The 288358-nt window shown below is 40.3% G+C and overlaps 8 protein-coding genes and 2 long non-coding RNA genes across 16 annotated transcripts; 3 read left to right on the forward strand and 7 right to left on the reverse strand.

The window, feature by feature from the left end:
- Positions 1 to 7099: 7099 nt before the first annotated feature.
- LOC128888434 (transmembrane protein 126A) lies at positions 7100 to 8586 on the forward strand. Its single transcript, XM_054145288.1, has 5 exons — positions 7100 to 7231; positions 7467 to 7700; positions 7773 to 7944; positions 8025 to 8153; positions 8238 to 8586. Exons 2-5 carry the CDS (start codon positions 7576 to 7578, stop codon positions 8475 to 8477), a joined length of 666 nt encoding a protein of 221 aa, XP_054001263.1. The 5' UTR covers positions 7100 to 7231; positions 7467 to 7575; the 3' UTR covers positions 8478 to 8586.
- Positions 8587 to 9351: 765 nt separating this feature from the next.
- LOC128888432 (AMMECR1-like protein) lies at positions 9352 to 11070 on the reverse strand. The gene is made up of 4 exons (XM_054145286.1): positions 10781 to 11070; positions 10004 to 10114; positions 9729 to 9934; positions 9352 to 9662 (listed from the first exon to the last, which is right to left on the reverse strand). The coding sequence occupies exons 1-4, from the start codon at positions 10990 to 10992 to the stop codon at positions 9496 to 9498; spliced, it is 696 nt and encodes a 231-aa protein (XP_054001261.1). The 5' UTR covers positions 10993 to 11070; the 3' UTR covers positions 9352 to 9495.
- A 330-nt stretch (positions 11071 to 11400) lies between these two features.
- On the reverse strand, positions 11401 to 16495 carry LOC128888433 (nuclear protein AMMECR1-like). The gene is made up of 6 exons (XM_054145287.1): positions 16217 to 16495; positions 16072 to 16134; positions 15361 to 15767; positions 14684 to 14794; positions 14405 to 14610; positions 11401 to 14197 (listed from the first exon to the last, which is right to left on the reverse strand). The coding sequence occupies exons 3-6, from the start codon at positions 15567 to 15569 to the stop codon at positions 14031 to 14033; spliced, it is 693 nt and encodes a 230-aa protein (XP_054001262.1). The 5' UTR covers positions 15570 to 15767; positions 16072 to 16134; positions 16217 to 16495; the 3' UTR covers positions 11401 to 14030.
- Positions 16496 to 16556: 61 nt separating this feature from the next.
- Positions 16557 to 175051, forward strand: LOC128888422 (uncharacterized). 6 transcript variants are annotated; one of them, XM_054145257.1, is made up of 22 exons: positions 41957 to 44574; positions 49535 to 50647; positions 68504 to 68678; positions 70027 to 70300; positions 72949 to 73232; positions 78684 to 78930; positions 79282 to 80719; positions 81519 to 82722; positions 145670 to 145784; positions 155480 to 155607; positions 163008 to 163403; positions 163481 to 163583; positions 164180 to 164368; positions 166206 to 166417; positions 168096 to 168196; positions 169110 to 169426; positions 169939 to 170310; positions 170392 to 170754; positions 170876 to 171089; positions 171182 to 171424; positions 171657 to 171702; positions 171887 to 172021. In XM_054145257.1, the coding sequence occupies exons 3-22, from the start codon at positions 68542 to 68544 to the stop codon at positions 171888 to 171890; spliced, it is 6387 nt and encodes a 2128-aa protein (XP_054001232.1). In that variant the 5' UTR covers positions 41957 to 44574; positions 49535 to 50647; positions 68504 to 68541; the 3' UTR covers positions 171891 to 172021. The 6 variants fall into 6 exon arrangements, with proteins under 6 accessions (XP_054001230.1, XP_054001232.1, XP_054001228.1 ...); XM_054145253.1 differs by lacking the exon at positions 171657 to 171702 and having other exon boundaries at positions 41968 to 44574; positions 171887 to 175051; XM_054145254.1 differs by lacking the exon at positions 171657 to 171702 and having other exon boundaries at positions 41968 to 44574; positions 49832 to 50647; positions 171887 to 175051.
- LOC128888429 (venom acid phosphatase Acph-1-like) lies at positions 22775 to 27052 on the reverse strand. Its single transcript, XM_054145282.1, has 7 exons — positions 26615 to 27052; positions 26309 to 26416; positions 25547 to 25812; positions 24022 to 24178; positions 23823 to 23946; positions 23519 to 23733; positions 22775 to 23131 (listed from the first exon to the last, which is right to left on the reverse strand). Exons 1-7 carry the CDS (start codon positions 26699 to 26701, stop codon positions 22841 to 22843), a joined length of 1248 nt encoding a protein of 415 aa, XP_054001257.1. The 5' UTR covers positions 26702 to 27052; the 3' UTR covers positions 22775 to 22840.
- Positions 161042 to 165011, reverse strand: LOC128888437 (uncharacterized). The gene is made up of 4 exons (XR_008460254.1): positions 164981 to 165011; positions 162818 to 162972; positions 162394 to 162717; positions 161042 to 161883 (listed from the first exon to the last, which is right to left on the reverse strand). It is a non-coding gene; the product is annotated as an uncharacterized LOC128888437 (long non-coding RNA).
- Positions 175052 to 176041: 990 nt separating the features above from the next.
- LOC128888431 (upstream stimulatory factor 2-like) lies at positions 176042 to 177700 on the reverse strand. The gene is made up of 4 exons (XM_054145284.1): positions 177222 to 177700; positions 176576 to 176948; positions 176351 to 176503; positions 176042 to 176287 (listed from the first exon to the last, which is right to left on the reverse strand). The coding sequence occupies exons 1-4, from the start codon at positions 177257 to 177259 to the stop codon at positions 176081 to 176083; spliced, it is 771 nt and encodes a 256-aa protein (XP_054001259.1). The 5' UTR covers positions 177260 to 177700; the 3' UTR covers positions 176042 to 176080.
- Positions 177701 to 177927: 227 nt separating this feature from the next.
- LOC128888426 (chloride channel CLIC-like protein 1) lies at positions 177928 to 180653 on the forward strand. Of its 2 annotated transcripts, none has more exons than XM_054145280.1 (9): positions 177928 to 178350; positions 178442 to 178525; positions 178662 to 178800; positions 178909 to 179136; positions 179222 to 179368; positions 179449 to 179557; positions 179644 to 179802; positions 179895 to 180059; positions 180238 to 180436. In XM_054145280.1, the coding sequence occupies exons 1-9, from the start codon at positions 178253 to 178255 to the stop codon at positions 180285 to 180287; spliced, it is 1179 nt and encodes a 392-aa protein (XP_054001255.1). In that variant the 5' UTR covers positions 177928 to 178252; the 3' UTR covers positions 180288 to 180436. The 2 variants fall into 2 exon arrangements, with proteins under 2 accessions (XP_054001255.1, XP_054001254.1); XM_054145279.1 differs by having other exon boundaries at positions 177940 to 178350; positions 179895 to 180112; positions 180238 to 180653.
- Positions 180654 to 208695: 28042 nt separating this feature from the next.
- On the reverse strand, positions 208696 to 213046 carry LOC128888438 (uncharacterized). Its single transcript, XR_008460255.1, has 3 exons — positions 212974 to 213046; positions 212371 to 212577; positions 208696 to 210127 (listed from the first exon to the last, which is right to left on the reverse strand). It is a non-coding gene; the product is annotated as an uncharacterized LOC128888438 (long non-coding RNA).
- A 2966-nt stretch (positions 213047 to 216012) lies between these two features.
- LOC128888436 (uncharacterized) lies at positions 216013 to 217811 on the reverse strand. Its single transcript, XM_054145293.1, has 2 exons — positions 217297 to 217811; positions 216013 to 216264 (listed from the first exon to the last, which is right to left on the reverse strand). The coding sequence occupies exons 1-2, from the start codon at positions 217540 to 217542 to the stop codon at positions 216166 to 216168; spliced, it is 345 nt and encodes a 114-aa protein (XP_054001268.1). The 5' UTR covers positions 217543 to 217811; the 3' UTR covers positions 216013 to 216165.
- Between the last annotated feature and the right edge of the window lie 70547 nt (positions 217812 to 288358).

Consider the following 288358-nt stretch of genomic DNA (forward strand, 5'->3'; position numbering starts at 1 on the left):
CTAAAGGATGTTGGTGGTATTGTTTCGCAACACGGAATCGAAGTGCCGACTATTTTGACGCTTTATTATGAGACTCTTTGAATAATAAACAGTTTTACAGCAAAACGAAAATACCAGAGGCCAAAGGCGAACAGCGATCGTCGAAAGGAAGGAAAATAACAAGTGAATAAAGAGCACGGTGAATTAAAGCTTAAGGAACAAGGTAAATGGCGCAAACAACAAACTTCGCGGGACCGCTTTCTGAAAACAATTATCAAAGAACCTGTATTCGACGCGTCTGTTTGGTACGGTTGAAAGGAAACGCTCTTCAATCGTTGCGAGTCTGGAAATCAATTGTTTCTGAATCACGAAGTGCACACGCTGTACTTTATCGTCCAGTCCTCTCCGAAATTTCAATGGCATTCAACGTAAAGGAAAGATCAGATCTCAAGACGAGAATACGAAACTTAATAGAAACTTTCATTCAAATTTATTCAGGACATAGTATAATACATATAAAATTGCTAGGCAAGCAGCAACCTTTGATTGCTAGGTTACCACATTGAATTACTGGAAATCAATGGAATCGTACAAAAATTGATTTGTTACAGGCACTCCGCGTCTACCGTACCAATAAAACGAACAAATAAATTGCAGGCGACGGAAGGATGCCGATCTCATCCGTTTGATACCGTTTTCACTCTCTGTTGCGCGTCGCAAGAGAGCATCTGTTCATCCAGCCGCAACGAGACAAAAAACAAAATACAATATAGCATTAAGAACGTCGATAGTGGGAACGGGAGCTACAGAGTAGACGTGTGTAGGTAAATGCCTGGTTTTCTACGAAACGACGGGCGCATCCCCGCGAGAAGAGTAAGTACATAAGCCCTCGGCCCACTTCCCATTCATTGCTCTCATTATCAGCCACGCTGTCTCCTCTCTCGTCCTACGTCGTCTCTGTTCCGCATACATCACGGTCTACGCGCGCGCACACACGGCGACCCTACAAATTTACGTACCGAAACCCCTCTAAGCGTCGCTCGCAAATGAGGTGCGCGCACGGAAACCCGCCGCGGAGAGCTACGAGGGGATAAATTAAAAATATGCATGAACCCGACGAACGCAGAAACAGCGAAAAGTGGGAATCTCGAAAGTGAGAATCGATGCGTGCATGTGTACGCGCGAAAACACGCGATTAGCGTGTTCATTTTCAGTTGCAGAATTACACGTGATTCGGGTATATTCCTGTTTCGATTCAGTGGACCGACAAAATTGAATTTGTTGTTCGTGCTGCTCGCAGGGATGTTGAAAAACATGGATTGAAGATCTGTAGTGCTAGGTTTGGAGTGCAATGTGCTTGGTATGCTTACATTGATTACCAAGGAATCCTCTTGAAAAACAAAATATTATATTTAACTCTGGATTTAGCAATCAGCTATTAAACACACTGCTATACCTTCTAAATTGAAACAACAAAAAGCAAATCATTTTTTCAATATAATTACTTTCCTATTACACCAAGTATCGCCCGAAACCATGGCAAAAACATAAACCAAGAATTCGCACATTTTTAAAAAGAATTCAACAGATATAGCCCAACTGAACTCGCTAATATCAATCCTCCAGACTAAATAAAACGATCTAAGATCTTTGTTTTAGCTCGATCATGAAGTAGCCATAGGTACCAGCGTCGCGATGTCGCGATTTTTGAGCGTTCCGACGTGCGTGAAAAAGTTTTCCACGCCAGGCCCGTAAGACGATATGCGCACGCCAGAGAGGCTGCACCGACGCCGATAGTTTTCAATTTCTGCGGTGCAGGCGCTTCGTAGGCAAAGAAGACGAGGAGAGAGTCAAGGATGGTTTACGGGTCGGTGATTCGCTTACCCCGCCAACCCACGAACCTTTTATGCATGCCGATGCATGTACATTTTATATTCATCCGCGCGGTCTCTATACGTAACGCGTGCACGGTTCTCGTATATTTATGCGGACCGCGATCGAATCCACGGGGCTGCGTGAAAATGCGAAAACAAACGGAAGCAAACTGGTTATATAGGCCAAGGTATAGGCAGATTTTTGGCACTGGGAGCCTCCTAGTCAATTTTGAGAAGATAGAGAAGTTAGGAGGCTGTACCTCTCACCGATTTTAACTTTTGATTACTTTATTTTTTGGAGTAGGATGTAATGTGCATGTGCAATAATATTATCCTTCTTTCGTGGTATATATACAACGATTGAACCAAAACAAATTACTATCTTTAAGAAAATCTAGGCATTAATTTCCAAGATACAATCAAATATTGTAAACGTGAAATTTAATGAAAACAACAGCAGTCCTATGTTTTTCATTGTTTAGCAAGTCTCGATAGACTCTGTTTTGCCTCAACTGCCTCTGACTCGATCAACTAGCATAAAAGTTCGAGACAGGCTAGCTTAATTGATTAAATGGCTAACCAAGGTTCAACTGGGTATCACGGTCCAACAATCTGTTCGGTTCTTTATTCCCAACGAATTGATCGAACTCGCCACTGCGCAAAATTAAACACGCGAGCATGTGCAAGTCGAGCTTGTTATCTTATGAAAGGGACCCACACCTCGGTTGGAGAATCTATTGTCGGTGATGAAATATCGAAACTGTTCTCCACCGTGATCTAAGGGAAAATCGACTGTACTCGACAGCGGATTCGGAAATATTAAATGAAATGGTCGAGCCATCGCGATAGGTCATTGGGAACAATACCGTGCATCCATTTCTGTGCCAAAAATTTTTGGAGCGAGCTACTTTTTTTTCCCACCGCGAACGATAGGCTTCCGATGCGGGATTTCGCCTGCATTTCTATTCTTTCGTAGTTCAGGGACCATGCCAATTGTTATATTTTTTTGTTCTCCAAATATTTGTTCGTTTCCAAAAGAATATAAAGAGAGAATGACTAAACTCGACGATAAAAGTCATAGTCGATTCGTTGAGGGACAATAATGAAACGTGTGGGATATTGTTTGCAAGCTGTGACTCGTCAACGTCGTAAAGGATTTCCGAAAGGAAATTTTAGAATTTTTGAGCAAGAGGGGGCTGTTATCAACGGCAGCTTGTTAAAATAGAAATTAACTCCACTCGAAGCTAAAATAAACGCGTTGCAGATGACCGCAAGGGAGGCCAGAAAGAAGAAGAGAGGAAATTTCGAGAGCAGAAACGTCGTACGGGCGACCGAGCCCATGGCCGTGAGTTCCTCGTCGCATAACCGCGGCAAAAAAGCCCCGCCAGAGCTGAAATTATTGCGTTTTCTTGGCCGCCGTCCAAACACCGACAACTAACAGCCGTGTGATTATTGCAACACGCTCTATACTGGCCTACATCGATATGAACGAAGATCTGTGCATTCGATACCTCGAATCGTCAATCCTCTTCGTTGTCATTTGACGATTCTCTCGTTGCAACCAGATATGGACAGAAGTGTTATCTAGATGACAAGTTCCTAATAACAAATAGGAGATAAACAACTTTCAACTCGTTATTTGTTCAATTAAAAATTAAAATTTGAATCAAATAAGGAATAGAATCTGAATAAGTATTCGGTCGAATGAACGTTGAGAATAAATCTCTATACAGAGCATTTATCCGTCGTTTATTATTCAAATAAAATTCCGCCCATCTCTGCTACGAACGAAGCGTTAATTATACGACAAATGAAAACCGAACGTTAGAAACAAGTAGGACGGCAATTGCGCGAACCTCGAAGTTTATCGGCTTTAATAACGGCCTACTCCGCTACAACGTCTCCACTAAAACGAAGCAAAACGATTCACGGAACCACGACTAGGGTTACCAACCGTGGTCTTTTAACCCTTTCATTCCTAAAATACAATAGTAAGAATACTTCCTTCCTTTTGTTCATACAAAGTGAAAACCAATTGGATTTACGTCCCGAAATATTTTTATTTCATTGAACACCTAACATCTAACTTTATCCATCTTCTGTCTTACCTTCACCCTATTATCATCTTGTGTACACTGCCCTTTTGATCTACAGATGGTAACCAGAAAAATCAAAAAAATACACAACCTTTCATCCAATCAGATAAATAAACTCCCACTCGTTGAATAAAACTTAGAAATGGAGTAAAACGATCAAATATTTCACAATGAACAAACGAAAATTTGTCATTTACTATCATTAATAATTATAATACGATAATATGTCTTTATTATTGTATACAGATGCAAGTTAGGATTAAAGAAATCGAACTCATTTGAATGCGCACATCTGCCCTAACCGCGGAGCAAGTTACAGTGGGTGTAGAATGTATTCATACACCGATCAATTTCCCAAAAAACTTTTCTGTGAAATTGTAGTTTCTTAACTTCTTTTATGTAATCAATGATATTTTACATATTCGCGGAAGTCTCTAAGATAGATATAGTTCAAACAACATTTACTATTTAATAGAATTTGTGAAATTAACAAAAAAAAAATGCGAAAAGTGGGTAAAAGTATAGAAGCAATAAGTATTTATACGATTCTTATGACGAACCATTTACAGTAGAGTTTGTAACGTAAACACAATAGTTTATTACTCCGTACGAATTAGAAAACATCATATTCCCAGTAAAGTACTTTTAAACAGTTGTGCGAATATTTATTGCATCAACATTTCTATCGATTAATTGTTTTTTTCTTGTTAATTTCACAACTTACATAAATAGCTACTTTTTTTTGCAATCTATCTATTCCAGAGATTTCCGAGAATATGTAAAATGTTATTGTTTATAAAAATTAAGTTAATAAATTACAATTTTACACAGTTTTTTTGGAAATTGATCGGTGTACGAATACTTTCTACACCCACTGTATACCGCACGTGGTCGAAACTCCAACAAGTTACATCTGACGTTACATTTAACCAATAATCGCGGCCGATTACGTCGAAAGTAATCTCTCCCGTAGGCACGCGACCTCTCTTGATTAACTGTGCGATTCAAGGTCGAGCGTAGTGCGCAACTCGGGCTCGAACAAGAAAAACCAACAATAACACGACGAGTGTCGCGAATATCTTCGCGTAAGCGCGATGCGCCGTCGATTGGAGCGCTAAACGGGGCGCATTCGGTTCGATCTGTCATACGTTAAAAGCCATCTAGCACGTGGAGTTCAATACGTTGTCAAACGGTAAAGATTAAAGAGGCATGCAACTGACAGCCAGATGACAGCTGACCGAGTGACCCATGCATGTCGCCCCTCCCCACTCGACGATTCTGGATTCTACCCAGAATCGACGAGCTCGGGGTGGGTGGCTTTTGTTTCGAGAGAATACGGAGAGCTTACCACCTTGCTTACGGACTGGCATCCTCTTCGACGATGGTTTTAAATCCCTGGTGCACGGATACGTCGGAACACACAACGTCGCAGCCAGAGGGTGAACAGACGAGGGCGAAACGGCACCACTTCACGGAAGGGAGAAGAAACGCGTAACGAGAGAGAGTAGCGCAAAGAACACACGGCGTGTCACTTTGATACTACGCGATCGCGCACGGTACACTATTGTCACGCGAATCGGCGACCTGTTTCACGGGTGGCGTAGACGGGCACGTACACGACTCGACACGTCACTCGCGAGACCTCCCGGTGGCCCGTCGAAACGTGGTAAAACGAAACGGATATAAACACAGGCCGCCACCACTCGGGCCACGAGAAATATGGCGTCGCGCTTACTCTAGCAGCCGGAAAACTGACTGGTCGCGAGAACGCCACCTCCTATTGGTCGATCGCACCATGCTGTGACGTCAGGTCGCCTTGTGACGCGCTACCCCGTAAAAGCAACCCCTCGCGAGTATCACCGACGGACACTCGTACGCGCGACTTTCGCGAAACGTAAAAGATCATGGTACTTCGCACTCTTATTCAAGCAACATCTTGATAAAGAATGATACCTCCATGTCGTTGCAGAGAATAATATTAATTGAATATTGGTAAATTAAATTATCCGAATATCGACAATCCGAATAGAATTCACAGTTGAATTTTGCTACCCCTCCAACGCGTGGCGCCAGCTCTCAAGCTGTACGATGGTTCCATCTCACCGTGGTGATTGGAAACTGATATTTAAAGGGTAACTTTTAAAAGTATTCAACTTTAAAGAATTTTAGGTCGACTGGTTTTTTAATATTCCATTCTTATTGAAATTAGGTACTGTTGTGGCGCACAGGTAAACGCAATCACTCCCAGGTGCCATAGCATACGACACGGCCAATGCGAAAGCATATAAAGTACGAATAAAAGATACTGTGATAAGAAATGGTAAGAATGCGACTCCCGAAAAACGGTCGTTAGAAAATACCCACGATATTTTAAACACCACATTCACTCAAGGAATTTTAATTCATTGCTTTTAAATCCTATTCAAAATTGTGTTTTAAAAAGTGAAGTTCACGGTGATTATTTTTAAAACGATTTATTGCCCATAATCTCCGAGGACTGATGCTGCCTAAACGAAAAGTTCATTGTCGGTCTCGTGGGGCCAGCGCTGCGCTTAGCGCGTTAAAAGTATTCTAAATTTTTTAATCAAAATGTTTGGAATTGATTCTGGCTTCAAATCTTGGATTTTGGCACCAGTGGCGCCATCGGTGGTAAAATGCCCAAATTTGTAGGAAAAATAGTTCCCATTATTGCTGCTAAATGGCGCCACTGACTAAAATTTCGATTACTGTTCATTAGATTGAACGAAACAAGTTCAATTGTTTCACACGAAACAACTATTCATAAGATTGATAAATTTGACATATTAACTATGCTCTTATCATTTTATTATTTCATACATTTATTATTTTATTTAAATTGAAAGCAGAATACGTTTACGTTACATTCATTGCAAATAGTACCATTATTACTATTATTACTATATAATTACTGGTAATTATAGATTGCAGTCTGAACTATACATAAATGAATAATATACGGAAAAGCAGATAAATATTTGAACAATATATTGTAATGTTATAAAGCAAAGAATGGTATTAATTATGAATTTACGATAAAAATAAAATATATTTGATTAAAATATATCGATGGGGTCATCTAGTAGTAACAGTGGAAACTATTTTCACTACAAACTTGAGCATTTTACCACGGATGACGCCACTCTAAAGGCTCAAAACAGAGAACGTGTGCGTATCATATATAGATGTAAATATATATAGATCGTTGGTCAAGAGAATTATTTAAAGAGTTACTTCGACAATCTTATTTCAATTAAATATTTCGTAAGTTAAAGGAAAACGTATGCATGTTGTTATGTTATAAATAAACTACACAAAATTATAAAATACAGTACTATAGCATCGCATTGTCTTATAATGATCCTTAGCAAATAATATCATAAGAAATAAAGTAGTTTGTATTTTATAATGTGCACTCAATCTTTCGTGTTTTAAAGAAATTCATACTTTTTAGTAGGTTTAATGCCCTTTAAATTATGATTATTAAATATTTCATTAGATCTACATATAAGAAATTGTTACTGCCGGTATTAATAACCTCTGATAGTGCAACACGTCCATGATGCACGTAAATTCTTGAACTTCATTGAACTTGGAAAAACTACAAAATGGTATTAATTCCCATACGCGATAAAAGCAAGTTGAATGATGGTGATCTCGAAGAGATACCAAGAGACGAAGCTCTGATGTATCAAAAATATTTAGTGAAAGAGTGGGAACCTCGATCGGAGGTGTACGTAACCTTTTATTTTTGCATTGACTTTTCGTTTGCATCTATAATACTTTTGTCTTGTTTTGTTATAAGATGGCCACTTAAATATGGAAGTGCAATTCTTGGTGCATTAACTGGTTTCTCCAGCGTAATGATTAATTCTATGTTCAGAAATAAATTAAAATTACACGGTAATGGCCGACTATTTACAGCAATAAGTGCAGCAGTTTGGCCAGGAACAATTGTAGGTTCCCTTCAAGAAACTGTACGTAAAGATTATAATAAATTTTATTAAATTATATCTAAAATAAGTATAAATTATTATGCTTGTTCAAATTATTTCAGATAATCAGGGATCCCATATTATTATATGAATATCATTGCCCATTATGTTTTGAATTAAAATCATCTCTACTTGTAAATGTTGCTGGCCTGTTATTTCCTCTAATTGTGATGCCAACAATAAATCTTGCGGTGACTACTTTATTTTTTTTATTGTAATGGTATTTTACATTGGTTAGTCTAATCCTTTTTCTATTTTCTCTGTTATCCACATAGATTGCAGGAAATTTAGGATTAAGGATACCATATATTACAGAATATAGAGAACTTGGTAAATTTTGGTGGAGTGTTGTCAAACCAGGAGTTAAGCACATTGCATTATTAATTACTTGTAATACAATTACAGCTAGTTGCATAACATACAAACAAATTTTATCAGCAGAAAATTTAGGAAGTATTTTATTACAAATTGAGAAATGTCAGAACGAAAATGAACCATTAAAAATGTCAAAATAATTTACTAGTCAATTATACATATATTACTATGTATATTATGAGTATAATGAAAATAAGTACTTTTGTAGAAAGCAGAATGTGTTTTATTTATGTATCATGATATTTGTACATTATAAATCACTTGAAACTCCATCCTTTAAATAAGAAAAAAATATATAACTAAATATTCTTTATGTTTCCCTAATTTCATTTGGATACTGAGGACATAATGTATTGATAGCAATATACTAGAATAAAAGTCTTATAAATATGGAAATTGTTACAATGTCTTTTCAAGCATACACAATTAGTTTCTGTCTACATACCTAGCAATATACATTTTAAAAGGAAACTTAAATATTTCTTAAAATTACAGAATAATACATAATAAAAATTATAATGAACAATAATAATTGGTGTATGCTATTAAATAAACGTGTGTATTATTATATTTTACTATGACAAGTTTGAGACTGTATAAAATTTTTGAACTGCATTTAATAGATACAACTTTAATATACCTAATATTTTATTTGCAAGTAATAGCCGTGAAAGAACAGTGCCGCTATACCGAAGGTTTTATTATCTTTATTGAAAAATATATAATATTATTATAAGGAAGATAAACGTGAAACGTGAAAAATGCAATAGGCACGAATATTAATAGCATGAGGTTGCATTCAATCGCCTCTAATGTAATTTTTATTGTTGTATTCCAAAGTTGAAATCTCTGTGGAGGAAGACATCGTTCATGATTGTAATGATATAATAGAAAGAATAATCTTATATTTTCCCATAGAAACAATGGATAGTTTTGCATTGATGATATCACCTGAGAACTAACAGGTATAGAAAATGGTTGCATAAATGAAAAGTATTTAGGTTTTACCATAACTATTGCTTGCTGACTCTCTATTACTTTAGTACATTGATTATTAATATAATGAAAACAAAGATTAACTCTAACAGTATTGAAATAACAAATCATGCTAGTAGTTTGGCACCAGAGGGGTCCATAACTTGGACCCCTTGGCAGTTGCTAGCATGTCTGACCCTGCCAATGTGACATATAGTCTTGATAGCTAACAGTCACTTTCTCACTCCGATATCGAGTTAATTTTACACTGCGTCTCATATCTGGAGTTACTAACCCTTTATAACCACCTTTATGCAGCAAAGAGTCTATTGTTTGAATCTGATTCCACCCTAAATATTTGAAATTGTAACTTAACAGAACACTTGCAATTAGCATTAAAAAAGGAATATACAAACCTTGTTCCCTTGCTACATCTGGTAAGTAAGTAGCAGTTCGTTTGTTACCCTTTTCATTGTGAAATTCAATACGTATTCCATGAACTCCTACTTCCCAATCTAAATAATCTGCTCCTTCTTCAAAATGTCGAAGTATAGAAACACTGACATGCAAGCGTGGTAGTTCTTCTCGTGTTATTGGATTAAATCGTGAGTCCTTAAAAGCACTATGAGACACAATACACTTAAAATTTTTAATAAAATATTGTTCACTTCAGCTACATAGTAAATAATACCTAGTGGCTGCATATTCCCGCAATCCTGCATGCAAATGCATTGCATTAAATGTACCAATACAGCCTCGTAATCTCATATCTTTGCCAATAGTCCATGTTACAAATAATGGGCTTCAAAGTCGAATGTACATATTATTATACATTAGTATATAGATAATATAATGATGCTATTATATTCGTTAACATATCAATATTTCTAGCAACTTGATACTAATCTGATGAATTAAAATTTGCTTTGAAATAAAAAGTATACAAATAAATATGACATTCATATAAAACAATATAAATTATAATCAAAATAGCATGTAAAGGGTAAGTGTATACGCGATGCATGTGCATTTGTGTGTTTCTATTTAATATCTGAAACACAGGTAAACACGTATATATCGAAGATATTTAACAGCACAATTGACCTAAAAATTTCAAGGTTGTTAGGATGCATGGTAAGGGAACAGAAGCAAAAGATATTTACAGTAATTTAATTAATTTTAGATTTAATGCAATTTCTTTGTATATACATGTATCATATCGTAAGACTGAGAGTTACTTTCAATTTCAAAAAGGAAAACATAACCCTCAAAACGAAATCGTAAACACGAAATGTATGTAGATGTTTACACAAAGAAACTTTATAATGTAGAAGACACAGGGGGATAGAAAATATTGTATCGTTCACTAAATGTATATTCAAGGATTTCAATAAAGAGAAATTAAACTCCATAAGGAATGAAAGGTAAGGGATAGAGATGAGAAGCAACAGCAGTGAAAAGTACTCACTATGCTTCGTTGCTGAAGTTGGGCGGTTTTGGTGGATCAAGTTGGTGCAGTTGGCAGTAAAGAACATCGAAACAATAAAAGCCCATCTCAGGCTGTACTATTATGGAGTTTCGTATACGAATACCATTCTGTAAACTCACGGTACCGTTACACGGAATGCTGGAAGAATTGTTTAGCTTCTGCTTTTTCGTTCCACAACAACCAGCTGCCATGTTTTCCCAGTCAATCCTTGAAACCACCGCACACACGAGTGGTTTCCGAACTGTACATCTCTTGTTCACCGTTGCTATCGCATACTAAATTGCGCGCGCGTTCCGCTAGATGTCTTGTTCAAGAGGTTCGGAGTTACAGTATTTGAAAACAGTTCTCTCATTACCAGCCATTGTTCTAACAAACTGTACTATCAAATTTACTTTCTAAATTGTCTATTTATTTAATCAAATACCCGCTCTTACGATTAAAATAGACATAGTGTAGTGGTCGGACAAAGGAATATAAAGTTTAAATTTCGGTTCCCCTGTCTATCAGATGGATACAGCCCGATGTCAAATGAATCTCACCTTGGTGAGCATAGAATCATTTTATAATTCATACAGACAGGAATATTAAAACAGTCGACGTGATAATATAAAATCTTTATTCGTCCATCCTAATTTTATATTAAGTTACTAGCACTGTTTCTTACAGTTTATTCGGTCGCAAATTCCCCGATTTTTCTGATTCTAAATAGGTACATATTGTTTATTAACTACTCAATGCAAATGTGATCTCAGGCACAACGCATTTTTATACATGAAAATATTAAAAACGTAATGTATTCTAAAATAACATGTTCAGTTTTTTTTTTTTCATATAATCGTAAACATCGCTATATCAATTACTCGTAGATTTCTATTTAATTTTACCTAAACCCATTTGAATCAGAATTGTGAGATTTGTTTTAATTGCATATGAAAAATCTATTGCAATTGAAAAAAATAAATACATATAATTCATTGTGTGCTTAACAATATTCTAGAACTAATAAATTCTATTGTCACAAATCGAGCACATACAATTATTTTGCAAGTACTGAATGCTTTATCGTTAAGTATTTAACTGGCAGTTAACTGGACATTATATAATGCTGAATACATAATTAGGTTCTAGAAATTAACTACTCAAATAATAGAATATATTTAATGGCATCGAATACAAAACCACTAATTAGAAGAATTTACTAATGTCTCTTTACTTTCACAAAGTATTTTTGCTATAATAAGAACAGCAATAGATAAATTGGCAGTGTATGAAATTTACTAAGTGAACGTGAAAGAATAAGAAAAGCAAAGGCATTAATACATGGAAGAACATATCTTGCATTGTCTCAAAAATTACAAAATATATATATTTCACTGATTTGTTCTAATATGTCGTCATTGTGCCTTGCTTTAAGTAAAAATAAAGTAATAGGATAAGCACGTTACAGAAAGCAATAGTGATTCTATTTATGATTTGTCAATCAAGAGAATAATACGAATCACAATGAGATCGTCACATTTTAACTTACAACTATATTACAACTATTATTAATGCATTTTAATAGTCATAATGCAGTCCATTGCTTATTTACAGTAGAGGTCCCTTTCTATACATTTCTTTTACCATACCGAACATTCTTTTCAAAACTTTATTTAAACTTATAAATTAAAATTTAATTTCGTAATATAATATATTTATATACTGATTCCTTCATTGATGTAAATCCTTTGCTGTAATAACACGCCGGACTATAGTACAACTGTTATTATCAAAATAAATTTCAGTGTATCAATGGTATAAAAAAATGAAATAAAAGATGCGATAAACTCAATTATAAGGTTGAAGATTTACATCTTCATAAATCTCAACAATAAATATAATATGTATAATTACCTGTGCATAATGTAATATAAATATTTTATTTATACCATTACTACAAAGAAATATGGATTAGTTAGATTAAAATTGGTATATTTATTACTATTTGTGGCTCAATCATCACATGTAAAAAAAAATTAAAATTCGAAATAATGTTGTTTGAATGTATTTAACTCGAAAGTATGAAGCATATTATTTTTATTAATTGCCTTGATAGTAATTCATTATTTTTATGAACTTTTTATAACTTGCCATAAAAATATATGATTATATAAAAATGATGCTATAATAACTACGCTATACGCGTATTAACACAACATTACAGGAGGAACACTATGAATAGAAAATTCGTGTTCATTCACCCTTCATTTATAGATTTATGTATATAGATCTAAGGATGATATCCTACGCTCTTCGTAGTATACGAATAATAGAAACATTTTCGAGTGAATTTGTACATTAAATCTTGTGAAGCAGGCAGTGAATTGCAGGTAGCATCACTGTGCTATGTATTTGTTTATGTCACTCGTATACTGCAGACATACATATTAATGAACATGTGATAAGTATGATGGCAGAGCTACGTTTAAATTTTTATACTACTTATTGATTGAAACGCGTCGTTTAAGTTATAAACGCATGAAAGCACGCGATACAAAGTAATTATATTTTAGTATAAGTTTAAAAACCTGAATACTTGACATTGTCTCATTAATAATTAGTGATATTGAAGTTAAAAGTTAATGCATCTTTCGACATATCTTACGATTATTTATACCAATTATTAGATAAATAATAATTTTATTTATATATCGTGTGAAAATTATTAATGGAATAAGACAGTGCCATCATACGTAAACTTTTATTATTCCCAAGGAGTACTTTGTGATATCATAAAGGGAAAACTGTGTATGTAGAAACATACAAAGTATAATAGGCACCACTTCAAACAATTAAACATTGCAAAGAACAACCGTTTCCAGTGTCATTTGCGTTTACGAACACCGCGATCTGCAGATTCTTGGGACGAAAATCGATGAACACGAGGAGGATGCAGATGTGGATGTAGGGGAGGATAGGATGAACCTGTTTGATCCCACCAAAATGATGAATAATCCCATACAGGTACCATAACTGGTGAAACAGAGGGCATTGGAAGGGGATGTATGAATGATGTAGGATGATTACGTTGTGTCATTGCTAATCCATGTTCCTGACTGGCCACGTAAGAATTATATTGAGTGCTATTGTATGATAAATGTGATGTATGAGAGATGTTGGTGTCATAGTGAACTCCGGCAGAATTTTGAGATAATTGGGGTCCTTGACCAGAAGAACCCCAGGCCAGCTGCTAGCATCTTCGACTATGCCAATGTGTCATATAATCCTGATAACTTACAGTAATCTTTTCACTTTGGTACCGTGTTAACTTCACACTACGTCTAATATCTGGAGTGACCAACCCTTTGTAACCACCCTTATGTAGCAGTGAATCTATTGTTTGTATCTGGTCCCACCCTAAACACAGTAAGTTGTGTTTTATTCTTAAATAATTGTGCACACTAAACATGTCTATCTCTACAATTCAATGCATATTGCATGAAGTAATAATATTTTTGATACCCTCCCCTCGAAAAAAAAAAAGAAAATCACAGAATCCTGTCGATTTAATTATTTAATACATCCAGTAAAAGAGTGAATATATAAAGAGTAAAATGTACAAACCTTGCTCTGTTGCAACATCAGGTAAATAAGTTGCAGTCCGTTTGTTACCCTTTTCATTGTGAAATTCAATTCGAATTCCATGAACACCCACTTCCCAATCTAAATAATCGACACCATCCTCAAAGTGTCTCAAAAGTGAGACACTTACATGTAAGCGTGGAAGTTCTTCCCGTGTTATAGGATTAAAACGTGAATCTTTGAACGCACTTAAAAGTGTCTAATGTCTTTAAATATATAGACCAATGATATTACTTGGTATAAAATTTAAACTAATCTTACCTGGTTGCAGCATATTCTCGCAGACCAGCATGCAATTGCATTGCATTAAACGTACCAATACAACCTCTTAGCCTCATATCTTTCCCAATAGTCCATGTTACAAATAATGGGCTAAAAAGTACAAATAAATAATCATATAGCCCATTTTCATTATTTAATTATAAATGGTTATAATTATTTATATAGCTTGATAACTGTAACAATGAAAAATAAAAAAATTACATCTTGGAATATAATTTCGTGTTTAATTTTATTTCTATAACAAATAAGTAGAACATAATTTATCAGCACTGATGTAACATTATTAAGCAAAGGAAACATTTCTAATTTTCACCCAAAAGAAAAGGCTAAATATAAACAAGATGTAAGGTCACATGATACTAAACAATTTAAATATAACGAAAAGAAAAAGGGTGTGACCGATAACATACATTTGTGAGAAAAATCAGCCTTTGTCTCGATGTAAAATATGAGACTCGAAGCATCAAACATCGTAACAAAGAAACCGAAGGAGGGGTGAAGGTACGCGAGTTGAACATTCGGATAGAAGAGAGCAGCTGATGGCGCGAGTATACGAGAGAAAGATGGCAACACAGCAAAGACAGAGACAACGATACGAAAGAAGGAACAAGAGAGGTCAAAAACGAACGACAATGTCAGCAAGTATTATTACTCACAAGGCTTCGTTGCTGAAGCTGGGCGGTTTTGGAGGGTCGAGCTGATGTAATTGGCAATAGAGGACATCAAAGCAAAAGAAGCCCATCTCGGGCTTCACTATCACGCCGTTCCTCAGCTGTGTGCCATTTTGTAATATCGAGCCATTGCATGGAACGCTCGATGAATTGTTAAGCTTTTGCTTTTTCGTTCCACAACAACCTGCAGCCATGTTTCCTTCGTCGACTCTCACGACGGACACGGCTACTGCAGACACGAACGGTCCTCGACCCACTCGTCTCCCATTCTTCCCTGTCGTCGCGGGCTCGATTACGCGCGCGTTCCGTTAGATGTCCTCGTGCTCGCTTAAACAGCTGTTTCATTGTCCGCCATTTTTAAACGCGCGGCAACGTGTAGCCAAGCTCGAAAACTGGCGGCAATATTCGCAACTTCGTCCGTAATTAAAATAAATGATAACAGTAGCGAATTTGAAGAAAGGAAACAAGTTGAACTTTGTTTTGATCCAATTGACATAGAAGCAAGCGCGAAGTAAACTATATAGATGTCTACATTTGTCGCTTCGTATCCAGTCACATATTCATTTTAAAACAAGCATCTAGTTAAATGATTTGAAGAAGAAACAGAACTAATTGAATGAGTTGAAAAGTAAGAAAATATTTAGTTAGAAGAAATTATGAAGAAGAAATTATGCCGAGGGCACCGATTTGTCTTACCTCTTACCTGGCCACCTGCTCACGATGCACCGGAGAAGCCCGAGGCGTGACAGCAGATTCAACCTGTAACGTGCACTTGCTTGTAGCTGTCCGGTATATTACGAAGTGGCTATATTTTTTCTGACAGCTGACATCGTGTACTCACGGTTTATCGCATAACGGTTGTAACCTTTGTGCCAAGTGTCCGTTGGAGTCACTAAGGCTCCATTTTCCCGCTAAAAATACCAGATAAGTGTAAACGAAACAACCAGCCGGGACAGGTGCGACCTAACCGTTGCTTATAAGAATATTTACTATGATAATCGACAGCATCATGTGAACGTTGCATGTTAATACAAATAAGTAATAAATATTCCCAGTGAATATTCAGTAGAAATGAGTAGATACGTGGAAATAACTGTTAAATGGCGACCGTTACAGTATCGAACGATAAAACGTGGAATCGAATCTACATGATCGATCGCGGAACCATTGAATTTCGACTTGGATCCTCTGAAAAAGACAGTTAGTTGCGAAAGGAGTTTTTAAAGTGTCTGCTGGAGAACTTTCCGGTGCGGCGAACAGACGAGCAGGAGGAATCATTCAGCAATGACGACAAAGGAGAAATAGGTAAGGATTGTTATGTCTATGTATATTTATTCCGGCTCGCGCGTCATTGCGTCGCGTCACTTTATTCGAATCTCGTTCGCGATGGTCATTTCCAATCTCGTCTCACGTGCGTACGTGTGCGTTGTGTTTCTATTTGTTGTGTGCAATTTATACGCGAACGTGTTATATAAAATGTGTCATAATACTTTGAACAGCCGAGCCTGAGTCACATTTACGCAACTCTGCGCGGGCGCTCGAGTCCGATTATTTCGAGTAGATAAAACAGAACATCGCACGGATATTCAATGAATGGAAAATTCTAAAGTTAGCGGGTTACCAATTAAAATTGTGTCTTTTTGATTAATTTTATGGGTCAGACTGGTAGTTTCAGTTCAAAATTTTAATTTTTTTCATTTCTCTAGTTTCAAAAGCTTTATCCTGAAATAATTGAAGTTAGATTTGCAACATTGACGATCATGTGACTCCACACCCGAAATTTTACCGCCGTTTTTCATGCGACGCCATCTTGCAACGCAGTATCCACGATATCTCGAAAAGCATTTGACTAATCGATTTGAAATTTGAATGTGTTACAGAGGAAGCCTTTGCTTATGAAATCTTATATTTTGTTTCTTTTTTAATCCCTCTTTACTATAGATAAATGTGGTTAACCTTAGAATTAAATTACAGCCGACATCGTTATATGAATATACATATATACAATGTTACCCAAGACTGAAATAACTTAAAATAACTTAAAATAACTTGTGATGTCTAACCAATCGAGATTTTACAATCTAAAAGTCTAATTTTTTACTCCACAATTTGCGTTTCTTGGAACGATGGTTTTCTTAAACCGAGGGAATATTTTATTCGTGCGTTCCCACTTGCCTTTTGAGAATGCACCTCGACGCACTTCGCGATACTTATCACTATAATAGGCATCGCTGACATCGCCATCACACGTTCCAATTTACGCTTTGTAATTATCTACGCTTCTGTGATGCTGGCGCGCGATCGAATCTCGCCGTAAGTAGCGACGAAGAATTATAATAATAACATACCGATAATCGATTCGATATTTCAGTGACCCGTCAGTCGTGCAGCGTATAATATTTATAACTCATCGTTCTTATAAAACCCTTCGACGAAAATATTATTACGTTCACACGAACGTATTATTAGGCTCTGTGGAATATTGACTTATCGATAGATTTTTCCCATGATGTTATATATAATATGGAGTTCAAGTTTTATGTACGGCAATGCAAACTGAACTATCGAAATAAACAAATAAAATTTAAATTATGAGTCAAAGGTTTCCAAAGAGAACAATTCTGCGTCTAAGGTTTATAAATAAAACATTTATCCACGTGAACGTGGTGCGTTCTCTGCTTTGAAAAACACGCTTTATAAACACGTTTTATACGCTTTTGTGGGAAAGGAATACTTTTAATTTGCAAGGAAGGTAGGTAATTTGAAAAGATGCCTTGGATATGTTAGTCGTTTATACTTACAAAAAATTCTCGTAGTGCAATGAGTTAAGACGTACACGGTTTAGAAATAGATTAAATAGCCATCGCCCTGAAACACACAAAATGCATTAACAGGTTTAACGTAGTTGCAGTTAGTGTTTGGAAATGCACTTGTACGCAACCTACAGACGCGGTTTCACCATTTAGGCTGCCAACAAAAGTTCGAAACGGCACGGTGTTTGAACAGGGATTCGATACAGGATTAACGTTTCATTTGGAAAGAATTTGCATTTTATAATAATATCCTCCACGAAACATTTTAGAAGTAATTAGCTTTTCGCTCCGATGAATCTAGATGCTTCAACGATATTTATTACAATACCTGTAATAAATTTCGTCTGTTTGGTATCGGAACAAATCAATAATTGCAAGAAATCGAAGGTTGCGCGTGATGCAATAGTCGCGCAATTAGTTCTGGCACGTAGGAAAAAATGCATTAAAGAAAGACGCTGGGTGGAGGTGTACGTGTGGGACTGTGGCACAGAGTTGTTCGCAAAACTCGAACAATGCTCCTTCCCGTGTCATTCATTTCATTGATTGCAACAAGGTTGTCCGTATTCCTGTCTCGCTATCCTTTTCAATTTCACCTCATTTTTCTTTCCTTTTTTCTTTGGCGTCGACGCATCTCGAAATAGACTTCTCCAACGAAAACGGCAGTCCTGTTTTAATTACGTAATGATGTCAAAAATACTTTTTCTTACGACTCTATCGTTCCAGTGTACACACTTTTCCTAAGCGAGCGTCGTGCGGTTTTTTCTGTGAATCTGACAAGATGTACCTTGACCTTCTTTGCGCGAGCAAGGACGACTTCGTCGTAAAGCCTAGAGAAAAGCGGTAAACCGCTTGCCCCGAGCTCGAGATATGATAGAAAGCATTACCGTGGAATTCTAAACGGACGTGGACTATTTATTAGCGAAGAAATTTCACGAGTACACTCCGCGACAAAATTATAGACACTTATATGTTAATTGCATTTCGGAGTGGTCATTTTCTTTATTTAGGAGAATATTGTTCGGAATAAAAGAACGTGGTTGCCCTTTCCTTCCATTTTGCGCTATTTTTCGTAGATTTCTAATGGTATTTTAATTTTTGTTTCCAGTTTAATAGTTCTATCTTTACCATTTAAATAAAAGTTAGAATGAACTCTGCGGTTCAATTCTTTTTGGAACTACAAGCTATTGCGTCTTGAAAATGAATTTGAGTCAATACTTTTGGTGAATTCTGTACTAATAACACGATACTACCACGAAATTATAGACACGTTCCGATGAACGACACTATGAAGGTATGCAAGGTCGGAATTCACGCAATGCGGCTCGGGAATTTCTTAGTGGTACTTATCCGTCGATTGCTTATCTTCGTCTGTCTTTTAAATAATCACATGGCTATTGGGAAATCCTCGCCTTGGGCAGCCACTGTATTGCCGATCGATGAATTCCCACACGTTTTTCCATCTTACTCTCAGGATGTATCTGTTTTCATGTCTAATTACATGCGTCGGTGAACACTATGCGATCTTCATTCAATCGCGTGCGATTACATTTTCATAAACTGTATTTCACAAAATATTCCGTGGACAAAATTTTGCAGGGTCTTTTCACGATCTTATACTGCGAGTATTTATTGAGTAGCATCCTCCTAATTCTCGAATTTGGCTTCAATGCATCTAGGTCAGCGATTTCCAAACTTCGCAAGCTCTTCGAAGACGAAGTATACTGTATCGTGAAATATGAAAAACGCTTCTTATAATATTTTATTATTCCCGAGGAAGACTTCTAAATTGCAGGAAAGAATCGTCATTTTGATTGCATCATTTCATGAACAAAAATTTTCGTTTCAAGTAAATCACTATTTTAATTGAATGAATATGATTAAGGCTCGAACATTAATTTCCCTTAAATTACTTTAAGTTCCACTTGATTACAATTTTACCAATAACACAATTACTATCCATTTAAACAAATATAAAAACCATATCACCGGTCACCGTGGCTCGAACGAGTTGTAATAAAAACAATGAAAAGTCGAAATTGCTATTTCGTCGTTCCGTCGATCTTGCTCGGAAACATTTTTATTTCCGAATGCGCGATGAAAAGTAAATATTGAAGTTTCGTTAGACAGGCCGGCAAGTTTTTCAAAATCGCGCGAATTTGAAATAACACGGCATCGCATGCGTTTGCGAGTTATTTCGCGACGGTGAATGTCAAAATGCTTGTTAGCCATGACGATGCTTTCGCGAGAACGCATGCAGCGCGATTATGTTAGACTGCAGCGGGACGTGCACGTGCGTCAGACGTTTTGAACTCGTCTTCCATTATGAGTAATTTCGAAATTTCCTTTAACAAACATCCAGGAAGTTTCGAGCGTTTCCCCGTGGCGTTATTAGACTTTGCGAAATTTGAACGCGTGCAGCGCAAAACGGACAACGTTACGAGTTATTAAAAGTGGAAGGTTGTGCAACGACACGTTCGAGATATCTTTAAGAAGCAGATTAATTGGGTTTTAATGAAAAGCGTCCGCGTTGATTGTTCGATGAAAACTTGACTTCCATGTGATGAAATACGTACCCACTTACGTCGAGTTGCGGTTACGTTCTTTGTACAAACCCGAAGATAATTGCAATCTTGATGCGAGAGATTAACCAAAGGAACATCGCTCGTTAAAAAGTCGTCCGGTATGCTCGAGCAATTCAATTCACTGGCGAGCCTTACATCACACGTGTCGACGGGTTATTTTGTGTAAATTGGTGCACAGGTTACTCGAACCGTGTTGCTATTAGAATTGTACAACGTGTTCTGTACGATCCAGTGATTCTTCTGTGCCCTAAGAATAATGTTTGCATTCGTGCGTGAAGCGTTCATCGTAATTATGATGTATATCGAACGCTTCCACGGTGAGTAAGGTGTAATTATTAGTTTTGTACAGGTTACAAAAATACGTGAATAATCTAGGCAAACATCGTAACAAATTAAAAACAAAAAATATGTATCTACAATGTATGAGTGATTAACGAACATGACTTTGCCTCTATACTTGTTGACTTGGAAATAAGTCGACTAATTACCAGCTGAAAATAGATAAGCAAAGGAAAAAAGATTTAATGATGAATATTGAATAACACAAGGTTTAATTTAATTTTGATTTTATCGATAGAATTTATTTCTCTTTAAGACTTCTTTAAAATATTTTTTACAATGTTTAGAAAAGCAAAAATTTACAAGAGGTATCATGGGCTGATTTTTCTCGCAGACTAATCAGACTTTGAGATGAGAATATAAAACTTAAACGTAAAGACATACACACGTTCGAAAAATATACATTTTTTAATAGTCCAAACGTGAGAGATTCATAGGACGTAGTAAAGTAGCAAGAGTACGTCTGCTATAAACGCAATTGCTCCTCAAATGAAGTGCATAAATTATAAATAGTACATTAAAGTTTTTGAACCGTAAAAGTGCACTTAATTTTAGTACTCATCGACGCTTATTTCGAGATGGTAACCGCGATTCATATTTTTATACTTCCACTACTCTCGTCGAATCGTAGAAAATGATGGGCCCCGATCGAAATACATTCAGCTATTTCGATTCAGCGGAGGTTCCTGAACCTTTAACCTGGACCGAAATAGGAAAATCGAATCATCAACTTGCATATCGAATTTGCTCTGATTTCGGGACAGCCAAACACGGGGCTTTACTCATTTAGAAGGATATTGGTATGGCCAACGATCGTTGGGTTACATTTTTAGTTGGACGTTGTTTTAGATTCAATAGTATTTTATTGAACTTTAACCTATCGATTTAATGGAGTATTTATAATGAAATACGCTAACTAAGATTTCTTGTTTCCTTTAAATGTACAGTTAACAATTCTTAATATCTATTACAACTGAGCACAAGGGCACGTTTCCCCACACTTTGAGAAATTAAAGCGTAAGTTCCATCTAAGGAACCATAAATATAGGCGTAAACATATTTTTCAACTTTTTCTACTCGTGCCATCCTTACTTTATAAGACTCACATACATGTCCATACGATCAATAACTTCCGTAACACGTAATGAATAAAAATCGAAGAACCGCACGACTATAGTTAACACTTCTGACTAGAGAGTCGTTAATTCTAATACTTTCAGGAGTATGTACGTTACTATACTAATGCCGAAGTCCTACGTTACTATCTACTTACTAGATACTAGATTCTAGTACTACGCTTACGTTACTACCTATGGCCACGTTGCATTTCTTGTCCGGATGTTCTTTTTTCATTCATTACGTTACACACGGTTATTCAAACAGTTCTGCAAACTTATACCTAGAACTACCATATTGATCGTAGATTCAACTTGAACTTCTATTGAAAATTATTCGAATATTAAGAATACTTCTACCGCAATTTTTGGTGACGATTATTAAAATAGGAGAGCGATTGTATTGGTGTATTGATTTACCCTTCTTCCTTGCTCCAATTCAAACATGTAGTAGTCTGTACATGTTGACCTCCGTAGTTCTAGTCTGTTTTAAATATTTTCGCGTTTCATGTCTAGATAACGTCGATGCAATCGTTGAATCTAGATGAAACGCGATTTTATCCGAATATACAAACGATAACAATATCATTGCGCTATACGCGGTGACGCGTTAAAGTCAACGATCGATATTGCGCACAGAAAGAACTGCAAGAGAGACAAGTGTCAGCAGGTAATACCAAGTGTTGCCCAGGGCTAGATTCGTCGCCGAGGAGCAAATATACTCTCTTCCTCTAAGGCGTTTCTTCTTCGACTCCTCCAATGTCTGACCAGGTTGGCAATAATATTCATCGTCGTTCGGCCTCACGCTGGCCACGATACTGAGGAACTCTTCAAAAGGACAAAGTTCCGTGCAACCAGGAATCGTTTCGATCTTCAGCTGCTCGGATACTCCGCTCCAATATAAAACCTGACATGAAAGTATAAATGAATACACGCTTCAAAGGGTCGTATCAGAGATGGGATCAAACTTCATCTAAATAAAAATCTCGAGTATGAAATAAAAGATAGGTGAATCGCATCTGTTGTACTTTGAATAAAGATAAGTTGGGGGATCGAACCCTTTGAAAAAGGGCTAAAGATATGGTATCTTTGTTTCTGTCATTCCCGAGTTATGAGGGTAGAAAAAGCAGTTCGTAAACAAGTGAAAAAGAAAGATTACTGAAAGGTGTTAAAGCTAATAGAGAATAATCTTAGAGGTGAGCTGTACTCTCCACTATTGCAAAAGTTCTTTTCGAGTACACAATTGTATATTATTTTGGCAAATAGATGAGTGCTTTTTTGTTTGAATATATACCCGAACGTAATAACTGCCTTTCTTATCGCGGAGAGTTTCCAAGATTATAGTGGACCCGTATGCAGGTACAACAGGCTCATCCAAGTCCAAAGCTCTCGCGACAGCGGCAACGTTCATTTCGTGACCCGCGAAGAGGAACGCTTTTCTATCGTATGGCATTAGTTTTCCCGCTTTGTATGCCTCGATGTCGTCCACCATTTTACGTAACAGCACCCCTGCGAAATAGCGGAATGTTATAGGATATTCATCATGTCGCTCACTAATGATGCGAAGTGTAGTTTGTAAAAAACAAATAGCTTTGTACCTCCGTTCAAACGTTTCAACGTTCTCGTGTACGATCTGAGTTTGAAATCCAAAGCGAGTAATTCTTTCATAGGCGTGGGATAGACGGACTCCGTCCATTTTGGAAGAGTCAAATTCTGGGCGGCCTAAAATTCGTATTATTTCATTGTAGAGTGCCACGTGAAAATTGGCAGTTTTATAGTAAACACAAGTGTCTTCACCTCTTCTTTGAACAAGTTGTATAGATAAGTCACCGCAGCTGTCGTGTTTATTACTTTCCCACTGTGCTGGGTTAAGTAAGTAAATACTTTTTTGTACTTGGACATTAAATCCAGTGCGATCGGCTGTCGAAGGAACCTCTTATATTCTTCCACATACCTGAAAGCGGAGAAGGTAGCTTCGTTTATATTTCTGTCTATAGGGATGGGAGGAATAATGTTCGTACTTCGACGATTCGAAGAATAATGAAGCAAAAATAAAACGAGGATCCATACGTTAACGTTAACAAGGAAAAGTGAATCCGAAAATATCGTGGGGAATCGTGATTTTTTTCCTCGTTAATGATGATTCATTTTTCTCTCTTTACTACCTTTAACGTATTTAATGTCGAGGAGAAACATTCATTCAGTCAACGTTCAAAATGCTTCACGACCGCTATGGGTTTCCCCATTATAAATAATTAATGTTTTATTTCTTCTATCGCGTCTTCCTAAGATATAGTCAGTAACGAAAGTTCCGTTTAGTTTTTTTAGAGTGCTTTTAAAATTCTTTCGTACCGTACGTCAAGGTCGTACTACAAGGAAACTGGTTTCTACAAAATGCTCAATATCCTTGCTGTATCTCGAACTGTGAATCATGGGTTATTTTCAATTCTTATGAAATTATCATTCTCATCAATCTTAATTGATTGTTCGTTATTATATCGTTTCGTTCTTTATTTTTCGTTTCTATCGATGTTCTCAAACTTTTTAAATTATTTCGGAACATTCATTTGCTTTTGTATTTTCGTTGTTCGGTAAACAGATTATGATTGAATATCGAAAAACGAATATTACGCTGTTGCATTCAAATAAACCAGACGACTTCGAATGTAAATCAGAGCACACCAATGCAAACATCTGCGATTCCATACGCTCATGGAAATCAGCTCTTTAAGCAACGTTTCAAGACGATGCTTCTAGAAACCCGACATGAGCAAAATATTATTCGAACGACAGATAAAACATAAAAATACAGTCTAGTGATTTATTTGCGACGTTTATTTGATTGAACAAATTTCTGTGCGTTCAACGTGGAGTCCAATTTGATTCTGCTCCAATTTTTATCTAACGAGTGGCAGACGAAAAGTTATTTAATTTTTTGTCCGTTATTCGACATTTTTATGCCAGAAATATGTCGAGGGCATCGTAGTGCAACAGCGTATTCACAAAAATTGCAGTTCAAACATTTTTTAGTATTTAATTCACAATTCTATTATTTCTTCTCAACGCCATTAAAAAGTAAATGTGCTACTGCAAACCTACTGATAGCGTAACACTAACATCGAATTAGAAAAGTGTTTATAACGGATGTAAAAATTGTTCATACGCCCTTCTAGCACGTGCTCTAGATATACATTCTCAGAATACAAACGAATTTTTCACTGAATGTAACATATTTATTTTGGACGGCAACTATGTTTTATCACGTTTTTCACGAGTGTCTCGCATTGTTGCGAAACACGAACGAGAACACTAAAACATTTACCTGGGACAGTGATGCGGGAACATGAGATTGTCAGCTTCGTGGGGTACGAAGAACGTCGCCGTTGGAATCCACGGTAGATGAGGATTCCAAGTTTGCTTCTCGGAGGGCGGGAATAATCCGGCCAAAACTAGCTGGAGAGACAACTGAGTCCTCGAAACTTCCGTTGATTGAGCATAGATCTTCTCTGGCCAATAATCCGGCCCGAAATACCGATCGTAACGTTCACGGAGCATTGTGCCGATCCTGTATTCACGCAGCTTACCTTGCTGCATGAAACAATTACCATTTATGTTTGTCGATGCGTATCATTAATCACTTCGTAATGGCTTCGCGGTGATGAGTGAAGCACAATTATGATCATGATATCTTTGGTGGCGTCTTATGCGCGCACAATTGACGTTTGGAAGGAGTGTTAATTCTACTTTTAAATTATAGAAAATTCTGAATTCGTCAGGTTGAAGAAGAGAATTCCTCGAAAGATATCGACAGAATGTATGAAACTCAGAGTCACATTCTCACAGAGGCTACTATGTTAAATCGAAGTTTTGAAAATTCAACATTTTTTAATTTAAAGTTAACATAGTTTGTCTCAGAGGACAGAGTTACATTAATTTCATGTCTGGTTATGCTAATCTGTCGAATACAATTGCACTGGGGTAAATAAAAAAAGGAGTTCAAACTAGATTATTAAGCCTCGATTCCTATCGCACTATCTCTTCACTATACCGAAAGAAGCATTTCAAAAACAAAGTTTTTACTCACGTTGGTCAAGTCTCCATCGCCCATTGGGTGGTACGAATAGTCCTTGTAGGGATCGTTGGGATAATTCTGATATTCCTTCTGTGGCACTTTCTCACCATGTCGAAATACCTTTAAAAACACATTGAACCATTATTTTCGCCATTAGGATTCACCAGCGATAATTCTCGAACAATCACTGATTATTTTCCGCTTCGGCAACATTTCGAATTATTTTTCACTTCGTCGTCGCGACCTGGTCGGAGGTAGTTACGTTCGTACGGTTCGAAAATAATTTTCGCCGCGAGAAGAATCAGAAAAACTGTTTACCACATGCAACATTTGCAAATCCAGATCACAGTTGACCACGGTGACGAACGCGAGGGCGAGAATCGCCATCGATCGTTGGGGTAACATTTTGTTTTTGTATTTTTTATTGAAGTCGACACTGATTCGACGATGAAGCGATGCAGGACGAGACGGTTACGTCTGGAATGCACAATTTCTCTCCACGATCTACGAAGAAGTATATATTCTTGGCGGTGCTTATCTAAAACAACTCGTCGAGTGGGGGTGGATAAGGAACACCGGCGAACAGGTTTGCAGTTCTCTCGATTTTTATCGTCGGTTCCCCGTTTTTGCTCGTTACGTTGATCCTTTTCCCGCTACGGAGTCGCGATCGTGGTGTTCCTCGAAGGCCACGTACTCAAAGAATGGGAAATCTGGCGGAGCTTGTCCCCTCGGTCTGGGTGCTGCGGTTCAACTTCATATCCTCGGGAATCCCGTGTTTCGTCGTTAAACAAAGATTACCGTGGATTGCCTTGAAGATACTCTTCATCGGATGCGTGGTCCGCGCAGTCGAATTTCGCCTGATCGTCCGTCGCGAGTTTCTTGATTCGTCGTCCGAAATTAAACGAACGCGGAGAAAGTCGAAAGCGACCTTGTTTTAAATTATACAATCTGTTATGATAAAATGATGCCTGAAAAATGATTTCTTCTCGTCAACGATACCGATACCAATAATATTTCAGGAGCAGTATTACTTCAACCTCTTTATTTCAGGATTATTGTGTGGTCAAACATTCTGCGCTGAAAATTGCTACGTAAAAAATGTGGGGAAGTCATCGACGATTCTCACGATGAGATACTCAATCGGAGACTCAATGCGACTGCTTACAATATACGCAATTAAAGTACATATCGAACAAAGATTGATGGGATGATTGAAAAATTTACATCGATCTGTAGTTCAGCTTGTTAGTATAATAACACGTTTTGTACAAGGCAATAGATATTCATGAAAGGGGGGACATTTATTTAATCAAAGTTCATCTGTAAACAACCATAATCGAAGATTACGAAACATTTTTCTGCTTACTCGGGTATACTCTTCCTGGGAACTTGATGTTCGGTGGGAAATTCTTTCCTAACCGCTCTTTCCTGAGTTTCTACGAATTTTAGTTTAGTTTCCGGAATAGTAATGTCCTACGTAAACGACATTGCGTAGAATTGATAAGGAATGTCAGTAAATGACTTGAATCCTTTCCACTGTCTAACTCAGGTTCTGATTCATCGTTGACGTTTGGATCTCGAGGGTGGTTACGTCACGTGTCTATGAACGTGAAGATAATTAACTGTAATTTAACAAAAATGTAGATAGTAGTCATCGAGTGAATACAGAGAATATTGCGATTATGATCAGGTAACTCTCAAACTTATTAGAAGTCATAGCGACCTTCCTCTTATTCCACTTTAAAGTATTGTTATTGTTCGTCTAGGTTCCTTATTTAATCAAAATTGGAACAAACTGCGACTAAATATCTGTAGCCTACACGCGTTCCAGTTTCGTAAGTTTTCAATTGTAAGCGCGTATACTCGTAGCGTTTATCAAGGATACGTTAGCTCGATCGTTATCAGTAACCTTTATTTGATTGCGACATTAGCATTACATTGTGGTGCAATGACCAATCGCCTTGTAATATTTACTGTGTTTCACATGAATGCGATTAGGAGTACAAATTGATCCCGGAACTTTGTGTCGCGCATTCCGTTTCATTGTGGTTTTTCATTGTACGCAGGCATAGGATCGATCGAGTCATTGAACCACGAAAGCAACTGCTTGGATATTTATTTATCAGCGGCTTGCGATCTGTGTGGAAGAACGATTACTCTTTAAATAGATGAACAAATATTATACGAATCGCACCTGTGTCGATCGTGTACTCGATCGCGTTGCACATGTGCCATTAACTATACTAACCGTCTCGCTGTAATTCGATGCGTCTTGACGCACTTACGGGATTTCTGGTTTAGTAATCTTGACACACTCGCCGGTACGTTTTTTCCCCTCGATGATTTCATGCATCCAATTTCTAGAAAACGGTGCACTAATCTGCAAATTAATATTACAGATTAGGTCTCGTTTGTGAATATTTCTAAACCGTGGTTGGAATGAGTAGGCTAAGGGAATATCAAGAGATATTCCCCCGGAACAATTTCGATTGTCACTACAGTCTTATCGATATTAAATCTATGTACTTTTTGTGCAACGCATAAAACGCGGACTACTGTTTCACGTCGTTAATGCTTCGTACAGCATCGTTAAAAAAATAACGTGAATGCATTTACAGCGGTTATCTAAGCGTAATAAACTGGTTCATTACGGTCAGTTTTATATGTTTCCATCTATGTAATCGACTATAATACTTGGTATAATGGTGTTTGCTCTGTTAATTACGCGGCTATTAGCATATTCTTTCCGACCAATGGGGCTTCGCTGTGTGACGTGCGAATTTCTTCGTTACTATTTTCAGTGAAGATGCCGAACTTTCTAATTCATTTGCTAAACTTTCCTCTTACGACTGATTTGAATGAAAGATCACGAGGCACGCGGCGTGAAAAATTCTTTTGCTGCAGGCTTGTCCGAACGCATTCACGAGATCATATCTTTATTAAACGGGGGTCTAATGAAAGATAAATACTTGAATGGTTGGACAAAAAAGTGTCCTTGAACGTTTGCCATTTGTCGATTGCATATTCAATGCGCGTATATTATTTTTGGGACTATCATCATCTCGGATTTTTTATGAATCTAAATTTAACACGTGCAATATTAATTTCGCTGAATAAAATAGCCTTTTATATATTATTTTTATATATTATTTTTGGGGACTATCATCATCTCAGTTTTTTCATGAATCTAAATTTAACACGTGCAATATTAATTTTATTAAATAGAATGGCCTTCTGTATACTGTTTACCTTCATCACCGGTACAGTACTATTTTGATCAAGCTGCTATGTAATGGTTTTCAAACAAAACAAACATCGAATGAATGCTATAATTGTTCGTTTACTCGCGTGACGGAATTCTCAATTAATTGCCAACTAACCTTCGATGATGGATTGTTTTGCCTAAGCGGTACCGCATTCTGTGTGCGTACTCGCATAGTACTATCGAAACGAAGTGAACGTCGCTATACGATTATTCTAAGCAGAAAAATCGATTACCTGTGATTTAATCCGTGTAGAATACGTTATGCGCCTCTCGTTTCACGTAAAATGTGGAAATTATGGCGTTGTCAAGAATGGGAGCATGAAGTATTTATACGCTATCGATTTTACACTTCAGTTCAGCTATGTTTAATAGCGAGCTCATCTATGATACCATACAAAGTACATTATTTATAAATCTCGCGATAGATGTTCCATAATGTCTGAGCTGTACTTCAATGGCACAAATAAAAGCAACACAAAAGATTTATGTGTGTGTTCGATTGATTTTTAAATTATTCTTCACACACACGCACGCACGCAGGTACAGCAATACTTCCTTTTGAACGACATAATCAAATATCCGCTTTGCAATATTAAGCTCGAGTGGATAGGTTTTTAACGAATTAAGAGCAATTCGTGTTGATTAACCTCAAAGCATTTATTCAACATTCAACGTTTTCAATCACAACAAGGGTTCTCTTGGGAACATTATAAATAAAACCAAGACATGGTGAAATAATTTAAAAACTTTAAGATGAGTATATAAAATAGTTTCTTATAGTAACGAATGCTGTTATTACACAAACGCCGCGTTACATGATTTTTAAAATTAATCAATACGAATCCTTTCCATTCGTCGACGATCATTTCACTACCTCGAGTTTATTTGGAACGAATTAACTGTCCGAGTGAAGTGCCTCTGGCTCGATCGCAAAAAAAGTCATTCCTAAATGGATCTGCGTCGATTCATTCCCGAACATCTCAGTTCCGTTTCCTCTGCACCGAATCCACGAAGCAGGCGACAATGACGGATCGTTCCCGATACCGTGAATAATTTATTTCACGTCGTTGATGTGCAATGAAACGCGTCACGGAGTCGTGGGCGCGAAAAGAAACTAACGCAGCTAAAGCGTCACAGGAGGAACGAGTTGTAGGTGTGTCGCGAATATAGCTGCCCGATACACGCCTCTGTGTCATTGCGGGCATGCATATTAAGGGGGTGAACAAAAAAAAAAGTAAACCGGTCTTGAAAAACCGTAACCTCTAACAACCGTACCGCCTGTGTTCTTAATGAATTTTTAAAAGGACACTCCGAAGCCGAGGACTCCCATTATCCGCTTCTTTTTCGCCCATCCTCATCAAAAGGATTCATAAAATTTTGTATAAAGGGAATAACGTCGACGATGCATTAAAACTTGAACACCTGTATGTCTTCTCGCGTATGCACCTCGGGGCTGACGTCGTAAGATTATCGCGAAATTTATGAAGCCTTCGTTAAAAAAAAAAAAAAAAAAAACAACATGGCCGTGAATAAATGGTATTTACTCTGCGTTTCTTTTTATCGCGAAGGTGGGACACTCGCGATATAATATGCAACGAAGATCGTAGGACGCGGAAAAGGTCAATGATGAACCTTCTTATGTAAATAAACGAAGACCAATTCGGGAGACTTATTAGACGATAAGCACATCTGCGTTTGTTGAACGTAAGATCAACAGGTAATTACATATTCTTCCATTTTGTCTGTCGTAAAAAGAAAATGATTTCTGCGGTAGTACATGTGCATCACTACTCGTTTTACGTCCGCCATTTACATGGATTTACATGGTACGGATTGTATATCAGACTCGTGTCCTTTTTTTGAGAGATATCTCATATTTTTGACAAAAAAGAGTAGCCAACAAAACTGTTCTCATAACTCACGGCTGTAACAATATACGGTTTTTATTTCACCGTTGGAGGACTCTCTTGTTTCATCCTCCTTTCTTTCCATAACATGCACATCTATGTGCAAATCAACTCGTATTTTGTCTGACGTCATTTTTCATACAGTAATATCGCGTATTTTGTATTGCTATGTCGCGGTATCACTATGTTGTGCATTTTATACACTTATGACATATGTTAAAATGAAATACCCCTGGGGATGGGCGCATACAACGTGACTGTGTACGTAAATTATGTTCAGTGATCGTATTGATACATGATAATTAATTTTCCATCTTATTTTATTCTACGAACAGGTAATTAATTGCACTTGTCTCGTGGGTACACATTTCAACCAATCGATAGCTCTCAACGTTTGTTGATCTCGAGATACGAACAGTCGCGTCACCGTATGCAAAAATTGCACAACAGTTAGATCGTTACTGTTCTCACTTCGTTCTCAGCGATTTCTTCCTATCGTTCTGGTGTATCGACACATCTCTGTTACAGTGTATCGACTATTGCATGTTCAAGGCTGCGGCAACCTTGGCTCGGGTTTTCTTGGATAATTAACGCGACGTCACTTGTAGTTATTCGCGTTCAAAGAAACATTTATATATATTAAAAGTCAAATTGCCACGATTAGAAAAAGAATATAATTATCAAAGAATGTGTGACGTTGATCAGCACAGGAAATCAGGCTTGGTGGCGAATCATAAAGTAATTGAAAAGTGAAGAAGACGAAAGAAATATAGAAAAAAAGTAAGCATCGTAATCAGAGTTTCAGGAAGTAGAGTTTGTATCGAAAAATCGTGAGTAGTTCGTTTATTCGTGTTCACCGATTGTACGAAGCGATTTGTTTTTACGACTGTTTAGTAAAACAGTGTTTACCCGTGCAAAGGAACAATTCTCCTCGGGCGTCAAACATGCAGATCCTTAATCTGACGACCTTGCGACTATGGGCTGACATAAAAGTGAACGGAACCAAGGAAAAAAGAATCAGAATGCCGGATCCAAAATGTATTAATGTCTTCTGAAGCATAAAATTCTCGTATATCATGCTTAAGTCATAAAACTTAACTGCATTAGCTGTAACACCATTTCAAACGCGAGTCGCTGGTAATAAATTGAAAAAAAATGCGTGGTGTGATAAGGTGTCGTGTAACAAGTTGACAAGGCATAATATTTTGAATTAACAAGACGAGTGTCGATGTGCAGGTTTACATATTGTCTAGCGCATGTAAAGTCACAGTGCCCGAGTCTTTTCAAATCGGAATTAATGGATTATTACAATTTTTATGCGTCTTCTGTTTAATTATCGAGTTCGTAGTTACATCATGGTCATTTTGTAGCGTCGTGTCATAGCGAACGAATAAATGTTTCGCTGTTCGGTCTAATAAACGTTCGATACATAGTAATCAAGTTTCAGGGCGAATGATACGTTGCTATGTTTCTGTAATTAGTCGACAAGGTGATATTTGACGTTATCACTAAAACCTATCCGGCGCCCGAACTCGTCTCTAAGGTTACACATGAATTTTAATCTGACTACAGATATGCAATCTTCTCGTTGGAAGAACGAGATACAGAGCGAAGTTCCCATTATTAGGTACAGAATTAATAATGGATGCACCAGACTGCAAGGCAATAGCGTCACAAATTAGACGAGCTTCTTAGCCTGAATGTACGGCCACGTGTATGTCGCTTCTGTAATCAGCAATCGCTAATGCATTATAATTTTTAATGAGTGATACAGCATTGAACGAGAAATACATTTGCCTTTATTAAATGACTCGGCCTATTTAAAATACAGAGATATCGAGGCACAAGCTACTTGTTAAGTGTATGTGGAGTACAAGTTACAACATTTATGAAACCGAGACTCTAGCGTTTTTCGAAGGATTTTAATGATTCGAGGCATAAGGTTACTAACCGATTTCACAAACACTTTTGCGCGTTACGCAGTCTGTCGAACGTCAAGGCAGAAAAGCGCGGAAAAAAGGAACTGACGGATACCCTGATAGAACCGCATCGTTCCTAGGTACTGTAGCTGCAGTTGCAGTCGCAGCCTGACTGCGGACCGCTGAGAAGGGAAATCCAATACCGTGGAATTGAATAACGTATCGACAGACGTCGTAGGGTGCGAAGGCGCGTTCGGGAACAACTTCCTTCTGCAGGAACCACGGTAGATCTGCCCGAAATCGATAGAGTTCGTTCGGTTGGTTTGGTACTCAGCCCATCTTAATTTAATACCGCAATTCGCATTCCCTCGAATGAAAACATTTTTCAAGAGCACGATTGAGAACTTTCAGACTCTTGTTTGGGTATTTGCGATATTCATAAAACGTCTCAACAAAGGTATTATAAAGTCTTCTATGCGTTTCGTTCGAGACTATTGAAGTATTTAAAAGGCAAAAATAAATCGTACTAACGCAGTACTTTGAGTAACTTTTGACGAATTGAACTTGAAACAAGAACATTGAACTTGAAAGAAGAAGATGATAGGTAAAATTGGAAAAGAGAAGTGCAGTAGAAGGTGTAGCAATAGTCATAGAAAAAGTTAGATATACAAATTAAAAGATGCTAATTTTGATGTTTTCAGAAGGTAATTGGCAAATTAGTTCCGAGTGTTTGATCAAAAGAATTTGATTAGGATAAGGCAGATCCCGGCTAAGAATATGGGTCACCGGAAGTACGGATAAATTATCCAGCGTACAAACGAGCTTATGTTCCAGGACACGAACGAAGTTGGACCTTGGACTAGTAACCCACATAATGCGCACCGAGGTAGCGTGATCGTCCTTCGAATATCGATAATACTCCTGCACAGGTTCCTCGTCCACTCCTCATCCTTCAAATTTTGCGAAGCTTTGGCTATGTTTTCGTGACCGAATTGTGTTTGTACATTGATTGATTTCGAGCTACGTCATTTTATCCATCGAGATTTACATTTCTACCGCAACCGCAATGCTCACCTGAAAAGGGATGAGAATACTTTAGATTCGACGCAGAAGATGAAATAGTAAACAGCATGAAGATAATTATTGTAGTTATAACATTTGCTATTAATCGATGTATTTGCAAACTCGCACCGAAATGCTGAATTTCCTGTTCTCTCTTCCGACAAAAGGAAATAAGAATTCTAATTTATTTTCTGTGTACCAAGTTTTTCTCACTTATGGAGATGTAAGTATAACGTACGAGATTAGCAAGTTCCGGTCAATCTCAAGGAAGTGTGACACTATACAATTCTACTGATTAATTAGATGATAAGTAGAACTATGACGGAATCGACTCGGAAAACCTCGGAGAACACGTGTCAGTGCCGTGAGACCAGTGTTGGCCTACCACATGGGATCTGAGTCATCTAGGAAATGAGGAATATTTGCATAAATTTTGCTGTTATCATATTTAATACTAAATCTATCGAGGTTTTATTTGTACATATTTCTATTGGAATCGATAATACGTCCATAATCAGTCGTACATGGTATGAACATCCTTATTGTACAGGGAAAAGATATAGGTAAAGGCGACTCACATTCTTCTCAAAATTTTTTAGAGAACCAAGATTAGTAAATACAGTCATTCATTTTCTCCCTTGTCCTGGACAAGTAATTACTCATAATTATGGTGTTTTCATTATTTCTAGTTTGATTGCATCAGAAGTTAATCAAAGTTATTAGTTTCTTACGCGAATGCGTCGTATGAAACAATTGTACGTTGTTTTCGTTTATTTCCCGTGTACTGGATTTTTTTTTCACGCTCCGCTAAATCGAGCCTCGTAGCTATTTCTCAATTGAGTCCAAAGGCCTAGTCGAGCGTGTCACATCCAGCAGGCTGGATTCCATTAACACTGGTGCATTCATTCTCGATTCTAGATGAAATTGAGTTTATTTTGTAAGAAACGGGGTCGTGTGCATGTTATCCATGATAAGATAGCTTCCGGATCAAACGTTCATTTACGTTCGTAACGAGTTCAGATAATATTTAGGGTGATCGATAAACGCAATCATAAGAATCTCGAGGAGTACAGAAATTCTATAATATAATGATCCGCGCATACATAGCACTATGTAATGCATTTCCCGTTTTATGAGCAATTAGACGATTAAATCCCGAGAGCTTTGCCAATGCAGCTGAAGTTCGATAACGACTTCGATTCTTCAATTATACATGCGCACATGCCAATCGTGTTAGCAAAGATATTTGAAAAAGTACTTTTTCTTGAATTTTCACGTAAGATGAGCACAGTGAGAAAGTTACTTTTCGTCAAAAGAGAACATTTACTTTCAATTTGTTCGTACCTCTGCATATTGGTTTATCAGTTTCATTGATCTTTTTTTGGTTTCCATCAAACTTGGCGCTGAGCATATTACTAAGGAACTTTTGATCACGCCAAGTCTCTCGGCAAAGGTTTCTCACTTTTGAAACTGATGCAGAACTTTATCTACGAGAGTGTTCGGAGTATGGATGAAAAATTTGATTAGCTTAAGGTTTTACGTTACCTCCTCTATTTTTTTGGACTTGAATATTTCACTGCTTTCATAGTTGCAACAATAATGTTTTACTTTTCGTAATTATTGAACGTGCGAAACATTTTAATCTAACGCGAAGACAAGTCTTTCCGCTTTAAATTAATCCGCTCAAAAGTTATAAATTATTCTCTGTTATGCCTCTTTACTACAAATAAAGTTCAGTAAGAGCTTGCGAAGCAATTAAAAGCTGACAATAAAATGGCAACACCCGTTCGTAATTGCAACTAGTAAACTTAGGCTCGTAAAAATAGTTGGAGGACTATTCTGGTTCTATTGATGACCAAAACAATCAGTAGACTTTAATATGAATAATAATTGAAACTCTTTTACATTATTTTTGTAACGTAGAGTGTAATCGAATAGTTTTATTAAATCGGTAATCCTCGGCATTGCGAATTTCACTTTCCATATTTCTGAATCAAACTTTTGGGCAAACGCAGTCTCGTTTTAATAAAGTATACCCTTCCTGGTGACTTTGTCACGATCTGTCACAGTTTGTCCCCGTATTTCAAAGTTTCTCCCAAAGTCCGGCTGTCTAAATTGCTGTAATAAATTTTATGTCACGCCGTTTCAACTCTTCGCTCTTTTCGCGGGTAAATATGGCGTCTTTTAAATGAATATTATACGATACATAGATTATATATGTTTCGTTACGGTCTTAACTTTGGACAACTGTTGTAGTCTGATAGAGCAGCTTAATTTTTATAAACAATTTTTGAATTGCTTGCGAGCTTGAAATTCACTGGAAACGCGATACGTTGTTTTTATTCATTTTCCAGCAACCCAGAAGTTGACATGAAAGACGATCGTTCAAAAATTGATGAAACTACGGTTTCTTGAACGACAGGTACTAAATTCAATGTCCGCGAACGTGAGCAAGGAAGTGCCTGATAATGGCAGCGGTGAAAACTGTCGAAAGGAATCGAGGTTGACGGCAAATGACTTTTCTGTGAATTGTTGAAAATTGGTCCTTTGCGTTTTCATTGCTCCTGGGAAACTTCTCGCTGAACTGAAGTAATTAACAGGTGACGAACCAAATCTTGCAGTCAGATAAATTAAGAAGACAATTTTGTCCAGTCTTGCACAAGCAAATAATCAAATATTTATTCGATGCATTCACTCTATGTTCATCTTTTTCGATAACCTTCTTAGAGTAGAATTTGATTAAAAATACATTTGGCTCAATTAACCAGAAACAACTTTCTCTCGTGTCAGAGAAATCGCAAATTAATAAATCTGAGCGATGTCACAATAATTGTCATCGCGTCGAGTGAAAGGAGCTGTTTAGAAATTTAACTAAGTACGTGTAGAACGAGTCGTTAAAGTATTACTGTCATTTTCATTCGCATTTTTCGGAAAGTTCTCTCCGTCACGCGGGCGGACGTTACACAGAAGCTTAAAGGAAAGTTGACAATCTTGCGGCACAAATTGACTGGGAGTCGTATTAAAAATACCGATGCCTGCCGTAATTGCAATACCCGAAATCAAAATTGCTGGCGAAGGCTGCGTTTGACGTTATTGGTTCGCTCTCCTTTAATTATCCCGTGTTTATTGCGCGCTCGCGTCCAGTAAAATACGGAAAACGCTTTAATTGCGAAACAGGATTCGATGAAACGTAGTTCAACCGCATAGGTTCGATCCCATAATCAATTTCTTTATTAAGCTGGTCCAATTGTATCATCACCTTAACAGTTGAGTTACCCTATCTAAGCTGATCAAATAATATTCCGTTATTGTCCTGCAGACTAAGTTCCCAATTATACGAAAACGAAGCATAAAACAGTTACCTTCAATTCACCTTTAACTGACGATTTAAAGTGAATGAGATAACCATTAGAATCTACTTCGTAGAATGAGATAATTACGTGATATATTCTAATAATGAGCCGCGTGAAGACGTCTGGTCCTCACGTGACAAATACCTGAAGAGGGTACCCATTGGGCACAGTCGCTAGTTCTCGGTGAGTTAATCTCCGTAAATTTGGCCATCCACCACTTTAGAGTCTAGACACCCTCGTGAATATGTACCTGTTTGCGCGACGCCATGAATGCGTTGGACGCGTTCATAGGCAAATTAAGCGAAACCTGAAATTTAAATCATGTCCGCATACACTCGAAACTGTGCCCTTTCAATGCTACTTGGAGATTGGCTGGCTCAGCTCACAATAAATTAAGCTCCGTTGCAAAATATCATGGAACTAGGGACATGTGAAATATTATTGAGGTAGATTTGCGAATTAAACAACATTTAAATTCAAACCATACCCCAGCCACATTCTGCACCGCTTGAAAAGTGATTTGATTCGTGATAAATTCAGCATTGTCGCAAAATGGGAAGGAAATAGGAACACGTGAAATATTATTGAGACGTATTTGCATCACAAGGAAACCGGATTAATTCGTATTTAAAAACATCGAGAGCGCACAATGGAAATAACGAGTTCATTAGGGGAACGCTTGGAAATGTTTCTCGGACCTGTCCAAGGTGAAATAAATTATACGGAATGCATGGAAAACGGGGCGATACCTGAATAAAACACGAGTAATTTTTTCCCGTAGATTTCAGTGTTACGAGCTGACGAATGTTTGCTGAGAATTTGAATGTCTTGCCCTTCTTCCCGTGCAAAATTGACGAAAGCGTAAGTGGAAAGGGTGGAAGTTTGAGTGGTTTGAAATGTTGATTTCACAACCCATCGTCAGACAGCCAAGATTTTCTTTCGCGATACCGAGCTGTTGACTTCATCATTTGCTTCTGCCTTCGCAAATAATATCTTCAAAAAGGAAGTAAAAGTCTTTCGTAAACAAAAGTAAATCTTGGATCTTTTCTGTTATGCATATCTGCAGTATAGTTCGTTATTTTATTCAAGGAGTATATGTTGTTTGAAGTTCGCACTTTCAAGATGCAAATACGAGACATTCCGTAGCCTGACAAATCTATGTTACTTCTTCTATTGACTAGAAAAGTAAGGATTATCGATGGATGCTCCGGAAATTGACGCCGTGGTATACGAGAAACTGGATAAATTTTTTATCCGGTGACCTGGCTTTCTGACCTGTGTGCGTCAAAGAGATATTCGAGATTAGGTCCTAGTTGGTTCTTGAAGAATAAAAGGCTGTTGTTCAGTTACAAGAAGAATTTAATTTTAATTTGATTTTATGAAATATGCCCCCTGGATCCTTGCTTTCATAGTGACGTGTACTAATCACTTATGAAAACGAGGAAGAGCACTTTCGCAAATCATTAATATCTAGAAAATGCTGGGAGCCACGAGTTTGGCCGAAGTTGCAATTTAGTGGAGGGGGCAGATTTTATAACCAACTTTTTACTGATTTAATAATAACTGTTTCCTACGCACCGAGTCGCCAGCAATGTTTTCCATTTAAATTCAAATTAAAGTTATGTCCTAGGTAACACGGTGTTACGAGTAGTTTATTAAAATTTAAACCTTCGCGTATTTTATGTTCTACAGTTTATTAATGAACTAGATTTTGCTCACAGCCTCGCTCTTGGGGACGTCGGCTTTAATAAATCCCTTTAAATAAGTGTACTCTACATTAAAGAGTTATATGTAAAACGTATGGACAGTGGTGATTGAAGCGAATGGATGTTAAAATCATATTTTTATTGGCATTTTTGTTGTGCTTACTGTATTATTTGCCGTTTAATATTGTATTACGCGCCGCAATTGATCAAATTCACCATGAGGACCCGTTTTCGTTATAAAAATGTATATATTTATATATACCATTTAATTTAAACGAATTTCTTCAATAGGCATAAAGGATACGAATATTTATGGGACTGACTGTATATAGATGACCTGTCATGTTTACAACACACGAAGGGAGATTTCCGCGTGATTTACAATTTTCTGAATTTATCTGAACGGCTCCACGCGCCTGTCCTCCCATTTCCTGTTGTCCTTCGTAGAATGTCCTTTTATCGCCTCGCTTCGAGAAATCTTTCGCCTTAAGATACTCGCCTAGGCAACGCTCTCCAGTCCACCCTATATGAATCGCCGCGGATATGTGATGAGCTCTGTATGCGTTGTTGAATATATACACACATATAAAAAGCGGATTCCACATTCTTCCGTGCGCAATTGCACGAAAATGGAAATTTCGTGCGTCATTCGGGCAAATATTCTGCGACACGTCCTTTTCGTTGATATCACCGTTGTACTAGCGCCGGTTGTTTAATTTTCGCGAATATGACTTCAATGAGTGCACGTACACACGTATACTGTTGCTCGAAAGTCTTACAATAGTTGTTGTTTTTAAGAACACTCTAGCATTTGGCGTAAATTATGAACTTTGACCTACTTCTGTTGTGTAATACAACTACAGGTACATGTCTGATGTTAGTTAATTGGTAAGGTAGTAAATAGTTTATGTTTTAATTACGTTAGGTTCTCTCGATTCTCTAAGTTAGAAGAATGATGTTATAAATGAAGCTAAATTAGAATATGTAATCGTGTGAATGTATAAAATGCCTCTGAATTTTTCTCAGAATCTTAGAATCTGTCTCAAAGCTCTACTACGTGCGCGGGTATCGTTTACTATAATATTTGGATGCCAGGTTAAACAGCAAAGTTCTCAGAACATCAAGAACATAATCACCCCATTTGCTAGGAACATTTAATTCTGAAAATCCCATCTCATTAAGGTCATGCTTCTGGGAGTATATTTAATTTATTCATGCCAGTTCTTTAGCAAGGTTGTAAGGACGAATTAAATTTGTATTATTTCCTTCGAGTGACCCTTTGAAAACTGAAATTTGTCGTAGTATACAAATTTGTAGATGTAGGATCGATTGTCAGCTAGGAATTGCTGCTGTAAAGTGTATTATTGCGTGGCACGATTGATTTTGGTACACTATCGGTTACCAATAAGTACGCCATTTTTCGTCGTTAGCGTCCTATATAAAGGCATCCGAAGGTTCTTTTCTTCTTTCCTTTTTTTTTCATTTCCAAGATCACCCATTATCGAGAGAACTCGCTGGCGTAAGCGTTACTTTCTTTATTGTCTGGTCACAGATTGAGTAGCACTACTGGCATCAAGTAGAACCATCCGTCTGTGATCAGAACCGGCCACCTCGAGCACAAGCGATTTGTTCCGAATTCTTTTCCTTTGAACGTCTACTCGTGACTTTAATTTTATCATCTGTGAAACGACAATTGCGTGAACTTTTGTCGATAGAATTTAGAAGTAAAATTTCGTTATATCAGTTAAGATGTTTGAAAATTTAGATTTACACGAGCATCCTTGAAGTTTAAAGCTCACGTTTTAAGGTCGTTCAGCCACTTAAGCGACAAGTTGACAATCTCCTGTACCTTCGTACGTGGAAACATTTCATTCTATTCGTACTTCGTCGGCTAACACATTCAATTATTCGATCGCGTCGCTGCCGTGTCCCTCAGGTGAAAGGGCGGCCTGAGTAAATATTTTATCAAAGGGTGCGCTTGAATTGCGAACGTTCGCGGAAATAAAATCAAAGTGGAACTTCCCCTTCCTTTTTTTTTTCCTTCCTGAATCATCAAGAACTGTCCAGCTGTCAAAAAGGTTTCTCTACTTGGGAGATGTCCGGAAAGCATTTCAAGTGTTCCCGGACATTTCAGAACCCTCGTGACGTGAAAGGAAGAGTAAGTATCTTTCCTCGGGAGAAAAAACGGACTTAACGCGATATTTAACGCGCTTTTCGGATTACGCGCAAGTTTTCTACGATCGCCGAGCGTTTAGACCTTGAGAAAAGCTGCAACTTTGCAACAAAACTTTTTGCTTTTTACTCCAAATTTAATTTTTTATTAAAAATAGAAGACTATTACAAGTTTTATAAATTTCTAATGAAGCATACTGGAGGTAGAACGCAAACCAGACCAACATTCACATATACATATGACATGCATACATACGGAATTTTTGAATTTTTGAATTCAACGCACCTCAGAGCAGCGATGAATCTAAAATATCGTCGTGGTCAAATTTTGATCGATGGCGATAGTTTCCCTCTGTTGCATTCATCAATCAGGATAGTAAAAATTGATTCGACGTTGCGCATCGATTTTTTTTTTAACGAACGCAGATATCTCTCAGAGGTTGGTGTAGATTTCTGGCTCGTTCGTTAGCGAGAATGCCGACTGTTAGCCATTCTTAGCTTTGAAGGAATCACCGACGAACGAAGCGGTAGAAAAACGAATAAAGGACCGCATAATACGAAAGTGGAAGAGGTGCCCCCGTCTTACACTCTTCTTTTTCCTGAAATCCTTCCAGAAAACCGTGCATTCTATCGTCGGGACGTTTCTCCCTTTCGAGGAAGAATGTCTTCCTTTGAGCACGATTTTTGTGAAAAATGTTCCTCGGTATTTTCCAGCGAGCTCATTGTTATAAGGTTGACTTCACTTTAAGAAAAGGATTAAGAACGTTTGCAAGTTCGGCGATATAGATGCCGTTGAAAAATAGAAAGCAACGTTGTATATTAACAAGGAATGTTTCTATAGGGGCCGATGACAATGGACTCGCGGCGAAACTTTTCATTTCAAACAAACCGACAGCGAAGATTAAGTATGATATCAGTCAAATACTGGAGTAACTGTAAACACTCGAACGACACAGGTTGCGATCGTAACAAACAATGGAACGCAACTACTTCATAAAATCACCGAGAGATTTCAAACTCCAGCGTAACGGGGGCATGGAAGAAAGATCAACAGAATTGCGATCAATAAGTAGTGCCGGGGAATGCATAAAGCCCGCTTGAAAAGCAATCCTCGTTATATCTTTGCAGAGGCAAATTACGATTAAACTGCAAAAAGAGATGAAAATCCAAACGGAAATGCTAATGATTATAATCGTTGATTATAATTTCTAATTGATGACTTGTATCCTTCGGTCTCGACGACATCACGAATGCTACATAAAAAGGATAGGTATCTATGTGTATATAGGTAGAGTTTAGTGATAAAATTAGTAATTAACACTAAATCTACCACGACCGGTCAAATGACCAATTTCAAATTTTTATATACAGTTCTTACATGCTGTATATAAATTATATATTATACAATTGTTCATGCATTATTCAATTTAGTTCGGCGCAAAACATTTTTGAATTTCATTGAAGAAAGTGTCTCTACGACTAGTCATTTCTCTCATCACGATAGAAATGGTTACAAATGGACGCCGGTAAGTTTAGTGTTAAAAATAATGTTCATTCAAAAAGAAATTCCCTTTCTCGCTGTACCGTCTGAAAAATACAGACAGCTAGTCGGTAAATACAGTCCCAATCTGTGCCTTAAAAAAAAAAAAGAATAAAAGAAACGTGGAAAGAGTTCTAAATTCAAGGGACCATACCCTGTACAGACAACACAGCCACATAAACTCTACGTATACCGAACATCATTTTTACGATCCCGTCACTCCGTGCACACGAAAACCAGAGTTCCTAGAGCTTGCGAAGTCGGACGTTGATACACATCCGGCTGGAACTGGCCCGCGGGGCCATAGTTCGCCGAGCCCCGACTGCGGGCTATGCAACAAGAAACAAAACCAGAAGATAAGAGAAAGGGTTAAAGTAGTAAAGCAACGATGTTAGAACTATCCAGCAGACGTCGACGGTCTGTGTGCTCCGGCCGCGGAGGCTGCGCGGAAAAATCGATAGCCAACGCGAACCGACGGCGTCGTCGTCGTCGTCGACGTCGGCGGTGGCGGCGGCGGCGGCGTTGGTGGTAATGCTAGTGGTGGTGGCGAGTAGCAGCGCGATAGAGTCGGACGGTGCAGTCAACGTTGGGACCGGCAGCCCAAAAGACACACGCGGACCTGACACGTTCTCCACAACCCCCTAACCCCCTCCCACGTCGAGCCACCCCTCTATCTGGCACCTTTGACACCCCGATCTTTCGTACGGCCCTGAGCGAGAGTACGCGACGTGCTCTCGTGCGGGACTTCTTTCCCTTCGAGCACGATCCGACGGTCCGCAGGCAAACGGACACAAAGGAGCCGCGACGTTACGTATCGGCTCGCGGTGTTCGTTCGTGACGGACGTGCAGTGGGTGTGTGATGGAAAATGCAACGCGTGGTGACGCGACGTGATGAGACGTGAAGCGATACGACGCGGTCACGGCAACGCTTTCCTTTCGGTTCTTTCGTCACTACCTGCCTACCTGGCCGCCTCCGCTCCGTACCGATCGCGTGTGTGAGCCCGAGATAAATGCAATGTTGTGACGCGTGACGCCGGTTGGTCGCACGTCGTTTCGTACGCTACGGGGATACTTTGCCACCACGTTCCTTCGGCACCTCTTTCGCGCCTGCGACTGTGGATGATAAATCCTCGAGCGAACGTAGACCTCGCCACGGGACACTCGTTCAACCGCGACCACCATGCGTGTGCAAGGACCGAACGTACCTGACGTGAACACCTGTGAAATAGGCTGCGTTGTTTTGCTCGCACGGGCTCGGGCCACCATTTGCCTTTAACCCCGGCACGACCGCGACTTCCAATCTCGAACGATGCGGTACGATTCGTTGTCGAAACTTTTGTGACTTTTGATGGAGGTAAAGTCGGGTGCATGCGGTCTTTACTGCGTAATATATGGATGATAGAGTCTGATTTGTAAATATTGTACGAAAATGCGGTGGGAATCGCTGTCTGTTAACCGGGAGGTTTGTGGGTCGGCACAAGCGCCGGGTTCGGAGGGTTGATACAGCTCTTATCCTTCTAGGAACACATTCGTATAAGTATTGAATGGTTCCCAGCGGAATCCTATGCCATTCTTCTGTCAGTACGTCTTTCTATGGCTTAAAAGATTTTGGAGGGAATCTGTTTCTCATTCCGTTCTTGAAAACCACCCCACGATGATATTTAAATAGAGTTAATATACCGATTAGGGGAGACTCGAGGTTTATCTTTACGTTTATCATCGTGAATAACAGCGTACATAATATGAACCTGACCATCTAGAATATACAAACACTGGCAATAATACGAGCATTCAAGGAAGACATAGAAGTTTATCTTGGTGCTTCTCGAGCCAAGAATTTTCTGACCGTGTATGCAGATGCATTATCATCTCGAAAAATAGAATAAAATGTTATGAATCTGAACATCTAACACATTCTAGAACTCTGAAAAGGCGTTAGAGCTCATATTGATGTTCGTCGAACCAAGATTTTTCTTTTCGTGTACATGTACGCTTGAAGGAAAAATTGCTTGAAGGAAGGATAGAATAAAAATATTCTGCTGGGCCACTTGACTACAACGTTATGGCTGCTCACGTTATCACAGAACCACCCTCATGTTTAGCACTTGTAAGCAGACAGTTGGAATTGTAGGTGTTTGCATTATTTGGTCTCACTCCTGTATATATTTAAGTGGTTTTTTTTTTCTGGAAGCAAACGTATCCTGAGTTCTGCCGTCTGTCGAGATTCCAGGGTTATCAGTTCACGAGTTCTCGCTGAAATATGACGCTACGCTGCGCGCCTTTTCGAGGACAATGACCCCGTGCACCTCGCTTCCTTCCGAGTCTGTCTGACTCGGTCGATGGAGTAACCGTTTCAATTTTTCGCTGTGTCCCGCGTCTGGCCCGAAGAACGGACACTTGTTAATTGCTTCTTTCTCGACGTTGAACTTTCCAGACGCGAAAGGATTCGTGTCATTCAACCAAGATCGTCTTTTGTCCGAGATCTCGTGCGTCGCTGCTCAATTTCGTAATGAGAGACTGAAACCCGCGAGTTTCTGACTTGCCCAATAATAACATGAGGCATTTTCGGGATCGTGGGCGTTGAAAATAAATTATCACGCGAGATTTGATATTGTATTAATTCTAGAGTAGTAGAATCGTCTTGATGCTTCTCATGATTTTCTCAACGTCAAGTCAAGAAAAGTTGTTTCTTGTTCTGATTCGATCAATCAAACTTAAAACACGTTATTTTTAGATCTCGAGCCTTCGAGTATTAAAAAACTCGATTTTTCATCGAAACGAGCCAGAACCTTTCCTTGATGCATCAGTTGCGTTGTGAAAGCTGTCCGTCCTTCAATCATATCGTGACATGTACAATGAGAGCGTTGCGTGATACCTTTAACAACGGCACGCAATATATAACACTAAAGTCGTCAGTACAGCTACAACTGGTCCGAATGCGGTTTTTGCGGTACTTCAATTTCTGTGGGTGTTCGTACAGCGTTATTTATTGCTCGCAATTTGTCGAAGCATGCTTCTCTACGTCGAAACTAAATCTCTCGTTAAGTATACACAATGATGCGTGTTTGCAGGTATTAGTGTCGAAATAGGATCACGTTGCCTTTGTCCTTTTGTTTGATGCCGGTGTTTGGTTCGTTTAATTCCTAGCGAAATCCGCTGCGAACGAGTAAATAAGAAAACACTGGGAACTAGCGAATTCGTGTTTGTTTTTAACTGAGTTTCGCTTCATTAATCCTAGAAGACTTACGCCGAATTATACATAAATAAGACTAGAATAAAATTAGATGAATTCTATTCCCTGTCAGATATAATTTCACATCTCTTACCCATCTTCTACACCCGCTCCCCTTGTCGTGCTATGAGCATTATTAATCAGTGTTGCGGCTCACCACAATGCGTTCTAGCATGCATAACACTGAAATAGTCTCTTCCATGTTCTCCCCTTCTTCCATCATTCTTTTACTCCGTGTCACTTCTCTGCCTCGAGAGCAATCCTCTACTCTCGTCAAGCCTACTCCACCGTATCCCTGTACACGGCCTAACGTAAGAATGAAAGGTTAAAGACATTACGAGCCGTAAGTTCCATACAATTATTATTTTTCCCCCTCGGTGGATCCGCCAGTTATAAGCTACGCGCAGCATGACATGTTCTTGACATTTCGTTTCGAAATGCACACTCTAAATGTCATTTAATCCATGATTTCGTGTTCACCCCTGGTTTATCTTATTTTGTCTAAACACCAACGTTTAATCGTCGACTTGTCGTTTTAATTTCGTGTTTACCCTCTAATATTAAAAACTTATTCCGATGGTGCTTCAAAGGTCTTGAACAGTCGTCGCATAATTGTACCCGCAAATTATTCCCTTTGAATCGGCTGTGAAAGGTCGACATTTGGTGTTCCGAGATAGACGAGACACCACTTTGATCGCTTAATTGACTGGATGGACTGGTAGCAATTAGCAGACAGGTCTTGAGTTGCTTTTTATCGCCCAAGCGCGAATCGAGAATGTCGAAATTCCGAACGATTCCAGGTCTTTTGCGCGCGTCTGTGTTTAAGCTTCATTGCGCGGTGAATATTGAAGTTCAATAAAACATTTGATCAATTATGCAAGCTTGATACAATATTTATTGACGTTATAAGTAGTTTTTATACGAACGTTAAATAATTAGTTACGTTGACATAGAAATGGCAGTTGATTGATAGTTATTTTATTTGAAATATTGGTAATGAATTTTGATTAAAAATAATTCCAGATAAGTTGTATTCCTGCATTGTCTCTTGTTTCTTTGAATCGATTGTTCGAACTGCACCCTCTTCACCTACACGCTTTTCCTGATATACTCCGCAACATATTTTCTTTCAAATATTTCACAGTTTATTTTCATCGCAAAGAGGGTTGCGGAATTTTTCAGATATGATTTTCTATCCTTGACATATTTTTATTTTTCCCAAAGGATGTCGCTTCCGGTCACGTTGCACGAATAAACTGTATTACTCTCGAATTCGCAGTACATCCTCTCCTTTGTGTTCCATCCTGGCGATTGGCTAGAATGTTTCGAATAGTTTGTGGCTACATCGTGCCTCAGAGGATCCGGTATAGCGATCGCCTCGCAAAACATAATCTCGTTGATACGCTCGTACACGAAGAAAAAAATAGTGAAGTATTCAAACTGAATGAATTTCATTCTGGAAACGAACCAACGCATTTTCGTCATCCACTGTAATTCTCTGATCAACCAGTGAATTTCAGATAAACTATTTCATAATAAATGAGGTTCACACTTTTCTTTTTAGAATTTTTTTAACAATATATTTATTTATTTATTTTATTGCTTACGTCTTTGAGAAAACTATGAATAATTCTTAATTCTTTAATATCCGGTCCATTCAGCGATATATTTCCAAAGAAAATTTAATTTCTCTCTGTATGTAACTGACTACGAAACGCGATAAAATGGTTAAATTTCAGTGTGAGATTGTTGATCGTGGAAAGAACCTGTCATCGCAAGGAACAACGAAATTCTAGAATTGAAAAATTGGGGTTGACTGAACGTAATAGCCAAGGACAGAAAGTTTTTCGTGGGTTTTCCTGGTGGTCGATATCTTGTTATCGGAAAGCACTAGTCATCCTGATAAAACGATATGGCGGATATCGAAATAAATTACGAAGCAGCGCAGACATTGTGAACGGCATGATTTTCGCGAGAATATACGACAGCACGTTCCGTTTTTGTTGCCGTATCGAGATACAAAATTCGTCGTAAAGTCTTCGCGTCGCGAACAAAGCTACAACGTAAAAATGGACGACACTTGGGATTTGTCCGGCTCGTATCTTCTCCTCTTTACATGATTCCTCGGGAATTTTACTTTTTTTTTTACGTATTGCTACGAGATCAGGTACCACTTATTTTCCAACATATGGGAAAACCTAAAATACTTGGACGAATGTTGGTCTCATGTATTATGAAAAATCATTTTATATTAGTTTATAAATTTGCTTTGTGTGGACAGATGTTTGAAGAAGACTTAGAGCTATAGGTTCGAACAAAGAAGAGGGTTGGTTTTCTTTTCTGTCGAGGGTTGGTTTACAATTGTTGTTTCTTTTCTTCGCCTCTTACGCATTTAACGATTTTCCGTTGAAGACACATGTCCATCCACGTACAAATTTTTGGACCGCCCTATATAGGGGTTAGAAAAATGTATACGGAACCGCGAAGGGGATTGAAAGACGTGGACGAAAAACGAGCTCGGCGAGATGGAAGAGCAGTGTCGGAAAATTCACTTCTAACTCATTCGCGAAATTGCGCACTCTCTCTCTTTTGAATAAAATGTTAGACTCCCCCAATTTAGATAATGACTAAACATGGATGGTTCGATACATCCCGCTGTGTTACGCATTTCCATTATCCGTCTATTTAACCCTCGTTGCCTAGAAACGTTTTAATCACACTTCATTTGAATAGTTTTTGCTGGCCTCAAAAAAAAGGGAAAACTTTTTCTCGATTCTGACGTACGACTGTTTACTCTGTTGCCAAAAAGTGGGACAATTTCTATCGATAAAACGATACCACGAATTATACGCCTGTAAAACTCGCAAACGAGTGTATTAAGTTGCCGTAAAAGTTCCGTTCGTTAAGAGTCAGAAGATCGAAATGCTTTTTTTTACAATTACGATGTTAAATACAGAACATTCCTTTCGTTTTCAACATTTTGTTAATCGCCCAGATGCAAGACGCTTCGAGCCTTGTTTATAAGTATCTGCGAATAACACAAACAAGTAGCAAAATCAATACATCCAGATTATTCACACAGGCAGCTCCGATAACTACTGACTCATTCATAAAGGCGACTAACGAGAGCCTATAATACTCGTGCTCAACGAGAGATCAACGGGCGGAACTCGTGCAGCGGCCTAATATTTGATAACCCGACGAGTGGGCTCGTGAGGGAAGATTCTCCAGAGAAACGCGGACAGCGGAAGCTAAAAAAAGAAATCGCAAAACAAGAGCAGAGTTTAAATCCGCGGAGTACAAGCGTTCCTGATCCCGTGGAAACGACCGAGTCCCCCACAGAGCAATAAAGAGCAGCTTTTCATTTTGCACTTTTTAGGACGAGCATTCAAAGCGGAAAAAGATTGTGTCGGACTAATCCGCGATTTCTGTTTGACGCTAAAACGGAGTAACAATGAAAATCCGCGCAAAGATGTGTTTGAATCCAGTCGAGCAAGCTGTTCGTTGAGGCGTGTCATGGATAACGAGGCGTCGAGCCTGGATCTCTGACTATGGCGCGATGCAGTGAAATTTGGTGGCGAACATGAGACATTAGGCTAGTATCGGACGCGATAAACATACGAATTAATTGTTAATCGAGCATTGTAATAATTCCTATACACGATGGACGTTTTGTCGTGGACGAAGAGGCTGCGCAAGAGATGCATGACGTTTCTGAAGATGATGAGAAGAGGTGATCGACCCATCGATTTCTGCGATCAAACGTTCCACGCATTGTTTGCTAACGAACGCGTCGACGACGAACCCGAGGGGACGATTCCAGGCGACGAAACGAACGACGTTTTCGAAGACGACTATCGATCGGGTTACTTTTACGGGAATAAGTACGTTTGCAACTCGTCGAGGATCCAATAAGTAACCGCATTCGAGATGTGCATTATGAAGCGGGGCAAGATTTTCAGCAGAAGAATTCCCTTGTGAACATTTCCAGTCAAGATTATTTTTGAAAAAGAAAAAACTGACGAATGGAAGGTGCGAAACTTCCCTCGATTTTTAGCATTCGGAGAACACTGGTGTCTCTCTTAATGGAACCGCGCGAAATTACGACTCTCCAGGAGCGCTCGAGAGATTTTGAGAATTGGACGATGCTGGAACACGAAATCGGCATGCTCAGTGAGAACGCGAAGCGTTTCAGGTGAGCCAACTATAAATCTTTATCAAATTATCGCAAGTTTCGTTGAATCTTCAGAGTCTACGAACATGATTACTAAATTTTAATTGAAATCGACTAACTCGATTGCGTAAAGAAGTGTGACAATTTTGTTCTATTGTATACGTGGTTCTTGAATATTCTGATGACCATTTATTATAATTATAAAAATATCAATGATTTAAATAAAGCATGAATAATTAAATAAAAAAAAGCTAATTCATATATTTCGATTTCTAATACTATCATCATAAATCTCAATTGACTTAAAGTAGATGATGAAATCATTTTTTTTTAATCAATAAATTAATAAATAAACTCCATCTGTAACTAAAGTTGACGAATGAACCAAAGATGAAACCGGTGTAGGTGCAGTTATAGCTGCAGATAATCAAAACTAAAATGGTATTTGAGTTCCTTTTGTCAATGCTGCTAAAATTATTATAAAAAAAACTAACTATATTTGAATTAAAAATATGTAATATTAAATTTCATGTACCATATATAAAACAGCATGACAATATATAACAAATTTTAACATTTTATATTCCTGTATGAAATCCTCTTAATTATTATAAATAATTGAATTTTGAGTTATAACTAAATAAGAAGTGCCTGAAGAGTTCTCAAAATTAGAATCGAAACATAGGTTTCCTTCCCTTAACAATATTGCCTATTTACTTTTCACTTTTCATGTTCGAAAGGGAAACAGTAATTTTCATTCGCAGTAGAGAACAATCGTCGAGCTTAAAAGTACAATGTCGAGTTACGATAAGGCGCGTAGCTAAGTCTTTTTTCGCAGGAGTAATAATGTTAACTTGCCGAGGCAGAAAACGACGTTATGGTAAAGACTGTTCCATCCGCGGAAAGCTCGAAAACACAATAAATTATGAAGTTGAAGATACTTCTTCGAGAAAAAAAAAAGGAAACTTGCTTCGGGCAATTTTTCCGCGAGTAAAAAAAGAGCGACGAACCGCCTTGACCTCGTTCCACTTTTTTTTCTAACACGTTGCACCGCTTCTTTGCTAGACGTAGGCACCTCGAGAAGACGGATCCTCCCGTTCTTCGTTTCTGTGCTTGTTCTTTGCCAAAAGCCTCGGTGACCTCTCGAGGACGACGACCCAGTTATCTATTAACTAGCGGATTTATTCCAGCTACTACACACACTTTCGTTACGCCGCGACGTTCCAGACGAAGGGTAGTAAAAAATGTTCGCTTCTCTAACCTATGAATGAAACCGTTTCGCTTCTCCTATCTCGGTTATCATTTCGTGCTTCCGTCTATCCCAATGTTCGTCTACTTTCGTCTGACGCTGTTCCGATTAACGGTTTAATATGCAGGATATGAAAAGAACAAATGTTTACCAATTCAAAGAATTAAATCAAACACGCACAATGTGGGTGCGTTATATTTGAACGTTTCAATTATCGAGTTTTAGTCTTCTTTGGTCTTCTTTGAAATAAATGAAAATTGAACAAAATAGAATATAAGGTTAAGTGATCATGTACGGTACAAAAATGGCCAGTTCAAAGCATAATCCTATTCACTGAACCTCTCTCGTACAGGTGGCCAATTATGTTGAAGTTTGGATAATGTTCGCAAAAATGAACGAATAATTAACCAAGGAAGTGCAGAGAATATGCTCAAAGCGTTAATTGAAATCATTTGAAAAACAAACAGTTCTTTGAACAGAGAATTGAAAAGCTAATTATTCATTCCCACGGATATACATATAGAAGATATATTAAAACATTAGCATTGCATTTCGTGCATACCACGAATCTCTTTAGCAACTTCGTATTATTAAAATAAATAGAAAATAGTTTGTAATCACATATATAAAATATCTCTGTTTAAGAGAAATGTAATTTTTCGTTCCAGCGTAGCAAATGACTTCTTTGCTTTCCGTGGATCGCATGTTGTGGAAAAGTAACAATTTCACTTTAAAAGCGCCGACACTCTCATGTTTCCTTGTTTTCCACCCTTTATGTCTTTATTTACCTTTTCGTGGAAACTATTCCGCGTGTTCTTTTTCCATTTCAATTCAACGATTCGCACGCCCTTACAAATTCCTGGCTTGCGTGGTTTCATCTGGCGTTAGCGTTTACTAATTTTTTTATTGCAATTGCATGATTAATTCCTTTAAATATCGACTGATTAAACAAAATTCAAACATTAATCGGCCCAGGATCCTGAATTTTATTTTAAGCATATTGCTGTTTTCAAGGATTTATTGTCACAATTTGTCACGATTCACAGCTTATTCTTGCAACGTATACTAAATAGTAATCTGCTAAATGGTAACGGCTAACGAACTCAATGCCTCTATGGACAGTGGGTGTAATTATAAAGACAGTAATTTTGTCAGCGATAAAGCGTAGAAGCAGTGCGCTAAGTGATTTGTGTACGCGCATATTTACTTTCCATTTTTTATGGCACTGGCTTATTGAGTCCACATTTGCGCTTCACGCAGAACACGTTTATATTTAATACACATGGAATCGTATGACAAATATTGCGTTTCTAAAAAGTAAATACGTCTCTGTTTGTGCATTTACGCGCTGAAACTAAATATTTACGTCGGTGGTACCCATTTTCTGGTTGAAAGAAAAAGCTGTAGTTAAGAGATTTTACACGAAGCGCGAGAACTTTAACTCCTTTGAATGTTTAATGCTCGCATTCAGCGTTAACCCTTTGACTGCCAGACGATATTTTCTGGAAATTTTATTTTTATTTTCGAAACTTAACATCGAATGAATACATTGTACATATAAAGAAGTTTCGTCTTGTCATTCTTTATAAGATGATATTTTTTAGAAATTTCTCCCAATTTTCAAGGACGGACATATGTATACGACCTTCGCAGTCAAAGAGTTAAATAACACCAGTGAATAGTATGTTTGCTCTCATTAAGAACGTCTCTCGGTTGGAAAAGCTGCTTGTAGGCACCGCGTTCATCGATTAGTGCAACTATTATACCGCAATAATTAGGATAGGATCCAGATACTATTAAACGAGCTGCAACGGGCAGCTTCGCATGATGATAGTTAGTACGCATAATCATTATTGTGTACCTTGTCCATCTCGTCGAAATAGAGTCAGGATTATATTCATTTAAACGTGATACCGCAGTATCTGAATATCCGCATTAAGAGCTTGTTTACGAATTAATACTTTACAAGAAGGCTACGAATATTTCCTCAATTCTATTATCATTCTTTTCTTAAATCTTCCGCGATTTTTGCAAACTTAAATACGAAAATAAAAATAATGATTGTCGAGAGTGAAGCACTGTTCGTACAAACGGGCAGGAAAACTCATTTTTAGTTTTTAATTGAGTTTGTTCTGTTGAAATGATTGCGTTTAACTCTGTTATCGAAAATTAATAACTATTCCATTGTTAGACCCTGTACGTACCTAAACTCCCTTGTATCATTAAAATACAATGTACCCATGGTGCGTCGAAATTTTTCCTGTGTCCCCACGGTTTTAATTAAAAAGCCATTAAAATGTACCTGTTTGAAGTGGTTGTGGTTGGAGCATAGGTAAACATGTAATGATAGTTCGTTGAAAATCTAACGATCTACAATTACGTAGATTATTAAATCTACGATCGTATAAACCTCAATCCAGAACCTGTATCAATCGGTAGGTCAATAAAAGAATGAAGCTTGTACAGTGTCGATTACAAACGCTGTTATTATTTTATGTGTTATTATTCTATTCGAATATTATTATGTATCGGTATCAGTAAATGGTCTAACTACGCTGCTCCGAAATTATTAGCGTATGGTATTACGTAATATTGGTCGTATCGTTTGCTCGAAATAGTCTGCTGGGAACGCGACTTATACCTAGCTGAATTTATGTAAGAGCCTGGTGCGGACGGACGCTGCACAAGTCGTGGATATTTAAGAGTAGGTTAAATCGGTTGGTTGGAGAAAAAGTTTTGATGGGTTGATAGGTTGACAGTTCCAGGCGAAATTCAATTTTATTTCCTCGAAATGGATACGACATCAATTTCGACGCGATCGAGGGTGACTCGGATACGAAATAATCTTGAGTATGATTGGTTATAGGGTAACTTCAAACCAGAGGAAAGGAATATAAATATGCGTGAAATGTGGAATCTTGGGAGCGATGAAATTTCTGTAACAGGATAAACGGCCACGTCTCGTTCCATGGACAGGACTATAATCGTTAGGGTACCAGTATGCAGAAACTCGTATGCTGTGTTTGTGACAGGTGCGCACGAACCCTTTTAATCCTACCTTTAATGTTACTCCGGAACGCACAGTGCAATTCAAACGTAACGTAACCCACGGAATACACCGCGATACGTGATACTGGTAGATAGGTAATGATTTCACTTAGTTCAAATTGATAGAAAATATCGAATCAAATTCTTTTGCGCGGATATTTTATTTGACATTTACTGATGGCGCCAATGTACGAATAACTGAGTCTATAAGCTTCGTAACAATATATACTTGTGTATCCAGTATAATAAAATCCTTTCGCTATTCAGATTACACAATAATCTCTGTAGAAATTTTCTGAAAGCACTCCTAATAATAGCGTATTATAGTTTCCATGAAACGCGGCACACATAAATAATTAATGCGAGAATTCGTCGGTGCAACGACCATAAAGATATTTTTGCGTCGTCAGTCAGGTCAATAATGTTTCGCTCGACGGCTGGCGCAGGGTGGCAAGAATCATATGCAGAAACGTATCTGCGTCACGTGTGTACACGTACACATCCACGGCCAATCTCATTAAAGGAACCAATTGTTCCCAACTCATATTCAAAGTTGCATTCAAGCGTGGAGACTACAGCGCGCACCATAGCTTTCCGTTTTACCCGTCAATTCCTTCCATTTTCCACGAAAATGAATGGGACGACGTCACCGACGCTGGGTAAACAAAATTATCGTCGTCGGACGACGCTTTCCCGAGGAATGGGAGTCTTGTTTTTAAGCTCCCATTCAATTCCATGTGTTTCTCTCCCCTCCTTCGTCTTTCTTTGAAATTCTAAAGGGGCGCCATTATCATCGAGCACTCGTATGGAATAATAAATATTATTACTAATTGGATACATCATTGGCGCTACCAATTAGTAACCTGTTAGTGACGCGTTACTAATCAATTCCGAGTATTCTGTTATGTAATAACTATTATTTAATAATCTGGAGAACTTATAATTACTGAAAATTGACTCTTTGATCGCATTTATTAAAACATATTATTAAACTGCTGTATTCAGACTTACAAAAGTAGAACGTAACAATTACCAAACGGGAATTTCGATATGACATTTCAATATTATCTTCAATTTATGTATTTCCACAAAAAGTAATTTTTGAATTGTTTCAATATTTGTCTGTTGTATACCTGCAGTAATTGATTTATTAAATATTGATATACTATGAACCAGAAACGCAAAAGGGTCATCGCCAATGTTTAAAATACAGAAATATTACAGAATGAAATCGTTCAGAAACTGTATCCAAACCATCGCAGGCATTTACCCTTTATCGTTTCAAATGCCATGCGATTATACCTATAAACGTTTGAGAGAACGAAGCACACGTTTAACAGGTATTCCTCACGACTACAAATGTAACCAATTTCAATTGCACCGAGTAATCTTCATCGCCACAAGTCTCAAGTTATTACAAACAGTACAAACTTGCGAAGAGAGTTTGCAACATAGAATCGTCTGACGAAGACGCGTTGTTTCGCGAAGACGCGTTGTAGAACGTGCAGTTATGAAATTTACGTTCTCCGTTTCAGACATCATTCGCATTATTTATTCCTCTCGCAATGGACGAGTCTAGCACCAAAGTTCCAGTGATAACATGTTTCTGCAATATTTTTGCTATTTTTCAATTGATTATACTTTTTAATGTCAAAGTATTTCTAGGATTGTGATTTCACCTGATCTTATCCACTTTAACATACATATGTTCGTCACGTGACATAGATAATTTTGTAATTTTATATGCATTTCACGTCCCTATTAAATCTTGTGGTAATGAGGTCACGCAGTGCTAATAATTAATACTACATATATTCAATGTTGGTGTTCCAGTTCCACGAAATTTTCAATGAAATTCGAAATATGATCCGTCGAATCGAGCATTATTTGGACTAGGAATATTGTTCACAAGGCTTTTATTGTTATTTCGATCTAAAATGCATAAGATCGCATTAATTTTATGAATATATTTTATACAAAAATTAAGTATACAAGATTGCGCATCTCCACAGTGCACATGCTGTATGTATCGCGATATTTTCCTTTCAACGTCAAGTGGTTTATCTCTTTTGAAGATCTTCCATTGAAACATATTTCTTGTCTTGTTTTCTTAAATGTACAGATGTATGAGAAAATTGTTATTCAATGAATGTTACGTGTTTTTGAACAAGATATCACAGAACGTTATGTAACATCTGTATTCAAGAAATGAGGAAACCGTGTCTGCTGTGGGGGTGGGCAGAATTATTATATAAAATTTGAAAAAACCTATAAAAATACTTACATAGATCAGAGCAGACAATTGTTTACTTATTATTCGTTATATTAAATCTATATTTTGATATGAATTTTGCTTATCTCTGATCTGCGCACATGCCCAACATACAAGCTTCTGTCGTTCTGTGCATTTTACAGGTCTTGGTATTCATGCATACATGTACTTGCACGTTGCGGATATATTAAGACTGGAACAATTTTCATCCACGATTACTTGCAATAATTTCGGTACTCATTATCCTCGCCGAGAGCTGCATGCTGAATATTGCAGCGATGCTTAATATTAAACAACCGTATACAATGCCATGCAGAATTCACTTGCACCAATATACGTTCAGAGAATATTAACGAGAACTTATTCATTAATATTCGACGACACTCGAAAGACAGATCGTGTTCGACTTAAAGAACGATGCCATGATGAATGGCCATACTTGACATTATTATGGTTGCTCGAAAGTACTTTTGCTACTTTCTGGGAAGAATTAATAAAACTTCACCATTATGTATAAGAGGTTACACTTTTAACGCGTCGTATTCCACGCACCCACTTTTTTTGCTACTCGATTTCAATTCTTCATTATAAAAATTATTCCATTGTTATTTTCACTGAAATAACGCAACAATTAATGTTTCATTTAGCCCGAGAACAAAAGCAATGTAAAACTTTATTAAATCACTTCAAATAATTTCAAAATCTTTATTCCGACAAGAGCCCTCTTCTGTGCCGAAAACGTTCAACATTTTCGTAAATGCCTGAAAGGCTATTAACGGGATTGACTTTTATTTGATAGCGGCTATTGTACTTCCCTGCTGCCGAGTACCAAAAGTGGCCATTTTTTGACATTGTTCTTTCTATCCTGTCGCGTGCGTTCAGCGGACTATCTTCGTTAGAACAAGTTACCAGTTCCATATCGAATGTCTAAGGGTGAATGGCAATCACTCATGAAACGGCGCAGTGTTCTTGATAATTTCGTCTGCGTCTTTAATTTCTTTTATAAAAGGTTAAAGGACCTGCCAATTCCCAGTTTAACGAAGCTAAACTTACAACGGGATCACGACAGTGAACGGAAGGGAAGAGGAACGTACGACGCGACGAAGAAAATTGATTTACTATATCCCGACAGTGCCGGTAGGGTCCCATATCGGATATTGCACGACGCGATTTCCACTGATAAAAAGAGCCCTGTTGCTTGGTCGCCAGCCATGGTGTATGGGAACATTAGATGTCGATAATGTGTACGAATCGACGAGGCTCGATTTAATTTTTTCCCGCGGCGACGCCATTTGTTACCGACGAAGTTTCATTTGCGTCCCCTTTTGTGCTTGGTGATTTGGAAATTTAATATCAGGAAGTTTCCTCCTCCATTATTTTGTTCGCATGCTCTCGCATGAAATATTGCTACGTCGTTGGAACTTCCCCTTTGGTCGTTTTCATTTCGATTCTTCGTTTTGTCGATTCGCCCTCGCGATAACAATAACAAACGGATCTCGACTGGTATTTCTTGGTTTCGAATTTTTAGTGGAATTTCTAGATGCTTGTACTCGAATTAAAATACAATCCATTTTAATCTTATTTCATTTAACGTAATGTGAGATGGAATTATTGCGAGCTCCAACTATTCCACGTACTTTTTCGGTCCCTTTTGTTACAGAACCGCTTTTGTTCTACGTGATTCCTACAAGGGAAATTATGGAAGCTAACGTACTATCTTAGAAGCGCAATGACACGAATCCAAACGGATTGTTCAACTGCAACAGAGATCCTCGAACGTTGAAAGTTCCGAAGCAAATTTACAGTATTCGGTTGGCGTACATTCGGCTGACGATATGATGGTTGCAGGTCCTCCACTAGTTCTGTCAACAATTCGATGACATAACGAAGTTCTGTCGGTTCTCGCTCGAAATCAAATGGAACTGGAGTTACAGTATGTAAAAAGGTACCCTTTATTCGAAATATTCTCTCTGCCATCGATATTTTATATGAATTCGCTCGCTATCCGTGGTACCTTTCGGGTGTGCTAAAAATATTTATCGAAAATATAAATATATTTCCACAATATAAATTTGTATTCGATATAGATTTTTTAAGCAATTTTCTGTGATTACATATCTCTGGTTTTCGCGAAAGGTGTTCACTCCTGTTAATTTTGTATTCCACGATAACCTACTGCTCTTTCTCTCCGACTGTCTTGTGTTCATTATTTTTGTCAGATTTAAGTAATTCACGGCGAATAATAACTAAATAGATAGAAACAGAGGGACAGTTTGCAGCTACCTCTTAACCGTATATCTTCCTGTAAGTCCGCATAAGTCTCCCATAAAGTCTGAGCGTGAGATATCAGTTTCCCGCAGGTGTCGACGAAAACTCGAGGAACTAAATCGACGTACGCGAAGTTCACCGTAGATATCATTGGTTAGAACAACCATGTACGTGCGAGCAGTGCATTCGGGACTGGTCGTTTCTATATCGACGGCTCGCACTCGCTCGCAAATGGTCAAATGGTTTGGTATCGACCGATACGTCTGAATACTAGCGCAGTGTACCTGTCCCGCGAAACACAGTAATCCAAATTTGATGAGTTATACAAGTCTTTGATCCTTTAACGCTCGATTTTTTCACGTTTTACGGCTCAAAAACGGACCAATTTGTCCGTTTGCATCGTACGCCGTGACGTAGGTGTTTTTTTAAACAGGAATTTTTATTTTGAAGCTGCGCTAGAATATTTATATATAATTCGAGTATCTGGAATATATATGGGCTTTTAAATGTTCGTATATATCATTTTGTAGGAGCTAAACTATTGATTGGAAAATTTATTGGAGTGTAATGTATCGAATTAAAATTTCACATGAATTCCAACATCGATCTTGGGTGCTGCAAACATGTCAAAAGAGTTTCGTGAATTTATACCATGTTTAGGTCCACAGAGTGACTGAATTTCAACAATTTATAAGTGCTGAAAGAAATCGAAGCTTTACCGTGACAATTTATACCGCTGATTAAAGCGAGATTTTTAATTTATGTGACATGATGTCCGAAAGGTAATTTAATAACGTAGCATTTTATTTCTACGAATCGGTGCTGTTTATATATCGTTCGAATTTCATGGAAAAATAGAGAATGCGACTTTATGTGAAAAATGTTTTGATCGATTATTATTTATGAGTAACTTGAATAAAAAATCAGCGACGAAATCTTTTATACAGTCACTCTCATAAGTATTCGTACCCTCTATATCTATTATGAAAATTTGTCTCAATTAAATTATAGTGTTTGGGGCTTATTTCATACTTTATAATTTAATGTTATCCTAAAGAGGATTGCGATACATGATTCTTAGTTAATTGCTCCGAAGAGCAAGCAATTCTTCCCTTTATTTCAACATGAATAAAGTACGATTTCGTTTTCGCTATGAGGACTCGGTATTACAGTGACCCGTGTCTTGCTATTAATATTTTTCTCGCGGCTCCTGATAAATGATAAAGGAAAGCCTGGTATCTGTGACCGTTCCTGAGTTGATCTCCTATCCACCCTCTTGGCTCGAATGGCTCAAGCACCTTTTCCAGGATAATTGAAAATCTACTCCTGCGGTTTTCCTGTCGTTGTCGGAGTGCTTTCGCCCCATCCTTTTCCGTTTCATGGCGTCCCTTCTGCACTTGAAAACGCGAATTATGCATGCGCCCCTTCTTCAATAGCGGCACTCGACGCATGGTAGGACGATCCACACTATCTACACGCCATGATATAGTGCATCGTACGATTCCACATCGAACGATTCGCTGTGATATATTATAGCGCGCGACTGGGTAAAATTAACCTACGTTTGGCTACAGGGTGTACTATCTCGTGTGTATATTGTTAAACACGACAGGCACACAGTGTTCTACGCGGAGGTCTAAATTGGCACTCGAGTGTTTGGTGCTTGAAAAAAATTGTGGCGTTGCAAATTAGATGCGCCGGAGGTACGGAGTCTTCAGCATCCGCGGAGTTACTTTTTTTGTCTGACGTCGTTATAAATCCGAAACGGAAGCCTGTGTACACGACACTCGGAATACCAGACGCTGAGAAAGATATCATCAGGTTGTTGTACTTGCAGACAGCAATCGAAGTACCCGATATGCGATTCGTCTCAACGACTTGATTGGAAAACGCTGGTCGATACTGTTCATTCGACTGAGAACTGCCCGATATTATGCCCGATACAAAGTTTTATGGTTTGCTGTGCATTCCATGGGGAAATCATCCGGGAAATTGCATAACGGAATTCCACCCAACTTAGAGCCGCTATCAGCAGGATCTCGTATAGAGGATTTGTTGGGTTACGTGATTAATTAATCTCTTGCACGGTTGAAGAAGGATCACGAAGATTGATCGCTTACAATATCGATATCCAGTCGCACGTGCGACTGTCCAGCACAGCTGTTCCCCTCGAAAGATCTCTGTAAGAAACTGTAAACCGTAATAATTTAGCCAAGATTTTACCTAAATACTGGGTTAGTTAAGATGATGGCAAGACAATCATACAGGAACTAACTTATGATTTCTTAATACCGAGAACATAGCTACAATTCTCAACTCTGAGTTATACTAAAGTTAGAAGAATAATCGAAATTTAAACACGAGGACATAACTCTACAATAAATATTGCTTATGAAAATCGAAATTAAAGGGAAACTTGGTGATTTAGAAAAAAGATCTTGAAGCGAGATTTACCTATAAACATAGCGACGTAATTGAGTTTACGTCTGTCGAATACAGGCTTCAAAGTCACACGAAGTAGGCCAAAATATTCCATTTCCGTCGTTGAGCGAAGATGAAAGACATCCAAACGTGAAATTGCACAAAGACGAATCCGCGAAAATTTCCATACAGCGCCGAAAACGCGACACAATAGCGTGACCCTCGAAAATCCCGCGTAATTCGATGATGGCCGGGGCTTTAAGAGCTTTCGAGCGGACCGTTTCTGTCTTTACGAGCATTTTCCTCTCTCCGAAGTCCAGATAACCGCGCCGTGTTGACTTAACGCCGTCCCCATTGTATTTATCTGGCTACGAACACGAAAGCTACCGGATAATGCCGACATTGTGTGTTCACGTGGAATATTGCACACATTTCTATGCGCCAGAGCCACGTTCCCCGCTCGGGTGTAGTTCAAACGAGCGAGGACGGGAACGCGTCGGTACGCGGAAAGTCTTGAAAAGCACTACTTTGCAGTTGCTGCGACAAGGTTCTTCGCAGAACTTCCACTGGGAAATATTTTACGCGAGCGAATTGCTTGTTGAAATAATAATTGTCATCGCGGCCGTAAAACCGGGCCAATTATACATATGTCATCTCCTACGCGACTGGATGGTCGAATTTTAAACAAATAATATACATTCCGTGCGAGTTTGAAACGCATAAACGTATAAATAAATACGAACACGTTTATTTAAATGTCTGTAACAGAAAACATAATGATAAACAACGAAATATCGAAGCTTTTTATACCAGGTAGGAACTAACAACGTACTAATGTGTTTTATGTTAATGATATTCAATTGAGTTAACAGATACGTGTGTAAACAGATGTTTTAACGAAGCTGCTGTTCTTATCTATCAAAGTTTCTCATCGTAAAAGAATTGACGAGGACCAAAATTACCCTTATCACCTCATGGTCGTAATAAAGTAGAGAGTTTCTACTATCAAGAATGTAAAGAACTTAATTACAACTTGAAAGATACCGAGAAGGAGTGCTTCTTCCTGATCTTTTTCAATTTTTATGCAATCTAAACTTGTGATTACTTATTCCGACTCTAGCGTTCCTGTACATTCCTTATCGTTTGGTAATCCATGTTTCTCCACGCCACGCTTATTTACGTATTCGATTATCATCGTTTGACGACGTGAACGTCGTCTCCGTGAATTCAACGCTGCGAATATTCGTTTCAAAATTTTGCACACAGCGAATCTGATCTTCGCAAACATCACGCGCACCGCCGCAGAATATTCAGGAAAATGCAGATGCTTCGCGAAATATATTTACAGATTTCGTGCCGTTTGAAGCATGCGTGTAATACTGGATGCACGGTCATTCGTCGTATGAAATACACGTATAAATCCCGACAAGCGTTACCGATGGAAACGGATCCGAGTTTTGTCTAGATGGAATTGTTAATTCCAGTGTTAAACTATTTAATGATACAACTACACCGGCCAACCGCGTGTAGGGAAAGTTTCCTCGCTGTATAAGCGTTCGCTGGATGTTGGTGGTATTATTGACAGAGGTACATACGCGTGTCATGGAATTATGTACATTCACGCGCATACCCAGCTCTATTGCGAAGGGATCGTACCGAACGCCAAAGCTCCCTCTTTATTCGAGCCTTTTATACCTTTTATACCTCGTCAACCACCACCGTCGTAGAAAAGATGGTGGCCATGCATGTGAAATGATATCACGAGTCACTCTCGAATTACCACACCATGGAGGTGCAGTTTAGTATGCGTGTACTAAAAAATTATGTACTGCTAAAAATAATCACTGTTTGCACGAGTTGCATAGATATCAGTTTGTACGTTACGCTGGACTGCGGATTTTATGCATTTATGGAGTATAATATTGTGGAAAAGGGATACGTATATTTAAATATATATTTCATGGATTTATGTGATGTTATTAATATTTTATTTTATTCGTATATATCGCAATGCATAAAATCCGCAGTTTAGTCTTCATGGTTAAAAAACAATTCAGGGTGTACTTGTTCCCCCTTGTGCGTCAGTGTTTTCTAAAGACACAGTTGTTCCTTTTACAATGAAAAGTAGTACTTCGAGTCGTCGGGGCTTAGCGAGAATTACAGCGCCTGTAGAAGGCACTTTGTTTTACAAGTGAGTCGAGAGGAACAATGTTTCCAGGCGCAGAAATCCATCACGTTTCAAGTAAATAATCAACTTTATCGACGTATTTATTCCGTAGAAGCTTGAAAATTGTACGGAATAAACAAGAAAGATGAAAGAGGGATGTTAAAAGGAGGGATGAAAAAAATTCATTTAACAATGGACGCTTTCGAACCTGTAAACTCTGAAACCTTGTTTGAATGTAGAGCATATTGAAATATTCAAAGAAGAATTTTGTATCCTCATCGGTTATAAATTAAAATTTATTTTCGTATCTGCAGACAGATATCTTCAATAATTTTCTGTCACTAATTGCACCGCAGGCAAATAATTTCTGGCTGCAGTTAGTATTCCCAAAGAGCTGTTGAATCTGTTTTGTTCTTTCTGCACCACGATTACAACGGTATTCTCGTAAAGCGCATCAAACTGTGCATAAATTCGTAGAACAACACTCGTTAAGCAGAATCATCTGTAAATAAAATTAGTTCCGTTTCCGTCTAGCACAATTTTCATGCCGCCTACCATTCACCCGTTTCACTGCATTTCGCGTTTGCATAATTCGCAGAAAAAGTTACGTAAGAATCTCGACTGAAATCAGCTTCTTGATTAATCGATTCGCATAAAATCATAGAAAGATGAGAATCAAAGTACATCGTTTGACATCAAAACAATTTTCGATCCATTGCAAATAACGTTCTTGCTTCGCATGGGCGCAACAGTCGCGCGAAGGTCAACAAAGAATGCACGTGTTTTTTTTTTTTCAGGAGTTCTTGACGCTGATAGCGTTAGCTTGTGGTTGCAAAAAAAAGCATCGAACGAGCAAGGATCGATATGGGAGCGGGAGGATTGTCGGCGAGGGCGATCCCTGACCGCTTTGCTTTTTTCCGAACTTTTTTTTTTCTTGGACGAGTAACCATAAATCCCGATCACACGGCTCCAAGTACCGGCTTCGTCCGCGTAGTTTTCGTTTCGAAAGTCTGCAATACACGCCACTCGTAAATCCCAATCAGAATTTGCAATTTATGGAGTGGCTAAGCCGCGCACGAACACTGAGGAACGCGCCTGAAATCCACTCGTTTGCACCGCGAGACCAGCCGCACGAATTCGCTTTCCGATTTAATACTTGTTCACCAAGTGCTACCGTATGGCACACGATAACGTGCATTAAACGAATCCTCGCGATGCGACTTTGCGAAACGATTGATCGCTTCATTGTCATTTCGTGATTACAGAAAACGATGCATTGTTGCTATTTCTTAGTAGAAGATTGACAATCCTTCTTCGAAAGATTATTCTCAGGTCTAAGCTACGTTGCATTTTACCCCTGCTACTTTGGCATTTTACCGAAAAACCACCCCTCAATCAAAAGATAAACGACGTCTTATAGTTTACACTATTCCCTTGAAAATTGAAAATGTGAATAATAATAGCAGAAGCTCGCGAAACGCGATTACATTTTACCTCATAAAATTTACTGTCAGCAAGTAATGCCTTTTGATTGTTGCGTTTTTAAGCTACTTGATCGAGAATTTATGCAGAATATTCAGTACCGTCGTCAAAGAAGCTCCCCCGTAACACTGACAATGTATATTATAATGCAAATATGATAAGACACCCGTAAAGGGGTTGGATTTGATTACCCGTCCCTCGTCGCTCTTGTTTGTTCCGCCCTATTCCTGGTATGTCAATATTGGAAACGGAACGAACTAGCTAGCGGTTCACGAGAGAAATTCGAAAGGGGATACCTCAGGGTTGATCTTCTAAAAAGTGAAGCTATTGAAAAGTCGTAAGCTACTTTAATTTTAGATTAGATATCGAGTCATTTATCTTACAAGTCGTCGCGTGTTTGTCCCCAAGGCGATAAAGTATACTTCGTTCGACATTTTCTCTTCCGTTTAACTCGCTTTTTATCTGTAACATGCAAAAATTTTATAAACGGTGTAATGGAGCTGAAAAATTGAACGTTGCGCGCGATAGTATAAGCTGGAAAAGCTGGAAAACGCATGAAAAGCTAAACCTGTTACATTGCATGGTACAAATGCTTAAAAGCTCGACATCGGCTGAAACGAAAATTGTATTCTGCTCGAACTGACGGCTCGGGCAGATTATTTACGAGATTACTCAAAATATATATGAAATTATACGCTTAATAATGTACATCGTGTACGGGAGATGGATTAAACTCTCGGTGAACAAACAATCAAATTTCCTAATATTCGAAATACTTCCTTAATATTTCCACGTGTGCAACGTTGAATTTCGCGGAAATTCCTTTGTACATAGTTCCAGATTTTATATTAAATTTTTGTCAGTACATTATTTCTACCGTAAACTGTTTGCCCGTACGGTTAAACTCGGGAAACTTTTATCGATATCTGACATCGTAACGAGGTACATTATTACCAACCACCTGAAACTAAATACTCACATTAGTGATAGTTTTCGCCATTAAGGGGACGATATAAATATCTATTAGTTAGCAGGAGCAGTATATTAAATCGATATGTGCACTCTGTAAAATTGATTATATATTTGCATACTTTTTAAAGGTGAACACCACCTTCGAGTTTTAAAAATATTCCAGTAACGTGGAATGAAAATATTTTTATTTTCAACGCGAGTCAACATTTTCTTATGAAAACTAACAAAAATATCGTTCAAACCATGCACTTTTAATATATGCATGAAACATTTATATTGAATTAATTGTTTTGGTGGAAAAAATTCCCATGTATCGAAACCTTTCTCTGACCTGATCCGTGGTGGTCCCCTTTAAGTGACGTTTTCGAACAGTGCTACAAGTAAAAAATAAAAACGTCCATCCTTCTTTGTGTCCGTTAGAAATTGCCTCGATTGAAAGGACAAAAAGAAAAGGTTTATAGAGTCGGCACAATGCCGAAACAATGCCGCAGGTTATTAACGCGAAACAAGAAAAAAAAAAGTATACACGTTTTTGTTCTTCTTTGCCAAGACTCTTTTCACCATTCTCACTTCAAAGGGAAATAAAAGCATGGCGCAGTGTCAGTAGTATATTATTTTCCTGATCCGACACGATCCCCGGGGAACAATTCACAGTCCAATAATTACGATCCAATATAGCTTTAGGAATGAAACACTATAAAGGCATAACGTTCACGGGAATGTCATATTGAAAATCATTTTCCCGCTATCAATGGACTTCTATTTTCCAAACGTGTTCCCATTCAGAACGCACGAACTCTGATCAAACTAATTGCGTTTTGAAGTGTAACTTCTTATACGACGTCAGACCGATTTAACGTTTGCGTTAAATTTCCACGCTCTTTAACCAACTTTCAGTTACTAAAAGGTATTCTGAAAATGATATATTAGAGTTGTGACGTTTTCCAAATATCTGAGAGGAATTAATAAAATTTCACCGTTGAGTCTAAGAAGTTACACTTGTAACGCCGCAGCATTCCACGCACTCACTTTTTTTCATTATCGCTGAACTTCATGAATAATTAATATCTTTTTTAACAAAGAAGCAAAAGCAATTTCTGCACCACCGAATTAATTATACGTTCACGAAAGTTTCCAAGTTTCTCGTTGTTCCCCACGACTTTACTCTAATATAAAACAAAAATAATGAGCTTGAAGAATTCTTCCCGGTCGAACGGTAGCTAACTCGTCCGAAGCTACAGTAAGAAATCAAACAATTAAAAATTAACGTACCACTAAAAGTATTGAAGATTCTATGGGCGTTATCTCCGTTTCACGGTGACCTCGTTACGGTATTATGAGATATAAAAATCAAGGATATTTGACAGGAGTGTATGGCCAGCCTCATAAATAGTGTATTAAAGTGAATTAACGTGCCGCAGTGGTATTTTAATTTCTTCCTCTCTTCTGTCAGATATTCCACTGAATTTTACGTTTTCGGTTATTATCCTCGTGACAGGAGGAAAGAGTAGAGCCACGGATCAAATTTCATCTCACGTATTGTGTCATTTTATAGTTTGACCTCTATTTTATTTCACATCTCAGGATTCTGGTGACTTGTATTTATAAATCATCGATGTCCTACAATTCATTTAAAAATAGCACAATGTTCTTTTTTTTTGTAAAGTTGTTTATTAAAACCGTTTTGTATTACATAAATTATCCCCAATAAACAAGGGCATAAAGATTAGTAATTTAGATATGTAACCTAATGGTCCAATATTGATCATCAATACAATTTTCTTCCCGATCTGAGCATATTTCGTTAGAATTTTGTAAAGAAATACGCGAAGATTTCATACGTTCCGAATTAACGCCAGGAATGTTTCGCGATCCTCTTGCGTTCTTTTTAGAGCCACGAGATGAACCTCTAGCATTCTATGAACGCTTTCGTTGGCGCGGACAGTTTGTAATTTTTCGCTGAAATATTATCACCGTCTCTGTTTATTCTGATTGCAGGATGCAGGGACGACAGGATTCCACTTGCACCGGTTAAAATGAATCGCAGGGAGGACCCGCTGTTGCGGCAGCATCGCAGCCAGTTGCTGCAATTAGCCGAGGCGACAAACATCAAGCCTGGCCGTGGCAGCGGGAGAAGGCGAGGCCAGAGGCAGTCTCACGGCTTCGGACCCAGGTCAGCGTGGAAAAATGTTTTAATTATAATATAACGTACGTGACACGGGTATTGGCATCGCATCCGCGCGAATGGATAAATTTTTTAATTGGAAAAACTAAAGGAGAGATTGGAAACTCAATTGGCAATACTCGCTTTGTAACCTGTATCGATCGTATGTGAGATGTTGAGATAAAGATTTCAGTATCAAGTATTAAATATACACAGATCGCGTAGGTGAGTCCAGTTATGAACTTCCGTCATTTTTGATACTTTCATCCTTTCGGTTTATCAATTGCTTGTCTATTATTATTCAGTACTCTATCTTTCATAAATATCGACGTGGAACAATTGGGTCCACGCCTCTAACTTATCGAACGCATTTATTTAAAAGAAAATAGACGCATCGCAATGAAAATCATCTTCACGCGTCGTATTTTCTCCTTGTCGCTTTCACGTATTCTTGAGTATTACACTCCCGGCTACAATAAATCCCCAGGGCGGTCTGCCGCCAACATTTTGATTACCAGTCGACCGTTTCCTGTCTTTTTTCATCGCCTTTGACGAGTCCCGCCGAAAGGAAGAGAAAATCTCGGGGAAAAATACCAGGAGACAGCGAACTATCAGTGGCTTTCAGTGGGTTTGCATAATTAACCCTTTTAAGCTGGCATTACACGCGTCGACGTACGCGACATTGCATTCACGATGCATTTTAGCGATCCGACTTTTGCCCCTTCTTTGTTTAATCCTCCCCTTTGTTCCTGGCAACGTTGTTTTTATGCTTTCACGTCGCACCCGCCTTTCTCGACGTCCCTTCGCAAAATTCCTTTTCATGCGAGAAGATTTCTGACACCCCAGGGCCAGACGCGTGTCTCCAGGGTGATTATCTCGGCGCTGGATAAAGTTTAACGTTGTATTTCATATTTGAAGGCAACGAACCATCGTTTCACAAACGCATATGAGGTAAAAAAATACCATAGCTTCGAATAGAAATCTTCAAGAAATCATACACATTTACGCTCCCATAAGTTTATCCTGTGTAATTCCTAATACAGTTCGCCTGAACTTACGATGTCCCCTCGGAAGAGACATCCGAGTGTAAAAGGTTAATGGCACCGCTGCAGCCACTTATCGTTGGGCCCAATATTCAGCATCATCTGATTCCTGAATATATAAGTAGTCGAGAAATACCTTCATTTTCGAAAAATGAAATAAAATCCAGACGGTAGAGGGTCGCTAAAAAATATGCGACTGCGACGACAACTGGGCCAGTGTCGGAATTAGGCGTATTTAACTTTACCTTTGCGCCGCATCCGTCGCAATGCCGAGAAATGGCTAAAAAAGAGATTGCCATTTTCGACTGTTTCAGTAACGGAGGACCGAGCGCCGGAGGCCGCGTGACCCTGCAGGATATCGTGAGAAGCGATCCTGGATACACGCCAAACATCGAGCATTTAGTTTTTCCGGAGCGCAAGAGCAGCAATCCAAATTTGGCCAAAACGGTCGACGAATCCCCGCCGAATAAATCCAAATCGAACACGACGAGCTCGGGGAGATCCAGGCTCGCCGAGGTCTTTTCCAGACATTACTCCAGAGGGTCCTCGCAGGACTCGTCGGTCACATCCAGGAAGAACCATTTAAACGTAAGTACTCGACTTGGAACGAATCAGTCACCTTATACAGCTCGACCCAGTTTCAACGATCATCCCCTGTATCTAAATCTACATCCGGGCTTAATTACACAGAACTAGGATGTATGGAGAAATGTTAAATTCATAGTTGACCGTTCGGAGCATCCACTGGCAAAGTGTATAAACAACTCCGATCGGTGCAACTGAGCGATCGCGTTGACCTACATATTCCCGCTGATTTCTATCCTCTTTCACGTCGCGAGGTCATTTCAATTTTTCCACGTTAGGTAAACAAACGTCTCGAGCGAAAGAAATCTGTTTTGCAAGTAATAAAACATGGATGCCGCGGCCCGGATTTCTCATATTTCTTATCAACGGCGCCAATTCCGAGCCGGGAGAAGAAAACGAGAGCAATTAATCGCTGAATATGATCGGCGCTTCAAAGTAACGCGACGCGGTCGAGGCGCGGCCGATTCGATTCTCGACAGATCGCTGGTCGGAGACGGGTTCTTCACGACGAAAATAAAAATACTTTCATCGAAGGAGTTGCGTAGCCAGTCTCTCGCGCCTCGTCCGTATTTGGAAGTAGAAACAGCGGCAGCCTTCTCCTTGCGCGTAGTTGCGAGTTTAGTCCGTCTCGTGTCACGGTGCTCACCGACACGCTGCTCAGGAAACTTTCAAGAATGCTTTTATGCAATCGACGCTCGTGGATTGGCTCTTCTGGATGGAGTATTGGTTTTTTCTCTTCTTGATCCTCCGTTAGAGGAATTTTACATCGTTTCTCAATTATTCCTCAGTCAATTACATACATAATTAATAGTCAAACTTAGAAATAAATGGCTGATTTTGTAGGGTTATTAAATATCCGTATACTACTGCTACTCAAATTAACACTAAACCTACTGACGTTCATTTGTGACTATTTCTGCCGTGATAGGACAATGACTTAGAGAAACTTTTTTTAATTAAATACAAAAATATTGATGAATTTCTTCTTGTAGGCTTCTTACCTATTCTTATGATTCTGACTTTTCTTATGATTCGATTCGATTTATGATTAGCATTTACGATTAGCACCATATAGTACCTAGGAAACGTAGCGAATCTCTTTTGTACGATCTTAATCTATCGTTTCTGATTACTGGCGTTACCGGTTCTAGATACAATCATACGAACAGTAACTACGTATGGACGCAACCTCGCGTTACCTTCAACCAGCCACCATCGCGGAATTAATTTGTAACGTCTCGTTCCTTAATAACTTACTTGCAAGAAAGTTTCGGTAATTGATGTTTTCACCAACACAGTGTCGTTCTGGATAAATGATTTCCCTTTTAAAGCGACGGTAATTGCAAAACGAGCCATGTTCGGTCGATCGAGCCCAGAAGAATGTTTTCGAGGAGACCATCGGGCGCAATTAATTAAGGTAAAAAAGGGTAATAAACGCCGGCATCTCGATTTTCTTCGAATCTTAAGAAATCTTGCGGCGATTCGCTGGAAGCGACTCTTGAATCTCGAAGAATGCGAATCCTCGATTCACCAGGAACGATTCCCATTGGCCATCGGGCAGGGAAGGGAAAATAAGAGCTGGAAAAAAAAAATATATATATAGAGAGAGAGAGAGGGAGAGATCGAATGAGATGGGGATGGAAAAACGAGACCTATGAGCAACCTCGAAGCGACAGTCCATGCCGAATCGATTAGTCGCCCGTCAAAGGAATAATTGAAAATGCTCGAGAAGAAACGCCAAATGCATCGCCATCCTTCTAACCGCACCCAGGCTACCGCGTTAAGGGAGTATCGATTACGAAATCCCATTGTGGATGTAATCGCCGTGTCCGAGAAGTCGGAGAGAAAACATTATTAAAATATCATCCACACCGAGGCAAACAATAGCATGCAAACGAACTGCGTAAACGAGTTTGCTTCCTGCTTAACAGCCCGCAGATTCTTATCAAAGAATGGAGTCAGGACGAAGCTTATAAAAGAGTAATTTGCGCACCGTGCGGAAACAGATTCTGAAAAACTCAATTTTACCCTCGTGAGGAGGGGTGGTTGGAATCTCTTATTTAAATTCTGCTTCCTGAAGATGCTGGAATTTTAGTTAAAATTCCGCTTTTAAATCGTAGCGTCTGCACAAGTAAATTGCAAATCGCAGGATAGTATATCAAATTCTTTGTTTTCGAGGTATAGCCGCTTTGAAGTTTATGCTGGAAGTTTATCAAAGGAAAACGCGAGCGATGGAAATAATAGGCGATCGCAACTAAAAGTGATTTGTAGGTGTTGAAAATGGCCACCATGCAAACGTCTATCGCTGCAGAATAGGAGAAGAGAAAGTTTAGGATATGGCCTGCCAAAACTGCAGTGTATACTGCTAGAAATTCTTTCTACCTTCTTTTTTTATAACATTCGTCAGTTGAGCAGCTCCTCGTAGAGAAAAGATCTTATTTGTGATGCTTTAGTGATAAAATGATGAACACGTGTGGAGATACATGTAGATCTGTCAACTCATTCGGATATTTACAGCTGTTCAACGTTGACGTGTCATAGGATTTTTTTACAATGGAAAAAATGGAATATACCTATTACTCTTTGATCCTCCTAATATTATTTCGTTATAGCCCATCTCCAATACTGGAAATTTGAATTTCTGTTCGTAGAGCACGTCACTGGACAGCGGAGGTGCGGCGTCCCATCAGACGGCTGGTTCCGGAGGAACAACGAGAAGCGCAGGGCGGCGTTGGCTGTCGCAGAGCTCGCAATCCTCGAGCAGACAACATTCGGCCGAGGACGGGGTACGTGGGGGCAACGTGGGCGTCATAGGGCCCGTTTCGTCCTCGTCCTCGAGCCAGGCCCCTGCTCCCGTCCTGCCGCCTCGTAGAGTCAGTCCAGCCGCGGATTCAACCGACATCTCGAATACGGCCGGCGGCTCCCGCGGCGACAGGTAACGCGCGTATTCCTGCCGCCTTTTTCTTCTGTTTTCCGCGGTAACGTGTCCCCCGCGTCTTTTTTTACAACGCAGAAAAACGCTCGAGAGGGAGAGCTTCCAACGATTCTTCCCCTCTTCCCTTTTCTCTCCTCCAGTTTTCTCTTCACGAATTCGTAACTCGGTTTTAACGAGTCCCTCTTAACTCACGATTTGCATCTCGCATGAAGATTTTTAACCACGCACTTTCCTGTCCATGTGTTACATCTGTGTGTGTGTGGGTGGTTGAGCACGTGCGTTTGTGTTCTGTGGTTGGCGACTCTCTGAAGAGCCGCCTCGGCCTGAGGACTTTTGTTCGAACGAGGAGTCGTCGCGAATCGAAACCTCTACCGAAGACACATTGCTTTGCAGCTGAGGTTCCGGTGGTTCGCGATTGTCTTGGATTAGGATTATTGTCAGCGATATGGCAACGTTTAGGTCTTGATGACGAGGTGGATAGAAATGGTCGGGTATTAAAAAACTGGGAAATTATTCTTACGGCGGTCGATCTCTCTTGAATTTTTTACGTGGGCTTCGCGGAGTTCGTTGTCCGCTCGTCGATCGCTCTGTTCGACTTGCCAAGAGGGCCAAAAAAGGACAGGCAGGAATAGACGAACGGGCCGTTCGTTAAGAATGTAGTGTAAGTCTGTTCCTGTACAAATATTGAGTTTATTTATGAAGACGTTTCAGTGCCGACAAGGGGAATATTTTCTTATTACTATGACGAATAAAATTCGGTTGGTCGAATCAAGATTTTTCTGAATCCTGAACACTGCAAGAATTTCAGTACTATTTTTAAAGGGAAAAGTAAATTAATTTTTATAAGAACTTTAAATTATACTGTACAAATCCGATTTCCTCAATTGCTACTGGCTGTGTTCGCTATTACGTTTTCGAACAATAATTATTCTTGAGAAGATCTGGAAACATTCTATTTTTACATGAAATTCATCTAGCACATTCTTTTAGCCAATGGAGAGGGAGTTCAAGGCCCTGTAGCCCCACCTTATGTCCTCCACTCTTTAGCAATGCTCGTAACTCTAAACAAATTTCATTTTTCGTGTATCAGTTTCGTGGATCGGCTCGATAAATGGACTTAACTTTTATTACGAACGGCTCGAATGGCTACCGCGAAATCGGCACGGTGGAACACGTAACGAGAAATATTCGTTCCATGGGAATATCGATGCTGCAAAAAGCGTGGTTGGTCGTAGGATTAATACCGCGGTCGGGTATGGTTGATATCGGTCGGGTAAAAAGAAAATTAATTCGATCGTTGCTGAGTTTAGGTCTGTTCTCTCTCTTTCTGTCTCCGGTGTTTACTTTTTGCAGTCCTCGACGACGGTTACATGCGATGCAACTTTCATGAAGTTCAATGAAAGGACGCGACGGCTTCCTGCATCGGTCTCTGCTGCCCTCGGTGCTTCCCCGCGGAGCGTAACTTGTTTACACACGCGAATGCAAAATTCAACGAGGAAACGATGGAGGGAGCCGAATAGTTCCTAGAGCTCTTTCCGAACTCCCTATACGGTTAATTAGTTCCCTCGAATAAGTTTTACCGAGCTCGACGGGGTTACGAAAAAGCGACCGGTTCGCTTTCTTCGAATCTATTAGGTTGAGTGGTAGGTTCGTTCGTATTTGGATGCCTACGTTTCTGGATTCGATATACAGACGATTACGACATCTGATTAATACGATGACACAGAAGGGTTAAGATAAAAATATTTCAAATATATGAAGTGGTTTCAATTTAACTGAATCGTTAAGCATAAGTATATTTTTTTCGAAGCAGGTTTGAAAGTTCAATCTAACGAAATACATCTAATTTTTTGATAACGCAATGTAAAAGACTCGCACTTTCCTAGACATGCATTAATCATTTCTGCATATTCCAACGAAAATTACACCGTCAGTTTTCATTTATTCCGTGTTATATCCAATTCGGTTAATGCAAAATGATACGTCTGAGTTCTTCGTCAACAGAGATGGACCCTTTTACGCTAATGTATCCACAAACGATCTAACTGACAGAGAAGCATTACATGATTACGCGTTGTTCGTGTAAGCATAACACAAGTTGACATTTTGAAAGAGACATTCGAACCAAGTTATTACTCTACCTTGTTCCCCATTTTACACTAAATATAGTTACTTACAACGGAGGATAATCTATCGATTCGACAATAAGTAACTTCTAATAGTCTAGACTATTAATACGAAATCCATTAAAAACACTGATGTGAATATTGTATGAATTCATCACCGCGAACTTTAATCCAGTCTTAAAATGACAGTGCACCGATCTTCGTTAACGAAGTGATACTTGATGTGACACGTGGTATCTAATTTATCGCGCAAGAGTGATCTTAATCCAGGTGTGAAAACTGAGGGAAGCCAGCTACCCTGCAGACGATGTCTGTTAAAAGGTAAATATAATTAATCCGGGACACCTATATCAGGAGTTTCCGATACGATCGTCCAGAAATATGGTTACATTCGGTGTGTGATATCCACAGTGAAATAAATTACAGGATAATGTATTCAGGGATATGGACATTCGTCTGGCTACAAATAAACCTTGAAATGGATCAGAAAGAATATCGTTCGTTCTCCTTTCTGCGCTGAAAATAAAACGGGCACTATCAGTCGATACCGAATCTGCGTATCACAGTGAGAGATACAGAAACTGCACCAATTTTTAATTGTCATTTTCACTTAAGCTGTATGTGTCTCGTCAAAAAGTAACACGTACATTTTACTGATTTTGGTCTTGGTTTTTTCACATATTCGTTTTGAATACAATTATTTCATAATTCAAATATGAGCACAGTATATCAACGAAGCATAAATTAAGTAACTTAACTGCTCGTTAGTTTTGGCAACCGTGGATTGACATTATGAACAAAGTACAAAGTTTGACAATTTTGCAAGTTTTGGAACGTTTCCAGTCAGTCGATATTATTACTGGTCTAAGAATTTTTGCGCCGTGAGTGTGTGGCACACAATCTCGAAATGAATCGAGTCATTTGGGAGATTGAAATGTCATTTTCTTCCAGTGTTTTAACCACTCTGGGCGCGATTCGAATCTTGCCAACAATTCCATTTCCCTGGCTGCTCCTTCTTTTATGAATCATTACGGCGGAAGGTTATTCTTGCGCCGTTGTCTTCTTTCCTCGCGTCGCCGACTGCATTCACCGAGATTCATTAATGATAAACGGTAGAGGGACGCCTGTGAATTACAGAAGTGTCGAGCTGTCACGGCCGACGTACCGAAATTCACTCGCTAGACGCATAGCAGATTTCATTTCGAAAACTTCTTTCGCGACCTACTTCCAACCGCGAAACGTTCGGGAATTTACAATCGGTTCGCGGCTTTGCGAAACATTTTAAATGTTTCGTGCCGCGGAATTCGTGTTCCGCGAGAACTCGCCATTAACGACAAGAATCATCCCAAACTTGTTCCGTTACGTGTGTGCAGAGCGTGCTCTTTTACTCGACCCACGAATACATTATAAAATGAAATTAGTAGTCATTTCGATTGTTTGCATCTTCAATGAACGTTGACGTTTGCATAATTTTTATCTGTCACTGAAGATGACCAGTGTATTATTTATTTACTTTTATTTGAGCCGTTCACTGCACAGTCATATAAAAATTGTGACATTACTCACGATTATTTTTTGGGTATTCTTTCTTATTAATTTTATATACCGTTAGATGAAAGCTACATCTGTATTTATGCATTTTAAATTATTTATTTGAATTTATATTATAAAAGAAATTTTAAAAATCGATGTACATAATTTCATCGTATTTCTCAACATTTCGTTTTATGAAGTTAATTGATTTGTGCAATAAACGACTCATTTATTTGTCGTCTTCCTTGCACAATTTGTAATATCGTATGTATGAGGTAAAAGTTTACGACGACCAGCGAAAAACTTTATACTTCCACTCCGAAAAATATTGCACCAGCAATCCGCGGAAGTTACACTCTTGTGTCTCTGGAATATATATGATCTAAAGAAACTATATCTCGATAAATCATGCAATAGTTTCTTCAACCCATTTCTTATAACTTCACCTAGCTAGAAACTGAAGTGCGCCCCAGTTCGTAAAATCACCCCGCATAAAACTAACTCACCATCACTATGCAATATCTCCCTTGGAACCTCTCGACTTTCATACGAAATAATAATAGTTGTAGAATATAGTAGTTCAATTTTCTTGGAATACATTTATTATTAACCCTTTCACATCTGGCGTTCAAAATCGAGGACACAAAATTTAAAAATTACTGACACTATCGTTTAGGGCAAATGTCCTTACTTTTTTATACTAATTTTAATCCAAATTGTCCCTAAAAATTAAATTCCATTAGACAAGAAAAAAAAATTAATTCAAGTTGAAACGGTTAACGAACTAAAAATTTCTTTTCGAAAATAAAGGTGTCCGTTTAATCAGTTCGTTTCGGTTCTTCATTAATATACATGATTAGACGGAAGGGAGGAAGAAGAAGAGCCGCTCGTGCTATTAATCACGATTAAATTGTAAGCGTATCCGTGTTCCGTGAAGTATAGCCAAGGCGTTTATTTTAACCGGAATCTAAAACCTCGACGAATTCGTTTTACCTTGATTCGTGCTTTACCGGCTTTTCACCGCGTATACCAACTCGCGTGGTATCGCGCGGTGGTTTAGAATCGTGGATGAAGTCCCGTTTCTGCAGGAATTTCGAAGCAAGATGGATGCAATGTCCTCGTTTCCCTACGTTCTTTCCCCCCCTGTGACATCTTTATTTGCTTTCCCTCTATCTCGCGATATCTATATCGCTAGCCACGTACTCTCAATGAATATTTATACTGGGAAATTGTACGAGACGAAGGGAGAAAAGCACCGCATTCAGAATGCAACGGTGCAACAACCTCTTCAAATCGAGTTCAGCCAATACAAATCGTAGACCGTCTGTATGTATTGTAGCCGCACCGATCTGTGAGGGTAGTTTTCTCGAGGGTAAACTCCAAGTATTCACGGATAAATGCGTCTTGTTTCCCTTCTGCGGCTTCTCTGCTTCGAGAAGGTCTCAGAAGAAGTGAAAGTGCATTGTCAGACCGGGTCGATGAAGAATTGGACTTCAAATCGATTGTAGCATTCGAGTTTGGAGCTTGAACAAATATTTTACGCGAAATAGAACACATTTTCACGTTATGAAAAATAGGTATTCTCTAGATCTATCTTGGATAATTCTTTTGTTAAAAAAACTTACGAATTGACCAAACTGAAATTTCATGTTTTCCTTTCAATTCAATTGTCCATCGTCTATCGCAAGTTACCAGAGAGCCCCGCAGTTCCATCTTCCACTCGATACACTTTCTCGTGGAAGACTTTCGATGTACAATTCACTGTAACACGAAAACAAATGTATTTTCGCAGAGGTCCGAACGTGTCGATTCTGCACTTACGCAGCACTTCCGATCCTTGGGAAGTGGGTTCTCAAGGATCCACGTACAGCGTGGGCAGTAATAAAAGCCAAACCGGTAGCAGAGGAAAATCAAGCGGTAGCACACGCGGCTCGTACACACGTTGCACTTCAATACCATCCTTAAAACGTCACGACGCTACGGCATCGATATCGTCGAGCTCGAGTTTAAAACAACATCGACAGGAGAGCCACGGACAGGCAAGTAAAACAACAAAAAAGAATTCGTTTTATTATTCTCTATTTCGCTTGAGACTCGTCTTTGACTCGATCCTATCGTAAACTTTCGCTTTAAATGTTCCAAGATTCTCCGTTAAATTTTATAAACTCATTTTACTTAAACGTGAAAACGCACCGCGAGCACCGACGCATCAAGGACTTCCCCCGGAAAAAAAACTCGTTTACATTCGCGCGCCCGTTGCGAGTAAAATTTGTTGAAGAGAAGAAGAGTCTGAAAATCTCCCCCCCCCTGGTAGCTCTTGTTAAAAAGTTTGAAGCCACCTAAAGTGTTTCGAGGACTCCATACTTCTACCGATGAACTTCCACGGACAGGTGACGAGTTCGCGTCGTCGGGAATCCTCGAATTCGTTCCTGTCGGGTAACAGCGGCACTTCCGGCGAACTTTTCATCAGCGGCGACTGCAGCAGGGAATTGTCGCCGGTGAGATGGTGCGACAGAGAGGTGGACGGGGTCTATTTGGGTCGATCGGGTTGGGTCCAGGTACAACAAAGGTCTCTGGACGAGAATCGAAGGATAAGTTACGAGAGCAGCTTGGTCACCGCAGCCACGGGCACTCTACCCCTACCGCGTCGGGCAACGGTGAAATTGGCTGACTACCATTGCAACAGCGAGCCAGGGAAATGCCCTCAAGAATTTTCGAGATTGGACAGTCAAAGGCCGGACTATCTGGCCCTCCACGGTCAGGATTTCGAGTACGTGGCGAGCAGCGCTTGCACATCGCCGCACAGTATCCCGGAATCTTACTCCCCGCCGTCGATCACCCCGATCATATCACCTCCACCAGCCTTTCAAGACGTGGTCGGTAAAAGGTCTTCCTCGAAGCACTCTTCCGGCCGTGGCAACTACGGGAAGCCGTTTTTGCCGCGATCGAACGCCATAGTGGACAGCGACATCATCAGCCCGCCTCCGTCGCCGCCACGTCAAATCAATTGGAGTTCCTTGCCGTCTTCCTCTCGGAAATCGTCGAACGCGCCATCCAGGCCCAGAAGGCAGAACACCAGTCAACAGCAGCAGCAACAGCAGCAGCAGCAACAACAACAGCAGTATCGAATGGCGCAAGCTAAATCGCTGGAGGATCAATCCTCCACGAGGAGATCGCAGTTTATTCAGCGTTATATGGAGTCTTCGAGTTCGTCCTCCTCGTCGATGGGCTTCAGGAGTCTGGACAGCTGCGTCACGAGGGCCACCATGCCCAGATTGGCCGAGAACACGGACTCCTCGGTGGAGGGATACGACGACGGCGACGAGGACGACAATCCCAGCTCCTCCTTGAATCTCAGTTTGGTCTCGTCCTCGATCATAGCGTTGAACTCGTCCACGGAGTCGATCCGCGCGAACGGCGAGAGAATTTCGCCGAACAGGCAGAGCCGTCACCACAGAAGCCAACAGGGATTGAGGAGATCGCCAGGCTCGTCGGAATCCGGAAAGCAGTTGTCGTTTAATTCACCTTCCTCCTCGTCCTCGTCGTCGAGCAGCGCCGAGAGGCAGGGCAGATCACCGACGCCAAATCCTTTTAGACGCGGCAACCCTTCGAGGCAACATCAGAGCGCCAGGACGGCGCAGGTGTCCCCGGAATCTCATCAATCTAAAGTAAGGAGATCCAGAAGTCTTCAATTACCCGAGAAGAGGTCTCCCGGCACCGCGGCTCCGAGCAGAGACCACTCGAGGGAGTCTAACGAGCCCCATAGAGTCGTTGTTAAAATTTCCAATGACCGAGGAAACGATAGGAAACGCCACACGCTTCAAAACAGTACGTATCACCCGTTCGTATGTTTGTTGCTTGTGTTATCGTTAAATCTTTTTTGATCGGCGATATATTGCGAGCATTCGCTTCGATACCTAATTGGATGTGAATTATTTGCTCAGTTATTAACACATCTGTTAATTCTATTCAAGCAGTGTTATACGTTTTCGACCCTGTCTATTAAATCTTCCATGAAAACACGGTTTATCTGAAAGTGTGGAATCATGTATGTTAATTAAATTTACATTTCATGTACATGTATACTTTTATATATATATGTGTGTTTATTCTAACTTGAACCACTTAAGATTATTATATGGACAATTCTAATTGACCTTCATGTTACGTTACCATGTAGTATAGACTTAATTTAATTATGACTCAATGATACAATTCACTTTCAAACGAATAAAGTAAGTAACTATAGTCCATTGTGACATGCGATATTCGGAATATTCAGTTAGATTATCGGATATATTTAATTTCTTCTATATCTACTATATACTTGAAAGCATGCACTGAATAATAAAACATGAAATTGATACATACACTCAGGCTCATAAATATTCGTACCTTGTATGTCTATTAAAGAAATCTGTTTAAATTAAATGATAGGTTTGATATTTTCAAAAAAGTATTTCGTTGTAAATATGTACATGAATAAACTTTACAACATCAAACCTTAGACAGATTTCTTAGGTACGAATATTTATGGGACTGATTGCATGTATCCCATTCTGTAGTTTTATAGAGGACGCACGATTCGTTTATTGCTACATGTACCTTGTTCGTGGGTGTTTCTCAGGAAAAGCACAGTCGACCGAGGACGCATTGAACGAAGATCTTCTCCGTGAAACGGAGACGGTAACCGAGTTTCTATACGGAACGAGAAGCCGCGTGGTGGCCAGAAATCTCCACCCCAGTCGCTTTGATCGCCGGGAGGATAGTCAGGAGCAAAGGCGAGGGAATCCGAGCACTTACGACGTTTACTTTATATCATCGATGCAGCAGTCTTTGAAATCGGCCGGTTCGTCGATGCAACAATCGCAGCAGCAGCAGCAGCAGCAGCAGCAGCAGCAACAACAACAGCAGCAGCAGCAGCAGCAGCAGCAACAGTCCAGACGACCGAAGACTCTACAAAGGGGCGCGACTACCCCTAACGCGAATCCTGCGACGGCTAACCACGACTTCTGCGTCAGCCCTGACACGAAATTGCGTTGCAACAGCAGCACCTGCGACTTCTGGCCGCACTGCTCGCAGAGAGACACGCTGTACTCTCCCAGTCAGGCCCCTGTATTCATGAAGTTGTCCCAGAGCTATCCTGCCCATCAGCGACTCCCCACGGACACCGGTGGCCACGCGAGCAGAGGAAGCGCCAGCTCGTCCCCAGCTTCGTTAGAGCGAATGGACGAACGCGAGTACCGCGATCGCGAGACAACGTCGCGCAGGAATCGAGGTAATCGCGATCAAAATAATTCCAACTCGTCCAAGTATCAGGACAGGCAGCCGAAGAGCGTGCTGAAGCAACCGAATCGATGGTCGCCGCTCGAAGGATCCAATGGGAATACCACGACCACGGAGAAGAGGGAGCATCAACGATTTTATAGAAAACCCGAGTTCGCCGGTAGTTTCGAAGGTTGCGAAAACAAGGACAGAAAAGTGTCACCGGTGCAGGGGAAAGGTATCGTGAACCGATCGCCCAGTGGTCATGTTGTATCGTCGTCGACCACCTCGTCGTCTTCCAGCAGCGATATTTGGGTCACCACGTCCGATCGAACGGTGACGAAGAGTCCGAGGAACGCGAAAAGTTCCGGGGCATCCACCCCGATGGAGGACGCGGTGATTGGCTCCCTGAAGACGCTGATGGAACCGCCGAGAGATGGGATGCTGTCCAGGCCTGGAAGTGCTCCCACGAGAGGGGACGATTCCCTGCCAGGAGATATTTGTTTGGACCCTCATCAGCGATCGCTGTCTCTGCCGAAATCTTTTCTGACGCACAACACCGACGGGTAAGTCGCCGAAAGTCGATTCCATTGATTTCAGATTGCTTTGGTCGTCGCCGTCGTGGTGCTACGTGACAAGCGCTTCCGTGTAATTTTGTTTTCGGAAAGGTAGACGGCTCTTCCATTTTTTTTAGTCTGCTACTTAATAACGAGTACCACGAGAAAGGAAAGAGAAAGCAAGAATTATTAATCTCGATACTAATTAACTCTTTGCACTTCAAGCAATTTAGAGGTACTCAACTGCCACGAAAAACTCTTTGCAGTTTGTTATATTGTATAATTATAGAATTATATTATAAATTGAATAATGCATGAAACAATTGTGTATAATTCATATGTTCCATTGTCATGGTAGGTTTAATGTCAAAACTTAACGATAAATTGTGGGCAGTGGCACTGGACGTAGAACGCCTTCAAGTTCAGTACAGGTGGCCTTAGGAGTGCAAAGGGTTACTTTATCGAAGTGAGGGACCAAAGAAGATCAAGGAGATATCTTTATACAATTTAGTTATCGAATACTCAGCTCGATTAAACAAAAATTAGAGGTATCAGAGACGTTATGCAATATCACCTCATACGATACTCTCTCGTGCATGTTTCCTTACTCGATGGAGGATCAGTACGACTTCCTCGACAGAACGCCACGCAGTAAGGTAAGCCGGAGTTACCTCCGTTTATCCAATTCAAGGGCAAGGAACAAGCGACAGTGTTATTTAAATCCCCCAGTTCAGATCACCGAGTTGCTCGGTTGCCTGGAAGTACGATTGCTCTTCTAATTGGTTTTCCATTCGAAAGCCATCGGGTACTCCACTCAGGAATGTCCCGAACACACGAATCCCTCAGCGACTGTCGTAAGACATTTAAGAATTTTTCCGCCTCCGCGGTAATCTTGTTTTCCATCAATTTTTAATTCCACCGGACCGATCGATCCGGCGCGCTATGACCACGTAGGAAATTGATGTTGAGCGGAATAATCTCGCATAACCTGTACACGTACACCCTGTCGAATAGATGATCTGTTTTTTATTGGAAAACTACACGATATCGTGTACATACTCCACGGTGGCACCGATCCCTCTAGCTCGTACAATGTTAATACACGCGGAATCCAATTTTCTACAAGTTCAATTACTTCGTTCTCGGTTGCACCACTTCACTTGCTACGAGTGATAGTCCGTAGGTCGTAGCACAAAGTTACTAATGGCGCAATTGCATACACGTTACGTGCAGTAGATGCTTTCAACCCCTGCTGAACGGAGATTCGATTCTGTGAGTACACCAATGGTCGATCTAGTCCAATCCTATATGTAGTAAAAAGTTTCTTCTTGTTCCTTTGTCAATTTTCATTTGTGTTCTTAACTTAGAGGTGCTTATTTATCATGCCATTTTTCAAGAACAAAAGGGAATTCTCTCCATTCCTTACAGATAGTAGTTTTAATTAAATTATGGATCTAGTCCAATCCTATATGTAATAAAAAAGTTTCTTCTTGTTCCCTTGTCAATTTTTATTCATAATCTTGATTTGCTTATTTATCACGTCATTTTTCAAGAACAAAAAGGAATTCTCTTCTTCGCTTACAACTAGTTGTTTTAATTAAAAAATGAAGAAACAAGGATCTAGGTAGTCTCTTCTACGTGACGTCTTGAAGCTGAAGCTTCATTAGTTCCATAGTGGATTCGCCCGTGAAGTAAACATACACGTGTCGGTTAATTCTCGCACACAACGTCGTTGGTGCTTTAATCAACCTGTCGAACCGACTCACACGCCCTTTGTTACACCCTTAAGTGCTAGGAACGATCGACACCGTTGATGAACTTCCCTTAAAATTCCCCATTACCCGCACCACTAGTTTCTCCAGAATATTTTAATTTCAGATTGAAACAGTTCCGTTTCCTATCTTTGCCTATTCGTTGTGGCAACTTTCTGACTGAATTATATCCGCATGGATGCTTTCAGTGGTACAATGAGTCGTTTATGGTACTCGTTGCACGCCGAAAGTGCATTTAGTATGCAACGAGCAAGAATATTCAGGTCATAGACGTATTGTTTCCATCCGTTAAGCTTTTCTGCCATCTGCGAGTGCGCAACTCTCTTCCAAACATACCCATGTAACGATATCGACGATTGATGCTATATCGTCGATATAACGGAGTAGAGGTGTCTTTGTAACCGTGCGAATCCATCAATACATTGGTACAAGGATTTTGTGAAAGTGTCGATGCAGTGGCGTAACACAATCAATGTAAAGGTACGAGTATAACAAACTAATTGAGCAATGAATTAAATCTGACTTTCAAATCGATGTTCGCTCGAGTCAAGCACGTGTTGGTTTCAAAATTCCGAGTTACGAATTTGCTTAGCGACAAGTGCTCGCAGCTATGGCAATGTTTGGAAGGAGACGCTTGTCGCATGGTGTCGCATGAAAGTCACTTCACTCCACCTTATGGCTCAGCAGATACGGAAACTTAAGCGATGCTCTCAAGTGACGAACGTACAAACGTGCAAAGTGTAATGCTACGTAATCGTACGTTCGTCGAACCGGTCGTGTCCGCGTGTAAAGCCGCCCACGCGTTGCCCACGCAAAATCCACGAGCACGTCTGTCACCAGACAAAGGGACATTACACTGCTCATCACGCGCGATTCCAGTTTATACCGAGCACGATCAGAACCCCGATGAGACTATAATACACTATACTACACTGGGGGCCATTAATTTCGTCAAAATATATTACCTCGATGTTGGAACGGTGCATGCTCGATTTTTCAAGGAAGAATTCTGCAAAAAATTGATAATCCGAAACGAACTACCTAGAAAAAGTAAACGATGCATAATTAAATGGATGACCTGTTTTAGGGTGAGCTTGAACTTAAAGAGACTCGATTTAATACTGTTTCAACCCCATTGTGTTTCGTAACGCGATGCCAACCGAGCGTTGCGCTCGTTAATAAATTTTTTTACTCGTAACTTGTATGCAATAGGAGTAATGTATCGTAGTAAATACATCGTACGATATATTCTGTATTGACGTTAACGCATTGTTGACCGGTTACGAGTTAACTCTGTTTTTATGGCAAAACGTTGCTTGACCGGTCACGAGAGTCGTGTTTACATTTGCATTATCTATTTCAATTTATGAAACCCAGGTCGATATAGAATATTGCAAAAACTTTGCTCAACGTATTTAATCCTCTAGGTTTTTTATGCTTTTTTAAGAATAGAATATACTTTTCTCTGTATTTAGGTTTACATCACTCAGTAGTTTCTACCACATTCAATTACGAAATAATAGCCGGTGACATGAATTCGCTTCTGTTTAAAATTGCCGGTCAACAATCTGTTAAAATTGAGAAAAGAATCCCACCGAGAAAGCAAAATCGCGTCTTGTCAAATCTCTTTTCTTATTTGTTTAATTAGTGGAAGTTCACCCGACTCATGCAAAAACGCGTGTAGTTTGAATTTCCGACGAATTTCACGTGTTTTGGGACTTTTAAAGCGAGCAACGAGTAGGAAGTTCTCTCCCAGTCTCTGGCCAATATTTAATCCGGAAAAGGAAAACTTTCGCAAAGTCGTGAGCTTTATCGTTCCTTCTTTATTCTTTTGAATCGCGCAACTTTCTGGAGCAATCCCGCTCCCCTGTGTATTCGCATATCTCGCGGTAGACTTCGCATAAAAATACTCTTCGAAAACAGCGAAGGGTCGTTCGATGATATTCCGAAGAAGACGTTCGAATGTATAAATTCTGACCACGGTACAAGCCTAGAGATAATTCCGTCAGTTACGTATGCGTTTGATTCGTGACCTATTCTTTTCAAAAAATACATATAAATCCTGATAGCCTCGCTGAAATAACATCTCCTTTAATACATGTTTCATAATCGAACATTATAGATCACAGATTTCCAAAGTTTTGCACGGCACCCCACATTAAAAATATTTCTATGTTTCGATTTATAGACACCAATATTTTCAGAAACGTCTAAGATGACACTAGAAAAATATATTCCAACAATTGTGAAGTTCCAATGATCAATTTATTATTAGAAGGAGATAAGTTACACTCATTTCTTTGTGTTACAAATTTTCTTTCACGGCTCCCTTGGATTATAACACTTTTTCCTTAGGGTTCGCACCCTACTTTGAGGGTGAAAATACACACACGAGCAATAAAACTTTGGATAGCATGGACAAATTGACACGTATATTTCAGCAATATATTTCTTAATTTTTCATCGCTATCACGCGTTTTCTACGTGACAATGCTCTGTTAGATTCTTTTTACCCAATTGGCGCTTTCTTTGTGTTTCCTTTTTCATTCACGTGTGAATAGACTGTTAATTTTTCCTTCATGAATTATTCACACAGTTCCAAGACCCGACCATGAGATCGCTCATTTACGTTTCTCTCGGCTTCTGTCTCGAATGTCGCCACCCACTCACTGAAAATTTTTAAAAAGCAGTTGTGTATCGAAGGACAAATCTATCGTCGATTTCGTGGCGTTTAATTTCATATTTCATGAGCGTTTGGTGGGCTATGAAACGCTCGGAACATTAATCTTTGAATTTTCATTTCGTGCACCCAAAATGGAGGTTTTGCTTTAGGTGTATCCGTTAGTTTCGAACGCAATAAATACATAGTTATAAATATCCGGCGTGTCGTGAATGGTAACCTTCTCGTGTCGTTAGCAGAAGCAATTTATTGGAAGTTTGACAGCAGGTATTTTCAAGGTGGAAGATTGTGAAGAGATAATATGTATAGCGTTACCATTAAAATTTATAGTGACAGTTGCTTAAGATAGGTCTCTTGCGAAATAAAGTCAGGCAGTTAAGGTTGTAGCAAATTATTGTAAAAATAATAGACTAATTTTACTTAATTACACTTGGAAAACATCTAATGCCACAAAAATTATATGTGTTTATTCATTTACATTTTTTGAATAACACTCGCATGTTTCTCTTTCCTTGATGTAATTTTCATATTTTCTATTTTGCTTGAGATGACACTACACTCACACTTCGATTCCCTCACATAATTGTCAGTTAATCGTGTCAGAGTATTCGATACGAATCACTACCCTTTAATTTGATTTTCGATTTACCATGTATTATTATTTTAACTTCGTGTACGCAGATGGTATTAATCTCCGAAGGATCGGAATTTACGCGACAGGTGGTCGTTTGGTTTTCAAACCTATTGGAAATTCATAGAAACCTGCAAAGGCTATGAATTCCAAATAGACACAGGAATTGCTATTCATTTGACAAATTCTTGGCTGGATTGATAGAGTAATTAATCGTTGTAGTCACGGTACAGTATGTCAGATATTTTTCCGTCAATGTTTACCTAAAAATTTCCACGGTAGAAGCAATTATCTTGTTGTTATCTAAGTGCGGAATTTTTCACTCATACTATTTCATGGTTACAAGTACTAGGTAAAAAATGGAAATTTATAATAGACACGTTTACGGTATAATTCAGACGCCTATCAATCAAATGCTGGTAGTAAACTTAAAATTCCAAATATATCACGTCATTTTCGTCAGGTTTTTGTGGAAACTATCTATTACTCAATCGTTTCTGCTATTTTTAGAGCAAAGGATAAACAAAATAATGATTTTATTATTACTTAAATCATATTAAACACAGTGCAAGAGGATTATAGTTACAATCGATGTAAATTAAAAATATAATTCTTTCATGAATGTAAAGTTTCGAATTTTCCAAATTCAACTCGATTAATTAGAAGTGAATCGATTATGTAACTGGTAACCGGTTGGATAACGAAAGACAAGGGTGAGTGTCAAGTTTAAATTGGTGCATCGATTGCACCAGGCGAATGCACTTTCTCCCGCCGCTGATTTCTTTGCTGTAAGCGCTACCTGGAGGTTCTATTAGGACCGACCTGCGCCAGCTACTTTATTCTGAAACTAACAGATGGCCTCGCATCCCGCTTTCTCACCTGCCCGTTGCTACCTGTATTCCGTCGCCTTTAAACGCTATACTGCCGACACACGCGCGTTGCGGCAATAACGTTCCAGCTTTTATGACCGAAGGTTTTCGATTAATTGAAAAGCTGCACTCGTATCGATTAAGCCACTCGAAACGAACACAAAGAACTCACCCATCGAAAGACATCAAATCGAATACCTATTGATTTTAATTACGTTTCGCGCCACTCCTCCAACCCCCGATTCCGACCGATTCATCAATCGCGTCTGCACGATTCACGTTTTTTTACATTCCATGAAAACATTTAAAATTTCTTATGTTTTAAGAGGACTGTCCTTTTCATTAATTTTCAGATTTAATTAATTTATACAAAGAATGTTCAGAGGGCTATGCCGAGTATAAATAAACAAAAGTTCCTTCAATATTTATTATTCTTCGAAAATTTCATTTTGAATAATAGGTACAATCTAATACTTTAATGCAGATCGACGTGGGAAATTTGCACAACATCGTACAAAGATCAATCGTGTTCGTGCATTTTGTTCGACCGAAAAGAAGGCTAATATCGCCATTTGTATCCGGAAAGGGGATCAGTATAGTCGTTTGTAACGTAAACGCGGCGTAGAATAGATTTCTCCCGGAGCAGGAAGAATCGATTGGCCGGTAATAAAATTAATTTGCATTTCGTTCAGTGAGTTTTGCTTGACAAGAATTGCTCACGTAGGTAAGTTTTAACTTGACTCGGAGCGAACTACGGTGCGTTGCACCTGCAACGTACACCCGTTGAGGTCGAATGATACGATGGAGGCGATGAAATTACATGCTTTCACTGCCGACAATGCAGAAGGTCGACTAACGTTACGAGAGACGATCGCTTGCTGAATTCGCGTTTCGATCCTGTCTTCCAGAAATCCAGTATGATTTCTGACTCCTCTAGAAATAATATACGATGGAACTAGCTTCTAGATCTTGGAATATTGCGGACTAAAGAAATCAGATATATCATGGTTGAATATATATTATCTTTTTATTCGCAATGTATTATATGAAAGGTCATGTAAAAATTATAGCTCACTTTGTTTAGATTCGATATGAAAAATTTTATTCTACGTAACCGAAATGGAGTGTCCTTGTGAATTTTTATAGATAAAATGTAGCTTGGATCTTGCTCAAATTTTGCACGCGGCTTTGTTCATTGACTCGAAAGATTTTAGAATTTTTATAGCTAGAAAATCGACGTATAGCGATGTCCATACGCTTTGACATGCAACGTGTTGAGAAAAACGTGCTTTTACTGCGTGCACTCTCACACCTCGTAGAATAGCCTGAAGCCACACAGTGAAATTGAACTATAATCTACAATACGAAATTCTTCAGGTTGGTAAACTCACTTTTTATGGTAAAAGAATGAAGACTGGCAACATGGATTCACTGGAGAGAAAATATTTCAAAAAATTATGGTATGGATAGATGTCCTTTATTAATATTAAAAATTGAAATGGACTAGTTGAGTCGTTCTTGACGTCATGTCATGTTATTTGCACGAAATTTCCACTCGCGACATGGAATATTTCTAAATCTGAATTTACACTTAAATTATTCGGTTTAGATCATTACACAGGAATAATTACTGAAATCCTGTTTTCAAAATCCCTTCACGCGCGTCATTAGAGTTATACTGATGACCTCCGAACAGAGATTTCACCGTTGGCAACGTGGAAACTGTTGCCTATCACTATAAATTGTATCAATGACTGCAGTTATGAATATCGAATAGTGTTTCCACCGATAGCATTTACAGTAACGTAGTTAAAACACTACTGGCATCATTAAATGTTTCGAGTGCACTTTAGACTAATTTGCGAGGTGAGCACGGAACGTTTCTGTCAGTAATTATTAGATTGAACGAACGCAGTTTAGGCAAATGATCATTTTAATTCACTTGCGAAATTCTACCTTCCGTTCGAAATTAACTGATATAACGAGATGCGGTAACTTTCGACGTTTTATTGGCGAACAGGATTATCAATCAAAGTCGAAAGTATAATATTATAATATGAACGCAAGCTCGTGGGTTCTTTCACAGGCTTTTTCACACATTTTACTTATTTTTTGTTCATATCAATTTGCGAAAATATCGAGGAGTGCGCGAGCAAATCAATTACAGAATGAAAATCAGAGATGACATTTGTGTCGCGTCGATACTCCCTTGCGGAACTTGAAATTAATCACTGAATGTTATCGAGGTCAAGCACGCGGCTTTCTGCGGGTGAAATGTTCAAAGCAAAAAAGCAACAAAACCGAAAGAAAACAAAATAACAACAATATTATGGATTCAGAAGGGCACGAAGAGGCATCTTGTTTCCCACAAGCCCAGCGAGTCAATCGAACTCGAGATTACTCGAGAAACATGGAGCTTTTCTATCCGCTATGCATATTTGATTCGAGAGCGATGCTTTTTACAGAATGATTCACGATTCGTCAGTTTCTTCCTAGCTGCGTGTATGAAAATTTTCCATTCATGACGTCAGAAAATAGAGTTCCTTCGAATAGGGCTTTTCTTCGTTCAAGATCAATCCCTTCTGGGTCCACAGTAATTTCACGCTGAAGGAATAATAATAATGCTTTCTGGAGTTGAAAGAAACCCGGAAGAGAGTTCATTACCATCTTCAAATGTTTCTGCAATCATGCTGTCTCGATTTCTCGTCGAATTTGAATCAGCTTTTTCCCGAATGCAACGGGTGTTCAAACTCTGACACTCGAGATATTTGCTTATGGGGGAACTCTTTCCGCTGAATTCGCCGTGTCAAAGAAATTATGCTGAACATTTGGCAAAAGCAACTTCCCTGATGCGCTTTCGTAACAAAAATTCAAATTTACTCCTACGTTGTAAAACAATCGCTAGTGGGCCTTCGCTAAATGCTGGAACGTTATCAAATTACGCTTGACGTCGAGGAAAAAAGTCAAACGAAATACAGCTACAATTGGATGTAATTAGTTCCCCCACGAGTAGGTCCTCGCCTCAGAAACTAGAAACGTCGAGTCACTAACTTTTATCTCGCCCTGCGTTGCTTCTCTCTGTTCTGTTAATTATTCATTTGCATACGGGGGCGGTGTCTCTGCTAAACTTTTCAGGCCCGTCAGAAGTTTGAAGGAACTATCCATTCCGTGTGCTGGAACCAGGAAAGTTTTATGCTCTAGTGAAAAAGAAACGGAACCGCATCCATCATTGGAGCCGACATTTTCGAAAGTATTCCAGCAAAAGTCACCAAACATGTCTCAATTTTCGTTCGCGTTGGGAATGATACATTGTTAGTCTCAAAGATGTATTAATACAGAAAGTACCGACGTACATTCGGATGAATTCGATTCAATTATAATCCACTATACGTGGACTATAATTTCTTATAAAAAGAAAAATTTGCTTGAGGTTTGCTGAAAGGATTTGTTGTGCGACATCCAGTTTACATTTCCTATGTGAGTTATTCATTATTAACCTAGTTTTTTAAATGGAGGTTCTGCAAGCGAACATTGTGGTTTTGTTATGAAAATTATGTAGAAGCTCTTACTGTAATGGAATAGAGAAAATGAGATGAAATATCGCAGAAACGTTGTACAATCCAATTCACGCGTCCGCGATCAGGTATTGTTTGTGCAAAAGTAATACGAGTTGACATCCCGGTAAGAAATTCGATCGTATTTATAACTTAACTCCCGTTCGTTCAAGCAAAGAAACTCGAATTCCAACTGCAACGCGATTTTCATAATCTAATTCGATTCTTACTACCAAAGAAGAATTCCTCCTACCGATTCATTAAAACGTTCAACAGATAGTAATGAAAGTATAGTGCTTGGATTGACGTTGCGCTTAAATAATTCATTCACGGAACGAGCGAATAGTTGAAATATTTAAACGAACGCGTTCGTGCGAGCAGCTTGTGTGATTAAGCATTCAGGCCCGTGCCTCGAAACAGTAAGCTTTCGGAGGCTTCGTTTTTGACGCTATACGTGACGTTAATTCGCGCCACGTCTAAGAACACGAGTAATTCTCATTGAAAAGTGACGTCGTCGTAGTGGAATTTACGCGTCTTGATACCATCTCGAGCTGATGTTACATGCAAATGGATTTCGCGATAAGGACGCCTATGAAACCGTGTGCACGGTCACGTTCAAGCTCGCGCCTCGGGTGTCGTTTTTATTTCGCGGCGACCGTGCCATTTTTCATGGCATTATGGAGCTTTAAAGTTTTGAGGTCTACGGGTGAAACGTTGATGGAAGGAGCATATGTTGCGTCGACGATTACACTTTCAGGACTCGTAAAGGGAGAAGCGTATCTTCGCGCCTCATGGTCTTGATGGAATGATCCCTTTCCAGCGAGAAACTGTGATTGAAGACGAAGAAAGATTTTTGTCACCAATTCTGTTGGTTTCTACTTGAAATTACCAAACCATTTACAACATACAATTGGAAACGATTGAATTGCAGTAAGAAAGTCCACAAAAATTTCACTATTTCGATCTCCTTTATATTTTTGTTCGCAGTTTCTGGCTTCCCTCGTATGCACAAGCCAGTGGCTCGTTCAAATTTCAGCGAGCCCCAATTCATATCGTTCAGTCCCAGCATTGTCGTCTACGTATTCCATAAACACAGCCCATAGCACTCCTACGTTAGCATGTCACATAATGAGCTGGATTAATGACGGGAATTCCATGCGTCGGCGTCGTTGCTACGGGCTCGTGAAATATGTACGACGGTAATTACGCATCTCGTTGAACGCATTAACGCTTTGCATTTTATTCATTTTAATCGCGACAGACGCCTAAAGGGGCCAGTTTGTTCGATGAAAAATCATCATGCTTCGGTCCTCAATGATGGGATCTCTTTAACGATAAATCGAATCGGTGAGTACCGAAGAAGAAAGCTTAGTACTCCGTATCAGAATGGAATACATATTCAGATGGCACATATCGTGCGCGAACATAATATTTTCTCCTCGAGAAAGGAGGAAAGTGGAGGAAAGAGGGGGTCACAAAGAACGCGGAGTAGAAGACGACGATAATGTTCGACGAATTGCTCTAGGCTTTCCTATGGAGCTGGATTGAATTGCGTTCCAATTTTATTGCACTTCGTTTCATGCACAGTGGAGGTATGATCCGTAAACAGAAAAGCGTGCAGGAATTCTGTGCAGGAAATCGGGTAGGAATGAGCAAATATAACAAATACTTGGATAAAGGAAATGACTTTCATTTTAACCTCTTCACGCCCTTGACCATGTATGTGGACGTTCAGTTTTTCATAAGTATAATTATTGTCAATAATAAAAGCAACAAAAATTTGATAATAACAAAAGAAATCGTTCCTGAAGAGGTTAAGCATAAACATGGATAGGTAAAACAGTTTAGTTATTTCTATATTATAAGGTGGAAATGTTGGTTAATTTTGATATGTGATAAAAAGGACAAGTATACCAATACTAACAAACACACTACACAATACGATCCACTTAAGTGGAATGAAATTATAACGAAAATAGAATAACTTCCATCTTATCCTCATTTTCGCGCCAATAGCTTCAAAACAATATCGCGTTTGAACTCCTCGTTTTGAAGTTCTGAATTCAATTTCCAATATTTCTCATGAACCACCAAACACCCTATCTAATACAAACCACCGAAGTGAAATGAAGTTATAATGAAAACAGAATAACTTTCATCTTATCCGCACTTTCGCATCGATGACTTCAAAGCAGTGTTGTTCAAACTAATTATCCTATTCAAAAGGGTTTAATCCTCGATGCGTGAAGACCATTAATGGGCAAAATTTTATAAAGCGACTGGACAAGAAAGTCTTCATTCCTGCTTTCTCAAATACGAATAATTCTCTGTCTTTCCATCGTTACCCGAAACTCTTACACAAATACGAATTTCGCTCATTTTTGGAACAGGTTCTAGATTCGACGCTGAGTCTGCCACGTTTCCAACGAAATTAAATGGCGATGATACGAGATGGGTTCCTCGATTAATATCAAAGTCAAAGCGTTGTCGCGCAACGTTTGCCGCCATCCGTGCGCCGACTTCCGAGGAAATGGCAGTGCGCTGTACATACGTGTTCGTCGGTTTGTTTGTACGCGTGCATGTACACTGCGATGGATGCTAGTCTAATTGTGAGCATAAATTATGAGCTACCTGGGCGAATGGAACACACTCGGCCGTGATATTCGGATCACTCGCGTAGAAACACGACGTCGAAGCTGGGAAAGGGTGGGGCTCCACGTTGCTTCTCCTCCGAAATTACATGGAGTTTCTGCATAACGTCGACCGCAATGTTTGACAAGTTCAGAACAGATGCCCCGCTACGCGTAAAATTTATGCGCTGCGTTTGGAAAATTACACGCACGAGAACTTGAACTTTAGCCGGGCACCAGCACTTGTTCCCTATTCAGCTGACATACCGTTTTCTCTGCAAGTAGAAAGAACATTCCTCCTCTGTCCGAAGTTATTTGAGGGTCGTGAGATCATTAAAAATATCACAAAATTTTAATAATTCCTATAGATTTCTAGATTTTTATAGAAACCCAAAATAAGTTGGTGCTTGTAGTCAAAACGTTTCTTGCAATACAAATCGTTAAATATTTATCCGACATATTTTATACAGATTTACAAGTTTATTATACCAAAGCGTTTTATAATCTGTTATCGATATATGGATATTTAAGAATATAGTATCAAGGACGCTCGTAAAACATGTACGAAGATTTTTCAATGCAATAACTATTGAAGAAATAATTAAACACTTTAATAAACATCAGTTGCAACACAAACTGTCTATTTTTGACAAACTGTTATTATTGAATTTATCAATTTCTCGATGCGTATAATCAAGAGGAAAGTTGAAAACCATGCGAGTAATCGTACTTTTCCAAAGGGGGAGCGTATTAAAAAAGTGTCTAACGTAATGCGCGTGTAGGTAGTAGGGTCTTCGCGTCGCAGACGAATTCCCATGAAATAAAGTACCAGGTCGTAAGGGGAATGTCGTAAACAGATCCAAGAGTGCTTCGTAAATCAATGAGCTCGGTAAAATAGATGGAACCAGGACGTTTTGCGGATCAGCTCGAGCAGAACAGCACACAAAGGGGTCTGAAGATACGGTTTGGGGAATTTACCGATTCACTCGAACGCCTTCGCGAATGGGCTCCAGGGAAGTTTAAGGGGGTCCTCTTTGAGAGCCAATCGCAAGGAAATATCTATTGGTCCAGATAGAGGAATCTGCAAAAGCTCGATTTTCGATCGATTTCAACCTTGAAGGACAAATGCTGCGAAAAGGACGACGCGGTCGTCGCGAGGCTGATTATTTATTTACCATGCGTAGGCCACATCACTTTTCATCGGTGAATGAGATTCCTCGTTCAAAGGACGCTGACCTCGAGAAAGAAAAATGAAGCAGGAGGAGTGTCGAAGTAGTGACGAGACTAAATTTTTTCAAAGTCGTGTATCCAATTAATTATCAGGAACAATAGAGACCCCTTCAAATTAACACCCTCGGGACACAATACACCTGCGCCAGCAAGTTTCTCACCCTTCGTAACAGGATTTGAAGTCAGCTTGTGCTAGGCTCTTTATAGTCTATGTTACTTCGTTTACTTCGTTCACTTCGTTCACAGGTCGTGCCATGCAACCCCTACGACGTATAAAATGAAGTTAAAAGTGGTTTTGAACATTTGCGCGAAAAATACGAGGGTGCAATTCATAAATTATATTCGGAGACTGTAATGCGTATAGTAAATTTATATCTTTTTTCGTAATAATACGCGAGGTGTAAATTATCGTAATTACCAAAAGGTTACAGTCTCGTTAATTTTCTGGCACGTTACGTACGTAATTGATTAAGGCATACATAATAAGTCGCCGGGGTGTTCGTCGAACGGACATAAGTATCGTTAGGTGTGATATATGCGAGTCGAAGCAGAGATCAGCTTGCAGCGGTCTTGAATGCAAATTGCAAGTCGCGGGGCATTCGGTAGCGCCCACACATGCATACCTGGCGCAGACATCAGATATTAACGACCGAATATAACGATCGTTACGCGCCTTTGTTTCAACGGAGAGCAACGTCAAGATCTGGCCTGCATTACGGTACGCAGAAACTATGCGCTGATCTAATCTCAGGTTCGACACGTCGACAGTCTTTAATTCAGTTCTTACCATGGAAAGCTCGGCGATTAATCATCGATCAACGATTCGACGAGGATTGCGTTGAATTCGTGACGAATTCTTTGACGATTTCTTCCTTCCCTCGCATTTCTTTAACCGGGTCAGAATACTCCACGCATAACAATACAATACGCGTGTAATTGGGTACACAGGTTGCAAAACGAAGCCTTTCTGCTTGAACCTTCCTGTCGTGCTTGGAGTGTCAATCTCTTCTCTCTGTGTACGTTGTACGTATACTTTAACCTCTTCACGCCCTCGAGTACATATGTCGACGTTTAGTTTTTCATTATTATAATTACAATCGATAATAAAAAGAACAAAAATTTGATAATAAGTTATTCACTATAGAATCCCTCAACAAGAGGAGTAAACATTTTATGGTTTGCATTTGGATAAAAATTGTATACCGTCACTAAATTCTATCAAAATTATTAACTTTCACGAATTTACTTTCGTTCTTCACTTCTATTATATTTATCGACCCTCGCGTACCTTGAAACGCGTGGGAAATTCCTCCAAAAAAAATTCATGCTTCGAGAGGTCAAAACGAAACTTGATTAGCAACCAGCTGGAACGCTCTCGTGCTTCGGTAGGAAATTGTTTGAACAATTCGAGCACAGGTCGCGATAAGAAACGCCCGTGCTTGTACTCCTGCGCGTTACAAATCGTGATTCATAAACCTGTCGGATTCTATCGAACGCGGACGTGATTAATCGGTTCGAGTCGCGATAAAAATTACTACGACTGTTGCCGACTGAACGCAAATACGCAATTGTTATCGACGCTTTTGCAATCCCAATGTCGAATCCGCAGTTTTCTTTCCGTCTGGAATTGAAAGCTTTACTGGCATCGTAAAACGATCGGCAGGGTTTCTCCGCCAATTTGATCAAATCCTGTAGAATAAAATGGAATAGCGTTTGATTAAATTACAAATTTTATGTTATTTCATTCGAGTGCATCTTTTTAAGATAATCCTTTCAGTCTTGTTGCAATCGTAGAGCTATTTATTTTGAATTATTGTGTAATATATATTGCATGCACCCGTATCTTTAAATCTATGAGTATATGCTTTAAAACTTTACGGTAGTGTGTATGTAATACCATCAGTTCCTTAGATTCATTGTATTGATAACGATAAGCGCGACTATACATCTGATATTCGCAAGGAAAGTCAGAATCTTAATAATTTGGGAATGAGAAGGTTAAAGTGACAAGAATTTAATTTGCAATTCCTACAGCCCTCGAAGTTGAGACAGATACGTACATATTCTTAATCCGTGAAGTTTAAAAGCGTGTTGTATAAGATACACGAGATACTTCAAGTTCGAAGAACTTCTTCCCAACTAATATCGAGTTTATATCGTACCGGTCTTCTTACCTTCCCGCGTGAAAAAATTTTCCAAGGCCTCCAACTTTGTCACTGTTATCATCAATATCGAAGTAATTCCACAAGCTGCTGCAACTTTCGAAAACTTCAACGCGCACCGATATGCTTGGTGAAATTAAGTACGTCGTAATATGGGGTTGTAAAGAACTAGACCAATTCGTGGATGATAAGAGTCATATTTAAACTGTGGATTTTGTACATGATACAAATTTGAATATGATAAACACATGCAAAACATAACTGAAAGATATATGCACCTATCAAAAACGAAATATTAATACGATTATATTAAATAATGCAGTATATTCAACATTATGTATACTTTTGTATGTTTTTAATATTACTGCACAGCACAAATGCATAAAATCCACAGTGTAGTCATAAGGCCTAAAGTGAACTCGAATTTTTTTTGGAAAAAAGGAGTTTGATGTTTTTATAATCAAATGTAGAGTGACTGGAATACAGATTCAAGTCTTCCTGTGTAGGGAACAAGTGGTCGAGAGTGTACATGTACTATGTACACCGGTTAGCGAACCGGCTTAGTGATGCCGAGAGGTTTCCACGGCGCATCGCTATGCGCCGGTGTATTGGCGCGGCGGGGCGCTGCGATCGAGACGCCAGTACACCGCGCACCGTCGAACCGGGTGCATGTCGTGTGTCGTGCAACGTTCTCTTATCGCTTCCGTCAACGTGTTCCTCCTCGCCTCTCTGCGCATCCCTCCATGCGCATTTTGTTTACCGGCATCTCTATAAATTCTCGATGCGGTATGTCACCCTTTCTATTTTCTTTTTTTCAATCGCTTGTCCAATTATTCGAGGACGAGGGAAACGTCGAACCGGCTTGCTCGAGCCGAGCGCGCGACGTACACAGAAGTCGTTTTCAAAGAAATCGACAGTAATCGGATGTCAGCGACGACGTTCGCTATCAGTGAGTAAAATCGATTCCTTTTCTCGGTCGAATGGCTACAGAATCAACGTCGCACGACGTCGCGGAAATTTTCGAAATTTTGGAGCAGCTCTCGCAGTTACCCGTACATACGTCTCGCGTATTGATTACATTACCGTCCTTTATTACGGCAGTTTTGGAACGAGCTTCGTAACCTTTTCAGGATTCCTGTGCTGACTCTTACTCATTAACCCCTTTGTGTCAGCACCTACGCGACATTTTTCGCTTTTAGTACGTATAAATTGGATTGATCCAATCAACAAGTTCGGTGACCTGTCCCGTGTAGAACTTATATTTTTTAACCAAAAAACGTGTAAGTTGTCTGAAACCGACCTATAATGAAAACGATACTCCTTGCACGAAGGATTTAATTGTAGCATTGTTTCTTCGAGAGTCTCGGTCGATTGTTTTACTTGCCATTACAGCATTACATGCTTAACGAACCAATCGATACTTTCCTAGGTCGAAGCAATGAACTATATTCCACGTGTACCACCAGGAAAGTTCTCCTATCGATCGTTTTACGTTTAATTGGACTGAAAAGTGGAGAAAACCGCTCCGTTTGCTTCGGCAATTCGATAAATCTTAGCTAACGAAGGAATTCCGGAGGGCAAACATCGCTTGGGTCAACACGACCGGATTCGCCCCTCGTAAAAAGAGGATTCGTGGCAAAAGGTGCACGCGATCGACCGGCCTTGAACGCTCAAAAATATGTCTGCGGGCCCATCGAGTGCAGTAGGTCGGCTCGCATGGACCTGCACTCGTGAGATTCTTCTCGCAAACCTGTTCACCTTCGTCCCGGTGGAATCGAAGATATCCGCGGCTCGTCTTTCGCTCTCTTCCGCTTAGATGAGCTTCGAGGATTTGTCGGACGTGACTCAGATCGCATACGAGAGACAATACCACAAAGGAAGCGGTGGACGACCTTCGCGTTCAGAATCTTACGAAATTTCTGTCTGAATCACGTCTAACGTAAAGCAAAATCGCGTAGCAATTGACTAATTGTCATTGAAAGACTCGAAGATGTCTGACTGTTCGCGAAACAAAATGAACAGATACCTCGTGTAATTGTAGTAATTGTTTAATCATCGTCGAGAACCAGTTGTTCGGAAATTTCAAGTTTTGCAGTCAGCGCGATTCTAAACTGCTGCTTCCCTCTTAATTAAGGTCGAACTCGTTGACTCAGATTCTTGGCGGCGTTCGAATATTCACATCGACAGAAATTTTCGTGAACCGCCAACTACCTGTGTCAGGAACGGTCGAAGGTCTGTCGAATTAAACGGAAGCTAAACAATTTTGAATTAACGAGACCCACTAATCTCGAATCGATCCGCGGTCAGTCTGCTTTTCTTGGTTAACTCGGTACTCGGTTCACCGCTGTGTTCCATCAAACCATGAACACCAAGAATATCCCTTTCGCTTCGGCCAATTTCATTAGCCTTGTTCAAAGGACCTGGTAAATGATCGAAGCCAACGGGAAACACTGCACGTGACTTTTCCGTCCATTAGTACGTCGGCGAAGGGTTTCAACGAGCTCCTCGAGAAACCGCTATAAACGTCCTGCTGAAATTTCTCGCGAAACATTTATTTTTATAATAAGCTACAATAGTTTTTATCGCAATATTTCTATTCGGTATCATTTAACCAATGCATGTCTTGCATTCTACAGTTCGATGAGAAAGACATAGAAATCTATGAAAATATTCAGTTCAAAGTACAAAGTAGATTCGACACGCGAACATACGACCTTCGCTGTATTACAAGCGCGTTGGTCACACGAAAACCATCCGAAAGTCGTACATTTCTATATCTTACTTCGTAAGTTTTCGCGGAATATCGGGTGTTACGAGTGTATAACTTAGGAATGTAAGTCGATAAGCTTCTACTATCATAAAACTTTAGAGAGAGAAGTTGCGCGAAGTCGTAGTCCGGGATAAGAACGGAAAATTCACGATCCCGACCATAGGAGAACTGTTTTATTAAACGAAGATGTACACCTTTCGGGGAACGACGCGATGGTCGCGCATTGCTCGTGAAACCAGTCACGTACGCAAATTCTAGGAACCAAGTAAAACTTTTCGAGGGATCGTCGACGTTGCATCCGATCATACGAGTCGATACTTTTATCTGGATATATGGAGATATCAGGATCAGTGAACGTTAAACGTTTTTGGAATAGATTGATTTATTTAAACAATTTTAGAAGCTATAATATTCTGAGATCGTTGAGATACATTATCGGAGCTTCATTTTTATTTTGTAGATAGAGTGGCCAAGTTTTGTATGTCCAGTTCTGATTCCTAAAATTCCATCCTGATAGTGTCTTGTTGGATTACCCAGGAAGTTCTCTTTATTTTGGAATTTTTTTTGAAACGCGCAGAGGGGCTGTGGATTTTTATTATTTATGTTTCCTTTCCGTAGATGAGAACGTCTTCGTCGGGAATGTAAAAACATTTCGTAGTTCGTCGAAGCTCTCGATCAAAAACAATAAAAAAATACTAAAAACAACCAGTAGCTACATTTCTAGAAGAAACGATCCGTCGCGATCAATAATCCCTCGGGAAAGATAAAGCCACGAATTCCATGAACGTGTCCAAAAGTCGGCCCGCGAGAGAAACAAAGTAAACAGACTGGTTCGATTATCGATCTGTCTACGTCAAAATGTAAACCCGGAAGTTGGGTCCACGGACGGAGGAAACGACGCCTTCGTTTGCGATCCTCGCTCAATCTGTCGCGGAACGAGATGTGATCGTGTGTAGCGTGTTTGATGAGGCAAAAATTTCCGTCGTCGTATAGTGAAATGAGTGAAAAAGGTGTGGTGTCGTCGCTGAAGAACCGTGAAAGGGTGAGCGGAAGTATCTTCTGGAGGCACAGCTGGCACTGCTCCGCCTATTTATCGAGGGAATTGTCCTTTAGCAAGCTCAACTGCCCTGTTCGTAGCTGGGACAACATGGCTCGAGCCAAAATCGACAAGTAAGAGTTCAAGTACCTTTTGTATACTCTCTTTTTTTCCATTCTTATCGAACGAGAACTGCGTACCTCAATGGTGGACATTGTCGGAGTGGACGCGATGAAGGGTATTCGCAAAGCCAGATGTACCGTATCTAACTTTGAGGATGTCGTCAAAGGTAGATACCCTAGTGAATAGATTATTTGCTTGTCAATGTTTTCATATAAATGCAGGTTTTGAAAGAAGGTGTCCAATCTCGTCGAGACTATCTGTAGATGCCAGGTGTGTTAGACTAAGAAAATGAGTAATGTTTGTTAGTGCTTGTATCCTCGATTCAAATATTTTATTTTGTTCCTATTCGTTAAAGATTTCCTAAATATATACAAGCATCTTCCTGCACATTGGTTATTGTTCTTGAATAGTTCCACACACTATGTTGATAATTTTAGTAAAATTACGAACCTGTATCTAGCGGAGGATTTATTTGCAGCTCAGTTGATCCTCCTCAAGCTCGTATTCAGAGTGCTTGAAAAAAGTGAAAAAGATTTCAGATTGCGCTTAATACACTGCAACAGGATAGTTAAAATATTCCCCAACGCTTAAAGTTTCCGGGACCCATGTAGCCTGTCATCGCGCACTTTGACACGGACAGCTTTCAACGAGCCAATCTCGTCGTTTCCAAGCCATGCGGTTAATTGTGATATATGAACTCTGTAATGTGAAATCCGCAGAGAGTCTCTCTCTTCGTAGCTCGACCCAACGTGCATCGCGGAAGACATCGTTAATCTCGAAACGGACTACAATTTAATTTTAATCCCACCGAACGTCCGTTATAACGCGACCTATCGAATTTCAACGTTATAACGTCACGGACGACAACGAATGGACCGCATATAAATTTTATACATTGTATTCGCATTATTAAATTTCATGTTCGTCGCGGTATCGCGGCGCGATATTTTACATTCCACGAAAGATCGCTCGCGGCGTACCATAAATTGCGCGAAACGTTTGGCATGCAAACGCCTCGGCGTAATTATACTCCGTAATTTTCGACGTGGCGCGTGTTACATGTTAGGGTGAACTTTATTTTTTTCATCGTGCATAATCATTTTCTTTTCTCGTGGAATTTAATTTTTGCGCGCGGCAAAGTCGCTAATGACACGGGTACAAGTGTAACCGATCGTTGATACATGTCGGGTTTATTTCTTTGTGGAATTTAATTTCAGCGTGTCGTTCATTGCGCGTATACAAGTGTACCAGTAGTTGAACATTTAAGAAAATATTATACAGTGGGATCAAGAAAGTATTTGCACACTTACAATTGGCGTAACACATTGATAGTTTGTCACAGTTATAATTACAAAATATATTTTTAATATTTTTAACCGACTTCGAAAAGGAGGTGGTTACTCAATTCGACATGTATATATTTTTTTTTTTTGTATGCATTCCTTTAGCCTCAATCGGATGAAACCATTCCTCGATAAGAGCGGCTTTTAAGTCATTTTTATTCGATATCTGCAAGTCTAAAATATGTCACAAATTCTCTATAGGACGTTTATAGAATCACGTATCAAGTATTTCTTTACCCTCTTACGAAGTTGATATTCTACGAAACTGGAATACTCTAGATCGACATAATAGAGAAACTATTTCAGACTAGAAATCTCTTTTATTTTGTAATTTCTTTCGTATGATTTCCGCCTCGATCGATAAACGCCTGGTACCACCGTGAAACACAAAATTCACTCGAATGGCAATTCTAAGGGTTAATCGAATCCTTCGACGAACAAGCTGGAACGAAAGTTCCGTGGAAACCCTCCCAACGACCGATTCGCGACTGGCACGCAAAACGCAGAGTTACGCGGCTGTTCGTTTAATGCTGTCCACGTTACAGCCTTTTAAGCGAATTCCGCTTCGTTAATTGCCGATGAAAACTTTGTATCGCCTGTGCATACATAGAATTGCCCCCCATGCGAACGCGGCAGCGTTAAGAGTCGCTTATAAAATTTCGTTGGTCCCGTTAAGGGAGTTATTTCGAACTCGATTACTCGAGCCCGGGTTTATTCCAGCAATTTGCGTTGTTTCCCAAATTTTATTAGCCAAACGCGGGAGGCCGCGAATTCCAAATCCCGTGGCTGTAAAGCCTGATAAAATGGTCTGGCCGCGGCTTTTCCATTCTACGTTATTAAACGTTAACTTGAATTGAATTATACAGTATTTCGGGATAGAAGCTCTGCGGGAAATTTAGCGATGGAAAATGGTAACGGAGCAGAAGCGTGTAATTGGTTAATGCCACTTTTATTATACCTGCACGATGATAGCCCCGAAAAAAAACGCGGGATCATCGATCGTCCATATCGGGAAACGGTTTTCATCGCGCAGTGGTGAGAAAGGAGTGGATGACTCGGCAGTAATTAACTCTCTTCGCGTCAGCACACAGGATTACAAATGTCTACAAGCCAAGGCCTCTCATAGATCGAAAGAGACCCGGACCACTCACCTTTTACAGGCATTCACGACCTTTCGAAAGTCTACGACATATTAAAAAAAAACAAAAATTGATTAGCTTGGTAGATTAACGAGCTTTCGCTTTTATAACCATACTAAATATTGTTTTTATTTCAAAGCTATAACTTAGAATATTTTCCATCAAGCGATGAGTCGAGCTGAAATGCTGACGAGCTCAGCCAAACATTTTTATTTAAACGTCCCGAATCCTAGCTGAAAATGCAATTATATTAAATTCGTACAGCCTGTTGGTTTTTTGTTTTCGAATTCTCAAAATACCGGAAGCGCAAATAGCGTTCGATCAATCCGACGGAATTAATATCGCGGGAGCGCCATGCAACGAGGAAATTGGACGTTGTAGGAAATAATGGTTAAGCGTGTACAAATTGTACACTATTATTGGAGGACTCCGAACAATGGTATCGGAAGAAAGGCAGTTTCATCATTCATTACCTTCCACGATCCAATGGCTTAAGAGGCTTCGTCGAGCAGCATCATTATTTCAATCAATGAATTGTTCAGGCTATAATAGTCTCTCGCATAAAGAGGAGTCGAAACAGATGCTGCGATCAAAGAATTCCCGATCCACTTTCCTCGAAGTCCCTTTGCTGAATTTTCCTGGCGTCGACAAAGAGGGTGGAAAATGGAGAAACGGAGGTGACGATGAAATAAAAACTTGGTGCACAGGCTGTTCGGCTTTCATACGAAACAAGGCAATATTTACCTCGTTTATCGAATGCTCGAACTCGAGGGGTCCGATTAATTCGGAGTCCTAAGAACTGAATGGTGTTTGAGATTCTTTTTTAGAACGAAACTGTTAGACTATCCAGATTATTTATCTATCACAATAGAATGAGTAGAGAATATTTCCCCCAAATTCCGTAAATAATTGGTGGGAACGTTAAGCGTGGATTAAACGTCGAAAAAAGAGAAGGAGGAGGAAGAGAAGAGAAGGAAGTCAGGATGGGAAGACGATTAATCGACAATGCCCAAAGGCAGTGGAAGATGAATTATTAATTCGACGGGAACAAAGATTAATCGTCTTCCTGCGTGATAGAAGTGAAGTTTTCGTTTGTTTCTGTCGGATCGTATTGCAGTTGAAATCGCAAGAGAACAATTGAATAGGCGAGGAACGAAATTAACGTCTTCACGTTCTTGCGGTTCTGAAATTATACATTGAATGAAATCGTTCGGTAAAACGATACGGAACGATATTTTCATTTGAAGTTAAAGCGGGACCGATTTACGAGGCCCAGCTCAAAATTGGACTAAGTAATCCAAGGTGAATTTCAAGTGGGTAACATTACCAAAGCAAATGAAACAATTTATCAGGGGGGTTAGAAAGTAATGACGTTTCTGCGAATGTCAGTAATTGTTTATTATTTATCAGCTCGCTGTGTACCAATTGATTTTTATCGATCAGACGAACAAGAGTGCAGGTGATCTACAATTAAAATAAAGCGGTATATGAACAAATTTTATTCTACATTTTCGATTCTATTTTTTTACATAGAATCGCCCCCTACTCGCTTGTACCACTAGTTACAGGACATCCTGTATAACACGTCCTCGGAGTGGAAACGTCTCTCGAATACCCTATTTGGCGGTATGCAATCGAGTACGATCCCCTAAGTAATGGAATTATTTGCTCGCGTAATTGAACATCGAGTGGCGAGTAAAACGCGTAGCGTACAATTGTTGCATAATAAGACAGCGTAAGGCGGCTCAAATGGAATATTCAAGACCGCGATCAGGGGACGAGCTGCGAACAGATGCAACGGGTAGGAAAACGACGGATGAAAGCCTTTGGCGGAAGGCGGTTCCAGAGTTCCTCGAGTTTCCTCGAGGCTTCGCCAGTGAATAATTTCGCGATACGATACATAGAGAGAGAGAAAGAGAGAGAGAGAGGGAAGAGAAAAGAGACGGGTGGCAAAAATGAGAGAGGATGGAGAAAGGGTGGAGCGGAGGGTTGGTTGGCTATCAGAATGTGATTTAGGTCGGAAATTCACGATGCAATATCAATGAAATACGAACCCCCCGAGGCTGCCTCGTCCGCATCGTGCATTGTCTGCTTCAGCAGAAACTGCTTCATGAAGAGCCAGGCCGGCGCGCGGCATTAAAGAAAAACTGGTCTTGGAAGAACCTGCCTTGCACAGGGGGATCTCTCTGCCTATGCTCGCGACGCGTACCTTTCCCGCCGCGAGGACCGATATAAACATCCGTAAAGCTTGATGCCCTCCAGAAATGGGCAGAAATCTTGTTTAGACAAAAATTTCGCGTAACGAACGCGGTACAAACAACTTTTTATAGGGAGACTTGTTTGTATACTGTTACGTCCCAGCTCCCCTGGGACTTTTTCGAGATCTTACCTTTGTTTAAAGGGCTCATGCGCACCATATCTGTATTACTACTATACTATGTGATGAGGAGCAATTTTGGATTGGAATGACTCTGATTCAGATTTAACACACTTACATATAAATTTATTTATACTTTTTATAATAATATTATAATTATAATATAATATAATATTATAATAAATTATAATTATAATTATTTATACATTTACTATCGAGTATTGGATTACGTTCACATATATATTAGGGGGACCGAAACGTAATCAAAATTTGATCAACATTTATGCATTAAAGAAATCTTAATCTCGCACGAAATTTACATCAAACGAGTAATTCTCCGTCGAAAAAGTGTCATGGGGCTGCAAACCCTCGAAAGCGAACGTCATGTGTGACTACATATATCGACGCTTCACCTTCGTAGGAAACACGAAACTGGTGAGGTTAACCGCATCCTTCCCGCAGTGGCTGTCCATTCAGCCTACCATCCCATGTCACGCATAAAATACGCGTGCCAATGCGCCGTTGCTGAGTGCATCGCGTCGCATTCACCCTGGCTTTTCATTGGCCCGGCGGTGTCACCGATCCAAGCCAGCTCGTAACTCTGGAAAATCCTCTGTAAATCCTACTAGGCGGCCGCCGCAAGACCTGAGGACCTATTCGAATTCGAAGATAAAACAGGTTATGAAAGTATATTTCGAAACTTTGTCGTTGCGGCGCCCACGAATAATAGTCACACGTAGAACTTCTGCGATACTCATCTCGAGATAACCAAGCTTCGTTTTGTCGTGACGGGATAAACATTCACGTTATTTTAAAGCATTTTTTACAAGGAAATTATTTATTATTCAACGGCCAAGGAATGTTTGTTGTTTGGTGTTAATCTTTATAGTTTAGGAAAGTTATTATGAATATAAAAAGTTGATTATACCAAGTGCTTTGACACTTAAATTAAAGTTTTTTCAAAAAATGGAGTTAATCAATTTGTGCAATGAATGGCTCAAATCTAACTAATTGGCGTTAAATCCGAAACGATAGGATGACACAGAATTCGTCAGAAATGCTTCCAAGAATGCCTTCTTCAGAGCTTAAGCAGTGATTGACACACGCTAAACCGAAGATTACCTTTTCAGTGGAAAGATGAATCCCAAGGTAACGAGGGTATCCGCGTACAAAGAAACGGCCGCATTTTATCCCGTTAAATTACCACTTTAATTGGAACAATAGAATTGGACGCAAAAGTTTTCCAAGCTTCGAATTACTTCCGTCCAATTGCTTTTCAACGAAGCAGTAGCGATCCGTGAGCTACATTGATACCCGTTCCAAGCTCTGAAAGAAAATACCGGGGGATGCAATTAATTCCGCCAACTTTTATGATGGATTTTCAACTTGGTGGAAAACGATACCTCGTCCCGGGATATTCCTTTCCCCACTGACAATGCGACAGTCTTGAATTCGTGCTCGCACACCGGTGCACGTATACGGATGGTACACACACCTGAACGACCCAGTTCGCCTCGACCACATCACCGAGTACGAAGGCCGAGGTGAGGATTCTTTGTCACCTAGGACTCGGTAATAATTTCGTCTCATCTTCGCGGCACCGGCTATTATGCACGCCTCTCTTCCCTTACGTTCGTACCAAGAGGAATATTTTTCTCTGTTCGGTGGCGCGGGCGGTTAACAATGTGATCCTCCTCTGAAACTTTGCGCAACTTCAACGTTACTCGACGTTGTATCATTTTTTTTTCTTCTTGCTTTTTGGAACGACGAGAGCGCCGAGTGGGACGAGTGAGCTCATCAAAAGACACATCTGCTGGGGATTCCTCAATTCGCGTGAACGATACCATTAACCTTTGTGCTCTGGAAATCAATGTTCCTCCATTCAGCTTTTCCAAAGTGGTGCTTTACTGAGTTCAAGAATTTTGTCAGGGGTACATCATTAAATAAATACCTGGTCGAACAAAACTATTCCGGTTATTAGTAGTTAACACATTCGCGAGCGGCAGATGTTTTACGTTTTTAACACCGAGTACTGACGAAAATAATAAAATTCTGAAATTGGACATCGCAAATTCGTATCATTAGGGGGAATGTAAAAATTACAAAATATGTTGTAAAATATCAATGTTGCATCAATCCTGAATAATTTCTGATAAATCAGGAATATCGAACGATGAACCACGAAAAAATATTTTGTCTTGAATTGCAATCGTCGTCGAGGGTTCACGAGAAATTTTCCAACGAGCGGAACAATTAATTTACCAAGGATTTCCAGCTTAAAGGAGTTGGAGGCACAGACAGGGATGACGTAATGGAGTATCCGTAAAGAGACTACGTTCCTGAAGATTTCTCGAGGACCCTCGAACACGGGTGGCCGTCGTCGAGTTTCACAGATCGATGGATTGTCAAGGAACTTACTTGGGCTTCCTGTATACAGGAAGTTCTCTACGAGAATACATCCACACGAGGCTCTCGTTTGTAGCTAGTTGCGAAATGCTGGAATCTAACGGAACGCATAAAGAAATCCCTTTCCACGGAGATCTAACCGAAAGGATTCGTGATCCTCTATACATACATAGTTGATGATTAGAAAGGAATAGCGTTTCGCACAAGCAATGCAAAAACGTTTTATTTATACCGAGGTGGTTAAGACGAAGGCCATTTCTTTCATTCAGGAAATTACATCACAAATTACTCAATCTTCAACAAATCCATTTTAAGCATCAAAGGAATTCGAGCAAACTCATATATTCAAATGTTTCACGAACTGTAACCGTGTATTAATAACGCTTGAACAATATCCAAATATTTCGATAGATTTGTCCAATACGCAAAATATCATTTTCTCCCAGAAAGAAGTGCATTATCGGTTCATCCGTGCGTTGAACAAGCTTATAATAATGCGATTTTAATTAAACGCAGCTCGCCAGGCAAAGTTGAAAGCAATATTGCGATACCTTTCAGCGGTGCAATATTTCCTTGTAATTGTCATATCACGTTCCAGTGGGCCAGGCTGGTTAAAACATCTCGTTCTAGTGACTCTTTACGCGTGCTCCGGAGGCATTCTGGCGAACGGCCAATTTATTTCCCTAACCGCCTCGGCGAGACACCGTTCCACACATTTCGCAATACGTTCTCCGCGGATACATAAAACGGCTACCGTGAAGTAACACGGTATAATTAATTGATCCAATTAATGCGTCCGAGCGTTTCAATCCATCGCGCGACTTCGTCCGGGGCGCGCGTGATAAGGGGAGATATATATATTCGCGATTTTAAGAATCGCGATACGCGTAGACTGTTTAGTAACAGGTCGTAAAACGTAATTGCCGACGGAAAGATTTTACACTCTGGTACGTACATTGATGGTCAGTTTCGTTAAATTTTACGCGCCTGTTAGCCATATTTCGCGATAAAACACTTACGCTCGTAAAGTCTCGTTAAGAGGGCTGCCTAGTTGGGAGCCATATTGAATATTGGAGGTACTCGAATTTTTTTTTAAGTGTAATTATTGGAGACTAGCTGTGCTCCGCGGTTTCACCTGCGTGGAATACTATTCTTATTTTATCTTACTTACTTACTTACATGTTGAATTTGAAGTTTCTAGATACATTTACGGAAATAAGGCAACTTTTAAAGCAAAATATTTGTATCAAAAAGCATGAAAACCAAGTTTCAAGCAAATCCGACTAACCCCTTTTACCCTCTTAGGGGTTGAATTTCGAAATATCCTTTCTTATTCCCTTTATCCAAATTTCTTTTGTTTCTTAAATATATCACACCAAGAAAGACTTAAAACCTGCGTGTTTTATTTAGCTACATATTCAACAGATATATTCGACACTCCGTATCGCCAGACAAAATTCTCAAGTATCAGCATCTTTCTCTGTCCAAAAATATCCTTGAACAGGAGAGCGATCGAAGCTACAGTATGATCGCGTGATCCCAGTTTTTACGCCGAGGTAGAAGCGCGATTCATTTGATGAGATTTCTTGGAACGTGATCGCGAAAAGGGAAAAGGGTCTTTGCCCGTTCTTTGACACGACTATCCAGCTTTGCCCCTTTTCCCTTTGCCCCATCGCCAATATCTGCTAAAATCCGTCGGATTTATCGTGAGAAAAATCATGATTCATTTAATCTTGATCGCCGCCTTCAGGCCATCTCGGAAAGAAATAGTCGAATATGAAAATATTTCTCAATCGAGAGGGAAAATCGTGGAAATCGCGCGTTGAAATCGATTACAGGAACTGCAGAACTGCACTTACTTGGCGATCAGCGTGTCCGTTCATTTTGAAAGCACGAATGTCGAGCGGGAATGGGGCAATGTAATGTAAGTGAATGCGCAATCCAATTAAATCTGTATTACAACCAGTCGTAAGTTGTCGACTATTGACAAACCACCTCGCAATATCGAGGGAGTATTGCTCGCGTTATCGTTCAGTTCTGTGAATGGATCGATCGATTCCGAGTCTAACGTACTCTACGTGGGAACTTCTGTCGATCTTTCTCTCTGAAATAATGTAGCAAGAGATTAGGAATAATCTTACTAAATTTCTAACATTTCTACTTCATAAATGTGCGTAGCTCGACAGTTTGCACACCACGATTACGTATCGCTCTCCTAATAAATAAAATTGATTAACAAACTCGATAAGAAGTGATATCTCGCACCTCGAGATCACGTTTGAAAGTGTATAACAAACTGTTGAATAGTTTACCGTTGAAAACAAGCGTATCTTGGTCGACGGAAGCACGTTTCAGAATTGAATTCTGTTTTAATCTAATTTAATCAAGACTACGCACCGAATAAGTGGGTTTTGCAACCGGAGAGGAAATCTCATTGTTTCTTACAGTAGAAGTGTACCCTGTTTTCTGACGAGGTTGCCCACGCGTTCATTGTACGACCGTTTCATTATGCGAATACACGATAATATCATTTCCGGAAGCCGGAGGGATCCCGAGATGAACTCCCCTTGCGCAAGGATCCACGCGGAACGCGGCCCTTTTTCCCTTCCGGCACTTCTTCCTCGATCCCAAAAGAGATTACGACGAGAGATCCAATTTCCAGAAAAAATCCTTTCATCCTGGCTTTCCGTTTTCATCCTTGTTTTAGGCAATAAACCCTGAATTTTCTTTTAATCATGAAATTCCTTCAATATAAATGCGTTTATTAAATTGGCGACTAATTTATGAAGAAACATTGTTAATTTAGTTATTAAGACGGATATAGATTTCCAGAGAAGGTCATTTGAGTCTGGGTGTCTGTATTCATCCATCAGTGGAATCTCAATTCTGCAAAATTTTCCTATATAAATTGACCAATTGTCTAATCGATTAACCCTATCACTGCCAACTACGAGATATCTCGTAGTGAGCGTTTGGGACATAAGTTTATAGTTTGAGTTAGATATTATTATAAATGATGAACGAAAATTTTGTATAAATATACATTTTTAAAAAAACAACTAATTTAATATCACATAATAATACTTTCTTACGATTCAAATTGATGACCAATTTACGAGGGAAAGTTAATGCTTTAAATCACTATCGAAAATTCATCAAAGAAGATATCAGGAAATTCTGCCATAACACTCGCTGAGTTTCATTCGCCGAGATTAAAGGGTATCTATCCGACTGCCAATAAATTTTTCTCCTGACGATTAGGGATCTCTGTACAGATCCTTGGCCTTGGATTTCCCAGGCCGATATTAGATAAGAAGAGGATTAGGGAAAGATCAACGGCAATCAAAGAAAATTTTTTTCTCAGGATCGAACGCTTTCTCGTCTGCTGATGTATTATTCTGTTTAAATCCTTCCTCGAATCGCGGACTAGATTCAACGAAGATGGAGATCGAATTTCACGATGGGTAGATTGATTTTGGGGACCATTTAAATCCATGCTTTTGGGGATTAAAATTTGTAGAAATAGAAACAAAAGGACACGATTTGAATAGCTCCAAGCCTCCGCGAAAATTGCGCCTCTCTTTTTGCAATTAGTTCTTCTATTCGAAACTAGATTTCGGTCATCGGCCTTGTTAGCAAGGACATCCAAATTTCTGTATAAAGGGTTCGATAAGTCGCTGAATCGTAATCGAATGCGACTTAGTTAGAATTTGAGTCAATTTGCACTCAAAGGCACGGGCAACCAGCGTTTGATTGCAAGGATTTCTGTGATAGAACCGGTGAACTCTGATTTCGAGCACACAAGGTTTATTTTTTGACAAACATCCTTTTTGAGGAGAATTCCATGTTCTTTCTCTTTCTATCAATTCCGATATTTACTCTACTTTTTTTTTTTACTTTATATACATGCCAGAATTTTTCTAATTTCGAGCCTGAATAAAACGGAATAAATCTTTTGTTTCGAATAGCCATTCTTTATACCCTTCGCTCATGTGCAAGTGTAATAGTGTTGTCAAAATTAATAATTAATAATAGTTCTCAGTTAGTAAATATCGCGAAAATACAGAACTTCGACGTCGTCGATAAGATGCGAGTTTTCGAGTCGCGAGTCAAACTCGGAACGCTGCCAACCACCTGCTATCGCTCTGATTAAACGAGCCACAACAAATCGATCGTTTTGTTCCCCCGAAGTGAACTGTTCGCCCCCATAAATTACTTTTTGTTAGCCGAAACCACGCTTCGACTGCGTTGAATACTCCCAATATTCGATCATGAAGTTTGCCATGAAGTTTATGCCTCGAAAATCGCGTTGGAATTCACGATGATCAGCGGCGATTTATGGCGTGATTAGAGTAAAACGATGGCGAGTAAAGTTAAACGACGCATACCAGACCGATCTCTCTTCGTAAATACGGTTTCGGCAATTTCTAATTTCGGCCGGCAGCATTTTAACTTTCACTCGTACGTGACTCCCTGGTAGAATATCTGGAATTTTAGTTGCAGTAAGAAAGGAGAATTGGAGAGGAGGAGTAATAAAATTATATTAATTAATTTCATTTAAAACTTTATGAAGAGTCATTCTAAATGTCTAATCAAAACAAATAGTACAGAATGGTATCCTTCGTACGATTACTCTTATTTTGTACCTCAAACATGTGACACCGTGTCTGTTTTAGTAGATGAAGCCTAATCGAGGAGTCCATTTATAGTTCGATCACACTAAGGAGACTGTTCAAAGTTAATATCCCCTTCATGCATCACGCAAGCCTCAATTCCTGCGTTTGTTCTGGCTTAACCCTCTGCCTGAAAGCCAGACAGCGTGTGGCAATAGATTTACACGAAGGGACAAGCGGTAAAGCGGTGAAACAGTTGAACGTTGTGGTAGGTACAACCCTCGGTGACCTTGAGAAATCAGCTAATTTTGTTCCTGCCTAGCACATCCAGGAAGAAACTCGGCTGGACTGTTAATGGACGTTTATTGTCTGGCGTTACTTTCCAAAGTACTTTCACTGGCCAATATAATATTCATGTTAATTACCGGTTATAAATTATTCATAAGCAAAAGTTCGTGAACTATCCCCAAGGAATGTTTAATTGTTGATTTACCGTATAGTCTACGCAAGTATTATTTACTTAACGCGAAGCTATGACATCACCAGTATGTCAATATATACTTTTGTCTTTGGATATATGTTTCAAATAAGCCTAGTATCTCTAAAACAAAATTCACAATTCTAAAAAAAATTTTGTAAAATATATAAATTACAGATAAAATTCAATAGACGCAAAACTTCAGCGACCGTTATCCTACGTAATTTCCATTAAGCCGCCATTTAATTATCGTTCAGTTCGTAACGTTGTAGTCAAGTTTAACCTTCAGCTTTAATCTCAATTGCGTTCATCTTCCAAGAGCTCCAACCAAACAATCGTTAGAAAACTCATAATCGGCGTGTACTTAGGTCGTGACAAACTTGTCTAATTGAATAGACTATACATCCGGAAGCGTCCAGCGGTTACGACCATGAATTCTTTCCCAGCGGATAGAAACATTCCGCTTTTACGAACACTGCTGAATTACGACGCGGACATGGTAGAGCGGCGCTCGATAATAAACGCATCCGCTCGGGCCGCGCTTCAAACGGTTTTAGGACCGATCTCGTAAAAGAAATATCGAACGAACGAAACGTTCGTCATGGTGAATTTAAGATCGTCGTCACACCTCGAAGGTCGACGACGAGCGCCGCAGACTGCATTCCAGACGTGGATTGGTGCCGTAATACGTCCATGGTAGACGTAACTTGGGCTTCCAGGTGGATGCGTAGCTGCATTGTGCGTTATGCGAAACGTAATTGTGCGGGGAAGCGTATATACGTCGGCAGACGCGCTATTCCGTAATTAGACCGCATAATTGCAACGTTTTACGCTTGCGCCGGGGTTTCGTCGTTCGGGTTGCAACTGCTCCGAGGAGGAAGGGCGTGTCGCTGAGAATGCTGCTCCTTTTTCTACGCATCGACGAAAGGAAAAGTTGAATACTACGAGCAGGTTCTACTCGGCGCGTGTGCCTTGATAACTGACGCCTTGGAAATCGTGGCAGAGTAAGTTGAGAATGAGTATTCCGACATGCTGTGATTTTAAACTGAGGAAAATGATGAAATAATTACTTTGGTGTGTAAGATATGATTTACAGTGAATATGGTACAGTGGCAAGGAAATATAAAACACACACACACACAGAAAGAGAGAGAGAGAGAGTTGGTTTTAGTGAGCTGAAGTACTAGGTACAACCCAGAGCTTACAGAGATACTTCCAAAACCAAAGAAAATGCAAAAGTACAAGAGTACACCAATTCTTTCCTATAGAAATTTGTTACTATAACGATTCTCAGGTTCTGAATATTGTAAAGATTTATCAATTAGCAGCATGCAATACAACGTACTTCATACTTCTCTGTTCCTTTCGTAATAGCATACTAAATGAGGTCTTTCCTTTTCATAATTAGAATAGTGTTATTTGGCACTTAGCCTCTTTGCTACTTTCACTCAGCAAATTATTCTTGGAAACAGAGCTGTGCCGGAAGTCGAAACTGGAGGCGAGAAAGATTCGCTTCATCGAGCTTGTTGGTTTAGTATTATATTTATTCGACTGAGACATCGACTGGCTCTGAGGAAATTTAAGGAGTCATAGCTACTTTCTTCGAAATACTGAATTCCTCTGGAATTGTCTGAAATATAACAGTTTCGTTAAAAAAGTATTCAAATTGTTGTCAACTATCACTGGAGGCCACTAACAAATTTATAAATTGAAGCTGCACCTCATACCGCTTAAGTAGAAATGGGTTAATGTGATTAGTAGAATAGGCTGGTTATGGTCAGACAATTTAGACCCAGCCGTGCGAAGAAGAGGTAGATAAGTGAACAGAGAAGATGCACGTTCGAAATATGATGAAAATACCTCAATCGAGAGGTGTTTTCCAATGAACCCACTCATTTATTTCCATTTGCACGTGGGCCACGATACTCGAGTAACCATACCTATTACACTTTCTTCGAAACTTTGAATTCCTCTAAAGTTGTCTAAAATATTAATGTTTCGTTAAAAAAGTATTCAAATTGTTGTCAACCACCACTGGAGGCCACTGAAAAATTTATAAATTGAAGCTGTATCTCATACCGCTTAAGTAGAAGTGGTTTAATGCGGTTAGTAGAATAGGCTAGTTATGGTCAGACAATTTAAAACCAGCCGTGCGAAGAAGAGGTAGATAATTGAACAGAGAGGATACACGTTCAAAATATGATACGAATACCTCCATCGGAAGGTGTTTTGCAATGAACCCACTCATTTATTTCCATTGGCACGTGGGCCCATAATACAAAGCCTCGTGGGCGTCGGCGAATTCCTTCAGGGTCTCATCGGCGTCCCATCTTAATTTTTATCCCTCTTCCTCGCCTTTTCATGCACGCCCCTTTCTCTACCTTACGTTTAACCTTTTATATTCGACCTGTTGTGTTCGCGAACGGAACGAATCCCGTGATCGGGTCAGACGAAATTCAAAGATTTATTGTTATATAATTACATTGATCGAGTATCGACATTCTTTCTCGTGGTATTTACAATACATCCAACGGACACCCCGAATTAATTTCAAATTAATTCTTCTATCGTTACTCATCGCATTTCGTCGATACTTGTACTCGATGCGAGCACACACTTGAAGTATGTAATGTGTATAATTTGTTTATATATATATAAGATGTGATGTATCGCAAAAAAAAGGACTGCTCATGGTTATTTTTCATACTTCTCCATGGAATTTTGATAAAGCATTCGCCAGACATCGAGCACTAATTCGCATAAATTTCACGTAATTAGAATTATTCATTTCCTGGGAACGTAAGGTTGAAAGATGGTTGATATTTGAAATTCCGAGGCTCGACTACCCCCTTAACGTATGTACGTAAGTTCGAAACGGACAGTCCAACATTTCACAAGCCAAAAGGCTCTCCGTTTAATCAAATAAACGCATCAGCGAGTAGAGAGGTTTAAATATTTACGATCTTTGCAGCGCACTCCACGAGATGCGGCAGCCTAAATTATTAACGTCGCGGCACGTGTGCAGATCTCGCGTATGCAAACGTATACACAAACACGTCTCGTGATAGAACCTTCACGTGTTATCTCTTGAATCGCTCGACACGCGAACTTTAGCCTTGCGAATAATTTAGCGTTGCGAAAAATCGTGTCCAGAAAATCTCATTTAATCAGGATAATACAGATGATTGAGTGCGAATTTTGACAAATATTGTTAATGAAAGAAGAAGGTACAAGAAACCAATATGCTGCAAAAGAAAGTTTACAAGGTAAAAATATCACACATCAGAGAAAACGTTCTCGTTTGCCTGTGCTTAGCTGTGATAAAAACGATGAAAGTTAACGTACATTATTTGACATAGATATACAGGGTGTCCAGTAACTAACGGTACAAACGAGAATATGGTCGTTCTATACGAGAAAGTAAATCAAAAATATAGAATACAAATGAGAATAAATATATTTATCGTAATGACTACTGCTATAACGGAAAGGTAAAAGAAGGAGAGATTGGGGAACACCAGTATTACAATGTTTTTATTGAAATTCCAATTTTTATTTATGGAGTAACCGATGAAAGATTGTATATTTTTTTATTCGTTGCTCGAGGTACCTGGATATTTTCCGTGTTCGATACAAGTACCTGTACTCGATACACGTACCTGAATGCCTCCGCGAACGTGAGGCTGTCGGAGCGCGTTCAGCGAACTCGAGGGACCCCTAACGAGCGCCGAGAAAGAAAAGCAGAAACGTATGCCTTGACATGATCAAGGCCACCGAGAAAGAAGCGAAAATTTCGCTCTTTACATCAAAGCGAGCATCGGTCGAGTGTACGTACAACCAATTGAGGCATGCACATCAAAGACACTGCCGTTATCCGCGTTCTATTCGGGCTTAATGTCTCGTGCGTAATTGCTCGCGACGAATCTTTTGTGCGTGCGCTGCCAAAGAACTGCGAAAATCCCCTTCAGCCGCGCACGCATGAAAGTCGTACTCGCGTTAATGAAGCTCTTACTTTCAGCATAACGAATTGTGTCCCGTGAAAGCCACTTGTCTTACATACCACGCGCTATTCTGACCCGTTTACCGCGATTAGAACGAATTTTACAGAAGTCGAATTCTCCGCGTTTACTTTCTTCCTTCTACGAGCGAGAAGTGAAGATCTTTCTAACTTTTAGATTGGAAATTCCAGAGAGTAATGTGCTTCTATATATAGAAATAAATGGAGACCGATACTGCATTGAACGCTCTCTATTTTATAAACATATTCAACCCCAGCAAAGTGATGATTTAAACCACCCCTAATTTCAAGTGAACTACGTCATATCTCATCTCCAACATTGAACGTTCTCTATTTTATAAACAAATCCAACCCCAGCAAAGTGATGACTTAAACCACCCCTAATTTCCCGTAGACTACGTCATATTTTATCCCCAACAATCCCAGTTATCCAAAATAATAGAAAACCTGCAACGCGAAGCGAGCCGTTTTACGCGTGACCTGCATAAAATGTGCGCTCTCGCACGTTCCCGAAAATTGCTAGTTTCGCTAGGTGGAAATTCGCTGGGCTTCGTGACGACACCGTCAGGATAACAAATGGCCCGCTCCCAGTCGTGTTTCATTATCAGAAATTCCTAAAATCGCGTGATTCGCGCTCCGTGATTGCTCCGGTCCGCAGCCTAGTGTTGCTCGTTGCTAATGCAACGGCCGGAAAGTAATTACGTTAATTACTGCCGGTGCTTAATAACCTGTATTCCTGGCTACGATGCAGCGGTTAATAAGTTTACCAACGAACTCGACGCGCGAACCGTCTTGAGAAATCGGATTTCTGAGATTTTATGCATTCCATTTCGCATGCGCAAGCGAACATAAAAGACACGGGAGAACGGAGACCCGTGAAATACTAATAATAAGCTATTGGAAACTGCAAAGGAAAAGAAATAGATTTTTTTCGAAGGCAACTAGAATACCTCCTTATCGAGGTAACTAGTTCGATCGATCTACCTTGTCGAATATCTTCAACATCGAAGCAGTTTTAGTATCTTTAGTAATACGCCTCGATGTATAATATCATTAGATGCTGCAATCGATAACCTGATAACATAATTGCAGAGAAAATCGAATGAAGTAGTATGAATGCAGGTTCGAAGGCATTGGCGGATAATCGCATCACCGTAGGCAATGTCGAACCAACCAAGATTACAACAACCCATAATTTTCATGGCAGCTCGTGCATGCGTAGATGCATCCAGGTTGATGCGCACGGGAATTACCGTGTGTGCCTAGGAGATCGGCGAATAACAGCCTTTCGCGAAGGCAAATTTACAGCTAGCGGAAAATCTGATTACGGTCGCGCACCAGTTGATCCGATGTCGACTGATAAATCATGAGCAAATCGTGAACAAATGTCAACTGTGACCACATGTGATTCTCCTGAATTTATGACCCTGAAATACAATTCCTCGCGCTATATACGCTATATAACATTTGTTTAAAATATTTTTTGTCGGATTATCGCAATTACTTGAAAAATCGTGAAAATTGTTACGTGGGACACCCTGTATAATCCGCCAAACGAAAATTTTGTAGTAATGTCACTTTCCTCGCTGAACTTGTGAACAGCGAGAGCAACGAAACCCGTTTCGATCGTGAGCGAGTAAAAATAACGTCTAGACGCAATTATGGTAAATAAGAACAATTTTCCGCGGTCTGGAACTCCCCGAATTTCCGAAGAAAAAGGAAAAGAATAGTGGAAACTTCCCCCAAAGATAGAGTACACAAAGGCGGGATTGGAATAAAGTTCGCGAAACGTAAGAACCTGAATTACCCTCCGGCATGTAGACAATAACACTCGAAACAGTCGTTTCGCTTTTGATATTAAACTACCATCCCGGAAATTCGCACGGCCAGAATTAATGGGAATGAAAATGCAGAGGGGACCCAGCGAAATTCGGGTTGATGCCGGCACACCGTGAAACTGCCTGGAGTTTTCCCCGAGCGCCGCTTTTAGCCTGTCTACCTACGGTCGTTTCTGGACTGGAAAATGCATTTCCAAATAACTCTCGGCGGAGGGAGATACGTTTCAAGCGTTTCGAATCTTATACGGTGTCTCACTAGTAATGTTTACCTACATATGCGGGTGTGCTTGGACTTACCGATGTAGTTTAACTGCAGGTTGGCAAGCTTTTAGAAAGAGATCTTAGAAGCTAAAATAATATAAAACTGCGTTTTAATTATTAATCCCTCAAAATATGCGAAAAAGATTTTATTTAATTTTGCGTGTTAGATGTTACATGCATGTAATGTTTAGGAGTCAATTCTTTTAATCTTAAAGGTGATGAACTAATCGCAAAGTTAATATCGATGTTTTTCAGATAGTTATTCGCAGAGTCCTTTGCGAGGACACGGCCAAAGAAAGTTTGAAGTTTCTTTTAAAAGGAAACCCCACTCAAGGCTGGTAACAGCATGTCGCTGTACTTCGCCTTAACACCGTAATCGAAACCGTGCCGCAGTATCATCTTGGCCTCTTTATTTACCGATTACTTTATCTTACTTACTTTGGCTCGTTAGAAACGTATTGTTGTCACTCGCTCAAGCGTAAAGACTTAAACTTGTTACCAACGTCCTTGGCGTTCTCCGACCTCGACTTTCGAATACGCTATTATTTAATCAATGACTGTTAACGTTTTTAAAAAACTGGCCTTCACAGCAACGAATGGAAGTGAATTTATTCGTACGTACAAGTGATTGTGTATCCTCTTCAGGTCAACAATAAAGCTTTCAACCCACAAGCACATACAAAAGTATTGAACAAGTTTTACACTTGTATACAGTGTAAAGTATTTTATTATTGACCCAGTAAGTACCTGGCTGAAGCATCGTCGTTGTAAATATTAACAAAGTCACTTCTATTCACTACTTTAAAGTCCAATTTTTGTTGGCTTCCACCGTTCACAGAGCGAACAAATAATTTTTTAGACATTATTATTTTTACTCATGCGACGAGAGTTTAAACGCGGTGGCTACAAAAGAAGCTTTTATAGAAATACAGCGAAAAGCCTTCAAGGTGTCCTTTACTATCCCTTATTTTACTTTTACCTTGACAGTGTACGTTATGCAACTTTTTGTGACGCCGTTAAACGACGAAAGCTTAACCCAAGCAACGAGGACCGTCGAATCTGTATGCACCGTTTTGTCCGTACGACTTCCTGATAATGTCGACGGTGCCATTTCCCTCTTACGACGAATTAGGCATGCAAATGCAATTCGAACTGCGCCAGTCAACGCACTCGCGCTGCCTCCGAGTTATCGCGGTCGACGTTATGTCAAAGTAAACTCACGCAAATGTGCGTGGGACGACGTTTCGTTACGTCGAGGGGAACGGACACGCGATTCTTTGCGGAAGCATGAAAATTTCGATCGCGAGTGCACTATTGTTAAGCAACCATTGAAAGAATTCTGCAATGACGTTGCTGCTATTACAGGAGGGATTATTACGTTGGAAGCAACGGACACCTTTGAGACGTCTTTCTCTGTAAAAATTATTACATTTCCAATGCCTCTTATTGGATCGCTTTTGTCAAGTCACTGAACTCCAATGACTTCTTCATTTCTTTAAATCAAGAATGGGCAACCTGAGACTTTCAGCTTTTATATATTTATATTTGAATTCACAAAGTGGACCCTTCCATAACAATAAAATTACACGGATAACATTTGAAATACCATAGTCTAGTAATTGCATCCCGTATAACAGTAAAAGAAAAGTATTTTTCATACAAATTTTTGTGGTAAACATTGTTATCCTTGGTCACTAACTCGATATTTTCTTTCTGTTTCAGGTAAGTCACTAAACATGAACGAATCCACCGTCACTTTCCTAAGAAATTTCCCATCACAGGTATTTACAATACTCATTGTTAACAAAGACGTATAAGGTTACATCATAAGCATACAACTTTTTCCAATGGGTGGGAATAAGCATCAGTCCTTGTTAGGGTTTCGGCAAACGTATAATCTCAATTAATTATCTATTATACAACTGTTCCTTCTCTTCTCTTCTGTTGTACTTCTTTTCGAATTCAATTCTAACAGTTTCGAAATTTTTAAAACAACAAAACAATGTTACTTACAAATCTCGATAAAACGAGAAGGAGAGTCTAGCATCATTTTTCTCTAGACTATTTATAACTAAAAATATAATTCTTTTTTTACACGTCGTTCATCTCTTTGATCAATGACCAGCGTTGCACACGGTCTTGCTACTTCCATGCATTCAATATCGTGTGTCGTTTGAAAGAAGCGCTTTACTTCCTATTGTAAACATTTCGTTCAGAACACAAATGATGCAAGACTCTTCCTACTAATTTCATTCGTGTCGATACAATTCAACTTGAGCAACAATATTAAATTTAAAATTTAAATGAATGATTGTCTGTTGAAATTGCAAAAATACATTGTGTTCTGCAACAAATATAGCATCAGTCGTTTCATAAATTGACTCGGATATTGCTTCACACTTGGCGAAAATATAGAACCGCTTCTTCTTGGCGTGGAAAGTTTCGAGCTCCCTTAAGGTGCAAGGTGCAGCGTCTCACCCCCCCGTGCACCTCAACTAATCATCTTTTCGGTGCGCAACGGTGCTCCTCGCTGAGAGAAAACCATTCGTGTTCGTGGCAAGTTCGTTATCGTCGATAGATTGGAGCTAAATCGAGGCATTCGTTTAGGGAATTTCGATAACGTACGTCCTGCGATCGTGGCACGATAGTATCGATTCGGGTTATCTAACAAGGTCACTGAACCTCGTTGACCATTATAGAGGACGTTACGTATCGATTCCCGTTCCAGTTGCGCTTCTATAAACGATGCAACTATCGTAAGCCAAGGATCGATTCAGACAGTCGACTGTACAGGAATATTGTTACCCTCGAAAATCGCAAACCATTAAACGTTCCAGGGAAGGGCATTGAACTTGGAAGCGGTGCAAAGAAGATTTCGGGTTTAAAGCTCAATTTTTCAATCGTAGTAAACAAACAAAGCATGAAGGAATAAAAATGAAATTATTCGTGAAATTTATTAACGGAATTATTAGACAATTTTGAAGAATTGAAAGGATATATCGATTGGTGGGTGCTTCTAATTATTTAAATGTGCACCAGTTCATATATTTCCACATTCCAATTATTTCAAACTAATTACTTGTTCCAATATTAATGAATTAATAGAGCTTGATGAAATACGCACATTCGTTGATAATTTACTTTTGTAATACAAATGATCGAATAAAAATGAGCAAATATCATTGGAATTACTTCGCCACCCATTGAAAATATTTTCCTCGGTTCCCCTAACTGATCAACGACTCCATCACATTTACCAATTTCTGTGAAATCTGTTAGCAAATATATTTTAAACCCACAGCTAGCTATAAAAAAAAAATGCAAAAAAGGTAAACGTTTCCATCGTCCTAGATTGGAAACCCCTTAAACGTCGTCGGAATCATAACGACTCCTGATCCACGCCGATAAAAGAGTCACGATGATTATTCCAATGACACGGTGCGGCACCAACGCACTCGACTACCATTCGCCGGAGAGCGGCGATTTTTACAATATCTTAACTATAGTCCCACATCGCCGTATACGGTTGCGCCGCGTATTATGTTCGCGTGGTTGTTACGAAGCACGGGTGCAATTTAGGAAATTTTAATGATCCCTAATAAGCGCTTCGGAATATTTAAGGAACGCTCTCCTGATTGTGTCTGGCGCGCCTACCCGAGACCGCGCGATGTTTCTGCATCGTTAACTTTTAATCTGGACCCGAGAACTGTTGCTCGTGGTTAGGAGAAAAACGCGACGAACTTGCGACTTTGCTAGCCGAATCCATACGCCACGATGGAGTCATTACAGCGTGGAAGAGCGTTCCTCTCCGGTAAGCATTGCGTATCATCAATCACTCCGGCAAAGACGTCGAATTTTAACTCTTGAAAGACTGAGCCTCGAGCCGTCACGTTGAAGTAGTGCTACTTCAAGTTCGTGGCACAGTTTGAAAGAAGATTAGTCTTTCTGTGATCAGGGCATAATTTGGAAAGAAATGCTGGCACAGGTCTTATTCGTGAATAATTATAGTGGTGAGAACTTATCGTGTAGAATAGACATTAACCTTCTGCACTCCTTTAAATTTCAAATAAAACACTTAAAAGTGTTGAGAGCTGCTGGTAACAAAATTGAAATATAATTCGGAGTGCAAAGAGTTAATTCAACAATCAAGAAATAATTCCTTCTTTAAAGTATAAAATAAAATTCAGTTTATTTCAACTGTTTCCCAACGGTTCAAAAAGATAAGAATTCACGACGACCATTGTCAAGCTTGCTAGGAATATTTCTGCTTATCGAATTGTCATCGATGAATGAAGCGTCTCTCCAAGCAGTAAATAAAAAAAAATCGAATTCGAATAATCCGAACAGCTTCGGAGCCCAACAAGTGCCTCACCTCGAGGCTCCAACGTTTCCGATCGTAACGCTGTTGACGCGTACCGCAATAAAATTGACAGCGAAACGGAAATTCGCCGTGACCGTGTCGACGACGAAGAAGTTATAAAGCTCGTTCGCGAAGGAATCGAGGGGGAAGCACGAACGGTGGGCGTTTTACGGTTTATCGAATTTCACTATCGATCTCGTCGGTGATCACCTTGCGAGCGTATAAAAGTCCATGGAGTAGCGGCAGGTGGTGGACGTTAAAAGGGCCGCGGGGTAGAATCACCGGTATCCGCGAAATAATAACACGAAGCGAGGGCAAAAGGAAGCAGAAGCGTCTGCTGAGAGTCGGGAGGCGCAGGTAGGAGCAGATGTTTCTACGGGCACGCGACAGCTGTGCGCCACGATTCTTCCTTCGTTTAGGTGATTTGATATCTGCCAGAAAAATAGAAAATCCAGCCACTACAGCCGGAAGAAGTGCCACCGGTCCAGTGTCTCTCAGTAAACATATTTAAGAAGAAATGAATGAATGAATCACGACTGGATTTAAAGCAAACAGATTGAGAAACAAAGTCCTAGTTGGAAACCATCTTCAGAAACGAACAAAATTATTTGCCATAGCGTATATTTACGGATGATTTTCACAAATTGACTCGCACCCAAAATAGTATTTCCAAAATAATAATCGATGTTACATATCCTGCGGTATTTGCGCTTAATTAAATGAAATTATTACATCAGCTCTGTTACGCAAGAGTTATCGAAACACAGTAATTATAACGTATCAACGTTAATATACGTTCGAATCTCCGTTTTTGAACCAATATTTATATATCGTATTTGTCTAACAATATTCTATTGAATGTATGATAGTATTATTTAAAAATTCTGGATAAAACCGTGACTGTTCATTAGTATTTACATCATTCAAATCTTGATGAATCCTTGTGCAAAAATTGAGAGGCAATCTTTTTACAATGAATAATATTAATCGAGTCTAAATCCTAACTCTGCATAAGAGATATTTAGGCAATTTGTTAGGTGCAATTCAGGACAAGGAATATTCTCAAGGATGAGAGTCACTGGCGCGAAACGCAGCTATTTGCGTGTGTATAGAAATAGGTACATCCACCCACGTCTAGACTAGTGGCACACGACTCGCGTGCCACATATTTCCTTTCGAAGAATAAAAGCCACCCTCTTTCTGCCGAGTCGTTCATCCTTCCCTAGCCGCACGCCTGAAACCGGTCCAGATGCAGCGGATTTAAGTGGCATACCAGCTGCCGTTCTATGTACTCCTCGGAAGACGTATTTCCTTCCGCAAATAGCGTACAATACGCCTCGACGTTTCCGTATTTCCATGGATTTTTGCATACGCCTCGAGGAGATTAGGTACGCGATCGAACGAACGTGAACACGCCTCGATAGGAGCGATTATATTAACTTTCTCGTGGATGGGAAACAATTCAACGTTTAGCAGAGACACGCGATATGGTGCTCTGAAGAGGGAGGTACCCAAGAATAACTGGAATTTGAACTTGGCACACACGTGCTTGCTATCTACGTATTCCACCATTAAGGGGTTGCACTATGGAGACCAGACGTGGACTAGTGGTTCATCAGGAATTAATTTCAGGGGAACTGCATGCTGTAAACAAATTTGAGCTTTTAGTACTTACATTAAAATTATTAGTGGCGTGTAGTAATATTTTTATTTTCTTTCCGAAAGCGTAAAATAATTTATTCCGGTTACTTATGAGTACTCTTCTTATATCACGCGAGAATGAGAACCACTCGCACAAAATTTGACCAGAAACGTTCAATCTCTTCACAGACGTCCGATTATGGTTCTTCTAATGAGGGAAGGCACGCGTGCCACATGTTTCTAGACTTCTAGAGGAACGTGTTTCGCCCTCTTACTTCTACCACCCTTTAGACTCGGAAAAAGTCGCGCGAGCGGGGCATTTAGCAGCCCCTTCCGATGAAAGAGTCTATTGCGTGTATAATGTACTCGCCTCGAGTAAACTTTAGACTTCATATTATTTTCTCAGTGGTACTCGAGACACCTAATATTTTTTATCGAAACAGCAACCACAGGCAGACTTGATCACAAGATAAAAACAGTGCAGTAGATTTTATCTGTTTTGCTCTATTTACCATGAGATAATATACTGATTCAACTAAATTTATCGATGATAAGCGAGGAGGTCCTCATTGTAAAAATTATTATAGAAAAGTATACCTCACGAAATCAAAATAAAACCTTGAAAATATAGAAATTACTACTCATACTAGACAGAGATGACTGGTTCATCTAAATTTATCGATGATAAGCGAGGAGGTCTTCGTTGTAAAAATTATTATGGAAAAGTATACCTCGCAAAATCAAAACAGAATCTTACAGATACAAAAATGATTGCCCGTAGAAGGAGATGACTGATAACGTGAGGGATGCCGATGTCCAGCGCAAAAATTAAGACGATTCTAGATCGGCCTGACATTAGGCAACCTCCCATCTCTGTACTACCAAATTATCATAAATCTCTGATTCCGATAAACGCGTTCTTCTTCATACGAAAAGTTCTTTGCGTCCAACCGCTCGCAGAAACCGGTCCAGAGAAGTGCTGTCGGTAGTTGAACGGCAGCTGCCGCCCAGCACGACATGCCTGCACGCAACCGTCGTGAATATGCAACATTGTGCCCCTCTGTTCTTCTTGGATCCGTGTATCGTAGAAAATTATCGCTTGTCCAAGGTGTAATTAATTTAACGTCCAGCGCAGACAATCGCGGCTTGCAACGGTGGTCGGCGATTGTTGCCGCCAGCGAGAAGAACGAGCGTCGACGATTGGCGAAACTCTTATCTAAATAGGAAATTATTAAAAGATTATGATAAGAATTTCGAACATGAATATCGTTCCAAAGCAACTACAAAATTCGATTCGACTTCCTTCGAGTATTAACATATTAGATGGACGCAAGAAAAGGGAAATGTATAAATTTAAATAAATGAATACAGGATGCAATAGGTACGCTATTTAGTTGATGAAGAAAGTAGAGTAATTGTACCAGATAAAAGTCAATTACCTGTAAACTGGTACACTTTTCTTCCTTGTAGATTACTCTCGTAATCCTCCGCTTATAAAATAAATTGTGTTCAACTCTAGCGAATGTTTGATGTCCCTGAACCATGTTCGCCGCCAAAATAACTGGCCCTCGATCGCTTCTTCTTTCGTATGCATCGAGGCAGAGGAAAGATAGATGGAAACGATTGCCCTGATGCAGTCCTTTATCCCTAAGAAAGGCGGATATAAAGGTCTTTTATGGCACGTTACACCTCTGCTGCGACGCATGCATTTATAGTGGATGTTATTCGAATAGAAGAAACGGCGCGGTTATCATATATGAATCGATGCGGAAGATACCGTGCCCGAATATTTTATTAATCCACGTATCTTGAGAAACTATTCAAAGTTCGCGGCCGAATAGTCTGGTATTAACCCTCGAGGAACGATCCTTCGTATCGATTACCAAGTCTCACCACGAAGGGGTTGCTGCGAGCTGAGACCCGAGAGGAGATGGAATCAAAATTTCATCGATCTTCCCTTACAATCGAAATTAATACTATCTATAATAAGAAGATGGAAGGATTCAAAGTCCTGTCGATTTCGCTCTAGATAAATTGATCCATGAATCAAGTTTAATATTAACGTCAAACCTACCACAATTGGTCAAATGACCATTTCCAAACTTTTGAATTTTAATTTGTAAGAATTCTGTTCCGATTTTAGGGAACGTTCGATATTCCTTTCTCGTCACTTTTGAACGATGTTTGTTTCTCGACAACAAAGGAGTCCGAACGATTTCGTTAGCCGGTATCGCGAGTATCGTCGCGTGGCGCGTGCCGCGCACTCCACCGCTCGTTTTGTATGCAACGAAAAGTACCGTATCATTCTGATAAATTGTACGTGGACGCGCGTCTCGCATAGTTAAACCATCGATTCTTCCCTTGGTATGCAGCTACCCCTTCGTAATAGCTTGGCCGACGTGCCGCCACGGCTCAAGGCATTTCGGTCACGTATCCGTCATTACTATTCGTCGAACGACGGTATCCCATCGAAGCCAATCACGGCCATTGGTGTTGTTTTTAATTGCTCCAACACTGAGAATTTGGACATTTTGCCTCTAACTGGAGAAACTACTCTAAGTGACTACTTCAAGAGTGATTCTTTAACAAGGAAGGTCAGCCAAATGCAAAGCGAATTTTTATAAATTTTTAACAAACTCTTGAGTTTCTATGCACATCTCTAAATAGAATAATGATATTTGTGCGTTTCATATAAGAATTTTTCTTCCCCGATGAGAGTCAAAAAAGGTCGTGCTCGAACATTGGCCTAGGTCGATATCGTAACCTCGCGATCCACGAATTTATGTGATCTCGAGACCCCAAGATTCTTCGGTATCCTGATCTCACGAGTAGGAATTTATTGTTATCGTGGCTCCTCGGTTCGATTATTTGTCATTATCGCGATTCAACGACGCGAAAATTGACAGAACCGTATTTTCACGGCTCAGGAGTAATTGGTACTGTGGTTGACCTAGCGGTTATCAGTGGCGGATTCCTACATCACGGTAGCTACTGATATCGGTATTTCATGACTCGGTGTCTATCATTATTGAAATCTCATGACCCGACGCGAGATGTCATCGCGTGATGACAGTGGTGCAGCATCGATATTGACATATCACGTCTGAGATTGCCAATTGTTTTCCAAGTAGCACGTTACTGTCAAGTGTTAATATTCCAAAATTCTATTTAAAAAGTCATTTACTTAGTTTAGATTGTATGTACTGGAATGCATAAAGACAAACCACTCGCAGACTCAGTGTTCTTGGAAATGGCAAAGTACTTAAGTATGCGCGATGAACTGCGAATGCATAGCTATTAATTTTATTGGCAGACCTTTTTTCGTTTAGTTTAGAGTCGCTTTTTCTGGAGCAGTATCGACCCACCGAGAAGAGGATTTTAATCTATCGCGAATAAGTTGAACCTCGAAGCGGTACGCGACCTCTTTTGCCACCTGAAATCGTTTGCATTGCGGTCGAGGTCATACAATTGAGATTAATATCCGTAGTTGCATAGAAGAAACACTACACTTCTGTACTACCGTTCAAATCGTGCATTTTCAAGCCTCGGAACATTTTGAGAAATCTTAAATTTAAATGTTAATGCACTTGGTATAATTAACTTTTTGTTTTATGGAGTTAATCGATTTGTACAACAAACGGCTCAAATATCTACGTAATACTTTCAAACCAATTTGTATTCATTTATTATGAAATAAATTCTATACTTTAAATTCTAATTGTGTAACGTAATCCTTGATTCGCTGTTCGAAACGTTTCCTCTGTTGAGAATTTCGTCCTTCGCTGTGTAAAACGTGACAAGCGAGTCTCTGTATCGTTTTTCATGTGAAAATATTTGAATCGTCGAGAACGTTCTCTTTTTCGAACGTCAATCACGGATCATTCTAAGCTCCAATTTCGTTCTCATCGGTACGATCGCGTAATCCGTTGTATCCATCGAAGCACACCGCAGATGAAATTGTAAAGCATCCGGTATCTTCGATTTTCACCAGATGTCTATTCCATCCGTCCGCAAATGTTGCTTTGCGCGAATTTAATTTTGTCGCTTTAAGTTTCGTGCGCTCCTCGGACGCGATTAATCTGCGCAGATTTGGAAACCGTCGGTTCCAGCAAAAAAGAAAGTAGGTTGAAAGCCTCCGATTCGACGTATCTCTTTGCGATCTAAATCCTTTCCAGTTGAACAGATCTGTTCCATTTAACTCGTGAAAAGCAGTAACTTCAGTTCGACTTAACTTACGGATGGGAACTTTCGTACAAAGCCTACATAGCGCGGATGAGATAAAGTGAACTAGAAATCGAGCACGTTTCACGGGCGATATTTCACTGTTGCAGCTGTGTTGGAAGGAAATTTGAATACATACGTGGCTCCCTCTGCAGCGTGAAATATTACTGCGTATTAATATTGATAACGTGAAATGTTCTTTCGAAAAAGGGGTCGCGCCAATGAAGCGGACATGTCTATTTGAATACATTTTTTTCTGTTGCATGTTGGGAAAAATGTCTGAATAAACGATCGAAAATGGATACGGTACTTAAATAAATATTTCTAGAAATACATTTTATTCAAAGTCCTACGTGTTGAGCTTTCCACGCGCAACACCTTCGGCAAAGGTCCTTCGCGAGTCAGTATTTTCCACCGAAAATTTCAGCGGCAAAGCTGTGTCGAGAATGGTACAACTTCTTAACAACGTTTCGAACAAACGCAAGCAATAAACGCGGCGGCGCCGACGTGACATTATTGTAAAAACAAAGCCGGCGCTATCGTGGGCTGAAGACGTTCCGAGAACTGCGAGGAGGCAGGTTGGATACGAGGTCTCATTCCGTGTGAACGCGGCCTTAGAAAAAGTACCTTAGTACCTTGCCCTACGAGCGTCGCCATTCTGCGAGCGACGACAGTGGAATTCGCTCGGTCGTTGGCGCTTCTTGCCTCTTGCTTCTTTTCCTTTCATTATTCCTCGAAGTCTCTCTGCCTTTTCTGCCTTCCTGCTGCCCATTTATATGGACGCCTGATTGCATCGCCGCGTTTCCCTTTTCTTCGCTGACAATGACCTTCCACGGATAGAAAATATGGCGGAGAGGAACGTCTTTCCGTGGCTCTGATGAGCAGACAAGGGTCGCAGCAACATCGAAATTTTTCCACGAGAAATTCTTTCTTCCAGGATCTTTAATTTGCCAGAGGTATCTGCGAAGTTCCTAATAACGTTCCGAATCTCTCGACGAGATTGCAAATCCAATCTGAGTCGCAGCTGGCTCGAACCTTAACACGTTCGTCTTCGTTTACACGACTGGAAGGATTTGCCACGATCGAAGGGAAATCGCTGGAGAATTTTGCTGACAAGGACGTATTAACGACTGTCCAAATAGAATCTGATTACATAAATAGATGCACGCGTTACAAAAAATTTGAATGTATTTTCGAACGAAGTCTTAACCCTTTCAGATCTGGCGTTCACAATTGAATCCTTATTTGTGCACACGAAGAAAGACCAAGTTTCCTCGAAAATTACACTATTAGGATATTTTTCTGATTTTTTTTTCATACTAATTTTAGTCCTAGTTAATCCTACAAATTAAATTACATTAGTACGAGAAAAAGAAATAATTCAGGTCTGAAAGAGTTAACGGTTCTAAAAGTCAAGATTTCCTGTTCGTTCTGTACAATCTCCGTTGGCAAGTTAAATTTGAACTTGTAATGTTGGAACAGTCTGTAAAGAAAACGTGGAGTGCAGCAGTGACGAGGAATGGATAAATGGAGGAATTCTTGGCAAATTCATAGAAGATTCTGCGCGTCTTTCGTGGCATTGGTCGCGATCGTTATTACCGCAATGTCGTTGTAGTTTTATCGTCGATTCGGAGCAACTTTCTGCTCCGCCGCGGTGTGCAACCGGGAATGTTTAATTTATTTTCAGCGATCCGATGCGCTCCCGTTTCACGCGCCACTATTTTTATCGATGAATCGTGCAGCTATTCGACAGTTCTTGTCCGCGTTACAATACCATTCTTAAATCGAACGGATTCCTTCTAGCCGTCAGAAAAACCTTGCTGTGATATCAGGAGAATATCATAGTGGCCGTTTTCAACAATTTCCGCGTCTAGCACAGGAAAGAAAAATCCTGAAAATATTTTTAGACCATATTATTCATACATGTATTCAAATAACAAATTTGTTCCCTAAATTTACATTCACTGTAACACATTTTCGAGTATAGTGACGAGATGGTTGTATAAATGCGAACATTTCCTCTGAGAAGAAATTGGAGCAATATATCATTTTTATGTGCATTCGGCCGCTGTACCTGATCGAAACTTTACCGAGCGTCGGACTTAAATTTCTTCACGATCCCTCCAACAGATCATAAGCTTTCCAGTACTCGAAAAAAAGTTTGAAAAATTCGACTCCAGGTTGTATTCCTTGTTCAATTTATAATTTACATTGATAACGAAGCAGGAACTAAATTAACTTCTAATTTTAGCTACTATTATCTAAATCACGTTAAAAAAGTATGAAATAAACGAAATTATTTTATTTTAAGGTTCCAAGTATTTCCTCGCGTTCCACTTGTTCGCATCGCGTGGAATACAGGTTAAGGAACGCTGATCTAATGTCCCATACCGTGATGATATTATAGTTTAGAGGGTGTACAATTTTGCAAGGGACTGTATACTGACAGACACGATGTCTCTGGAGAGATTCCGGTGGAAGAATGCAATTTGTTGAGGTGTGACTTGAACTGTCGTTGAACACTGTTCAACGAGTGATTCCAACTGTTAATCCTCTTAGCCGGGGAACTTAATCCGGTAAAATCATTAGGAACTTTGTAGGAACCATGAATTTGGCCTCTGGGAGGTGAGCACGTGCGATATGTTAGTTTCGACGGACTTGGTGTTTTCGTAATCCCTCCAAAACCCGAAAGAAAAACTTTGTAATCGAATTGCGATCACTTTCCGCTGAAAACTCTTTTCATCCCGTTTCGCAAAATTTCATTAAAGTATGTGCTGATGCATGCTAGACTTTTTCAACGTAGGAGGTTGAATCCCCAAGGGAGATACAATCTAAGAAAAGTAAAATATAGATACGATAAAAATATCTTGATTGTGGATCAACGAAAATAATTCCCAGGTGCAGAAATCCTCAGATAATTTTAAACGTGTCTATAAAATTCTGGAACATTTCTTTCATCTTTTAGTTTCACAAAGGGACGACATCTGCGATTTTCTGTCATCCACGTCGTTAGTATCGACACGTATTCGCCACTCGTTTGCCAACGTGTCGATAGTTTCTAGAATATAACGGGTAAAGTTTATTTCATGGTCCGTCTGTTTTCTGGCCAACGAAAATAAAAAGAGGATAAAATGAAAAAAGGATGGACACGGTGTTCCAGGTATACGGGGCAGACGTGTTATTTTTTTTCCTTTGTGGAACTCTGCTGACTATTTTTCGTGACTCGCGATTCATCGTTGCGCATGTTTGCACGTAGTCGCGAGATGTTCGCTAACTTTCCGCCAAAGATTTCCGATTCTTCTCGGAAATAAGAATCCGTTCTCTGAGTTTATCGTGCTCCGCAATCGCTGGCGAATACCTCTTTAAACGACGTGGAAACGCGTTTTTTTCCGGTCGTTTGAACCGTTTAATCGAGCCCGTTGTATCCAGAGCGATTCGTCTACAGTTGGTTCCAAAAGTATTCGCCTCCTCAAAATCAATTATTGTCAATGTAATAACACAGACAAAACGTTGTAGCATAAAAAGAAGCTTTATTTATCTGCGTCACACTTATTTAATATAAGCATTATCTAGGAGCTATTTGATGGTATAAAATGACAATATCCAAAGCCTTTGTCGAAGTAAAAATATTATATTTACCAAGAGCTCCCTTTCCCTTTAAAATATTATTTCATTTCTATAATAATACAGCATCTATTATTAAAAATAATATTTAACGTACAGTTTCCCGAAGTTTTAGCCAGCTTCGACAGTAACGCCAAATCTAAACAAACGCCAAATAATTCATAGACGAGCTTTCCACCAAAAGCCACACGAACCTATTTCGCCGTGTGATGCATGTGTAGACGAAGTTGAGCGTGAAACGGCGAACACTCGTTAAGTGTCATTGTTCGTGCGTAGACTTCGATTCGAACGTCAGATTATTCGGGTATTATCGAAAGCACGCCATGCGTGATTGCAGCGCGCTGTCATGAATATGAATTGGCAAATAGGATTGCACTTTATACGCGAAAATTCATCACGAACGATTTACGGCTGCTCCGATTTCGTCCTATCGACGGCTGAATCCTACACCCGATGAAGTCGCGTATTCTCGATCCGACAGGGATCCGGACAGCAGTTTTCGCGTGACTTTTTTAATCTGCCAGCCCTTCAAAAGGCGCAAAATTTTCAAGTTTTTTTGTTCGACAAACTGCGCGACGCTTCAAAATTATAGGTCAAGATCTATCTGGCTGGTAAAACTCGTTCGTCTCTGCGAGTTATTGAAACGATCTGAAATTCAAATTTTTCTTGCTCTTGTAGGAAACTAATCATTGTTTTGACAGTTTCTTATCAGGATAACCATCATATTTACGAGGTGGATACATATTTACATATCTGTCGACGTAGTTATAATTCGTAGATAAAATATAAGCTGGCAAACTCGTCGAGCCTAGGATATTACTCATTCGCCGTATTTCGAACACTTTGAACTCGATTCTTAAGAAATTATGAATGTCGATATTTTGCTCTATTAAATTTTTCTTACAATCTTTAAAATATAGTACTTGGTGGACTCGACTTCTGTCTTCTCAATTTCAAACTGGGACCTGTTCCACCGATCAAAAAATTTCGCGAAACATTGACGAAATTCAGACGTATGTTCTTTGTACCGCTCTCGAAAAATAAAAGCTGCAAGCTTTTGGTGCTGTTAAAGGGATTGCAAACTCCATTTAGTGAAAAATCCTTGCAAACGATGCAACGTTTCAGTTCTTCTTTTTTCTCTTCGTTCATTACGTCAACGCTTTGACAGTGTCAAAAAAAAAACTCTTCTTCCACGATCGGACGGAATCCATGCGAACTAAACAAATGTATTTCGGGGTGAGTGAGTCCTGGGAACACAACTGCCTTTTGTTGATCTAAGCAATGATAGCAACTGTGTAACCAGTAGTTACGAACAGTAGCGTGGATGCACCTCTTTGCAAATGCGATGAAATAATGTACATTGTTTTTTAAAATTTCCTTCATAATATAAATTCAAATAAATATTGTAGAATACATAAGTATAGATGTAGCTTTCATCTAACGGTATATAAAATTAATAAGAAAGAACAGCCAAGAAATAATCGTCATTAATGTTACAATTTTGATGTGATTGGTAGAGTTAATCTATTCGCAATGAACGGCTCACATAATGAATTGATATTAAACGCTGCATGCGAAGTTTCCCTAATTAATAAACAAGAACGATCTTCGAGTAGCACCTCGACCATCGTCAGAAAGGTTGAGGGGACTGCTGCTATTGCGAAACGAAGTTAGACAACCAGTGCACCTACTTGTTACGTAATTACTCAAACGTATTTCGAGCAACTATTGACAAACCCCCACTGCAAAAAGAGGTGTTATCGGGGCGTTAGACATGGGCGTTTGGAAGTGCGAGACACACGCGTTAGCAACGGATCGTATTAATTAGCCAACGATATCGTAAATTGAAATCCAATAGCCGTGCAGCGAGTAGGGTCATGTATTGCGTAGGGTTGTATCGACTTTCACGGGAACGCATTCAGGTTCACGAGCCTGTATCCACACCTCGGTTGGCTTATCACGTGGACGTGGGGATCAGAGACCGTGACATGTTCATACATTTTTCACCTCTCTTGGAAAAGTAACAAGTCTTTCCGCTATCCTTTCTTCCGCGTTTTGTGGCTTTCGCTTATCGCGATATCACGGCTGAGAAATTTGTTGGTATCATAAACTTCGTGACCCTGGGAATTCGTCGGAATCAACGCATCATGACTTGGAGATTTGTTGGTATCGTACATTCACATTAGAGAAATTTATCAAAATTGTGATACCATAACCCGGAGATTTGTCAGTGTCGTTACCTTATAACCTAGAAATCAGTGTCGTTACTGTCGTGATCTGAAAGTGCGTTGAAATTGTGATACCGTGATCTGAGTATTTATCGACGTTGTAACCTTATGACCTACAACTTTGTTGAAATTTTGATAACGTGACATGCAGATTTATGGCTCAGGGCTTTGTTGAAATTTTGATACCATAAGCGAAGATTTGTTGGTGTGAGAACCTTGTGACCTAGTTGTCGAAATCATATTATAACCCGAAGGTATGCTATTATGAGAACCTTACGACCTAGAATTTGATCGATATCACGATATCGTCATGCAGTAATCATGACTAGGAGATTTGTTGGTATAATAAGTTCGTTACTAGGAATTTTTTTTGATTCACGATATCATGATCCGGAGAATTGCTATCTCTGAATCATAGAAAAGACACTCAAGACACTCTTAATATAATATATAAAGTAACATAAAATAATAATTCAAAAGTTATATTAGGCAATCTAATATTTTTATTTTTGTTGAGAACTATTTTCTTCTATCACTTCAAGAAAGTATATTCTTGGGAGAGTGCAGTTGATAACCTTAGCCATCGTAAATTCACAACCAGGAAATTTGTCGGAATCGCGATATCGCGACCTAGTGGTTTGTTGGTAGCGTAACCTCATTACTCAGAAGTTTATCACAATTATGATATCGTGACTCGGGGATTTATTGGTGCTGCGAGTTCCCCACCTTGAAGTTTATCGAAATCTTGATATCATGGCCCGAAGATTTGCAGTTATCGCATTCTTATGACCTAAAAATTTGTTGGAATCGCGATATCACGAGTGGTGAATTGTTGGCAATCATATCCACGCAACCTGGAAATTTGTCGAAATGACGATATCATGACTCGGTGATCTGTGGCTATAATGAACTCACGACTCCTGGCGACTAGTAGCTATCGTCGCCTCATTAATTATTTCTCAGAAATTTGTCAGGATTGTTATATATTAACCCGACTATTTTTATGTTTCTTAAAATCATACTCGGATGCAAACCATACCAAAAACAGAAAAGATAACTCGCTTGCTAGAAATAAAATCGTGCCTATTATTTAACAACATATACAAATCTAAGCGGAGAAAATTATATAAAATTGGCGAGTTACTATTTCTCAACTTAGATTAGCGAGTTACTATTTCTCAGCTTACCCCAACCATCTGACATCAAGGAAATCCGTCTCGCGAAAAATCCAAAGCCATTACAGTACCTTCTTCCGATCGATTTTAATTTTTTGCCACCAAGACGACTTTCAACTAAGAAAAACACGGTTTTTTCTTTAGCTTGTCGACACTTCCAACTCGTGATTCATGGTTCCCCGAGATTTATGTATCCGAACCCGTGTCGGCTGTAAAACACAGCCCAGAAACCACCTGCGTGGAGAAGGATGTGCCTGGAGAGACGCGACTATTCTGTACCCGGTGATCCTTCGATCCTTCGATCAGTGGTGCAACGTCAGTCGCTCGGTTAATCAACGATTCGCTTAGATTTCTGGGACATTCGTTGAATTATTGCCGTATCTGGTTCACATCCCATCGGTGTCGGGAGGTGATTTGAATTGGACATGATATTAATATTAATACACTGATCAAAATTTACATATTTCTATTATGCAGGATTCGACATTATACTCCATTCTATACCATTGGTACGCGCAGGTGGCCTACTTTTCGCGGCAATCGTCTGTCTGCACATGTTGAATAATCCAGATATTATCAAACTTATTTTTTGGTGACTTTGTTTCGAATAAAGTAATTCTCTATTACTTGACGTCTAAATGGTACGTACACCTCCGCTAATAAATACGTGAACACTTACCATCTTCAACGTATAAATAATATACATTGTAAATTATTACTATACAACCTTTGTTGCTACATTCTATATGGATGTGTATTTAATAATAATAAATGTTTTGGGTGCCATATCCAATTACATGGTGAAACTATGGGATCGTTTAGATAGAAAAGTTCTATTAGATATTAATAGATTCGCAATACATTCGAAAATAAAACTGTTTATTTACCCATCCACGGTACAATCAGCGCATTTTCATAGTGAGTAAGACGTCGTCAAATGATTTCATTGGTAAACGCTCAATTATGTGCTGGCTCGTGTTACGTCAAAGGGGTTTCTTAAGACTGCAATTTCCATAATATGTTACAGCACACGATTTGACGTAAAACCGGCAAAAAGAACCAATTAATGAGTATCGTTATTCTGTTTTAACGATCGCGTTACGAAAACTGCATCCTTGAAAGTGCAGGGAAAATCGAGCTCGATGGAATACCTCGCACACCGCGAACCACCATGTACGTTTTGCAATTAGTAGGTTTAATCAGCTTAATTGAACACGCTGGTATACCGCGCGGAGATGCGATTAAGGGGGCTTTTCAACGCTAATACGTTAGAGGGTGATCGTAAAAGCAGAAAACAATGGAAGCAAACAAAGCAAGAGAAAAGAATCCTCCGTTGACCAACTTTATTTCTAAAAAATTAGATTAAGTGCATTGTTGGTCGATGTGAAATAATTAATCGACGGAAATGGCATACCAACCATTTCGTTAATTATTAATGAACGTATTTTATTGTATCTATTATATTCTTTTGAAAAATATCTTTACACCAAAAGCCGTTTGAAGCCAATGATTACCGAGTTCGCGATTACGGATTTCACGTCGTCATCGTCGATAAATCTTCGCGAACGTTGCGATCGGTGCGATGCTGTAACGGTGACGACACTTTTTGCATGCCTTAGAGGCCGTGCGCCCGCTTGTTTGAGGCTTAAATCAATTTTAGTCGCGGCGAGAGCGCCTCCTGACTGAGTCTAATAAAACTGCAGGTACATTTATGCTCCTCTCGTCGCAGCTGGACGAGGGAAGCTGTATTGCGAAACCGGTAAGATTTTACGACCGGTTCTTGCGGCTCGTAACAGTACACCTACGCGAACCGAGGACGATAAATACGATTGTTTATTCTCCCAGTAGTGCGCCGATTTATTAACGTTGAATCGTGAAACGCCGATGCCGAAAAAAAAGCGAACGAAAACACATCGAGGGGCATCGATAGGGCGAGGGCATCGTGTAAATTCCACGTTTAACGCTTGCCCTTAATTCTTGATCTGTGATTATAGTCTCCGGCCGATCCTCTCGTATTTTATATCCCCCGCCTTGGAACAGGGGCGAGCGTTCGAATGGATCAGTGGGGTACAAATTTTCTCGTTTCTTGAGCCGTATAAAATAAAGTATTATTTTGTGGGGTCGAAAACTTCGACATGGGAGTAATATATTGGGTCTACACGTTTAGGAGAATAGGGGACATTTGGTGACAGCTATATTACTCCGAGCACGTGTCTTAAAGTTGATAAGGTTGGTACCATTCGAAAGATTGGAATTACACTTTGGGAGGGTTCCAAATCTCTCCCATATATTATATACAGACACCCAGTTATTTATTGTTTAAAGAAACTTACTACTTGGGTGTGTAACACTATTTATATTCAAGTGGAAAGACTATTTTATTAATCCTGAAAGAGAGATGAGCAAACCTTGAGAAATATAATATTTGGTAGCTCCGATTTTAGTTTGTTGCTGCAATCGGAATCTCCCTTGCAATTAATTCTTCATATCAAATACACGTTGGTACTTGGAAATTCTATATCCTAGATACATGCCCGCATGTCGTCGTTTCTACGTGGCAATTCCGTTACTCGAATTTCCCATTTTTTTTTCACATACTTTACACTCCACGTTTCCATCTCTATTCACGTGCCCACTTCCCGTTTGAAAAAGAGCGGTGAATCGTGTTTTTCTGCGAATCAAGCGATAAAATAATTTTCACGAATCGCGTTCGTCAGCGGCGGTAACGAGCTCCTCCGTACGGTGAAAAAATGACCGATGGCGAAACATGGCTAGGACAGATAGGCAACTTTTATGAAAAAAACTCTGATATCGTGGGTTAGGGTTTGTCCACTGATGTCGTTGACATAAACTTCACTAGTAACATAGAACCCAAGAACAACCTTCCTTGCGATTGCTCATGACTAGAGTTTTACGGGGACTCCAAGTACATACTTGCCTCGATGAAATTTAAAAATGGAAAGGACTTGTCTTTCTATTCTCTTTCTTGTTTGGCTTATGGGGAATTCGTTGGAATAAGAGTATAATACCAGTTCTTATGGCTATCGGCTGAGTCAGCTTGAAGATGAAGTTCCGGGATCAGTTGTGCGAGGTTCCGTTTGTCTGTGTGTAACACTTGCAACACTTTGGAGGCACTTTGAAGTTTGAAGGTAACGACGCGGTGACTTTAACCAAGTAACCAAGTTATTTGTTGCCCGTTCGTCGTTATACCAACCCATCAGCCTCAGGTGGGGTCAGGTTCGGCCCTTAGGCACAGGTACTGACTCTCGGAATAAATAAAAGAATTCATGATATCGCGGATGACGCAAAGCGTGCGCATGTATGAATAAATCTGTGTTACACGAATTGCTCGTAACTCGTTACACGGCACAAAAATTCAGCAAAGTTTCGTAAAATGGGATGAGCAACCAGGTCAGTTATTTTTTTTTTTTTTTTTTAAATAAATCTAATTTCTCGGTACAACTGGCTGCGAATTAAAACGCGCATCCCCCAAACGAACACGGGCTTCTACTAATTGCAATCGTGACGGAAACGTGTTTTGCGCGAAGGACTGCGTAAATTGAACATTGCCGGACTTTTATCGCGCGATAACGCCTGGTGTCTCACCGTAAAATGTTGTTCGTAAATATCGTCCAATGTGCGGGATAAATCTTCGCCATTGGAAGGGTGCGCGGGAATATCCGAATACGCGTTTTTATCAACGTCCAGATCTGGGTTAGGTCAAGTGTGCGCGCAGCGATATTATGTTAAGACTCGAATATTTATGAAAATGCAAAGAAGAAACATCGACTTTTGTTACCTATGAACCGAGCAAACTCCTCGCTATAGCGTAGAACCGTTCAATAAACCCTTCATATATATTGCACTAGACGTATACTAAATACACGTGTTGTCTCGACTAAAACTCTACAGTTACGATGTAAAGGTGAGGTAGCTTATATATTGTTATTATCATAACCTAGAATGTAGATTGTTGATCCTTTACGCGCGGTGGTACCCTTGATAAAATACGTTCAGCTATACTTCGCAATGAAAATATATAGCCTATACCGTTACCGCGAGAGACCCATTTCTCCTATAAATTGGGGACAGGAAAGAGTGAATTGATTAATACAAATATTCCCCCTATTTGACTTTATTTTCGAGTTACAGAATTCTTCAATCACTGTTGAGTTTTTGTTTTCCGGTAGCATAGCCAGGAAATGAATGACCGTTATTCTTCCACGTATATTAAATTTAACTTCATCGTGTTGTTTGGATATTTTATTAAAATTGCATTAAAATAGGTTACTAATCGCAAGAGACTTAATTACGTTAATGTGCGCTTTCATCAGTGTCATTGCTAAAGTACTCCTTTCAGAACACTGCGGACGAACCAAAAATGTGATTTATCTACTGCTTCTGCTAGATATTACTATAAAGAAACTTTTCATCGCGCGCTACACTTTAAGGATTACCTACTTCCCGCGAGTTCGGCCGCGCTCCAAGCGAGAAACGAAACCGCGCCGACGAAAGGACCCGACCGTCCCGCGAATCGCTAAACAGCCGAGATAATTATAAGTAGAAACTCGTGTACCTTTCATATCTGTCCAGGGGCAACGCGAACTTCTCCGTTACGCGAGGTTACGGAAACCTCCTCGTTTCCACCAGCCTTGGAAATATTGACCGAGTTCCTTGCACTTTCCAGGCGAAAACGAGGCGATACGTGGTCGCAATGTGTCGTGCGAAGCGATGATTACGAAACTCTTGATAACGACGGGATTAGCGCGCCGCGAGAAATCCGCTGCAACTTGCTGCGGGTTGGAAACATCCGTGTGCATGTGTGATTCACCGCCAGTGTCTCAATATCTCAATTTCCGAGTCGTGCGCCGGGAAACAGATATTCTCGAGTTCCTCGTCGGAACTGCAAATATTACTCGGAGACCGTTGATACACGGGAACGTGTCTGACCAGCGAAACGTTCAATGCGTCGCACCCTTGAACAAATTACACTCCCGGAGGTGATCATCCTTCTGAGACAGGAATCCCTGCCGCGCGAGGTAAACGTCCCAATTATCGACACGTTACACGCCAAGCAAAATTCTACAATCGAGACTGGTCGGACCGCATTGTTCTTTATTCTTAACCCTCTGAGGGAAAAATATGTTCAGACTCTAGTCCAGACAACCCAGTACATTAGTACGAGAAAAAATATCCAAGTCTCTGGAAGGTTTAAGGAGAGAGTAAGGTCTGAATAGAATGAAGTTCGAGTGGACAGACGATAATTGTGACTGTCAAGTTGCTCCCCTAGAAAAGGTTTCATTCTAAACTGCGTTTAAACTGTCCAGTTCGTGAAGGTCTTCGAGACAACGAGCTGTCCGTTGTGAAATCTGTCTTTGCTCTTCTGAGAAACCTTGTAAAGTCGGACATTAACAGCGTTAATCGTGCAACCTATTGCCTTGACGTGACCTCGGTGTCAAACGCTTCCGGCTTGCGGGGCGCACGCGAGCGCAAATGAATTCCCACGATGCTTTCACTGTGACCCGATACATCATTATCGGCGCACGAAGATCGCGATGTGATAAACGATGAACCGTCTAACGCGAGACGCGGTTCTAACGAACCGGTTGTCCGCCAGCGAAAGGCGCAATGATGGTCGCACGGTGTGTGCACGCATCTCAGGTGTCAGGTCGTAGTGTGATTTTTATCTAGGAAGAATGATTTTTTTCCACGAGCTTCTGCGACGATGTTGCTCACGTAACAGTTGCAGTTAGAGTAGCAGGCTTAGTACAATGTCTCTACCTTTAGAAGACAAATTCTTCTTCCTTCGTCGTGGAACATACTATAAATTTGTATTATTTCAGCCAAAGGAGAACAAATTTTAAATGTTATAAAATAGTGTAAGTTTCCGGGGACTATAAAGAATTAATGATCAACGTTGGTATCTTTTGTTATTATTTATTTCAATAATAATGAATATTTTTCATAAAAATTGCTGTAATTGGCTCAATTTTGCTCTTCACTGTAAGCCAATTCAATAACACGAGTTGACAGGATTTAGTTTAGCCCTTTTATAACAGGAGAAGTACGTTTCACAATGTGCCCATCTTTGCTTGAGAGTCGAGTCACGAAGGAGCGACGGAAGATCATCGATTCATTCCACTTTCTACGCGATCGCCGATCGAGAATCTAAGAGATCCTTTCCCGTGGCCTGGGAGTGGCATGGATGAAACCTGTCGGTTTAGAAACAATAAGCCTGTCTTCCTCTCGCGAAGTCTGATGTCTGACGAGTAGACGTTCGGCAGAGATGCGCCAGCATCCTTGACAAGCGAGTTTCTAATTTATGAAGGGAGAAACGGGCAGGTCAGAATCGCTAAGATCTTTCGGCAACGGGAGTTTTATCGTCGAAGGTCACTCCAAGCGCTGTTTAACAAGTTTGCAGATCTAGTTTAACCGAACCACGCGAATGGCGAACTCATTAGCAACACCGAAGTCTAACTTATTAATGATACAGATAGTCCGCATATCTACTGCACAGTCTCACTCGGGACTATTCTCAAGATCATTCGAGTTCACTGCATCAATTAGACTACTTTAAAACATACACACTATGAGCACATCACAGGAAGGTGTTCGATATGGGTCGTATGAATTGGCAAAATGTCAATCAAGGATTTCGATGGACGCAGAGCCCATTGTGTTCATCCCCTAGATGCTTCAAACGTTCCAAGGGCTATAAACAACTCCACCCGTAAAGTTACATCCGCGTGTCCTCTCGAAAGTCTCCTCGATTTCCACTACAAACGTTTCTATTTCTATGAAAATTACAGAAGTGATCATTCTACGGCGCGAAACGACGAACAGAGTTTCGAAGTTTGATTTATACGTTGTTTTCGATCGCGCGATCGTAGATCACCACCTCGTAGATCATTGTCTCGCTTAATAGACCGACATCTCCGAAGGACGATTATCAACGAACGAGCGTGTAAATCAAATCCGATGACCTTCGACCTTACATGTAATTTATTATACCGATCCATTACTCGGCCACGATGACAAGTCTCGCCCTAGAATAATTTATTGCGAGATATGATCGTCTAACGGCCGTCATTTTTATCCCCTTCCTTGATGTGAAAGTCACTGTTTGCCGCGATCGTGTCATAGGTCCCTTAGCACAAGCGTGAATAACTCAGGAGTCTGCAACCTATTCCAGCCATTTCCCTGTCAGGAACTCTTTGCTTTCAATCTGAACGTTTGTTTCTGTTAGGGAGACATTTTCAATCCACCCACATGGTCGTCTAGGAGGATATGCATGTCAGTGACTAGGCACTGGGGTCACGCCACTCATGTTCACTGGGTATACGTGTACCAGTAGTACAATCAACGACTGATCGAGCCGTTTGAGCTAAGATATCTTAACCCTCTGTCGCGACAAATTTATTTTACCTTTCAAAGATCATATTGCTTCTTGGTTACTTGTACGTTTATGAATGAATTGATATTTACTCTAAATTGTTAGATTCTTTATGTGAAACATTAATATTCTTTCTAACTTTCAATATTCTCTTACGATGTTTATTTTGACAATACGACTCGGAGAACCTCGCAGGACCTCGAAATCGTCGAGTTTACAATCCACGTAATAAAACATAAAAGTAATAATAAATTTCGCAATTAGTGTATTGATTCCTACATAAATAATGAGTAAATCTAAAAGACTACTGAAAGTCTCCATGACAACTTCCCCAAGATTTAAAAGAATTAATTTTTGTAACTGTTTTTTCAAATTTGGTTTCAGCAACAACAAAGGAGGTTCTTGGCAACGTGGGCAGAATTCCCAAAGGTCGAGCCCCAGCCCCAGTCGACGTCACCACACGCAGGAAGCAGCCGCGCCTCACACAGCTCCTGTTTCCGTAAGTATTTCATTCCCCCTCCGGAAATACAATTCTTTCTTTTATACTATATGCTCTCGATCGCTCGATTACGCCGCGCATACCCGAAACAATAATCGCTTCAATGATTGACCCGTCGAGCATGGGAGTGGTATCGATCAAACAAGTTAGAAACGGAGTCACCTACGTGTTCCTGTTCCTTATGTCAAACGCTATATTTCAACTTTCGAACGGGGAATACGTGGGCACCTCGGTCATTTCTATAGTAACGTCTCGAATTCTGGAGCTTAAAATTAGATATAAGGTAAGACTTCAAGTTCAAAAAAATCAATATGATCCTCAATTTAGTTCTTCAGAATCAGTAATAAATTTAATCACGACATACTGTCAGACTATCAATGAATTACTAATCCATCGTTACATTTTATTGTTATTCGAATGATCACGGCACTCGCAAGGGGTAGAACGGTTTCAATTGTTTTAAACGTTTCAAGATCGCAGCTCCCACGGTTCCTGCCGTTAAAAGTTTCGCGGTCGATTCGCCGGTAGGCTTTCGCAACTTTCTTTCCCAAGGGGAAGTTCCGAGCTGCACTCTCAAACTTTTTAGTCGGCTTATAGCGTCCCGGCGCGGTCGATAATGCGTTTCTAAGTGCTTCCCGATTCCACCGAAATTATCACCGATTTTCTGAACCCATTCTCCAAGGCGAAACAATACGTCTTACTCCTCGATGAACTTCGAAATACGCATACAATTATCTCGTGAAAAGCGGCACGAGTGCCTTTAAAGTTGCTCCTTTAAAGAAGCCTTTTCGAGCGATTCTGAAAATATATATCCGGTGGATTTAAATCTGGGGAACTGGCACGTCGAATAATATCCATTAGAAATCGCTCGTTCGAGAAGTGCATGGACTACTCGACAGAAATGCGACGATGCATCGTCATGCATAAACTACAAGCGACCTGCAGCATCTAATGGCACATCTTCCAATAACTCGTGCAATTGATTACGCAAGAAATTGACATAAGATTGACCTGTTAATCTCCCATCAAGCAAAACGGGTCCAATCGCATTATCGTCAATTATCCCTGCCCCGTGCATTTACCCTGGAATCGTAACTGGTGACTTGATCGAAGCCACGTGAATTTTCTTTGGCCCTAATGACGATTATTATGAAAATTGACAGCCATTTCCTAGTTTGAATGCTTATCCATTAACTCATACATCAAATAGAGTAGTCTAACAAGGTTGAGCTATAAAAGCAATCTCTGTAAAGTTTACTCGTGAAATTTTACGGAATTTGCTTGGAAACTTGGAAACAAGATCATAGTGACCATAGTTTATACGTATCTTGTTCATTGTTTCCGAGTCCTCAATTTTAATTACGATTGTCTACCGCAGGGAGTTGCGTGTGTTAGGTTATAGCTAACTTGCACGTCGAACTCTGCGAGAGCTAATAGCTTCGTCAGGAATTCTAAATCAGGGGAACATTGGGGACCGTTTGCATAACGATCCCAATTAATATCACGACCAGTGTGATGAATTGCCGCAAGGAACTGTTCTGTTTGCGGTACCCGGGCGACCGTTGCAGATAAATCCGCAAACCAGCAACAATGCGACAGTTAGTCGGATAAAACAACATTCTCGGGATTAATTAAGCTGACCCCAAGCGTCGCCGCTAGACCTCAGTTACCAAGTTTGTTCAAGAAACTCGGAAGAGACGCGGTTCTAAGGTACCACCACCACTTCTCCCCCTCACCTCGTGCACTTTTTCCTCTGAGAGCGTTTACCGAGGATTCGTGGAACGACGAACGCGTTAACAAAGTGCATTCTAATACCGTTTTTGTAAAACGAGATATATACATATCTGAGAAAATATTACGCGAATGAATAGCTCAGATGCTATTCCATAGTGGCCAGGATGAATCACATAATGAAGCAACGCATGGAAAAGAAGAAAATTGCTCATCGGAAAGATGACTCAATTTTAAATCGTGCTGTCGTGTGCATAGAGAAATGCATCGTTAGGAGAACGTTATAAGGAAATCGGTTAGCATTGCAAGCTCAGAAAAATAGTCTTTATAAATATGAAATTCAAGACAAAGTGTTACATCTTCTCCCCATCACGAACATCCAAATACTTAAATTCCATTCGCCGATTAATCTAGTCACCGAAGTGTTCGAGTACTGGATCGCAGACAATTTTGACGACCAGTTCCCAGCGCTGCGCGCGTAACGAAGTCGACGAGGTAGCTTGAATACCCGAGCATTACGTAATCGTTTCGAATTACGAAAATCCCCGGGGATGAAATATTTCAGGGCGCGCGGCAGCAGACACTGCCAGCTCGTTTCTCGACGCTCCTGTGGGAAGTCACGTCGCGGGTACGATAACGTATCTAAGATTTGCATCGCCGCAGGGAATTCCACGGTCTCACGGAACGGACACGGAATGCGCCGTCGTTCGCGTCAATGCGCCTCGAAAGGCACGGATCGCGAATGCTCTGGATCTCGATCTCGATCCGCGTTTGTCCCCGCAGACCGTCGAACTCGAGCCGGAAACGTCCGCCCCGTGATTCTCCAATACGGAAACCGAATCCCGACCGTTCCAGTGTCGTTTGAGGTTTCTTTCGCGCGACCGAAACCCATGACGCTGGATGCGAATATAATGAGTCACGGAGCGACGAACGGTGACGTTCCGAATACGAAAATCCTGGTCAAAACAAACCTGAAGTATAGATTTTAGCTGCAAGCAAAATTACTTTTCGTTCTCGTGCACGTAGTCCCTAAATGCACAACGTGCGATTGTCATCTTCCAAATATCTGGGAAGAATTAATAAAATTTTACCAGTGTCTACCTACTACGTACTATTCACTCAAGGGTCATATGTATCACTCCCTTTGGAACAGAACAATTTTTCCTTGTTTCCGACACTCAGCGTCGATCAATCGAGAGGGTCGTATTCTTCTCAACGACAACTCTCGTTCACATGTGTCACAAATGGCGCTTCAGAAATCGAACCAATTGGGGCTAGAGGTTCTGTCATATCCACGTTCAGACCTTTCGTCCACAGTCTACTACTTTTTCTAGCATCTCGATAACTTTTTACGGGAAACGATTTTTCAAGACCAGGCCACCGTGGAAAGGTGGGAGCGACAGGAGCCTTCAAAGATTTCATCGAGTTGAGAAAACCTAGATCCTATAATAGCGAGATCACTAACTCGAATAGTTTCTACTTTAGATTCTAAAGTCTGTTCTTGAATTATCCATACTTAATCGAACTCAGAGATTAAACACAAAAACTAATATCTGGACAACATATATTGTACGATATGTAACCTCAGTTACTTTTGCCTCCAAATCGATTACACCTCACATTTGATATAATAAACTGTGTTATCGTACAGTTATCTTACAATTTCAAAGTCAGCTGTCATTTCCTAGGAAATTCTGGAACACTTGCTCCTAGTGACGCTATTATACTGCAGTTACCTGTTTCCTTCCTCTTATCTTCCGGTCGACATGTGTTGCACTTGCTTATGCACATATCGTTTTTTCTTTTCTTTTCTTTGAATATTTTTCTTACACAAATCACAGTATTTCGTTCACAAAATATTTCTTTTCAAAGCCAAACCGTCACAAAAAAGTACCAGAAAATATATTTAGAGATAAAAAGTGCGACTATAAAGTATCGAAAAACACTGGTCTATACACTGGCCACACGAATCAAAGGTGTCAAATTTATCCAAGAATCGTTTGAATATGATACAATTGATCATAAATTTACAATTAAATTTGTTCCAGTCCATTTAATTAGTCTTTTCGAAAACTCAATACTTATTTAAATATTGTGGAATATTCATACCCATCTAATTTTACTTAAAAATCAATATTAGCCCCGTGTTCGATTAGTTACTGAAACGTATACGCTCCTCGCAGTCAAAGGGTTAATGAAGCAGAGAATCGCGGAATTAATGACTAGCTGGATAAACAATAAAACGCGTCAAATTGGCCTCCTTAATATAATCATCGAATCCGTGACCCGGTTTATAACACCTGGCTACGGTTACATCTAATTGTCAGATAAATGCTTGTCCCTGGCGACGGTAACCTGTGCACAAACGTGAGAGATATACCCAATTCGACACGGCATTGTTACAGGCGATGTTAACGAACCAGTATGTACTGTCGTTACTGTGAATGATGCATGTAGGTCGACACTAACAACGACGCGATGCACACCTCTAGTCAAACGCAATAATGTAATCGATACATTAGCACGCTCCGATTATATATCGAGTGTAATCGAAGCCGTTAATGAACGTGGACCGTCTCGACTGGTTTTTTCGTGAAAAACATCGGTTTCAATTTCATCTGCCCGAAAGCGTTCGTGCAGTTCGCGCGGCGATGCACTTTTACCGTATTTAATTAATGTGGTACGTGCACACGCGCGTGGATACAGTTGCGCTACTCAAAATAATTAAAATATCACCTCAAACGACTTTATCGCGCCGCAAGGTGTCCAATACATTAAAAGCTCCAATGTATAACATCGGGTGATTCGGAAAACTGGGGCGAACCACTTATCTCTTCTAAATGAGAGCACACAAAAAATTAGCAGTGGAAAATGTTGGTCGGCCCGACGAGGTCTCTGCGTTGCTCTAATCATATTTTTCCCACGAATGTAATCACGCATCTGTGAAACGCAGTTGCAATTTTTTTAATTCTACGAAACCACTTTTCTCGTGGATAAATCGATTTATCTTGTTATTTTGATTATACGATATAATGCTTTCATCCTTAACAACAGAAACGAATTTCTCGAATTAGTCAAGATATTAATGAAGTATAACATGCTAAATAAATTATAACCAAAGTTTAATCATTGACGTGGTCACTAATAACTTCGTAGTTGATGAGACCTTAAATAAAGTAATTAAAGAAAAAAATGTACTGTTTCTAAAATCATGTAGAGCGAATTAGTAAAATTGAAAAGATGTCAGCGCAGGTTATCGATATCATTGAAACGTTCGAAAGTAATTGTCATAGCTACTCGTATGCAGCAGCAATGCACTCGCATTTGTGTGCATTCAAGCTCGTGGCTGAGACGTTACAGGGGTCGACTATTATTCATTCGACCGTTCTATCGTCTACCGGTTCCGAAGAGGAAATTACGAATCGCGTGTCTAGCGGATTCAACGTCTGACGTTCATCCTTGAAAATAATTTTCCGACGTGCTCCCTCCAGGATTTAGCGACCTTCTTGATTGATGTTTAATTGCCTAGGCTGAAAATGATCGATGTCAGAATCTTAAACGGCCTTCGGGGACAGTTATTTATTAACCATGGGTCGATTGTCGGATGACATTTCATTGAAGACTCTCGAGAATTAAAATACGCAACTTTTCAGCTGGTGCACCATTAACAGTTACCGTTTTCAATTTTATCCGATACAGGCAGTTCGACTGATATTAAAGTGATTACTAATCACAAATGAGGTGCAAGATTTCGTTACTTCTACAAATTGATTTTGAAATTATCGTACTCCTCTCTTCTAACATCTTTAGAGAGATATTACCGTAAGTCGAGTAAAAAAAAGACTGCAATTTTTCAATTTAGTGAAACCTGACTTTCTAACCGTCGCATTTATCATTGCCATTAGGTTTCTTCAACTCTTATCATTTATATTCCACGAAAATGATACGAGCCATTGAGCTTCAATGAGTGGTTTGTATTTTTACAAATGGCCATTAATCACAGCTGTTTCGCACGATCGCATCGCGCAGATTGCTGGATCAGGAACGAATCACCAAACGCGTATCGATCGACCGGCACATTCGTTTCGGAGTTAAATCAGAATTTCTTCCACTGGAGTAAATTAACTAAATGTGTCATAGATTGCCGCTCCTAGGATTCATTCCAATGCACCAAAATTGTACGGATGAATAATTCGGTGTCGACCTCGGTAGTCTCCCAATTATCGGAGCCATGGGCACGTTAGGTTCCGAGTGTATGTAGGTTAAAGCCTCTGCCAGGTACATGCAAATGCTCTCAGACTGTTAATTAAGGTTTGACGCGGCTCAAAAATTCTGCCACGCTCGGAAACTCGGTTCTATTATAGATCGATGCTTTACAGCCGTCATTTATGATCCCTTCGATCGATACTTAGCATTACAGCGTAGGGACAGTTTATGACAGTTTTCTTTGTCGTAGTTGACAATAATTATCGAGCTATAAGAATCAGTAGATGGACAAATTGGAAAATGTTAAGTTATGACGCATGAAATGTCTGTTTTTCTCTAGGGGCAAGACAAACTTTGGAACTCTAACATGGAGGCATGCTTGCATGCAAAGTTTGCAGAAATTTTATTATAGAGTGACTCTTCCAAAATTCTACTGTAGTCACAATCCACATATGACTAAGAAGATTAATGTTTTTAGATAAGTAAGGCAATTAGAGCAATTGTTCAGGCAATTAAAGTATGTTGTTGTAATTAGTTACGTCTGTAGAATGATCGAGTTAATGTTAATGTTAATGTTAATGTTAAATGTTTAATGTTTCATCAGGACCAACGTCTCCTTTTCTAGCGATGCTCATCGCTTGCTGGCCACACTGTGTACGATGCAACGCGTTTGAGCTCCAATGAAATGCATCCGTGCAATTGTTCCAATTTAGGGAATCCCTGGTGTAGAGGGCGGACAGGTCGGCGCAACAGAATATCGATCGCCGTCGTAACCAACTTCCGGTTTCGTAAACGAGCTCGGACCGCATTTCTGTCCACAGCGGCGTTTCTAAAGGGAGGTCGAAAAGTCACTTGACTCCTCGAGGACGAGCATTGTCCGCGTCATAGGGCGCACGGCGAAGGAATTCAGCACACCGAAATGTCTCGATGCCATTGTCTCGTTCTCTTAATTACAAACGACCGCTTCGCTAGATTCTACTTCCGTTTATTTGCCTTCACGCTTCCCTCCTCTTTCCACTCAGCCTCTAGAGAGATCTTGACAACCAATACGCTTTTCCTGGATTTTACGCATTCTACTGCGAATCGTCTGGCTTGCCAGAAACATCCACCACGTATTCGATATCGAATTTCGATGGCTGTACTTTGGTTTCGGTGGATTGGATCACATTAAGGGATACGTATTTTTTTCAGCTACTTAGACTGGAGCTTTAAGGATGAAACTTCAGAAAGTGGATGACGAGAAAGGAAAACGGCTTAGACTAATGCTGTGTCAAGCAGATGGCTAATCTTGAAATACTGCAGTGGGGTACTCCATTCACTGTTTTTCTTTTAGCTATTTTTAAAAGATGCCGGCTCTTTGTCATTTATTCTTTTGACAAAGAAAGATCTGTAGGTTTTAGCTTGTTTGATATGGTTGTCATATTTATTAGCACGTGTAACTCTACTTTTGCTTATTTTTATGTTTCTCAGAGTGCTGTTAATAGGATCAAGGGTCAATTTCATGGTCAGTTCTTCTAGTAAAAAAAAATCGTTTTTGCTGTTTAGGATAAGCCGAGTAGGGTCTGTTAAGACGTGAACTCGTTACCACCAACCTAACAGGACACGTAAAAAATTGCAAAGTATCTAATTAAGAAATAGACGGCTCTCTAACTCTAGCACATTGAAGGAATACGAGGGAATCGAGGCGAGAACCGCGAAAAATATTTTACAGCGTTGAATATGCATAGTTCACGCGAGCATTCGTGCTGAGCTTTAATTAAAACTATTCATTAAGGCCGGCTCCAGAACCACGATGGCATCGTTGCGCTCTGTAATCTTTCCAAGTGCGCGCGCTGGTGTATCGAGATAAATTCAAAAACTCGATCGTAGACACGAGAACGGTAAAGCAGACCACGAAACTGGACGAAACGGAATCATAATGAAAATACATATTGGCTTTTGTCTCGGTTGGTTGTGTGCACAGCCGTCCATTCGAATTCAAATTTATAAACGTCCATGTCGCTGAATTTCGGATACAAAACAAATTCGGCCACCCGGAAAATATTCATTGACAGTGTTTGCTTCTGTTGCGGTTGGCCGCGATACGTGATTCAGATTTGCGGGTTGAATCACCCACCAAAATGAGAAACACATTCTCTGGTTCGTTTCACGAAGTAGTTGCGTTTTGCGTTCGCTGATTCTCGAAACTGTGGAAAAGCGTGTCTGCGATTGTAAAACTGTCTCAAAAGAGATATTGGGTAAAGAACATGGATTTGCTAAAGTTAACAATATTAAATAAAACAAAAAAAAAGAGTAGGCCCATAAATGGTTACAAAGGAATGAAGAACAATAATTCCTTTATATAAAAAAAAATCGTATGACAGCAAAATGAGAAGTTAAAGCAAAGAATAGAAATGTTTGGATTACCGCTCGAAGATTTAAATGCTTCGAAATCGTTGTTAGAATTCGCTAAACCTGAAAATTCATAAAAATGTCGCAACTTTTCTTATTCTGATTGTGACCTAAATTCTCGTTGGAAACGCACTTAAACTTTCTTACGGTGCCACCTTGGAGCAGAGAAGGAGCTCCTCGAAGGAACGAGTGCGCCCCGAGCGAGGGACGATATTTTTAAAATAATTGGATCGTCTTTTTTATTTCGGTTTGTCGCGCAACAATAATTGAGTGTCGCGTGAGTAACAGTGGACGGACGTGCGTTTTATTAAAACATTAAAATACAGTGTGTAAAGCGTCGCTTCAGTGGTCGGGTCTTAATTAGCAAAACGTTGTAACGGCCAAGGAGACGGCCGCAGATATAATCAACCTTTGTGGCACTGTGCCCATTTGCAACCCCCTTCATTTCCGCGCTGCAACAGCCAGCGCAAGCAGCAAACCACGACGAAATCATTGCGACACACGCAGATTTTCGATCGTTACACTTGGCAATGGAGAAACTGTCCCGATACGGCAATCAGTTTCACGCAATTAACTCCGCCGACGATACGACAACGAATTATCGGTCTCTCTTTGCTCGTTTTGTTTATCTCGATTAGCAAGTGAATCGATGGCTGGAACGACGTCGCCGTGATGCATTGCACAAAATTTTCAGGCCGCATTAAATATCGACAATTCGTTTTGTAAAAAAAAATAAAAATTTTGGTGAGGCTCCAGGGTACACGATTGATTTAACAGATCGTGAGATGAAAATACAAATCACACTCCAAATACTCTGTTATTAACATATTATGCTTAATATATAATAATACAATATCATTTCCAGCTCTCGGTTTAATACCCAACATATCAATTACATAAACATGTATTCCATTATTTCAACAATTAGTCGATCGTTAAATCGGAAACACTCGAGAAGCAGTATCTCATCGTATCGCAAATTCGCAATGCAACGCGTTCGATACGATCTACATCCCGTTGTTTGGCATGCTCGGCAACAAGGAATATCGAACGCAAACGCAAATATGGGGGTAGTATCACAGACGGGAATAACATAAAAAATAATCCGTGTCCCACTTATGAAATAATTCGCTAACAAGATACTGCATCGAATATTCTGTTATTATAGACCCGTTTCGATAAGCGTGTCCAGATACACGGTTGATCAAAGGCGTTCGTGCGTATCGAATCATGGGAACGATCGACTAGATCGCAGCTTTCCCGCGTGGGGTTATCGTTGGGTTATTACATCTAGCATTTTGATCGAAGCTTCGCACAATTATGCCCCGCAAGCGTGTAAAATAATTCTGTTTATGTTTCCGTTGCAGCCGTTGCACGATCAACGCTTGGGCGCGTACCCTGGTAAGGAGAAAAGACGAATTCCTGGGCTGAGCAAGGCGCAGAGGCGTATCAAAGCGTCGAGCACGCCGGCGCTCTTAGATCGTGAAGTGGAAAGGTGAGTTATTTTTGAATGAAAGTTATAATTCATTGAGTCCCGGAAAGTATCACGGTAGTGATTTTATCGACGTTCAAACCTCCCTCTCGTTTCTATCTTACAAGTCGTTCTCCTGTGTCGCCCGCTGTATGTTTAAAAGTGCTCCCTTTTCCCGAAGTTGGATATCGGACGTGAAGTACTTCGTGATGTTCTAGAAATTTTCGAAAAGTCAAAAAGATTCTCCATTTTCAATCAAATACTCGGTTTGACCGAAAAAGTATTTCATCTGCAACACCCTCGTACATATTGCTGACGTTGCCGTATTGAAATGTCTCTCGGAAGTGAAGCAATATAAATAATTATATAAAGCGTTACGTAAGCAAGTGCGTGGCTCTCGGAATCGACACGTTGGTGGTTTGCGTTTCTTCGGGGTGTGTTTGTCCTCTCCTTCCACTTTCCGTCGTCTTGTCTCGTACAAACATCTGGGGTTGTGCGTGATAAGTTATGAAACCTGTCTGTTTCGTGCCTGGTGGGCTTTGCGCAAAGATTTTCCTATTTCAGGGAGCCGTATTTGCCTCGGACAAAAAAAAATATTGTACAGGCAAATATTAAAAGGATAGAGTCGACCTCCCTCGCGCGAAGTAAATAGGACGGTTGACGAATTTATTTTTGGAACAAATTTACAAGATATATAAAAATATAACGTTTCGACGATAGCAATAATAATATTGATTTCATCGTACTGCGTGTGACAGAGTACGGGGATCGAGCCACAAGCCAAGGCCGTACAAAGAGCAGAATAATAAGCGGGATGCGACATAAATTACTGTTACGAAACCTAATTGTCAAGATTAGCTCGTCGACCTCTGCATAATAATAATTACAAATTCATAAACATTGTAGTCCGAGCTTTATTAAAACGTTCCCAACGCTTGAGTGTTGAAGTGGTAAATCGAAACAGAAAGTTGAAGACGAAAGAGAATTACGTAGAGAATTACGTATTAATTAAAATTGATCATGCTACGTTGATAACAAATGAAATCTTAATATTACAAAAGTATTACACACCCAATTTGAGGCGAAGAGAAAAACTGGAGAAGACAGCTCGAAACAGGTGCTCGAAAACAGTGAAGGCAGAACTGTTAGAAAAAAGTGTAGCATTGCGAGGGAACAAAAATATCAATCATTATTTTTGAACGTGTCATCGGGAATTTTGAAAGCTCGCTGTCTTCCTTATCGAGGGAAAAAATGTCGCTCGCCAAAACCGGTGATTCCAGTTGGCGAGGTTATCGACAACGTCGACGAGACGATAACGATGGGAGAGGGGCTAAAAATAGTTCCAAAAAAAAAACGGTTCATCGAAGAGCAGGGAATAGATCAAAGGTCCCGAGTTGATCGCGTCCAGGTTCGTTTGAAGTGCATCCTCCTGCTTTCCAGCTTTCCATCGTGACCTCTTGATCCCCTCGGCGTGTCTCGCAGCCGGGGTTGTTTGCCGGGAGAGGCAAGAATAAAGACGTTATTTCGAATGACCCGTCTCGGGTTCCATCGACTTTGTACCTAGGCGAACATTCATCCGGTCGTTGCTCTAATTACGAGGTGAATAGAAAATCTCTCGCGACATTCTCTTTAGTTTCACGGAAGGCCCTTCGCTTCCGGTTCGTTTCACGCCGAGACCTTTGCTTCTTCATATCTCGCGAAAAAGTCGCTGTTCTTCGGTTGGCTTGAAACATTTAATCGCACTAACTTTAATCACGGCCCGTGTGCCTTTTAATTGTGCGACTTCTGTACGCTATAATTTCCAGGGGACAATATAATTTCTGGTTAGAAGTATTCCTTTGCTTCTAGTCTGCCTCGTTAAAGGATTTGTCTCTCGGTAATTCGGGGACGAAACTCTGCTGCTTCTTACTTAATATTTATCAAAAAGTTCCTCGTTGGCTTGCAAAAATTAACTCAATTTGAGAAACCTTCTGTATTAATGAATTTGTCTTACATTTATACACACAGATGAATATTTTTAAAAACCTGACTTTCACCCTTAAATAAAACCACCCTCGTATTTTTGATTCATGTATTTATAAACACTTAGACTGATAGATACTTCTTAATTTTAGGTATGCATTAGAGAAGTGCTTCTTTTAAAAATTTGCCAGTCGTCTGCAGAATTCGAAAGCAGTTCGTGGCTTCTTTTACAAGCTTGTCGCAGTTTCATCGAGCGCGCAACAACTTAGCGGAACGTTAATTTTCTCCGCTCCGAAACTTTTCGGGACTCGGCCGTTCCGACGATGAAACGTAGCTCGACATTATTCTAATTTGAAGTTACAGGAAACAGTAAGTTCCCCTTTCTTGGCTTCATCATGGTCGCGTCGTTTCACTTTCGCTTCGTTTAACGCCGCAAAATTCCCTCTCGCTTGCGCACGAACGTTCCCGCGTTCGAAATCCTGTCTCGAAGACAACGAGGCGAATTCGAAGGTAGAAGGAAACGTTGTTTGGATCCAATTAAAAGTTTCCGTAATCTTGAGATTTCGATGCGATTGTAAATCAATGTCTTCGGCGCCGGGCTTTTAAACGATTACTTTTTCGGGATTGAAATTTTCCATTCGAGCGCTAATCCTCGTTCCACGATCGACTACTTCTCTCTATTTACCACGATTACCTAAAATCGTTTTCCATCGACCTAAATCGTCCCGAAACTTTTTCCTCGATGTTACGTTCATCACGGGACGATTTAAGCCGTCGCTCGAGATTGATTTGTAATTCGACGCACAAAAAATGGACGACTCTTAGAAGACAGTTTAAAGGGGAGCTTCGTCTTTTTAATATCCCTCGTCTCCATCGCGATGGAAGCTCATCTCGCGACCTATTCAAGAGCGAAACTTTACCTCGATGGACGCTCTGAACTTCCTACTTTTTCCTGTAGACGAATTATGAAGTTTCTCTTTATTGAAGATTCTCTTAGAATTTGCGATTTGGCTGTTAAAAATTTCTTCGCGTAGCGCCCGAAGGTTGCTTACTCTCTCAGCTTTTAATCCAGCTACGGTCCTTTCGTGTTGTTAACACTCTAAACATTCCTGTTTATTATATTTAAATTTCAGTAACAGCGGCCAAAACATGTATGTGACGTATAATAACTAGGTGAATAAAAAATTGGAGCTACAACACACAATTTAAAATTATGATAGGCAATACATGAAAGTAAACACGAATTTATATTTCTGGGGGATTAAAAATATCTTAATCTCATCGCAACCAATACTAATTTCGAAGTCTCGCCGCTCGGAGGTTTTTGCTAAAGATACACTAGATGAAGCCTCGTCGATCGAGTAAATTAAGGAATAGTTTCTCGTCAAAACAGCGTTAAGCACGTTCCGACGCCCACGTAATGCTCGTAGAAGTTTAAGTTACTACACCTACGCGCGCTGGCGCTACATATGTACACAAATCGATAAAAAGGAGAGTTATCGTCCATCCGTACCACGTGCCACGGCACATACAAGTTATAAATCGAAAGGGAAGACGTTAGGAAAGTTAGCAAGAGATTGATGCTCTATAAAAAATAATAATGTTGCAAACGTGACTGTTCCATTCCAGCTTCCGATTGGAGCTGCCTAATTTTCGGGAGTCCAACAGTGTAGGCGCTCGTCTCGATTTATGTGAAACTCTTGTTAACGTTTCTCTGCGCAGCTACAAATAATTTGGGGAATTTTCAAGAATAGTTCGGAAATCCTGGAAAGTCGGACACATCGATCAAGATTATATTGTGAGGTTATAACCAACAGGCAAACTCTACAGTTGTGCTGCTTTAGGGATCTTTATGACATCTGGAGGTCGAACGATAACATTTCGTACAGCATTGATAAAAGAGATACAAGGGGAAGTAATCGAGCATCACTCGTCGAAATCAGTAAAAACCGAACGATCTAACATAAAAACTAGCGGAACGTAGACGTCGACCAGTGCTCCTGCAAGATTACAGTATCGATATCGAGACGGATCGAGAGACGAACAGACAGAGGTAAAATAGTCGAACGGGAAATGAGAACGCCGACGGAGATTAACAAGAACGACAGAACGCGAGGTACTGTATATTGCTCGGGGGTTGGCGAGGCACCTACGAGCAGAACGGCGCAAGGAAAAGTAGGGAGGCCCCGCTCTCTTTCGAACAGTCACACTGTATAGTCCACGCCACATTATTGGCTAATCTTTCTTACATATATATTAGGGGGACCGGAAAGTAATGAAAATTTTGTCAACATTTATTTATTAAAAAATTCGTAAATACTAATCAACAAAATAGTTTCCATAATTTTCTAACACTTTCTGCTAGCGTAGATGTAGTTATCTCCTTTTTAAAAAAGTCCTTCGATTTTTCATTGAAAAACATTTTCAAGTCGAAGAGATTTTAATTACTTTTCGGTCCTCCTAATATCAATGATTACTTTGCTCTCTCAGTTTATCTCGATATGTCCCATTCGCGGTCTTCGTCACGCGATAGCTTTGCTGATGTAACCATTACATGACAGCTAATCGAACTACCTCGCCAACTCCTGAGCAAAGGACTATACTTGTACCGTGTCAAATGAGTACTTGGAAGGTGGCGAATCCCAGGAAAGGAAAAGTAAAAATTCCGTCGATTAAATGAGGAACGGAAGAGGAGCAGCAGCAGCAGGGCCACTGTCACTACAATGGATAAATGGTACCTTTTGTGGAGACCGACGGGCTCTCCTTGGCCGCTCCTCTCCCGCCCACGATCGCCGAGAGAAGGAAAGAGGAAACGGGGGTGAAAGGCAGTGAAAGGAGAAGAAGAAAGAAAAAGAGGCACCTAGCTGAGAGGGGCTGGAGGTAGAGGACGCAGCAACCCTCGGTGTCGGTTTATACCTGAAGCGACCCTTGAAATCTGTTCTCGGAAGAGTTCACGAGGTGCACTGGCACACTAAACCCCGACACGCACACACGTGGAACGCACGTGAGAGCCGGTGGGTTTATGTGCCCTGTCGGAGCCTTCAGTCGTCCGGAGCTCGCCGTTCAATGCACTTCCTGGGCAAGAGTGGTTCCGACCGATTTTCTTATTTTCGAAAGTGTCCCTGCAACTTTTCGCACGCAGCTCGCGGAATGTGTCTTCGCGATACTCGTATATTCGTGTCTGTGAGACGGAAATGAGAACTAGAGAGACCTTGGGGGAACTCGTGCTTCACCCTCTCGTCCCCAAAGTGTCATTTTAGATAAACACTTGCGCATAATTTATATAGACGATATATTGTCAACTTGCACGAGCAAGTTTTCCTTGGGGAATTCCTCAAAATATTTGTTGCTTCGTTATATACACTTGATTTTTCTCTATACAGGATCAGAAAACTCCTGGTCTCAAAGTCGAGATTGAATTAATCTCCAATGAAGATAAATAAAATACTTCAAATGACATCGTTTAAATTTAAATTATATTTTTCACAATTTTCATTGTAATTTCTACATATATGCTGCAGAAGTAAAATCATAAAAGTGAAACAACATTGACAACATCGAAACACGATCACAAAGGAATTAACTTCCGCTTGAACGTACTTAAAAACCTAACGCTCCTATCCAGGTGTTTTTTAAAAACGTGCGTGGAAACCAGAGTGCGTGCCTCAAAATCATCGGTCTGTGTTCGTCCCTACGATTATAACAGAGTGCGTGCACGTGACTACTTCCTTCGATCAACAAGTGTGCGCGACTGGTAGACCTTTATCGTGGAATAAATTCTGGCTAGCAGGAAGGTTTCCATGAATATCGTTATAACACGATGTGTATAGGTCTAAGCATCGCACACGTATACACGCATACGTGGCCTCGAGTGGCATCCGAAGGTTTCAGTAGTCTGCGACCGACACTCGACGCATTTCCTGCCTAAAAGTGGTTGCAAGTGGTTCTTCGTGTGTATAGTAATTTCGAGGATCCGAATGCGTTGAATCGGTAGCTATAAGCGGAAACCTGTTCGCAAAGGGGAAACATCTTCTCGTCGACAACGGTGCTAATCGTGGAGCAAGTTTCTAACAATATTCTGATATCGAATCTAAATCGTATCGTCTTTACTTTTGTGTGGTAAATTGAACGTCGAATCTTTACAAGTGCCAACGTTTTTTCTTGCTTGATGTTGCTGATAATGCGAGAAGTAAAGTGAGCCAAACGAGACACGACGGGAAGTTGAAAATGTTGCTGGAGCAAGAAATAATGAAATATGCCGGATAAATTCTCTGCTGGGCAAAAAAATTGATCAAAATCGCCTCCATGATGTGGTACGTGACGCTGCGCAATGTTTCCCTGTTAATTCGACACAGAAAACCACCGTGTACAAAAAGCGTTGTCGAAAAAATGAGAAACCATAACATCTGTTTCTACGGTATGCGCGGTTGATTTACGGTTCTCACCTCTTCGGAGCAAAAAATATTTGCTGTATGCTCATGCTGAGTGTAATTAACGCGGGAATGCCGCGAATTGTGAATTAATTTACTTGTATATTACTTGTTTCGTCATGTGTACGATATGTGTATGTAAAATTTAATTACAGCTCCAAAAGGCTTAACTGACTTTTAAAAATGATAATATCAACTTTTTTTTTAACTCTAAATAAAATAGTAAAGCTAAGTAAAAGGTGGGATAGTTTTTAACCCACCTAACTTCAAAGAGTTAAAACGAATAATTTTAGATGGACTAATCGGTTAATTGGGAAATTAATAATGAATCGTCAGGTGTATTCTGGAAATGCGACACGTAATCGGAGTTCTAGTAATCGAACGCGGCGTGACTACAAAACGCTTTTGAAATACTCACTCGGATCGCGGGTTTCCGTTCTCAAAGGCCACCACAGAGGCTGTTCCGTGACGGCGTCGTTTCCGTTATGCAGCCTCGTACAGTCACTTCGTCAGCTGCTGCAGTACGGTGTCCAGCTATACATGAATTGCTGCGCGGTAACGCAGCGCGCGTTGTATCTTCGTGATCTATCAATTTTACGACGCGTCTCCTGCGGAGTCCCAGCAGGAAGAAACGGTGTTAAGTTTCCTACGGGTCGTCGATTATTTCCCACTCACGATTACAATAGCCTATTGATTGGGCCAATGATTAAATCGATCGACGTCTATAATCGATTCGCGTGAGCTGCAAAATTAAAAATCTTTCTTCATTCATTTATTTGTTTATCGGAGGTCAAAAGGTTTCAATACAGACCATTTAAAAACTTTTTGTAATCGATACTCACAAAATTAATGGAGAATTGAACATGAAAAAATCTGTTTCAAAGCGATAGTTGGTGGATCTTCCATAATTCATGATTTCTCTTACTCGCAAATACCGTTGACATTCCATGAAACTCGCGATATTTGACATTAGATATAGATTCCAGAATATAAAATCCTGAAAGTAATATTCCATCATGTTTGTTTGTGTAGTCGACAGTGGTCGGGGGACGAAGAGGACGAGGGTACAACCGGTCACGTAACAACCGAGCATCCTTTGGCCGAGGCGACGATTCCCTTGGTCTCCCATTCGCGTCTCCAAGAGCAACCCTCTAACTTGAGTGCCAATATCGTGACCACTTCCGGAACCCAGAATCCTCCCCGTTCGAGCACGCAGAACCAACAAGAAAGCGTTCTACAGAAATTCAGGAAGAGCTTCTCCTTGAGGTTTCACAAAAAGGGCAGCAAAGAGAGCACCGAGAGCGAGTTCCCGGTAGAGGATAACGACGGTTCCGGCCCTTTGGACGAAGAAGAGGAACGAGACCCGCCGATTGTGTCTGAACAAACTCCTCAGCATAAGGAGGATACCAGTAACGACCAGAAATTTCGGTCAGTTGATCAAATTCCCGATAGTTGGTAATTCAATGGATAGAATTGAATCGACGATGGATTCTTGATGTTGGCAGGTTCGGTCCTCTCGTATGGAGAAGCAGCAAGGAGAGGAAAAAGGGCAACAAAGCTGCCAGAAATGCGAAATGCAACAGCGGTGACAGTGGAATACAGATCGAGGTAATATAACGCCACATTTAATGTCGAACAAAAAATATATTCGCACTTTAGCTCTAAGGCACTACTTTCATCGGACGCAAAACGAAAGAGAGGGAGGAGAGGAGTCGAAGCTGTTTAATTATCGAAACGTGATCATTACTAGAACTAGTGTGACAGAAGAATTTGATCGCTCAGAGTAGCTTCCTATTAGCTGGACTGGAGAGTAATGTCGTTTCTACGAATTTCAATACTTATTTATCATTTATCAGATTATTGATTTTGATCGATCTAGCATTGAAAATTTGCACACTAGATGGCAAAAGGCTGCAAATAACGAGGGTGGTTACATACTTCATTAAAAGCTTATTAAGAATATATTTATTTGAATGTAATGTAACAGAAATGACGTTACTTTTCGATCCCCCTAATACTATTCAAACAGACTCTTCCCCTAATAATCAAACATATGGTGGGGATAGTCGTCCAGCGACCTTGAGCAATCAATATCTTCTTTTCCTAGTTCGTTCATCCCAAATTGTCGTTACATAACGTGTCGCTGCAGTTGAAGAACTCTGCGAAAAAATGGTAATAATGAAATAAAATTGTAAACGATACAGATGGTATCTGGTGGAGCATTGACTGGGGGCAGTGGTGGTGGAATGATGGGGGGTGGTGATAGCTCCGAGTCCCACGACACAGATGTCCAAGACGAGACTGACAGCCCTCCAGCCCTTCGTAGGCGAGTCGCCGACAAATCACGACCCCAGTCCGAGCTCATCAACCAGATACTGATCGACAAGTTTAAGGTAAAGACTATCGTTCTTTGCCCTGTTACCCGCTATACGCAGTGTTCGTATTAACATTTCGAAAGCATTATACGAAGGTTTGTCGATCGTTCTGTTTAATGCGAAATCCTCTTCCGTTGTTGGGTCGACTAATTTATCTTGAAACACTAACGATTATTTGGGTTTGACAACCTCCTCAGGCCTGTTGTACGTTGACTGTGTCATTATTTCTGAATACACAATAATTAAATTTTCGCCATAACCGAAATTAATTCACACTTGTATGAACTTTGACACTAGTAATGAGTCGATAAATATCGTAATTATTAAACTGTACGTATAATTTGAAACTTTCTGATTCGGTTATATTTATTGAAGAAAAACAGTAGACGAAATTCAGGACTGAGGAGGTTAAGGAGGATTAAGGATGGATCTTACTTTGTACAATTATAAATCATCGGTACCCGCGGTCGGAAGCGTCTTTTGAATAATTTCTGCGCAATTTTGATGCACGTCACAATGCCGCTCTCTGGTTGATGATTTATATTTGCTTTGCGAGCGTCACACATTTGTATTCATTATCAGGTCGCACGTATGACTATTTCCTTCGGCACAATAACTCGCATTACTCACGTTTGTATACGGTTTAGCCACGCTCGTACAGATCACTGGCAGTCCCTGATAGGCGGCGAGAGAATATATCGCGTTAGCCAGGATACGAGGAGAGGAAGCGCAATCCTGGTTAGTTGATATCGAGTTGTCCGCTCGAACGAGCACGATTTATGGAATCGTGTACGAAAGTCGAATCATCATAGCTTGCCTCGTAGTCGATCAATTTGTTCGTGACCTAGCGATCATTTTCGAAGAACCTTCCTCGCCAGTGTATTCTAATTAAGTCCAATTCAAAACTTCAACGAGAATTCTCGAAAGTTAGGGAGTGTAAAAACGTGAAAAGCGCTGAAATAATTCATCGAGAACAAAAGATGTCCGTCGACTAACAAGTAAAGCCATGAGCGATTCATTCGATTTAAATTGTAATTTTTATTGCACGAATAATAGAATATAAGAGACTTTTGCCCATCTGTGTCCAACTGCTACGTGATCGTAAAAACATTGACTATCACAACCGTTACAAACTCTCTCTATTTGTTTATTAACCGACGTCTATGTTGTATGTTTCTAAATCAGCGCTTCTCAACCGCTGTGCTGCAGAGTCTATGTTAAAAGCAAACATTATTATATTACTGATATTATTCACGATTACAATCTTTATCATCAAAAATATTAACCCTTTGCACTCCAAGCAATTTGGCTATATGCAGGTAGACAACTTCAAGACCATTTTTCTTAGATTTCTGATTTATGGAACGACCATGAAAAACTCTTTAGAGTTTGTTAAATTATACGTTTTTTTTTGTAGAAGTTTACATTTTTATTAATCAAACATAATCATACGTAAATTATGATAGTTTAATGGAGATATTGTCCTTCGTTTGATTATTTATATGAAGTTGTTTGAAACAAATAATGGAAAACTAACGTATCTTGTAACGCTGTTGCTTAAGAATATTGAAACTTAATGATAAATTGTGGCCAGTGACATTGGCCGTACGAGTAGAACGCATTCGAGTTCAGTACAGGTGGCCTCAGGAGTGCAAAGGGTTAAAAATCTCTAAACTATGCTATGAGCTTAAGATGGTCAAGAACCACTGTACTAAGCCAAAGTGGGAACAGTGTATGTAACAGCTTACCAATATTCTGGAAGACTGGCCTGGCGTCACGCCCAGAAGAGTCGTTGCTTCGCTTCGAACGAAAATGAACGTGGACGTTGACGCTAACAGGGCCGTAATAATTTCAGGCGGATCTCCAGAGTCGAACGTCGAGGCACCAGCATGTAAGAAGAACGAACAGCGATTTAGGAGGTCAGAGGTTACTCCAGTGGGACACGAGGTCTGGTTACAGCCACGCGCACAATTATCGCAGGATGCTCTCGACTCCTTCGCCTATCAAGACGAGGCCTCCAAGGCTCAGTCCGAGACATTCCTCCCATGACATCGTTACGCTGAGAAGGTGCGTTTAACGACCGTGATCCATCTCGTGCTCTCGCACCCTTATCGCAAACGCCTCATTGACTTTTCGCCATCTGCGAGCAAGAGCCAGGCTCCCCGACGAAAAAACTGAAAACTTGGAACGATTAGACAGAATTCACGATCCGTAGCGCGTATATTAGAAATTTCCATTATTATTGAGAAACTTTTACCTCTGCTATACAGGGTGTCCTATGGGGTTCCATGCAAACTTTCACGGATAAAAGTTCTGCGACTAAAAATGCATTAACATCATGATATCCAAAATGGCATAGAAACGCGCGTCCATACATGCTTTCTTAAATGTTAAGCATTTGACATTTTTGTATTATTTTTGGCCGCGGAACACGCAAAGTTTGACACGAAAATCCGTCAAGCACTCCGTATACGACGATCGTTTGGGTTTCTCATGAAATGTTTCGCCCGTGACGAACGCGATGAAATTATCAACACCGTCCGACATGTAAACGACGGAAAGATATTAGGTGCTTTTTCGTTATCGTTGCTTTCTCTATATCTCGGCGCGCGAACGAATTGTCTACTTTTAAACGGACGTTATCCGAACGGCTCGCTGTTTCTTTTTTTCGATTAACTATAAACGAATCATAGCACGACATTAGACAATCATCAAAATAAATCCTTGAAAACTGTCCTTGAAGGAAATTTAAATTCTTTATTCTCGAACCTTTCCAGTAAATCGAGGGAGAATAGTGGTAGGTAAACGGGTATTATAACAAACCACCTTCTTTTAATTTTTCCTCGTAAAACAAGTTGGTCTGCCACGCGTAACAATGTACGGAGTGGTTCTTTCGTATCGACGAGCAAACCGCTGCAAGAAAACATTCACGTCCTTTGTACAAAAGCCTGATCAATTTTTTTTTTATACTTGTTTATTCTGCATACAGAGTCTCGAACCACATAGACTTAGATCACCTACACACGAATAGAAATATCGAGATTATTCGATTGTCATTTAGGAATGTCTTTCGATCCTTTTCAACCAACAATCTCAGTGCTGCTTAGAGGATTAATCGCAAATTACAGAGACTAATTGAATTAGACGTATTGAAGTTGTTAGAGTAGTTAGTGGCTGTTGGTAACAAGTTTGCCGGCAATTGATTACGACAATTCCGAAGGAATATACAGGATGTCCCGTGATGAATTCTACGTGCAAAAACAAGTGTAGAAAAAAAAGTCATCTTTTCCTTTTTTTTGCTCTTGTCAATGTACAGGATTATGTGGTATAATATTTGTGTAATTTTTTGTTATATCGAGCAAACAAGAGTAAAATTTGCAATATTGTCTTGATTACATAATATATTTCTCTATACTGTGTCCTTTACGAGGATTAACATAAATAAATAGAATGTACATATTTTGTTTAGTTTTGCATGTAGAGTGATTGCAGCACTCGTGGCGGGATATTTTGTAGGATTCGATGTAAGAAACAAGGATAAGAAAATGAGCGATTGAGGTAGGCCAATATCCAGAACCACTCTGTATACACGTGTATACCTTGTCGTGTGCATATATACTTACCTATTGTAATTCGTTGCTGAATGTTGTATCGATGCTTCTACGTAAACACAAGCTTGTTGATCTTCTATCCGACCGTGTACGGATGAAGGAGACCATTAACGGCGATTTTATTCTGGTCCCAGTAACGCGAAAGGGAGGAGTTCTCGGACAAATTTGAGGCGTTCACTTAGCCAACCACTGGGTATCAATCAGCTATCACCCTTGATGCGCACCAAAACTGCAGGTAAACCTAACACTCGTCAATTTGAAATCGAAACCCTCGACCGATACTGTCCAAGTCCTAACGTAGACATCTTTTTTGCTTTCCTCCCGAACAAACGAGTGATTCGTTGAGTTCCTGATTATAAACAAACCTGGGACATTATATTTTCATTACCTCGCGCGTTATTTCGCCGATGTTTGTCACAGTCAAAGATATCTTTAAAAAGGATTTGAAACATATCGCTCGTTTGCTTGGTAAGAAAGATTCACTGGTAGCAAACCCGTTGACGAAGAATTAGTGCACACTTTCTACTCCAAATGGTATCCAGTTTCTCTCTAGACACAACTTCCGAGAGTGCTCTAAATTGGCATGCACCCTTGTAAAGATCTTAAAGCATTTCACCGTTGTAACGGAACGCACCTTGTAAGAAGAGTTACTTGACATTAAGGAATGCGGAACACTCCTGTATTAATCGTGTTGATATCTTCATTCCGTAAGGACTGCTTCTTGTGAATACGCTTTTGTTTGCAAGCTACAGTAGAGACTAATTACTTCCAAGGGAACTTCGTGAAACTTCGCATAGTGAATGAAAACATTACTTTCTCTGTATCACTTTGCAATCTTTTCACGCTGATAAGCACTTAACATACCAACGGTAGCTTTCGCGAGGTTCCAACGAGAAGATTGGTCACCCTTCTGTCAAACATCATAAACGACATTTTCTTTAATCTTTCGCTGCCTATCAACGCCTACGATGGATAGCTGCAGGGTGATTTTTCGAACATGTGACTGCTTTCTCGTATTGCGAATTAAAGTCTAAGCGGTTCCGAAACCGAGACGCGGGCCCAGGACCGAAAGTAGAAAGAGAGATGATCGAATTGCGTGCTGGTAGCTTGTTCCCGTGATGAAGACCGCTCGTTTGTTTGAAATGTAGGCGCGAGGTTGCCCGGTGGAAACGTCCTGTCCGAGGACGAACAGGACGGGAGAGGTGGAACGTCCGACGACGAGATGATGTCCGACTCCGAATCCTCCATCGCCTCCTTGACGGACAGAAAGAAGTCCTTCGAGCAGACGATGGACGAGGAGGTTGTAATACTGGCTGAAGCTGTTTGGGACCACGTGGCGATGGAACCAGAGGAGCTGGCTTTTCGTGCTGGCGACGTGATTGAGGTCCTGGACAACCTGGACAAGGACTGGTGGTGGGGTAACTGCAGAGGCGAGCATGGGTGGTTCCCGGCTGCATTTGTCAGGGTATGACGTTACATATTAGCTTGAACAGCAGAACAACAAATGCCATGAACTCGTGAGATGACTTAACACATTAGCGACCGGCAGATATTTTACGTTTCTAATACCGAGTACTGACAAAAATAATAAAACTCTGAAGCTGGACGTCGCAAATTTGTATCATTAGAGCGAAGATAAAAATAATAAAATATGTTTTATAATATCAATGTTGTAAATATGTAGTGTATAAAATAAAAAGATTTTCATAATTATAAGTAATATAATATATATAAAATAATAAGATTCTACAATTTGAAGTGACGTGAATTCACATCAGCGGTCGCGAATGTGTTAATAATAACTCTATAAAGTGTTGCTGCAACTACACAGTTCAGACCTGACATAGGCCAGCGTTTTTTTGCAGTAGATAACATCTCAAAAGTGTACAAACTCGAAGAACTCCAACTCCATATTTTAAAAATTATTCTTCCCAAAACGTTGGACTCGTACAGTACGTAGGATCTTTGCTTGTCCAGTTACGCGTAAGCCAAGAAGACACTGTCGAGGATTGTTTGGCTGCGATGGCCTCCGGAGGAACGTCCACCACCCAACTGAGAAGACGCACCAGCGTTTCGCTTCTGTCGAACGAGCAAGTCAGGGCGAGCGTTGTTCGAGAACTGGTCCAAACAGAACGGGACTTCGTTAAAGTACTGAGAGACGTCGCGGAAGGCTACGTGGCCGAATGTCGACGGCGGACGGACATGTTCAACGAGGAACAGATAGAAACGATTTTTATCAACCTCGAGGAGCTGCTAGACTTCCAGTCCGAGTTTTTGAAGGATCTCGAGTCTAGCATCGACTGGAACGCTCCGTACAAGAGTTGCGTCGGTGAATGTTTCCTCAACCACGTAAGAAATCCAAAGAGCACTCAACTTATGGCGTTACAATAATCGTTACGTCGTGCTTGATGTCGCTGTAATCATTTTCAGAGGGCGGGATTCCGTATGTACTCGGAGTACTGCAACAGTCACCCGATGGCCACCGCCACGTTGCAAGAACTGTATCAGCATAACCGTTATAGTAAATTCTTCGAAGCATGTAGACTAATGAGAGGATTAATAGAGATTCCTTTGGACGGGTATTTGTTAACGCCTGTGCAACGAATATGTAAATATCCGCTTCAATTGGCGGAGCTGTTGAAATACACGAAAGCTGACCACCCGGATTACCTTAAGATTCAGGAAGCTCTAGAGGCAATGCGAGATGTTGCGGTTTTAATCAACGAAAGGAAGAGGCGAATGGAGAGTCTCGAGAAGCTTGCTGCGTGGCAGTTAAGGGTTGAGGGGTGGGAGGTAGGCATTTTTCACATCGTTTGCAATATAATTATTGTGGAAAGTCACCGCTTAAAAGAACCGTAAAACGTAGTAAAATTCGATTTTATAATAATCGTACTATCTCCGATTACTGTTATAGGGTGAAGATCTCATAGAAGTTTCATCCCAGTTAATTTACCAAGGCGATGCGATGAGAGTCACCACTGGCATGTGGACGAACAACATCACCCTCTTCCTGTTCGACCATCAATTAGTTTATTGTAAAAAGGATATATTAAAAAGAAACAATTACGTATATAAAGGTCGAATTTATCTTGACACCAGCGAAGTAATTGACGTGCCTGACGGTAAAGGTAATTCGCGAAGAATGTGATGATTACCTATTAGTAAATTTTCAATTATTTAACCAAGATTATACTAAGAAATGTGTCCCGTTCACTTACAGATCATCAGTTGGGAGTGACAGTGAGACACTGTCTGAAGGTGTACAGTTGCGTTCGAGATAAATGGTTGCTCTTCTGCTGTCGCACGGCGGAAGAGAAGCGTCGGTGGTTGGCAGCCATGGCGGAGGAACGGAGACTAGTTGCTCAAGACAGGAACGATGGTCTGGAGTTTCCAGCTGCAGCCAGACAATTAGCCAGGCTCGCGGCGACCAGGCAGCAGAACAGACCACCAATCAAACCTCGCAGTACGTAGAACGATTATTATCCTAATCATGAAGAGAGAGATACAGGCAACTTTAGGTTCACGAACGAGTTTTATTCTAAGACACCATTCGTTACACGTGCTGAATGTTGCTGACAGTCACAAACTCCTCTTTCCACTGTTGCGAATCCTTCCTCACTTGCGTCTCTAGCTGTAAAGATCGTCAACTCGTTAGAGTTTAATTTCAGAACTACAGCCATCTTCTTGTATTATAGATATTCTGGGAGGGTGTAGAATATCAGATCCTTCTTCAGAATTAAGGTGTGTATCTATTTTCATTAAATCGTTGGGTAATTAGCTCAAGTGCTCTCTTACGTCAACAACGATGTATTTTTTTTTTTTTTTTTTTTTTTTTTTTTTTTTTTTTGAGTTCTTTATAGCTGTTCGTAAACCGAGAGTTGCTTGTACCTTAGACACAAGAGATTATGTCACAATTGAATTACAGATAAAGCGTACAAAAGGGAGTCCGCTTACGACATGCCAACTGTGGTTGGTCAAGGAGCAACGAACTCGTTAGGACGTAAGGTTGGCACTTGGTTCACGTTTGGTAGCAGCAAAAAAAGTACTCGACCTCAGCCGTCCTGAGACAGGCCTACCTTCGTGCCATACATTGACTTGTGAAAGTCTTACGAGGAGCGCTTAATCGTTGCTTGGCGACCATGACTTGAATGCACGTTACTTGACGTTTGAGGAACGAATATATGTAGTAACGAACCAATCCTGACCCCCTTCGTTATCTTCGAGCCTCAAAGTTTCACGGAAACGAAATAAAGGTTGTACTTCATTCGCTGGGAATGCAAACGGTCTTAAGCGCTTGTCACATGTATGGAGCGAAGGTAATTAATCAATGTATCATTAAATTTCATTTTACAATTGTTATCAATTGAATGACATCGATAAAAGTCGTTAACGGAATACCATCGCGTTACAGTTTCCATCAGTCCAGTCATAGTATTCTTATTTAATTTAAAAAAGCATTTCCACGAAAATGATCGTACGTTTGTGTCATCGACCATATTTATTTCACTGCCTCACGAAAAGATTTTTGATTAAACGTTCTATTGTATTACAATCGCGAGGATCACTGCACGGAGTGACAAGGTATTATCACTTAGATTTCTCTAGTAAATAATAAACGTTGTTTATTCGAAATAAAAGTTACACCGCAGGAAATAACGTTAATTAAAATTAATTAAATTTTACGCAAAGAAGAATACGCGCACAAGCTACGCTTACGCAAACGTTTTGACGAAGAGAGCATTATGATGTGCCGAGAAGTATATATAAACGTAAGAAATATGAAGATTCTAACGACGAAAGATACTGAGACAAGTATCGTCGGAAAGTATAGTTACTGAGGGAAGAAATGCATCGATCGATGAGATAAATACACTTACTATTAGACGTAGATAATACATGTATAAAGCCGCTAGCGAGCTTTCGAGTACTAAAGAGAAAGTACTAGTCACTCTTATCACGCACTTGTACGAAGAACAGTGATAAAACTTTAGTGTTATTCGACCGCTTGAATGAGTGTTGTGAGCAATGAACGGATTAGCAACGGCCATACATTTTTTTTTTATGGTAATCGAAAGACTGACGATAGAAATGCTTCTTTCTCTGTAGAACTACAAGGGAATCGGTACGAGGATAGCACTGAGAGAAAAGTGTAATCGAAATATAAAGAAATTTCACCGTAGACGAGTATTTATAGTTCGGATCATCTTTCGAATTGTACTCCTCTGTTCGATAATCTAGATAGTCTTCTAGGACGCACACATTAGGATAATGTTGACTGTAGCGTTGTCTTGGAGACTTCTCTCTCAGTGAAGTAAACCGTATCACGGCACATATTTGTAGAAAAGAATCTCGAGAGTAAAAGTCACGCGATATTCCTTTTACTGCCTAAAATTATCGTCACTCCACCTGAAGCAGTAATCGTAAAATACTCAACGTAGTTTGTACGGAGATTTTAAATTTGGTAAAGAGACGAAGAAAATTATATTTCTACGTCGTAACAGAGAGACAGTATTAACGATACAGGTATCACTAAACGTGTAAATAATCGCATATCAAGCCTCCTTTTCTACTGCTGCTTAAGCAGTGTCTAAAGTTAACACCCCAGAAGATATCTTTCAAAGTTTTTCTACTCTTGTACAGGAAAATGTTACGCGAATATCGTAATGAAAGCCAGTCAGCCAGCAAAAACCTCTGTGTTTTGTATGCAAACGTAAATTAACAACATTGTAAACGTTGTCTGTGCAATTATTTATCACAGATGAATAAATTAACGTTTTCAAAAAATAAAAAAATAAAACTGATCCACCGATTGTGAAAGTTTTCAACACTGCCAATATGTTTACTATATATGTCTTCGTTCGTTTGTATATTTTCTCGTCACGCTTGACGCATAAAATACTTTTTGAAGTATATATGTATACGTTTATAAAAGCAAAAAAAGGATAATCGTTATTTTGTATTAGCGGACTTTTCATATTTCTCTGTCTTCGAACGTGATTTATTAGACGAAATATTTGTGAATGAAAAACAATACACAGAAGTATATTTTTGCTTATTTTCTGGCATTGTATTTACTATAGGACGAGGACAATATGATGACAAAATGGAGGAGCAAGATTCCTACTCAACTGTACAGAGATCATTAACCATCGATGTGTAGACTAGGGGCAAAACAATTTGTTGCTGGACCTAACTCATTTAAGAGTTATTTTTATAGAACAAATTTATTTGTTCGAATACAATTTCTCTGTAAGCATTGCTATCTAAGAACGAGTTTAATGGCCAATGTAACTAAACGTAAGAAGAGAATATCTCGTGTTATTTGTAAATGCTGAATCGATAATACTGCATACTACGCAACTTGGAACATTTAATTCATTGAGTTCCATTTGTGTATATGAGCAAACACACAAAATTTCTGCAAATTACCAGAGTAATATTACAAATGTAAATATAATGTGTTACTAGAAAGAAATTTGAGCAGCGTTTGTCCTTTGTATCGGTCGTGTTCTACATATCGCGATGAAGATTCATATGTTGATAAACATATAATTATTGATTTAATATTTATTTTTTTTACAATTATAGATAAAATAATTTGTTTTATTACTCTGGATATATCGAAACAAATTTTGCACAAATGTCAAAATAATGTGCTTCAAAGCAATAATATTCCTAGGCGTTACAGTAATAACAGTTTAGGCTGTTGCACATATATGTAAACACATATACTTTCTCTTGTATTTGATATTTGTAGCTGTATGTGCATATTAATGACTCACGTTACGTAAATATTCACCACTAATATGCACGCACATTCTACGTTCACGAGTTGAAAACAATTGATACAATAATGTATCGTTTTGTTTCTTGTAAATAGCTAGGTATCGTAATGTATAAGTGTAAATACTGTAGAACTGTTTGTTGGCAAAAACTTCAACGCAACCTAGGTATTAAGCGACGTTAAAATTTCATGACATATACCTTTTGGATAAAAATTAATTACTGATTGAATAGCGCAATGTTTTGTATATTTGTATATCTAATTTAATGATTTAATAATAAATTACTCTCTTTGCTCGATTGTTCACGTTATATATACTTATTGTTTATGATATGTACAGTTGAAATTACGTAATATGTTTACAGTTGTTTTCAAAATATAAATATATACTCAGTTAAATATATGTAAATAAACATTTTATAATTACTATATTATTATTACTTTATTACACTAAATAGCACGTGTCTGTCGGACATTAAGCTTCACAAATATTATTCAGGATATATTGTGTATATTATGTATGCTGTAGATACAGTGAAAAAATCAATCTATTTACGGAAATAAAAAGCAGTTTTTAAATTCGTGAGCCAGTGGTATAGAAGGAAAGGTATCATGGTTCAATATAATTTAAAAAGCACAAAATAATTTATTTAAGTGTAACCATAGTTTCTACAATACGGATATATTTTTTTTCGTGTACAATTTCAATTCAAGTTACTTTTATAAATAAATACATTTGAATATGCCCACGTAAAACATATGGTGCTGTCATCTACGGCAAAACGCCCAAGTTTGTCGTTAAATAGTTTTTACTTTTTCACGCTAGATGGTGCCACCGATTCCTTTTTATAAAAATATAGAAAATTGCAGCGTCGGTATTTCTTGTACAATAGCGCAATCTAGCGTATAAGAATACAAACTATTTCACGTCCAACTTGGGCGATTTTCTCCTAGATGGCAGTATCGTAGTATTTCCAGTGGTTCTCAAATTATTTATTTCAAAGATTATGTATTTATGTATTATAGTTTTACGTGACTTGATAATAAATTACTCTCCTTGCTCAATTTTTCACATTATAAATACTTATTGTTCATGATATGTACAGATGAAATTACATAATATGTTTACAATTGTTCTCACAATATAAATATATATTTAGTTAAACCTACATAAATAAACGTTTCATAATTACAATATTATTATTACTTTATTGCATTTAAGCTTCACAAATACTAGTAAAGATGCGCTGTCATGCTTTCAAAAAGATTGTACTCATAAAAAAGATTCAAAGAAAATTCACTCCTACTCCCATTTATTGCACAAATTTATAAAGATTAAGTACCAAGTATATAAGTTGCATTTTTCGATATCTGAGCCTTCAGTTCAGAATTTTCTTTTTTTAATTGATTCACTACATGTCTTAAAGTTTTAGCTTCTTCTGACAGTTGAGCATTTTCATCCAAACTTTGTGCATAACTCTCTTGTACATATCGTAATTCAGTGATGTATTCACATGCTCTTGCTAAGATTCCTCCTTTGCTCTGTAAAGAAACAATTTTTCCTTGCAATAAAAATATTAGATATATTTAAAGATTATACTTTACCTGCAATTCAAAATTTGTCTTTACATCTCCATCTCCTGTTGTATTTTGATCAGAATTAGGTAAAATCTTCCCTAATTTTGAAATCCAATTATTGATTTTATCTCTGCGGCGTCTTTCAACTTCATTATGTGTTACCCTACGTCTTTCATCCCTCTAGGTAAGAATATATATTAATAGCTGATATCATTAAATAACATCACTGACTTTATTAGGCAATGTAATTACCTTTTTAATAGTAGTAAGAATATTTTGTGGATTATCTAATTGAAGTTTAACACGTGGAGCAGTTGATCTTGTAGATTCTGTAGCAACTACATCATTGCCAAATACATAAAACTGACCATTTATAGGTGATGTCAAAACTTGAACAGTATTATTTATAGGTGAAGCAATTGACAAGTCAGAATTGTTTGTATGACCATCACCAGCTTCTACCACACGATATGCAATGAGATCATCATTTCTATTCACTTCACATAATTGATATTGTATATTATCATCTTCTGTGACAGTTTCTATTTCTGTATCACAATCTATTATTTCTGCTTCCTCTAGAACTACTCCAACATTGTCATTGCTAATAGTATTCTCATCCACGCTATAAAATATTAAACAATTCACTGTTTTCTCTGAGCTAACCTCAATTTGGAAATGGACAGTATCTGTCTTTCCTTACAGAATTAAAATGCATACGTAATTACATGAAATGTTTGATGTCAAATGTTTTCTTAATATTCGGTGAGATTAAGATGAAGACTCCTATCAACGGAACTATTTGTTTTATTTATTATAATTCTGGCTTTTATTTTTCTATCATTATTATAAAAAAGCGTTCATTTGTTGCAATTACTAAAGGAAACAAGATAAATACCTTTCGTCGATGTGATCAAAATGGTTTAAAACTTCCATTTTAATTTACAAAATGAATTTACTCCGATCCGTGATCTTTATACTCCTTATACACAAAAATGCACCACATTACACTTGCATCACTATACGTAAGCACCGTGAACCACAACCTTACACTATACAATACATTACACTTATACAGAAATATATCGACCGAACAGTCTGCTTGAAAATCTTCAAGCATTAAGAGGTATTTTAAAAGCGATCGTTTACATAAATAACTGTATCAACTATACAGTTGTAAATAATGGAAAAGACACATATTGTAAAAACACGTTTATTTTGTAATTCAAAAACAACAAGCGTGTACTTTTATTAGAAAGAAAATATATTCTTACATAAACTATATGATACTGTATGTACAAATTTAAAATGCAAGTACATATACAGATCCACAGATATTATGTACTTTCGTTACCGCTTATTGAACGTTTCAGGCATGTTTTATTTTGGAGTTTCATGCTGGGGAACATGAAAGTTTAAAAAGTATCTAGATAAAATAGAAAAATATTCTAAAACGATCTGCAGAAAATCGCTATAGAAAAATTTAATGAATTACTTATAATTCATAATATATTATAATAATAAAGCAACACATAATGTTTGCCAATAATATGAAATGGAAATGGTCTTTTTCATTTATATAGGCGTCAGATGATGTCACTAAAATTGATTGCGATTGTGTTTCTGTGTTACATCTGTTACGTGAGTGTAAACACTCACCTTTCGTTTTTCGTTTATTGTAGTATGGTATCACTGACTTAATTTTGTGATTTACTATCTGTTACGGTTTAAAAACTGTCCCACTTGTATCTCGTACAAATTGATAATGTAAATTTTATTTTGCTAATATGTAATTTTCGTTAGGTGTAAGTGCAGTGTAGGTAGTGGAAGTTACAAAAGAGGTTACGAAATAGTTGACGACATCAGTATTTTTAGTTTATAGGCAAACCGAATCTGTTAGAACTTTTAGTTTGAGTGTAATTTTCTAACATGAAGTGTTCGTACGGATTAATTTATATAATTATTAATGTTTCCATTACTATTTTGATGGTTCAGTGTGAGGACGAGAACTATTTTGAAGACATAAGGTAAGTTACTAAATTACTACGTAAAGTATTTCGATTGCATATAAACAAATTATCTTAATCAAATAACATGAATTTGTTTCCTTTTTTACAGGAATCCAGATCAAATAGTAGATCCACATTCATTTTATTATGATAGACAAAGCAAGAAGATGCTTACAGAAACAGATCCAGAAGTGTAAGTACAAAATATATGTGATTTATGTCTATTATTTATTATGTATCTGATCTATTGATCTATGGATCTAACAAAAATAATTAAGATAACATATTATGTTGTCGCTTGTACGTAATTGTATATTATGTTCTTCTAGGGTAGAAAGTTCTGTAGAAATAAATAATGAAGTTGAGAAAGAATTAAAATATTGTAAGCAAATCAATAATTTTAGTAGTCATGAAGCAATTTTTTATAAGAGACTTATTAATTTATTACTATTAAACATTAACATAAAGGTAATAATAGTTGGTAATAATATTGGATACATTAATCAGTTAGATACAGCATATAATCAGTAACACATTTGATGTTTCAATTATTACTATTTCAATTAATGAATATAGGCAAAGGATGATATATCAGTGGTAGGAATATTAGAAATTGAAATATCTCATTTGCAAATGGAAATATTACAAAATTTGGATACTCAAAAGACATCTTTACGCGAGCTTGATGAAATTATGAGCAATATAATAAGGAAGCCTCTGTACAATGATATGATTGATTTTATGCATGTCCTTGATGTGTTAATCGACAAATTTGAAATGGCACTTAAAGTTATACAAACACATGTAATAAAGTTTATTTATATCTCAACTCGAGCATATTGTTCATATTCTGTATTCAAGTATTAGTAAAATGTTTTTAACATTTTAGCCTGATGGAGCCATAATTGTATTTGGAATGTTGATGATTTTTCTGACATTTAGAATGATTAAGCGGGGTCATGGATTTTCTATGTTTATCATTTTACAAATTATATTTGTGTCGAGTTTTTTCATGACTTGGTGGCAACTTATACAAGTAAATAACATTAAGTAGTAACTCATGTTATAAAAGTATAAGGATTTGTAACCTAAGCTTTCATTATATATCTTAAACAGGAAGCTGAAATTAAGTCTACTGCTGAACAAATGAAATTTGCCAGCATACCTATTTCATGTCAACCAGATAAAATGAGCATGTGGGATAAATTTGTTTCATTTATAACTTGTAAGTAGGTTGTATTAGAGTGAAGTATGCAGAGAAATTTATTTAAAACTATTTCATCTTATGTATTATAAATTTCCTCTTTGTAGCTAATGATGATTGTGAAAAATATTATCAAGTAACAATGTCTAATCCAAAATTAAAGATAACACCTGCATTTGTATTATCCCATTTTATTACTACTGTTGTTCTTCACCCATTTACACATGTAGGAACTGTCGTGTCTGACTTTATAAACAATGCTACAGGTAATAGTTCACTGCTTGTTGATTGAACTAGAGACATGAAGTACACAAGCATATAATTTATATGCTTGTAATTATAATTTATCTTCTTTCAGCTGATCTTCCCTGGACATATGCATGGATTATTAAGTGCATACTTTATTTATGTGTTGGCACTACTATAATAGCATTGCCATTTTGTTTATCTGGTACATCTATTAATCTAGGTTTAGGGCCATTATTTAAAATTGGACTTGGGCACCCCAAAAAGGATAGAAAAGGTAATTCATTACAAGATGTACAAAAACGAGATCGCCTAGAAATAATCCTTCAGGTAATACTTCTTTTCAGGTCATTTAAGTTGAAATTTTCATATGCATTCAAGTGCATAACACCCATCTTTTTCGTATACTCGCGTATTTTGTCGTACAGAAACTAATAAAGTAGAATTTATTTTAGGTTCCTCATGGCACGCGCGTACCAGCCATACAAGGCGCATCAGAAATTAAAGAATCAAACGAAGCACAAATTCTAGATAATGATTCACACGAGTTGCGTGAAGATTCATCTTGTGGCGACACGATAACAAACACGAAACGTTCGAAAAGTGACAACAAAAAATTGGAATGTGAACAAATTAATTCGGATGAATTAAAGAAAAACAATGGTAGTGGAGACAATTAATATTATGTATTGGATGATAATTTATACTAACACGTTCTTTCATGTACATTTCTTGATTTATATACCTTGATATTATAATATTATTTATATAGATGGAATAAGTATTTTATATAAGTTTGTGTTAATATTAGACACTTAAATAATTGTAGATTTATTACATGAATAAAAACAAAAAGCAACGATTTTTACAATATCGATCTTTTTCTTTACCTTAAAGGTTGCATTCAAATTTCTTTTGTAATTAAACCCATTTGAATAGTGCGGGGAATATGATGCTGCCATCTAGGAGGAAACCGCTGAAGATTGTCGTAAAATAGTTTATATTCCTATATATTAGATGGCGTCATTATATAAAAAATACCGACATTGCAATTCTGAATTGATGGCGGCATCTAGCGTGGAGAAATAGAAACTATTTTACGACAAACTTGGCCATTTTGCCATGGATGCCAGCACCATATGTTATTGCGCGGTAGTATTCAAATGTGTTTATCTATAAAAGTGATTCGAATACGAATTTTTGAGTTATAAAGAAATACATCGATATTGTAAAAACTATAGAAAGCAGAAATATTGATGCCTTTACGAGTAATGCCTGTTGAAAACTTAGAAAGGGGATTAATACTAATATTTGTCTATGTTTAAATATGTTTATTAGGGCTATTAGTCGTTTATTTCATAATAGTTCGTGCGTTATAATTGAAAATTTGATTATACAACTGGTAAAACTGTGGGATTAATTTTCATCTCTCTACAATACATGTCATTTTAGTATTTAAATATATATCCGTTTGTAAAACTACAATATTTAATTAGTGGCATTATGCAAACCACATGCAATTCAGTGAGGTGGCTTCTGCAGCAGGAAACGTGGATATTAATGCAAATTCAGCCTAATGATCAGTTAGCAAACTAGAATATGCTGAACGTAGCGTCTGCACGTTCATATCCAGACGAGACCTTTAACGACGTTATAATACCAAGATTTCTTTGTCATTTGCCTTTGATTTCGCACGTGAAAATCTCTCGAAATTTGAAATTCTGTAATAGTTACATCTGTACAGTCATTTCAATATTCCTACGATTAATACATTACTCTTCCCGTCCTATTTTCAATAGCAAATTCATTACTGATTGCACGCAAATGAATTCATGAAGACGTATTCGCAAGTTTAATTAAACATCCAACTGATTAGTATATCTACCATTAATTATAGGATGTGCTATTACCTTTACGTTATCGTTTGGTAATAAATTAATAAAAATCCTTTTAAACATTATATGAAACGTAACGAATCGTTCTTAAAAGTGAGCTATTTATAAATGAATCCTTGAAAAGAAGAGACAGAGTCTTATGTCTAAAGATCGCACGACGATAATAACTCTCTGTATCGTCATGTTAATTTTGTGCTTTGAAATTCTACCAACAGTGATTAGTGTGCGGTTAATGTGTAACTTGTTTAGAACAATGATTAAGGGTAGCAAACGTAGGGACGGTGCCGGAAAACTAAGTTCAGCGTTTGCAATTAGTTCTGTTTATGCAAACTAGCATTGTACTGGCTACATGTGACGTCTAGTTACAGCGGAGGTTATCATCTCACACGTACTTTGTCAACAATGCAGCTGAATTCCTAATTTGCTTCCCGAAACCACCATTGCGTTATGCAGGTTTCCCACGTGCAGTGGTTACTGGCGCCAGTAGCGTGACAATTTAATCGCACTAATATCAATTGCGCTAGTAGCTTGTTTATTTAATGGCGTCAATATCAGTGGTGCTGGCAGTTTGACAGTTTAATGTTGTCAATATCAGTGACACTGGTAGCTTGCCAAATAAATGTCGTCGATCTGAATTGTCAATTCGGATGAAACATTAATAATACGAGCTAAATGTCTGCAATGTTATGTAAAATGGATTTATTTATCCAATACATTCTGCATATATTTTCTATGGTTCTTACAATACCGTACCTCATGCATAAAAGCTGAGGACAATGTATATAAGTAAATTCCTATTTATTTATATAATTATTCCTCCGTTATCCACTTGATAAAATAAAATAAAAATGTTATGTTCTCTAACAAAATGGAATTTACTTCAGGTTCGCGGTGCTTTTAAATGGCTACATTGCATCGATCCCAAAATAAAGGGTGATCTATTGCAACACGAAGACGTAACGTTTCGCTACGCGTGGCTATTGGCTGAATACAAAAACTAAAAAAAAAAAAATATCGGAGGAGTTGGGCAACCAAAAGATTTGGAATGGTTCGATCGAACGGAACAACGGCAGGAGAAGTTTTTCAAATTGTTCACAGGTCCATAAACAGCCAGGCGTGTTTATAGCTAAAAGAGAAGGATACGTATTTAGGGTAGGGGGTTGGGTTCATAGGACCATAGATGCATTACATGCTCGAGATGATGCCTAAGAGAGGCGGTGGCGGTGTACGTACCAACATGTTCAGCCTTTAGTCCTGCTTCCGCAAACCACCACCGTTCCTCCTGTGTTATACTTGCCCCAGAAAGTTTGTGCGCTTTTTGTACTCGCCTAGTGGCGCAAACGCGAGTTTAGACGCCTCGGTATTTTTTTGTGGACGTCTGACATTTCAATCGGACCGTCTGGAAAGTGTAAACTTTTTCAATTGGATACATTTTCGACGTAAGCGTCGAACCACCTTCTATACGGCCAATCCAAGGGAGGATTCTCAGTAGAAATGTATCTTGGACTATGTTTACAAGTTCGAAGAATATAACAAAAAATATAATTTGACGAAATGAGTAAATTTGAGATTTTGTATCCCTCGCAAAGAACTATCGAAAATATAGACTGAATAGGAGTACTGGAAGGTTCCAGACGCGTCAGAGAAACAAGTCAAAGCGATAACAACTACCATGGTGATTATGTTTGAGAAATTAATCCACAGCTTGTAAATCGATCCCACGAGCGATTTTTCTCCCCATTATATCACCAGCGACGGCTATCGATCACGTTACGAGCGGCAAACGAGCGTTACGGAATGCCTGTAAGGAGTCTGCAAACTTTTGACGACTTCGTGGAACTCCACTGCACCGTGGCTTAATCCGTTTCCGCGGTGCCTAAAGCAGGCACGATCGTGGATGCGCCAGCGAGCATCGAGGAGGCTATCAAAATAACGAACCTATCTCATTTCAAAGTGCCTTACTTGCGCCTGGCTGCGTCTAAAACGGACCTAGGAACGGTCCTGTGCACGTGCAACCCAGGGCTATTCACCTGAAATCCAAACGGCGCCCCTCGATCGCATCTGCTTCATCGATGCTTCTTGGCCCGCCATTAATCGGCGGCGAGCCGCCAAAAACTCGAAGAAAATGCAAACCCCTAAATCTTGGGGACACGTGAAGAATACGTACGTGCGACGATGGTGACATTCAACTACAGTCAAACCTGTTTTCGTGCGGTCTTATTTTATGCAATTTTTTTTGTATGCGATATTTTCTTTATACGGTGCCTATCTACCGCGCGAAAATAGATTTGGCTGTAATTAACATGATAATACAGCGACCTACCAACATCACCTTGCTATTTGCGAAGACAACAGATCACGCAGAACATCAGATGATCGAAGATGAAAATGGACGAACAATTGCCTCAACCACAGCCTTATAGCGGCACCTTTAGGCTTTTTTCCAATGTATCCTCCACAATCCGGCCTAGCCTTGAAAGGGGTGAACCCTTCTCCTCCGTTGCGCTCGAAAACGATCGTCGAACTGATCGACCATCTACAAGACATCGTGATCGACGTAAAAATAACAGAACGGCTCGGTATTATTCGTGTATATCAAAGTCGTAGGTATCCAGGTCTCGATTTCCCTCGGACTACCGTCGATTCACCCTCCGCGAACGCCTGGGGAAAAGTTGGATCGTTCCTAGCGAGCAGGACATCTCCCAAGAAGATTTTCGGGAAAGTTATCGATAATTCATTTTAAGTGGTACGTTACAATTGAAACTCTATGGCGAAGTTCCGTCGGGAAGACAAAAGTTTTAGAGGCACTCGAAGTCTTCAACAAAGTGAAATACATAATGCATGTCTAGAGCCGGAACACAATTAGGCGAGGCAAAGGAGGACGAAGTTTTAACCGATTTACTTCGGTCCTCTGTCGCGAGACAGACGATTCGTGCGATATTTCTTACCGGCGGAAGCTGCGCTTCTGGAATATGCTACGATCCTCTTAATACGGTGGTCGTCGCGTCACCCAAAAAAGATTGACAAAAGCTTTCAGTGAGGATGTAAAAAAATAAATTCCAAAAGTGAGACGATAATGAAAATAAATTTGGATAGGATTTGTGAATTAAATAGGTTAAAGAATTAAATAATACAACAAATGTTAAATAATCTAATCTTCGACAGTGGTGATGCGCACGAGATGAGACAGGACGAGATTTCTATGATCTTTGGAATTGTGTAAATTTTATTCCATCTTTAAAAAAAAACTATTATTTAATGATGTTTTTCAAGAAATTTCTTGCAAACGTATTCGTTCATCAATCACCAATTTCTTTAATTTCAAGCTTAAAGGTAGACTACACAAACTGCCTAAATAAAGCAAACCTACTCAGACCACGAGGGCGAGAATGCTCACACCATAATCGAAGAGGTATGCATCGTTAATTCCTACCTGAGACAGGCGGGAGCCCCCTTATTAAATGATCGAGTTTCGTCGACGACGTTGTCAACACCCAACAGCGTCATTGCGCTATATTTTCGTCCACAAAATACCTCGACGATAATGTATGCCCGGTTGTGTCCAGCGCGATTATTCATGTTACCGAGTCGACGCTGTGTGTTTGTGCAAACAATCGGCCGGCGACACGCGACGATACTGGTTCTTGCGCAGCTTTGATCGTTAGCCTGTAAATTTTCGTACCTCCGTGTTGGCCGCTCGTGGATTCGGTAACTCATGGGAGGTCTGGATATCGGGAAATGGATGGTGGGTGTAACGATCGGTTACCGCTGGTAAACGTTTCACTGTTCACCAGAATTGCTGAATGTAAACTGTCTATTACCGACGCTGCTTCCCGATCGTGCACGTTTCTGTCGAGTGCGCATTTATCAGCGCTGCGCGTCGCACCGGGACTGTAGGGAATCCGTAACAATATAGATTTTCTCCAAGCTTTACTTGTACATTGTCAGATTTACATCTGCTCGTGTATCTACCGCTCGGCATTGTACGCTGTAAACGAAACGAGACGCATTCCTCCGTATAAGCCAGTCTCCAGAGGGCAGAGAATCGACTCTAAAATGCAATGATTAGAAGTAAACATTTTATTGCATCAATTGGGGTATCTAAATATGAGTCTGATGCATTTCGATGCAGAGACCAATTCAGGGGGTTAAACTGCATCGGAGAGGCGTTATTTTCAACACAGTTCCACGTAAAATATTTTTGCATTTAATTGAGAAAAACGTCTTTAAGAGTCATTTCTCTTATCACGGTAGAAATACACATAGTTACAAATGAACGTCGGTATGTTTAGCGTTAAAATGTCCTAGGTGTGGCCTGATAGACTCTATGCAAGTGATCTATCGATCATCTTCGTAGATATTGCAGAAAAAATTGTCTTCTGTGGCCAGATGACGTTGCACTTTGCATACTAATTGGAGCTTAAATAACAAGAATATAGCTTAAAATACGTTCCAGCATGGATGGACACTGATGGGAATATGTACGATGCTATGTCCAGATAGCTTCTCTATGGTCTACTAAAGCCATTGACGAGCCTTCTACTTGAGATCAAAGCTGTCCTCGCGCTATACATAGTTTACTAATCACTTTGTCGTGTAATGTTACAACTTCGGTCAGCCGTTAAATTTCTGAGAGTTATTCGCCCGTTGGCGCTGACATTTCCAGCAAATTATATCGACGCATTAACGATACCGTCTCCTTCCTTGAATTTTAAACGCTTGATCGAATCCAGCTACAGGGAAAAGGCGCCCTTAATTGCGCGCCGATACTTCAAAGTGGACATCTGAAACAAAAGGGAGCGAAGAAACGAACGTAGATCAACGGGATCTCATTTTCCGTGTAATGGCGAATTAAAGAAACTGAGCGAATGCTCGCGACGGTATAATCTGGCTTGATCTAATTACCGGAGTCGGAACAAATTCAATTGGCTCCGCTCAAGATCACCGAGGGGCTGTTTCTGTCATAGTGTTTGGCCAGTACGCTCTCCATCTCTCCGTCTCCTCGTGCAAATTTGCGAGCACGAAGGATATTGACAAGAGTTCGCGAGTTCATCGTTTAAACGGGCATAGATTTGCGTGCAACAAGTTGGAAAATATATTCAACGGTTCCTCGCTTAACAAGATAAGTATATTTGAGGCATTGTTGGATTCTGGATATGGATCAAGTATTTTTACGGCGGATAGAATTTACCTTGGTAATGCTTATGGACTGTTTGAACAAAAATTGCGCGAATACAAAGCTTTCAAATGAATAAATGGTAGTTCAGTAGTTTAGTAGTACGAAAATTATGAAATAATAGCCGATGACATGAAGTCGTTTTTGTGTAAAATTGCCGGTCAATGTGGTAATCAGTCTTCACCTGAAGGGCATTTACCAATGGAAGACTTTCAGTCATCAAATTGCGGTCATCTGTCGAATAGTTTTCCCAGTTTTATGTCATAGGGTATCCTCTAAAATATCGACGCAAAGTAAAATCATCCTCTGTAATTTAGCCTCGCGCCATCTCTTTCATTGGCCCGCTCAAACTCCCTAAATACCGTGCATGGCCGGCTGACTTTCTTCCTCGAGCCCTCGAACGTCACGTGTAATTAACACGTTTATCTAACGGTGATGCCCGCTCGAAAGGTTCACCAGAAAGGAAAGTGTAACTCAATGTCCGACCCGTGGACGTACACGGGCGAGCAAAAGTAACCGCACGATAACGCGGCATTCCAACATGAGAGGGTAGTAATTAAGACCTCAACTGGTCCCAAGGGACTTGGTACCGCGTCTCCCTGTATCTTATCGTACACGGCTCGCTCGACTGGATGTGTCCATGCTTTATATCTATGGGTTTATTCACCCAGGAGGGCAGTTCCGTATCGCGGAACGTGTCCGTGCACCGGCTAGCTCGATAGCCTTTTTCTAATTATCGATGGCTCCTCGGACGTAACGACGAGTCTCATGATTCGATTCTAACTTGTAACCTTGTTTGCTCTCAGGAATTAAATATAATTTTACTAACACGTTATGAATACATGTTTTAAAGTGTTCCAGAAGAGATAGAGAAGATAATACTTAATCCTTTCAGATCTGTATTTTTTTTCTGGTACTAATGTAATTTAATCTTTAGTTAATCTTAAACCACATTATTTTAGGTGGAACTCCCTAAACTGTTAAACAGTCTCGGGGAAATAAATGTTTAAACCTAAACCTAGGTGTAGTTTCCTCTTAACCAGGAATCAATTGGAGTCGTTCGCCCCGGTCAGAGAGTAAAAGCCAACCGACGAGATTATACGTTAACAACAGACATTTAATTTCGTACAGTCGATCGGCGCGGACAACGTGATAAATGTCAGGTGCAATGGTCGGCGTAAACGTTGGAATTAGTATCGCGGCGCTGTTACTTCGTTCGATATCCCTGACGTGCCATTAAATATCAGGAAATCGAACCGGTTCATGGCGGCCTAAGTAATTCCGTCGTGACGGGGATATAAATATGGGAAAGTGAACCCCATGCCAATTATGCTCGCACGACTTAACGCTAACGCTCATTTTTCGCCCATTTGTAATATGGGAAAATAGTTTAATATCGGTTGAACCGGTTCGATGGTCGCGGAACCGGCGGTGGCGACTCCCGGTCGTGCAACTCGTATCATATAATACTCGACGGGACCGGAAAGTGGAAAAAGACGTCGCACGCATGGATGAAACCTGAGAAACTCACCTGAGGAGGTCGGAAAACTCCTGTAACGACGTGATCACTATTCTTCACGACGTGGAAAGCATTTCTTTAGCCCTTTGACTGCGGGAGGATTTTGATTGGAAATTCGAAGAGGCGCTTCACTAGAACAGTTGAATTTTTAAAAAAAATATCACCTTATAGAAGATAATAAGAGGAATAAAATTTAAAAATAAAAAAAAATTTTAGATGCTCTCTTTTCTGAAATTCACCTTAATCAGGCAAATTTTTAAATTTCGTTTTGTTTTTAGGAGAAGTTATGCAATCAATTTACTCCCACGCGGCGAATAAATCACGAAAAATCTCTCAATCTCAATCTCAGGTATTCTCTTTCAGCTAATTATTCCGAATTTTAAACCGCCTCGTCGTTAAGCATGACCGAAAAATCGGTCAATTCTCTTTCGCTTGAGCGTCGCAGCTTTGATCGTTCACGGTCACAGACGAAAAAATTAAGTCGACGTCTGTTTCTCTCGACACGAAGATTACCCGAATCCGATGAAAAGCTCATTAGCCAAAGTCGGAATTAGAACGGTGTAACTGAAGCACACCTAATGGCGGGCGGCCCTCTTTTCTTTATCGAGTCATTAAGAACCAATTTCGTCGGCTCCTATTAATCATGTCAGGTTGAAGAGCCGCTTTACGATGATATCTCTGACCGCGTTATTGGTCGATCCACGTCGCTTTCAAAAATACATTATTTCTGCCCGAACTACGACGTGATTTGAATATCACACTTTCCAGTCGAAATTTGTATCAGAGGTAGATATTTTGAACTGTAGCAATTATTGGAACTTCTGCTGCTATTATTTCGCTTCAAATACGAAATGGCGGATTTCAGAAAATCATGTAACTTGATATTCCTTTAACAAACTGTCATGTCTCTTTATTAAATAACGACACACATCGTTGCTTAACATGATAAGTATATTTGAGGCATTGTTGAATTCTGGATGTGGATCAAGTATTTTTACGGCGAATAGAGTTTATCTTGGTAATGCTTATAGACTTTTTGAACAAATATTGCGCGAATACAAAGCTTCCAAAGAAATGAATAAATGGACAACTTGTAATAGTTTTCCCAGTTTTATGTCATAGCGTATTTTCTAAAATATCGACGGCCTCGACAATACTTTAGATGCAAAAGGGATGTAGAATCCTCAAGTATTTAATTCATCAGCCAACTCCCTCGATTTCCATTTAAATAAACAAGGTTTACCATACAAGCGATTGCTATATTATCCAAAAATTCCACTATCCGAACGCTGATATCAGTCAGAATAGGGAAGCCTCCTTTGCAATTCGACCCTGCGGATATTAAACATGCACGAACGGAATGGGTTCAGTGTTTTAGAGGAAACGCTTCGTATTCGCGATTATTTGGCCTCCTTCTCGCTTTACACTGGCAAGGAATCATTACCGCGGAGAATACCAAGCAGGAGAATACGCGGAGAAGTGGTACCGAGCGGATGATGTATACGTGGTGCCTAGAGAACGCGCAGGCATTCCCATCGTGAGGGATGCCTCCGAGCGGCAGACTCATGTCATCGTGTCATCGATAATTGATGTATGCGCGAACTAATGGCTGTAATTACCTCAACCTAATATCCACCGTGGAATCTCGCGCTTCCCCGTCGCGCACGCATTCGTCGTTTTAGGAGCCCCCATAGCCAGTGCGGCGTGCGCTAAAATTTCAAGAAGAAATTAATGATTTCTCATCCGCCGTGACAGTCCGGCCGCGATAATTAATCGCCACGGATCGCCCCGGGCGTCAAACATTGACTCGGCCTTCTTGTCATATTTCTTCCTATTCTCTCGGCTTATTCTTCGCGCGGATTATGCGAGGCCACCGTTTATTAGCATGCTAACGACTGCCCATTAAAATACTTTGTCCCTCGGACAGTGATAGAATGTTCGCAAAAAACATTCAGCGCCTCTAATCGACGTCCTACGTGACTCGAGGGTTCGTTCCGTCCTTGGATCGAAGTATCTTCGAAACGATCCATGAAGAAAGTCGCTGCTCGGTTCGTTTTTAGAATGTCAACACTTTCTTTACTGTTATTATTATTACTGTTACTCTTTATGTTGAAAGTTTCAATATTTCTTATTGTATTTTAGTTATACCTTGAAAGTAATTTGAATAGAATCGTGTTTGGATTTATTATCATTAGAGAAACCTCGTCAGTTTATCGATAGTACTCTTGCGAAAATACGATAGTCTCGTTAATGGCTGTCATGTTGATAACGCGAGCGATACCGCTTTGAAGTTCCATGGTTGAACTAGGCTCTATGGGGTGGAGTATTTTGATGTTAATTGACAGTTGAAGGTTATCGTATAGTTTCAACTACCCCTTTGCTCTGATCTCTTGTCTGTTAGAGTCATTCAGGCGTGATTCTCAACGGTGGAGATGTAGCCTGGAGCAGCCAATTGATTTTGTTCTGATTATGGGAGGGCTCGGATATCATGGCGAACGCAAATTCAATAGACCGTTCAAGACCGTTTCCTCGATCGTGAATGACGTTGCAAACCCTCTTATCTCTCACGGTATCACTGCATGCCTTCATATTTAACCAACAGTGAGCATGTTTCTACAGTTTCCACGGAGAGACGAGAGATGGAGTTGCAGAGTGACCAAACATATGGGGAGGATAAGTAGCCTTGAGCGGTCAATTGAATTTGCGTCCATTATAATCGTCACGCTGTTACCCCCTCCCCGAAAGCGATCAGCGCTATTCGAGATTATCGACTGATTATCGACTGCACTCATATGGAATCACTTTACTCTATTCACTCAGAGTATTGTTGTATGACCAACGCAACTAATCACAAACGTAACAAAGACCATAGACTCAACCAAACACCCTAATCCTTAACATCACGCATCCTTCAAACGATATGAAAGCTCGGAAAACCTCAAGAATCACACAGAATGAAGTATTCACCGACACAGTGCGGACGTAGTTGTACAAATAAAAAGCTTTAAGAGTTTCTCTAAAAAACAATGTATTCAGTTAATTCCTTTCGCTCGTAATCTGACAGTATCCTCTATTAACTGTAAATACATAAGAGACGCGAGTTCATCTGAAACTGTGAGCAGGAAAACTATCGAGAATGGTCGTCGAGAGAAAGAGGATGGAGCGAAGTGGATCCCTCAAGAGGAACCAGAGACGCACGTAAGAGCGTGACGTCTCAGTTTGAACGAGCCAGTCGCTGGTTCTGGCTCGGATGACAAAGCGGCGGGAGCATTGGAATAAAAATTGGAAGCGCTGGCATCTGAACGAGCAAGCTTACAGGGTCAGTAATAAGATTACAAGAGAGAGCGAGAGTGGCGCGACTAACGAGGCTATCGGCACTGCAAAACCAGATGCTCCCAAGTGGGATGCCGCCCAGGACGAGTCTTTCTGGTGGTCGTGTCTGGCCATGTGTTTGCCTGCTTGTACTCTGTCTAGCGTTGCTATTTATGAGACAAAAACCGGCGCAGATCAAAAGTGAAGCGGGAGATGAACGGCGCTGATTGCGCAATTTCTTGTTAGCGTTGAACGCTTTTGGTTTCCGCCAGCGTTCTATTCCAGACCGAGAAAGACTAATGGGTACAAATGATTTCTCTTAAGAGGGTCTACCGCGACGCTGCCGTTCTCAGTCGTCGCGTCTGCAATTAAGTTCATCGAATTTGACGCGAAAGCGACGAGTTAAACGCATCTTCGCAGAGCTTGCGAAGAGGACGGTTTATTAGACGCATGCTGTGCCCGAGTCGAGGTAATATCGATATCGATCGAGGTCTTAAGGCGTACACAAGATGCCAATACGTAATTTGACGAAGTTTTATACGAGTGATGCACGAGCGGAGTTCCTGATACGACGAAATGCACATACTCTATTCCTATACATCCAGGCCGAGCGGCTTGAGGCGCATTATTGTGAAAATTCAGGTTACCGACATTTCTTAGATTTATTGTGCTTTGCGAGGGCTGACAGTTTACTTACGTGCCGCCGGTGGATTGCTGCGATGTGCAATTGCTCCGCTTCCTCGGACTCATATTTCACGATATGCATCTATGTACTTGCTTCGTATTCAATACAGGGGTACTTCTGAGCTATCGACTGGTGCTTCCACTCGATGGAAAGAAGTTTCTGATCGGTGGTTAGGACATTTCTTAACGTTGCTCGGCGCTACGGTCTTCGAGAATGGATGCGTCGAGTGAGCAGTTCGCGAGTTCGTTAGCTTTTTCGAAACTCCGTGAGAGTTTGCAGCGGTCAGTGTCAACAGCCGATGAGAATGTTCGAAGATGGGCACCAAAGTCTGTCGAATCTTCCTGACGATTTCCAATGACGAAGTAAAAAAAAAACTGATGGTCTATTACATCAACCCCTCTTTGACGGATGAACAGAATGACGCGAACCGTCAGTGACTGCACTCCGTCACGTCGTGTTCCTGCTGATTCTTAGCAGCGTGCAATTAGTCGACTGGTATTAGCGTCGAATCCATCTCAGGGGAACGCACGACTTCGTCGGGGGAGCTAGCTGGGTAATACGGCTCGCATAGGACACGAGTCAGTCACGGTATGCTGGCTTATGCGAGAGGGAAACACGTCGAAGGGAGAAAAGGGGCGTTGCTTACTAATGTTGTTATTGAATTATTCCGAGACTTAGTTTTACGTGCGAGGGATCAAGCTGGGGCACGCTCGTTGCAGATGGAGTAGGTGTGGCTCGTCCTTGATCCTAACTGCTGTCCCTTCGTGCCGTAGTTCCTATGGATCACGAGTCCTGTGTGCCCTGGACTAGATTAAGACGCGATTAGGATGCTCTCAGCCTGCTCCCGTTGGATATAGTCCTGTCGACGTCTCCCCTTGCGACGCGAAGCTGGAACTGGCCGAGCGAAGAGATGAAGAAACCCGCAGCGAGCTGGGAGATCCTCATCGAGACGCGACAGGAAACAAAAGAAATGATTGCGCAGGAATAGCGGCTCGCTGGAGCGTATTCTACCGTTTGTCGGGCACAGAGAAGAAATATTGATCGTGGAATGCTTCACCGTTGCGCCGCGAAGAACTCTTAGTTAGAGGATTATTGGGGTCTGGGGGCAGTTCGAGGAGATTTATATCCAGGCGTGAGTATGATGTCGAGTAATGACTGCTGACAGCGTGGTTAGAGCGTGTCTTGTCGAGTGATCAATGTGTATCTGTGGATTCGAATGCGGTGGTTTCGCGACGTAAGGAGAATTGGGTGTCAGGACTCTATTGGTTCGAGTGTTTGAGAGTTAACAATTCAGTTCTTAATTTATATTCAACAAAGTCAAGTAAACATTCCTTATGAAAATGATACGAAAGATAGAAAAATGTCACATAAATATTGTAACATTACTAACGGTAATTTTTTGGTTATTTTTCTTATTAATTTTATATAGCATTCTGATGAAAGATACATCTGTATTTATACATTCTACAATATTTATTTAAATTTATATTATAAAGGGAATTTGAAAAAACAATGTACATTATTTCGTCGCATTTTTCAACTTTTTGTTTCATAGAGTTAATCAATTTATGCAATGAACAGCTCATACGAGAATTACATTTATTTCGATTGACTATGGATTTTTATCTTTTGAGCCAAAGCATACCGATGTTTCAGTGTCTCTATGAACATTACGACTTAACCTCAGGTGCTAACTTAAAATTAGAACATTCGTTAAGAAAATAACGAAGCGTTTGTAAGTGTATGCAAAGTGCATCCTTAAACCTAATTTTCCAAAACAACGCACCTCAAGCTCAATAAAAATATACTACACTCATTTCATCTCATGGGCCTTGCTCGTGCGTGTTTCACGTGAAACCTTGTCAATGAACGATTGAACTATTACCACCAATGATGTTACTTAGAAGTCGAGTTAAAAAGGAGGAACTTCGCGCCTCCCACGGAAGATCCTACGGAAGTAAATTAGAAGACGCGGAACCTTGTCGTCCGTATTAAACGTATCAAGACAACTTGGTACGCGAAGTATCCAGCGCGCGTCACGTGTCGAGTGTACCAGCTTGCATCACACGCCCGATATACCCTGTGCGCGCTCGTGTGTCGAGTCCAAGAACGAGATGATAAATTGCTGGCGGATCGTGTAAAGGTAATACGACAACGAGGCGAATAGTTTCGTTTACAGGGAAAAATTTTGTTGGAACGTTAACATCAGGGGCGCGATGGTGTCACGGCTTGTCGTACGAAATCGGTCCAAGTTTGAAGTTTATTTCCGCGATAAGTTGCCTTAAGGCTTGTACACAGTTTCACGGTTGTTAACGGTTGCGTGATACGCGTTGCATCGAGCGAGCTGCAGGTGATACCAGGGCTATTAAAGTGATGGTATTATGTATATTGTATCAAGTAATTATGTACGTGCATTATCGGCGCTTTTAATGCGTTATAAAATTCGAACGAACGAGCGGATACAAGCGGCCCAGCTGAAAGGTGTAACGGTCGAATTGTGTTTGATAATAACGGGGACGGGCGATAACGTTTCCGTCGGTGCGGAAACTTTTCGCCCGACGGTGCACTCTGGCGATGCATAACTCTGTAACGATGGTAGTGGAAAGTTATGAACAACAGCTACGCGTTAACTTTTTTCTTTCGATTAATATGTTAAGGTCATTTATCCGACCCTGTAAAAGTCGGCGACAGAACGGTATGCCTTCGATATGTACATCCAGGATGAACCGATGTATGCTGTCACGTAGAATGCATAGTTGAGAAGTGGCATGAGATACGAAGAGGTATATTTATCTTATTTAAATAAGTGAGTATTCTGGAAACTCCCCCTTGGTTACTGACAGGTGAGAGTATAAATATATTAACGAAGATCTTTTATTTAAATATTTTTTTTTAGGGCTCTCTGCATATTAACAGAGGGAAAATACGTAGACTTAAATACTCTTGAAAAATAATCAAATTTAATACACATTCCGAAATTTTTTCGCTACAAGGGATCGAATTAGCCTTCAGGGGCTATAGCTATGTTTAATTTTTAATTGTAGTTACAGTACGGGCTTAGCGATCCCAAAGTACCCGAGCTATAGAGGGGCTCCACCAGGCATGTAAAGAATGAAAGAAGTTACGAATTGATGTGAAACAATGGAAAAAATCACATATATGTAAGACTGGTGATTTATAACAAGACTGGATCAATAATCAATATAAAACAGATTACGCACCCTTATAAAATAAAGAAAGAAAAGGATCGAATTGAAGTATCGTACAAATATCAGATATGACGAGACGTTGTTATGAAATATGAACTGTGCATATGTTTATGACTTGCTTGAAGTGATTCTCTGTCTACCACGTCACCGCGAACAAAAGAATCTCGGTTCACTGATAATCAAAGTACCAAACTGAACCCAACTCACGAGAAAAAGCGCCAACCCTTGGATCCGTGAACATCGATGGTTGGGTACAAATGGAGGAACCGTGTTTCAATTACACCGAAACGACGATCCGGATTCCCGATAAATATTCACGTCTTAACGTCGAACGTTGAAATCGAGGATATCATGATCCTTACTCCATGAAAATGGGGCAAACTCTGCATCGGAGTATACCTTGGTAATTTAGAAAATTACAGAGGTATTGAAAATTTATTGATTATTGTTAAATAATGATTTACCAGAAATATCGAGATGTTGAAGGAGTACTTGAAGAATTCTGGTGTGAGTAGATCTCGGACCAGCATTCTCCCATCTCAGGGATATTCTCTAAATTGTCGAGCAGTACGTATTTATTAGAGGAGAAGGTAGGAATATGAAATGGGTAGTAATACGAGACACCATGGTTTTGGACACTGGACGCTGCTGACAGCCGTAGGAACGCTTGGAAACTATCCGCTATAATGCATACAACGTATTCCCACAACTGTCTGCCATGTTCGTTGGAAGTCTACCGCTGAACGTCTAGCGAAGGGTCGAGTGCACCCTTCGAATACTGGCTGCGGATAAACTACCCGTTATTATCGCTTTATTGTATTCCGTTAAATGTGTTATGTGAATAACATTTTCGTACAGCAATACTATCCCATATAGCTCCCCGATTCTGACATTGTCAAAATCAAAAAGTTCCAGAAGGCTTACAACTCGTTTCCTCATCCACGACTGTTCTGTAACTCCCCAGACCCAAACGCAAAACGAGCATGCGAATAAAGGTAACAACGGCAATAAAAATTAGCCCGCTCAGACGATCTCAGCATCTCAACCGACGGAAACAGGGAGCGAGGTCCTCAACGGACCGCTAATAAAATTAAGCCAGAAGCATCTTTCGCTCGGAGCGACTACGCGCTTTATTCGCCGACCACGCACGGCTCTCGCCGCGAAAAACGCTCGAGGCGAGCGGGATGGTTAATACAGCGGGTTCGGTGTAGTCAGACGCAACGTGAATTTTTATTACACCTCGATACGTGTCTCTCAGCTTTGGTAAAGTTTACCCTCTCCTCGCGCGGATGCGAGGGCGAGGGTCTCTTCCGGCACAGACAAAAATCTCTCGCTCGAACGATAATTCGAGTTCGTTGGGTACTTTCGTGGAATCGGCTATGGGGTTCCGCGGGAACTGTCGGACGGAAGGGAAAAGAGGATGAAGTTTCTTCCTTCGATGCCACCGTCGCGCCACCCCCACGGTGTTCACTCCCACGCTGCTCGCTGAATTGTACGTTCGCCGCGTAAAACTGACGCCATCTGCGTTTAATGCTACGCTCCCATCCGTGTGTCGGCGTCGGAGGTGTTCTGGCTACAAGGAGAGGGGGAGGACGCAAAAGCCAGGACTGATCACCGTAAAAGCACACGGAAACGCGCTTCGCAAATATAGCCAGGGACGAGCTTTTTCATCGGCGCGTCGAATTGCACGCGACATTTCCCGACTGTTTTGCACGGTGTTTCCCGCGCCGGCACTCCCAGGAAACACTCGAAAAAAGGGCAGCATACGCGCCCTGTTATTGGAAACTACGCCCGATGTTTATAGGAGGAAGGCCCTCCCTCGCGGACCAAGTATTTCGTCGATGAACACCGTTATTAACTCAAACGATGAGACAGTCGTGTCAGCTTTTTGTTTCCTAGACTTTTTCCACCGTTTTTTGCATTCCTCGCTGTCGAACGCAATGGAGGGGGAAGTATCGGTCAAAATTTCGGACCCTTTTCGTGTTTCCCAACGTGTTTGAGTTGATCTGGAGCCAAAAGAAGGAGAACCTAGTCACTCTTGCGACTTTGATACATAGAGACGCCATTCAATTTAAATAAAAAATATAATGTACAATATAAGTATATCCTATATCTCACTCTGATACTCTCCATGCTAAACCTAGGAAAGTACTGCGACAAGGTACCAAGAGAGGTTTTTTCCTGCACGTTTTTGTTTTACAGTTTACTCTCTTGCGCGGAACGATGCGATTTTGACGCGATTAGGGATCGCGCACAGTGGATTTTGGGATCGCGGGTCGATCGAGCGGCGCAAGGTGAACCAGGGACTGGAATTTAGCAGGGTGTTCGCTTTTTTTTTGTTTTATTTTTGAGACTCTAGCTGAAGCGACCTGTATAGGGGAATTTCAGGAACTGTCGCGGCCGTTAAACCGTCATTTTATTGCGAACAGTGCTCCAGGCTTATGGAGAGAAACGATGGACACCGAGCACACGCTGCGACACAAGTCGTTTCGGTTAGCGACGTGATTGCAATCGATGCTGGGGGATCGCGACCGGCGATGTTGCGTTTGACGAACATTCGATGGAGTTTTGGACGGAGTTGTAGTCTTCGAAACGAAACAGTGTAAAAGCACAGCGGTACCTACCATTTTCGAGACCATGGAGCAGGTTACTCGAGGTTCGCTGAATAACCAAAAAATAAAAATCTTTCTTCGCAAGGAATTTTTTGAAGAATTCAACATCAAAGATTGCTAAAGTTCTGCTAATTTAAATTTGATGTGTACGATTCTTTTGTAGAAGAATGCACGTACGATTAAAGGAGACACACATTAAATGAAACGAATTAAAAAAAGCAGCAAGATCTGGAATCAAATTAATAAAATATAAAATGTTAAATAGATTATAATTAAATTGTAATCATTGACGTGGTCACTAATAACGTCGTAGTTGATGTGACCTTAAAGTAATTAAAAAGAAAGAAAAAAAATGAAAGGAGAAATATTCTCGTAGTGTGTCGCCAATTTCTATAAAGACACCAGGCGCGATAAGACCACGAGTTTCATTCTATTGATACCGGAACAAGTGGGTTGCCCTAAACCGCGTCCAGTATCGCACGAAACCCACCGCGCTTTGTAAGCTTCGCGATACTCTTTGGCCCTATTACTGTTCAGTATTTCACCGTTTCGAGACGTGGACTGTCCCTCGGTTTCGTGAGAACGAGGGTGTCTGCTTGCAGCAAATAAAGGAAAGCACCTAATGCGAGCCCGTGACGGTGGCGGAGACCAGCTCGGAAATTCTTGATTACATACACTTCCTTGTTAACGTTCCCAACCGCCTGACGTGAATTTTTATAAGTTTCTTTTGTTATTCCACGCGCTCACCTGGCCCGCGGCGAACGTATGAATTTGATATGCTAGTGCATTACCGCCGTTCGAATTTGTATCAAGCTTCAATTGTTTCTGCTTCCAATTACGTTTCTACCGGTGCAGAAGCATTGTGTGTATGTGTTTGGTTTTCGGTATGAACGCGCGGAATACGTTTTTCGCATATTGAGCTTGAAGCTGAATAATATACCCACGTAGCTCAATTTCATCATCATTGTTTGGGCAAAATATACTCATTCGTGAACTTCGGAATTCGTGACTCTTGTATCGCTCGTATAGTAATGAATTGTTCTTTGCGGTGCATTCTTTTCGCTAATATTATATAATTTTCTGCTCGACCCACATTGTCCTCTTTCGTGAAAGTCACTTTTTCGAGTCGTGTCTCTGTTGAAATACCCGTGCGATGTGGTTCCTATCTTGAGAAAGTTTCGCCACCACTGTCGTATATCTATGTCGGCAAAGAATTGGCCGATCGATTCAACGGGGAATTCGAACAGGGGTCCTTCATTTATAAGATGCATACTCCAGCCATTTGTGCCACAGGCCAACCATGAATTCCTTCTCTAGTCTTCAGACCTAATATCCCAAATAGATCTGCCACCCACGGTTAAATTTAAATTCTCTTCCTTCGGGGTGCACGTTAGCGCGCGAAACATTCTAATACAATGCACATCTGCAGACGCGCGCAGGGAAGCTATCACGGTACAAAGTAATCGCGTCTTTTCTTGGAAACAAATTCCCAGAGTAAGATCGCGGCCGAGGTATGCGCAAAACTACCGGAGCGTTCGCGCGTGGCTTAACAGAAAAGTTTCCCCTCGCTCGTTCTTCGTTTCTTACGCTCCTTCACGTATAGTATCGTGAACGCCACGAGCACAATCTACCTCCCTGTTTACCGCCTAACGTTCCTCTCAAGTATTTTTATTAACCCATATTCTCCCCGCGTTAAACTTTCAGTGTCATCGTCTTTATATTCGCAACTATACTCTGAGAAACCAGGAATGAAATTTCAGACGAATAAATTCGAATGTGGAAATAAAATTTTAGTTTCGAATAGGTCTGGAACAAATGAAATAACATTTACTTACTTTTCGTATTATGAACGTATCGATCATAATCGACTTTCGACTAGTAGAATGATCTTTTAAACGGAAATGGAAGAATAACGTCTTTCATAAACGCTATCTTTTCAATCCTCTCTGGTCGGGCATGTCACACGTTCGCTGTTTACATCGTGCTTGGATCCATTTACAAATGGATTGTATCCAGCAATCACTTTTCTCGGTACATCCTTTTCCAAACAGAAAATCGCAGTATTCTCTACGACAAAACGGAACTTATAACCACAATATCATGAAAGTGACTCAAAATAATTGCTCGGAAAGCTTTTAATGTGAGCAAACAGAGCCACGATCTCTAAACCAAACGTCAAGAAAATACCTAACTTGTTGTCACGTGGATTTTATTTTATTGATTTGATTGATACAACGCTTTATTTTATCGTGCGTTTATTTCTACGTATATTTTTTGGTTTTCCTGTCGGCAGAAATGTCGGTTGTACAATACACAACGATGCAAGCTAAAGTTCTATTTATTTACGATTTATTTAACTACGTCTGAATGTGCTGGTAAACCGAATATCTGAAAAATTCGAAGCGCATTGATAACATAAAAGGGAAGTTATGCTCTCCCCGTTCGAAGGGTTCGTTTCCCTGTTATGACATAAAACATTACGCTCTAAGTGCTTCGACCACAGGATCCGCATCGAAGAGCCCGCGAATCGCGTAATTCGACGTAAAACCACCCGCAGACGTCTAGTCTGGCTTCAGTGTCAGCGCGTTCAGCCCTAAACGCTGAAGTACGGGGTCCCTTGCTCTTAATCAACGAAACCATGAACGTCGGGAGCTCGTCGCGCCGCAAAACGGATCTTCGAAGTAAGGATCGCAAAGGGGGTGTATGTGTCTCTGAATTGGGAGCTGGATTCGCGCGTAGTCTAGCGGAAAAGTTTTCCCGCTGAAAGGCGAAGGATGGCGCATTGAGTAGCATTACAAGCAAGAGAGTAAAACTCAAATTACAGGGAGCAAATATTCTTTGGTTTAACCTTCATCCATTTTACTTTGGCGCCATTTGTTTGGACCGTGGCTAAATTTAAACGAAAATTCTTCTTTCACGTGTTACGAGGATAATGGTTACATTAATTATTAACAATTTTTGTTCAAGTAATGGTCGAGAATATGACTTTGCTGTAATATTACAACGCGCGGACAGCGGTAGATGCTTGTTCATAAAGATTCAAAATCATTACTAACCAATAAGTAACTACATAGTTTGTGATTTCAGTCACCAACCAATTAGGTTTTTTTTTTTTTAGTAGCTTCGTGTGCAAACAGCTTAATAGTTTCCGACATATTGGACCACATTAATTTTGTCCCGCTAGATTGTTGAAATATCACACTGTGCTGCGCAAAGAATCGTACAAGAAAACATGCTTCGCGTAGAGTGGGCTGCGGTAAGGAAGAAGCGAGATGTGGCAGGGTACCGGGGCGTGGAAACAGGGGAACACGCGTGTAATGCGGCGTGGATTGTAATTGCGGGCGGTAGGTGCGGACGCAAGCGTCGGCAAAGCGTGTACGCGTTTCCAGCGGTGATTATTGCCTTCGTTGGTCGTCGTTCGTGCTGCGAACAAAGCAGATGGGCATCCTTAACAGTTATTGGCTGGTGCAGGCAGTTACTGCGTCGCAGTCGTGGAGCCGGTGGCTGGAGCGATTTATCAGAGGTTACGTTCGGGATGGCCCCGTTGGACATCCTTTACCGCGAAACCGAGGGGACGTACGAAGAAGAGGGAAAACGCAATAGATAGGTCAGGGGTGAGGCGTCAGGGTACGGAGACGCAGGGAGCGTGCCATCACTTTCAATTAGATAATTGAAACGGGGTGTAGGTGTGTGTGGGTGTTGGAGGGGGGGGGGGGGGTTGGAGCCGCTAACGCGTTTCCCACACGTGTTCTCGCGGCTGGCCGAGCCCGCTGGAATTTTACAAAAGCGGCTTTAAGTTCTTTCCCCCGTCCTCCCGCCGCAGAACTAGGGGGATAGCCGGGCGATTGGTTTTCCTGGGAGATTCGATTGTTCGCGACCCCTGTCCACGTGCCTGCGACGACCGCGAACCGTCGTTCAACGGGGTATTGTTCAATCTTTGCTTCCCGATCGGACCGACGGAGATTTAATCTGATACCCGCGCATCAACGGAATTCCTCTGTGTCGCGGGAAAAACGTCATCGAAGACAGGCTTCACGTGCCATTGCGTCGTGTTGCTGGCAATTTGGATTCTTTCTTTGTGAATTTACGTGCAGTTTCATCGCTAATGACGTAGCTACCGCTGTCATGGTCCACGGAGACTACTCGATTCTTGACTGTTTAACTTGACAAGCGTATGGCCATATAATTCTCAGCACTGTTTGACGAAGTATCGTATTTAGTCCCTTTTAGTACTTTCTCGGTACAGTCAGTTTCTAAAGACGATACACGCCTCTGGTTTTCCTTCTAAAAAATAATCTATTACCACAATCTCAGCAATCGTTCTACCGGAGCGGATGAAGCGTCCCTCCGTTGTGACGCGGTATTAGAAACAGAAGGGGCTCGATTTTATTCATAGAGTCGGGAGGGAAAGGAAAAAATCCGCTTGAAAGCCTCCGCTGCAAATGAAACGACGTGGCCTACATACACAATCCTGGATTAAATCGCGGAGAGATCGTTGATAATCCGCGCTTGAAATAACGCGGGGCACATTCCGCACGCGCTTTTCTTCGAATTTCCACCGGCGCTACCCAACCGACATGCCAAGATTTTTTCAGAAGTAGGTACTTGTGACTTGCACCGGAGACCCAGTCGGATTCGGTGATTGGAGCTGGAAAACGAAGTCGCATTGAAGGGTCGGGGTTCGAGGGGAACCCGTGTACGATTGCTCGGAGCTTCGAATGGAGAAAAGTTCGATCGACTTCCGTTTCATCGGTCAGCAATTCCATCCTGTCGAATTGTTTCCGCGACATAGTATTTCTCTGTCATAGCGGATTACGCGTCGATCGAATTCTATTCTTGTCGAATACATACGTCGATCGTTTAAATTCTGTGACCATTCGCCAACGAAAAACTGGGAAATGGCAAAAACTTTCGCTCGTACGACTGAACACCATTTTACTCGTCTGGCTAAATACACACAACATTCTACTTGTTTGAACATGTCGCGCTAGGCTAGGCAGGTCAGACAGTGGAATAGGACTGTACCTATCCAGACAAGTAGAATATTATCCGATCATCGAGTGTACTGTGCGGAGATTGCACAGATCCAAGAGTTTGAATAAGTCTGCTCGATGTGAAACTTGTTCCCTGATTTTCGTCACATCCTACACCAATTAGAGTCAACAATAATAATTGAACCGTTCATTGGACAAATCGATTAACTCCATAAAACAAAAAGTCCATGACCAAAAATAATTTGTTGTTTAATGGTGGTCATTCTAGAATAATCTTTATTATTCAGGGAAGTTATTAGAAATATAAAAAATTATGACTATACCAAGTGCTTTGACACTTAAATGTAAGATTTTTCAAAAAGTGGAGTTAATCGATTTGCGCAGTGAAGAGCTCAATTAATCCTTTGAGCAACGTGAGCAGAGAAGGATCGCAAGCAAGCTGATAAAGTTCGCAAAGTCACAGATATCTATGTGCAACCCAAAAAGTGGCATCTGAATCTCGACGGGGGAGTCTGCGCAACCCTTTCTGTGTCGGAAGACCTCCTAATCTTCACGGACGCGGCGTTATTATTGCAGGGAATCGTAGAAAGTCGTGGTATGATAAGGCAGAGGCAGATGGGGTCGCGTGTGATTACACGCTGTCACGAGGCTCGATCGGCGCTCGTTTGAGAACCCAGCAATTCCGTGGAGCGCGCGGGATTGTCTCATTGTTTCCCAGAGATCCGCTGTGACAGTGGGTCAAGGGTTAGGAATCGTTCGCCAAGGGAAGAAAGCCAAACACTGCAGCAGCGGCTGGGTTTATCGTTTGCTTTCGAACGAGGACGACGAGACGACGTTCTCGAGGATCGCGAGGGGTGCAAGCGAGACCAAGAATGGCTGTGGTACCCCCTTTTCGTTTCTCCACGTTTCTCTTCAGGATATTAAATATTAATCCCGCGAAATTACTAGTGCAGCAGCAATCTTTCGCTCTCGCGGCAGCTCCTTTTTGTTGGCCACAATCTCTAACTCGCTGGGGCGACCTATACACACGGCGTGCACGTACACGCGTACACGTGGCCGTCGTGGCGCACTAAGCAATGAGGAGTAATCTAGGCGGTGGATTAACCCGGGGTTCAAGATATCAGTCCGGGATTTACTGTGGCTCGACCCGTCGTCGTTACGACTCCGGCGTCGTTTCCCTGGCCTGTCTGTGTTTCGGTCTCTCTGAACCGATGCTGGGCAAATTGCAGTCCGCGATTATCATTATCGAACAAACCGTAATCGCGGCTAGATGGTTAATGAATTATCGAACACGGTTAGCTTTGAAAGATTACGAATTACCGACTGACACCGCGCTAGAATTATTAGCACTCCGATGCAATTGCTTTAAACGTCTCTTTGTATTATAACTCGTGCTACGAATTAAAAATGGATGGAATTGAATGATCAAAGTTGAGAAAATATATTTTGTTTCAATTGTATCACTGATAATGCCTAGAAAATTTGGGGCACTTTCTAGATAGATTTTATTTTAGGTTAACACGTTGACTGAAAATTCTTGAAAATTTCTGTCAGGAATAAATACTATTCAGGCTATTGGAGACTAACTTGTGACTCCAACAAAATTCATGATTTTCATTTAAACTCATTTCCTTTGATGCTTAAATTTCAGAATTAATTTTTTTAGTTCTTCAGTGCCAAGCACTGTCACTCACATATGGGTGACGTGGCGATCAACGTGTTAATAATAATCATTATAATAATACTCGTAATATTCATCGCCAGATTCATCATGGAATTTACATTCTATACAACTAAACTAATCATTCTTGCATTTTCTGAAATTTACATCAAAGTAATCGCAAAATTATCGTCTCTTTGTTCTGCACGCTTCCTCGAGGCGCACGCGCGACATTGCGTTCGATCGCTCGCTGTGGCGCCCATCGAGCGACTGTTCGATCGTAAAACGCGGTAGCTTGCGGGAATCCTTGTGCCGCCTTGAAACGACGGCTTAAATTTATTAATTGGTTAACCGCGGGGATGCGCGCGGATTACAACCGAGTAACGATAATTTCTTTCCAAGCAAATATATCCCACTGCTCGATCCTTACTTTTTTACTCGCTGAAACATTGGCACATTTCATGTGTGGCCATTTTTACGCTTCGTGCGCTGAATCATCTCTGGAGTTTTCTATTTTTCTTCTCCGGTCAGCTCCAATTGCTGCCTAAAAAAAACGATATTTTATGTTGTGAATTTGCTGATCATTAGAATTTTTTTTATTGGCACAGATTTATTATTGCGAATAGAAATACTCGGTTCAGTTTCTCAAACTATGAAATCAGTTTTGTTAAAAATGCGTTTAAGTATGTTGAATGTAGGTTTTATAATGTATTCTTGCTTTCTTTTAAAAATGATCGTGTCAGCGCCTCCCTCGTGAAAGGCGGAACGGATAAGGGGTGGATAAGGTAAAGAGACAGGGCGGGCAAACGGGCGCATCGGTAACAGGACACGTTTCTTGCTCCTTCCTTCCGTTCTCTGGCTTTTCCGTGTAATTTAGATCAACGGGCCGGCGTGCTCCGTTGCGTCCGAGTTAATCCTTTTTTCTGCGGGTTGGAGAGACGTTACGGTAGAATTATTTAAATCCGTTTATTGAAGTGAATGGTTCACGTTGCCTTAAGCTAAATTACCAAGTGAGTATTGTTTCAATGTTAAATTAGAAAATGATATTATATTAATTATCGAATTTTTATTTGTATATTTTTGCTTTTTTCTTGCGTTCTTTTTTATATTCTGTTTGCACTCTATTCTATATTAATTATATTATTGCTTTAAATCACATTTTTAGAAGATAAATTTCACTAAACCGTAACAAAGAGATTGACAATGTGAACGTAGAAGAATCTAATGCATTTCTCTTAAAACTGTGTCAGGTGTATGTTTTCGAGTAGCTACTAAAATATCCCCAACGATTCTTCCAGGCTAGCACTTGAATCTGTGTGGTCCTTGAAACTAAACATAACCATAAGAGCTGCGTTTTGTCACGTACTTCCAGGACCTACCGCTTTGACATGCAATAAATTAGTCTCTAACTCGGACCCTTGACTATGTGTCCCCCGCTACGCGTCCTGAAAGAGATCCTCAGCTTAGTGGCCTGCAGCAATTAGAGATGGGCAAACCCATCGAAAAATCCTCGTCATACACACTTTCTTTTTATAATCTCCTTACTTTTTATTCACCATATATTTTTCCAATAAAATTCTGCCAATCTCTGCCTGAAATTAGAAGGAACCAAGATACTCCAGGTCGAATAAAATTTTCCTTCCGAAACAGTGGAACGTTTATCTCACTGCTGCTTTTCTGTGACTGTCCGAAGATCCACCGGGCGAGTCTCGTTTCATTAGAATGCGTGGGATCGAGTCGTACATAGGAAACAAGACCACGAGTGTGGGAAGAACATGATCGAGTCACAAGTTTCGAACCACGACCGTGCAAGAAAACGCGAATCGTACCGTTCTGCAGTGTCCCCGGTAATTTAGACCTGCAATGAAACGAGCGAATATGCTGGTATGCCGCGACAAACTCGGTCGCAAATCGAGGAACTTATTGCTATCGGTCGTTGAGCGTCCGGGTCTTAATCACGCGCCAGCGACGCTAGACCACCCGACTCACAAATAAGTTCGGCAATTCGAGGACGACGAGGATACGCTTCTTCCAACCCCTGGAAGAGGATTCCTTTTTCCTTCGAGGCAATTTATCGCGGCGTCCTGCAACGAATCCGATTGTTTAATGCGTATCGCGTGTCTGCGAAACGACCCGGGGAGATGCGAGTAGGAGTAAGGTCGATTCTCCCTTTCAGAATTCCGTATTGTTTCGGAACAGCTATTCGACCCCGAAATACTCATCATTTCTTCTTTTTTAAATGAAAGCTACGGAGTAGTGTTATTTTTTATTCTAGAGATCACCTCATGTACTATTGGTTTTTATCATTCTATGCGACGAAAATAATGGAGGAAAAAGTGTCTCGAAGAAGAGTAGTTCAGAGATCAGACAATTAGCTTTTTTACAAATTTAAAAATCTCAAAAGAAGCGAATGGCGTGGTGCTTATTATACATGTATGCATACGAAAAGAAGGACAAGGGGATATATGCATACATCCACTGATAAAGCTGATTTCAAACGGGGTTTGTTGCTACTGAAAGTTATTAAAAGGTGACAAGAAATTTAAATCCTTGTACGGGGTGACAAAAAAAGGTTTTCTTTGGACAAGTGAGATCATATATTGACTAACTAAGCACCGAAAGAGTGTGATTAGAATAAATAAACCATCCGTAGTAACGACAAAAAATGAAGGTTTTTCAGGAAGTAAAGCAAACCCTTTAGAATTTAATTAGTAAGATATGCTCCAGCCTAGCATAAGGTAGCTTTTGCAGCAGTCTTTAATTGAACGAGAAATAAATGCTTCTGTCGAACAAAGTTAGGGCATTTTTTCATCTGTTGAACTGTCTGGTCAGCAAAGCGTCAAGTTTTTGTGAATCTGAAGAAGCGGAAGTTAGAATTCAAGAAGAATCGACGTTGGTTAATGAGCAGTCTTCGCTTAAAAATTTATATTCTGAATCAGTATGCACAACTGATAACTTCGTTTTAACAGTTATACTAACATTGCGTTATTCTGAAAGTTGAGGGCGTAGGATTAGGTTAGGCACAGTTTTCGATTCGCATGAAACGTATCTGTTCTGTACGCTCTTAAAGAAAACATTTTTAGAGGGAAAACCAGCTCGATATTTTCGTTTCGCTTCTACCCAGACCGTAATGGAGTTTCATTTGCACTGTTTTAGCGAGAATCGTTGCTCGAAAGAGAACGGTCGCGTTATGTCGATGCAAAATGGTATTCGCTCCATTTACCCCCGTTACGGGGTCGCCTGGTTGGCTACGATTTACGCAACAAAACCGTCCATTCCTGGACCTTCGGGATTACGTATCTGCTCCTCTAATTGCTTCACCGGAAGCTTCTTGCGCGAACGTCGAAAAGCGATTCCCGGCACTCGAGTTTATTATTCTTCCTCGTGGAGACGGTTGGATGGTACATCGCGATCGAAGATCTAGGGAAACAAGCGGAACAAACGTTAAATAGATGAATATGCTCCAAGTTCGGTCTCGATTGCGCGCTCAGTCTCGTATTTCGCGTAGCAAATCGTTTGTATAAATTAACTGGGGCGCGGTGTACATAAGGATGGATTTATTCCAACGATAACTCGATCCGTAACACATGTATTTCTAGTGTGTCGATGTAGAAACCATAGATTAACGACAGTAACGTCTTTACAAAAAAAAATAATAGTAATACATACGATTTTGCTTTTCAATTTGCATGAATGTTATCGTTTGAGAATGAAATTTGATTATGAGAAAACACGTTTCGAGACACTCCGATTACATCAATAAAAAATGAAATGACATTTTATTCATTACAGAATTAAACCATATTTAAAAATATCTGTTTACAATGAACATATAAGGAGTATATTCACGAAACTACCGTTTTATTACAATAATTATTAGTTATAATTAAAATAATCCTTGCGCAAGAAAGTGTGACATATTCATTTCCTGGTTAACATTACGTGTCCTGTTAGGTTTGTCGAATTAGCGAACGGAGTAGCTGTCCGGGGCGTCAGTAATTTCGGAAAATATTGTAACGCGGGTCTTTAGGAACGTCGTCGGATAACAATTTCAATCTTTCGAAATCCAATAACTCGTTATCGGGCCGGTGTAAATGGAAGTAATTCCGTCGCCCTGAAATCCTCGCGAACATCCCATCGGCCGTTCTCTCTTTTTCACTCCCGCCCTCTGTGTTTGTTCTCTACCTTTTTCCCGGCGGCGTGTCGGGTCGCGCAAAGAAAATCGAGTTTGGTGGAAACGAATGCCTACAAATCCGGTTCTTAACGAACAAAAACTGTCAACGACAGTCTGCGCTGAAATTATTTTCGTCCCCGATGGAGTTCGTTAATGGAGAAACCTCCGCGGCCCACGGAGTAACCGCGAAGCCCCGCGTATATCCCAGTTATAATTTCATTTTCGCACGGGCCTTAATTGTTTTTCTCCCTTCTCTCGAAACCTGGTCGCGTTTCTTCGCCGTCTGTCCTCCCCCATTAACGATCGACCGCGAAGAACGGTGCCGGGGCGGAAGGGGCCCACGTAACAGGGGAAACGTAAAACGGGAAACCTTGTCATTCCGAACGCCTCGAATCAATTTTATTTACATTTTTACGGGAAAGCACTTTGGCTTATACATTTTAAATCGCCCAACGGAGACGGAAGAGACACGATCGGAGCTACGGGCCAAATACAGAGAGTGGAAGCGCGATGGAACTAGTCCCGGACCCGTTTCTCTTTGCAGATCGTTAGCATATTTCCTTCCCGAGGAATATCGAAGGCATAGCCCAAGCGTCGTCGAGATAGCTCCCCGGTAAATTGTGTTCCTACGGTAATTCAGTCGTGAATCTTCCAACCGAACGAGTCGCTGCCGTTTTCAATTACAGGATGGACTTTGATTCGTTGGGACCGGCCAGGCATCGACACGTCGGAGGGAACGTTCGACAACGGATCAATATCGAAATTCTTTTAAGTATTCCAGCTCCAGGGACCTTGGCGTTATGTTCGGATCGAAGATGAAGATCAACAACTCCTTCGTGGACAGTCGCTACTTTTTACGGACGAGGAACAGACACAGCGATAGAGCCGTCGGAAAGCTCGGGAAAGCAAATCGAGCTTTACTCGGATCGCGAGCGGCTAGAATATTGAATATAGAATTGAATATAGAATTTGAGTTTTCCGACAGTCCTACGAACGGAAGAAGGGACGATGGAGAATGACGGTTATGGTCGTCCACGCTTCCTCGTCGATGGCTCCCTGTAGTCCAGCCACGCACTTCCACGTGCCTATGTCCCCATGACTTTTAATTTCTGAAACCGAAAATCAGACCTTGTCTGAGGAACTCCTTGTAACACGCTATTGGGCTCTTATGTTATAACAATAATCAGACACTCCTTCACAGCAGGAGAAATGAGGCTTTTCGTAATTTAGGTATCAGACAACGATAAAATATACAGCACCGCCGATTTGAAAATATTAGAGATACGCGCGTTTTAACAATACTTAGTGAACGATATTTCATATTACGTTGTATCTTGCTGAATTATGCAATTAAACTATGTATAATGCTGCATTATGCAGTATTACGCTCTAACGATGTTCTAATTTTTTTTCTTTGCTCAAAGCTGTCGACACGAAACGGTCAATGAAAAGTTCCACCACGCGAAAGTTCGAACCTTTCCTGTTAATTCGGACAGGACACGGGAGAAGTGACCTCGTACTTTATGCCTCGTGGAAATCGATTTCGTTCGAGCGTGTTCGCGTATATCAGACGGTAGTTGGTATTCCGGTATGAAGGGAGGACGAAGTTTCCGTGAAGGCAGCGGAGATAGAAGAAAGGGAGAAACGAAATTGGTGATTCTTCGTAAGTGATGTTGCGTTTCGCGAGATAAGAGTCTGCAAATTGGAACCGTTTCGGTATTCGTCCTGCGTGGATCTTGAATACCTTCGACCCGGTTCTTACTTGTTTCCGTCTGATTTCCGAACAAACGTATGTGCCTCGGAAACTTCTGCGCAGAGGATGGTGGGAAGTCGAAAGATCTCGCAGAGAACTGTAGCGATCGTAATCATTTAAATCGAGTTCTTTCCGACGAGCAGGGATATGTTTCTTTCATTCATGTCTGATGCATACATTTAATTTATTTTTTTTTTTTTGTATGTCATTTTCATGACACTGTTGTATCCCTTGATTATGAATAAAAGGGATTTATATTGCGTGAACGCAGTTTATAGATGAATACGTGCAAACATACCTTTGCTAAGTAATATTTCGTAACGTTTGGTATATTCACTTTGCATGTTTTTGTTTCAAATCAAAGACGAGCACTCAACCTATCATTGTTAAACGAAAAGGACTTTGAATTTTTACCCCATCCAATTTTAACAACACATTTCGGGTCGACGAATGCATTCACCGATAGAGGTGGGTGCGAAAACAAGCATTCGTGAATTTTATTCACTTCGAAACGACTGACTTTTATGCTCCATTAATGCATCGTGTAGCGATGACGGAAATACATCGAAGCGGGTGATATTTATTTCGATTAAAGATTTTCATTTCGATTAGCGTTACGTTTATTTCAAGTTGAAATCGGAAGGGACTTATTTGACGATCTCGTGTTGCCGAGAATCACTTTTACCGCGATTTTCAATTAAACAAATGAATCTGCAAGGGCGATCTAGAGTGAGACCGTGCCCGCTGTTTGGCGAACAGAATTACATTCGCAGATTATTTAACCCGATATCGATGGAACTGCGCGAAAGATACCGTAAACCTCTAATATCCCATTGAGCGAAATGAAATTTCACTGCATACAGATCCGAGTTAATACCTTAAAAGCACTCGGACGCGCATTAATATTATGTAACGTCGACTAGGATTTAATTTATCAGCCAATTTTCGACGGTAACGCAACAGCGAAGCTGGATTGACCGTTCCGTGAGCGTAAAGTTACACGGATTTAATTGAAAACATGGATGTGTGTAACGAATGTATAAATTTCCGAGATACTTTTATTTACACGGAACAATGAGGGATGTTGTTTACCGTAGCCGTATAATATGTCATTACGAAATATTCTAATTGTTAATCGATTAACTTGAATCAAAGGTTATTCAATTACCAGCCTTTTCGACGACCATTAATAAAGAATAGTAAATTTTATGATTTAGTCAGTGCACGAAAATTATTCTATTTGGCAAGTAATTCTGTCACAAATTTCAATAAATAAATATAAATCTGTTGCGAAAGAATTGCATATTGACCTATCGCGAACATGTCTAGCGAACTCGATGATACCCACGTTCCACGCAGTATCGAAATCAATCATTAGGAAATTAGTTTGACTCGTAGCATAGATTTCCCCTGCCAGGCGAAATATTTCATTGTCCACTCCGTAATCGACGCGAATTGCTTTTCAATCCAACAGACTTGATGTACTCTAATTGATTGGTACCTATGGTTAGTTTGATCCATGTAACCCGTTTTGCATCCCAATTAAGTAGACTTTGTTACATTAGTGGTTACGGTCAGGGTACACGCAGGTGTACTTACCTGGGATAATTAATTCGCATTGAGTGTTGGTGTGGGAGGTCCTGTACCGATGACTTTCGCTTTTGAGAATTCCAGATCCGTCAGGACGGACCCAGCGACAGTAATGAACTGCTCTGTCCGTTACACTTGGCAGGATGCTACATGATAGGTTTACCAAATCTCTATCGTAGGCGTATATTTTCGACTCCCCCGGTATGACGTAGCTATCTACACCCTGTATATACATATTTGATAAACAGAATGTGTTCTTTATGATACGTATGCGAGATCAATGAAGGTTGTTGTACATACATCCTGGTTTATGAACGACTCTGCTCAGAAATATAATTCTACCACTGCATGGAAAAGTCAACTTACTACTATACAACTTATTTATTATAGTCTATTTCACGTGTGATACTGCGTACACATTGTATATTCAAATTTTGAGTCTCCTAGGATATATTGCATCCAAGTTTGACCTCATACAAGAAAATGGCAACGAGAGCAGATTTTATACTTTGGATGAATATGCAAAAAGTTTCAATATTCAATAATAATGTAGAAATCAGATATAACATGTGCAACAACCTAATCTTATCGATGACATCTATTAGAACTTACCTACGACATTTACAGAAAATGATGTACGTTCTTCGGCGCCATTGATGATACCTAAGTTGCACGTCCATTGCCCTTGATCCGTAAACTCAGCATGGTAAATTTCCGCCCCACATTCGCCTGAGCGGAGACCAGAACCCGTATAAGGTAGACTGTAGAGCGTTTGAGGCTGTTCCATTGGGACCTCGGAACCAACAATAATTCAACGGTGCATCCGCGATACAAGTAATCTGGAAAATATTTTATGAGGTACAAACGATATGTTTTAGTCTTTTTAATTAGATGCATTCACCTTACGCGAGAAATTTGAATAGTAACACTGATGGCATTAAAGTTACCTGGAACGATTTACTCTGTTTCACGTACACGCCCTCTGCGTCGATTATGAAATTTTGCGTTCCATATCCGTTCAGTAAACTTGAATCAACGGGAATCGCGGAAACTGCTGGTAAATTGTTAGCAAAATCTATGATGCATTTCCAGATCCCGATATCTTCATCAAGTAATAGACGATAGGATGATCACGCCACAATCATACGTCATTAACCATTTCTCTCGCTGAGAAACGTTGAACGCGCGATAACTATTCGAAAAATGAAAACAAAAGTAATTTTAAATAATGACGATGATTGCTTTGTTATCGAATGAAATGGAACCAAGAGTGATGAATTTAGATTCAAATTTATTGATAGTTTATTTTTGTTACTTTATCCATAGGTTTGGGTATGTTTGCAAAAAAAAAATATTTTTAATCTTTTTTTACAAGGACTAAGAAATAAAGAAAAAATTGTTTTCTGTTGAATGCAATTAGACAACGGCGATTGATTGTTTGGGACGGTGCGATCGCGTTTGAAACGATCGTGACTCTATGAAACGAGATTTATTTAGAATTTCTGGGATTATATTCGTTTTTTCACATTTTTTTTAGCCATTGAGTGCGAGTATAAAGTGAACAAAAATTCAGATCGTCTCATCGATGGGATAGAACTATATCGTTGGGTTGCTTTGATTTACGGGTCAGATCAGCAGCGGGGTGCACTGGTAGCGCGTCGATCCATAATTATTGCCGTATTGTGAACCACTTAGCCTTTATGACTACAACTGGAGTGCATATCCATTCGAATTTTTAAAAGCCAGAAACACTCGTGTACAGCCGTTTGTTTCGGTAAATAATAGTGCTCGCTGCGATAAATAAGAGCGGAGGGGGTTGTTGAGCATGCTACGTAATATAAGGGCACGCTATTCCAGAACGGAGAGGGGTACGTGGCACCTACTAAAAAATGGAAATACACACGCGTGAGAAATAGGAAATGGTAAATATGCACGAATAAAAATAAAAACAACGAGTATACGGTAAAGTTGTGTTCGGTATAATAAACGCGTAGCCGTTTAGCGCTGCCGAAAAGCTTGTGCTTCCGTTGTTGAACAAATTATTTTCTTCGCCATGATTTTCACGGTAAATAGCCGGCGTAAAAGAAGCGCAATTATTATTGCTGGTTGAGAATTGACGTAATTTACTGACGGAAAAATGAAACTGGTCAAATAAACGGCTCGACGCCGACGGTCGCCCGTACAAACATATTCGTGTGTATCGTTTACATGTTTCGATCTTTTTTTAGTGGTTTCTTTGAAGGTTTTTTTTGGCGAATTTATCTGTACGGAAATGATACTGTAATTAGTTCATGGCACTGAAAAATTTTGTAGACTTTCGAGCATTGAAATCAACTTGTATGAAATTTTGAGTTGCATCTACGTAGATTTTAAGTTTCATGGATTTATAGCGTACGCGAATGTGAAAAATGTATGCATTTTTACGAAATAAAATATTAATATTATCACATTAATTTATGAAATATATTCTACATATATTTCGCGCATGTTATAGCGTATGCCACAAATGTATAAAATGCACAGTCTAGTCATAACTTTCGAGCTCATCAGACTTTATGTAAATTTGTATCGTCATCGAAGAAGAGATAAAAGTACACAGTCTGCGTGACAACAGGATGATGCGATAACATGGATGAGAGTAAAGATACAATTTTTGTCTCCATTGCATCTTATTATTATCTCTTCCTGCCTGTGCATTAAAAACTATTAAGTTATATGCAAACAACACAACATACTGTTTTGATCCAATGCCAGGGAACAGGTTCAGTACTTGTCTATTTGGCGTGATAAATTGACGGGATTTTAATTGATCCCAATATTTGTTGTAAACGTGACACTGGAGCTGAATATCGCCATTTTTACACTACTATTCCGCAGAAATATGATGAAAATCGAGAATAACGAAGCGCAGCGTTTGGGTCAAGATTGAGAACTGGTTTATTTTTCAGAAACAGGGCTGTTATATGCATTTTGTGTACGTGACTTTTGGCAGGATTTTCGGAGTGTTATCCTGTTTACAGGAAATGGTCGGAGTTTTGCGAGATGAGCTGGCAGGGCGTAGATTATTGTCTATTTGATGTGCGATGACCGTCGAGAAGTTTTCGGAGTATTATCCCTCATTAAAGCATCGATACGTAGATATTGATTGCATTGTCCTGATGATTTCAATCTTTTATTTGTTCTCTTTCAAAAGTTGTACGAAAACCGAGTTACTGAATGTGTAGTGTTTAGATTTAATTGAATGTTTAAAAAGATGTTCTAAAAATACTTTCTGAACGCGATGTATACGAGCCGTGAGCTTCACCGCGTCTGCTCGGTCTTGATAAAAAGATAAACGATCCATCGTGTTTTCCCTATTCCGTTTTCTTCTCGTGACTCTTGGCTCTGCTTGGAAACGTCCGAGTTTTCAACTGACAGGTTTAGTCTCCCTGTCCGAGACTAAATCCGAGATTAAGTGATTCCATCCTTGACGCTCGATCTACCAAGAGATTTACCATTTCGTTGTGTTCATTCCATTTCTTGTTTACTTCGATACTCGAGTATCCGGTGTATACTAGTTTGTCGTCGATAGTCGCCTGCAGCTTCCATTGACCGCTGTCGCCACTTTGCAGCATTGCGCTGAATCCACACTCTCCGTGTCTACGAAAGTCGTCTCTGTCCACCGTCAGCAAATCAATTCGCGTGTTCTGAAATTTTGATCATGTTTCCATGCAGACACGAAAGCAAGATCAGCCAAGTTATAAGATTCAGATGGTTCTCTTCCTCAAGACACGAACGAAGATCACGTACGTTTCGTGCGATGGCCTAACAGCTGGTAAGATTCTCGAGATCAGCGTCGAGTTCCACATAGACAAAGTTGCCCTCAACGACGATTATGGGGGTGTTCGGTATCACCTGCACCTCCTGCAAAACAGAATAAAATAATTTCTTTTAATTTCAAATTTGAACCAATTAGTCGTATAGTGCGACTTCTTTGCATCACTTAATCTGGTTGGGGGCTTTCGTTAATAATCATTTACATTCGATAAAATAAAATCAATGAATTCTGAATTGAATAATGAAAATAAGCTTTATCGATGAATTTCAGGCGCGGAATGTCTTTTTGAGGGGCTCTTTCCTGGAAAGTCTGTAAACCATTGATCTGTATGATTTATCTTATCTAAAATCAAATTTTTTAATTAATTAAATAATGTCTGAATCTCTCAATGGCGGACGCGCAGTTTATAACGCTGTTACGCTAACCGCTGTATTACGAGCATGGAGGAAAAAAGGATCGGGTGGCCGCCGTATATTTACAGTTTCGCCGTGGTTGCACTGCTTCATCGCTGGACAAAGCGTCCACTGTATTCTCGCGAGGTCTGCGCGGTAAAATGTTATGTCTGCCATTACGTTCAACTACCGCGGCAATAAATGCATTAAAACGTCCTTCCTGCTGCAGGACTCTTTTCACTGCGGATGGCACACGCACTGGACAACAATCCACGTATGCTTCGCGTTCGTTTCCTGATTTTGATTCACTGCTTTCGCGTGCGAAACGAGAATCTACAGGGTTACGATTTAATTATGTCTGTTGCTTCGTAACAATTGAAAAAGTTGCAGGAAATTTTTTTAGTTAAACGTGGCAAATTCTTCGATCGACATTTAATCTTTTCGTGGACGTCAGAAGTGGGCAAATTTTGATTTGAGTAATGAACGACGAGTATAGCGATTTATTCGTGATGTCTATTTAATTGAACCGTTATGCGGACCGAATTTTATTCGTTCTTATCGTTTAAAATGTTTATCGAGATAAGAATTTTGCCCATCTCAGTTGACGATGGCAACAGAACACCAGTTAATTTTACAGCATTATCACCGTCGTATTTGTCAAGCGTTTGCAAACACTTATCATATACTTGTTACAAATTGTTATATCGATTAAAAATCAATTGATACCTGTTCTATATACACTGTGAATGTTTGAGAAACAGACTGGTTGTAGTAATCTGTTATCGTCCAATTGCCGGTGTCTAGTAATTTCACAAAATAAACCAGGATGGAACACTTCCTCTGGGTAGGCTCAATACGATCATCAAACCTACTGTTCCAACTGAAGTCATTATTATATTTATATATATATTCCTTGCCGATATTCGACTTCAGCATACATTTATCCGCCTTGAAGTATGAACGTAGCTCCATTTGTCCTCCATCACGTACGAAGATTTTCTCATTCTCTGAAAACACGAAGTCTGATTTGACGCACTATTGTACGATCACGTTACAAGGTGCCTCTTAAAAACTCGAGGCAAACGTTGTAACACTCGTCACCGAAGTTCCCGAATTGAAAACACAACGCACAGTTTTCGGCTGGATTTAGTTGTTTCACGTCGAAAGATGAGCGCAATAAATCTCGAACAACGCGGAACGCGAGGGGAGCGGAGGGACGGCTCTTCGAGTAGCAAAGGGATGAAGGGAGGATAGCAACGTTCCAACAGAGAAAGGGTGGGACCAGGGTGGATCCATAAATCTATTGATTTACCCGAAATGCCGTTGGCGAATAGCGCGACCATAAGAGTCGCGAAAATAATGAACCGTGTCATTGTGTCCGTATCCACAACGTCTGTGGTGGATATATCGACCAAAGGTTGCTTTTATATGGAGATAAGACACTGACGTCCCTTTCCGATTTTAGCAGACAGAACTGATCATAGTGTTACCAGCGCCTCAATCCAACTTTTGGCTTAGACGTTCCGCTCTATCTCATCTTAAAAATTACAAATAATTAAATTATAAATAATAAACAATATACATTGCTAGCTTGTTATTAAGCGAACGTATGCAAAATTTTATTTTAATAGATGTCGAATAAAAGCGCAGTGTAAAACGCTGGCATTATCACGCTACAATCCCCTTGTTGAAATATGAAATACTTTAATGCGTGAAAATTTTAATACACCAGCAAAATGGATCTTTATCCCGAATTCCGCTTCGCATAGCGGAATAATCTTACGTAGGAACAACTTTTGGGATCCGAATCCGGTCCCTGTAAAAATACCCGACTCCATCGGACCCGAAACTCACAGGTAGACGAACAACTTTATCGAATACCTATGCATGGGCTACGTAACTATGCACACCGTTACAAAAATATCATCGCCAGCGTAGGGGGATTGGATCTATATATTTCCGGCGATTCTCTGAAACAAGGGACTCGTTTCGAAGCGTTAATGGGTTCCATTGAAAGATACCCAAACTCTAAGACAAATTTCTGATACTAATCTACGCGTCGTGACACGATTCTTTGTTTCACTTTAAACGTCATACATGTTCTTCTTGCGGCGCCATGGAAAAATCATATTCTTATCTACAATCTAATATCCTTTACAGTTTAAAAAGATTTCATACAATTTTCTTTACGAATTGAAAATCCCCAAATATTTCAAGATTATTTGTTTAAGAAACGGAATTGGAGATTCATTACAGAACCTCGAGAATCGTCTAGCCAGGGTTCTCGAACATAACAGCCAGGAAATACACACGCGTTTATACACGTACACGCGAATGGCACGATACGAGTCAATCGATGGAGAAGCAAGCGTCCTCCCATGGAAGAATGGAAGCACCAGTTCCAGCAAACTGAAAACCATCGACGCGTTAACGGTGATCGGTTCCCGATTCGTCTTCGAATCACGGCAGTCCCGAAGCGGATTCGCGCTGAGTCTGGCATAGTGCCGCGGCGCGGAAGCGTGACGGCCGCGTAGGTGGCTCCCAGGAAAATCCGAGAAATCATTTCCCCGCTCAATACGTGCGGTCGCGCAGAGGGAAGAAGTAACCGGATTATCGTCGGCGTAAGAGGTGTATCCGGGGTCGGGGGGCACGGGTATCGGAACGGTCCCGCGTTCTTGTGAAGTCGGAAAAGCCCATTTCGATGTCCCTTGTGCCATCAGGCAATCCCATTTGAGATTAGACGCAGGCGTGAATTGTGTTACCTCCGAGTTTGAGCGGATCAAAGGCAAATTCCCGGTTGGGATGCATACGTACGTAATTGATATGCCTGATGGGGGTTTCCAAGTCGGATAGTCAATTACCATAATCTTGTTGCGGGGAGAGGCCAGTCTCTGTCCGTGCCGATTCCATACAGCACGCTTGTATACATTGGGGGATATCAATTCGATTTGGCGAAACGAAAGAAACCGCGGACCCCGTGTACGTATCCTCCTGACCGTCGTTATTAGATTCCGCTTGCGAGGATGTATTTTGTCTGTGCCCGTGTCCCGTTCGTGCCCGCGCCTTTCCCTTTCAATTAGCGGACCGGATACACGTGGTATTAAATCCCTCGATCGTGATTGCGCACGCGCGACTACCGATCCGCTATTAAACGAATGAGCACGTTACATCGGTAGGACTGATTTTCCAGGATCTGCCCCGGTGATGCTTTAATTCGCTGCTAAACCAGCGGATTTGCCGACGATTATAGCTGGCCTGGCGAGCGCGTGCTCCAATTGAAATGTTTAGGCTCCGGCTGTATCGGTCGAGCGTTCGAGAACGACTCGATTTTTTATCGGCTGTCGGCGGTCAGATACCGTTGGATGAACGGCCTCGATCGCTCGGTGGATCCATCTGATGGAAACACGTGTTTTCGAATCGTTACTCGCCATGGATTACATGGCTCTCGGTTACTGGGACTGATAAAACAGTTTGTAAATAATACGAATAACCGTGAGAGTTATCTGGAAGAACGTTAACCGGAGGGCTTTCGAATAGTTACGAAATTCGATTTCACCGTCCGTATTCCACAATTGTGAGTCAAATAAGAGGACAGTGGTGGCCTGGTTTCGACTTGCCTCTCTGAAATTAAGGCAATGTTTAATTAGTCGAAATAGCGCGATTCTCAGCAGGCACTCAATAGTCTCTCTGTGGGACGGTGGGGGGTTGCTGAATGAAGAACGAAAAAGTGGTTCGATTAGAAACAGACATTTATATCGAATGTATTCACGATTTCAAAACTCTTTGCGTGGTTCTATCGAAACGAGACATCCTGCACTTTCCTCCTTGCGACGTTTGCTAGATATCTCAAATCCATTACTTCAACGAGCCGTAATCCTGTTCGTCCTGTAAAAACGTCACTTCGCGCAGACTTTCATGTCCGAAATGATTAACCACTCGAGCCTCAATGGAACGTCTTTAAAAAGGACCACCTACTTAAATGTATACGATTTACTTCGCGTTCCTTACCTATGCAGCGCGATTAGCCACGTTAAATACGGCCGGCCATTTATCAGCGGGGCATAATGGAGACGTTACTTTCGCGCCATATGCCATCTCTATACAATAAGCTGGCGCGCAGTTAAATGGCCGTGGTGCGCAATATGTTCCGAAACGCGACAAATAGTCAGGAAAACGGTTTGCGGAATACACAGTTTATATTTACAATGGGACAATGCACTTTTGGCCGAGAAAGGGAGGGGTGAGCCTGCCAGTTGTGGCCGCAGGCTAGAACGGACACGCTTCGACGTCTATGATCCTAGTGGCCGAATTTTGTGTCCTCCCTGCGACGTTAACGACCCGTGAAGATGGCTTTGACGGCTAGTCGAAAAAACGTCGCTCGTGTTGATCCTGATAAGTCAAACTTTAGCTCTTTTATATCGGCGTGCCATGATCGGGAAATATTCTGCTTGCTGGCTGACACAATCGAGATCGCTAGGAACATCTGCTCTCATTTTTGCAGAATTTTTTATCATCTTTCACTGTTCGTCCTGTTTATACTGCCGCTAAAAAGTATCTGGACACTTGTTATGTAAAACATAGTTTAACTTTATACGAAAGGAATATAGAACCCTTATATCAATTGTAATTATTATTGTTGTCTTTTTTGAGGTATCATAGCATAATAAATGATATAATGAGTATGCAGAAATAAAATTCTTGTCTAGAAATACAAAATCTAATGGAATAGTCTCAATGATTAAAAGTATCTCAAGTTCCACTTTGTTTCATCTCTATGGTGGTAATTCTTAATTTGAAATGTTAATCTAAAACGTTAGTTATTTCATACGAAACTAATACAAATCAATTTTGGTAACTACTATAGGTACTTAAATTGTTATGCAATGCTAATACATGTGTATTTCGCAAGTGTCCGGATACTTCTGAACGGTAGTGTATGTTATATTTATGTTTTGAGCTAGATCTCGAAGAGGCTCGAAATTAGCGATGAGGTTTCCTATGGAAATCGTAGTCGAACCAAGAAGGATTTTAGTTGCCTATTAAAGGAAGAGGATGTATAATTGGTACGATACAGCGGCAGCATTTGCTCTGTCGGAATTTTAAGCGCAATTGCCCGCAGATAACTATGAACCGGAGGCGGTGGTCGAACGCAGCACCAGCGCGATGGCGAATACAAGAGTGCCTCGTATTTCGGGCTCGTTCGTGAATTATTAGGATCGCGATCTAACATTCCATTTGCGTTCCCTAAGTGAAAAACCTCGTACATTCGTAATCGCGGTCGTTACCGGCTGTTCCAAATATTGTTTCGACTCCCACTCGTTGAATATTTAAATTAGAGCGCTCTGTATCTTTTCTAGGAATTATTGTAACGACTATTTTAATTCCAAATCTTAAGAGATTTTATTAGGTTGTCATTCACAATATTTTATCTTTCATGTTACATTACTGAATTGTGAACGATCCATTTTACTCAATTAGTGTTGTAACACCAACATCTAAGAAATATTAGGTTGTTCGTTTGCATAAACACTGACATAGAAAATAACTGACAATGAGTGCAAGTCGCGAAAGAAACTTTTGGGACAACCTAATAGTTCGGATTATATTAGGAATGATTTAAGCTACAACTTTGGAATTTTGAACTCTGAAATTTATTTTATACACAAATGTATTGCCTCCATTCCTATAAGTTACAGAAAAAGAAAACACTAAAAATGTATCTTCAGCCGATATAAGTCTCATTCGATCCTGGCAAGTATAAATAATCGTGTCTCGCCACTTCAATTTTTCTTTCAACTGTTATCTCTTTGTTTTCAACGAAGCACGGCAAGAAGTGGAAGTAGCGAAAGATCCCGAAGTAATCACGAAGCGTTTGTCGTTGGTGCTCGGGGCAGGCGCGTTAATTCTAATCCTGCTAGACGTCCGGCGGCCCTATCATGCATGGGTCTTCGCTAATTTGCACAATAATGGTGTAATTCCAGCGTCAGGAAGATAGCGGCCACTACCGTGTCGCCTTCGTGCTGGCGATACACGGCCGCCGTACGTTCGATAAACACGCCCTCGCTACAGCGTGTATAAACACACCGCGTGAACGTGTTTGCGGGTGAGAGACAAAGAGATAGAGGGTAAGAGAGAGGAGGATCGAAAGGGTGAAAGTGGAGTGTGGGTTGCAGTAAGGGATAGAGGCAGAACCGGTTAGCGGCGAGGGGTTGAAGAGCGCAGGGCAGAATTTAGAGAAAGGAGTTAAATGAAAATGCGTAAAGGGACTGGTAGGGACGGTAGCGAGCTAGCGAAGAGGACACAAGTGAGCGAAGGGTTGAAACGGGAACCGGGATGTGTAACGGAAACGAAAATTGCGAGAACCTGAAATATAAAATTGTGGGGATGAGAATGAAATGAGTGTTGAGTTAGGAGCTTAAAAAGATGGAATTGATCACTAGCTCCAAGAGACTATCGAAACTAAATCAACCTCCCTTTTCACGAATACTATCGCAAGTAAAAACTAAATTTCCTTGTTCCGTAAATATTATACTCTTAGTCCACGTCTTGCATTATTAGTCATCAGCGTTAATAATTAAAGAATTTAAATCAGTATGATAGCAGAACAGTTTCCTGTTCAATATACCAAAAATTTACAAGATAAGTGACCTAGGCCTTTCCTGACCTCCGAGACCCTGCAACATCGTGGATGAATAAGATAACGTCTCGAAAGGTGTCGATTGGAAATAAATTCGTGTCGCGTAAGCTGACAACGATTGCTCAATCAAGATTTTATGCAACGTCGTTGTAAACACTGTTTGCAAGCTCGTGTTATCGGCCGTGCGTAATACGGATAGGCTGCGTTTATCGTGCAGCGAGCAGTAGGTGGCCTACGATAGTCGTTTAAACGTTACATAAGGCACTGCTGCGATTAACGCTGTTTCCCATCCGCGTATAGCTGAGGACGTTCGATAGAATTCAGCGAGGTTTTATCGTCGATTTTCGATATCCACGACGATTACTCGTACTCGACTCGATATTCGTGCTTTAGCGCGTAGATCGATCATGTCTGACGAAACGAGTCACAGGATAAGGTTTCGAGGACGAGGTTTACGTTCTTCATTGAATATGTGTTTGATTAATTCTGACAGTTATAATAAGTGTCCTAAGGATGTGTTTGGAAAATATTTCAAATTTTTGGTGATGAATTCTGAGCTTTCTTTAATTAAATCTACGATATTTTTGGAATTAGCAATTTTATAAACTTCTTTCACGAGAGATATCAATAATGATAAGTAACATTGTTGCATAATTTCACCGTTGACTCAATGGAAACAACGGCCATGCAGTTCCCGGAGATAATCATTTATTCTTGTCCCCTTTTTTAATGACTTCTATCGTTATTTCCATCCGCATAGCCGACGATTTAGCAACTTGTTTCATCAACAACTCATCCCGCATTAATTAAACGTGTTATCAAATTAACGCGACGATAACGACAACGCGAAGCTTTAATTAAATCATTTATAACAAGACTAACGAGATACGTTAATCACACGAAATACCGAAATAAATCGATATTAGTTTTAATTAAATAACGCGTGTTTTCCTAGAGTTCTGCGGAAATTTATTCGAAATTATAATCGATGGGAAATTACCAATTACCGTGTGCGCGTATTTCGGAAAGAATGAAGAATCGTCGTCGTTGCTCGTCTTTTTTTTTGTTTTTAAATTCAAGTCGTTTCAGTATTGTTCAACGCTATTTGATTACGAAGTCCCAACAATGCTTAAAAACGCGTTGTTATTAAATACACATCGTTCTCTCAATATATTTGATTGCCAAATATCACGGTTCGCGAATGCATTTCGATGAGCGTATGTGTTTTCCCTGTGAAATGAACCAAAATTCAAATAACGCGTAACGTGAATGATATAGGCGAGTGACTCGTGCTGGATAAAGTAACATTAACTGTCGAATTTTCATATTAATATAGCTGAATTGTTTCTTACTTACACTATTCGTATAATTGTACGAACTGTTTGATACTATGTGGGAAAATACAGCTCCTTTTAACTTGCCAGGAAGCTCTATCGTCATTTATTTTGGAAAAACCTGATGGGTTTTTATCTATCGTACACCAGAGTTAACTAAAATGACAGTATCTTAAAAATTGTATCTTTTGTATCATAGAGATAATTATTGGAATACGGAGGAGACACGGAGTTCAAAACCTTGAGAAATATTTAGTAAGTTAAAAATGTGATTCGGATGAAAAGTTTATAGAAGAAGATACCTCCTGATTTTAAGATATATTTATACTCGAAAGAGCAACAAAACCTCTCTAGATATAAATTTAAATTATTCATAACCTAATTTCATATTTCGTTTCCATTATGTAACAGCCTCTTTCCACTTGGTTCATTGTGTTTCCTGTCTAAAATAATTTTAGATATCCTTACTAGAGGTCGAAAATATTCTGAATAAATATGTTAAAAGACGCATGATTGCTTGAGTTGTTTACCAAAATTATTAAGACTGTCAAAAATGATTTACGATGAAATCATCTGAAAGCCCATCGTATGTTATTCTCGTATTATTTTTTTTTCAAGTATTCCAACGTCAAACAGTTGTCACGGGGATGCACGTGGGGAAAGCGGCGTTTTTCGAGTGCAGGATCGTCGGGAGATTATTTAAGATTATCAACGATGCAACGGACAGCAGGGTCGGTCCGAAATCTCCGCGTCAGATAATAGAGAATCGGGGACGGCGACGCAAGTACTTTAGATACCTATATAAATTAATTGTACGATTGCGGGGTGCATGTTGCGATCTCAAGTGGGTTCGCGAGATTAGAGGGCTGGTTTTTGTTGGATTTGCACAACAATGGTCGGATCAGCGTGGCATGTGCGAACCCACCGCTTGGCGAACCACGTTCCCGCTTCGAGGGATCCTTAATCCCAGCGCTCTCCAATTTGATACAATTTCCTGTCCTCTTTTTGTCGCGCCCGATAGGGAACGCCGTCACCGGGCACGTGGTCCGATGTAACTGTCGGTTTAACACGCTTTCAACGGAACTGCTTTTTCATTTGCTCCTCATTTACGATCAACGTCCGGTTTCCCGTTGTCCACCGCCGACTGCGACTCCTTTGAGGTATGCTCGCGGTGTCACGCAGCTTTGGGGACAATTAAAACGTTGGTCATTTAGTTATTCGAACCGGCAGGATCGATTTTCGTTAAGCAAACTATCCTTCCGCGTGCACTCTCCGCTATTAATAAATGTATGTCACCGATATCGAGTCTGCACTGTTATTTGCGTTTCGTACACACAGAGTTTCGTTATTTGTGATATAACTGAACGGGCCGTGATTCCTCATCTGGAAGTAAATGGAACATAGGAAATAGAATTTTCCTGTACGAGCCTTCTCTACCGATAACATTTATTTATTTAGGAACATGGTGGGTTCTAAGCATACGAGGTTAGGTATTTTAAACAGCGTTCGTAGCTCGTATACTCTTATTTTTTACTTTTTACGTATGTATACATGCATATACATGGCTATACAATCTATCCCTACGATTTGGTTTTCATATTATTAAAAAATGTGGGCATAATATCATCCCGTTTCGGTTACAAGCATCGAATGTGTTACGCCAGGGGTTTGAAACACGAGAATCCATGTTAAACTATATATAACGTTTATTAACAAACTTTAACTTTTAACGATTTAACAATAATTCAACGATAAACTTAGAGACTTGTAGCGATACGTCTTCTCTCTTTGAGATCTCGAATCGCTCTCTTCTATTTTAAAAGTTTGCCGCTTCCTGGCAACCGGAAACGCGGGAACTCGTTTCCGCAACTTCACATCGTCGCAACATTTTCACACCGTCGCGACGATGTAACTCGGAACTGTAGTGCGGCATCTTCATACTGTCGCAACAATATCATCCCGTTTTGGTTACAAGCATCGAATGATGTGCGATTCGAAAATTATGAACGATAGCGTACGTAACTGTTCATATTTTTCATCGTTACCCTGGTACATCTGGTTTCCACGAGAGAGTAAGATAAATTAAGATAAAAGTTCGTGTCTCGTTGCATTTACGCTACGGTGCTTCGGAAATGTATACAGTGGGAGCAGTTCGTTCTCTCATTTTTTTTTTAACAGAAAAACAGAGAGTACCTCGCGGAGCCTGCGCGTATGAATGGAAATAGTGAATTTTTTGCTCCCGTTCACCTTTCCCGTGGTAGCTATTGTTGGCTTTCGGAGTCATCGAAGAATGATCGAACGCGGGTCGCGGAGGGGGAAGAAAATCAATGACACGGGGAACACTGAAATGCAATTTCGCTGGATGTTTTGGCCGACCTGTTCATTTTGATTTATAAACGATACGCATCCGATCCATATTTATTTACTTTACTGACGTTGTTTGTCCGGCTTACCCCCAGCTGGAATAAAATCGCTGCATTCGGTAAACATCAAAATTTCCTTCGATATTTTTGTTCGTATATTACGACCGACGCTACAATTTTAATACGCACTGCCAGCCGAAAATACGACCACTGGTTTCTGTTACTACCATTTATTTCTCTTGAAAAGAATTGACGTTAATTAGTCTACGTTTCTGTTGAATTAACAAAATTATTTATATTATAAATCTCTGTGTGTTATTATTATAATAATGGTATGTTGAAGTTTTAATAAAAAATTAAGATCAGACAGTTCTCTCTTGCGATGACACGAGGAATCATCCCTCTTTTGCCAGTGCTACTGTTACTGGGCCATCCTGTACACTCGAAGTAGAGGATAGCGCGTCCCCTGGCAGTCTTTGAATTATTTCGTCGCAGATCCTTTGACTAAGAATGGACAAAGTGCTCGGGAAAGTATCTACATGACAAGTCTGTCCTATAACAGAAATTCTGGCGCCGTACCTCGCTGGAATATAAGGTGGAGGGTAGCGCGGACCCACGCGTCATTGTGAATACCAAGCTTGCCGAGGAAACTTTCCGACGGCGGAGTAAACTTTCTTTCTTCGTGCATCGTAACTCCGTTGAATCGTCTGACGTTACAGAACATCCAGCGAGCGCAGCAAAATGACTTCACCGTCGGTGTTCTTCGGCGGTCGTTGTCCTGTGTTTGTTTCTTAATTATGGTGTAAACCCCGGACGAACCGTCGGTGTCGGACGAAAGTAGGTGCGCGAATTGATATCGCGCCCTCCTAGAAGGGAGGAAAATATCCCTACCCGAGGAATTCATCTGCCAGCTCATCTTTAGATTGTCGTACTCCTCAAAAGCTAGACACCCTCGTTAAATGTTATTTTTTTTCGAAGACCGCTGGACACATTATTGTATTCTTTTTTTTCAGACTATTAGACAAATTATTTTATAGTATATTGTCAATATTATTAACTTATATTGACTGGAACTTAAATGAGATAGAAGTATTTTTGTATAGGACATTGCACATGTGTTTCATTTTATTAATCACTAGTCAAGCTGTTCAATTTTACCCAACTTCAAACTTCTTTCTAAAATCACTCAATCTTCTATTTTAGGCTATTAAACCCTCTATGGGGTTAGTAGCAACATTACTGAGCATATTAGCGATTAAATTATCATTAAATCAAACTTAGATACAATTACTAAATATGTACAGTATTACCCGACAGTAAATTAGGAACAATATATGACTTACGACGATAAACCGTGAGATTTTAGAAACTTAAATTTAATTAGTAGTGGTTATTGTATTCTTGTAGTGAATTATATACTACTATATCTTCGAAATTAGTGTTACGTCTGATTTATCGGTGAGAAACTACTGAAAATTACGTAGCCTTCGTGGTGTCCCTCAGGGCGGCGTCGATTTCCATTTTTATTGCGCCTTCCTCCGCGTGTCTCGAGGAATTCACGGAGGCGCTAATTTGCAAACAGATAACTTCCTGGTCGCAAGACGAACCACTACGACAAGGGTGAAGTCGACGAATACTTCCTTCCCGTTTGATCTGGACGAGTCGCGCAAGGCCAAGAAATGAGCGCAGACCGAATTGCCGATGACTGCTCTCAGACGTGTGGCCGAATCAAATTTAAAAGAATGACTCGTACACTTGTTTCACGGAGAGGAACAATGGCCTTTTGAACGCTCTTCCCCTCGAGAACCTTTCAAGGCGTTTGCTGACATTACGCTGCACTGTTCGGAGCACAATGGAGAATTGTGCCGCCACAGAAGTAGCGCGTTCCTCTGTTCGGAAGTATCGGAGAATTAAAATAGGTCGGAAGACAACTGTTGCTCTTTGCCGTGCCGAGAAAGTTCAACTAATTTAGTCTTGAGCGAAATCTCGCTCCACGGGTCTACCTGGTCGATCGTTATTTTTAATCGCTGGAAAACCGTGTCGATCCGCGACGCCACTTTCCCTCGTGAAAATCGCGGTGAAACTGTCTCGAGCTCTGCGGAATTTTGTTGGTTGAGCGAACACATTTATTACAAAATAATGGTAATATAACTGGAGGAAAAACTATCGAGGGTGACATCCTGCTTCCTTTTGGAGGCCTGAATGTTTCTCGTGTTTGACTCAGTAAATCAACCAACAATAATATTTGTTTAAGTTCAATTTCATCGATACTCGAAATGTCAATAAAACGATTGTCGAAGAGGTAAGGGCGACCTGATTTTCAAGTCTTAAATTAGAAATCTCATCTTGGAAGTCGATCTAGGCTTAGCATTCGGAGCAATGGAATGCTAAGAAAGCGTCTCGAGTTGGTGGTAGGTGCGAGAAAAGAAGGCTTCGAATGGAAAGGGTTAATTCTACCAACGGTGAAATCGGTTGTCCTGTCCTTCGAATATCAATCCGTTTTCTACCTTGCTTGCGACGTTCGAAGGAATTCTGCCATTTCAGAACAAGTGGCGCGGATATAACGGTGGAAGAAAGTGGACTTTCTGCTATTCCGTTTTACAGCCGCTGTATTTCGTTTAAAAGAATCGGAACTGATTTACTTTACCCTATAAGTTCCGGTTTTATTACCCTCCGCTCGTATTTCATTCTCCTAAACTGTTTTTACGGGCGGGACTACTTTTATATAGTTTATCGATATTTTTCTATAGATTCCACGGACTATGGAGAATTACTTTGTAATTTTCATTATCCGTTTGGACGTCGTTGTACTGGTACATCCACGAAACAACCAGCGAACAAAGTTTACGAGCAAATTTTGATTACATGTATATGGATCGATTCATGTCGAGTCGGACAATTTATGGGGCACCGTTTCGAATTTTTACGAGACTTTTTTGGAGTTTGTAAAAACTGTAGATTTTACAAAAGTCACGTAGAGTATCGAGCGAAAATTCCTTTATCCTTTTTGAGCAGTATTTTATTCCCAAACTTGTCGAATTTCGCATGGGATGTATTTCATGTTATGCTCCATTAGCCTACGTCACGCGAAAGAACGCGTTGGCCTCGAAACACAGTTTATCATTAAGCGGCCCTGATACTCTAAAACTTCGCCGAGAGTGACTCATACGGATAATTTATCGGCATTCTGCGTGCTGCTGCCGAGCAATCAATAACAATTAGAAACAAACGGCCTGATTGCGGCCAAAAAATATAGTATCGTTTTAAATCACCGGGTCGCCATTCCTGCGTTTCTAGGTTCGAACGTTTTCGAACCGTAGGACTCTAGTCATTATTTTAATTGTTGCGAGCGCTGCGTCGTTCCAAGGGGGCCTTAATTACAGCCCTCCGCATGGCTGAGAAGTAAAGCGATTCTACTTGCCTGCTGGCGTCCACGCTTGCGAGAATATCCTCTCACCTTTTGCCTGGTCTTCTGTTACGTGCTCGCCAAGGTGAGAATCAATAGGATCGAATTAGCGAATCCGATAATTACGGCACCGTTACGATCCCCGAGAAATAACTGACTGTCAATTCGGCTGTCGGTTTGTGAAATAGAAATGCCACTCTGTAAGAGATCGTGTTAATATTTCTACGCTTCGAGGAGGATTTAAAAACGGAGAATGAGGTCGCATGAAAGACTTACGACCTCATCTGATCAGCCCGCCTGAGGAATCATTGCTTCAGTAATTGTGGACTGCCTGGGTGAGTATTTCATCGCTTGGAAGAATAGCCGAAATTTGTATGTAGGTAGGAGAACCTTGACAGTAATGACACAGAAATTTTAGATACTGGGTTATATGTGACGCAAGTCTTCGTATTATACTGTATTACTGCTCAAGACAAGAATACTTATGTTTTATTGTACAAAACAGACCTATATTTTATGTTATTTTGGATTAATACACTCTTCTTGAATCATTCTGTCGAATCACCTGTTCATCACAAAGAAGAATTATACTGATATAGAATATACAGTCAGTCCCATAAATATTCGTACCCTCTGTGTCTATTGAAGAAATTTGTTAAATTAAATAGTAAGTTTGATGTTTCCAAGTGTATGTTTGTGTAAATACGTTGATGTACATATAAATATATACATGTATAAGCTTATTCATATACATATTTATAATGAAAAATTCATTTGGTACTATTACAACTATTATTTAATTTAGTCAAACTTCTTTAACAGACAGAGGGTAGAAACATTAATAAGACTGGCTGTATAACTGTCTATAGAAATGTTCGACTATCAACCACAACCTTCACATTTCTTCCGCGCAGCCAAATGAATCTAACCATGCCTCGAATCTTGGTCTCAAGGGAGACGAATCAGGCTCGAGGCACCATTTCTTCCGCCCTCGTCCTTCCGCTGGATGTTCTGGCTTCTACATCCCGCGAAACGCAACAACGACGTCCATCGTCGTAAAACATTTTTATCGCAAATCTCCCCCGAATCCCGATTTTCGGTGGTCCGCGTTCCGCGTCACCGTTCGTTACATTAATCTGCCCGGCCGGCTCCCTTCCGCTTGCTCGTTCTCGCGCGCATATTTCGTCGTTGTGCATCAGGTTCGACGCGGCAATTCATTTACCAGTGTACTCAACTCGTTTCGCGCCCGACACGCGTCGATGAACCAGCGTTGTGGATGGGCCAGAGCGTCGCGGTGCTACTGCGTTTCCCGCGATCACGCGACAGCTATTGTTTTTTCACGGGAAACCCGGCTCCGGTCATCGGAGAATGGCGCTGTTTTCCAGCGCGGCTGAATCCTGTGCCGAGTAGACCAACCAAATGACGAATCCAACACTGTGAAAATGAAATAGTCGACTGGTCAGAGCGAGGACCTCGGTGTCTTAAAAAATATTTTGGTAATGGCGATGTTGTGGGTCGAAAGGAAAAAAAATGGTTTGTTGATGGGTGGCTGATTGGTGACACGATCATGCCTTTGGGAATTTTCACCTTGAAGCATAGTTCGTGATCAACTGGGTGTGTTCCAGGTATTCGAGGACGATACTCAAAATTTTGTTACAATGGAAAATATGAAACCCTCCCATTCCTACAAATACACCAATCAGCTTGTCACACCCACTGGAGCGCATACTTTCCAGTCACTCATCCTTCGCATTAATCCACGTTCCCACGTGGGCAGCGCGTGGCGTAAAAGGCGATTAGAACGCCTCTTCGATGCGCGGTACCTTTTGAGAGTGGCCCTTTTTAAGCACATCAGCTATCCTTTGAGCCTAGTATTGCATGTATCGTGATGTAGCATTATGAAAAATTGACAAGCAGATGAAACTATATAGTATAGCTACTGAGATTCATACCATACTCTATAGAAGAATTGTAAAGGCAACTTTTGTAACGAGTCCCTTACAGTAAAACATTTAATTGAAGAATGTCAAGGATTTCAACACGATAGAGTTTAAACTTTCAAATAGTATGTAGAAAATTTTTAACATTAGAAACGAATTTTTCAAATTAGTCAAAATATTAATAAAATATAACATATTAAATAAATTATAATTAAGTTGTAATCATTAACATAGTCGCTAATAACCTCGCAGTTGATGTCACCTTAAATAAAGTAATTAAAAAAAATAATAATAAATAGGTTCGTAATTATATTGCATTTCGATGGAGTCAACCTTCTACTTTATTATGTTTGACTCCTCGCAGTCTACCTCACAGTATCCTGGAACTTTGACTTCTCACGGTATAACTCCAATTCCTTTCTCTCACGTTTCTCCGCGATAAAACCAGCATTTCTGCATAGAAATGACAGCGCAAGAGCATTCAGAGGCGCGTAATTGCATCAACGCATCTCTGGAATCGGCGACGCATAGAACGTAGCAAAGCGTGGATGCAAATCGTCAAGAATCGATAGAATTTCCTGCAAGCTGGTGCGAATTACACAGAGAGCCAGGTACTTCGTTACCTCGAACAAAGCATTTGTAATACTTCCGTGACTGGAAATTGCGCGATACCGAAGATCAAAAAGGGGCGGGCCGAGGGGCAGAATCGAGAGCTCGCAAGCGCGTGTTACGTCAAAGGTCGAACGCGGAAACGTTCCGCCTGTTGCGCAAATGAGAAAAAATCGAGAGCAACCCTTGAGCGGCGACCTGTCAGTATTTTCCATCCAATTATCCATAATTACAGAGGGTCTACCGTCGTGACCGTTTCCATAATCGGTCAGTAGCTCGAAAGCGCCAGTGGAATATCCGGGCGTCGCGACGCCGCTGGTCGTGCCTGAGCTCGGTATAATTGATCGAGGGAATCGTCCACGGTGGTAGAATTCAATTTGTCAGATATCCTTTTTCATTGCTGAATGACTAAACGCGAAGAAGGGCAAGTGGATGATGACCGATTAGCCTGTTATTGGAAGATGAGTTTGTGTAAATAAATGGTGGTGGGGACTGGGGTTAATTGGCCGGGCTGGGAATGCTCATGATGCTTCTTTCGTAGATCGGAATCGTCAGTCGCAGAGGACTTCTCTTAAAATTGTCGTAAAAATTAATATTTTGTGCTCCACTATACATTTATAAGCACAGTAGCAGGAATGTCAATATCGGTTAACTGGTTTAGATACCCATTATTTATTTATCTTGATCGAAAGAGATCTGTAAAGCGATACAAATTGCTCCGATGAATATGCAGCTCGTGTAGAAAGGAATCTAAAATATCGCGATGTTTCTTTAATGAACTTCGACAGAAGATCGTCTCACGAGTCGGCGATGGCAATTAACCGCTAATGGTTATTAATAAAGAACGATATATTTCTTCGATATATCGCCTCTCTTCATAAATCGTAAATATCTCCAACCGTAATAGCGCTTCAATCAGCTTTATTGCGTCTCCTCGTTACCGCAGATTTTAAGCCTCTCGCTACAAAGCGCGTTTATTGTCGCTGTTTATCGTAGCCGAAATTTTGCGCGAAACAAAAGGATGGTCCCTGTCAAACAAAGGTTCCGTCATCGTATCCTGGGCGAACAATGGTTCACCGTTAACTCTGAAATGCTCATAGGACTTGAAGCGTGTCGCGAGGAACTTTCCCCAGATTGAAAATATTTTTGGAGCAGCTAAAATTCCAAATGTAGGTAATCTCGGTTTCAACGTTTATTCGATTTGATAGATTTCAGTTGGTGAACTAACCATTTGGCTCCATCGGGCGTCGCCGTGACGCTGGTTTAATATTTCAATAACCCTGTATCAGTTGCAGAGGGCAACGCTACTAATATATAACTGTCGTTTTTACGACCCGCGCATCCTTTCATTTGCATTGAACGCGCACCACCGTCGACTAGGGTTGCCATCGTAATCGAGCGATCCGCAGCGCTCAAATATTAGTCGCATTATTCAGAAGACTTCGCGAGCATATGGCGCTTCCGCGAGCTCTTCGTCTCTTTCCCTTTGTCGTTTGTTATTTCGTTCAAACGAATGCGCTGCAGGCTTGGTAACAGTATAAATCTGGTCGAATTTATGCGAAGAATTCTAAAATATATTTGCATTATAACGGCAGCAAATTCCATCGACAAACACTTATAAGAGCCTCACAAGGACTTTATTTCTTTGTAATTTCCAGTGGATATTTATTTACACGGGGATATCTCGAATCCTGCAAAACAAGTTCTTCGCACAATATAAACAAGGATTAACAAGACCTACCTTCTAAAATGTACGTTTAATGCTAAATAGTATTTATAACTATTGCTAAATGTGAGAATTAGTTATTCTAGCCATAAGTCATTCCGTATTTATTTTAATTATATTATGATTTACATATGTATATAAATGTTGAACATGTAATAAATAAGAAAAAAGAGTCCTTCACTTAATCTCAACTAATGTTTGTTGAAGGCCTCCCCTGCAGAGGTCGAAACATACAATCAGTCTCATAAGTTTTTGTACCATATCCATGGAAGAAATTTTTGTAAATTAAACGATAGGTTTGATGTGTTCAAAGAAATGTTTCGTTATAAGTATGGACACAAATGAATTTTACACAATTTTATATTTACAATGAAAAATTTATTTGAAAACATCGAACATGTCATTTAATGTGGACACTTTTTATCGATAGGCACAGGTGGTACGAATATTTATGGGACAGACTGTGAATATATAATTGCTTGCCTGAAAATATCACTACATGGATCAAGTACGTTGTCTGTTTACCTTCGTGGCAGGGCATGGATAAACTCTCCATGTTTTCCAGTCTCGTTACCCCGAGGAGCACTTTTCCCCATCGCATGCAAGAATCGCGGTGTACGGATCACCGTGATCGTTGGAAACTGTGCGAAACGGAGCATCCTCCTCGAAGACGAGCTCGACGAAGGGAGTCGCGCGAGGGCGCGTGCATGCCGCTCGTTTCTCCGCGGGGAAATTTCGCAACGTCGGTGTAACCTGCTGACGCGGGTCCGACGTCTCGTGTAATTCGCACGGCCATATTTCACCAAACGCGGATCCTTCGTATAGCGGCTCTTAGACCCTCGACGATTTCAATAAATTATCAAAACAACGTCCAGCCGTCGCGTATTAGCGTGAGAAGGGATAGCGGAGACGGGCTCGCTACGATGTTGAGCGAGAGCTTAAAGCGGCAATTTGCTCGCTCCTCGTACCATCTGTCAGAAGGACGTATTATCTCTACGGTCTTCCTCGACCCAACTACGCCCAAGGCTGACCGCCGATCAAACTGAAATCGCTTTTGATCCAGCTTTCTCTCTGATTGTTTGAAAAAATTATCCCAAACCGTTAGAGGCTGCTCTTCTCGTTGAATCGACGCGGCTCGCGAACGGGGGATGTCTCGATTGAGCTTGATCGACCTGGCGCCGTACGTCCGCCTTTTCCCTGTTGCCTCAAGCTCGCGGTCGTATCCTCGGTTCCCAGCTGTTGTGAAATTTCACGCGTCGCACAGTGTAGGTTTTTCGGTACGTGGACTAAATAAGAACGATTACTTCGTCAATAAACACTTACTATGTCACTTCTTTTAGACGAACGAGTATTAATGGGTCATCGATCATAATTGGGTTCGTTTCAAGAATTTCATAATCAACGACACATTGCAGCCACGTTTCAGAAACGTCTTGGAAAGCTACATTCAAGGACGCATCTTGCATACTCTTACACTTCAGCATTTTTATAACGAATGTTCTTATTTTATTTAGTACTTGAGGTTAAGTCGTAATGTTCTTAGTGACACTAAAATATCGACATGCTTTGGATCAAAAGATAAAAATTCACAGTCAATCGAAATAAATGTAATTGTCATATGAACTATAATGAAATAAATTATTCATTCTTCAGTGGTCAAATAAAATTGATCGTTTAATGGTGTTAATATTTATTATTCAGGAAAGTTATTATAAATATAAAAAGTTATGACTATACCAAGTCTTTGGACATTTAAATTTAAGATTTTTTAAAAAGTGGAGTTAATCGATTTGTGCAGTGCTCATGTCTCACGGTGGAATCGCGAAACGACCATGAAACTAATCAAGGTCTGCACGCAAGCTTCCAAGGTTCGAGCTTTCGCGCTGTCGATGTTTGCGAGAGCGCAGTTATCAAGGGAAACAAGAACACCGCCGTTCAAAAACGTGTTTCGTGGAGATGCGGACGAGGAGAATGCAAATTCATCGAAAGGTGTAGCGGGAATAACGCGAAAATCATAAATTATACAGGAGAAGGTTGGAAGCCCATCAGCGTCTCTATTCCCGGTTAACATTCGTCCTAGAACTAAAAGCGACGTAGCAAGCTTTGTCCCAGAAAATATATTTATCCGGCCTGGCGGGTACGGGTCAAACCTGAATCCACCTGAATCCGAGACATGCAATTCAAACGTCCGCGGGCACCTTCATCTTCAAGCCCAACCACCTCGTCTTTTGATGGTTCGGATCCGTAGGAGCAACCCTGGAGCCGGGCGTCGCGCATTCAGAAACAAATTCCACGTCGCGCGTGTCTTTACATCGCGCTGCGTGGAAACTGACGATGTTTAACCGCGACACTCGTTTTAAAGGTGGGGAATGAAATTTTTAATGACCTCCCGAGGGACGGCATTGAGGTCGGTATAATCTCGCTTTAAATTGTAACGAGTTACCTTAAACGACCCGTAACTTCAACGTCATTTCTGTTTCAGTAATTTGAAATAGTTTCGGGAGGCCTGAACGGATCAAAGAAACAAGGCGAAACGGACAGAAGTGTACCCGGAATTCACCACGTACCGTTAAACATGACGGAAACAAAACAAAAGCCAAAAAAAAATCCAATGGAAGGAGGAAGAAAAAATTGTAAAATAATGGAGCGTTGATGGCACACAGTAAACCGTTGGGCGCAAAGTTTAATAAAGACTGACAGACATCCTGTTGGCGTTTGCCCTTTATATCCCGGCTTGTTTGTGTTTTGACACTTTCGTGACAAGCTTCCGTGTTCGGCAAATTTTTGGTGCTGCGTGTGTTCTTGTTATACAAGGATTAAGATTGCAAACTGTCCCATGCGGGAGCGTGACACACGCCTGCCCTGTGTGACACCGTTGTAAACTATTTTTTGGTCATCGTGTCGTTATTTCGCGGTGTTATATATTTCACGGAGCATTCAGGTATCGATGGAGTGAAATTTAAAATAATTCGAAGCGCTCCATACGTATTGAAATGCGACGGAATCATAAGGAAACTTCGTTTGAGGTTCACCAGGTACCGTGGGTGTTAATAGGATTCATAAGAAAAGTGCATACATCATTCAGGATTTAATTTAAATAGATTCAACATATTATTATTTAGGAAGTCTCTCTCGTTGTCTATCTTAACAGAACTAGGAAGCTTATCGACGCATAAATAAAGTGAATTCACTCTGAGGAAGCTTTTAATTTTTTAAATACACGAGATTGTATCAAATATATATTCTATGTCAGGAGTAAAATAAATACTTTGACAAACTTGAAATTTGTAAAGCTTAAATTACTTAAGATTGTGAAAAGAAAAATGTGCGGATCCAGTTTGCAAATGAAGTCCCATAGTGTCAGGAGAACAGCAACAACGGTCAAGGGAATTTAGAAGAGTTAATGAGCGGTCAGGATCGACCTTCTATAATGACTCTTTTGGGCACACGGAGCCCGTGATGAGTGATCTAAACAAGGACAAAGAGCCACGGGTGGTAGAACGTCGCGCGACGGGAAGTCTCTGACCGTTTCGAGTCTGCTGACTTCGAATAGAAGTGTATTCCATAGTCGTCAACGGTTAACCGTCTTTAGTCGGCTGTCGAACTTACCTCCGTCATCTCCGACGATCGGCTTCATAATTAAGACGGTGAGCTGCAAAAAGCTTTTAATTGTTCCCCTGTAATAGATTCGATCGGGCCCGCGTCTAGACGGCTGCCTCTGATTCTCGGCGTGTTACCCTGAAACCCTTGCACTTTACGAACAGTGCAGGATCAAATTAACGACGATCGCAATCGATGTTAACAAAATATTCACGAACGCGATAGACGTTCAATTTATAATCACTTAGAATTTCATCAAAGAATTTCATTCGTGAGAATGACAGGTGATAGGACTCAAGTCAATTTCTGCTATTCGCCTTTTGACTAAATTAAATAATACCTTTTCCTTGGATTAATTCCTAAATGATGTCGACATGAATGAAAGGACAATTTCTTCCACTTCTCGTTTTCGCTGAAACGAATAGCGTATACCTATCCGTACGAGCATAGCAATTAGTTTAAAAGGTTACGATATTACATCCACCGAGAGTTACGTTTCAATATCTGGTCCATTTCACGAAGTGAATGTCGAGTTATTAAATTGATCGAAAGTGCATCGACAGGAAATGAAACTTTTCTGAATGATTCTTCAATAGTTGTAAACGTCGGTGAAGTTTTATTAATACGAAACGAAGGAGATATTTGTGCCGAACTCCATCGATCGTATAATCGATGCCGGTACATCTTTAAAGGTCAATTATATAATAATTCACGGATGGATTTTAAAACGTTTAATAATTCTATTAAACTGGGAGTTCGACGAGGTTTTCAACGTGAAATACTCGACGAAGTTAAAAATTTCGAAAGTCGCGTGCTAACTGTGGCTTGAAACTTACGGAACGTTTGAGGAGTAGCTAACTTTCGAAGCTTCTAAATATTTCAATCGGTACTACTTGGAAACGATCTACCAAGCGATTTGAAATTTTGCAGAGATCTGCGAGTAGGTACCTCGTTGAAACCTATATGAATATCTAAAGATATGGATATTTTGCCCCGTAAGTTTTGTTTAACTTTCCGTCATTTAGGAAGGGTAAATGTAAAGCGCTTAGAAATTGAAAAGAATTTTACGTTAACGTTTTTAGCAAGTTTCATAAGTAATACTTAAAGTAACAAACTTAATATTGAACAAAAACAAGCCCAGCTTTAAGCCTCTGTTGCTTTTAGGCATTTATAAAATATTTGTTCAAAGAGTACCAATTTTTATTACAAAAATTAAATCACAAACCCATTTTATCGATTCATTTTAGCTACTATTTTCCATGAATTGAGAGGTGGCAATCCTGGCACGCACGTGCATGCATATGCATCGAATCCCAGGATATATTCGATATAAACACGTATAAACGCGTACATTTCCATTGTGCGTGTACTTCTCACGAACGGTCTTTATCGACGTGTTTGCTTTAACGTCTCGGTAACGAAGAGTCGCGGTAAGTTGGTGAATTCCATTTCAGGATCATTTGAAGAAATCACAGCGTTTTAACGAGGCCTCGATCGTATCAGGAAACGCGTTTAATGTCTCCCTCTCTCCCACGCGATGGCCGGTATGTGTTCGTGTTGTACCTCCCCTCGTAAAGAGGAAGCTGTAATCGCGAAAATTAAAAGACCGTTTCTATTCTTAACCCGGCGAGTATTGGCTCGTTCGATGCCCTCTAGCATGCAATTCTTTTGCGAGCGTATAAAAGGGGTTGTGGGGAGAGAAGAAACGAAGCAATGCTGGCGAAACTGCTCTAATTATTACTTATTATTGGACGAAGTAATTACAGCGTCAAAGTGGGGGCATAAAGGTGATTTAGAAGAAGTGCTTTACAACTCTTTCGCAAGTACCTCTGGCTGTACGCGAATGTTTAGCTGTTTTTTTTATAGCTCGACAGTGGTATCGGATGGACGTTAAATTTTTACCTGTACTCGTTCGCGTAAGTTTTATCTGGAAACTCTCTTACTGGTAAATGGATAGGACTTAATTTGCTTGCACTCGCAATATGACGTTTATCCTCAAGTTTGAAAAGTTTTCAAAGAAAGCAGTTTTATTTTGGAGCGGTTGTTTCTATTTATTGGTGATGTGATACAATTTTCTTCACGTTAATATTTAAACACTATTTTATTTTTCAAAAAAATATTATCCTTTGGTCAAGCCTGGCATCCTCTTCATCTTCAACATCATTAGAATCTATAGTAAAAACGGGTACTCGTACTGCTAAACAAATTCGAACGATCACATGAAAATTATCGCGCAAAAAAAGAAACTTATTAGTACTGTGTTCGGAACGTCCATAATTACCGAAAAATTCGTGGCATTGGAATGAAATTGCGAGCAACTGGCAGCCATAGTACTTGGATAGCGCGATATACAGGACATGGGGGAACCCCGAAGCCTCTCGTCATTGTTGCCATTCTGCTTGTCGGAGGGGGATTTGTAATTCACATCGTGCGCAATCCAAGTTAATAATTGCTAAGTGCAGGCCAAGTTTGACGGCGTTTATAGAATTTTTAATGCGACACATTATGTAGCGCCCGTGAATTCCGCAATTCCGAATAATGGGAAAACCGTGTACCGACGCCGCATTTTTCATCGCCCAGTAGTCTGCAGCGTTCTGTAATTAACGATGCGAAATGTAATCAGTACGATATGAAACTGAATCGGGATTGAATCGACGAGTCTGGAAATTAACGTTTCCGTGCGTTTTTTTTTTTGTTTCGTTCGAACGAAAATCTGTGCCGGGGGAACAATATCTAAACATCAAAAGAACTGTTTGCGAACGGATATATGTATAAATAAGGAGGGGAGGCCTTGTTCTCGCACAAGCAAGTTTTATTACATTTCGACCTTACTATAGAATTAAAATTGCGATTCATGAAAGTCTAATTTCTGCAAATATTCCTTATACGAACCTGAAGAGAAATTATGAAATTTAGTCGTGTCAGAGAACACGGTAAAATATAGAAAAATAATTATTATGAACGAAAATCATTTGTCCACGTTAATAATTCAAGGAGGAAAGGTTTATACTGTGGACTCGGAGAAAAGATAGTCAAAGACATTAATTCCTTGTTGGAGAACAAAAAAAAAAATTAAAATTAATTGTTCAAATTTTCTACATATACGTATAGTCCTGATCCACGAAATTTTGTATTATCCCAACGAAATTGCCAACAACAACTGGCAACTGGTGGTATTTGTATTGCGAGAGAGATCCCCTCGTTCCTTGGGACTCGGTTGCGGATCGCGTTGGGCGACGAAATAATTACAGTCGAATTGCAATCCGACTGATGAATTCCGGGCTTGCGAACGTCAAACGTATCCGTTTCCACAGTTTCAATAAACAGTAGTCGCACGTACCACGGTAATATGTTGCGTTAAAAAATTCTTGCTCAAACACCTATCATTCCAGAATATTTCAAACGTTGGTGCCGACTCCATCAGCGGGAACTGGCGCGCTCTTTCTCCTACCAATTACATTTAAAAATACATTCCAATCGAAACGTGTATAGTCAAGCACGTATCGCGATTAAAACGGGTTAATAAAACACCGCGATGGCGGCGGGGTCGGATGCGATTCCATTTCGAAACGGGTAAAAGGGAGAGAGAAAGAGAGGTTGGTCAGCCAGAGAAAATGAACGAGTGCAGAAGCGCGGTAAAAACGCGTTTGACACCGTGTCCAGGCGATTAATAATGGAGCTTCCAGGCTGGTCCCGTCGTTTCTCATTAGCAATATCCCCCTACCGGCTAACGAGAAGCACAATGATAACGATTTGACGGCCATACGATTAATAGAATATTTGATCATTCCCGCACACACGGTCGTGTCTGTACGCCGCCGGTAGAAATAGAGGTAAATTTACTGCCGCTTGTTAGAAACACCCGTTAGAGGGGAGAGATTAATGCGAGCAATTGCAGGCTTGTGTTAATTGATACAGCCTAATCACCATCAGACGCAGTGATGGTCATGCAAACTATAGCGGACAATAATAATACACGGGGTCTGCTTGATAATGCTTCGTTCGGTAGCGACTCGATGTTCAATTATTCGTTTGCCATTGGATTAGTAGAGCTGACGAACATTGTTGCGCCGGGAAGCCGAGCTTATTTGGGCTTTTCGTGCGCGATCAAGTGATGTAATATTTCGAAAGTACTCCAACGAACGTTCTGATGGCTGTTTCAGCCGGATATCGCTATTAATAAGCCTTCGGATGGTACTGGGTCACGCGAGACACAGCGTTACAAAAAATAGCTGAATTCGTTTTCCCCAAACTGCCGAGGTTGTGGATATGCTTTAGGATGAATCACGTAACGTAAATTTTGTGGTTGATACATTGTACTTGTAATATGGTTTGAGAACAAGATAAAAAAGGACACGTGTTTGTACGAATTTTTTCCGTTGTTTTCGTGTCCGCAACCAACCGGTGAAGTGAGGATTTGCATATCGCCATGCACTCTGGATACCTTGTTGACACAAAATAACGAAAGAGAAACAATGCAACGCTCGACGATGTTTGTTTATTTGTTTGTAATTATTATCATTGAAATCAGAATACATATGCTCGTACCAGTTTGTTTGTAGCTGGGTACTGATACATTTTATCAAACGTTTCACTGGTAATTTGCAAAAGAGCCTTGCAATCTGTTAACGAAACATTTACTAACAATAAGGTAGTAACCATTCAATACTCAGCATTCTTCTCTTAATGCCTGGTTTCATCTTTTTTAAATTAAAATGGATTGAATACATACAGGTGTGCGTTGGTTACGTTTGCGACGAAAGCATGAAATGCATCGCGATAAACATCTGCCTGTTCCGATCTGGGTAACCTGCATTATTGTTTATCACTGTGTCGGGCATAATGGCTTCCACATACCTTTTGTGTGGTCGCGATCCTCTAATCTCGATTAATACACAGATAAAGCACAATTTGTCTGGCAACCTGCCGTCGAATCTGAGCTGCGTTAATAAAGGCAGGTAATCAAAGTTCTTTTCGGGCTGTTACCGTTTCGGCCTGCTGCAAGGGAACTTATTGCTTTGAACACGCTCATTGTCGAACGATGACTGGCCATTATCGAGCAGAAAGTCAGCGGGCGATCGACAGGATTCAATGTATCCGTTTTGTAAGGGCGCGTACATTTATGTATCTTTTCATTAATCTCACGACGGTGCTGTTGAGTGGACAATAATGATGTTTCGTGCCTAATTGTTACTGTACGAATTTTCATTGTTACACTGGTAAGCATTACTTTCGGAGAATAATAATAGCATTGCAGGAATTGTGTTTAATTTAAAAAATAAATTTTTTTCTTGGATAAGGTCGTTTAGATCACAATTATGACTTAAAAAAGAACGTCATATAGTATTTCGAAAACCAAAAAAATCACAATTCGTTCATCAAACTGCCAGTAATCGTATTGATGGAATTGATTGAAGGCGTCGATAACTCAGTGTCGGAATTAGATACTTTTAGGTCATCGTGAAAATGTTCGAGAAAATCCAGAAACATTTTCCAATCGTATCGATCCACAATTCAAAGTTACATTAATACCAAAATAAATATTACAAATTAAATATTACGTAAGCATTAACTAAATTTTATAACCAATAAATTTTGACGTCGATATTAATCAGATACAACTGTTTGAAATGTCAGTCTGGGTTATTTTAGCTTCTTTCCGCCAGTTGAAGGTTGATTCTTACACAGCCTTCCCCGTTGCATGTTAATTTGTGCCAATGGAGGCGATTATCGTGCACGAGAAATATTTGACTATGGAAATACACTTTTATGCTATCTCGGCCCGACGACTGTTTGAAATTTCATTGCTCGCGTAAGTTATGCAATATACACGTACAATTAACGACGGCTACATTTCAAAGGCACGCACGAATTTCACGAGTTTTCGAATCACGTATTGTCGCAGTGCAGCAACGTCGTTTGCAAATACGGTTCTTAATATTGCGGGGTAGAACGTTACGTTCCGGGTGCAATCGAAAGCATCCATTATGCGGGCTGCAATGAATTTAAATACGCTCGCGAACGAAGTTGACCTGATTAAGTTCGATGTACATGTGAAAACGATATGTAGCGAAAAATCCTCTCTGAACGGGACATTCTACGAAAATAATTATTTTTGATACCGGTCGGGAGAGAACAATTTTTAATTAACATGCATCTGTACAATGTAATGAATCAGGAAATAATAGCTACTTAATCGTCGCGTGAGTAAATTTGATATAAAAACAGAGATACAAGATTTTAAATAAAAATATTCTACACTGAAGTTTGAATCGGTAGCTTATTAATATACCTATGAAAATGCTTATTATTTCGAATACATTGAATGGAGAGAAAATAAATCTTTTCCGATTGGGATAAAAAATTACTTTCTGGCGTTACCCATTCAAGAACCTTGCGGTTGAGTATTTTAACGAATTCGTCATATATTTCCTCTACAGTTTCCAGAGACCATGGCTTGGCCGTTCGAAGAGAATTGCTTAAAGCGCATCTTACCCGTTGTTCCATGGCTCGCGGATACGCTGGTAAACTGAAAACAGGATACACTTTGGGCAACTAATCTCAACGAATATAAAGTGGTTCTTTCGCCGAGTAGCTTATGATGTTATGAAGAATAAAATATGAAGACGGACCGAGAAGCGCAGATGGTGGATGGGAAACTTTTTAATGAGAAGAAGGAGCCACGGGCCGGGTCGTTCAATTATGAAAGAGTTAAAAATTAAAACCCTTGGATATCTTGCACTGATTTTCTTATCATACGGATAAACGGGATCATCCTATAAAATTTGTCAGAGAGTCGAGTGCACGTTTTCTCAATGAAACATTGAAACGACACGGCCTCGTGGTTGAAACTCAATCCACATTGATTGGCCGCTCGAGGCTACCCAGCGGCTACTCCCACCATTCTGCTCGGCTATCCCCACTACTTTATTTCTCGAGTCGCAGCGCAAATCTACGAGTCTACACGCTCTCTAGGCCACAAACAGTAAGTGCTTTTTCTTTAACTGAATCTGAAAATTCAAATAGCTGTCGGACTTATGTAAAAATTTATCTGGTATGTTTTACATTTGTTCAGTCATCTGTTCTCTTAAAAAAAATTCTTTAAGACTTTGTAAGTTGCGGCCTTTTAAACCAACGTGACCTTCTACAAGTTTGCGGTAAACTTTATTCTTCGCCTTTTTCATTTTTGGTTACACAAAAGATCTGACGGAGTATGAAGCATTAAATACGCGATTTACGAGGTACAAACAAGCGGATTGGTCGCGGTTCAGGCATAAAGCAGCGTTGAAATTAGTAGGAGCACGATAAAATAACCGTATCGCGGTTCAATGTAAACGCAGTCGAAGGAATTCGTTCGATGGCACACAGCCGCTAATGAGTCTCAAATAAATAATTAACGGACGGGTTTGCGCATTATACACGAGACGAAGTACGTTGCCATCGGGACATCGGTGTTTTAATTTTTAATTTACATCTGCCCTCCTCATTACCGGAAAATTGACACTGACGAAGTCCTTAATTATCCTTCAGCCTTTTAATTACCGGCACGTTCGTGAAACGGTGAAGGATTTGATCGATCGACCGTGCTCGCACACCGAACTATTTCCAGCTCGGGCTTCTAACGATCCCTTTTCAGGTAATATTTTATATAAGTATCGAGGACAGTGGATATCTCGGTCAAACGGTTATCAAAGTGACAGAACACTATCGCGGCAGAACTGTCGTCTAGATCTTGGACTTCAAGGTACGGTTGCGACCTCATTAAGTCTATAAAATTCAAAACCTGATGTTTCATTATTAAATAGTACGCCAATGAGACTACATCAATGCGATTTAATAATCGATTTACTGATCACATTTTAATTATATCATATTACAATTTCCTATTTGATAATATCGTTTCATTAAAATTGTTATCAATTAATGAAGCGTTAAATGCGATAATGAACATGAAATTTCAAGACTCTATGCAGATATTCCAGGTGATCGTATCTAAGATACATAATTGATCAATGAAATTCCATTGATAATGGCTATATTCTATCTACTATTCTTACTACTATCAATGTTTGAACCGCTCACAAAAGCAAACTCTCAGTACCCGAAATTGTTTACCCAGCTTGTCTTCTATTTATTTTTAACGTCTACCGCTGCTATCGCTAACTCCGCAAAATTGTGAAAATTAACCGAGTTCAAGTACCCATTCCGAGTAAAGCGGATATCAGACTAACTCGATTCTCATTTCCTCAATTTTCATTTCTATCTGGCAGACAATTCAGCAGACACGCGGTGTCATGGTTCGAAAGTGGCAACCGAAACAGGTGCAGAGATATCGAAAGCGTTGCAGACAGGTGACGACGTACCGTGGCACGATGTAATCGGCAATCGATGACAGAAGCGAGAGTGACTGCGGGGGAACATCAGGGCGCCGCGTAGAGTCGCGGGGTCCTAGGAGGAAGGGTGCGCCAAGTGGAGAGGTGAGATTACAAGGCAATAGCGCGACGTGCAATCACGGGGACACACGTGAAGGATCGACATCGTGGCCACGCAGCCGGTTCTCCTTCATTCGGCTCTCCCGATAATAATTAGACGCTGTCTGGCTGAACTGCCTGTCTGCCTAGGTCGGGGCTGACATGCCTCTGGCGTCCTTTACCCTCGAGCGGTATGCACATATGCACGTCCACTACAGCCGAGTCTGCGCTTCGTGGATTGTGTACGCTCGCACGCGATTTCGTCGGTCAACGTTGTAATCAATGGGAACTGCGGTAAAGGATTGGGTACAAGCAGATATTCGTTGACCCTCCGTCCTTTTAACAGCGCGGGGGAGCTTTGAGCTAAAAGGCGCGAGACGGTTGCCGCTTTACGCAAATCCTGTGGGATTGCTCCTATTTAAAGATTGCCGAAAGGTCGGCAAAAGGTTGGCCTACAGGGGAATCGGCTGAGTTTTTTTCGTTGACAAATGTGGCCTGAATCTGTGAGAAGATTGCTAGGCGAAGAGATTGGTAGCTTGAAATTGTTCTCTGCTTTAAAGTCTCTTTGCCTTGACTTCTGTCAACGGTGTCGCCATTGGACTCACTTATTATGTCGACACGTGTCACCGAGAACTTATAAGTACGATATATGAGAGGTGGAAGCGAGAAGAAAAGCGGAATTTATTGCATCCCATTTTAGCTAGCCATCTTCTTGTAGACACGGAGTTATAGAGTTGTTGTTGTTTTTATTTAAGTGCATGAATTATAATATTCATTACGCACTCCTTAACTCTAGGTTTTACAAAAATATCTTAGGTCTAGTTTTAACATGAACTTGTTACATAATACTGCACTTAGAATACAGTTTATGATTCATACAACATTATTTTTATGGAATGTATAAACATTGAATATTTATAAAACATATATCATAAATAGACTTTCTTATAAGAAGCTTCAGAAATGAAATTTGATCCCATCGGCATCGAAATGTCATCATTTCTTATGTTTAACATATTGGCTTTCATTTTGACCTGTTTTAGATGAAGGTTGGATTGGCCACTCGACGCTGGTGGACAAGAATATAGATAACCACTTTGTCATCTACGAAATAGGCTAAGCTGTCACGAGCAACGTACAGCATTGCGAAATCTGTATACTGTGATTGCAGCCAGTGGGAGGCACATCCACGTATGGCGCTATATTTCATCGAGTGACAGTACACGTAGACGTCTATTGTATTTACACGGAATTCTTCCAACGCGAAAACGGCGGCTGTCACGGGGATCCCTCTACGATTGATCTTTATTCTATACATCTTTCGAGCGCCGTGACAAAACAATTATAATAAGTTTGAACTGAAATATGTTCGATGATTCCCATTTTGCATTCCTCTTCTATTCTATTAGATCGTCCCATAAGTTCATGCCACTTATTCGTTTTACAACAGTTATCTACTTTCCTGAAATAATAATTATACCGTCACTATAAAATTTCTGTAGTTTATTTATTAAATATTGGCACAGTCCGAAGCACAAATTTATGGGATGACCTAATATTATATAATAATGCTCCTCAATTATTTTATTATTTTACCTTCTATCTTTTCATATTCTTATACACTTGTTTTAATTATGTAGAAGACCTCGATGGAGGTTGAAAATGTTAAAACAATAATGTACAAATCATTGGAAATTGAGGATTGACGCTAAATCTGAAATCGCTAACACTGACACTTCTAATCAATTTAAATTGCACCCCACAATGTGACTGAAGAATTGAATCGTTAGACGAGAAATTCAACGGGACGCTAATTCACTTCCAATGTGATCTTAATAATTCGTCCTATTCTCGGGAAAGTTCTTCGGGGAGTACTGCGTGGAAATAACGTTTTCGTAAAATTAAACAAATTCCAGGAGAACAGGCTGATTCAATGAAGACCAACGGTGGAGGATGACACGAAGGAATCTCACAAGTTTGTTTCCCCGAGTCGGTGTATCGGCTAGTTTAAGTTCCATGAGGAGTTAAAACTAGAGTCGCCGAGGGTAAGAGGTGGTCAGGACAACAATAGATGCTTCGGGATCGTCGTCCTGGAATTACTGGGGGATAGGAGTGAAACGCTTGAATACTAAGGGGAGGTGGGAGTTTTAAATGCAATATGACCCAGAGCGAGAGCCATAAGAACGGGGTCTCTAATAAATGAATATTAAGTCCTTGTACCGTGTCAGAAAGTATTTCACGATCCACTATCCTGAATCCTGCTGGTTATAAGCATCCAATATGACGCAAGCACACGGGTGCATTAACAATTTCAATATGGAGGATGATCGCTATGGAAAAGTAAGTCGATTGGTGACTCCGTTCGACGTGAAAAGAAGAAAGGAAAACGGTAGGATAAAGGAAGAATAAAAAAATATTCTTTCATCAAAGAATTATATAATAATAATTGAAGACATATTTATTTGATACGTATACTTTGGAAATATACGATACGTATATTTTTATATTTATACGATTATTCCTGACATTATATTGTATTTTATTTTTAACCAAATGAGATCGAATTAAACCAGAATGAAAATAGTTCCGAGTACTTTAATACCCGCGTAATTTTATACGAGGATAAAAGAAATTCCTCTCGATTATTTCCTTTCGGGCGGGCGCTTTATATAGTTTTGTCGTCTCGTAAACGATGAAATGAATTCTGAAACTCCATCAGACGTAAATTATCCGCCACGGCGGGCATAATAATAAAAAGGACGTCGCATAATCACCTGGGCTCCTTCTGAAAGTTCGTCATAACTAAATCCAAAGCCGAACGAGGTACGACCGAGCGCTCTAGATTGCGTGCTGGCTCAAAAGATCCATTTGGGGGGGGTCTCAAATTTATCGTTTCGATGGGAGACGCTTTAGGCGAATCCCCACGGGAATCGTCTATTCCCAGGCTAGATCCTGCAAGCCTGCACGAACTGAGACGTGTGAACGGTCACGAGATTCCTCCAGAAAAAAATATGTTCCACATTCATCATGACGGAATTAAGGATTGAAATGTGTGGTCTGGAGCAAACGTTGTTATCGCGGAAATTCAATCATTCATCTAGGAGATTCGTCAACTGCTCGTTTAATTATTTTTACTCGATTAATAATTCAATTATTAGAATTGCAGAAATTTCTTTTGTAGCGTGTTGAATGTTTTGTGTGAACATCTGTTGTCAGTAGGAATTGCATCGTTGTCAGGACGTATACGTGTGTCGGGGTTGTCCATGTTTTTCTCGATGAAATTATTAGCACTGACAGGGCGTTTTAGCTGACGTCAAGACGAATAACGTCGCGACACTCGACCTACATTTGTTACACGACCTACGGATGATTTTGAACTCAAAAGTCGTTTTTGTACTCATTTAACGCTTTCATCAAAAGCAACAAAAGAGTAAAAAGCTTTGACCTTAAAAAATATCATATGAATAGAAAGAATTTAGGTACTTGAAGCAGTCTCACAGTTTCGCTCTTTTTTAACGAGCGAACGTTTTCATTTAACACCGTGTCGTCTACTTACTCCAATTAGACATGGTCACTTAACAAATGAAAAGACATTTCCTTCCATTAATCCTTAAAGAATAAAAATAGACTCTTCGTTTATAAACGACATTGTCCAATTTTAACGAAATACGCGATCACGATATTTAATTTACGTAATTGTGTATTTGCGCTAAGGAATAAAAAAAAAATTCATTCCCAATACAAAATGTTAAAGAAAAACCAGAGTACCGCGTCAACTTTTATTCGCGTATAGTTATTAAATGATTAAAAAAACATTCAACGCGTTAATGCGACGAGGATGCATAGCCCTACCGAAAGCAAATTAATAAAACAACATGGGAATGGCGATAAGAAAAAATATTCAGCGTCTACCACGCGAAACTGTCGTGCATCATTGGGCGTAGACGAAGAGAGTCACGACAACGTTGCAATTATCCTTAATTGCGAGCGATTTGGCGGACGAAAAAGTGCAGCGGGCTTTCATGCCAGGCTACCGTTTAAGGACGAACACTTTCAAAGTGTAGCGAACCGGGGCCGGAAGAAAAGCAGCCGATTACTCAAAAGACTTCGCCTCGCCGAATTTCCAATAAAGCCAATAACTCGGCTTTATGTAATCCGCATAGCCTCGGGCGATTTAATTGCGCTTTGATGGAGCATTCTTTGACGGCGAGGCGCGGCGAACCGGTTTTTCCACGGAATCTTCTTAAGCCGATGGTTATTTATTGCGATTCGCTTTACCTGGTTTTCGGCCACCCCTCAAAGCTGAAGCGAATGTTGCTTTCGTTTAACATTGGTCACCCTTTATTTATACACAAATATGCTCGAGAGATTACTTCAAACGGGACATTTCTTCTTGACGATTCAGTTGATTGGTGTTCGAGTAAAAGGGTGCTGAAGCGTTAAAGTGGTTAACTCTTTGCAGGGTCATCTTTGGATGAAGCCTTGAGGCAATACTATGTACTGTGACACATTCATCCCTATTAACTTTCAATATATTCAAAGTATACATTTCTTAGAGGAGGGCTCGAGAAACACAATGAAACGTGTTATTTCACAATGATACACTACTTCGTTTCCCGAAGAACTAGCAGGTTACTAATACCGCGAAACACCCTGTGTTTTCTTTCTCCCGTTCGCTGATCAACGGAACGTATTTACGAACTGAATTTAGATTACACCTTTCCGGGAGCGCGGTATTTTTAACGCGGGTTGGGGAACAAAATACTGGTCGGTAGTGGTTCCCGTAGGTTAGGCTACACCGAGCTCGTATACTCTCTCAACCGAACCACCCTTCCGATTCTTGACGTTGCTTCTAGCCCCGGGTTTCCACCTTTCATTGCGATCCTCCGCAGTTTTGGGTCCTAATCGATCCCTCTTTCTCCTCTCCTGTGACGACTTCTCTGAATGCCCAGGGAAGATCAAAACGTTTCGCCGAGATTGCGCTGGCCGCGCAATTCCTGGTCCCGTGGATCCACGAAGGGTGCACACGCGCGCCGGGATGGTAAATTAGTGCACCGAAATTCTCGTGATTTGATCAAACGCTTGATTAAAACCGGAATTTGTTCAGCGTTTAACGGCGAAACTGGAATCGACCAATTGTATGTAAATTCCTGGCGGCGCGACGACGAACGGAGGCAGGCCGCCGCCGTGCCGCCATCATTCTCGTTACTCTCGTTTCCATCGTCGCTCTTGAATATTTTATTCGTCGAGTTTCGCGAGACTCACGTGAAAAAAATAAAGAAGACAAAACACCGCCGATTATTACCGGCGATACCGGCGCTTTTGGGGGATTGGTCTTTAATCGTGGTACACATGCTGCAACCATGAACACTTTTTGGGTGCAATGATAAATCAAGTACAAAATTTATTTACGATGTACTTCATACTACAATTAAGATAATTTTGAATGTCAATGTCTCAATCCTATCGGTGGAAAACCTACGAAAATTGGTGGTACCGAATCAGAAAGCAATGCATAATTTCACGAACGTCGTCAAACATTCATTACCAATTTTACCATCCGCAAATAAATTCTAATAATCAGGTACCGGCGACAGGAATTCGATATTCGTCCCAAATTCTATCGCTCGACCACACCGCGCGCCGCGCACCCACTGGAAATTTCGCATTCGCGTGGAATTTTATTGGGTTTTCTGCAACTCCTAACTCCACCGGCGTATGTGCGTCCATGTAACGTGATTACAGCTTTAAACAACGATCAAAGATAACCCTGCACGATCGATAAAGCTCATACATAAAATGCGGCTTTCGCTGCGCGTCGTAATAGACTATATCGAAGGAGAGAACGAGAGAGAGAGGAAAGTAATCCCATCGTCGATCCTCTTCGTTTTATTAAAATAGGGACCGTACATACTGGCTCGAAAATCCTGAAAATGAAAACTCTACGCCCGCGTACCACGACCGAACACGCTGGCCAGTTACTTCGTCGTAGATCCTGTTTTCCCAATTTGCCAACCAAATGGACCGCGGTTAATCAAGCATCGGGGCGTACGGAAGCAACGACGAAGCCCCTCGAGGAGTTCGGTTAAGCTCCAACGATTTTAAGGTTAATCATTGTTTCGTCGGGCGATCGTCAACCCCACGATCGGAACCGTTTTTCTCTTGTGCTGAACCGTCGGACCCCTGAGTTCGAACAAAACCGTCGTGGCTCGCGATTCCGTCGCGTTTACCCCAATTTATATGCTGACCGTAAGCCGACTTCAATGCCACGTAAAAACATCCCCCTCGTCGTACGCTTGTTACGAAGGTCCCCTTTCTTTGTTCGTCCGTTCGACGCGTCCACGCCCATCCGATTAGGGGAATATTCCATCGATCGTGATAATTAAAAGCCTCTGTCAATCGCCTACCCTTTTTTTAATAGGGAGCATTGTATTCGTCGATTGGCAATATTTCGTACAAAAATAGAAATTGTGGATTTTGGAGTACTAGAATTTGTGGGAGACTCGATGGCATTAACAAATAACGCGAACGATAAGTCGAAATATGTTACAAATCTAAATTGTCTTCCAATAGACAATTTATAATATGTATTATATAATTCGAAGGAGTCGAAGTGATCACCGCAGTAGGACATAAGATTACCAAGGAAAGAAAATAAAAATCATCACGTATTCTACAAGTAAATCAACAAGTACTCATGACGATTGATAATGGAAATGTTCGAAATAGATCAATGAAATGAAACGCGGTAATGTACGTCTCGCGTAGATGAAATTAATGTACGTTTAATAATTCCTTTATTATCGGGAATATCGCATTGAGAATTGCGCGCAGCTGTTAGCATCGCTCTAATGATATCGCGTTAAAGAAGTAGCGACAGCGTCGAGGTGGCAATTGATAGAAGCGGACGCGTTCGAAATTCTCCGCAATTGGTGCAGAAATTGTTAGCCGTCAATCGGGAGAAGGATTTCCTTAGCGCGTCTCGGTAATTTCCCTAAGGCAACGGTCGATCAAATGCACGGTTCGATATTTCCGCGAGCGCTGGCGCAGATACTGCACCGAGTGGAACAGAAATGATCTTTACGTCTAACGCAGGGCCTGATTCCGTTTCTACGATTGCTTTCGAGGATCTATCGGATTTACGTATCTCCCGTTGAGTCTCCGCGTTCTTGATTTTTAAAGATCCTTACGTCGTCACGGATTTTCCGCTTCCGATCCAACAAGTCCTATATAATGCTGGTAAAATAAGTTGCAGATCTTCTAAGAACGCGTAAGAGATTCGTGCAGCCCTGAAACGTGGAGATGTTAATTTAATGGAGATGTAGACAATAATTGAATCTATACTAATCTTGAAATTAATTATCAGTCCATGGAATAGAAATAGAATTCATTAATGAAAATATAAATAAAATGATTCTGACTATGAGTGCATTATCATATCGAATTGTTAATATACTTAATCTTTAAAGTTTTTAAAGGTTATTCCTAAAATTCTGTGGTATTACATTGAGAAATCATATTCTCGTTCACTGTTTAAACAAACGTTGGTAATAATTATTGTAACTATTGTCAGAAATTAATATTTAATTGTTCCAATCAATAGATATTAAAATGTAGAAAAATTTCTCACTATTACTTTCTCTCAACTTTTCATGTTCAGAGATATTAGTTTGTCGAAAAACATTAGTATAATAATCTTAAACTTCAAAATGGATTAAATATGTAAGTCTCCGAATTAATTGAATATTTACAATGTATATAGTAACATTAAAATAAACGAATTATCCAGGCGACCAGTTTGCGACGCACAATCCTCTATTCAAAAGAGTATGCTCCGTTGAATAAATAAATATCCCTAAACGGTTCTTCGTTATCCGACTCTACCTTCGATGCACATTCGTCGAACGAGGGGAAAAAACAGTGCCATTCATATTCCACGATCGCGGATGCGTTCAGTATAGAGAGCAGAATGAATTTCGAGCAACGGTTCTCGTACTACCTCCGTTCGAAACGTACACGACTCCGAGGGCGCTACCAGGTACTAAATCTCTTTGGCAATCACTGAAAGTGGAAAGAGAAAAATTGCTCTCGGCTTGGATTTCTGAGGTTAAGGTGGCGCGGATGGCCGTGGTAATTGATTTCCGTTCCTTTACGTTTTAGAGCGTCGGTTTATTAACTCCGCGAACACTGCATTGTCGAGACCACACAGTAATTCGAACACCACGCGACATTTATTGCTTCTCCATTAATCTCCAGCGTTTCTTCCGTGAGAATAATTTCATGGCGATATTTTCTTTCTTGCGTGACAGAAGCATAACGCCCGTTTAAATCGGCCATTTCTCATAATCGTATAATATAATATTCGTTCTTATATCCTAATATCTTGTTAATACTTCGCAGTAAAAGGGTTAAAAGCTTAAATAATACAAACGATAGCAACGCGCGAACGACGGTCCGTCCTGGATTTCGCGCGAATCGATGTCCCGATTTGCACAACTCTCTCGATCATGACCTGGCACAGAATCAGACGGCTTTAACTAGATCTCCATCTACCACGTAGACGAGATGCAGGTGATTACATCAACCTCTGCAGCTTCTCTGCTTCGTATTTGCACAGTGGTTCGACGTATCGATGGAGGGGGATGGAGCGAGGGTGGTTGGCACGGAAATCAGCTTAGGCCGCCATCGTGTGGCACGCAGGGGATAATAGACGCGGACGGTGTGCATAAATAAATCGTCGTGCGATCACCTGTAAGCTGCGATACAATTTACCGGATGTTTAATGTACAATGCGCCACTGAAAAATGTACCTAGCCGGCTGATCGATCGGGAAACCGTGTCTTGAATGCACAATGGACGCAAGGGTTCCACCCCTTTAATTTTTCATTCACCTCGACTTTACGTCCGTCCATTATTCCCGCCCCCTTGTATGTTTACATTCTTCGGGACGAGAAGTTAATAAAAATGTGTTACGCGGGGCTTCCTGTTTCTCAGCACAGAAACAATAATCAACCGTTGGAAAAAATGGTTGAAATGTATGTTATTTACTCTGCGAGTAACAGTGATTCCTAAGAGGTCTGCTCGGTATGGAGGTAGAAGAATTTTCTGCTCATGTTTTCTTAAAATCTCGAGGCTTGCAAGTATTATGCTGGAAGCCTTACAGTGAAATGTTGAAGTCGAAATTATTTATCATAGTAGAGAAGTGCAATTATTTATTTCTACATAAATATAGGCTTGACAAAACATTCCTCCTGAATAAAAAATAACAATCGCTAGCAAGTCTTTCCCAACCCTACCAACATTCTTGACTTTCTATGTCTCAATGAATTACCTGCCATGGTTTCGAGGGTCGCTACTAGCTAATATCGAGAAACTCTTTCGCAAAACGATCAACTATGCCTGACAGCGACTCGGCGAGTAGTGGCAGAAAATTTCGCGCGATTAAATCGTTGCCTCCCTAACTGGGCTACATACGCGAAAGAGTTGATAAGCTGCGGCACGTAGCGGCGGCGGTCGGCGTCGATCATTAATTTTTCATTCTCCGCATCGCTACGGTTTCGGGTCAGAACACCGGCACTCTTCTTCTGTCATCCGTTTGATTAAAGTCTTCATATTTCACGAACCTGTTCCGGCGCGAGCATGTATACGACACTCGAGCATACAGGCAAAGGGAGGGGCTCGGGTCCATTGCGTTCCACGGTATCGTTCAGCGGAACGTAGGCTCTGCCTGGGACGAAACAAATGGAACCAAAGGGGACCAGGGGACCGTGGCCAGAGCGAGAGGGCAGAGAAGCGCGCCAGTATCAATGGTAATGGCTGTCCAGGCGGACTTATTTAGGAGTGCATACGAAATTATGCATGCTCAGAGTGAGGGAGAGAGAGAGTTAGGTCGACAAAGAGGGTGAGGAAGGACCATGCCTGACGGAGAAAAAGGAACAATAGCCAACGCTGCTGCGACGGCCCACGGTTTGACAGATGTCAAGACAAAGTGAGCCGAGTGGCCGGTTAGCCTTCAGCCAGGAAAGGGGTGCTCGATATCAGGCCGTGTGTTACATTTAAATGATTGATGAACGCGCTCAATGAGAATCACAGCTGGGTCACACACATATCTTCTCGCGGTCGAGAGCCGGGACCACCGAGTCTAATCCATGACCAGGCTGGAAACGCGACATGATGTAGATGTCTCGCTATATGCGCCTTACTGATTATGCGCGGGCTAGGGGCCGACGGAATTCAGGCAATCGGGTTCCTAAGCGTTCCGAATCGGAGCGTCCATTGTTCTCAGGATAGGGACTTTGCGTGGAAAGAGACTCGGGCGACCTTTCGCGTCCTTTGTCTTTGCTTTTGTTGAGGACAATTTGTGAGAGCGACTGTCCTTGCCCGGTTTGTTACAGCTCTGCTACAATCTGTGTGTTTTCAAACCTTTAGGTCTCTCTTTCATTCGTGACATTTTAGTAATAAAATCAAAAGTTTTAACGAATAAATGTTGTTCTTTATTACTTCGTCATACCCCATTTCCAATAGGAAGCCTGTCAAACCGCAGCAAATTTTTTCCTCTTGTACTCTAGCAGTACTTCACTCACTCTCACAGCTTCCAATAAAGGCTCGAAATCGATTAATAAACCGAAAAAATTCACTAGGTATCACGAATAAATAGTTTTCGAATCCAACAGTATTTCGATTCATTCGTGTCAAAATTCAATTGAATCTTTTTAATGGAGTCACATTGATATTGTTATCTACGCATTCTTTTGATCGAAAAATGGCTCAACTGTGATCACCACAGGGCCATAACCTGCCTTGACCGAAAAGACTGTTCCTCCCATTAACCATATATCAAACTGCCGTTTGCTCGATGAACACAGTTGCAAGAAACGAGTGGAGCAAATGAAAATTGAAGCGATCAACGCGAAACGATCGCTGCGGCCGGATAGTCATCGCGAGGCCCGAATGAGGATGGCCGCGAGATCATGGAGCAATTTGGTGTACTGCCGTGACGCATGATTGATCTGCAAGGACGATAAACATTGCTCGACCACGCAGCGAAATGACGTATACTCGCGTATTAATATCCGTGATGGAGGAAGGCGGCCAGCTGTGCAACCACGGGTGGTTCGTTCACATAAATGACGCGACGCTCATTTGTCTTTGAGGATGGATTCACGATTCAAATAGACACAACGTTTCTAATCAATCTCCCGGTAAAACGCGTGCGTGCCTATCTGCGATCGCGTAGGACGATGCACCCAGGTAGAAGCTGCGTTCCTCGCATACTCTGTCCTCCCTTTCGTACTCCAGACTGACACCTTTTGGTCTCCATTCTACGCTACGGTTTTCAAATTGCCTGGGATAGAGTACTCTTCTCCCTTTTCCTATCTCTCTTTTTCCTCTCGTTTCGCTAGACGGAATTCCGTCGTTGTCGCGATTAATTAACTCTGACCCGAATTTCTCGTTTAACGCTGAAATCAATTTAGCTCGAACGTCGATCAGCTCGACGTGATATTATTCAATGAAACTCTATTTATTTTTAATATCCCGGTGCCTGCTGGCCGAGCGAATCAATTTCGGGCTTAACAATGTTTTCTCTTATACGGTCCACGCGGTTCGGTCCGTTGTTCGTCGATACGTACACCGCCCAAAGGTGTTAGGTGTTATTTCCTGCACGCGTTGCCCCGCTAGGGAATGATGATCGCGCGCCGACAGCTGGAATTTTATTTGCTCGGCCGAGCAATAATTTGCATCCTCGCGCTGGCTGGACGGGAAGCCGCATTATTAGGCGGCCAGAACGGAATTGGCATCGAATTCGGAGGTAGAACCGGGACCGATAACCGAACAGGAGAAATAAGAACGGCAGGGTGGTGGTCCAGGCCGAAAAGAAGGAGAAGAATGAGGTATAAGAAGGGAACCGCGCGGTTTCTTTGCTCAGGATGATTCCGTAATTAACTTTTTGTTGGCAGAGAGTTCCCTTCTCTGTGTTCTCTTCTGTTCATCTCGGGAGCAGGAAATCGGCGAGCGTATGTGTCCGCTACTGAGAGGTCTTACGGCTGGACATCTTCCCCGAGAAGAATAGAAGATTTTCAGTGCTCCTTCTTTGTGGGTCGGTCGTTCCCCTTCATCCCTTCGTCCCAGGTTGATTCTTTCGTTCATTCGGCACTCCCACCTTCAGAATTAAACTTCTGACAACTCGAGTGAAGTCTCATCGGCGTGCTCATCGAAGAACGGCTCAGGATTCCACGGAGGGACGCCGAGGCGAGCCTTGGAGCAATATCTTTGATAAAGTTCCAATGCGTCTGTCGGCTGGGGCGGGAAGATGGCGTCCACGGACCCGCAGAGCTTAATATAGATGTTCATTTGGATAATTGAAATCGTTCCGTCTGCATTTCATGCGCCGTTGGGTGACCCGTTCCGCGCTGATCATAGCAATCGGTATCGCGCTCTTGGGGCAAGATTGCGCCGTACGGTGGAACAATCGACTGCCGGCTGCCCGAATATGTGCATAACCGTCACGAATGTCGTTATCGTTATCGATAACGGCTGATTTGCGGTGGCAGCGGTCGTGATCCCGTCTCGCGGTGCGGGCCTCTTTCGGATCGCCAAGGCGTGACAATCCGATTGCGCGGTCAATGCAGCGTTGATCTTTGTGCCTAGGAATCGAGGTTCGCGTTGACTTTAACAAGCCCAACGTTCGGGACCGCGGCGAAAGAATCGACCAGTTGCGCTGTGTTAACTTCGATTAATTTTGTAGCCTCTGTTAGCTCTGCAAGATTCGACTGTGCCTCCTAGGCACCAGCAGCGATAGCTACTGTGTTCTGGGTAAGCCCGTGGGGCAGATCAAAGTTCAGGCTAACATTGAATACAGATTTTGTTACCCTTGCTGATCGAACCACTTCTCGATACACGGAAGCGTATACGTTTTGCTAATGCAACGAATATTATCTTTATATTACTTTGGAAATCTGAAACGCGATCAAAAGGAAATATCACGTCGAGATAAATCGGATCTGCCCGGTAGTCTAAAAGATTTGAAGCTACATGTGAGAACAAACGGTGATGATACGATTCACGCTTCGATCTCTGGCGAGTGTGGCGAGGAAACTTTATTTATCATTTAAAATTTTCTAGTCGTGCATTCGGCGTATTGAATAACCATTTGATTTATGTCAGGGCATTCACGGATGGTCGGAAAGCTAAATAAAATGAGGAACGCTGACAATGAGTTCGACGGGACTAAAATCGTGCACGATTTCGCTCGAAAGAGAACTGGTTGATCGACCGTGCTCCATCATCGAAAATGTCGTTATCGTTATCAGATTGATATGCTGCTGTGGCAGTTATGTCGCGTCACGTGGATCGCCTCTGACGAAGGTAGGAAAATCAGATTATACTCTCGTTTGGGAGTGACATATTGACAAAAGGATATATTCATCGATCGGCAGCCGGCCAATAGAGGGAAGTTCTCAACGACTCAGCAACGATCGCCCGCCTGAAAAGATCCAGATTAATCAGCCGTTCTTTCGCGCGAGCAAATCTTTCATATCCGAACGTTACGTTATTCCGATCTTCGCGTTCCTCATTAGCATAATGAGACTATTCGTATTAGTCGCCGTATAATAACAGAGTCCTGGACGAGGATAATGTAATTATTTTAAATCCTATTGTACTACGGATTTACAATTTAATTAACTATCGTACGCCACGCTACCATTCTTACAAAATGTTCACTGACCGAATAACAACCTACGTTTCCGCAATGTTTTATGCTATTTTTGGCTGTCTCCAGAGGAGCAGCAAAAACCAGAACATAGAAGCATGTGCGCGTACGTACGTACACTCGTGCAATTCTCGCAAACGTAGATACCCTTTACTCGAAAGCAGAAAGCTTATATCCACGGTAAAATATTTTATCTGTACATTAGGAATTTGCAACAATTATATAGGCCCTTGGTGTTACAATTAGTAACGGAAATGTTTAATTAGAGCTTTAACTCTTCGCACTCCTATGTCGAGCTTGATACGACATCAATTTTTATCTCAGGAGCTTCTTTGTCGAGTCCCACTCAACATTCTTTCATGTCCAAATCAATACAGAAGGAAATTGTTTCAAGAGATATCATACACTTAAAAATTACAAAATACGACAAAAGTAAGAATACAACTGGTATTTAAGTGAATCTGTTTTAAGATTGAAAAACTTTTTATTTACGAAAATGCTGTGAGGCGATGAAATGGGTGGGTAGTAACAGAATAAATATGTCCCGTTACACAGTTTGTCGTGAGATATTTTTCTATATTTTAATATCTACTGATTTGAACAATTAGAACTTAATCATTAATAACTTATATGGGACGGAGCAAAAACACCCGGGTTTGTCGATGAGTTATATCGTTGCATTATCGTCTCACCGAGATATCTGATCTCAAATCATGTTACACTACTTGGCGATCGAACTCCTGGACCCCTCAAGGAGTATACCTCCCAGTGGTGGGGATGGTTTCTGTGCATTTATCGTATAGAAATTTGTACATTTAAGGAGATTTTACCGTGGTAACAAAAAAATGTTCCGTTTCAATTGACTCTTAGTGCGTCACAAACCAATGAAGGGGTTCTCTGAGGAAAAAAATGTCCTGTCGCGGGAAATTATTAAATATGGTATAGCAGGTGGCGGTTCGCGATCAGTTAGTCGTGAGATATTCTGTCACTTGATTTTCAATTTCTCCAACTCTTGCGTGTGCGCGAAGTCTGTACATTTTTTTTCTTTATTTATTTAAATTGCCTTATTTTTTTACTTAAAATAAATTTCAAATTAAATACTTAAAAGCGTTGGGAGCTACTGGTAACAAAATTGAATAATTCGGAGTGCAAAGGGTTAAACATTGAAAATAATTCGTTACACTTCTATCCACCATCTATTATACAAATAAAGTTTTGCCCACAGCCTCTCCAGAGATCTCACATCAACTTGTAGAACTTCAAGTGGAGATATCGAACATCCGGTTCGTTCAGCAATCGTGTTTATTACTTCCGTCGATTGTTGTGCGCGAGGACACCGTTCCGCCTAGGTGCAACGTGCAGACGCATGAGGAATGATGCGAGTCACGTTGCATAACGCGCTTACGTACATATATAGAGATACCGCCACCGAACAGATCCACCAGTCTCCCTGGGGATCAGTTTCTGGAACAAGATTACGTCACGGTGTTTGTAAAACGATTGGTCCCTACTACACTGCTCCGCTTCATCATTGGTAACGTCGTTATCGTTATCGGATTAATTGCTCCGACGAAGTTCCACCGTTTCGCGGTTAACCGTCTGAGTGGTAAATTACAAGGAAACCGACTTTCCGATCGCCGCGATTTCATTTATTTGCGAGAACGCGCCAAGTTGCCGACTTGAATCGCTGACCTCGTTCGAATCGAGATTGTCTTCGAAATTCACCGCTTCGGATGCACCTAGGTTTCCCGTCCATGCTTCACAGCGACTGTCTACTTTCGGTTTTCGATCAATTATGACCCCGTTAATGCTAAATTGAATCGTGTCGTGAGGCGCTCTTTATTTAGAACTCTGTCTTGTTATTTAACGGCTATAGTAGGTGCTTGCTACATTTTTGGGTTATGAATGGCAGTGATATAATCGTAAAGGTGATGCTAAATCGCGATATTGGTTATTTACATATTTAATCAGCGCGAGAACATTTTTAGTTCGAAATAAAATAGACAAACAGGTCAGATATAACACAGAGTGAATTGCTTAAGGATGGGGCTTTAATTATCTCTGTTGCTTTTATTAATTCTGGAAGGAAGTGTGGGTCAATGACTGCGGTTGAACGATATGGAGAAAACACGGAAATTGATTTCTAAGCGTCAAATGTGAAAGCTTCTTTAAACGATCGTCCACGTTGCGCAACTTGTTGCAGGATGTGCAAACAGATTTTATTTTACGAATCAAACCCTTTGAAGGTTGCGAAATCGTGCCACGTTGTCGGTCGTGATTAATAAATTTTATTTCCTTTGTCGAGAGAACAAGCCGAAATAAACTGACGATTCACGAAGCGTGGAAAAAAAGCGACTCCCTTTGACCGCTGGAATGCACGAAAATAGGGAAAAACGTCGAGACGTTCGAATGACGCGACATAAAGGGATCACCACGAGCTTCATCAATTAACGCCGAAACCCTTTGCTGACCGAAAACTGATCGAGTCGAAATTTTCGATTGGCCCGTGGAATTTTGTTCGAATCGAATTATAATACTCTTGTACCATTTATGTGTATAATATTTAAATTTATATTAAGTTCATTCGTTAAATATTGTTCATCTCGGTTGGCTTGTTTATATTTGGTATTTTTATATTAAATATAGGATAACACTTTCACGTTTAAAATACTTGGATCACGAACAATATTTCGTATTACTTTCTTCGTTCGTTCAGCCGTTAACTTTAGACAGTCGTCTAAAGCAAAAATTGTGAAACATAATTCAGCTCGCGAGCGAAATGAATTCAGTTGAAAGTAATTGTTCTGGTTAATAAAATTCAATCAGTGAGCGCGTCGAATACATTTGCGCTGCTCCGCTCAGGCCAGTTTTCACAAAATCGTGACCTACTTCCGTTGTACTTTTTTCCTCGAGTTTTACCAGACAAAGGCTCTTAATAGCAGATGAATTTATAATGTGTTTACTTTGTTTATCGATTCTTTAATACTTACTGTACATTTATGAAGTATTATTTCACGATACAGAAATGTGAAGAACGAAGGAAACGTATTCATTCTAGGTATTCATTTCAACCAGGATTCAGTGCAAATTCGCCAGTGCGCGTTCGATCGAAGAGTACGTTGATTGTTACCGTAGCTCTTCCACGCCAAACAGAACGTTATTTCCGTCTTGGATGAAACTTTGAACTGAACGTTACCTCGCGCTGTGGATGTGTGTAATCGCGAATTAATTGAACCCCGAGAAGGAAGCGCAAAGGTTACTATATTTGACTTCCGTATTATGTATTACGAGATTCTCTTTTAGGCGCCTTCCGGTGCAGTTTCTATAATGAAGCTGATTTATCTCGCGTATTCACCCAGAATGGTCCGACGAATCCCGCTTAAACTTCAGGCTTTGTCTGACGCTTAAAGGGGATGGAGGGAGCTTTAATTCATCCGCCATTGCGGCACTCGAGAACGTAGCGCGATACGATAATTCAGGAACAGGCCCGTTGCTATTAATTTCATCGAATTTTCGCGACACCTTTATCGAGCTCGCCCGTGCCGTTCAAACCGACCATTCACGGCCAACAAGGGGCAAAATACTCGTCTAGATAGAAAATAACGAAGTATTATTGATATCCATTTGTAGATAATAGTTATTTTACATTTGGATTCAAACATGACATAAATTTAAAATCGTTTTAAAGTTTCTAAAGAAAATTAATCATTCTAAAATGTTCAGTTGAAAAATGTAATAGAGCTTCATCTTCCATTGAAATTTCGTCCATCCTTGTCCACGACTAGCAATCCTTATTTTTAGAGAGGGACGAGTGAATGGGGCCCACACGTTGTCTCAGACACTGTACAAATTCCGAGCATGAGAAACCCGCGGCGGGTTTGGTTTCACGATGGAAAAGCGAACGGGACAACGAACGTTGCATCCAGGCACATCGTATTAATAGTAACGTCGCATGAACGTCACGGGGCTGGTGTTGCGGTTTACATTCACTCGGGCAACCCCCTAACCATTACGCGTGACGTAACCTAACATCCTATTATTGTTATATGTATAGATGCACAGAGTGGGTATACGATTATGTGTACAACCGTACAGAGTGTTCGCTATTGACGGACGATTACTGTTTACCGTTAGCGGGCCTTCGACCTTAATCAATTCACTCGTTTTCCGAGGGCCGGGCATCATTGATGCTGACGCGAGATGTTACATCGTTGAATGTCGAAGGATAGATTTTACGTGTAATATTGGTTGCAAGTAAAGTAAAATTCTAGTTTACTTCGTCCTAAGTTGATCTACGCTATCAAGTCTCTTTCCACGTACTTTTATTTCATTCTCTTTTTATTCTACTGAAATTAAATTTGATTTGCAGACCGTGGGAAACTACATAATCAAACACTTATCACGGTATTTATTTTTGTAACTTCATTGAAGTTCAAGTATTTAATTCGAGTTCATTTTCATTGACAGATAACTTTCAGAATTAATTTTTGTAGTTCTTCAATGAAAACCACTGTCAGTCATATACAGTAGTTAATAAGTGGTTAATTGGTACCCTCTGTATCCATTGAAGAAATTTTTGTAAATTAAACGATAGATTTAATGTTTTCAAAGAAATGTTTCGTTAGAAGCATGTACACAAATGAATTTCATGGGACAGACCGTATATATTCATTAGTTTATATTCGCCATCGAGTCTTTTCCCCCGTGCTCGTCCTCTTTTTTAATTATTCCTTCTTCGAATTTCGCCAAGCGACTCCGATTTCTGTTCTAATTCCGGGAACTAGTTCTCGAAGTAATGGGAACGAAACGGTTAACGAAACCAACCGGTATTCCAGGACACCGGGGCACAGGGAAGGGGCGATCGTTTACCCGCGCGTAACGAGGCGAGTGTCTCGCGACGCGGACCAATTCGGTCGACACGGTGGCCATTATTTTCGCGTTGACGATTCGACGACGCATCGGAAAAGGCGCGGAGAAACAGAAGTGCAGTGGAGATAGGTGGTTTCGTATCAATAGTAACGTCGAGTGGTCGCCGCGGGGCGGCATTGCGGTTTACATTCACTCGCGCAACCCCTTCCCACCGCGCGTAACGTAACGTAATGTTCTGTTCTGTATGTTCAACGAGCTGGAAGATCCATATCTCACTTGAGGGGTAGCTCTTAGAGAGACACGTATACGTGCAGGCGCGAGTGCATGCTCGCGACTAACGCTTAACGCCCCGTGTGTGTTCGTGTGCACGGGCACGCGCTGCTACCCTTGCCATTTCGAACCCCCTCCCGCCCGCCGTGTGTGTACGGACGTGCATGTGCACGCAGATGCACGCGCGGAAACGCATGTCGCTGCTCGTGTAACCTGAATGTCGCGTAACCTCGTCCCCGTCCTTTTCGACTTTATTCTCCTCGTTTCTTTTTCTGCCCTCCCTTTCTTCCTTTGTCCTCCTCCGTGCCTCTCCAGCTCGATCCCTTCCACTAGAACCTTCCCTGCATCATCCCTCGTTCCGTCAGTGACGCGCCCTGAAATTTAGCGCCGCGGTGCGACTGGAAATTAACGCAGACCAGTGTGTCGCATTCTAACGCGTTACTCTGGAGCTATTTTAGTCGAAGAAAATAATTGTAAAGGTTGTTAATAACGGGAGTGAGTATATAATCGATTAAAAATTGAAACTGATTAAGAATGTATTTGTTTGAATTTAATGTAAGAGGAATGACATTACTTTTCGGTACACCTAACAGAATGCTAAGATAGTCGCTGGTAGATGCCAGAGAAAAAGGCCACGAGTGCAAAGGATTAAAATATTTCTCTCCAGCAGATAAATACAATTTTGACCGTATTTCGTCAATCCATACATCCCAGTGGTTAAAGGGGGTAGTATATTCATAGTAGAAGAGGGGGTAACAATAGCACTACTGCCTTCCATCAACCCTTCTCGCGCCACTCTTCGCAGACTCCTTTTCCCTCTTGGCAGACTTGTTCTCGAAGCGAAGATTGCGCTATTTCTTTATAATGCACACATTCACCGGAGCTATTGCAATCTCGTTCGGTCTCGTTTCCGCGTTATCGGCGGGAAAAAGTATTTTCACGGTTGCGGTACCACCGGGAGGCGGCGGTGGGGCACGGGGAGGGAACGCCTCGCGGAAATCTTCCCGGGCGAAAATCACGCGCTGCCATAAATTCACCGTTAAAACGGAATCGTTCCGGCACGTTTTAGTTCCTCCTTTGTCTCTGTCGTATGTTTACAGGTGCGGCTTTCGAACGAGATAGGGGCGGGGGCCTGAGTGAAATAAGATTGGGCTTATGGGGTGACATGTTTTCCCAATTCGCCAGCCCGTGCCCCCCTATACCTAGTGGATTTTCTTGTCGACGCCTGCCAAACTTCTCTGATGTTCCTGGAACGCTGCAAAATTGCTCGTTCCTGTAACGTAGTCTCGTTTTGTATACGAATGATAATGAGGTCTTGGTGTATTGGTAAATTCGAGCAACAGTCCACATTTTTATTTGTTACGTTTTAAGCACGTGTCTAAGGTCTTTGTCAGCATAACAAATAGTTATCGTGTATAATTTTATGTATCAATGATGTTTATGAGTTTTTAAATTTATCCTCATTGACTGTTCAAACACTGACAGTTTTGTTGTATACTGTACTGCTTTCGAATCTGCCGAGGAAGAAGTAAGACGTCGCGATAAAAATGACATGGAAGTGAAATAAAAACGGGAAAAACTTCCCGGCGGTTATTGGAGAGACCAATATCATTTTATGCTTGTGATACTGTTTCGGGAAAAAACGCTGATATTGTACTGTATATAGTATGCATTACAGAAATATTTGCAAGGAAACGGATATTACGTCCTTTACTTTGTCAAACTTTGTAGTCGTTGACGTACTACTTACAGTTTTTCATAAGCGAAAAGCAAGAGCGTCTTCGGCATGGCACTATATCTTTTCTTATACACCTTGAGTTAGGAAGCACAAGTTATTTCGAAGGACCACTCAACACTTATAAATATTCCTAGTTAGCAATTGTTGCTTCTTCTGTTATGTTTTCCTATACTGCAGCTTCTAATTTTTCGTTTACAAGTGCTGGTCAAGTAATTCATGCTTATTTTAGAATTCTAAACAGATAGTCGACGTACTCTCACATTTCCTACACAGGCTTTTTGTATAACCGGTTTGCGGGCAAGTGCCTGCATACTAGAGGACAAAGCACAAAGGCCAATAATTTAAAAAGTCTCGCCTATGAATTAGGTGCACGCGATTGCGTTACTATCTTCGCCAGACAGGAATTATCAATCATACACGCGGTAGAACAAGTCCAGGTGGTTGACTTTCGGTCCGCAGGTGCTATTGCGAGCACTAGGTGTTATCTAATCAGATGGGATCGAAGCTAGCAGGAATAGTATACCTATCCATAGTATTTAAAAACACGATGAAATCGTCGTTCTGCGAAGAGTGTATTTGCTAAACTATCTTTTTAATCGGCATTGTGATCTCTGAACAAGAAAATTACCTAAGCACTTCAATTAAAATTAATTTCATTGGGAGACGGTTATTCTTTTTTTACTGGAGGTACTCACGAACATAGATCATTTTTCATAAATGAAAGATACGAACGTCTTTGACAGGGTGATGTGTATTAGATAGATTACCTTTTTACACACTTTATGTGAAGGAACACAGGTCATGGCGAAGAACGTCACCCCTGCAAGTATATAAGTCACCAGAGTAGATAAACAATTAATTTCATCGGGGGATGATACTTCTTTTTTCACTAAACTTTTTCATGAACGTGGTCTTTTCTTTCGCGAAGCAACACGATGCTAGTCCAATGTACCAGCAACCATCCGCAAATCGTGACAACACAATAGAATCGTATTTCAATGGTAGTCTTTCAAGTTCCGTTAAAAACGAGTCAATGTACTTTTTTCAGAAGTAAATGGACGTCTGTTCCAATGGAAGCCTGATTCTTTTTCCCTTGGGCGCCAGCGTCTGTCGATGTGGTTAAAACTTGTACAGGTAGTGAAGCTACGCGAATTGTTCCTTGGAACGTTTCTAATATTGAATAAACTGTCACCTACATAGAACTGTTATGGGTGTCAATGCTGGGCAATGTAAAATGTAGATATTGTTGGCCGTCAGTTCATTCGGGTTTTGAGAGTATTCCATATTCTATTATAGAATACGCAGCAAGATCATTATTTAAATTATAATAATAATGGAGAGAAAAGAAAGGAATATTCTGAAACAGAAAGGAAAGTTTCAGAACAGAGATTATTATTTTTATTAAAAAGGGAAGCAAATTCTGATACATGTATGAACTGTTTTACTTTATGAAAGTGATTTAAGTCCACCTTCTTTTATTTTAGGATAAAAGATTTCAAGTCTTCGCGAATCTAAAAACATAATATTATCACAGAATCATAAGATCAATCGCGTTCATGGATTAACGCCCTTTCCCCTTATTTTATTCACCAGCTAAACCTAAATCGACATGTTCATGAGATAATTTCGACATACAGTCAGTCCCATAAATATTCGTACTCCCTATGTCTATTGAAGATGTTTTACTAGATTAAATAATAGGTTTGATATTACCAAATGAATTTTTCATTGTGAATATGTATATGAATAAGCTTATACATGTACATATTTATATTTACACAAACATACACTTGGAAATATTAAACTTACAGGGTACATGGAGGGTATAAATATTTGTGGAACTGTTTGTATATTTTATGATTCTCATAATGAACGAGTTAATATGTATATTAAGTACATATTAAGTGTATATTAAGTTATGTAGTTACTAGTATTTCTTATATAAATCTAACGGAAAGGGAATCGTGGTTTGCCAAGCCGCCTTTGAGTCCCACTTTTTTGTAAAAAACAAGTGGAGGCCTCCGTGAAAGTGTCGAAAGTATTCATATCTCGTATTCACGAAAGTTCCTCGCGGTAATTAAAATGATATACAGCGATCACCACGGGCGAACATCTTGAAGACACGTGCACTCCGTTCCCTAACGATCGCAGTGTACCCCCGAGGCGCCAGAGGGTACGCACGCCCTCATCGGCGAATTCTTAAGCGTCATCAAACTGGCCCAGTCCTTGCTTTAATTGATGCCCTCAATTTTTTCCTGCTTTTGTCTAGCCGGGAGATTTATGGTCAGCTGGCCAGACGCGAGCGAAAGGGGGGCAAGCAAGGCCGACGTCGGTTTCTTTGAGCGCGATTCTCAGCGGGGGTTCCTCTTTCTGGCACCAACAAAACCATCGACGCCCCAACAGCACCTTTTTCATTCTCGTGTCCCGATCTCTGTCGGCCTTGTCCCATCGCATCCTCGCGCTCGCCGTGTCTCATAATGCTTGCCCTCAACTGCCATATGCGCTCGCGAGGCTGCAACGAACCGAAGTCAAAGTTAATCAGCAGGCAGAAGGATACAGGGCGCGTCAGATGACTTTCGAAACGGATCTTGGCGAATGGCGGTTGAAAAACTGGCTAACATTGTTGTAGATGCGAGGATACAATAGCATGGCTAGTATGAATTTTGATTGCAGCATTGAATAAACAATGCATCGTGCGTGGTGAATTCTATTATAGATTAACCCTCTGAATGTCAAGGAGCGATATATCGAAGCTGTAAGTGCTATAACGCATTAAGAAACCAATTTTATACCAAATAAAATAGCAGATTTCTGATCCGTCAGCCTTAAAATCCTAGAGATACATATTTTATCTAACAGTGAAGGTTTGAATTGCCGCTTATCGCCGCTCGTTTTGGATATCCTCGACATCTATTTGTCTCGAAAGTGACTTTTCTCGACGTGAAGGTGTAACGCGCCGGGATCTATCGCGGAAGTTTAACGACGGGTGTAAACTGAATGCAATTACGCGTGACACCTTTCAGGAGGCGAGGGAAAATACGCAAGGGAACATGTGTCGAAGATAATTCCGACGTGCCTGTGAGGCGCGTGGTCCGCGACGATCCTGAGAATGCAGCCTCGAATTTATGTCAACGACGTAAAAGCCTTTCCAGGACCAGGTCGTCGGACAGGGATCGGGATCAGGGACCGACGGTCTCGTTGCTGCGATAAAATGCATTAGCACATTTGATTATTTACAAGCGCAGCCGCTCGTTTCTGGCCGATTTTTCGTGCCGATCGTAAAACTTGACCGCCTGTATATTGAGACCGATCTTCGCGGACACTTAATATGCTATTCGCTTAAACCAGAAGGCCCGCTTTACTGCGCCTTTTAAACCAGTGGCGCGCAACCTTTTTCGCAAGTGCATCAAATCGGAGAGTTAATTAAATACATTACATTACGATTAAATAAAATTTATATTCTATTATCAAAGCAAACTTCCTGTCTAGATTGTTTATCTGGTTACTCTTTGAATAAAAATTGGAATTTGAATTATGGAATGAAATATGTATTCCACAGGGAACAAACAAGAATCAGCATCTATTATTCGAATAGAACTATACATGTACTGTATATTTAATTCTGGGATTAAGAAGAGTATCAAACGCTGAATAAAAATGCATTAGGATATGTAGGTTTAAGTATCAATTATCACCGAGTTGTTCAGAAAATAATTTCTAACGTAATAATGCTTGAAACGTTGTACATTACGCTCGATGGAAGTGCATAATCTGTTAATGAGCGAGAATGACATACGTTAGTGTTACTCCGGTTACGTAGTTCAGCTATATTGGCACGTTCTCTCATATCATTTGCAGAAGCACTTCAATATATGTCACTCTCGCTTATTAATCGATTACCCATTTGCAACTAGCATCGAGCATAATTGACATTTCCAGAACCATTTCCAGTGATAATTATACTAAGAGCACCTTTAAGCGTACCTTGAAAATTAAATGAAATAACCTCTTTAAAATATGATTTACGAATTAAAATCTATTCGAATGTAGCGAATCTAGCAGAGAGTTTCATTCGTCATCAATTATTCAAGTAAATTTCTACCCATCTGCACGCGATAGATATTTCTGTAAAGTCGTTAGCGAATCAAATCAAATTTCAATCGTAAAAACAATTACAAGCTCGAATTTTTCATAAAGATTTTCAAACTTGTTTTGAACTTTATCTCGCGCCACGGATAAATTGATTCAAAGAGCAGGATTGGCTCGCAGACCGGACTTTATGCACCTCTGGTTTGAAACGATGCGCGTTTTTTACTCCTCGACAGCAGGAGTACTCGCGTCACTTAACGATCGCCCGTAATTAATGGCGAATCTCAGATATCGCCTGCATCCAAAGTCGGTAATTTAATCGAATTTATAACGAAATACCACGCTGCGAGTTGGCAGCCTTTAACAAGACAATTTCGAGTAGTGAGTTTATTTCCAAGAGGAATCACGAGTTAATCGTTTCGCGGCTGAAGCGTACAAAGTGCTCCCGAAACGGTGGCAGAAAATTTACGAGCATATTTTGCAGCGCCAAATTTAATGGAAGATCGATAAACACGGGCTTGGCAATTTCTCGTGCCTGGAATACAAACGTTTTCAGTTTTGATATCGTAAATATAGCTTGTACATTGAACAGGTCGATTGTCTGTTCAAATGGCTGTCGTAAATCGGTTTAATTTCTATTAATCCTATGATTTAATTATACTGTATCACGTGTTCACAATTTTTTGAAAATTCAATTCGAAACATTCTCCAATTTCTAGCTGTGAATCTGTCAATTTTCCCGACACCATTGGTAAGAAAATACCTGAATTAAGAAATATATTGATGAGGACAGAGGATAATTGAAATGTACTCCAACAATAATAGTCAGTGGTATCAGTTGTAAGATTTCGAAGATGTTATTCTTGGAGACGTCCTCGTGGTGCTTAAAAAATATATTGTGTAGTTCCTGGCATCCTTTCTATCATTCATGTGATCAACGTCGGCGGTACTCTGAAAACTGTCGGCCGCCTGTGTAGCTCCTGCTCTTAAAAATAAGGCATCTCTAGTTTCCGACATTCGCCCTTTCCGTGCGCGTTATCACGGTCTTTCGATCGGAGGTCTTCATTTTTCCCGTTGGAAATGGTTTTAGGATCCTGTTTCATTCCCGACACTTTTATCTTTGATATTTTTAGGAAATCCTATGGTTACTATCGAATAACTACTGGCACGAGGCCAAGCGTTCAAAGAGAACTTACGAATTCTTTTCCATATCGTGAAAACGGATAGAAACTTGTATATATGTACATAAATAAAAACACGTTTAATAATATTTTATTCAGTTTTACTTTCTTCCAATTCGATCTTCGATCAGAATTTATTTATATTCATAATCGGACTCATAATTTGTTACAAATATTAATTTATACTATAGTAATTTCATGTGTAAGGAATAGAAATTATATGGCAAAGATACTATTTTATTTATTTGCTAAGGGATTCTCTGTCGACGAAGCATTGAAATTTATATTTCATCACCTAATAGACCCGTTTGAAGAAGTTGTTGGCTCTCTAATGGCCATCCGATGAAATAAAATGTGGACCAACTAAGTGCGAGGCTCTACTCGAACGGTTTCGAGAATCGAAAACAGCTTGTCGCCGCAGGTACAAGCTACCGATCTCCTCGACGAAACAACCGTCGCGACGATCTTAAGTGGTATAAAAAATTAAAGGCTCAAATGGCATTCCTGGAGATCCATTAGAAATTTACAGCTTTCGACGTGGAAAGTGTTCGAAGCTTTGATAATGTCCGCGCGATCCCCATTAATCTGCCGAGTGAAAGGCCAGTCGTGGTCGTTTAATTGATTTGTAAGGACACACGCTGTTATTTCCGCGGGAACTTGCTTATGGCCCGGCAGTCTCTCGAGGCTTTATCATCAATTCTTGGAACGGATTAAGAATAGTTCGTACTAAAAACTCGCGCTTCATCAGAAAGAAGGATTAAAAATAGTAGAAGACATTTCGAGCTCAGTATGGATACGTTATAAATGGCTCGACCCCAATTTGTTTGGATTCTCTTTGGTAGCAATTACAAGGAACGTGACTTCGTTGCACAACAAAAAGAAGGAAGGAAAAATTCTTTAAAACCTGCTGTACAGGTAAGATACACTGTTATTCATTTTTAAACTCTGAAACTACCTATTATGAAGAGTTACTCATTATCTCACAAATCTCATTTACGCATGTGTATGAAGATATACTTCATCGAGTCTCATCGATATATAATTTAAAGAATGTAATATTAAAATGCAATCAAGGTTGAAGTCGATTTTGCATCCAAACAAATTAGTTTGAGAAATATCGAAAATTGAAATTACGCTTAAAACAAATACCACGAAAAAATAGCAGCATCCTGCGTTATGGCTGTACCGAAATTTCACACTTATATAACCCACTACGATCTCGCTGATTGAATCCACGCGGGACCGCGATAAGAGAAAAAGGGCAAAAGTCGATGCAACCGGGCGAACGAATAAACCGTAAATTGGGCTCGATTTGGCGTTACAAGTGCACGTGAATCGCGCTCGAAACGAAGTTTTTTTCAATTCGACCGCAAACCGATCCGCCTTATCGGCGGACAGTTGACCAACGTAAATTTCCAAACATCCACGAAACAAAGGATTTCCCCGTATACCTAATCGTTTCAAGTGATCGCGTACCGGCAACCGTTTGCCGAACGAATACCGCTGAAAATTGAAGAATCGAATCCACGAAGGGGTAAGAGAACGTCCCAAGAGAGAAAGGAGACAATTGTCTCTCACACGATCGTTCCTTCGGGGGTAGTCGCTGGAAACGCTCGAATTATCTCTTTGCCGTGCGGCGACCGTGCCGCAGCGTGTCTGCAACGACTATTCTATTAACCGGGAGTCCACTAGGTCGTCTTCCTCGTTCCTGACATCTATTTCAGATTTATCGAATTGGATCTGTCTTCGATCGATACCCATCCGTGCGCCATCTTTCCAACTTTTTCCTCTTGCTTCCTTTTTGTCTTGTTTCTGTTTTGCCACGTTACTCTGCTTCTCCGCTACAGGTTCAATGGCGTAGGTAACCTTTACGGATCCTGCAGAAATTTCAAAGCTTCCTGGCTCACTTTCGTGCAGGTAACAGGTAACGCGTTGGATCTGGATGAACTTCAACTTGGTTAGATTTGTTTCGCTGGATATTTAACCCTTTGCACCCCTAAGGCACCTGTACTGCCTAGACACTTGAATGTGTGTTACTCCTACAGCCAGTGTACTATCTACAATTTATCATGAAGTTGTAATAAGCAATGGGTGTCTAAATTCAATTAGTTATGAAATCAATATTTTTAACCCTTTACAGGTCACTGGAACTGATTGTCACCATTAAGGAAGGGGCGGGAATTTTGTATTTTTCAGTTTCTACGCTCATCCACAAAATAAAAATGAAATAGCAATGTCCAGGGAGTTTTGCCCACTTCATTTAAATAATCAAATGACGGGCAATATTTTCATTAAACTATTATTTTATGTGTAGAATTATGTTTGATTAATAAAAATGTATAATTCTAAAAAGATCGTATAATTTACCTAACTACAAAGAGTTTTTCGTGGCTGTTCCATAATTCAGAAATCTAAGAAAAATGGTCTTGGAGTTGACTATTTGCATATAGCCAAATTGCTTCGAGTGCAAAGGATTAAGCTATTGGAGCTGGAGGAGAATCAATTCTTCGATCTTCCTTCTTTTTTTAAGGATAATTTGAAATACTTCATCGTTTGATTTATGCTCTTTGAGCCGTGCTGAATATCTATGCAATCATATTTGACGCTCTTCGCGACGATTAGAGAGTTCAGGAAACCTGGTCGCTACACCATTGTCCTCCAGTCAGTCGAAGCCACCTTCGACGCGAGAGTTCGTTGTTTGTGTGATTACCTGCCTCACTGGGTTCAACCCCGTCGAGTTTTCTTGCGCCAGCCAATTTTAGGAGACAGAGGCAACGGTCGTCGCTCGTTGGCCGGGATGCCAGCTCGACGCTCCACTTTACTCACACCGATAAAGCGGATAGGAGGGTCGAAAGTCGTGTCGGGAAGGAGACGCGGCTATCGACTATCGAGAAATTAGACCGCTCAAAGTTCCTCCCTTGTCCTGGGACGACGGCTCTCCTTTGGTCGCGGTAAGATGTAATGCTTCCAGCGGACAGGACGGACTCGGAGTAAGTCCTTGTCGTTGACCAAACGAAATTTATTTGTGAAAAGAAAGAGGAAGCAATTCGACGAGGACGCGTGACTCACGGAAAGGAATTCTTCTTTTAAATGACAGCGCCGAAATCCGAATGTGTGGGTTCGTTTTTCGTTTGTTCGCCAGGTAATATGTCTTCGCGCGGGTCTTATGCAAATCTCGGTGACGTCAGGTGCTGAATTGTTCCAAGAAACGTCAAAGATTCGTGGAAGTGATGAATTATTAAAATATAGGGGAACAGCGGTGACCTGCTCGAGCAGGTAGAATGATTCTTATGGTTGCGAATAGATTCTCCTGTGTCCTTTGGAACGGCGAAGAAGAATGGTACATTATTTAGTGGGCATTGGTGTAATATATCGCGAGACGACAAATCATCGCGAAGAGACTTGATTTGTTGCAAAACTATCTCATGCATGAAATTATCAAGGGTCCCTTCCTCTTGACTCTGCTTCCCATTATCGACCCTACATAAGGTGAATTTTTCTGATAACAACCAACCCATATTCTTTGAAAAGAATTGCTTCTTGCAGTATTTCATTTTTATTACAATATAAAGTACCGTTAAAAAGGTTTCTTTCGCCGATAGTAAAAGCATACGTCAATATCACTAAAAATCAAAGCGTCCATAAATTTCGGACGCAGGAGTCCTTTCTTTCTCTACAGGGTGCCATCCAAAAAAGTTTGGATAGCACTGCTCCTAATGACTGAATCAAGGACCAATAAAGTATCACGCTCCACGGTAGGTGCTTAAACGTCCCTTTGATTGTTGCTGACGCTTTTACGCAGGTATTTCAGTTTCAATCAACGAGATCGAACGAGTGGGAGTTTCACTGGACTATCAATCACCACGAGACTCTGCGAGACTGTTGACGGGAGTATCGGTGTCGTAACTGTTGCGTTAATATTCATACATATTCATACGCGTAAGGAGCTCGCGTATTTATGCACCTTACCCTCCCTCGCCGTTACTGTCTTTCGACGTTAATCAGCATAAAGTAAGCCTTTTAACGATCAGCGTAATAACACGGAAAGAGACATCTCTCTCTCTCTCTCTCTCTCTCTCTCGTATTCAACGCTGTGTTTGTCTTTTTCTCATAAAAGTACGTAAATGAGGACCGAGCCACAGCACTAAATTACGTCTTAATTTGAACCGGCACGCTCGTTCGCGGTCGAATCCTTGGCTCTTTATGGGTCGCTCGATGGTCCCTTCGAAGGGCCACGCTCGATTGGGTATCGCTACATTGACGCGCTAAGTGTCCGACTTGCGTCGTATTTTATCGCGTATCGGCCTCTTCGGCCACGTTAAAAGCCACCGCGTCCCTCCAAAACACGCCTCCCGAAATCGGTAGAGAACCGTGCATAGAGACTGACAATTAACATTTGAGGATCTTTTTGCGAACGAAAATTGGAAACTACGAAGGAAGAACAGCTTCGTTACTTCGCTAATAACTCGTTCACCTGATTAGGTTAATAACTGACGTTTCAGTCCTTTCTTTTAACTCTTTAAACCACATGTCAGCGTTACGTGTTTTTGAGTTATCTTGGATCGATGGGAGTTGAATAGTTTAGGTCTTCAGCTATGTTACGTTTTAGATATGCAACACATGGTAGGTTGGCTTGAATAAGTAAAATTGTGAGTTATATTTTGAGAGGATATACTAGTTGGATATGCGAGTAGATGGATATACAGTCAGTTCCATAAATATTCTTATCCTTTATGTCTATTGAAGAAGTTTGTCTAAATTAAATATTAGTTTTGATATTACCAAATGAATTTTTCATTACAAATACGTATATGAATATGTTTATACATGTATACAATTATTAATACAGAGAAAGTGTTCTACTTGTTGATAATTTTCATGCAATATTGGCCACTAGATAACTTCCTCGTAGAGAATGTTTGAGAGTCACCTCTTACAGGTCCAATTTCCACCTGGTGAGTACTTCTAGGACAGGATCCGCTACAATAGTCCGACTGAAGAGTCCTCCAGCGGATCTAGGACGAAACGCCATTTTTGATGCTCGTTAAAATCCCTCACCTTATATTTCGCAGAGACCATTAGAACGAATGAATAAATTAAAATTAAATGAAAAATATTCTGCTGTCATGAAAAAATCCCACAAGAAAAGAATTACGAATTCTATACTTCGAGCTTCCACTATCGATTTGCAACGGAAGGATTTGAGCGACGATTCTCTCGATAAAAATTCTGTAGTTGTGGAACGTTAAAATCTTTAAGCTCAGAACGCGGATGCGTTGGCCACAACCGTGGAAATGGGAATCACGAGCGATAAATTTTAACCGAGGTCAACTAAAAGATATATAACTGCTCCAAGAAATGCTTTAAGAGACTCTCGCGATATCTGACGAATAAAGGTTTTAAAGGATCCGATCAATTTTTAATCGTTCGCTCGAGAAGACTTTAACGCGAGTTTTCGCAATGATCCACGAGGCTGGAAATCCTTTCGGACACTTGCGTTTCCGCGTTCAGCGGAGGATTTAGCATATTTAAACGTCGAGCTTGCTAACGACAACAGTTCCCGCTGGCTATGGAGTTTGTCGAGCTTGAACATCCAATATTCCAACGGCATAATATTATATTATTTGCTGCGACTCCGTTGCGGAATGAGATTTTACCGACTTTCATGCCGTAACGGCATTACGACGCGTTTCGAGCCGTGCCTCATTCGAGAAAAGTCAATTTCTCGGCGAGTAGATGACGGCATTTAATGCCGGAAATTTTACGTCATTTTATGCGCCGTTCCTGTGTCAGCGAACATTTCAATATCCTTCCTAGTTGTTGGGTGCCCCGTGCTCTCTCCTTCTCTGCCAGACGTGCGTTTCAAAGAAACGCGGTTTTCCTCGTTACATTAATTCCGTTCATTTCACGTTCGCATTATTTTGCCGAGGAAATTTGCCCCGTGGTAAATTACACGGTAACGCCACACGAGGCAAAAGACCCTGTTAAATTATTTACTCTAGACGTTGTTGCATGGCGTGACGACGTAGTTAAATTTATAGTGTTTTAAGTGTTTCTCCTTTTCTTCTTCTCTGGTGTGTATTGGAGACAAATGAGTCGACCATTGCACAAAAAGTTGAGAAATGCGATCAAAATAGCTTCTGAAATAAATTATTTACAAAAGTGGAGTTAATCGATTTGTGCAGTGAACGGCTTAAATGTGAAAATACTTCGTTTCTCGATACATCTATCCTGCATCGAAGAATTCTTAGTCAATGTAATTCTAATCTAGGTCAAACAAATAGATCGATCGCGCGGTAACGCGTGTCATCGAAGCATAGCAGCTCATTTCCAACGATAATCCCATTCTCCTCATAAACGCCTTGATCGATGAAACGACTCTGTTTAGAGACCAAAGTGATTTTAATTCCAACTTAAAAGTGACACACTCTAAACGTTACAATCGAATATTGCTTAAGTATACCTGGCCGTGAGGCGAATACCTGTTTCATTTCCTCTCCCCTCGAAATGTATGCAAAGTTATGGTCAAACACGGAATAAAAGAATCGGAAAGTGCACGGCCGCGTAATTTATCAGGCTCGGCGAGAACCCATTTGAATAATTAATGCAAAACGCCTTCTAAATAACCCCGCGGGGCGATCGTTCGCCGCACCTGCAGACGCTCCGCGGATCCGCTCGTATGGAAATGTTCCTATGAAATGGCCGCGATTCGCTCGATTCCGCTTAAGTACCAGGTTGGAAAAGTTTATTGAATTTGCGGCCGCGTGTTGCGAACCGGTCGGTTCGTGCTCTGTCGAAGAAAAAGGACGGAACAGAAATTCACAGCGTGGACGGGCTCGGTCAGGTGCGCGAACCCCCGAATAGTTTGTAAATAGAATGCCTACCTTTGGAAATTGGATTTATGTCGTTCGGGGGCGAGCCGCTGGCGCCGGGGACGTTGCGAGAGATTGATGGCTGCGCGGAAACAGTGCGTTTCGAGGATTGACAAGTGTGAAAGAGAAATTCGAAAGACCTCGCGCGTGATGTTTTTTCCACGATTTTTATTTATTTTTCCGAGCCTTCGCGTATTCTGGCCGAGTGATGCTGATTTTCGAAATACTACTGGACTAACAAATTAATTGTGCTAATTGCGTACAGTTTTTTTTATTCTATCCTATCTGTTATTAATTGGCTATCCAAAATGATGCAAAGATTATGAATTGGAGCGTGTACTTGACATGTTGAAAGTCACTTTTCTATCAAATAAAAAGTGTCATTGTCATCATTCTCTTAATATGATATAATATTCTCTTAATACAATACAATAAAGAATTTTTGAAAAATTAGGTACATTGTAGTAATTGAGAATCAAGAATTTGTATATGTACAGTTATATTTTATATCCCAAATCATACCAAACAACACATCATTTCTTTATTGTATCGTACCTGCGCAAATTGATGTACCGAAGATGACCATGTCCAAAATTGATTTAAGTGCCTTGAATAAAACACCAGGAAAGACTTCCCTTGATAATTATTTTGCACCAAGCAACCACTCCTACTTGACCATTCACCCTGCATAAATAGCAAATCAGTAACTTTCCCTTCATCCCCTAAAGTATTCATTTCCCCCGCGATAGGTTCGCGTTCATGCATTCTTCACGTCTGAACAGGTAGCCGGCAGTTTGGTAATCCCGTTCGTGAACAATTCTTCGATAATACGAAACGTTGCTTTTTTTATCCACTCTCCCGAACGAGCTCCCGTAATCCGGGAACAGACAGAGCCAGGCAAATTGCTGTGCAATTATGTAACTAATTATCCCTCGTATACCTCGCTCTCCCCACCCCGTAATTTGATTTCGTAATACCCGTATTAAGACGTCTAGTAATTTAATTTTCTTCGACTCAGACTCCACCACCCCCTCCGTATTCCACTTTTCCCAATTCGCAACAGACGTCGCGGTTTTTCAGATTTCGCTGCGAGATCGCACGCGTTGCCGACGCTGCGTTCCGGATATTGTATTTTCCGGTAATAAATAATGTAATTGCAGTTCCAGTTCTTGCAAAGTACAAGTTCTTGCAATTGTATTAAAAGACATTATTGATGGGCGGAGAAGTGGGTGGAAAGATAAAAAAAAAAAAGTAAAGCAGCGTTAAGAGTTCTTCTTTCCTGTTCTTATTTCACGGAGGTCCACGCGATAATGGGCTTTTACTGCGTGAATAGAAGAGGAAGATGTACTCTTTCACGGCGCGGACGCTGTAGGTGTCAGACGTGAAATTAGTCCGCATTTATATTCTTATTTACATACAATGGAATCAGATAGCGTAATAATTGTACTTTTATTCAGCGTGTTATCGCCGCTCGATCGGCCGCCGCGAGTGGTCCGTCTGTGTTCTCGATTCATTATTAATCTATGACTCTCTAATTGAGCCTGACTCTATTAAATGAGTATATGTTCTGAGCGGATACTTCGTGTTACGTTTTATTAAGGAGGTTACTTTCAACTGTATTCGCGCAAGATGTCAGGTTACACTTCAAACAAAATATACAGGGAAAGTATTACAAAAGGAAACGAGTCGCGAGCATTATCCTTGCAACGAACCCATCCTATTCTTTCCTCCCATTTTTCCAGACTTGAAAGTTCTCCTTTTCAGTGGTTAAAGTTTCAGGCTCATGATTTACGTTTCTTTGATTAAACCAGTTTTATAAAACTCGCAAATGAGCGAAAATCTGACGAGACGAGATTTCTTATTATCTCCCATGAAAAAGGAGACACGGTTCTTTCATTGCTCATGATTTTTGAGCGGTGCTTGCGCGTTTTACGCCCGTAAATAAATTTCCAACTGTCTCTGCGTACGGAAGAGATCTCCGAGCTCCGTGTTGGCCGTCAATCCGACTGAACGTGTATCTCACGTTCGAGGCGACAGGACAGAAAAAGCGTCCCTTGACAAACGAAAACTAACTCCCCCTCTAGATACATATTCTATAGCAACAGATTCGATCAATATATAAAAAATTGTAACTCAGACGTCAAGCTGTCGACGCTCGTAGGATTGACATAAATTGTAGAATATTTGTGCATGTCTGTAGAGAACCCAATTGCGTTAAAATGTAAAGCATATGAATATGTGAAGAGTGAACTTCGCTTTGTTTGCTTGCATTTGTTAAACATTATATTATTATTCTGTGGTTTATGTATCTAGTTTCAAAGTCTTCATTATAGTACTCTATGGTACCCTTAATACTAATATTTACAAAACTAAAACCGCAAGTTCAGTACTAGCATATCAATAACTACATCAGAATCATATTTCTGGTTAGTACAGCAATAAATAAAACAATTGTTTAAGAGTATCTAACAATGATAATAACTATTCATTAAATAGTAGAAATTCCGCCCTCCAATTTGCGTTTTGTTAGAATCGAATCGAACGATTCTACGCCGAATTATGACACTTCAAAGTTAATATTAGGCACTTTAACAGTAATATACAGATTGATCCATTGATTGACCAGTGATCTACATACAACGTCCTTGCAAGGCCGATGCAATTCCAAGAAACAGTAGTAAGCATTGTGGTAGTATTTCCTGGAAGGAACATTGCCTCAAATTCCAAGAAATAGTAGTAAACATAGTAGTACTTCCTGAATGGAAAACCCCTCTAAGGTCTTTCGAAGAGATGCAAATTTATCTACCATTCCTTTCGAGTGATTTTGATGAAACTTGATATCTAAGGGTTTTTGCGGTCGCTGATTCCAAATCTGAACTCAAAATTTTAAAATTCAAAATGGCGGATTCAATTTGGCGATATATTAAAGTTTGCATACTATCTCCATATGCTAGCTAAACCCAATCAGTAAAATTCACTTAAAAAATCCTATTTCAATAGAATAGTTTCCAATTACTCTGCAATTTGTTAGTACACAATTAATTCGAAGATCTTTTCATCCCCCTGATTTCGGAGCAGTGCTCGCGCGTTTTGCGGCCATAAATAAATTCCCAAGTCGATTGGACAGATTGCGTATCTCACGTGCGAGGCGACAGGGAATAAAAAACGTTCCCTTTTAAACGAAAGCTAATTCCCCGTTTAAACGGACGCCAGGAAACCGCAAAGAAAACGTGACACGTCTTGGCTCCGGCTGGTGAATCGATCAAACTCCCCCTGGACGAGCCGCCCCTAATTTCTTGCAAGGAATGACACTCGAGCGAAGCATAAACACGTGTTCCGTGTGACGTGTCAACGTCGGCGTCCGTCGGCCACGCAGTTTCACAGATCGTGAACGTAAACTTCTCATACGCTCCATTTCAGCCGTAGACACGCGCACGTTACACGGACACGACGATGGATTTATAGTGAACCGTTCCGTGTTTTTTCTTTTCAGATGAAACCACTTACGCCCGCTGCGGCAGGATGTAGGCTAAATTTACACGGGAAATACTCCTCGCGTTCCAGCTGTAACTAGAGCGTTCTTCTCGGATATATATGCAACCCGCAGAAAAAAAATGACACGAGTCTTGCATTAAGAGGTTAGATCTGACAGGGACAAAACACAAGGTATCTTTATATTTCTGGTATAAATAAAGCGTATGTGATAGTGCTTGCACGGTAAGGAGATTCCTAAAGAACCAGCCCCACTTGTGGTTACGTTTCATTAGGTTGAGCTGTTGATAGCTACGAAGCTATGTAGCTTTTCACCTAAAGTCAACCATTTTTCTAGAAGCAAATAGTTAAAGAAATGTATACATGCAAAAATGGCATCTATTACCAATGCATTTTAAAACACCATCAGATAAAAATGCTCACGTTTTCTATACATGTTGACATTTTTTAATGAAAATTCTTATACACCATCTCCAAAATATCTACTTCCAATATATGTATCTAGAAAACACTTTTATTAGAGATCTGGTCCCGTCACCAGAAAATTCCTCAAGTCAGTCTTATTTTCTTCAAGGCAGTGTCACCCTGGAAGACGTATGAGACGCGAAAAAAGGACACGAAACTCGCATTAATTTCATGCTAGCTGCGTCATCCCATCTTGGCCTGCACTTGGAGTCCTCCTTGCTTTGCTACGATTGTAAAAAATCGCGGCGAGATATTTTTATCGTTGAATATATGAGGGTCGTCGCGATGAGACAAAGCGACAGTGTCGTTCGCTTTACACCCTCTCCTCTGGGGCAGGCTTCGCACCGTAATCAGTCAACGATAACTTTCGTATAAGCTATTAATCTCTGACGATAGCCGCTCTTGCGTTTTATTGCTCCCGTTTCACCAAGGAAACGGAGCCCTATTTTTCTACGCCGAGATAGCTCGAGGAACGCCAGTTCCACCCTTTAGTTATCGCCTCTGCTTATAAGGTAACTTATCGTCACCTCTTGCAATGGTCCGTATACGAAATAAGGAGGACTACTGCTTCGATGAGTTCCGTGGAATGTATTCGTCAACAATATCCCATGGAATGACCAACAAACATGTGTGCCATGTCGGATCATTTTAAACGAGAAAGGGCAGAGACACCGTAAAAGTCTGTCGACGTCCCTTATCGAAATATGCGTTGATTGGTCTTTGAGTGAAGCAGAGGTATACGCCAGCTATTTGGTGGAAATGTAAACTGTCCGTAATGAGATATACATCATATATAGCATGTATGGCATTGTTATGATATAATTTCTGTTACCTGAATTCCAACAGGTTCAAGCGATATCCAAACGATAATATCGAAAATTTCCACGAATACAGCAACAATCTATATTGCATCGATAAATATGATTACTCTTGCAGATGGAAAGCCAGCAATTAGAACGATTTAGATTTGATGCGATTGCAAAGTAAGGCAATCAAAGCGCAGGCATGCGATTTCAATAAAAATCGTGACATCCTTGAAATTTTCAGAACTCTACATGTCAAAAATGTCGAAAGTTTATATACTACATTACCGTTTAACCCAAGCTTTTCATAGCCGAGGAAGGCAACGTTACTCTTGCCCGTAGAGTGACATACTAAATTACCAAGAAAATTACCTCCTAGGACACTCGTTAATTACGCTTCTATTTTCCTTGACAGTCATTAATTATACCCATACAGCGAGGCACGTCTTTCCTTTCGCAGCCACTTTTGCTCGCTTCTACTTACAAAAATATGAAAACCTTCTTTAAGTACAGCATCTCTTCTTTCTCCGTTTTTCGCGATATTTATTAAACACTCGTTTTATTCATGTACTCGGTATGTAATCGTCAAATTTAATTTTTTCTCAGATTCGAGATACGAACGCCAATCCTGTGACTAAAGGCTGACAATCGTATTTAATTTACAATTGATTCTATAAACTTCAACAGGGCAAGTCTAATTACATTCCATTCAAGTTCATCGATGGGAAGAATCGAGTAATTCCAATAATAAAATTTTCTCAAAGTGTACGTCTTGTCGCTAATTACTGCGCTCAAAGGTACCAATGAGAAAGAAGTAATGCCGTCCTTTATTAATAAAACGAGTTAAATTACATGAAATGTTCTTGATTAAAATATTGAAATATTTAAACGTTAATATACGAATCTAATTCTGTCTCGTTCGTCGTTGTACAGCACGGAGTCGATTACTCGTAGCCTGTTCGCTAGAATTTCTTGACAATGAAATTATACGTTCCAGTCTCGCGGAAGCAGTGATGTTCGTTATCAACGTAGAGGGAAGTTTGGGGCAATGATATAATAGAGGTTTACTAACAAAGGTATGTGGTGTGAATAGTAATTGTAGCAACAGAGCCTTTGATGTCTTACTGATGCAGAGTTTTAAAGGCCGACTAAAGTGAGCGCATACCAGTCGACCGCAATAGTACAGCGGAAACAAACGTGGAGCTTTCTGTAGTCTGCTTTGTAGCGGCAGCACGCGAATGCGTGCTACGTTTGGCATTAGCTACTCGTTATGACTAATGTGAGAATGCTTCTCTAAGCGAATACCAATTACGGACGCGCGTGTGTGTAATAATTTGGAACCCAATGGTCGAAACTTCACTAGACAATGCGACCTCTCGTTACACTTACAATCCTTAAACACTTGCTTCGACACAAAGTGAACGACGTTAATGATACGGTTGCATTATTTTACTAACTTCCACAGTTGCCTCTTTCTTAACCCTCTATTGTTAAAACGAGCGCACTGCTTCATCAAAACGTCGTTTCTGATTAGCTTTAATAATCGTTAGCCTTTCAAATCTTTACTGCAATCTACCACTAAGGTTTAAATGAAGTGGAGAATAACTGTTGGAGTTACATATATTATACTTTTGTTTTCAATTAAATTTTCTACGTCGTATATTGAATCCACCTTGTAGGTTTGTTAGGTAATCAGAACGTCGCGATTATTGTTTATCGAGGTTCGTATTAATGTCACGTTTCAGAGTTAATACTTTTGTAAGCAGAGTATACGCTACTTTCAAATCATTTCGTATATCGGTTGACAGGAACTCAATGGCCAATATAGATTCGATAGCGGCAGACTCGATCAATATATCAAAAGTTGTAATCCGGACGTCGAGCTGTCAACGCCCGTAGAACTATCGTGAATTGTAGAATATATGTACGCGTTCGAAGAGGAGCAAAATTGCGTTGAAAAGTGAGGTGAATAAAAATGCAACGGGTCCTTGAATCCCAGAAATACACAAAAATTCAAAGACAAATATAAGAAAGTATTAGATCATCCCATAAGTTCGTGCTGAAGACTGTGTCAATATTTAATAAAAAAAACTACAGACGGTATAATATTATAGTGACGTTATAATGACCATGCCAGAAAGGTGAGCAAATATCGTAAAATGAGAGAGCTTACCTTCTTCTGTAACATATAAAAGTATGGTTTCACATATTAACTTGAGCACACATGCTCTTCACATATTAGCAGAAGTATCAGTGGTAAGAAAAGATAAATTAGTAAATTGTCTAGTAATATTAATATTCATGTTCTCGATGTTTCAGAGTTATACTGGCGAGTAAAATGATTCGAGCGTGAAAATAATTACAGTAATTTCTTGTTTAGGGGCCCAAAAAGGCACGCTACGCCACTGAACGCAGTAATACGATTCCAGAGGGAGATGTTCGTTCGAGATCAGGGTCGCGTTGTTTGCCTGACACAGGAAGAGCGTGGTAAATTTGATGATTTCATTAGTTCGCGTCTGTAACTTAATCATTCGCGTTGTCTACGCGGGGGCTGTCTCTAGTGGCCGGAAGTCGAGCCCCAGCTTCTTATCTTCCGCGCATTAATCACGTCTCCTCGGCCTATCCAGTTGAATTTCTTTCCGAGATAGCTGGATACCTGTCCGCACGTCATGGAGGAATATAAACGTACGTATCCTCGATACCGGGGAGGCATTTCCGCGTAATTGAATGGATCAAGAACGATCGTAATCCTGCTAGGGAGTAGGGTTACGCGCCACGCGTAATGTATGCGCAGCGCCGACGTACTTATGAAACCGTGCGTGGAATGTCGCTCATTGATATTTTAATTAACAAGTGATACAATTCACGCGAACGCACGGCATCGCGTGAGAACAAATCCCACTATCTTGTATTTAATAAAAGGTATTTGAACCTTCTGCATCTACACAAGACGCATTTGTAATGATTAGGGATACCAGAAAGTAATTTCGTTTCTTTTACATTAAATTCAAACAAATAAATTTATAATATGCTTTTATTTTTAATCAATTATGTAATCGTCCTCGCTGTCAACAATCTTTTCTCGTGTAGTGCGCAAATTTTCTATACCTAATTGCATTCGCAGAAACGACATTACTTTCTGGTTCCCTTAATATTTTACTTTTTCTATGATGTGTTCGCGATTCTAAAACGGAAAACGGAGACATCGCGGCGCGGCAATCCAGTAAAATTAATCATTCGCAGAGGCAATTACACGCTGCCATCGATTCGACTGCTTCGAACTTCCCGTCTTGAGTTTGAAATTATTATCTTCTCGTCAAGCGAAGCGATAGCTCGTCAACCATCGTTTACATCGAATGCGCGAGTGAAGTCGTGGAACGTTACTACGGATGATTAAAGCGTTCAGCTGGTGGGCTGGATTACCACGCGACACGTACGATTTTGAATACATTACCGTGCAAAACATCGACGTTAGCCGGCTGCTGAAATATTCGCGCAGCCATTCAGGGGTTCCAATTATGCCAGACACGTTTCAGACTTTAGGAGAGAGAAGTCCTTAGCCGTCAGCCCTGACAGCAGTTCCTCTCGTCGCGCATGAATAGAGAACGACCGTGAAAGCGCCATTGAAATTACGCCCGGTAATTTCTAACTCAAATAGTTAAAGGCTTTAACTAGTCACAATTAGCGGGGGACTGCGCTGTTTGTCGGCTAATGGGATTTGCTAATGATAATTAAATATCGCGCGAGTCCTTTGCCGTTTACCGTGACCGTGAGAACCTCGTGATGCTGTACGCGATTGTTCGAAGATTCGCGCGGCATGCACTTTCCCTCTTGGAACGTGATTCTTTGGCTGGATGTCCTGTCCGAACTTCTAACGTGAATTATTCAGGGTTGAGGTCGTTTGAAACAGGTTATCCGAATACCTTGTCCTCCCTTGGCGATGGGATCGATGCATTACTGCGTGACTTGAGGTCGCATTGGTGTCACGAGAGATTAGACCAATCTTAGTTTCAAGGGGAACATCATCTTATATTAATAGCTTTTTTGTAGGTGCTGTAAATCATTCTCTATTAGAATGCCAGGCTCAATTGGAGACATATCACTTTGATAAAAAAAGATTAAGGTTGACCTTTACGACTGCTTATGCTCTGATAAAGAAAGCTCTGAAAAATTCAGGCTTGCTTTTCAAGCGTAGAACGAAGAGGCGATAAC

Source organism: Hylaeus anthracinus, unplaced genomic scaffold, assembly GCF_026225885.1.
Source record: "Hylaeus anthracinus isolate JK02 unplaced genomic scaffold, UHH_iyHylAnth1.0_haploid 11994, whole genome shotgun sequence".
Classification (NCBI taxonomy): Eukaryota; Metazoa; Arthropoda; class Insecta; order Hymenoptera; family Colletidae; genus Hylaeus; species Hylaeus anthracinus.

Bases quoted from the DNA above. Each gene is read 5' to 3' on its own strand.
- LOC128888434 (XM_054145288.1), top strand. From the start codon at position 7,576: ATGGTATTAATTCCCATACGCGATAAAAGCAAGTTGAATGATGGTGAT. The intron at 7,945-8,024 runs GTACGTAAAGAT...AAATTATTTCAG, and splicing joins TAGGTTCCCTTCAAGAAACT to ATAATCAGGGATCCCATATT. The intron at 8,154-8,237 runs GTGACTACTTTA...TTATCCACATAG, and splicing joins TGCCAACAATAAATCTTGCG to ATTGCAGGAAATTTAGGATT.
- LOC128888432 (XM_054145286.1), bottom strand. From the start codon at position 10,992: ATGGCAGCTGGTTGTTGTGGAACGAAAAAGCAGAAGCTAAACAATTCT. The intron at 10,115-10,780 runs GTGAGTACTTTT...TCGACTTTGAAG, and splicing joins AACTTCAGCAACGAAGCATA to CCCATTATTTGTAACATGGA. The intron at 9,663-9,728 runs GTTTGTATATTC...TCAAATATTTAG, and splicing joins AGATGTAGCAAGGGAACAAG to GGTGGAATCAGATTCAAACA.
- LOC128888433 (XM_054145287.1), bottom strand. From the start codon at position 15,569: ATGGCTGCAGGTTGTTGTGGAACGAAAAAGCAAAAGCTTAACAATTCA. The intron at 14,795-15,360 runs GTGAGTAATAAT...TGTACTTTTTAG, and splicing joins AGCTTCAGCAACGAAGCCTT to CCCATTATTTGTAACATGGA. The intron at 14,611-14,683 runs GTAAGATTAGTT...GACACTTTTAAG, and splicing joins CGAGAATATGCTGCAACCAG to TGCGTTCAAAGATTCACGTT.
- LOC128888429 (XM_054145282.1), bottom strand. From the start codon at position 26,701: ATGTTACCCCAACGATCGATGGCGATTCTCGCCCTCGCGTTCGTCACC. The intron at 25,813-26,308 runs GTGAGTAAAAAC...TGTTTCATGCAG, and splicing joins GCGATGGAGACTTGACCAAC to CAAGGTAAGCTGCGTGAATA. The intron at 24,179-25,546 runs GTAAATGTTTTA...CTCCGCTTTCAG, and splicing joins TTCCCGCATCACTGTCCCAG to GTATGTGGAAGAATATAAGA.
- LOC128888422 (XM_054145255.1), top strand. From the start codon at position 68,542: ATGAATCGCAGGGAGGACCCGCTGTTGCGGCAGCATCGCAGCCAGTTG. The intron at 73,233-78,683 runs GTAACGCGCGTA...GTATTTTCGCAG, and splicing joins GGCGGCTCCCGCGGCGACAG to AGGTCCGAACGTGTCGATTC. The intron at 163,404-163,480 runs GTCAGTTGATCA...TGATGTTGGCAG, and splicing joins AGTAACGACCAGAAATTTCG to GTTCGGTCCTCTCGTATGGA.
- LOC128888431 (XM_054145284.1), bottom strand. From the start codon at position 177,259: ATGGAAGTTTTAAACCATTTTGATCACATCGACGAAAG. The intron at 176,949-177,221 runs GTATTTATCTTG...AATATTTTATAG, and splicing joins TTTGATCACATCGACGAAAG to CGTGGATGAGAATACTATTA. The intron at 176,504-176,575 runs GTAATTACATTG...ATTCTTACCTAG, and splicing joins TTCTTACTACTATTAAAAAG to AGGGATGAAAGACGTAGGGT.
- LOC128888426 (XM_054145279.1), top strand. From the start codon at position 178,253: ATGAAGTGTTCGTACGGATTAATTTATATAATTATTAATGTTTCCATT. The intron at 178,351-178,441 runs GTAAGTTACTAA...CCTTTTTTACAG, and splicing joins AACTATTTTGAAGACATAAG to GAATCCAGATCAAATAGTAG. The intron at 178,801-178,908 runs GTAATAATAGTT...TAATGAATATAG, and splicing joins TATTAAACATTAACATAAAG to GCAAAGGATGATATATCAGT.
- LOC128888436 (XM_054145293.1), bottom strand. From the start codon at position 217,542: ATGGAGCTACGTTCATACTTCAAGGCGGATAAATGTATGCTGAAGTCG. The intron at 216,265-217,296 runs GTATCAATTGAT...TCTGTTTTGCAG, and splicing joins TCACAGTGTATATAGAACAG to GAGGTGCAGGTGATACCGAA.